Source organism: Aulonocara sp. 'chitande type north' Nkhata Bay, linkage group LG6, assembly GCF_057382095.1.
Source record: "Aulonocara sp. 'chitande type north' Nkhata Bay isolate Kocher_YH1m ecotype deep benthic linkage group LG6, A_spYH_male_GT1.1, whole genome shotgun sequence".
NCBI lineage: Eukaryota > Metazoa > Chordata > Actinopteri > Cichliformes > Cichlidae > Aulonocara > Aulonocara sp. 'chitande type north' Nkhata Bay.
The window spans coordinates 32,489,574-32,777,200 of NC_141349.1; the positions used below are offsets into that span (position 1 = coordinate 32,489,574).

Consider the following 287,627-nt stretch of genomic DNA (forward strand, 5'->3'; position numbering starts at 1 on the left):
TTGTAACCGTTCGGCTGGATTACTGTAATTCTCTTTATTTTGGGGTGAGTCGATCTTCTGTTTTTCGACTGCAGTTAGTCCAGAATGCTGCTGCACGCCTTTTAACTGGCACTCGTAGATATGAGCATCACCCCAGTTTTATATTCACTTCATTGGCTGCCCGTGCATTTTAGGATCCATTTTAAGCTGCTTTTATTTGTTTTTAAATGTTTGTCCAATGCTGCCCCTGTGTACCTCTCTGAGCTTCTTCATCCATACATACCTTCCCGGTCCCTCAGGTCGGCAGACCAGCTCCTCCTGAGCGTGCCCAGGACTAATCGTAAGCTCAGAGGGGATCGGGCGTTTGCTGTGGCAGCACCAAAATTGTGGAATGAGTTGCCTTTACATGTTAGACAGGCACCTTCCTTATCTGTTTTTAAATCACGTCTTAAAACATATTTATTTACCTTGGCTTTTAGCACAGCAGGACTTGTTGATGTCTCTTAATACGTTTCTTATTAATTATATTATTTTTAATTTTAAGATATTTTATATGTAATTTAAACTGTTTCCTCTCTGTTTTATATTTGTAGCACTTTGGTCAACATTGTTGGATGTAAAGTGCGTTATAAATAAAGATGCTATGCTATGCTATGCTACATAATACATCTTGTTAGGGTGGACAAGGTTAAGAATTCGGCTTTCAAATTAATTGAAACTTTGTCTGGAATCATTTAAGCAAATATAATTATGGTGCCGTAACTGGGTTTCTGTAAAGCAGAGTACATCAATATGTTGATCAATTATTAAATCATATACCAACAGGGACTTAAAAGAGAGAGACCCCATGTTTAATAGTCCACATTTAACTGTTTTACTCTTTGGTGCCACAGAATAAATTTCAACAGGTTTTTAGAAAACGAGCTGCTCTATCCAAAGTGGGATGGATTCCGTCTCACTTAACAAGACAAGGTTTTCCCCAGAAAGTTATCCAATTATCTATAAAACCCACATTTATTTTTGGATGCCACTCAGCCAGCAACATGTTACGCATTGTAAGACTGGGGAGGGGACCGATGAAAAGTATCCAAATTGTTTTGGATTTAAAAAAAAAGGAAGTTGCGCCCCGGGCGCAATTGACCCGTATTAACTTTGCATATGTTGTTATGCATGTGTTGCAGTGCTCTGCGTTTTTTCTTTCTTTTTCAGTGTTGTTATCCTTGCAGTGATTGCATGTTCTAACTGCGTATATTTGTTGATGTGCACTGTTGAGACTCCGCCCACTTCTAATCACTAATTGGACATACCTGGGAACCGGGGTCGGTCACGGCCCTGGCGGAGCGCCGAGAAGACGATCAAACTTGACTATCTAGAGGAAGTAAAAGTCGGAAGGCACAGAGGTGAATAAAAGGGCCTGGCAGAGCAGAGAGAAGGCGAGAAATGGAGTGGTAGCTGGTGGCAGGCAGTTGTCGTGGGGAGCAGCACAGAAGCCAGAAGAGGCAGCCTGGGAGGTGAGAGGACAGAGGACATTCTGAGAGAGTGGAGTGCGACTGGTGGTGGTGGCAGGTTGTGGAAGGCCCGGCGTCCTGGGCTGAGACAGAGATGAGCAGAACCAGAGGATATTTTGCCAGCGGCTAGACCCGAGGACAAGGAAACGAGAGCCCTGGTACACGCTTGAGCCTAAGGCAGAGGCGGGCGGAGTTTGGAGCGCTGCCCTTGTGGGTGGGTGCCGGAGAGGAGTGATGTAGAGCGGGTGTTGGGAGGACGCCACCGGCTTCACAATGTAAGTAAAGGAAATCAAGGTATCTAAACCAAGGGCGTAGATTTGTGCAGAAAATAGGTTCAAATGTTAAACAAATTTCTTCCAGTGAGTGAATGTTGCATATAATTTAATGTTTGCTTGATGCATAAAGCTAAAAGATTAAAACTAATAAAACGAGTTTTAAAAAGAGACTTTTCCATTTGATTACATTTTGTATGATGGATTAGGCAGAAAAAGTATAATTGGGCTGAGAGATCTATCGCTTTATCACCTGTTCAGGTTGTAAATCATGTGGGGTTTTTTTTTTTCAAAAGTAACTAAGTAATTAATTACTTTTGAAAAATGTAATCAGTAAAGTAACGGGATTACTTTTTTGGGGAAAGTAATTAGTTACTGATTACGTTTTTCAAGTAACTTGACCAACACTGATTAGCACTAAGGGAACACTGAATGACCTGGTGGGTTTTGTCCATAAAACTACTCATCTAAGATTACCACAAAGTAAAAGATCTTTCAGTAAAATTATGCAACATTTTAGGCACACTATACAAACATTACTGATGAGTGCCTCATCAGTAATGTTTTCAGACCCCACGGCGTCTTTTGCTACTCAAGTTAAACATGATATATAAATCACTTAAATAACTTAAAAATGTTATTGTTTGGCTTTTTTCAGTGTTTTATTTATTCTTGAGTAAATCTGTTTGGCTGAGATTAAAGTTATAGTTTTCACACAGCTGAATAAAATGTCAAACAGAAAACGGATTAAACAGAAGTGTGAGATGGTAGAGAATTTACTCCAATGTCCTGTTATATTTTATATAGCAAGGAGCCAACAGCTGAGTTTATTACAGCGGTGATGCAAATCTGAAGGCTAGACCGTCCCATTTCACATCCTCACACTTCCAGCCTTCTCGGTCTTCAGAGGTCCTGGCCCATGTAGACCGCGAAGGCCAGGTCCTCTGAAGGATGCAGCCCCTGAATTGAGACACAGCTATAGTGACGGTCTAGCCTTTGAATATCAAGCCAAGAAAGAAATAAGTACTTAGTTTCCAAATACGCCGGTTTGTCCACTTGCAGGCCAAAGTGTCGTGTTTGTTTTATTTTTGTGAAATGTATTTTGTAAGATGTTTTAGTGTTGAAATATAATTTTATTGTACATTTATGTTCACCAGTTCTACGTTATACCTGTGTATGTTAAAAGGAGTACAGTAAACATCTGTAAAGAAGAACTCTTGTGTCTCTCATGTATGTGTACAAACCAGCACAGGCATCTTTCTCACAGCCTCTGGCATGGATGAGGTACAAGAAAAAATGAATCCTGTGTGCAGCAAATTTCACTTCAACCCACAGAGGACAGTATGGTACTGAGTATTGATGCACTGCCATATTCCTTAAAGCTGCAATGAAAGAAAACATGTTTTAAATACAGAGATCCAAACTACAGGAAAAACCTTTAGACTTAAGCCATTGCAGTCAAGAGGTTCTGCTGTGTTGTGGGTGGAATTTTAAATATATGGTTTGTGTTGATTATCCTCCTGGACAAGAAGGTTTAATGCAATTCAATGAATGAATAATATGATCTTTTAGTCCCACAGGTGGGAAATTTGTTTCGTTAGCAAAAGTGCAAAGTTATGTAGCAGAAATTAGAAAACACTGGAATGGAGTAGAATAAAATACTATGTACAATAGAATAGAAATGCTATATTCAACTGAGTAAGATAATAATTACTTTTATCCTACGTTGAAGCACCTCTGTACTGGTCGTTGTGGTGACTTCCAAGATAACAATCCCAATCCATACAGCACAATGAATCACACAATTTATTGAGAATGATGTAAATCCTATGCAATGATCTATGCAGTCAACAAATCATAATCTATCTAAACAACTGTGAAAGATATTGGCAATATCTTTTGCAGAATACTGTTCAGGCCTTCCAGTAGAACTAGAAGTACAACTAGTAGAGATTTAAACACAGTGCCGAGACACATAGCCATTATACCAGATATACTCCATCATAGCTTTTTTTTTTTTTTTTTTGTTATGTGTGAATTTTTCAGTGTGTATACATGTATCTGATATCTATAGATAGCTGTGGAGTTCATTCATGAGCTGTATGTGAGAGAGAACTGGAAAAAACAGCCAAAAAAGGTACAAGGCTTTTTTCATTGAAAACCTCAAATCTTATCTGAACTGACGTGGGGAAACAACAAATCTGCAGTTTGAAGCGCATTTTATAGCTGATCCCACCTTGTGAGAGTAGTTCTTGGTTTGAAAAACAAAAACCTCTTATCTTTGATGTAGACTGCATGTGAAAGCTGAAAAAGTGTGAAGCATTAAAAAGTACAACAGTAAGATGTAGAGCTAAATTACAAATACTGCAAAACTGAATTTTTTATTTCTTTTAAAATACCACCCAAATCTTCTCTTGTCTGCTCTGTTATGATGGGCTAATTTTTATTATTTTAAGTACACACCCATGTTCATCTGGATCACATAATACATCTTATAATATCAGGACCACCTATGGCAGGCGCCACATCCGACTCTTGAGTCCTTATACTGCAGCTCGGCGTGGTTTGGAAAAATAAATTAAGTATTTAACTGAAGTGTCTGGTTCTTTTTTTTTTTTTTTTTTTTTACTTGTAGTTCTAAATTAGATCATTGTAATCTTATAATATATAAATAGAATACTTTCTTTTATTTGTATGGAGAAATGTAACAAAAGAAAAATATTTGATGAAACTAGAATATATTATGATGCCTGGGCAGAGAGTTGCCTATCAGTATGCCTAATTTGTGGATTGTCGATGTTCAGATCCACAAAGTAAGTAGCTGTTCTCCACCATAAACTATGTTAAAAACAAACACTGCTCAGACCTCACAGATGACAGCTTACAGTCCTGCGTAAAGATAAAAGCCCCGATTTGCAGATTGTGTGCGCAGAGGTTTAGGGGCAAAAGTCCCATTGTAAACATACCACGGTAGACTCGACGATGTTTGCACGAACACGCTCAGCAGCATCTCTTTATTGACCACTTTTCTCACACAGTTGCTGTGCACACAGCTGGCTTTAGCTTTCAAGCTCACAGCCCGATACATACAGACTTTAAGCCGGCGAGATGTGATTGCAGATGCCGCTCAGGTGCGTCCGCCTCCCCTGCAGTCCACGCCCCACCACACACAATAACCAGGTAAAATAAATATTTATGCAGTTATTTTGCAAATATTTATGTTTAATTTTTTAGTAGCATAGTGCTGTTTTCCAAATATATATTTTTTTAAATTCAGGTCAAGGCTCCGCTACAGGCTGTGAAAGCCCAAAGGAGATATAATGATGATGGTTTACAACAATTTTTTGTTTGATACATGGATAATTTAAGTTCAGCTTCTTAATTAATTAACCCTTGGAGGGTCCTTAAAAAGACATCCACCTTTAGGCCTAAGGACAATAAATGTCCTTAAGACCCTCCAAGGGTTTTAAAAAGAGACTTTCGACTGGGTGTCTTACTTTGTTGTTATCATTTTTTAAGAGTTCAAAATGTGTTCATTACATAAATAACTTTTAATTTTCTCTGTAGCACTTTGTGAATTTCATAAGCAGAACACTATAGTTGTTTATACAAAGCATAAAGATAAAAAAACAAAACCCCCAATATATACAGTTATTTTTATTTTAGATGTCAACAAGTATTTGCGGCTCCCGGTGTTTTCTTTTCCATAGAAACATGGTCCAAATGACTCTTTGGGTGTTAAACGTTGCTTATCTTTGACCTATGGTGATTTCCACTGGGATGCAGTCCATGGAAACCAAACACTGTGTCTCCAAGGAGCGCAAGCAGAACACCACCTTCCTGCGGTACACCAGTGCCTACCCTTTGGACCCTAAAGTGGTCAATCTCAATGTGATCAAGGTGTGCGCTTAGTCATCACAATGACAGATTATGTGCTTTTATTGTAGTATGTAATAGTAGTAGTAAAAAAGGGAATGTTGCGGTTACATGAAGGTTCACTCTCCCTGTTGAGGCAGGAAACCGACAGTTGCATATGAAAGTTTTATTGATCTTAGGTTAGGGCAGGTGATAGGTTTGTAGCTTGAACCCATCCGCTGGAACGTTGAAGACAATATAATTACACTGCTAAGCAAGACACAAATAGGCAAAGTTCTTCATGTTACTCGTGCACGGGAGAGACCGGACAGAGCGCCGTCCCTTCGCTTGACCCCAGTTGCTCTCGTCCGTCCTCCCGTAACACTGTCCTTTTATTGAGGTTACATGAATATGCATAGGTTCATTAACATACGACGTCTACATACAAACAAAGAGTACCTTTGTGTGTGTGTGTGTGTGTGTGTGTGTGTGTGTTGCTGATCAAAGGGTCAAACATCCTTGGTCAGGAAGAGGGTAGACTAGACCCCCCCCCCGGTGAGGAAGTCCAGCAGTTCATCTAAACAGAAAAGCACTTAGACTAGAACAGACGTAGCTACGTTAATCCTACCATAAAACAATTAAAACAAGATGCGACCTCTTCCCGTGCTCCCAGGATGTAGGTGTGCATTCTAGTGTGGAATGCACACCAAGCCTCTGTAGCCTGTTAAAGATCACACAACTTATCACTACACAATTGATTATACACCTCTAAGCATCTATGGTTAAATATTTCTAAGCATAAATAACAATCAACAATACAAACTCTAACAGCAGGTGTTAGGAATTTCCCCAAATATTTCATGGCCTTTAGTTTCACCACTCAGATTAACACTGTCCTTGGTGACATCTACTCATGGTGCTTTCTTAGATAATGAAAGACAAAGCAAACTATTCACAAACTGTCACAATGTGAACATTGCAAGACCTTAGCCTAAGGTCATGAGGTATCAACTGTCAGCTACAGATCCACAATGTATAAAACAAATCTCATGTTTTCTTTACTGTGCCCTAATTTATACATTTCTATAAATTTTGACATTGTTCTGCTCTAGTACTGTGCAGTTTGGGCTCTTTGTACTTGACTCTTCACAAATAGTTTAGTCTCTGGTGCTTTTTTAAAGATTTATTTTCCTCTACGGTTATACCATTAATAGGTTGTATTATTAAAAATAAAAATGTTTCAGTTTTCTGCATGGGGAAAAAAACAGAGCCAAAACGAGTGCTACCCTTGCCTGTTATAAAGGTCAATTGGCTTAGCATGCCTTCTTAAAAGAAACCCCGACTATGACAAGTTACTCTAAATATGTTACAAATTATCTCCATTACATAAAAACATACTTGAGAATAACTACAATTGTTTTGTTATTCATTAAATCTTTGTTGTTTAAAACTATTTTGGAGCCGTGGGAGCGGCCATGTTTTTTTTCGCGCACAATGCATTCTGGGATGATGACATGTATTGGTTGTCGGCAGTATAAGCGCTTTCGTTCACCTAACCTGTGTTTTTTTTTTTTTTTTTTTTTTAAATAGTGTAGCGGTATTAATTAACTTGCCTATTAGTGACCTGGTTACGACTTGGTAGACCAGCACTATACCGGGAGGTTAACAAGGGCTGCACAAGTGCCAAGATAGGTCTCCCCTGCATAATTGGGTTTCAGTTCGTCGGGAGCACGCGTTGGGCTCTTCAAATCACGGACAAACAGTATCCCACATTCTTGATTTTTAGTTCACAAACACTTGTTGTAATGACTAAATACTCCTGCCTTTTTGGAGATGTTAGCTCTTTATATTACAGTGGGATACAAATAATATCAGACTGATCCTGCCACGATTTGTTCCTCCTGTCTAAATTACGGACAAACAGAATCCTATTGTTGTTTATGTTTTTAAACCCATTTTGCACAGAGAGGCATTTTTTGAAAATGTATTGATAGCAATGTTGAATATTATTACACAGGAAAAAAACAACTACATGTAAAATAATTACACCGTGACGCCTCTGCCTTTCTAAATAGAGGGGCAGTAATTGCGCGTGTAAAAGCGTGTATGTAAGCGTGTAAAACCTGTCAGATTGACAGTATTTTGTCTCTATCTGCCATTCTGCAATTCATCTCGTGTAATGGGGGGCGCAAACATTTTTCTTGTAAAACAAAGGGGGGCCTAGCAAAAAAGGTTTGGGAACCACTGATCTAAACTAAGTACTGGTTGACTATTTTCATCCTCTCTCTCAGTTTGCTCTGGTTCAAACTGGAAAGATTGAACAGAAGCCATTTCCAGTGCGCTGCTAACTGTGAACTCGATGCGGTGCAGCCGTAAGACGTCACTACCCAGAGTGCATTGAGAAGTAATTAGTGATGGGATTTCTGGCTCTTTTTAGAGAACCGGCTCTTTCGGCTCGGCTCACTGAAAAGAGCCGGCTCTTTTGGCTCCGAACCGGCTCTTCAGGTTGTTTTGTTGCTTTAATTAATTAATTATCAACAACAATATAAAATTATGCACAAAAGGAATTAGTAATGTAAAAAAATGTGGTTTTCTTTATGTATGTTTATATATAAATATTTATGGGGGCCTCTAGAGACGAAGCATGTACAAACTCCAAAACACATTTCTAGCGTTAACTGAACTTCCAAAACAGAGCTACCTAGATAACTTAAATTACACAATTGAAATTCATACGTCTATTGTTTTTGTATTAATACATAAACACTCATATATTCAAATAATTTAAAAAAAACAAAAAAACAACTTCATTTACCTGTTACTACCACACACCCAATCTGACTGTTGATACTTCCTGGCTTGTGTAGCCACTAGGTAACAAAAACTCAACATGGCCCCTAGCATCCTGGAGCACTCCTGTTGTGTTTTTGAGTTTGTACGTGCTCCGGAGTTTGTACGTGCTTTGTCTCTAGGGGCCACTGTAAATATACTTTGATTTATTCACTCCACATAAAATGTAATAAATAAATTATAAAATACACAAACCAACTATTCACGTTTCATACATTTCAACTTTTAACTACTTAAATTTTCAGCTTTTTCCTTTTAGACAAATTTAAAGTGAAACAACACAAAACACTGCAAACCACAACACAATAAAATCTAAATTAAAATATGGAAAAACAGGGGGGAAAAAAGAACGCCCAGATCTTTAATTAAGGCAACGGTTGGCATTTAGAAATATTAATATCACACTCAACTGACTGCGTTTTATCTTCCCATTGCACTGATGGGTGGACAGTTCTTAGGTGCCTGTGCATGTTGTTTGTGGAGCCGGCTCTATATGATGTAATTTTCTTGTAGACTCTACACTCTGCCTTTGTTTTGTCAATAAGATTGAAATGGTTCCAGACTTTGCTTCTTTTCTTGATGTCACTCATTTTCTTTACTGTACCTTTCCAATGTGACGGTGTTGTCACATTGGAAAGGTACAGTAAAGAATATCAAGATACCATTTTAAATGTCCTTTTTTTCTCTTTTTTTTTTTTAAACATTAAGAGTCTAGGTCTTGCTCTCAGTAAATTAGACAGAACAGTTAGCTCAACAGTTAGTTAAATCCATTCCTTAAATTTTATATGACATTACACTATCACAAAGCTTTGTAAGGTACTATTGTTTGGACAGAAGGAACCTGACAATGAAAGACTAAACAAAACCAGTGTTTTTGTTGAGCAGTATCTACACTCAGATTTTATGTTTAGATGTTAAATTGTGTGATAATGTGTGACCGTTACAATCATACAACGGTCATACAGGCATTCCATGCAAAAAACAATAGTGATAGATTTTTGTCAGGTCCATCCATTAATTTTTAAAGTACCTTTTGAATTTTCTGTCCCAATTTTCTTGTGTCTCTTCCAGCCATCACTGGGCAAGAGGCAGGGTACAGCCTGGACATGTTCCCAGTGCGTCACAATTAGTGATTAGTGTCGGTCACGAACGAAACTGCTCAGAATCGGGTCTTTGAAGTGAACAAAGGGCGCCAGCTCCTTATTGGGAGCAGTGTTTATTTTATTTTTTTTATTTTTTATTTTTTCTCACCCTCTCTCTCTCTCTTTTTTTTGCTTCACGGCGCATTGTGTTTTCGCTGAGCAGAGGGGGGAAAGGCGGTGGTTACACTCGCAGTAGCACAGGAACAGAGCCGGAGGGAAAGAGAGAGAAAGAGACAGCGAGTTTTTGTGTTTCATGTTAAATTTGTTTAAAAGGAAAAAGCTGAAAATTTAAATAGTTAAAAGTTGAACTGTGACTAGTTGGTTTTTGTATTATATGATTTATTTATTACATTTTATGTGGAGTGAATAAATAAAAGTATATTTACGGTGGCCCCTAGAGACAAAGGTGTCAGGGGTAGACATTTGTTCAAACACAAGTAAGAGAAATAAGACACTGCAGACCGACTCGGAGAGTATTAGAAACGTGCACACGGGTGAATGCCTCTGAGAAGACACACACACCGAGTGCAGGCTCGGTTGCTTTATTTATAGTGAAAGTAAGTTTACATAGTACTTCCTCTTTTAACAGAAAGGGGAGAGGTCAGGCATTATCTCAGCTTATCTGACCTTGCACACATACACTGAAAATAACAATGCAGAAGTATATCATGCTTATCTGACATCACACACTGAAGTAAGGAATGCATTATGTTCTCTTTAACAATAAGCTTGGTTATGTGAAAATATATGAACACATAAAACATAAGGCACACTTGATTATATTGTATTATAGAGATTTGGTTATATTGTATAATGTAGAAAATCTCTTGACAAAAGGAGATAAAAACTCCAAAACATGTACAAAACACAACAGAAGTGCTCCAGGATGCTAGGAGCAGTGTTGAGCTTTTGTTACCTAGTGGCTACACCAGCCAGCAACGACTGGATTTGGTGTGTGGTAGTAGCAGGTAAATGAACTTTTTTTTTTTTTTAATTATTTGAATATATATGAGTGCTTGTGTATAAATACACAAACCATACACATACAGTACAGGGAGTGCAGAATTATTAGGCAAATGAGTATTTTCAAATCAAATCACTTTTATTGTCACATCACATGTGCAGGTACATTGGTACAGCACATGTGAGTGAAATTCTTGTGTGCGAGCTTCACAAGCAACAGAGTTGTGCAAAATACAATAATGTAAACAAGCAAAATAAGCAAAAATTTTGTCTACATCATCCTCTTCATGCATGTTGTCTTACTCAACAGCCTACTACCAATTAAGCATATTAGGTGATGTGCATCTCAGTAATGAGAAGGGGTGTTGTCTAATGACATCAACACCCTATATCAGGTGTGCAGAATTATCAGGCAACGTCCTTTCCTTTGGCAAAATGGGTCAAAAGAAGGACTTGACAGGCTCAAAAAAGTCAAAAATAGTGAGATATCTTGCAGAGGGATGCAGCAGTCTCAAAATTGCAAAGCTTCTGAAGCATGATTTTTTTTTTTAATATTTAATTTGTAAAAATGTGTGTGTATATACACACACACACACACACACGTAGGAAAATATTTAGTATACACATCCAGAAATGCATACACTATTATATATTGTACATATATTTATTAGTTTCAGGTTGGCCATTCTTGTATTTTGCTCGTTTGTGTTGTTGTGTTTGCACATCTCTGTTGCTTGTGGGGCTCGCACACAAGAATTTCACTCGCATGTGCTGTGCCAGTGTGCCTGCACATGTGATGTGACAATAAAAGTGATTTGATTTGATTTGATCATCGAACTATCAAGCGTTTCATTCAAAATAGTCAACAGGGTCGCAAGAAGCGTGTGGAAAAACCAAGGCGCAAAATAACTGCCCATGAACTGAGAAAAGTCAAGCGTGCAGCTGCCAAGATGCCACTTGCCACCAGTTTGGCCATATTTCAGAGCTGCAACATCACTGGAGTGCCCAAAAGCACAAGGTGTGCAATACTCAGAGACATGGCCAAGGTAAGAAAGGCTGAAAGACGACCACCACTGAACAAGACACACAAGCTGAAACGTCAAGACTGGGCCAAGAAATATCTCAAGACTGGTTTTTCTAAGGTTTTATGGACTGATGAAATGAGAGTGAGTCTTGATGGGCCAGATGGATGGGCCCGTGGCTGGATTGGTAAAGGGCAGAGAGCTCCAGTCCGACTCAGACGCCAGCAAGGTGGAGGTGGAGTACTGGTTTGGGCTGGTATCATCAAAGATGAGCTTGTGGGGCCTTTTCGGGTTGAGGATGGAGTCAAGCTCAACTCCCAGTCCTACTGCCAGTTTCTGGAAGACACCTTCTTCAAGCAGTGGTACAGGAGGAAGTCTGCATCCTTCAAGAAAAACATGATTTTCATGCAGGACAATGCTCCATCACACGCGTCCAAGTACTCCACAGCGTGGCTGGCAAGAAAGGGTATAAAAGAAGAAAAACTAATGACATGGCCACCTTGTTCACCTGATCTGAACCCCATTGAGAACCTGTGGTCCATCATCAAATGTGAGATTTACAAGGAGGGAAAACAGTACACCTCTCTGAACAGTGTCTGGGAGGCTGTGGTTGCTGCTGCACGCAATGTTGATGGTGAACAGATGTCTGTGATGGTTCTCAGTCATCCAGGTCATCGTAGTCAAAGGAGCTTGCAAAGAAAAGCGTCTGGACTTCTTTAAGTTACTTGAAGACGTTTCACCTCTCATCAGAGAAGCTTCTTCAGTTCTAAGGTCAAGATAAGATAAGATAACCTTTATTAGTCCCACACGTGGGAAATTTGTTTTGTCACAGCAGGAGTGGACAGTGCAAAAGTTATGAGGCAAAAATTAGAATACCCCTCTCACCCCCATTCTCTGCGACCTGCTGGAGCGGGGGGGCTAGGAGGAGGAGTTGGCCGTCCGACTGCGGTCTGGAGTGTGGAGCCTTCCTGCTGCTGCGGAGTCGGGGCGGTCTGCCTCTCCCCACCGCAGGGAAAAGGGAAACACCACCTGGGTCTGGGTGCAGTTCCCCCCTCCAGGGGCGGGGGCACCTAGACCCGGTTTGTAGAGTACGCTTGGGGAGTGTGATCGTGTGTACAACGTCTCTTTATGTCTGTCTCCAGGTTGGTTGAGTGTGGAGTAAGTGCATATGAGAGCATGAGGGTGGGAATGGATGTTTGTATCTGTGTGTCCCTGTATATCTGTGTCTATATGTCAGGTTGGGTGTCAGGCGCCACCTCTCTGGGGACATCTCAGGCCCTCCAAGGTTTGGAGGCCTATCTCCCCCTACCACCACTTCCCCTGCCAGTGGCGGACCCCCTCAGACATCGGTGCATTGGTGGTTCTTTGTGTCCGGGGATGGGCGTCCAGGTACACACCGGCTCACTCCTTGGCGGCCGCTTATCGGGGCCTGGAGCCTGGGGCTCGCTCGGGCCACTTCGGAGGTGGGGTGCCCCCGGCCTCTCGGCCTGGGGCTCGGTCACTCAGGCGCAGCTGGCTGCCGGCGGAGCTCACGGGCGCGTCACTGCAACCCCCCCTGGCTTCTGCTCCGCGGCTGCTGAGTGAGCCCTCATCTGGGACTCTCCTCAGCTCTTTCCGGGACAGTGGCGCAGCTGCCCCTCTGTTGGTCTTCCTTGGTCTCTTGTGTTCTGGGGGCCTCTGGATGTCTGGAGTTTTGATCTCCTCCACACCTGCTTCACGCCCTGGAGGACGGGGCTGTGGCCCCCCCACACCCTCTAGCAGATTATTACATGAAGGAACCTTTTAAAAAAACAAAAAACAAGCGCGTCCATGCTCACAGGTGTACACACGGGTGATCACACCCACAAGCTACACCCTTTTTGGCTCCTACCTCAAAGCACACTGTGTTCTGTTGATCTTATGTGCTGCACAATAATGTTTAACATTTAGTATTTACTGTCATATTCCCATATATCATTGTGATGTTGTTTATTCTATTACTCTTGTTCTCTTCTGCTTGCTTTCTTTTTTCTTTCTCAGCAGGTGATCCAGGTGATTGATATATGCATTTTTTTTTTGCTGCCCGTTCTGTTGGTTTTTGTCTTTTGCCCTTCTCCCCCGTCCCTCTTCTCAGCTGTTTCTCTTTCCCTCTTTCTTTCTCCCCTTCTTTCCCCCAGTCAAGTCTGTCCCGTATTCAGTAAGTGAAAATAAAATAAACAATAAAAGGTGAATCAAATGGACCATTACGGCAAGGCTGGGATGGTCAGTTTGGTAAAGTAAATCCGTTGGGCATCTTTCTTTGCCTTTAGACAACAATTCTGATGGCAAAAGAGCCAAACGGGACAGGCCAAAAAAAAAAAAAAAAGGAAATTGGAATCAGATAAGAAAATTGCAATTGGTGCATCACTAATTTTCCAGTCTTTGACCACTTAAGCTAACTAGCTGTGGATTTTAACTTCACATCTAATGAGCAGATATAAAAGTTAGTTGCAAAAAAAAAGTGAACAGAATGTGTCCTATTCTCACAACATGAAAAATCAGTTTTTAAAAAAAAGGCTCTGTAGTTTTCCAATTAAGACAATAAAGACTCACACAGGAAAAAAAAAAACAAAAAAACAAAAAAAAAGAATAAATACAGTACACAACTGTACAGAATAGAATAAAATAAAATACTATATACAGTAGACTAAAATAAAATAAATATACAATAAGATAAAAATAGAATACAAATACTATATACAACTGAGTAAAAATACAACGATGACAGAAAGGATTATTGCACTTAGTATTATTGCATATGTATGGATGTGTGTGCTTGATCAGTTAAAGTCTTTATTATGGAGTCTGACAGCAGTGGGGAGGAAAGACCTGCGAAATCTCTCCGTCCCACACCGTGGGTGCCGCAGTCTCCCACTGAAGGAGCTGCTCAGTGCTGTCACAGTCTGCTGCATGGGGTGGGAGATGTTGTCCATCAGGGATGACAGCTTAGCCGCCGTTCTCCTGTCACTCACCACCTCCACTGGGTCCAGAGGGCATCCTAGAACAGAGCTGGCCCTTCGGATCACCCTGTTCAGTCAAATGGGGGAGAGTCCCAGATATAAACCTAGTGGGAGTAACCCCCCACAGAGGGACAAACGGACCCCCTGATGATCCTCTAATCGCCTGAGCCAAGGTGTGAAACTGGGTGTGGGTCCCAGTCAGCCAGAGTTTCGGGTGAGTTCACACACTTACATCCTGGGGTCAGATGGCCCAGGATGTGAGTGGGCGTTAAGGCGTCTGGGAAGGCATTCTTAAAGTCAGCAAAGAGGCACAGAAAAGAAGACCAGACACCAGCGAGGGAGGATAAGAAGGACAGACGCAACAACATTGTCATCCCCTATGTAGCCGGTGTATCAGAAAAACTCAGAGTTTTCTCCAAGCATGACATCCCAGTGTATTTCAGACCCAGCAACACGCTCAGACAAAAACTGGTTCACCCGAAAAACAAAACGCCAAAACACAGACTTAACAATGTGGTGTATGCTGTACAGTGCAGCGAGGAATGCCCAGACCTCTACATTGGAGAGACCAAACAGCCACTTCACAAGCGCATGGCACAACACAGAAGAGCCACCTCCACAGGACAAGACTCAGCAGTCCATCTGCATCCTAAGGACACTCTTTCGAGGATGCCAATGTTCACATTTTGGACAGAGGGGACAGATGGTTTGAAAGAGGAGTGAAAGAAGCCATCTGGCGATCGTGGCTCAAGAGTTGGGAGTTCGCCTTGTAATCGGAAGGTTGCCGGTTCGAGCCCCGGCTTGGACAGTCTTGGTCGTTGTGTCCTTGGGCAAGACACTTCACCCGTTGCCTACTGGTGGTGGTCAGAGGGCCCGGTGGCGCCAGTGTCCGGCAGCCTCGCCTCTGTCAGTGCGCCCCAGGGTGGCTGTGGCTACATTGTAGCTTGCCATCACCAGTGTGTGAATGTGTGTGTGAATGGGTGGATGACAGGTTGTGTAAAGTGCTTTGGGGTCCTTAGGGACTAGAAAAGCGCTATACAAATACAGGCCATTTACCATTACCATCTATGTCCACTGTGAGCGACCATCTTTGAACAGTGGCGGGGGTTTACGACACCAACTCTCTGCCATCTATAATCCAGTTTGAGATCCCTTCCCAGACGCCTTAACGCCCACTCACATCCTGGGCCATCTGACCTCAGGAATTCGCATGATAAGGTGGGGCCAGGTTTCACAATGAACACACCCGAAACTCTGGCTGATTGGGACCCACACCCAGTTTCACACCTTGGCTCAGGCGATTAGAGGATCATCAGGGGGTCCGTTTGTCCCTCTGTGGGGGGTTACTCCCACTAGGTTTATATCTGGGACTCTCCACCATTTGACCTTAGAACTGAAGAAGCTTCTTGGATGAGAGGTGAAACGTCTTCAAGTAACTTAAAGAAGTCCAGACGCTTTTCTTTGCAAGCTCCTTTGACCATGGTGAACAGATCAAAACACTGACAGAATCCATGGATGGCAGGCTTTTGAGTGTCCTTGCAAAGAAAGGTGGCTATATTGGTCGCTGATTTGTTTTTGTTTTGTTTTTGAATGTCAGAAATGTATATTTGTGAATGTGGATATGTTATATTGGTTTCACTGGTAAAAATAAATAATTGAAATGGGTATATATTTGTTTTTTGTTAAGTTGCCTAATAATTATGCACAGTAATAGTCACCTGCACACACAGATATGAATGAATGAATGAATGAATGAATGCTTTATTGGCCATATGCAGGTTGCCCCACAGAGGAATAGGACCCCCCCCGACTTACACACACAACAACAAGACAACACAAGGGAATACAGTTGGAGACCGGCAGCGTTGGGAGAATAACACTGAAAAAATTACACAACATTGGGAAAAGTACAAGAGGAAAAAAAGAGACCTCTTCACACGCTGGGCAACCTATGGGAGGACAGCATGAGAACAGGAAACAAAAAAACTCCTCTGCACAGAGAGCACATTAATGTCCACATCACAACATCAGAGCACATGACAAGCCACAGGGGATGGATAGGGGGGTGGGGGGTGATTCGAAGGAACACAGCAGTCGTCCTGCACCATGCTATCATTTCAGCGCGGCACGCAGACCCGCTGCCTTCCCCCGCAGGAACAAGCATCGAAGGCGTTTGGAAGGGAGGGGGATGAGTGCGTGCTTATCAGTGTAAGTGTATGTGTGTGCGTGTCCATAGTTCAGCTGAGACAGTGTCCTTCGCTGTATCAGGCTAAGTAAACAGTCCTCCAGCCGATCCAGGTGTCCTTCATGGGATGGGAAGAATAGTCATCACACAGTCGTTATCAGGGAGTTGTTTTGGTGGGCTCCAGCCTTGGGCCTAGCAGCTGGCGCCGTAGTGTCCAAATGTAGAATATTGTTGATTTCTCCCTTATGCGAGCAGCGAATTTAGCACTCTGACACTGGGGCCTCGATTTCCCGTTGGAGCGCTGCGAGCCTCCCCATGATGGTATCAAGCTTCTGTTCCGTGGTGTTGTCATTCTTTTGGTTCTGAGACCCCACAGCTGCAGTGAGCCCCCTAAAATAACTAAAACTAAAAACAAACAAAAAACTACTTCCAAAAACATTCAGCTTTGATATTAATGAGTTTTTTTGGGTTCATTGAGAACATGGTTGTTGTTCAATAATAAAATTATTCCCCAAAAATACAACTTGCCTAATAATTCTGCACTCCCTGTAGGGTTAAGCCTTAGATTTTTGGCATAGTTGATGGAAGCTACTTTTTTACCACAATAGACACCTGTTTATCCAGTTTGAAGGAACTATCCATAAAAACTCCAAGATTCCTAACAGCATCAGTGAGGTGAATAGCAACCTCACTAATTATCCATAACTGTAAATCTGCAATTCTGTATATATTTTTACATAAACATCTTAATATTGCATACTCTGTATATATTATCACTGTGACAGTGTTGCAACTACTTGCACTTTAAATTCTTATTACACCCACACATTGTTTTACCTATTTAATACTTTGCTTTTAGTTAGACTTTCATTGCTCTGTGTAACCATTTGTGTTGGGCTGTGTACATGACAATAAACTTCTTGAACCTTGAGATAAGCTTATCTCTGCAACACTTTTGTGTGTGCCTGCAACTTTTGAAATTAGTTCGAGGAAGGGAAGGTTATTCCTGGAAAGGGCTGAATGCAACATGTGCATTTAAATGGTTTTGACACCACTGTAACAATACCACGGCACACCCAACTATATGGTAACACTTTTCACATACACTTTATTCTTACAGTTGCTGTTTTACAATCGGCTGCAGCTTTGCAGCTTGCAGCCGCGCACATCACCAACAAACAACAATTGCAGCAAGACCCAATTCAGACTTTAAGCCGGCGAAGCATGATTGCCGATACCGCTCAGGTGCGTCCACCAGCAGCACCGCAGACGAAGCCCCGCCACAGATTCGCATGTGTTGCATTAGTCCTTTACACGAATAGCCTGTCTTTCCTGGAACTAATTTCAAGAGTTATAGGTCCACATAAAAAATCTTGCCAAGATAAGCTTATCTTATTGTTTGATTTAATGGCAAATATAAAGCCACACCAGTTTGCTACTATTTCATGTGGCATGGTTTCAATTGTGGCAGGTTTTAGACTGGTGTTAAAGCATAACATTTCAACCTTGTCACCGTTATTTATAGCATAACCTGATATGCATAATTGTATAAATACTTTTAATTTACTTCAAGCAAAACATTCTAGGGGTTTAACCTATAAAACATTTTTAGTTTGAATAATTTTTCAGTGCATTCATAAAATTCTTTCAGATTTTGATATCTAAATCCCCTAACATGTCAGACAGTGAGGCAGCCCATGTAAAGTAAGACAATGGAGAGTATTAAAATTGTGTTTAAGTGATAATAATAGTAAATTTAAAATATAAGCTGTTTATTTTATTTTTCTTATTATATTATGTTTTATATATAATATTTCATTTTTAAATAAATGTGTATAATTTATATAAATGTAAAAATAAGCCGTTTTAAAGCTGTTGATATAATTAAATTAAGCAAGCATTTTGTCATGAAATTGATGTTGCCATATGAGACTTTTAATTCGAAGTAAAAAGATAACAATAATGCAAAGTATATTTTACTATCCAGAGGGGTCTTTATTACTGGTTGAATTTTGGACCTCTCTCTTGAATATATAGGTAAATAGCTGAATTCAGATTATAGACAGTTGCATTGCATGTCAAGTGGTACAACCATTATAAAACTGGGAAAATATTTGCATATCATAAACTCTTTTCTTCATCTAAGGTATATGTTTACTACACCCAAAAGCTAATGTAGCTGTCCACTTAACAGTCTGTTTGAGGTGAATACACTGTAAAAAACAAAGTTTTGTTTGCTTTTCAAAAAAGGCGTTCCATCGCAGCACATGCCATCTGCTCAACGGTCTCAAATTTGCATAAAAGATAATGGTATAAATTTTTAACATGTATGAGTGCTGTGAAATTTTAGCTTCATGTATCTAATACTTTAAGATATACTTTTATGAGAAATGGTCAGTTGACCCACTGGCCTTTCTTTCACACATTAAACACTCATAAATGTTTGAGGATGAATATCTAAAAGACTATTAAAGCAGTCGGTACTCTGATGTAATTGCTTCTAGTGATCTGTAGGTTCCAAAAGTGTTGGAAACATTGCACATTTTTGTTATCACTAAATACTAGCATCGCAAAATTGTTGAACATTTATGATGCAACCCCCCTAAGATATGGCATAATCAAAAGCATTTAGTAATGCAGTACTGCAACATTTATTGGTAACCTTATTCAGTTTCATATTTTCTAATAAACCATGAAATGTATCTGTCAAACATTATCAGCATTTTGTTGAATTACTAAATTTCTTTTCTTATTTGTAATTCTTGAATTTTATGTTATAGTACACCTAAGGTGGTGAAAAGTGTGTCTGATGAAAATGTTTAGCTGAAGAGGACTTATAGAGGACGTTTTATAATAACATTCACGGCTTATGAAAACATCAACAAAATTCATTTTTGTTTTCCCATTTAAAGTGCATATTGCAGACAGCATATTGTGGCTTAAAAAACTCTGATAATGATGGAAAATCAGTTGTGCAAAATTCATTTTTGAATTTCTTTTTTAATATTTTGTTCAAATAAAATGAAAATATTTGGATTCAATCATTCAAGCATGTGACCTTCCGTCTGATAACTTCATTGGCTACAACAAAGCCAACAACCATTAAAATCACTGTTAGTATTTATTTAATTTTTTTTAGCTTAAAGAATCCCTGATAAATACAGAAATGAACCAAAATATAATTAAGTGTTCAAACTTGGTGTTATGAAAAATGTTAAAAATCTGGTGTAGGTTAAGGTAGGGATAAGTAAATATGAATTCTTGCCTATGTGTCCAAAAAAAAAATTTGTGGAGGCGGTACTTCGGGTGTATAAAGTACAACATACAGCAGTAACCACTTCCTGTCCTCTCGCAACTCGAATGCTTTGGTCGTTTGCAATCTGAATTTGAATCATCTGTTCAATTTCTCTGTTAGCAGCATGCCTCTTCAGTTTGAATTCTTACCTTATTTGTGAAATAGATCAAGTTGTTCCCATAAAAATGATAAATATTTAGTATTTATATGTTGTTAATCTATCTGTGATTTCTGTATTCTTTGTTTTCTACACAGCTGGGCAAGTCAGTGATAGCTAAGGTGGCCATTTCCAAAGGTACAGTGCTCAGCCCCGACATGTTTGTCGTGAAGGTTGGTGAGCCAAAGGGCATCCCTCCAGAGAACATGCAGAACCTAGTGGGCAAGAAGATCAAAGTGGATGTGAAGGAAGATGACAGCATCTTGGCAGACATGATAGAATGAATAACCTTCAAAACTGTTGGAATAGAGGCAGCCAGAAAGAGAGGGTTAGAAAATGTAGAAAGAAATTGGACAGGTGATGTGAACAGATAGAGAAACAACAAATAAGGGAAGAAAATATGGGCTTAAATGAAGATAAGGTGTGTATCTGGTCAAATTAATGGGAAGAGCGGAATTGTCATTCCTCTGCATAATTTGCACAAATAAAGCAAATTAAATGTGAACATGTCTGTACTTCAGAATTAGAATGCAGCTTAAGGTGCTCTATCTGTATGCTTCCATGCACTGTTTGCATGTAAAGGCAAAAATATCTGCATATTCTCATGTTAGGAATGAATGTTTACATTTATAGCATCAGATGCAAATATATCTGATATGCAAACATTTCCCCCAAAATAAGGAAACAACTGTGTATGAGATTTGTCAAAACTGACACATGCACTTTATAAGAATATACAAACACCTTCACTATTTTGTGAGTGATTTTTTTCCTGCTTCTGTTTTCCCAGCACACATTATTGGGTGATTATGGTGATATATGGTTATATAGGTTCCACACCAATCAAACACACCTTTACCACCTCTGTCATTTTTGCAGGCTTTACATTTGGAGAAATGATTATGGTCCTGGATTTTTTAATAATTATCCTTTAAATAAAAAAGTTCTGAAAACATCTAGTTTGCATCATCTTTATTCTGGAGTGATTCATCCCTTCCCATCCAAACATTTAAATATGGCAAAATGTGTCAATACAGAGGCTTCACACCAATTAGACACAGATTAATAAACCCAAGATGGTAACATTAGATATAAGTATGCAGTACTGAGTATAATTAGGTGTTAGGTACACATTAGTGTGTAATTTACAAACACAGTTTACAAAAACAGTTTATAAGTTTAAATATAATAATGACATTTTTTAACCTTAGAAACAGTGGAATCAACATTTAAACAGTTGTCTCTATTAATTGTTCATGCCATCACAAAAATGGTCAAATCATTTATATACAAAATAGTTAAATGTACATTTATAACTAAAACAAATTTTGTCAAGTTTTATAAACATTTATTGCAATCCATGGCTAATTCAGGGAGCTAATAGTTGTTAGTGAAATACAATGGGTGACCTCATCAAAAGTGAAGATCATCTATCGCTTAAGCATTTGTTAGTGGAAGGCCAGCAGTACCACAAAAGTCTCGGCTATTTTTGACATGACAAAAGAGAAAAGAAAAAAATGGAAACAGGCAAAGGACAAAGTGATAAACAGCATACAAATCTTTATTGCAAGAGTCAACCTTAACCCGCTTCAGCTTTACAGAATACTGCAATGAGAGTGTGAAGGATTGGGAGGGGTTTAGGAGAGAAGCATTGAGCAACTTAAGGCACAGGCTACTCTCAGCTTGAATATACTGAACCTCCTGCAGTTAAAATTCAACGTTAATTAGGTTATGCTTCTGTGGACTCATTTTCCACAGCAGCACAGAAGCTGAGGGGCAGCTCGTCCCACAGCATAGCTTAAAGTTCATTGTTAGCATGGAGGAATTTGGGGCAATTTGGACATTTCATAGGTTTTGCTTTAAATAGTAAACTCAAACACCACTTTAATGTTGTAAAACATCAGGTTGTAGGTAACAAAAAAAGCTAACTATTATAAATAATAAATAGTGTTACATTTCTAATTAAGTTGGCAAGCAAATAGCACGTAAAGTTTACTCTAATGAAAAAGACATGAGCTAAAATGAATAATAAAATTCTTACTTTCTAACTGCTGCTTGCCAGGTAAAAATTGCTGCAGCTTCAATTTGTTTCAATTTAAACCCAACTACAAGACAAAAACAAAAAACAAACAAAAAAGCTAGCTAGTCATAGAATCAAAGAGGATATTTGGTTATTATTTCTGTTTACAATTCCTATGGGGTTGACTAACAAACTGAAGAAGCCCTGTGTTATTATATAGGTACTAATGTATGACATGAACCAGCTTGTTTGCATTTTCTGTCTTGGGGTTCTCAAAATATACAGAAACAAATAAATAAATAAGAAGTACAATCTGTACATCCTTTAAGAAACAAATATGCAGACCAGACAGCAGAGGACACCACAGAACATCCATGTATCATCCACCAAACAACACCATAACACTCCTTGAGTGTCTTTAAAGCAAGTCTCTTAAAAAAACTCTTTGAAAAAATGTTAAAGAAAGGGAAAAAATTGTGTCCCTTTGTTTAATTTCAGGTCTTCCCCATTTAAGGCCACCTTCCCTTCCCTGTGAGCAATGATTCTCAAACTGTGGGCGCCCTCTACTGGTGGCCATCCAGCCATTTAAGAATGGGTGCAGACAACCAGAGGAAAATTATTGTGAAATTACTTTGAATTCATATAATAATTTCTTAGCAAAAATATAGAATAGTTAATTGATGCTGTTGTCCCCATCTAAAAACAAAAAAACAAAACACATCTAACCTCAGATCCTTTTTCATTAATAACTGTTGATTTAAAGAACACAATAATAAATACACTTAAAAGGTGGAGGTTTTTGAAAAAACAACACTAACTCTTATTGGCTTCTCTTCAGAAATAGAAGTCTTGATTAACTGGTGTATGAGAATACTGTACTTACATTCAAAGCTTCACTGACTATTCACACAGTTCTGAAAGTATGTATCAACCAACTGACTCAAGATTTCAAAACTCTAAACACAGTTCTATTTGTCTCACCAATATTAACTTTATAAATCTTTAAAAATTCCATCATTTAGATGTGTTTGGTCGAGGTAGAAACACTGGTGTTCAAAATGCAACATACTGAATACCAATTAATCTTACTCATGTTGTGCCTGAGCGCACTCAATTGGAAGGACAATTCAGCCATGTGTCAGGATAAAAACAAGGCCTCAAGTGACTTATACAGGTGTTACGAAACAAGATGGAGAAGCAAGAGCACAGAGGAAGAGTGATTGGAAGAGGCCTGTGAGGCAACAGAAGGCAATGTTCAAATTGTTATTGTCTTTTAAACGGACCAATTTGTGTAGCAAAAACAAATAAATATTTCTTATGTTATCTTTGTGATTTTATTTGTAGTATTTCCTGCCACATCTACATTAAATTAAAGTACTCAGGTTTGCTACATACACTGAAAAGTTGCTCATACATGTTCTTCTAGAACCATTTTCTTAATTCTATTGTATAAACAAGTTAAACATGAATTTTCAGTTTGTCTGCACTGAGTCATCTCAAGTGGGTGGATTTATTTATTTAATAAATTCTTCAGACATTGTTTGCTTTGTGTTAAGACTGTCCTCTCTTTGTTTTACTTTCTGTTTTAAGACCACAGGCTGTTTATGTGAGACCAGGACCTTCATGTCTTTGAATAGGCTAAATCAGTTACTGCTGTTGGGCAGGGCTGAACTGAGATAAAATAATCAGCCCAGGCATTTGTGGTCCAGGCGACTCACCATGATCTCTATATATCATTTCATTTTGTTTGACTATTGATTTTAACATAGGTATTAATCGGGTCGGTACAATTGTTGTTGTGTTATTTCTCAGTTGCACTGCAGTGTGTGATAATAATTAAAATCTACTATTAGCAAATGGTTTATGGTCAAAGCAGCCATTGATTTTACCCGAATCCCTGAATCTATCCCTTCCTAATTATGTCCCTCCATCTATTTTCTTACCACGTGAAGGTGAAATTCACGTGGTGAGAAATTCACGTGTCTCTTCCTCAGCACCAGCAGCCTTCTCTGATTGTAAAGCTTGATTATTAGATGCTGCTGGTACTTCTGTTACAGTCACAGCCAGACCGATGCTAACATGTCGGTTAATCTCTTACCTCAAAGCACACTGTGTTCTGTTGATTTTATGTGCTGCACAATAATGTTTAATATTTAGTATTTACTGTCATATTCCCATATATCATTGTGATGTTGTTTATTCTATTACTCTTGTTCTCTTCTGCTTGCTTTCTTTTTTCTTTCTCAGCAGGTGATCCAGGTGATTGATATATGCATTTTTTTTCTCTGCCCATTTTGTTGGTTTTTGTCTTTTGCCCTTCTCCCCCGTCCCTCTTCTCAGCTGTTTCTCTTTCCCTCTTTCTTTCTCCCCTTCTTTCCCCCAGTCAAGTCTGTCCCGTATTCAGTAAGTGAAAATAAAATAAACAATAAAAGGTGAATCAAATGGACCATTACGGCAAGGCTGGGATGGTCAATTTGGTAAAGCAAATCCGTTGGGCATCTTTCTTTGCCTTTAGACAACAATTCTGATGGCAAAAGAGCCAAACGGGACAGGCAAAAAACAAACAAACAAACAAACAAACAAACAAAAAAAATAACATGTCGGTTAATCTGACACATTTAGCTGCATCTCATATTAGTTTCTTTCAGTGTCCTCTCTCGGCTTTCCAGCTCCACCTTCTCGCTGCTTCTTCCACACCAAACATTTTCTTCAAGGTGCAGCGAAGGTAGGAGAGGGGCCGGTAGCGTTAGGACATTTGATTGGCTAATCCAGTTTCACTAATGAAAATGAACGAATGGGCTGCTGCCATTTCTTGTATGGCTGGTGCGCAGCGGGCACTTCAGGCCGTCCCATCGGCCCAAAAGTGAGTCGGACTCGGCTCACCGGGAAAATGCCCGGTACGTGCCCACTGGGCTAAATTTCATATATATATATACTTTGCTTGTAGCTTTGAGCTTTGGTTGGAAAGCTCAAAGCTTTGATTGGAAAATGTCTATTCAACCACTTGTTTCACGGGAAGTTTATAAATATAAATGTACATATCCATAAATGTGATTTTCCATAGCTATAAATTTGTCGATGCAAATAAAAACAGAACAGAATGGTTGCTTTTATTTTGAAAGAAAATCCGCGATTGCTACGTTGATCCACAAAGGCGGAAGTTGCGGCACATCCTGTTTGTGCATGACGTTAACTGTTCCGGTTATCTACCCGGGTTGACACTTTTTAGTTGTCTTTATCACTTTCACTGGTTGTACTCGCTTTCTTTTCTACCAACAAAATGCCGTTAGAGTTTGAGCTGTGTCCCGGTCGTATGATCGGAGGGAACCATCCGTGTTTCATCATAGCTGAGATTGGACAGAACCACCAGGGAGACATTGAGATCGCAAAGAAAATGATAAAAATGGCAAAGGTAATGTAAAAAAGCAAACACGTATCGGTTTGTCTTTTAGGTATATTTACGCACAGACAATCAAACACACGCACGCACACGATATACCGTATGTTTCCTGAACTTCATTCATAAGAAAGCAATATGACACGTTCCTCTGCTTCACCCAAGCAAATAACTTGGTCTGAAACTTTTCGTTTCAGACATGAAATCCTGAAAGCAAAGTTGGATGCTTCATTTAACCAGTTTATGCCATTTAAACGGTGTTTCTGGCATAAGCTGCAAAATATTAAATTACTAGATTTATGAATGGAGTTTGGCTTCTCTTTCTGTGCCTGTCCTATAGCGCCCTCTTGTGCCTGCTGCTTGATTCAAACCAGACGTGAATTGTATTCAATTGTAGTAAAATTTGTCTTAAATTCGTTAGCTGTGTTCATGTGCCCATTAAACCTGTTATGAAGGATTTTTATCATGTCCACATCTTTTTAGTACAACACTTACAATTTTTTTTCCCAGAACACTATCAAGTTACAGGTATTTATCAAGTGTGTCTTGTAGGATCTTAAAAGATACGTGAGAGCAACTCAAGAAACTAGTACCATTCAAAAAAAACAAAAAACAAAAATCAAAAATCTTATCCCCACCTCCTCAGGACTGTGGTGCAGACTGTGCCAAATTTCAGAAGAGTGAATTAGAGTTTAAGTTCAACAAGAAAGCCTTGGCCCGCCCATACACCTCCAAACACTCCTGGGGGGAAACCTACGGTGAGCACAAGCGCCATCTGGAGTTCAGCCACGATCAGTACAGGGAACTGCAGAAATATGCAGAAGAGGTGGGGATCTACTTTACTGCATCGGGAATGGATGAGGTAAGGGAGAGTTTTGTTCATAGTATTATGGTACTTTACTCAGTGGAGAAGTTTAACCATAAGCTTTTCTGTCTTCAGATGGCGGTGGAGTTTCTTCATGAGCTTAATGTGCCTTTCTTCAAAGTGGGTTCTGGAGACACCAACAACTTCCCCTATCTAGTTAAAACTGCCAAAAAAGGTGAGAGTGAAATACCATGTGTGGAGAAATGGCTCAAGTTTGAAACTCAATCATCGGCATCAGTGTTCAATATATATATATATATATATATATATATATATATATATATATATATATATATATATATATATATATATATAAATAATAGGGGTGCAACGATACACAAAATTCACGATTGAGTTCGGTTCGATACTTTGGTGTCACGGTTCGATATTTTTTCGATACAAAAAAATGTTCATGCATTTTTAATTTGTCATTTATTAAAATTATAAATATATATTTTAACTCAAAAGTACAGTTTTTAAATTTAACCCTAACCCTTGTGCGTGTTTTTTATTTTGACAGCGTATGCGCATCTGTGCAGCCCTGGTTATTTAGCTCATCATATCGCAGCCACAGAAATTCTTTTGTCCATGAAACCATAAAGCTGCACTTTCTTTTTGCCTTATAGTCTGATTTATCATAACTTCTCCGTTTTGTGGTAAGCTTTTCTTTGGCTGTCACTTCTTCACCCTGACCTGTCTTATTTGGCTCAGCAGAACTGAAATGCTTTTACACATTCACTCACATAAGCTCAGCGATTCTCTGCGCGATCAACCTCTCACATGTTTAAGCTTGCTGCGGGAGATTTCACTTGTCATGTTTTTTAGATTAGATAGAACTTTATTAATCCCTCGGGTGGGTTCCTCTGGGAAATTCGATTTGCATAGTTTGCATAGTAAGCTAACGATTAATAAGACGATGTCAGAGGAATTGGTGCACAAATTATCATCACTCACAGATCAGTGCTGTCGCTCTCTATACACAGTTCGCACGATTGCAAAGTGAAAGCAAAAAAAACAAGCGCAAATTCAAACGCGATTTCAATATGTCACATATTGACAGTGGCTCACCGATGCCAATGACATAATTACCCAGCTACATTTCTGAAAGAATGCAAAAGCATTGACATATATTTTTCCTACAATAGCCCGAGGGCAGGGAAGAGATAGATTTTGGTAGCCCGACTGAAAAAATCGCCAGCTCCGGGACGTCGGGCTAGCGATATTGCAAGCCCTGTATCTGATTGAGGAATCACTCATCTTTGGAAAAGAGAGTTTATTACAGAGAAATGGCTCTTTCCAAAATAAAAGCTATACTATCCGCTTCTTCTGGGCTATATTCTCAGCAGCATATTAAACATATAAGGAGAATCATGTGCTAACAGCTGTCTAAATGACTCGGCTAAAGTTAGTAGCATGCTTGCTTTTTTTTGTCTGCTTCCACTTGTCTTTGCACTAGGATGATGTCGGCGTAAATGTGCACTCATATTCGTTGTGTTCCCACTAGTGCTTTCAGGTTAATCTCGTTGAAATGACCTTAACGCCACAACACGGCAAATCTCCGTTAACGAGCTACCGCCGATCGCTCCGTGCATGGGGCTAGACGGCCAACACGTTAACGAGCTAACTGCGCTAACACACTTGTTCACACCAATGTAATTGAGCATTGCATGGCACATCCAACATACTGTTTTACTTTAGTCCATGACTCGCTTACCTTCAGGGTCATACGTCACATGAAAATCAAAATAATTCCAAACGCCAGATCTGAATGAGGTTCAACTTGCCTGTTGCAAGGAGAGCTTGCCCTGCGCTCTTCCTTCTGACTATGCTGTCTGTGTTGAGCGCTCAGTGGATCTGCGCTCGACAGTGCAGCCTAGGCGGAGTAGTTGAACACAGATTCACTGAGCGCTCAACACAGACAGCATCGTCAGAAGGAAAATTGATAAAATAAATTACAAATGTTGTATTGTTCATACATATGCGTACCGAACCGAAAGCACTGTATCGAACGGTTCAATATCGATACGAATATCGTTGCACCCCTAATATATATATATATATATATATATATAATTTTAAGAATCCTGATTTAAATTCTACTGATTCTTAGTGAACACCTAATTCATCCTCTCTGTTTAAGGCCACTGTCCCTTTAAGTCACATTTCTTCTGGCTCCCCCTTACAAATAAAAGATTTGAGCAGCACCTGATTGAGGCTTCTATAACCAGAGCCAGAGTTGTATACCTAAGATTATGGTTCTGTGAATAGTTGCTGTTATACAGCAGTAAAATGTTAGGAAAAAACTGTGAAATTGTTCAGCTAAAGTTGTTTAAAACATGAACTTAATGCTCAGAGATTACCTTTGCATATACATACCTCATCATTTAACGCTTTGGTTTTGTTTAATTTGACCATCCATCATTTTAATTAGATGTAGATTAAATAGATAGACTATATTACAGAAATCAAGAAAAAGCACAGGTACACTTTAAAAAGGAAAAAAAGAGAAAACGATAGACAACTCAATACATGCACCATGTAATATATAAAATGTGTCTTAAAGGAAGCATACATTTATAATTTTATAAAATGTGACACAGAATTACAATTTAATATTTAGAATGTAATTTAAACTTTAAATATAGTTGGACCTCGAGGAGTCTGTGTCTGTTTTCATTCTGCATAAATATGGATGACATGAACTCTACACTGTACAAGCAAGGCAGTGTACAATAACTCCAGAGGAATACTGAGGGGTGTCGTAGCGCTTAGCTTACTGCCAGTAACATGAGGTTTCTTATAGTGTTAGTGTTGCTGTCTTTCATTTGCCAGGACGCCCCATGGTGGTGTCCAGCGGGATGCAGTCCATGGAGACGATGCGTCGGGTTTACAAGACGGTCAAGGAGCACAACAAAAACTTTGCCATCCTGCAGTGTACCAGCGCCTATCCTCTGGAAGCTGAAGATGTCAACCTCAGAGTGATTACGGTGAATCTTCTAATTCAAACTGCATGTGGGATTATTTTGAAGGGTGTGTTCCTTTGGGTATGAGCAAAATAATCCAGAGAGTCCAGAATGATCCAGTTTTACAGGTTATGAAGCTTATTTTTTATCCCTCAGCCTGAAAGGCTTGGGGTATTGTTGTCACCCTGCCGTGTGGGCTGGACTTAAAATGACTGGTGATCTGCACAACAGCATTTTTATATCATGTCAATAGCAACTGCCTGTAGCATCTTGTCAAAAAAAAACCCACATGAACATGAGTACATGTTGCAAATTGTAAAATGACTAACTTTTAAGAATAACATGTATGTCACCCATTTGTTGGCTGCAGGAATACCAGAAGGACTTTCCAGATATTCCCATTGGGTATTCAGGCCATGAGTCTGGAGTCAGTATAACAGTGGCGGCTGTGGCTCTGGGAGCAAAGGTTGTTGAGCGCCACATAACCTTGGACAAGACGTGGAAAGGAAGTGACCATGAAGCATCACTTGAGCCCGCTGAACTTGCTGAGCTGGTTCGCTCTATCCGACTGGTGGAGAGGGCACTGGGAAGCGGAATCAAGCGGATGTTACCCTGTGAGAAGCCGTGCCACGACAAGGTCAGAACGCCTTTCTCTAAAAAAAAAATTAATTAAAAATACTCAGCTTTACTGTTTAGCAAGCTTTTCAAGCAAATGTCCAACTTTTTCCTTTAATAATGTTGCTTTGTTTGCTGTTCCTTCAGCTGGGTAAGTCAGTGGTAGCCAAAGTAAAGATCCCCAAAGGAACAGTTCTGACTGAGGACATGTTGACGGTGAAGGTGGCAGAGCCCATGGGCGTTGTAGCTGAGGACATTTTCCAGTTGGTCGGAAAGACCGTCAAAGATGACGTGGAAGAGGACGACAGCATCGTGCCTGAGGTCGTCGATTGTTATGCCAAGAAGGCAAAGTACTGAAAATTGAAGGGAAGACCGAAGTCACTAGAGAAAGTGTAGTTGATTCATTGAAGGTTAGTTCTGAAGGTGCTTAATCTGAAACGTGGATGAGAGTAAGGGTTATTTTTCTTGGTGTTGCTGAAAGGCATGGGTGATCAGTAATTTGTTACATAATTGGACAGTTCATCAGATGGTTTTAATGTTATCACGTGCCCCTGCTTTAGTTCTCTTTAGCCAAAGAGTTTTTACATTTTCTACAAGTGGTCTCACATAATGCACTTTCTGGCAAACACTTTGATCTCAGCATCCGGTTTAAGTCCAACACTTTGAGAGATGGCACAAGAGTTGTTACCGCTAACCTTGCGTTCTTTGTGCTACCGTTTTTGCCTACACTTGAGTGATTATATAAATGTTGAATAGGCACTGCTGTGGCCCCATCATCTCATCCCATAGCAGTGAGGTCACGGAGGCTATTTGCTCTTTGTGTACGACCTCATTGACCAGCTGAGGTTGTCAACTTTTGCCAGAAAGAAGTTGTATTTATATCGTTTCTTCAGAAAGAGGAAAATGAGACTAATGCTGAGAGGGAAGCAAAACTAAATCAGACACCTTACACGTTACACATGCATTTGCCCTTTTACCCATTCTTGATTCATTTATTTTATTAATTTCTTTTGGTGGGGGGGTCATGAATTGAAAATTCCTCATTTTTGTTCCGGCACTTATAACACACTGCACTTCTACTTTTCAGATTAAAAATGTTTGTTTACACCTGTAAATGTCAACATTTTGATATCTGTTGAGGTCTGTAATGTAATGGAAGAATGAACATTTTTCAAATTAAAATTTTGCCTCAACACTGATGTTGTTTTGTTTTTTGTTCTTTACATAGATGAACTAATTCTCATGGATGAGAATGTTCATGTCATGGATCATTTACTACTACTACTATAGTTGTCATATATGAAGATATAATAAATTCCACATCTTGGGTAATACACATTATTTAGAAATGGAAAAATAAGAACCTGGGTTTTTAAATACTGAGGTGAATAATTATACTATTTTCAAAGTAAATGCTTAGTGAATTCTTATAGATGAGGTTTTTTTTCAAGTAAGTCTCTAATACACTCTTACATTGTACTTGTTATTTAAATATATTTCATACTATTTCTGTTGTTAAGGTTTAATATTTTTATGCCTGTGTGCAGCTTTGCTTTAGTTGAACTTTTTCCACATCACAGTTAAATCATTTAGATTTGATACATTAAATAAATTTGACTGAATATTTACTTCATGACATGTTGAGCTGGTCAGTTAAGTAGTAAAAGGGGTTATTAATTAGTTTCAGTTGATTTAGTACAATAATGAGACAACCCCCCAAAACAGCTATGATTTGGGGCCACTGAACTTTTTTTTTTTTACCCCCCTCATATTTTCTGACTGTGTTTGCGTTTGGCTTGGGTCAGTGTCACTGTGATACCATGAGGCAATACCTGGATCATACATAGGTTGCACAAGTTGCTCATCTTCTCCAGGATGCCGCATCAATGCGTTCCATTGCCAGAAGGTTTGCTGTGTCTCCCAGCACAGTCTCAAGGAGATACCAGGAGACAGACAGTTACTCTAGGGGAGGTGGACAGGACTGTAGAGGTCCTTAACCTGAAAGCAGGACTACTCTCTAGTACCTTAATCATTAATCATAAATCAGTGCTTCATGATCTGTGAATCACTGTGAAACATGTTTTTATGTTAATGGAGTATTTTCTGTAAATGAAAGGTTTTACATTGGGACTGTAAAAAACTAATTTCATTCTCCACTAGATGGAGATGTTTGCTCTGGATCCTCCCGTAACTCCATTCACAGCATGACTGCCATTTCAGTAAATGTGAAACATAATTATATCAGATAAGAAACTTTTGTCCTATTGAGCCCCCTGAGCCAGAGCTGAACCAACTTGCTGCTGATTTCCCTGACAATATCATAAAATATATAACGTTCTGGTTTTGTGGTGTGGGTCGGAAATTAAACTGAAGCTAATGCAAACTAATCACTACTCTGGTCTGGCCTTCTAACATCGTTCCTAGCTACTAATATCACAATCTTCATGTGTAACAGAACTTTATCAGTTTGCTGTTGAGAGGAAATACCCTGTTGACAAAATAAGATTCATCTCTAACTGCTGTCGACAGAAATACGAGGAGAAACATTTGCTCCACAATCTTAAAATAAAGTGTCAGCTGCAGAGGAAGCAGGTGCAGTCCTGTGGTAAATGTTGGTTTCGTTCCAGTAAGAACGAAGAATACAGAATTTACCCATTCTGTATGCTAAGTGATTATGCCAAATAACATGCAGTATATATTAGGGTTATATATACTGGGTTATATTAGTTTTTTTTTTTCAAGTAAGTCTCTAATACACTCTTATATTGTACTTGTTATTTAAATATATTTCATACTATTTCTGTTGTCGAGGTTTAATATTTTTATGCCTGTGTGCAGCGTTGCTTTAGTTGAACTTTTTCCACATCACAGTTAAATCATTTAGATACATTTGATACATTAAATAAATTTGACGTAATATTTACTTCTCTGGTTGAACACTGTAGCTTAGCAGCCGCAAAGAAATGTGAGATATTTCTAGCTTTGCATTTCTCCAGAAACTGCAATCTGCATGGTTTAAATTCATTTATTTGTTATAGGGAACTAAGCTCAATAGTAACAGTTCAGCTCAAGGCTTAGTGTTATAAGCTATATGCATTATAGGGTTTACGTTACAGTGAGAAGCCTTATTCATGACAAGTACAAAGACTGTATCTGACCTGCTCAGAGGCCAGTATAAAACTCATGTGTGAACAGGGACAGTCCTGCAAACTTTACTGTGATCCTAACGATTGAAATGTTTGAACTGAGCATCATTATCTGCTCAAAACATGCATTCATGAATTTGCTATACATTAGTGTCTCTATCTGCAATCTGAAAATGTAAACTCTACAGTGGATGATCTGGTTACGCTGTTATGTGATGCGAGACATTTTGCTAGCATGGGTCTCCTTGTCCTGTCAGACAAAAGAATTACTGCAAATCAATACAAATTTATTTTAATTGGTCACTGTAACCCTTTAATTAAACATTTTTTTCCTGTTTGAATCATCAGTAGGCTGCATCATAAATATTTGGTGAATTATTATTATTGTTATTGTTTTATTTCATATCTTTGGATATATATAAATATACAACATATAATATAAAATACATTTGAATTTCCTGGTCATTTTCAAATGTGTTCAAACCTTTCAGTTTTTCAACAATTATTCTTATGTCAAATGATTTCTATATTTCTATTAACAGCTAAAGCTGATAAATTTGCCACTAACAGTTGAGAGAGACTAACAGCGAAAATTACATTTTCTTTTTTAAATGAGTGTTATATCTAGACGTCTTTATGACTGTAAATTGCTTTTGTGCCTGGCAGGTGTGGTGATTGAAGGGGTGAGCTTATTGAAAGGTCACTTTTTGGAGAGTAAGTGAACTCAGCTATTCATAGACTCATTATATAGATCTCACCAATTACCTGGGCCGTCCCTGTTCACAGAGAAAATGTCCCTCCCTTTCCAACTTAGCTGCTATTTCAGACAGGAGCTTTTAGCCAATAAGCTGCTGCTGATCCTAGCTTCACAGAGGAACATCCATTTTGCGTTCTTTTCATTGACCTAGGAAGGAAAGAAACCCACTTCAGCTCTTAACCCAATATAAAAAATATATATGCAGTTAATTGTGCAGCTTATTTTTCATGCAAAAGTTCTGCAGGTATATTTATGTTTGCTTAGGTTTGATCAAATTCAGTCACCCAGATGTGGCTAGACCTTTGCACGGAATCTACATCTATTTAAGGGTTATTCCCTAGCTTGTGTTATTGCTCATTGTGATTGTAATTATTTACATTTCAAATTATATACTAGGTGTACCTCGCCTACCCCAAAGGTTAGGTTAGCTCGGCTGATTATGCAACACATTTAGCCTTGCTAGGACTTTACATAGCTCTTAATCTCTCAGCTACAGATACACAGTCAGTACAGAGGTCAAACTTGTCTGCACAAAACCAAGTGTCTCTTCAGGACATGGCAATACTATGCTTTCCCATGTGGAAATATATAACCAGAGAGAATGCAAAGTTTTTATAGTTTGTAAATTCCTTTTTCCTTCCTTCCTTCCTTCCTTCCTTCCTTCCTTCCTTCCTTCCTTCCTTCCTTCCTTTATGTGACATGGTCTTAGAGAGTATCCAAACCACCTGGACAAACATTAGAAATAATATCTTTCTTATCCTTTCAAGAAAATTTAACAAAAGTCTCAGTCATGATATTAAAATGTAATTAAGATTTTAAATAGTCTTGGTTTGGTGAGAAAACAAAGAAATGAAGATGCAAATTTTGCTTACAAAGGAAAATAAGCAGTCCACTCCATTAAGTATACTCCCATTTAATTGGATAAGAGCAATTGGAGGTGAGAAAGGTCCCATAGGATTTAATCCCAGCAGGGTTTGTGGTTTGTAAGGAAACTGAAACAGCATTATTCGGATTATTCTTATTCTACATGTTATTCTGAATACACGATTCAAAATGAGTATGTCTTTACCAATGTGTGAATGTGTGTGTGAATGGGTGAATGACTGAATGTAGTGTGAAGCGCTTTGGGGTCCTTAGGGACTAGAAAAGCGCTATACAAATGCAGGCCATTTACCATTTAGAAGAATTTTCTGATGAGATTTTTTATAACGAGGCTAAATCTGTATTTTTTTGGTACAATACATTTGCCTATTACATGCTTATTCTCCCTCATACATCTGTCTTAGAGACATGCTAGGTAACAGAAATGGCAGCATCATTTGATCTTGCCCTCAGGTAGCTGCTCCGGCTTAACCCTGACCTGACATTAAGACTGTTTCCTAAGAGTGGGTGTGGCATTCAAAGCCCATTACATACATTCAGTAAATAAAAGACAGCATGGTGATATCACTTCCATAACAACTTGTTATTTATGACATTAGCATAACTGATCAATCCCAACATCAAAACTACTTACCTAATATCAGATGGTTCTTGTGCTGCCAAAACAGCTCTAATGTAAATTCTTTGAGAGGGGGAGGGGTTAAAGGTCAGTTTTGTTTGACTGCTAAATCTTAGCAGTGAATTGCAGAGTGGGACATCTTTGGATCCCACTACATTGAATGGATCTTCCAAATGCTTGATTGGATTGGGCTCTAGGGAGTGTAGAGGTCAGGTCATCAATTTGGACTCTTTGTTATGTTCCTCAAGCAGTTCCTGAACAGCTTTTGCAGCTTTGTACTGTCCAGCAAGAATCCAAGAATTCGCCACTAAAAGGAAAATATATGTTTGTATACATCATAGCCTTTTTATTTATTTATTAATTTATTTTGAAAACCGGTCTAATATGCACACAAGATATATGCTGAAGTTTGTTACAAAAACATAAAATCTAAAGTTTGGGGGAAGAAGCACCCAAAGGCATCTTGTTTCATGAATCATTCTGATCTATTTAAACTTGGTATTTATACATCAGGTTAAATGTTTTTCTTAAATTGTTTTTGGTTTTGCTACCTACAAAGTAAATGTTAAGTTATTTAGGTTTCTTCTCTGTTAATTGAGTTTTTTGCTGTGGGAGTAGGGGAGATTAGGTAAGAAAAAGCAGAGCTGCATCATATTTCAAATATGAAATGTGAAATTTATGGTTTGTCCATCTTTGTAAGAAATCACAGTAACTTATTTTGTACTTTCAAAGTATATACATACCTCAGAATCTATTCTCTCACATGTAAATATGTTTTATGCAGCTTAATAAGGTATCTAACCCTCTAAGAAAAAAATTACTTAAATTAATAAAACTAAATGGCAAAATGACATCCTATAACTTTCATTTTTTTAAATAGTTTGGCATCCTATTTATAGGTTATAAACCTCTAACGCATACAAATATCATGCAGCATCTATTGTGAACTGTGCTGCAGAGTATTGCATAACAGAGTAAGTAGGATCATTTTCAAGCGCTTTATACACAAGACTGTGATCTGATAATTTCAGCCTCATCAAGCTGTAAGCTTATTGTTCTCAATCCATTATCTGTTCACTTGTTTGTAGAGCTAGGAAGGAATTATGCAGGTGATTTGGAGAGGTGGGGCGATAGGAAGGGTGGCCAGAGGAAGCAGATACGATTGACATATATAGTGATCCTCATTTTTTAACAGTGACTTGGCGACAGAGAGGACAAGGAAGGAGGAGAAAGTAAAAGGAGGTGGCCAGTGTCAATGGGGGAGGAACACTGAAAAAGAGGGAGGAGCTCCTTCAGGACATGCTGTCCTGAAGCTTTCTGTGCTTAGAGAAGAAAATCTCACTGAGGATTTACTGTTGAGACCTGCACTGAACACCTGGGATCATTTTGTTTTAAGAGTCAATTTACAGGAATATTCACTCAGAGATTCAGGATCTGACAAGCTGTTGACTGCTGTACTTTTCTCCACTGAACTGGAGATATCCAAGAGTGGTATGAGAACCTAAAAGATGAATGTGTGTGTTTGGTGTGTAGCTGCAATTTGTCTTCACTCTAATAACCTAAAAGATTTAGTATTCATCTGACAGCAAATTGTTGCTTGTTTAAAACATTTAAATGATAGAAATGAGACTGCACAAAATTGTAAGACTTCAGAGATTATTGTTGCTTTTGTAGAATAGAATAAGTGTTTAATAACTCTAATGTGCAAAATAATCTCATCAGGTCTCATTTTTCATTCTGTTCATTTTGTTGGTGCCTACCTTTTGGTACCTGTGTGCAGGACGTGAGGCTAATCTAAGTATATCCTATGGGGGATTAAAAAGCTCTCTAATGCGATTTCATTAATGTTCTAGCTACAGTTAAAGAAAAGCTTTCACTGCATCTTCTCAGGACCAATTACAACACCAAAATTACAAAAACTACAAGTGAAAAAAAAATGTTGCTATATGTGATTTTAACTGTTATTTAAAATTAAGTTCTACCAAAATAAAATTATATATTTGAAGGTTTATGTGTTTGAATAAAATATGATTTACTCTAGATTTGAGAATAGCTATTTCTGAAGCTGCTTTTTAACAAGGGTTTTAGTTTGTGACACTGTTACAAAAACAATACTTGCAGGGATGCTTGAAAGGAAACAAGAATGCTTGAAAGACTAAAGAATCAGAAGGGAACAACTCATCAAACACTTGAGTAAAGTTAAACCAACAAAGTTTCTCTCTGAGAAATAGCAAAGAAGTAGGTGAATGGGCATACTCGAGCCAAGGAGGCCACAGTAAAGCTAATAGCAGGAGTGAAAATGTTTGTTTTTTTTAAGGAAAGAAATAAAAGGAAAAAAAGGATACTCATCAAAATTGCTGATTATTATTGTCATTGGACGGCTCGTGTGATTTCCATTTGATAGATAAATAGTTAATTATTATGCATATCTTTTTATGTCTATATTTCATTTGCACACTTGTATTATAACTTCTGTTTTCTCTGTCTTGCAGTGTGTAATATGGGGAAACCTTTAAATGGCATAGATCCTGGAATCAGACTGAAGGGCTTCCGTTGTGTTTAAACCTGGCAGCAGCATGCAAACCAATTGGTAAACCGCCGTGGCCTGTCAAACCCCCACCCTTATAGCCAATATCACCACCAACCCAGCTTTTGGGGGATTCCAGACACTTCCACTCTGACAACCTGCACCAAACAGAATGGATTTCATCCTACCCATAAGAAATCAAGACCTGATAGCATATTCCAGCTCACCACCTCGCCTGGGCCCTCAAAGTAGGAGTACCATGCACTTGTACCATGGTGTCAAGAGAAAGCTACGGCCTGGACGGATTTTGGGCTTTATCATCAGCCTGGTGGTTGTCTGCACAGTCTGTTCATGGAGTGCCTTGATGCTGGCCAAATCAGTGACCACTCAGGTAGATTCAGCTGCTGAACGCTCAGCTGAGGGAGCAATGCCCCAAAGAACTCTTCTGCAGTACCGGAACCTTTCAGCAGCACCAGAGGATACACCAGTGGCCATGAAATCCTCCAGTATAGAGATGAATCATGGGGACTACCCAACGGACTATTTCAGTGTGGAGGACAGGCGCCAGGGCTACGTAGTGCTTCATATGTTTGGCATGTTGTACATGTTCATAGCTTTAGCCATTGTCTGTGATGAGTTCTTTGTTCCTGCACTCACGGTCATCACAGAGAAGCTGGAGATCTCTGATGATGTAGCAGGAGCCACCTTTATGGCTGCAGGTGGGTCTGCCCCAGAACTCTTCACATCTATTATAGGAGTCTTCATCTCCCACAGCAATGTGGGTATTGGTACCATTGTGGGATCGGCTGTCTTCAACATCCTATTTGTAATTGGGATGTGCGCCTTGTTCTCCAAAGAGGTGCTGAATCTCACCTGGTGGCCTCTGTTCAGAGATGTCTCATTCTATATCGTTGGCTTGCTCATGCTCATCTATTTCTTTTTGGATAATCAAATTGTGTTGGAAGAAAGTGTTAGTCTGCTGCTATTCTACACCTTCTATGTAACTTTCATGAAGTTCAATCCCAAATGCGAATTGATCATCAGAAGCATTTTGGGCAGCAACCAGGTGGACGAGCTGGAGAATGCACAGAAGGTGAGCTGACTCCACCCATCCATCCATCCATCCATCCATCCATCCATCCATCCATCCATCCATCCATCCATCCATTTATCCTCCCTACTCTTACCCAGATGTTTTCTACTCCACAACACCCTTGATCATTGTCAAGCGACAGCTTTGTATAGTCTATAAATATTCTTCCAAGGTTAAGTTCCAAAACGTAAAACATAAATAAATAAATAAGTAAATAGAAATGCCAAAAAATTTCACAAAAGATTTCATCCACACTTCAATCTACTGGGTCAAACAACCATGAAGACTTTAAATTAAAAGAGTGTATCAGGAGAATGAGTCTTACATCTCGGATACTAAAACTAGGGAGTTTCTCAGAAAGAAAAATGCCTAATTTGAAATGAAGAAACTGATTGATTGATAGATAGATTGAATGATTTACATGAAATCAATTAATAAAAAACAACAACAACATGTATATAAAATTAACCAAGAAAAGTGCACTGTAAATAGGTAAACAAAGAAAAAGGACACTGAATCTTCTCCAGCAACACTATACCACTTGATTTGCATAGGAAAGGAGTGGTACAAAGTATAAGCTTCAAAATGGTTTAGTTTGTTGTTGTTGTTGTTGTTGTTGTTGCTCTTGTCATTTTGTTGTTTAAAATTTTTCAAGTAAATTACATAACAGGGAAAACTTACATAGACTGCTGAGCCTTAGAATAATAGTATTCATGGTTTGAGAATTTGAGAGGGTGTTAAAAGAGACCTGAGTACTAAACAGACTGCATTCTATCATCCATCAAAATCTCCTTAATTTCACTTTTAAAGGATATAAACATTTGTGCACCTGTGTACTTCAGATGATGTTTGATAGACAGCCGGATTACACCATATTCATGCTGACTAAGACCAGGCTTCATCTTTAATCATTACTTTTAGTAATGGAGTTCAGACCAGAGTCCAGCAGGGCTCTTAGAACAGTAGTGATGTAACAGAGCCAGTCAATGTCCCCATTTAAACTGGATTACAAGACTTAAGATTTTTTATGTTTGAAAACTTAAGTAAGTTAAAGATTAGATTAATCTGTCATGCATTTAATTTCATTCAAATTTTGTATTTTTCATTAGGGTTTTACTGTATTCCCATCTATCGAGATCATCACAGGTATTATTGAACATTTGCCAAAGACTTGCATCAGCCAAGTTGGTGGTCCAAACTACTTAACCACAAAGTTTTGCTTGAACAGATTTAACATATACACTCACTTTACAATTTATTTCAGATAATAACAGGAAAAGGCATGTCATGCAGAAATTGCCACCAAAGTGCCACACTAAGATTTTTTTGTGATGACTTAACCATCAATTGGACTCTTTTATTGTTAATTCCTTCATGTATTCCATATAGTCTAAAATGCCAAAACTGAAGCAATGATGTGAGAAGGAAAAGTACTAGTACAAACCTCCGTGTGCATTTCTCTGCTCTGTTAAGTCCTGTCCCTCATTTAGCTCTCCCAGCTGTGTCCTCACATTAGAAAAAAAGTGGGCGGGAGCTGTTATCTATGATAGGGTAATGTTTGGCCCTGTTTTTTTTTTTTTAATTTAAGCATCGGTTTCTGTCGTTATTCACATCGTTAATCATTTAAACAAATGGAATCAGAAACAGTTGTTCAGTGACTCACCATCTATCCTATTATTGTTTGGGTACAGCTGGAGTTGAATCTGTTGCTCTGCGATTTCTTAATCATATGTGTGTAACCTCATCTGCCATCGTCCACTATCAGTCCATCAGGGTCATATTCAATCCATTGCTATACATGCTGCTTCAGTAATACTCACATTTCACATTGCATATTAGCTCTTGACCTCTGATGTGATGGTATTTGCTTTAAAGTTCCGCCCATGAAATTTTCTTGTAGGTCTAAACAAGACAAAATGTTCTCCAAATATTACTCCAAGTGGTTTTATTTCAGCATTTTTGCCATTAATGGCAAATGGCATATGAAGTATGATATAAATATATTTAAGCTTTTTCAACACAATTTCTTAAGAATTAATTTCCATTGTAGAGTTGTTATATTTTAGTTCATACTGAATTATTTAAACCTTTGATTACATACACATGTGTGCTAATCAAACTTAATATCACTGTTATTACAGAAGCTCTGTTTGACATCTGTGCCCTTCTGGGAATCAGCTGTTCCCCAAGCTGCCTCACTTGAACCAAAGAACAGCTTTCTTCTTTTGCTGTCCAGCACTGGATGTCAAGCTGTCTTGCTCTCATGTGTTGGTAGCTCCTAAATAATCCCTCAGGTTAATGCTCTCTAATCCTATTAGAGCCACTAATAATAGTCAGGTGGTACCTGGAGGAGCAGGAATCAGCAGATCTCAGAGAGAAACAATCCTGCACAGTTCATTCTCTGCCTGCAGTTATGCTCATAGTGCTGTGAAGCTTGTATTTTGTATGTACACTGGACTTTTTCAAGTTGGTTTGCTCAGTGCATGCATTTCATTTGGGTAGCAGGAGATGATTTTGTTATTATGACACATAATAAGAGCTTGGTAAAAAAGTAATATGTTATGTAAAATGCAAAAAAACACCCAAACTTTATAAATGATAGTTACTTGTCAGATTGCAGTATCTAATTAACAACTTCAATCAGAAAATAAATTGAAATAAAAAAAAAAAATGCTTCTTTCAAAGAGGAATTACCAAAGAACAGCTTCAGGCTCAACAGATTCTACAGCAGGCTGCAAGTGTCTTCTGTCATGCAGCCACTCTTATGAGCCATGTGAGCATTAGCTAACATGACCTAATGCCAAGCTGGCTTCTGCTTACAGTGCTCAGAAATCACGAGGCCAAGAAAGACAGGTGACAACAAAAGGCAAGCTTCCTTAACTTTAGGTTTGGTCCTTCATTTGACCATGTTTTTCTCGCTATCATCACCATCATTATTATTACCATTATCATCATCATCATCATCATCATCATCATCATCATCCATATTATTATTTCATTTTATATATATTTTTTTGTTACAAGGGTAAGATGAATGCTGTGAAGTATTCACATCTTCCATCTTTAACCATCAAATGGTTTTAGAAGATTGGCCAAAACTTTCTAAAATTATGTTGTTTAGCTGAGTTTAATAAGTCTAATGAGAAATATGATACAATGTTTGAACTCACAACAATATAAAAAGGAAGAAAAGGCTCTGACTGATAAGATACATAGTTTTACTAGATTTAAATTGAAAACTGATCTCTATCAAGATTAGACACAATTGTTATTACCAAACAACCAGGTGGACCAGAGCAATTTGGTAGTGATGACTTCAAAAAACAATACTTAACCACCCGTGTCTTGGTTTAGCAACCCTAGCAGCGGCAGGTGTTTTAATTAAAGGGATTATCTGCTCAATCTCTGAAGACTCAGTCATGAAAACGTGCCAGGTGTGGTATTTTGTCTGTGTTTGTATATTTCTCAGAGACCACTTTAGTGCTCGATTTTGTTCATGAGATACTTGTTGAGTATAAGATGACTTTGTGGCTCCAGAGTGTGCCGGTTTAATGGTTTAAGCTTTTGCTTGGCAAGTGAAATGTTGCTGGTTTTGTTTCATTTGGAGACATAAATTCCATTTTGGTGTTGTGGCAGGAAGGGTACCTGTTGTTAAAAACAAAACCAACCATCAAGTTAGTTAGAAAACCCTCTGTTGTTGAGTTTAGCATGTTCACTCTGTGTTTGTAAAACGCCTCATCTAGATTAAGTGGAGACCATTTAGCAATAAGATCACACCAGCAGTGACAACAATGAGGTCTTGGACCACATCCAGTATTAGAACTGTACTTTATTATGATGTCACTTGCATCATTTACCAGTACAAATACAGGCCATTTACCATCATTTACACTACTTTATGGTACCATGGCTTCCTCTTGCACAGTTGTGACCCAGTCAGGTTTCTGGACCACACTGTCATGATTATAAACAACAGACAAGCACAATCACACAACAAATAGGTAAAAGGACCAGAAAATCTATATTAATCTAATATTCGTCTAAATGGTTTTTGGGGGTTTTTTGGCTGTTGCTTTGCTAATGGAGCTTTAATTGCACTCAGGATAGTAACTATATCTTCTCATTTATCTTGTTCTTTGGTTCTTTGGAAGCTATTTTACCTTTAATAAGATTTACATCTTTGGAACAAAGTGAGTAAAAATACAGGATTATCATGTTTATACAAACCTGTCAGAAGTAATATTTTGGGAGACAACTTTGGAACAGTAAACACTGAGAATTTATATTATTTTAATTTGCCTTTCACCTTGGAAATGGTGCAAAAAATCTTCTATAGCCTTTAATATGAATCCAATTTGTGATTTTTTCCCCCCTCCAAAGCCAAATGGTTTTGTAGTTTGTAGTTATGCTGCTCATGGTTTGTCCTTTTAGTCTGTGTGCATGTTTTCTTTTCTTTGTTTTATCCTTGCTAGTTTTTCTGGAGTAAAATCCAGCTTTTTTGTTTTCTTTCACCACGGCGTGTATACCTCAGTGGCACAGTGTGAGTTAGGACTGAGGGAGCTTTGACATGTATGTATGTATGTAGCTATAAAGTGACATGGCTGGGATTGAGATTAGTGTGAGATCCTCCTGTGTGTGTAGTCTTCGTGTTGGAAAGATACCTAAAACGTGCAATGGTTTGCTTTCATGAGGAAGTTTAAATAAATACTGGACATGAACAACGTGATGTAATCTCCACTGAAGTTATACATCTAATTTCCCTCGGGATGAATAAAGTATTCTGATTCTGATTCTGATTCTGATTCTAAAATAGCTGGGATACTGAAAAAGAAGGTGATGATAAATCTTGAGTAAATATTTTTTAATCTTTTCATTTTTGCATAATTACTTGATTAATGGTGTCTTTACCCTCCCTGCTGTTAGAAATAATTTACATATACTTGATCTAAAAATGCCTTCCAAAGTGCTTTGTGAATAACTCAAGCTGAGGTCCTATTCTTTCCCTATTCCATCACCATTTCCATGTTTATTTTAATTAACATTTGTTTAAATGCAATCCAATCCAGTGCCACAAATACAAAAAGTGTTGGTGGCATTTTATTAAATATACTGAATATACTGACTACATATTTAATATGTTTATTATATTCTCCATTACAGTAATCTATTATTATGTCTATTATTATATTTTTATTATATTATTGTTTCTGTGTTCTTTCCTAAAGGTAAATGCCCCAAGTGATGACGAGAACAAGCTTACGGTAAGTTTATTTGTACTGTTTTATAAGCATAACATAGTATACCGCTTCTATATTTCACTATATTTCAAATCTTTCAAAAATGTTTATTTAAAAATGTGTTTCTTGTGCTTTCATTTAATTTTTAAATAGTAGCTTAACGTCTTACAGTTTTTCTCAGTCGCTTTGGTGCATTTCTCACAACAGAATTAAACATTGCACAACAGTTAGTTCAACCACCACAACATGTAGTCGTTTTGGCACAACCCTGTGGCGGTTTCACGTTCACTGCGTCCAAAGGCAAATGCCTTTGGACATGAAGCAGTTGAGTGAGTACAAATATCTAAAGAATGGTCACGTTTGACTTCCTATTCATCACTATCTCCTTTCTTTTATCATGAATGTCACAATTATTTATACTTGTACCGGCTGAATAGTCATTGTCCTTACAACTAATAGTCTTCATTGCATTGCTTGTGTCAGTGCACTCAAAATTGTTGAACATCTTGTCAAACACTTTGTACACCCATTTTGAAAACCCTATTTTTAAGGAGTTTCCATGAAACCCCTGCACACGTTTGTATATCTTGACGAAGCGGGATTCAATCTTGCAAAAGGCGTGAACGAAATCACATTGGAGAAATAGCCACCATTGATGTCCCAGGCCAACGAGGAGGAAATATTACAATGTGTGCAGCAATCTCAGAAAATGGCGTTCACACCCATATTCCTCGTATTGGTGCATACAATACACAACACCGGTTGGCTTTTCTGGACGCTCTTTATAGGGACCTAATCCCACAAAATGAAAGGGATGATCCTGGTGACAATCGGACAATGTATGTAGTGGTTTGGGATAATGTTAGCTTCCATCACTCTGCTGTAGTCGGGCAGTGGTTTGCAGCACACGACAGGATACTTATGGAGTTTCTTCCTCCTTACACTCCATTCCTAAATCCAATTGAGGAGTTTTTCTCTTCCTGGAGGTGGAAGGTATATGACAGGCATCCACATACCCAAATGACCCTGCTAGCAGCTATGGATGCAGCTTGTGATGACATCACAGCAGAGTCCTGCAGAGAGTGGAGTTGACACTCCAGAAGATACTTTCCCCGATGCATCGATAGAGCTGACATTCGCTGTGATGTTGATGCAAATATGTGGGCAGACAGACGGGAGCGTCTAGATATCAATGATTGATATGCAGCAGTGTCTGTTTTTCAGTTTTGTTTTTTTGTTTCATAACCACTGGAGTGAGGTTTACTGTCTAAGTGAGTTTATGTTTGCTGTAAAATGTTTGATTTACTGTATTTCCCCAGTTTGCACAATGCTGTGAACAGTTTCAATTAAATATTATCAAGAGTGCATATGGAGTGTCTTGATTTTCCTTTACAATTTATGGTTTTCAACATGCCATGCATGCTGTCCAGACTTGACATGTCATTGGGAAGCACCTACAAAGAAATCCGTCACAATGAGAACATGTTCAAACCATTTGATTTTGTGACCAAAGGTGCTGGTGTAATGACTTGTAATTGTGACAGCCCTGACACTTTGTTTGGTATCAGTACTTGCTTTTGATGAATGTATTGTCTGTTTTGCTCAAGGGATTTGTTGTTGATGCATTGACAACTTATTTTGGACACCTGACTTTTCTTTTTGATGGAGTGACTCACTTTTGCAAGTTATCCACCATGTTTTGCAGTTTGCACTAATTGTTTTGAGAAGTGCCTTAGTAGTGGTGGAGAGTTCAATTCTGTTGTGAGAAATGCACCAAAGCGACTGAGAAAAACTGTATTATCTTTCTTTTCCCCTTTGGAACATTGCAAATTTAATTGTATTTATTTAAAGAACTGAAGCTGTGACCGGCTCCACCTGACAATGGTTTAAGACTATAATAAGCCCATGAGTGGACACAGAGAGAAATAATGATGCGTAAAATAAGTGTGCATTTACATTTGAATCCATAAAAACATTTGGTATTTGTGCTTTTATGTTTTACAGGCTAAACCCAGGCTGCAGAGGGAAGGCAGCTGTGCTTCTCTACACAACTCGCTGATGAGAAACAGCATCTTCCAGCTCATGATACACACACTGGATCCCCTCAGTAATGAGGGTATGAGTGAGCATGCGCAGATACAAATCACGTACACTCTCACAAACATTATAATCTTCCCAAATTCGAAATGTTTCAAATAAACACAGAATGTGACACATACAACGTGCTGACATAAAGATTACATTCCCTCACCACAACAAATTCAAATGTGACTTTTCTTGAGATTAAATAAAAGTTAATAACTTCAGGTTTCCAAGAAACAGATTAAGCCTAGCCCAAGATCAAAAGGATATCCTATGAAAGGTTTATATCTAGGATTAGGCTTAAGAGCATAGACAGTTAAGAGAGTTGCAGAATGGCTGCAATCACAGCATTGCAATAAAGATGCACCCTTAGGCCTTCTCCTTGATTCAGAGACGGTCCTTCCCTTGGCCTCCTTGACTCCCCGCTCAAACCAGCGTTCCTCCCTGTCCAGGATGTGTATGTCCTCCTTACTGAAAGAGTGTCCACTGGCCTGTATGTGTAAATAGACTGAGGAGTCCTGACCTGACGAGGTGGCTCTTCTGTGTTGTGCCATCGGCTGAAACAGAGGTTGTTTGATTTCCCTGATGTATAAATCATGGGAATCCTCCTGGCATTATACTATAGTATAATACCAGGGGACCAGATCCTTGGGGAACACCAATTTTTGGTGCAGCCTGTTTTGGGGTTTAAAAACAACAGAGGCGCTGTGTTTAGAAAAATGTGTCTCAGCTGTTCCAATACTAACCCTAGCCCTTTTTTCCACTTCTTCCATGTACAAGTTGGCCACAGTGGGTGTAAAAGGGTAACCCATGGCATGCCCATATTTCTGCCTGTAGTAATGACCCTTGTATGTGAAATATGTGTAATGAAGACACAGTTCCAAGAACAAACACACTGTTTCTGCTGAGAGTGGTCCTGATGCTGAGGTTAGGGCCATCCTGAAATCTCTTACGAACTACAAACAACACAAGTTAAGAGAGATGTAACATCATACGAGACCATTGTTTCATCTGCCTCCATGATGACACCATAGCCACTGATCAATGGTCATGACAATTTACATTGTTCATTCAGTGGGCTAGTTTCAGTCATTGTGCAAATGTACTGTTTATAGGGTTGGGAAACCTACAGTCAGCTGAGACTAAAGGAGTCACTTGGATGAGTGACGAAACGCCTCCCCCACTGAAAACGCTACGTCCAAATGAACAGAATCAACTTTTTGGGATTTCCATAACTGGATGATTGAGCTTGCATTAAGACATGTTGCATTAAGGACTGTTTCTTTTGTTTTAGGACATTTTAAAGAGAAGGCGTCAATCCTTCACAAAATGGCCAAGAAGAAGTGTAAAGAAGACGGTGCCACTGCCAACGGAGTAGGTGTGTACCAGTGAATACTGAAACGCCAATGTACTTTTGGTCAACCACCAATCGATAAAGTGACAAATCAGTTGTGCAATTATTTATCAGTTTATAGATGAATGATTGAAACGGCACACAAATTTATCAGTATGTTAATTTAAAAAATAGTGGAATAGATCATGGGCAGGCTACACAAGAAAGAATTGTTCAGGCAATAAAGCTTTGAAAAGGAAAACTAAATGCTACCTTTTCATTTCACGAGAAGACTGAATCTTTATTTTTTTTTAATGTTTTCCCTCATTAATGTAAGTAACGTGACTGTCCCTTGCGTCACTGATGTTAAAGAAACAGTTAAAATGACAAAAGTTTTATATTTTTATAGACAGTGATTGCATTAATACATTTATGGGTCAGGCTGTAATTTAGAGGGTTTTTTTTCTGGTTGTGGATTAATCTCTGATTTATTTCATTTAATACATTTTAGTTGAACAGCTGATCTGTTATCATCCAAGAAGTTTTACACAAAGATGCACAAACTGCTTTATACTTGTAAAAAAAAAGTAAACAAAGAGATTATCTTTTCTTTTTCTCAGTAGAGGAGATTAAACATGATCTTTGATTATTTTATTTCTAATTTGTTATTTTATATTAACTAACTATATTATAATTACTATTGATAAATTATTGCCATGATATTATTGCTCTTTTTTTATTGTCAGTATTGTCCCTCTATCTTTCTTGTTTCTTTCTTCTTCTTTTTTGTTTCAACACACCCTTTATTGCTTGTTTTAAGCACAGTTTTTAACTGTGCTATATAAATAAAATGCACTTACTTTTTTTTACTTACTTTCTACCTCCAGCTGATAAAAAGATCACAAAAAGTACAAATGTTGCAGTGGAAGTTACACCACCAATGAATGGTGCTGCAGGAGGAGATGAGGTATGGAAGCATCACTCCTTTTCAAAAGCAAAATGTTTGACCTATAAACAATCAGGAAATTTAATTTAGTTATGTTTACCCAAAGAAATATGTCCAAATATATTTATGTACAACATAGGCACAATATTACAATGTAAGATCATGACCTAATCCTCAGGGTGGTGAGGAAGATGAAGATGAAGACAAGCCTTTGAGCCTGGCATGGCCTGACACTCCCAGGAAACAAATCACCTACCTCTTGATCCTGCCAATCATCCTCCCTCTCTGGCTCACGCTGCCTGATGTCAGGAGAGAGGTAGATATACACATAACCAAATATGAAAATACAAACTGAAACCCTATTTGAAAATAGAGTAGAGCTCCACAGCTCTACTGAGTAACACACACAGCTTTAGTTTAGGGGTATAGGGCTGTGCTTTGAATGCTCTCTACTGCTTGATTTTACATGTTAAGTTAGATGAAAAAGAAGTGATAGACTAAGAAGCTACATTGCTTTATTTTATGTTTTTTAGACCTCAGAAAGGTTCTTCCCGGTCACTTTCCTCGGCTCCATCTTTTGGATTGCGTTCTTTTCCTACCTGATGGTGTGGTGGGCTCATCAGGTATTTCCCACACAACGCACTCACAAACAAATATTAGAGTATGATTGTTTGCAGCATACAACAGCCTTGTTGTCTATACACACTATATCTGAGGCCTTTCTCGTCAGAGCGCAGCTGTCAGGGTGTTAAATGTGTGACCGTGGGAACTAATCCTGGCTAATCTGTCTTGAGCCACAGTCAGATCAACCTGTAGCACTCTATTTTAAGAGCACAAGTGCAGCGACAGGACAAAAGCACAAGGTTACTGACAAAGTGCACCTGCTAATTTAGCTTCTACAGGTGCAGCACGCCACGTGAAAAAGCATTGCCAAAAGTGCAATAAGAATTGGTCATTACGCTCTCACCTGTGAGTGGCAATGCGTAAATAAGTACATTTTCAGATATTGAAAGCCTCATGTCATTTTTAGTTTTTAAAGCAGCATCCATGGACTGATTCCCTTTATCTTCTAAAATACATGAAATATAATTGTTCTCTTAGGTTTGTTTTAATGAAAATATTATAATATTTTTTTGAAATAGGATTAGATTATATTTAAATATTATTATTTTTTTGTATAGCAGATTTAACTCAATGCATGCAGATGAATGTGTGTTATCCAGAAATATTTATTAATGAAAAAAAACATGTATGTTAGGCTAGTTAGTTATTCTGTCTTGGCCGTAGTTGTGAATGTGAGTATTTAGTATTTAGTATTTATTTATTTATTGTCATTGTCAAGAACAATGAAATTGCGTTTGGGGCTTCCATACAACCCAAAAAAAAGAAGAAAATAATAAATACCCCTTAAAACCCAAGTGTACATATTTAACCCAGTGTGACTCCAATGCAATAAGACAATCCTTAGCAATAATGTTCGTAGAAATTCAGACAAAGACCTGAGAAACATGACAAAATACAACAATGCAACCCATTCAATATTATTGTACTGTGAGATATGATATCAGATATGATAGTTATCTATTTAAGAAAGAGGGGGGGGGGCAGGAGGGGGAAGAGAATAAAGATATGATGCACCAATGCAGACCAGTTCATTGCTATTAAGAAGTTGGATATGGTTATTGTCCGTGAGAGGGGGGCAGAGAGTTCAGGAGCCTCACAGCCTGTGGATACAGGCTGTTGGCCAGTCTGGATGTTCTGGCCTGTATAGACCTGTACCTTCTCCCTGAGGGCAGCAGATGGAAAAGGTGGCGCGCAGGGTGATGTTGGTCCCGCAGGATACTGTGCACCCTCCTCAGACAGCGAGTGGGGAAGATATTACTGATCTCTGGCAGACTTGTTCCAATAATTCTGCCAGCTTCTTTCACCACCCGCTGGAGTGCTTGCTGATCGGCCTTGGTGCAGCTGGGGAACCACACTAGAAATCCATACGTCAGAACGCTGCTGATGGCACAGTTGTAGAAGTTCAACATCAGAGATCTGGGAATGTGTGCGCTCCGCAGTCTCCTCAGGTAGTAGAGGCGCTGTTGGGCCTTCCGTACAACTGAGGTGATATGGATATGGAGTGTGACTGATGCTGTCTTTTATGTTAGCTCTGGAACAGACTGGTGGTCCAGGGCCACGTATCTTGCCCTGTGACAACTGGGATAGGCCCCAGCACCAGTCCAACCCTGTACTGGATAACCAGAAACTAATGGATGGATGAAAGTCAACCCATAAAAAATAAACTGATTAATACAAAGAAATAAGAGAATATATCACTCTTTCAGCCAGGGACTCTTTTCTTTATAGACTTCATGTCTATATGTATTAATTTTAGAAGTGTTATTAGGTTGAAGAAAGTAATGTTTTGTGCATCATTTTCAGTAATATGCAAGCCTGAATGCATGAAACTGCACACAGCTAGAACTGGACATGTCTAATCAGCTACATTTATCATCTGAAACTTAAAATGTTTCTTCTTGGTGATTTTTCCTGATACAGAAGATATTTCTCAATTTCTGAAATTCTGTGTGAGGAACACGAGCAGCTGATACAGTGTGCAACACACACACACACACACACACACACACACACACACACACACACACACACACACACACACACACACACACACACAGAGAGAGAGAGAGAGAGACTTACAAACTCTGCCCTTAGTGACACTTGTTGACTAAACTAAATGTAACGTCACGTCACAATTACTGTGAAGTGTAGGGGCCCTGTCTTTCACTTTCATGCATACGTCTGAATGACAGAGTTATCATAACTTTAACCCATGTTTTCCTTGACAGGATGCTGTCACATTAGTAGATTTAGGTTTTGTGTGGCTGAAAAGAACTGAAGATTTGAGTTGGAATATTATTCATTTTAGGTTGGAGAAACTTTCTGGATCACAGAAGAAATCATGGGTTTGACAATATTAGCAGCTGGCACTTCAATTCCTGACTTGATCACCAGTGTGATTGTAGCTCGAAAGGGCCTCGGTGACATGGCTGTGTCCAGCTCAGTGGGCTCCAACATCTTTGACATCACTGTGGGGTGAGTCTGCCAATAAACAAGAACACACAAGCCATTCATTTTTAAATAAGAATGTGCCAAGAAAACCCAATTCTTCTCTGTTGTCTTTTCTATGCCTCTGTCCTCCCTCCAGTCTGCCATTCCCCTGGCTCATTTTCAACATTATCAATGACTTGAAGCCAGTGGAGGTGAGCAGCAATGGCCTGTTCTGCGCCATCGTCCTTCTCTTCCTCATGCTGCTGTTTGTCATCATGTCCATTGCCGCTTGCAAGTGGAGAATGAGCAAGAGTCTGGGCTTACTTATGTTTTTGCTGTACTTTGTTTTCCTTGTTGTCAGTGTCATGCTGGAGGACAGAATTATTGTCTGCCCCATTACAGTCTGAGGGAGGGACTCTGGTTAACTGCTGGTCAAACAGCAGAAATTAAGCATAACAGCACATATTGACCATTACATAAAACAAACATATACACACTGTCACTTAATATGCACACAGTAGAGGTCTGCATAGCCACTGTCCACACACAGACATACAAGTTTGCACCCACACACACACACACGCACACACACACACACGGTTGTTGATGTCAGCTAGGCAGAAGCCGTGACATAAATCAATCTTGCAAATTCAGGCTGGTGCATCACAGGTGTTTATCCGTGGAAAACAGACCTGTGCTTCTTTTATGGATTTCATGCCATCGAATAAGAAGAATTCTCTTTCTCCGACGTGACTGCAAGCAGTTTCCTGTGTTGGCTGAAACATGCTGAAAATAATTGATGGTCAGTGAAAGAAAAGCCAGATTGAAATGTCAGCTGAAGATCTCAGATCTCAGCTGATTTTGGTTTGTTGATGAAGATGTCTCAAACCAAGTATGAGACATCATTACTCTTACAAGCAGATATTTAGTATATAAGATCATTATGAGGGCGATGTCCAATACTCCACGTACTTTGCTACATCAGAGAAATGTTATGTGTTTTTAAATACATTTTGACATTTGGGGTCATATTTGGCAGAATCCACTGAAATCTATTGTAGCACATATCAAATACTAAATAGTTGCTGCACATGGATAAAACTGGCTAAGGTTGTCAGTACTGCCTAAATATGTATATCCCAACTATCTATAACGAGCTTGTGAACATGACTTCTTCGGTTCTGGCTGCCTTTACATTGCATGACTTTAGTGAAGGGTTGATTCCCAGAGATGCAGTTTGGACAACGAGTGCTGGACTAAAGATTAACAGAGGTTGTTTTATTTTACTTGTTAAACTTCAAGGTTATTTTTCAACTTATATGTTCCTGAAAAAAGAGTGTTCAATATAAGCGATATCACTGCTTTTCATCTGTATTATTTTGATGTAAAACAACTAATGTACTGTAAAAGATAACACAGATTTGTGTTATTTCTGTTAGACTTACAGGCTGTAAGCCATTGTTCAGTTAGTGACATAACGCTGAGTAAAAAGCAGGGAATTTTACATCCCTAGTAGTAGTAAGAAAACACAGTACAATGTTTCCATTCAAATGTATGCAAATGTTAAAATTTTTTCTTCGGGATTGAATGGAAATGTTTAAGGAGGTTGTAATTTTAAATACTTACAGAAAAATACAATAAAGAAATGTTAAACTGAAGAAAGGCTTTTACTTCTTTGGCATTTTCTCTGATGGTGCGAAATTTTTACTCTATTGTTGTTGTTTCATGAGCAAAATCCAACTACTGTGGCCCATTTAGTAACATGGGGCCTTGCTAAAAAGGCAAGTTAGTATCCATATTGTCCATCTTGAGCATTTTGCACCACCTGTTGCTACCAACCGCCTGTCCTCATATACAGCATAGACCACAGATGGCTTAAAAGCTCTTCTAACCTGCCCCAAAATACTCAAAATAAATAAATGACACAAAAAAAAGTTCTAAAGGAAAAAAATTTTTCCCCTCGGTTCTCAGGAGAATTTGAAGCAGACTTTAATCTGGGCAATAATTTATAATTCTTGAAGAAATGAAAAATAGTTTATCTGAATTTCAGGAACATGTCCACACCGCAAACAATGCCCTTTCGGTCATACACCTATAAATGCCTACACATATATTTCTGCATTCCCTTCCATTTTTCTCTAGTCAGCCTCTGCTGATTCTTCCCCAAACCCAAACGTTGTCTCTGGCCTACCTTGTTGCTTCATTTGAATAAACCTTTGTCATTTGGGTTGGGGTCCTTGCTAGTTAAATGAGCTGTAGACCATTATCACCTCCCTCTGCTGTTAATTCTTGGAAGTGCAAACATTAGCATTTAAAACAAGTAAAAAAATAAATAAATAATGGAAACAATATATCACATCTTTGTTAAAATTATTCTTGGATTTTTTTTTAAATTCTGTATGCTAATATTGAAAAGATGTCATGAAAAATATCAGCTTTATTCAGGTACATATATATATATGCATATATATTTCTGATTTTTCTTTTCATTGTACTTTAACTTTATTCTTATTTTTTTAAAATAAGTGTACAGTTTATTTCCATAAAACTGATACCAACTATTCCGAACGTCAAAATGTGTGTTTATTGTGTATTTTTATGTATACTACTTTTTTGTAATCGTTAATTGAGACTAATGTGATTGTAAGCGTTTGTATGTCAAAGTCATAACAAACAGCAGCTTATAAAACTCAGCACAATGTTCTCAGACTCCAGCTCAGATTTAGCCAGTCTATGCAGTATCACTACTACATTTTTCGTGCTTTGATGGATCATAAGAATGTGAGGAATGTATGTGAATGAGTGCATTTAGAAAGATTCGTTCTGACCAGTTTCAACAACAATGTTATAATGTTCTACTTGAAACATGTATTATACTGTAAAAACATATATAATTTATCTCTGTATAAAATGTTATATGGTCAAATAAAAAAAAATTAAAAAAATCAATGTCGGTGAACTTTTTTAGTTAATATTAAGAAATAGATGCTCCCGACAGCCTTGTCAGCCTAATTTAACTGCAGTATATTTGCAATTTGTGAATGAAAATCATATGAATTACTCTGCAGATCTTGGAATACTTTGCCTGCTAGATTCTTAACAAAATGTGACATTGACATATTTAAATCACGTAAATAGGGAGGTCAGTTTACCACTCAACCTTCCTCATAACACAGATTAGCAGTGTCATCCATCAGGATGTGGTTTGCTTTACATAGACACAAGCCTCTTACAAAAGCAGGCATGGCCCGCTGCAAAGACCAGTGAGATGCAACCAAGATTAAATGGACAGCTGAGGACAGCGGTAAAGGTTGTTCTTGGGGGATATCTGAGGACATTTCCTCACTACCTATAAATTTAGGTTGTGAGTAACTCAAGTACCTGTCTGCCAGTTAACAAGCTACAAAATCACCCCAGCCAAATTCCCATATATGTATCAAGTGTCTTTGTCAGTAACTGAGTAAATGTGTGTGCTATTGATTCCTATAAAAGAATGATCATTTTTGGGGTGGAACTGTTTTAGGATTACAGAAGTTGTATACAGATATAAGTATGATGACATTTAAAATGTGCTTGTTAGGGAGTAACTGAATAACTGAACTGAATATAACTAATGTTGAGTGTGGACACACACAAGCTAATGAGTTTTGCCCTGTAAAGGTTCAAGGGCATTAGGTCAGTGAAAGTCGTAATGAGTGGCATTCTGGTGCAGCGATAATGAGTTTACATTCTCACAAAACCAGGATTAAGAAAGATTTATAATTTGAAATACTATATTTAGAAGCCATTAAGGGTGCAAGTGTTTTACTTTTGTGCAGGTTCCTTTTCATATTGGAGATCGTTTAAAAAGAAAGAAAGAAAGAAAGAAAGAAAAAAGAAAGCAAGATTATTTAGGAAAAAGAGTTTTGAATGGTGTGAGATATCATATTAGCCATAATTCCTCTGACTAATACTTCTGGAAATTACAAATAATTAAAAAAAATTACATTCACATTTCCATGACGCTTTCCAGTCAAAATGCTTTACTCTTACATTAGTATGACAGGACTGGTTATAACTGTTGGATAAATTAATAATAAATTAATAATAACTCAGCAGAAGCACAAGCTGATTGTCTCCAGGCCATGCTACGCTGATGCTGTAATTTGCGGCAATCTTTAAGAAGTTTACAAATATAAAGCTCTTCTTTGATGTTGGCGGTGTTTTGCTCCACTCTCTGCCAAGATGATCTCACATAACTTCACTAATATTGAGGTCTGAGCTCTGGGGAAGCCAATTCATGACTGATAGTAATGTGTGTTTTTCTATTTGGGAATGCTTTCGCTGCATTACCAGTGTCTTTGGGATCATTGTTAATAGTAAATGGTCTGGTTCTTATGTAGCACTGTTCTACTCGAGTATTCAAAGCACTTTATATGACATTACTCATGGACCCATTTAAACCCATTCATACAATTTTTTAAAATGCTATTTCTACCTAAGTGCTTTCTATACAGACTACAACGAAAGCATCTGAGAGCAACTCGGGGTTCAGTATCTTCCACAAGGATACTTTGGCATGCAGACTGGAGCAGCTAGTAATGAAAACACCAATCTTCTGATTAGTAGATAATCTGATCTTCCAATCTGAGCAGCCAATCAGATGTTTTCCAGATGATAATACACAGTGGATCAGAATCTTACCATACTTTTTCTGTTTGTACATCCATCAATTTTGACAAGACCGCTGACTAAAATGTAACACCAAACAATAACAGTGCCTCCCTTGTGTTTGACAAATGACTGTAGGCTCTGCTTAGCTCTTCTTTCCTAATATCCACCATCAGGTCCATAAACCCTGTTGCTACTGAAGGACCATATACACCTGTCAGGCCCTGGGTCTGGTCTCTGTTGTTTCTTCAAGACATGACTTTCAGATACTGTATGTGTTTCAGGCCTGACAATTCTTTTGAATGAAGAAAAAGTCTGGATAGCTGTTACTAAAGAGTAACTGAAACATTTTAAGAAACTCTGGCTCATTGGGAGCTTTATTTAAGGATACATTGTATCCTTTCTTTTTGACTAAGTTTAGAAAATAATAATAATAATAATAATAATAATAATAATAATAATAATAATAATAATAATAATAATAATAATAATAATTGGAAATATTGAATTTCTGGTTTTACAATCACTAAGCCATAAGAATCAAAATGAATATGCAATATTTTATTATATAAAGTGTAATAAATAGATATGTGGACGTTTTTGAATTCAGTTACTATTAGTCCGATAGCGGTGTGCTTTACTCCACACGGGGTCAGACAGAAGGTGGCGGTATTGCCCCCGAAAGCTGTTTGAAAATCACCAAAAGACCCAAACGAAAAAGAAGCCGGAAGCATTCAGCTGTCAGTTTTGTAACAACAATCTAGTGCTGGACTTTGCATGGAGCGAGAGGGACCGGGGCAAGTTCTGCAGAGTAATTTAATTCATTGCTCTGCCGTGATCGCTGTGTTTAGAGAGCACCATGGATCCGTCACAGGCCGAGACAGTGGATGGTGGTGCTTCGAGTCCCAAACTCGAGCTTTCCCCGGCGATGCGGGCTAAAATCGAGAGGAACCGGCAGCGGGCGTTGATGCTCCGACAAGCCCGTCTTGCGAGTCGTCCTTTGTCCGCTGTGGAGGGCGCAACAGCGGCCAAAGTTTCCAAGACCATCGACTCGGGAGCTGGGTTCTTTATCGACGAGGAGGGAAATATAGAGGGAGAGCAGACGATCAAGGTAGTGGTGCATCAGCCAGGTGTGTGTTTAGTTAGACAAATACGTGCTCGTCTCGTACTTACATTACAGTTTTTCTCAAATGCTAAAACACGTCACAAACGTTACCACCAGGTCCCCCAATGTCCAAACACAACACCCTTCTCTAAAGCTACATAAACACAACCACACCTTCCCACTGCAAAACTCAAACTCCCACACCAAGAGAGCAGCTCGAAGCTGTCAAAACTGTAAACACTATACACAGCATTACACACTACAGCAAAACAATTGAAAACACAATGCTCAATTTGTGAGAAGGTTCTTTGTTTCATAACTGCCAATGCATATTTTAGAAACTATACAGTAACGGATCGTCGTAGATCCCTGCAGAGGATTAGGCATTTAGATTTGTGAGTTTCATATGAGTAGTATAAATCTATAGAAAATCCTGCATGTACGTACACTACTGTAACACAACTCAATGCAAAAACAGAATCTATTGCACACAACAGTAATCTTGAAAACATGAACAGGGTGTGAAGTTTTTTTATTTACGTTATTCACACCACACACACACCACAATCACTGTGCGGCATCATGTCGCTGAGCTGTTGCTCGCATCTCGTCCGTAATGATGGTGCGAGGTTGTCTTGCTCTCCCTCCTGGACCTTCTCCTCTCCCATGTTGGCCTTCTCCTCTTCCTCGTTGGTCGCTCCTCTTCCTCCTCTCATTTGAACTCCTCTTCCTCATTGGCCTGCTCCTCTTCTTCCAAACCCGCTCTTCACCCTCCTCTGCATCAAATTCCTCTTCCCCTGACTCTGCCTTCATCCATTGTGTTTGTTTGGGAATATGAGCAGAGTTGTTTTGCAACATGTGTTTTAGCAAGGAAAAATGTGTTTAGATTTATGAGTACAGAGGGTTGTGTTTTGTGAATTGTGTCTTCATGTGACATGTGTTTATGGTACTGGAATATGGTGGCTACATTTAGTAAATGTGTTTAGACTACTGGTCATTTGGGTTGCAGGATTGGCTTTTGTGTTTTAACATTTGAGAAAAACTGTATTTACCTTTGTTCTTGATCACTGTGGGTCTGCGTTGTTTTCAGCTCCGGTGATTGAACCAGAGTACCTGATGTGTGATGAATGTCAGAAACCCTTTATGGACTCGTACCTGAGCAACAGCTTTGACCTGTCTGTGTGCGACAACTGCAGGTATACACTTACACACACACCTGATGTGTTTGCTGCAGTCTGTGTGCACAATTAATACGTTTATATTTATTAGATTTATTTGGTGACTTATATTTTAAAACTTTGAACCATAAACACCTGCAAGCCTCACTGATTTCCAGTGTTTAACAGCTGTTTACAGTCATGCTCCCTGAGATCTGGAAGAATTTGGAGGATGAATTAACACCTCCTCATGTTACATGTTACATGTACTGAACCTTTTTTTTTTTAAACAAAACTAAACTAAGGCGTCATCATGACGAAATTTAAAAAAAGGATGATTTGCTGTCATTTACTGTATTTGCTTGTGCATTCTATATTAAGCATTAAGATACCTAAACATTTTGTGTTGGTGTCCATCACAGTCTATGTATTTAGGGGCTTTAAAGTGCAATGTTTTGGTCATTTAGTTGCCTCAAACTTTTTTTGTGTATAACTGTCAACTTTGTTTTATATAGTCGTACAACTAAAGATCTATTTTAAACCTATTTCCTTTTCAGGGACAATGAGGAAAAGCACAAGTTGATCTCCAGGACTGAGGCTAAGCAGCGCTACCTGCTGAAGGACTGTGACCTGGACAAGAGGGAGCCTCCTCTCAGGTTTATACTGAAGAAAAACCCCCATAACCCACGTTGGGGAGATATGAAGCTCTACCTCCAGCTGCAGGTATGAAAATATGCGAAGGGCAGTTCATACAACTTTTTTTAACCTATATTCACGTTATGCTAATATTCTTTAGCATTCAGTGTTGTGTGGCTAGACTGCTCACTGTGAACTTAAATATAGTATTTCTGTCTTAAAAAGCTTAATGTATGTGAAACTTTATTCATATAAAAGTGAAGTGATTGGTTCGTAAATCTTCACTAAAAACAAGCAGATAATTGTTTTGTTTTGTTTTAAGTTTACAATGCACACGTTTTAGGACACAAGCTTACCAATTAACTGTAATTTTAACACACTGTGTGTTAAAAATCGTTAGTCATTAGATTTGTGATAACATAAATAATGTGAAAATACTATTACCCAAGAAATGAGAGGCTGAGGTGTGAGTAAACCAAAGTACCGCTAAATGTTCAGGAAATGTATTAGGGTGTATGTTTTGTAGATTATGTAAAAGTCTCTTTTACATAATCTTAAAGTGAAGAAGATGGTAAAAGTGATTTAAACTTGCAGTCTTTCTAATGGACAGCAGGGGGCGATTCCTTTGGTTACAAAAAGATCTATGAAAAAAAACTTAGTTCCCACTTGGTTTAGTAACTTATTAATCACTTTTAAACATTTAGAATTTACTAGCTACAGTGTGGCTGACTAGTCCTCGGTTTTCCAGATATTAGCTTCAACCCAAAACCAAAGATGGCTGCAGCGAAATGCTTAAATTTCAACTTTAAAGCAGAATTTTACAATTCCAAGGGGGGCATCATGGTGCCAGTGTCCATCTTACCTGTACAGTCTATGGACCTGCTAAAAGGTTTTTGTATATTACAGGTGGAGAAAAGATGTATGGAGGTGTGGGGTTCAGAGGAAGCTCTAGAAGAAGCCAGAGAAACAAGAGAAGAGAACAGAGAGGTGCAGAAACAAAAACGCTTCAACAAGAAGGTCAAAGGTTGGTGTTTGCTTTGAGCCAAAATTCTCCCCTCCCAAATGGGTTACACTGAGCATTGTTAAACATCAGCTGTGTGTCTCTGTGCGTGTATCAGAGCTACGCAGAGCAGTAAGGAGCAGTATGTGGACCAAAAACACCACCGCTCACCAGCATGAGTACGGACCAGAAGAGGTTGTAGATGAAGAGGAAGACCTCTACAAGAAAACGTGCCTCACTTGTGGACATGAGCTTAGCTATGAGAAAATGTAGAGACACACGTCCACAAACACTGTTAAAGACTGATGTCTGGTGCTTCGACAGGAACGCAAGTTTCCAAATTCCTATTTGTATTTTTTCCATTTATAATAAATAGCAATAAAATGCTCCACCTAGATCACATAATAGGGGCCAAAATCACCATTGTATTCAACACATTAGCAGTAAGTTCTTTTTTTTAATGGCTGTTGCACATCTTAGCTTGATTGCTGACTCAGTTGTATTTTTAGCCATACCTATGCACATTGCTTTTCATTGTTTTGCATCATTTGAAATTTGGCAAGTCAAGGAAAGCATGATACTGAAACTTGTGTAAAATGTTGTGTAAAAAATTGTAGGTCTTCCTTGTGACAAATAGGACATTTTCCAAAGCTGCTGCCTTCTTAGAAAAAGTCATATCTTAGGAGGGCAGTTATGAAAGAAGTCTGCAGCTGTTGCCAGATGTCTAAGACTAGAAGTTCACATCACCTGCTGTAGTTTTGTTTTCATCATGGCTTTATGCTCAAGGCATTCTGGGAGTCAGTCCAGTGCCAGTCTGCCAAGAGTATCAATTTTCAATTGATAAAGACATTATCAAAGAGCATTGGCCAGATGCACCAGTGCACACACTTCAGCCTGGTCTGACCATTGTGAATTTTCACATCTTGGTTTTTATAAATGTTATTTTGTATTAGCTTTAAGGAAATGTGTAAATTTCTTTATTTGTAACGATGTAATTAAAAATTCTCTAGTTGTAAAGTTCTGAAAATGCTTTATTTATAGGTCCCTTCTGTTAGCTAGGTCGTCTGTAATGCTATTCTACAGAGCAAAGCTGTAGTTCGTGATCAGTGTGCAGCCACATCTCAGTGGTATGTGAAGAGGATGGGTGGCTTTGGCAATTCATGCTTTTGACTTAGTCTTCTACTTCCTCACAGTGCATGTGAGGGGTGGAAAGTGTATTTCATTATACTTTTTGCACGTCAGAGTGTCTGAATTACTAGTTCAGAGTAGTCAGCCAGACTTGAATGCTTAAATTTCAGTAAAGGAGGGATTGCCAACTCATGTTCAGTTTTAATAAACTTCAGAGTCACTACCAACTGTAGGAAGCAGGACATGATCCTGACAGTTTAGACACTGGTGGATGAAGCAGGTGGGGATGGGATAAAGGAGAGTGCCACAAATGTTCGAGAGGCAGAAATAAAGCACCTTTAACTGAGGCCAATTTTCTTGTCAGTCTTCTGCAAGCTAATGATTTGCCCAGAGTGATACAGAATAAGTTACAGCGCAGGAAAGTAGTAAAGTGAAACTAGCAACCCGAATTCCAGCAATGCAGTTGACGTCTAGCCCTTACTCAAGTTTACACTTGAGAAGTTGCAGATTTAACAGTTTTAAATGTTGGAAAACTTGTGACATTTTAGTTTGCTGTGGTTCACAGGTGCAAATGAGATTTGCCCAAGTTACCCATGACTGTTTAGTACCATTGAGATCATTCCTTTATTCAAATTTTCAACATGAATTCAAAACATACAGAGTCAGTTTTAAAATTCAAAGGCTTTCTGGACATCAGGGCTTTGAAAAGCAAATTCATCCTCTGTTGCATCAACCTTCTCACCATGAGTGTCACTCTAGATAGAGAGGGGAAGAGAGAGAAAAAAAAAAATTTTTTAGTCAGCTTTCAAATCAAAATGCAAAAATAAAATACAAATATTAGTACAAGTTCCCAACTTCAGATTACAAAGTTTAAGGCTTACATTATAACTGTTCATCCACACAGCTAAGACTTACATCACTAAAGTACTTCTCAATTATGTTATGTGCAGCCTGATACACCATTTCATTGTCATGGTTCTGCAGCATCTCAATGCGGTCCAGTCCTCCCAGCTCTTCAATCAACAGGCTAAGCTTCTCCATCTCACCAAGCTTTTCTGCAGCCTGAAAAAGTCACAGCCAACCCCACCAAACATAGTATCATTTAGACTTAAATCTCACTGCATTTTAATTTAGCCAGATTAATGCATTTTATAATCTGCGACATCTTCTGCCCTCACCATGAAGATGTTGTTTATGGCATCCAATATGACCAGAATGACTTTAGCATCTTTGACCTGAAGTAGGTTGATGATTGCTTCCAGAGCACCACTCTGCACCAACTGGACTACCTGCTCCACAGTAGCCCCACTAGTCAAGTTTGTCACAGCCCAAACAGCTTCCCTCTGAGTTTTGAAGTCACCCTGAGACGAGGAAGAATATTTACAAAAAATAAAATATTTGGCAGCTGAACAGATAAGCCCATTGTTACTTGTGAAATTGGACAATTTTCTGTATTAAAGAAAAAAAAAAAAAAAAAAAAAAAAAAGAACCTAACATACTGATGGCTAGCTTACTCAGAATCTGAACGGCACTAGTGTTTAAGTGCCAACTTTCGGTGTGGATTTCAGCCCATTTATCACAACTTCACTTGGAAAAGAACTAAACTCCTACACTTCATTGTGGCCTTTATCCACAGAGTGATGGCTCATTAAAACTACGTTGGATCAAGTAACCCAGTAAACACAAAGGTGGTGTACACAGTTTTACACTTTGAATTCAGACTACAGATTGAAGGCTACTCACATTTCTCAGTAAGTGTACTAGAGGAGGAAGCAGACCACAGGTGATCAGCTGTTGGATTTGCTTGCATGGACCTGCAGCAATGTTGGACAAGGCCCATGCTGCCTCCTTCTGAATACTGGCCTTTGGATGCCTCATTAACTTGGGTAAGACATTTAGAACTCCAGCATCAATTGCAGTCTCAGTCTGTAGGTCAGAGCCACTCACTATGTTCCCAATGGAGCGGAGAGCTGGGGTCTGGTTGTCAAAGATTTATGAAAAAAAAAAAAAAAAGTATATGAAGTGATCATTCATATTCAAATGCAACACTGAGTAATGACAGAGGGGAAAGTATTAAATCTTCGTATCTCATGTCAGATTTTTAACTTATGCTCAAGTGACAGACCCTTAAGTTCAGAGTAGGGGTGTGTGTATATACACTACCATGACACCAAGCTCCTGGTGACTCATGAGCTCCACCAGTCGAGGAACAATACCGGTTTTCACTACAATTTCAATGCGGTCATTGTCACCATCAGAAAGGTAGGAGATTGCCCAGCATGCATCAGATAAGATGTCCTTGTCACTTAGATGAAGCAGCTGGACCAGTGAAGGAAGCATCTACAGAAGCAGAAGATGTAGCTTATCAACTGGTGGATTTGGAATTAAGATGTGCAATCTGATCACGTGTCAATACAACAGTTCCTGATCTTACCTGCTGGACTGCAGACAAGGGTGGAAATGGATTCTTGTTTCGACACAGGTTGGACAGAGTCCATGTCAGGTTACGCAAATAGCCAACCTAGAGTTAGAGTCAATTACAGTTTAGACTTGAAGTTTTTCACCATTTTACTAGTTATCTGATAATACTATTTTAGTAGCTTTTAGTTGAAGAATCATGCAGTTGAAGTATTATTAATAATAATAATAATAATCTTCCTCATTAGAACTTATTTGATCACATTTGACCAATTTGATGCACTCATTGGCATTGAAAGCCATCAACATGAATTACTATACACTAGAACCAGTTAAAGGCAGTCAAGTTCCTTTGTGGGAACTTCAGTTTGACAAATTAAAACCATAGATTTTTCAGCATAATGCATTTTAACCACACTGCCAAATCATGACTGGTTTAAGTGCAAAGCTAAACCTAGACTCTACCAAGTGCAGGACAATCTCAAATCCAGAATATTTAGAAGTTATCAGAAAAAGAGGACAAACACAAACAAAGCTTGCATAAAACTGACCGGTGTGTCTGGAGAGATTCGAGACAACAAGGCTGGGATGACATTGCACTCAATCAAGACATCGCGATAAGTTGCACCATCACCTGAGGAGTAGTTACATTGTAAGCATAACAATGAAACTGAAGTAGAGGACTGGATTTTATTTTCCATATTCCTTTGTTTAGTGGGAAGACCACAGAGTTACTCAGCAACTGAGGCGCTTTTTGAAACTCATCTCAGATTCCCATTTTCAACACCCCCCTTTGTTAGAGCAAAGCCAGACATGACAATACATTGTATTTAAGATTTAACCTGCAATGTTCCCAAGAGCCCAGACAGCCTGTTCACTAATGTGCAGCATTGGCGAGGACAGCAAAGAGATGAAAGCTGGTACAGCCCCATGTTCCACCACCTGAGGGTAGACACACACATTTAGTCTGCTCTGAAAATGGCTTGAGGAGGTTACAAGGTAAACCCAAAGCAGACATGTGACTATAATATGTTGAATATTGACAATATCCAACATGTTGATAGATTACTGTGAAATCTGTCCAACATAACATTAATATCAGACAGCTTTAATACCTGCTGTGTATGCCAAGAGGTCCCAGAGGCAATGTTTGTTAGAGCCCAAGCTGCTTCAAACTGCAGAGTTGGCTCATCGTCCATAGACAGGAAGGACACAAAGTTAGACAGCAAACCAGCATCTATAATCTCCTTCAGAGGAGGGTTACGCTCTTGAGAAAGCAGCTTCCTGAGGAGACGATTAAAAAAAATAAAAGTTAAGGTACAGGCTTTACTTTGCTCAGTTCACTTGTACCCAATAAATTCTTGGGTGTCATTAACATTGTATAAACGCCCATTACGGTTTCCCCACAGGTCCCATGTGATCCCTGAAATTGATGTTTTTCTTTACAGACAGACTGAGCTGGTAATCATCTGTGAGATGGCAAAAAGCAAGGGTTACATTTGAAGACAGTATCAGACAGATCATAATCATCCCTGAACACTCACCGGGCTGCCTGACAGCCTCGGGTCTGGGACTTCCTGCAGTCGCTGTTCACGTCTTTAATTATGTCCTCAATGGATAAGTGGGTCACCTGGATTACAGGTATGTTGTTAGAGTCTCTGCTAGTTTTAGTAGAGTTATTAAAGGTTTCTGGAAACTTACCAGCTCGTTGGGGATGTAGTCTGGAGACAGGGCCTCCTCGTCCGGGAGGGACGACAGCGTTATATTTCTTCTTTTCAAGAAATTTTCATTCTTGTGAGCTTTGCGCAACTCCACGCATTCCGTGATCCTTTTCTCCCGAAGTTTCTACAGGAGTAGATGGTGTAGCTCAGATAAAATAACCCATTACATAGAACCTAAAAAAATAAATAAATTAAAAAAAAAAATCATAGTCAACTTACTGCTGGATCTTTCCCCTTATTCTTAAATTTGGAGAGCCGTTCGTCGGTAACGTTTTTGGTGGGCATGTTGGCCTTTGAGCGCACAGTAATCCAAGCTCCTGAAATAAAAACTCAGTGAAACCAACCGCCGGGTGATTATATTTGTCAAAGCCGCCTCAGGTGAATCAAGTTAGATGTGATTATTGGAGGAGTCGTGCTGATTCATTCAAGCGCAGCTGTGCAGGTTTCAATTAAGTAACGAACTTTAGGGCTCCCGCAAGGTCACTTTCAGTCTACAGCAAGAATAGAACGAACTGCTTCTTTTAAAAATATTCGCAAAAACAATAAAATAAAATAAAAGCAAAAAATGTAATTCTACTACAGACTGCCTTTTACTAGATTTTAATTTTATACGGATCATAGCTCAAATTAAAGGCTGGGGATTTCCATTTTTAAATATTTTTTTTCCTATAATGCACTCTGGAATACACATGATACATGCATAATAATACATATATATATGTACACAGTTATAAGAAATAATTAAACGCTAGCAGCCTAAATTCCTCGCACTGGAAATTCTGGGGGCTGCAGACGCTTTTGCGTAGGATTAATCTTAGACGGCAGAGGGCAGCACAACATAACAGACAAACTGCTTGCATTTGATCAAAAGAACTGTGACGAAGTTAAAGTCCCTGCTAAATAAAAAGAAGATTTTAAATGTATAATTAATTAGTTCGTGCCTATCGAACAGTTGGTTTTAATTCAGCTGTTTATTTTAGTATGAAGAATAAAAGAAAAAGAAAAAAAAGGTGGAGCTAAACAGTGAAAATGAGAAAATAAATAGATCGAAGTAGTGAAAGAGAAGAAAGTCACTGACAGAGAAAGCTAGCTAGAGAAAAAGTGACAGTGATGGAGTCTCGTCTTCCTCTGTAATGACCAGGAAGGGCCGAACAATAGTCAGAGGTTTCCCTCTGACCAAGTTATACAGTAATCACTTCCTCTTGATAACACTCACACACGCAGAGGGTCATGCGACTGTAAGGGCTCAGACTCATGTGCTGTACTGTGCTGTATAAACACACCAATTTTTTCTACTTCCTCGCCTACAATCAAACGCACAACACAATGCTCATCACAGTTGTTTCCTCTAATGCAGCACCTCAAGAGTCTTTCCCAGACCAACTGCCTCTCTTCTACACACACACACACACACACACACACACACACACACACACACACACACACACACACACACGCACATATATATATATATAAATAGGGCATGCAAACATAAATCTATCTAGCTCAGGTTTACTTTAAATGTGCTTTATATATACAGATAAAACAGCTCAGCCCACTGCAGCTCGACCTCTGCCCACCTGTATAGCCCACTGAGAAGGTCACCAAGCAGCTACAAGGCAGATGTTATACTGAAAAGGTTTTTATACTGAATATTATACATCAGTGTCAGTCATTTGAATGAATCATTAAAAATTTAATTATAAAACAAGGAAAAAGAATGTAAATTCTCCATTTGTGTCATCCTTCCCTGTGTCTGTTTCTCCGGCTCTGCTGTTTTCTCAGTCCTGCTTCACTGTTACTGTCAGATGCAGGAAACCACAGAGGATAATAGAGATGAATGACTTCTCATGCTCTCTGACAACTTATTTTATTGTCATTGAGAGGTCAGAATGTCCTTGAGTGGACAACCAAGCAGCTGTGAGCCTTCAGCAAAAGTGTTATAAGAAACACAAAGACTTAAAGCATCCCTCTCTATGAAGACCCACTTCTTTAATGAAATGTGAACTTTCTGGACAATTACCTGGTGAATTAGAGTGTGCTACCATGTGTGTGTTTCTGTTGGACTTTTGACCTGGAAGTGCTTATGGTTCCTCAGAGACACCCCTGAGGGTGTGGAGTGTTTCTGTCCTGCCCTGTTGCTTTGACTCGTTGTTCGTGTGAACAATGTGGAGTGATTGGAGGAAATTCCACTGTGCAAGTTCAAGGCATTCACACAGTCACACCATACATACAGAGCCCACATACAAGTTAGCAGGAACGCTTGCTCTTACACAACACAGTATCATATATCAGGAACTCCAATGCAGACCTTAGCAGAAAAGTATTAGTTCAATTTTATAATTTATCATAAAAACATTTCTTACCAAATTACAGATGTAAAAATGTACTGAAATGACTAAATATCACTTTCAATTCAATTTTAACAGTTTTCCATAAATAAAAACATTTCAAAAAAGTTCAAATGAAATGACAAAGCAAGCAAACACAATAAATGCATTTTAGTAATTAATGAAAAAACCCACAACATATATATTAGAAATGCTAAACAGATAAAAACTGAGAAGGGAAAGAAAGACAGAGGTAGATATAGACAAGGGAAACAAACAGAACGACAAGGCCAATATGATATATATGAAGAAAGTAGAGTTTCTTAAAATGCTCCTCTAATATTTTGCCATATAGGCAGAGTTTGTGGACACATGCAAAGTGATTTCTCATATTTGGGGACTTTCAGTACTGTAAAACCAGTCCCTTTCATATTTTTCCTTTTACCAGGTTAAGTGTACTTTAATGGCACGGACAACTTTTACTATATGATGAAAGTGCAGCATGACATTTACGCTCACAAAAAGACACATAATCATTACGGTGATTAATGCATTGTTTATTGATGCGTTATTGGTCAGTTGTGAGGTATTTCTAAAAGATTTTTAGTACCAAGATTTTTGTTACTGAATGAGCGGTACAGCTTTTACTGGTACAGCATCTGGGCTACAAACTACAAACTGCATTTAAGAATTTATTAGCAGCTGCTAGAATGAGAATTGCCATTTACACTCAACAAACATTTCATTAGGTACACATCACTACCAGTGGGTTTGAACCTTTTCCCAACTGCCTTCGTTGTGTCATAGATTCAACAAGGTGCTGGAAACATTCCCCAGAGATCTCAGACGTCCATACTGACATGATGGTTGATCTGGTTGCTGTAGATTTACCGACACCACATCTGAATCTCCCATTCCACAAAATCCACCACATCCCAAAGGCGCTCTTCTGGATTCAGGTTTGGTGACTCTGAAGTCCATTTGAGTACAGTGAACTCAGTCACTGTTCAAGAAACTAGTTTGAGGTCATTTGAGCTTTGCAATGTTGTTGCAATATTTTTCCAAATTTGTTTTGTCTATTTTTAATGAGTCAGTGTGAACTGTAGCCTATGTCCTATTCTTACATCAGTTGCACCACGTATGGTCTTCTGCTGCTGTAGCCCATCTACTTGAAGGTGGTGCCTTCAGAGATGCTCTTCTGCATACTTTGGTTGTTACTGTTACAAGTTATTTTTTACTTATTTGAGTTACTGTTGCCTCTCTGTCTTTCTGTCCCCTGGCCATCAACAAGGAAGTTTTTCAGAGCATTCTCTGTAAATGGCTGTGAAAATGTGAAAATCCCAGTAGATCAGCCATTACTGAAATAATCAGACCAGCTTGTCATAAGCCAAAAACCTGCCACATCCTGAGTGATTTTACCTGTCTTCCCAATTCTGTTTGAACTCAGTTTGAACTTCAGCAAGCCTTCTTGACTATGTTTACATGCTTAAATGCATTGAGTTACTGTACTACAATTTGCTGATTAGATATTTGTGTTAAACAGTTAAACAGGTGTATCTACTCTGTAGTCTATGACTGTATAAGTAAAGGTGACCATTTACCTTTATACAACATTTATACATAACATTTTTACTAAAAGCCTCCCTAATATCCTAATAATGACAGTTAATGGCTTACTAGCAAAAGGTAAGTCTAAAGTTCTAAGTATTTCATTACCTTTTAGTAACGTCATCATTTATGGCTTATAAACCCTGTGCAGGGCTCTCAATGTTGCAGCTTAAAAGGTAGCACATGTTTAAACTGTGGCTTGTGCATTAAGTGTGATAATATTGGTAATAATCCTTTTACAACTTCCCTCCCTTCCTCCGTGCTGGCCCTACCTTCCTTCAGTCTGTCTCCCTATAGATCTATCTTATCGTTCGTCTCTTTTGACTTCTCTCCCTCCCATCCTCCCCGATTCTCAGAACAACTTGAGGTGTCTATGGGAAATCATTAGTATAGATTGCTCTGCAGTGCTGCATCAATACACACACACACAAACACACCCACACAGACATCAAGATAACATGCCCTCCCCACTTCTAGCAGGGGAGATATGTTGCAGCCCTCTTTGCTGTTTAAAGTGCATTACCAAGGACAGATTCTTGGCAGGACTTTACTTGTTCTAAGTGTGTTAGTCGCTATTGTTTTTTAGAAATGGCCTGGACGCAGTCGAACAAACGCATTTCCAAAAACGATGACAAACACTCGTGCAGTGTGGCAAAGACAAAGGTGTCCCTTGTCTGTCTGTGAAAGTCAGCGGTTCTCAGATATCAAAGCCGAGGAGAGAGCAAGAACCACAACAGGATATGGGTTAGAGTGACAGAGAGAGATTTGAGTGTGTGTGTTTATGTGAGATGTGTCAAACATGGAGGGAATTTCCATTGAGAAAACCAAAAATTTGATACTGATATTAGACATCTTTCAAATTCTCAAACAAACTTACATGAATGCTTGCATTTTTTTTTTATCACTATGCACAGTTTGTACTTGCTATCAAGCCTCAGGTACAACCAATTGCATTTCAAACATCTCTCTTTTTTGCCCTTCTCTTTCTCCTTCTCGCTCTATGTCAGATCTGCATTTAGCTCCTGCCTATTAATATTTCATGTTGGCCCTCCAATACCTGCCTATCAATATCCCAGACATGACACACCTCAGGTGCAATCCATCATACTCATTACTGACCAGGCTGCAGAATTGTGTTTGTGTGTGTGCATGTGTTTGTGTGTGTTGATGGATCATTTCTTTTTGCTGACAAAGCCATAGTTGTTGGTCTATATAGACAGACTCAACAGCTGGGAGATCGAAAGCCATTCATCATTTACTTTAAAACTACACATTAACACTGTTATGTGTGCACATAAATGCATAGACATTCACATAAATACACAACAGATGTTTACTGTCAATCAGGCAACTAAGGAAAAAAATATATGAAAAATTAAGAAACACTGAATACATTTTTTTTAGCTGGGTTTAATTAACGGATCGTTTCATTCTTTAATATTAGTAACCAAAATTGATTTTTAAAAAAATGCAATTCAATGCAGCTCTTTGCATTTCTGGTGTACTGTATGAAAAAGATATAAAGTAGTCAGGCTTTAGTATGGGGAGAACCAAACAATTTGCCTGGATCGTGTTGCCCTGCCGTCATACTCCTCTGATGTCAAATGTGTTGAACAGACTTTTCTGCCTTCATGTTATTGAAATGCTTAAATCCGGAGAGCTAAGCATACCTGCTGTGCAGCCATGCACACCACATGTCTATACAGTACTTTTAGCAGATAATTCCCTGATTTTTTCCCATGTTGCTACATTAATATGTATAAATATACCAAGTTTATGTTGCGGTAAACACAAAATCGGTCAAGTTTGTGTGTATTTATTTTGATGAATTATAAAAAACTGGCTGTTCACTGATACCAGCTGCAGTCAGACCAGTTGTGGTTAGGAAATTTGAAATGTTTACATTGGCTCTGTGAACTAGCGAGAAAAAGAATATTTCATGAAGGTTTTTGACTTTTATTATGCTACACTGATGCTTGGTGAGAATACAGAACTGCTTCAAAGTCAAGGTTGAATTTTCCATTTTAGATAAAATCACAGCTACTGTTTCAGGAAAGTTATTCACTGCAGAAATCCAATTTAAGTTTTCATTTTTCTCAGTCAAAGATGTAAACTGCACAGGAGGTCAAACCAAAAATAAGAGTGTTCCTGAAACATGAAGGCAACATAAGTACAGCGTTTTGTCCTGAAAAGAAAGATACTGCTGTGCCAACTTGACACAGATGTGCGATAGTTAACACCTGTGATAACTGTTTGTGGATGTAGTAAAAGGGAATGAAGACGTTTCATTATATTGTTCTTGGGCCAGTCCAGTCAAACTATCATCAGCATGCAAATGTTAGTCTTGTTTTAATCCATTTGTGTGCTTTCAAAGCAGCTGTGCTATTTCAGCACCTTGGTGACACGCTGTAAAACGTGGAGTTTGTGGAAAAAGTGCACCAATTAACCCAGTCCAGTAATGGTGCCATGGTTCTTACCCATCAATCCATTTTATTAACCCATTTTTAGCCTGCGCACCTGTTGGCCCTAATTTGTGGCTGCATACTTAAGCAAATAAATCCACAAATTAACAAAGTTTAGTTAGGCTCTGAGCTGTATAGGCTCTGCTCCTGAATTATACATTGATTTGTATTTTTCAAGTAACATGCAGCCTCGGAGAGACCAAGTGGCATTATCTGTGGATCAGCCAACTCCCCGTAACAAGAAAGGGAATCAAAGCAGTGAGAGAGACAGGGCGGGGCGGAGGGGGTGCAGAGATGCATGGTAGAGAACTTCAAAGGTGAACACAGAGTTCACACAGATATGAGGCTCAGACAACAGGGCAGAGCCCACATAGACATACAAAAAAGAGACGGGGCAGAACTAAGAACATACGTACAATATACAGAGTGTGTGTGTGTGTGTGTGTGTGTGTGTGTGTGTGTGTGTGTGTGTGTGTGTGTGTGTGTGTGTGTGGTGGGGGGTCTGCATTGCCGATACTGTCAACAATAACTTCTTTCACTCTTGTTGTGAGTCTGTGCGTACCAAAAAAAAGAAGCAGCTGGCAGGCTGTCAAGAGAAGTTGGGGGGCTTTAGGAGTCCAGTCAGGTCTTTGGAAGGTTAGGTGGTGGATAGATTTTATTGTGGGGGTCTGAGCCAGGTATCAGGTGTATCTAGGCTGAGAGGCCCCTTACATGGGCATCCTATTCACCTGCTGCCTGGATCTGGACAAAGACTGGGGCTCTGGGGCTCTGCTAGGCCACAGACAAACCAAGTAACCCTAGAAGGTCTTAATGGCTCCAAGATGAAGGGAAGATGGTTGAAAGATTACAACATGGGAAAATGTTGGGTTAAAAACACGGCTTTTTGATGATCTGAGGTGCTGCCGTCACCAACGTGACTTGTTTCCCACACTGCTATTTTAAATGTTGATTCTCAGAAACCAGTTCAGTTTTTGCAAGACTACACCTGGTGTTGCCAGTTTCATTACTTGTGTGATTAAAAAATGTAAAGACCAAATTTATCTGATTATTGCAAAAAAAAAAGCAAATTGTGCCTTTCATGCACTGAGCACTCTGATCAGTTTATAAAAAGCTTTTTTCAAAATTTAATATATGAATTTTCTTTATTTTTATTTTTATTTTTTTTGTACACATCTTTAAAATTAATTATTATTAATTATCAGTGTTTCTTTTAATTTTGTTTCTTTAATTGGGGCAATGCAGAGAGACACATGTTGAATTTGGTTTAAATTAGTTTTGTGGAAGGGATAGTAAAAATGAAACCTTATTAGTGTAGTTAGTAAGTAAATTGTATTTATATAGCACAATTAAGGGCAGGGATAGCTCAGTAGGTAAAGTGGTCGCCCCATGATCGGAAGGTCGGCGGTTCGAATCCACTTAACGGCTACCCTGAGGTACCCCTGAGCAAGGTACCGTCCCTACACACTGCTCCCCGGGCGCCTGCTTAGTGGGCTGCCCACTGCTTCACTGAGTGAATGGGTCAAATGCAGAGAAAAACAAGTAATTTCCCCATGGGGATCAATAAAGTATCCATTATTATTATTATTAAAACCAAACTGCTTTATAAAAAACTAGAATAAATAGTTTCCTAAAAAATGTATGCTACATGTATGTACAGTGTTTATGCAATAACTCAATAGCTCAACAGCAGCTAATTCAGAAATCAGAAGTTTATAAAAGCTTGACAGAAGAGGTATGTCTTTAGCTTACAGTTCTCGTCTGTATCAGGTGACTGAGGAGCTCATTCCAAGGTCTTGGTGCAACAAATACACTTTGACTGTGGGATCATCCGGAGTGACTGAAACACAGACTTTAAAAATTTCAAAGGAGTATAGGGCACATCATATCTACCACATATGCAGGTGCAAGACCACATAAGGCTTATACTGAATTCTGTAATGCACAGGGAGCCAGTGCAAGGCTGCTAACACTGGAGTAATGTCCTCTCTCTTTTCTGTCCCAGTCAGTAATCTGACGACAGCATTTTGGGCTAGTTACTAAAAAAATACTAAAAACAAGCAATAGATGACTAATTCCAGTATACCAAGCAGTACAGTAGACAAGTTTAGATGTAACAAAGGAATGCTTAAATGTTTTAAATAAGGATTACTCCGGAGATTGTTCTTAGTCGGAAAAATACTGCATTTATTTGTTTCCAAAATTTCTAATTTGCATAAAAGATTATCCCACAGTTCTTAACCTTTGTTTGAATAAAAAGGGTAAAAAAAAAGTCCAGGTTAGTGGAGAGGTTAACCCTATAACCCCATGTTTCCAGCTAAAATTAGATAATGGTATTGCCCAAATTGCCCAATTGGTTTTAAGCAGAATAACAGTAATTATAGAAAGTCATAATAGAAAGGGGAGATGGTTCACATGTTGTATTAACAGGCATATATGTGCACATTTGTATTATGATACTCTAAAGGTGAAAAAGTTCAAACCTAGTACACTCGCTCACCACAAGCCTTGCTAATAATGGCATGTGTGATGTCTCACAAAATATTAACCAAAACAGTGGTTTGCGTCTTATTCATGTCATATAATAAGTTATTAAAAAAACTCTTACAGCTGTTTTTGATTGTGAAGTTGGAAAAAAAATCCAAGTACATCAAGGAGTGAACAGATGAGACTAGGTCTTGTGCAAATACTTCAAATGCTCAGCTGTGTTGGAATGATGGAAAAAATTGTTTAATGTAATTCTATTACATCTCTGTGTGTGTTCTTGTTGAAAGAGATTGTGTGTGTGTGTGTGAAACCGATCCTTGTTTCAGCACCAGCCTCCCTCTGAGACGCCATTAATAAAGTTTATGAAAGAAAAGACGTTTTGATTTCTGCATTGTTCAGTATGTTTTGCTGCTGAAACATACCTACTGCAGTAAAGTAAATCTAAACAATAATTATCATACCTCACTGACATACAGACGTACAGAACTTTTTGTTGAGGACTAAATAAAAACAAGGTCTAAGGCTATACTCACACCAGGCATGTTTGCCTTGTTCCGTGCCAAAGCACATTGTCCCTGCTCCCATGCTGACATGCACTCACACTTCTCGTAACAATCCAGCCTCCTGTCTCTAACTCGTAGGCTCGCTTTCATAAAACAGTGCCGACACGCACCTTTGAAAATCACACTTCAAGAGAAAAATGAATTTCAGGATTTCATGCATTTTTTGGCTTTATTGGGGACATTTTATAGACAGTGAAACACCATCCTTACATGCCTTATATACATTTGTTAACTACTTAACAAAGCAGTTTTTCATGAAGGCAGCTGTACTGGGTGAACATTCATGATTATACTACATGAAATCTAACTGAACCACACCAAGACTCACCTCTTCAAGCAGTCCAGCGCACAATATGCTTTCCTGCACCTGTGCAGAAACCACACTTGTCAAACGACTTTGGAAGTCAGATGTGCTCAGGAATGATACAGATCAATTAGTGTGAGTCATATAATTAGGTCCATCTTTGAAAGATAAATTAGGTCCATCTTTCGCACATTTGAAAATATTTCCATATTTTTACAGTGGCACGGTTTTTTGTAATTTTGGCACCGAACGCTACAACAGTGGATTTCAAATCAAAGAAAATATGACTGAAGTGCAAGTTGTGAGATATTTTGGCCAAGACACTTTTGCAAAATAGATTTTTAATCTAGTCTAATCAATCCATTTGCACAAAGGTCTGATTGTTGGGGTTTTTTAATGCTGTGATGTCTACATTACAATATAAAGTGCCTTGAGGCAATAGTTGTTGTGATTTGCTCCATAAATCACAATTAAATTGAATCAAATTTCACCCAATAGAGTTTTCTGTGATTAGTTTTTTGATCATTATTAAGGATTACCGAATTTTAAAAAATCAATTTTAGAATGCATTAATAGTAAATTGTGGGCTGTTTTGCAAAAAGGGATTGTTTGCAAGGAAGGTTTTATGGAATTGTGTAGACTGCACAAACTGTGACATTACGTTGACAGAGGATTTCTATTTTTTTTTTTAAAAAGCTGCAGTTATAGGAGATGAAAAGGTGAAAGCTGCGCTGGGGAATGATGAGAGAGAGAGATGCAACTATGGTTGGTAGAATGAAAAAAGTGCAGACATCAAAGGGTAGAAACAGCTGGTCAGTGCATGTGTGCCTGTCTGTGTACATGAACACACCTTCAAAGAGGACCCTGGACCCTGATTTCAACATGGCTACAGGGACACGAACACTCATGCACCCATGCACCACTGTCCCACATACACATGCTGCATTTGCAAACCCCACCTGTCATTGCATCTGTGCATGCGCCTGTATGAGTGTGTGTGTGTTCCTTGTCCGTGATTAAAGCACACAAAAGTCACACAGATAAATCACTAGCTCTGTGGATGTTCACGGGGTATGCGTGTCCTGACATGTCCAGGCCCAGCACAAGAGATCGGCCTGGAGTTGCTGGAAGAAAGAACCAGACTAAAAACGGAATGCAGGAATATTTTTCCTTGCATACGTGTACGTTAGACTTTGTCTTTGATGTGGTGGAGGAATTTTATAGGAAGTATTTCACTGTTAATATTATTTTTTAAAAATTGACATTTGCTGGTTTTAATCTAAATCCCATTAAAATCGAATGTGTCGTCCTGTCCAAGTGTTTTCAGATCAGTTTGGGGTTTTTTTTTCTAAAACTGCAATTACTTTCATTTACAGTCATTTACAGTTGCACTGCTACAGAATTAATTCATGATAAAGTGTGATCATTGCTTACGTTCAAGATTTGTCAGTCATTTTAAAAACGTATTAAAGGTAAACAGTTAGCCAACATTGGGTATTACTTTCTCACACTACTCTGTGACACTGAAGTTAGCAGATTATTACATGAAGGAACCTTTTAAAAAACAAAAAACAAGCGCGTCCATGCTCACAGGTGTACACACGGGTGATCACACCCACAAACTACACCCTTTTTGGCTCCTACCTCAAAGCACACTGTGTTCTGTTGATCTTATGTGCTGCACAATAATGTTTAACATTTAGTATTTACTGTCATATTCCCATATATCATTGTGATGTTGTTTATTCTATTACTCTTGTTCTCTTCTGCTTGCTTTCTTTTTTCTTTCTCAGCAGGTGATCCAGGTGATTGATATATGCATTTTTTTTTCTCTGCCCGTTCTGTTGGTTTTTGTCTTTTGCCCTTCTCCCCCGTCCCTCTTCTCAGCTGTTTCTCTTTCCCTCTTTCTTTCTCCCCTTCTTTCCCCCAGTCAAGTCTGTCCCGTATTCAGTAAGTGAAAATAAAATAAACAATAAAAGGTGAATCAAATGGACCATTACGGCAAGGCTGGGATGGTCAGTTTGGTAAAGTAAATCCGTTGGGCATCTTTCTTTGCCTTTAGACACTGAAGTTATCAATGTGCCTCACTGGATTCTCTCTAGATATTCCAGCTTACTTCCAAATCCAAAGATGTGTTTGTTAGAGTCAGTGATTCTTTTAAATTGCCTGTGTGTGTGAATGGCTGTCTATCTCTCAGCAGCAGATTATCAATCTGTCCGGGCAAGGCCGGGGTACACGATTCTTGCGACAGAATTGGACATTGTCCAATTCTTGCGGCATTGCCCAAAGTTCATTCGTGAATAATCAGCAGAAGTAGACTGATTTAAGTCCCCACAACATGTAATATATGTATGAATCACAGACACACACACACACACACACACACACAAGCAACCATGAAAGGAAACTGTTTGTGTATGTGGGAAGGTGGTGATCACTCATATCCTGATCTTCGGATAACAATGTGTGTGTGTGTGTGTGTGTGTGTGTGTGTGTGTGTGTGTGTGTGTGTGTGTGTGTGTGTGTGTGTGTGTGGTTTTTATCAGTGTTTAAGATGTTTTCTATTGTCATAGTTGCTGTCTGCATTCAAGTAGATCTACAGCAGTATGTATAAGACACACATTCCAGAGCTCTTCTGCCATTTGTTCTCCAAACACACACACACACACACACACACGCTCACCAATGCTTTTACGAATATTGTCTGTCACCTCCACATGTTCTAACTCCTCAGGTATGGATATTCTCATCACAGCCAAACGCATCCCGGTGTCTTTCTGTACTTCTTTGTTGAAGTTTCTCTCACTATAAATGAAATCATCGGCTAGATGGAGGTGACACAACCACAAAATAGACATGATCCTGTCTGTGTGCTTGTTTGTGCCTGTGTTAACAAAGCAACAATGACCAAAACTAATCATTTGTGTCATGTGTACATTCAAGTATTTTATTAGGGCAATATCATTTTTCAAGGGCATTTGTCCTTTTTATTGTTGTCAATTATTATGCAAAGACTCAATTCAAAATAGTCTCTAGGTCTTGGTTATTTTGGGTTCATCTGTCAATGGGGAAACCAGAAACCGATGGCTTTGAAGCTGCAAACAGAGGTAAATAAATTACTGCAATTTCTGTGTCAGTGATGCCATTTGTCACCAAAAAGGTGACAAATGGTTACAAACAATATATACACGTTATTGAAATAATATTAGCATTTCATTTTTAAACATCATCATTATGGATACTGTGTTGTCATGACACCCGTAGTGTGCAAGATATAATCCTTTATATTTGAATTCGCAGTTTCATGTTTCAGAAAAGAGCACACAGACAAAAACCCTGAGGAAATCTGTTGTTGTTATATAGTCATGTTTTGTTCTGAAAATTTGGCTTCTGTCTACACCTCTGTGCACTCACATATACTTTGAGAAGAGGTTTAATAAAACCTCCCTGTCAATCTTTCACATTTGAGGCTTAAGAGTTGTCACACTAAAAGGCAGAAATCACCATGCTTTGATAGGCTCTCCACACTGAACAGAAATCTGAACACAGCATGCTTGGACATGTGTGTGCTTATGTGTTTGTGCTTTCAGTGCATCATGATGTCAGGTTCCACAGCCAATAAGGCTAACTGATATCAACTCCGTTAAGTAGCAGAGGGGATTGGTAATCAGTTTCAACTGCTTTGGTGTTAATGAAATTAGCAACATGAGCACTAGAGGGGAAACAGTGAGACAACTGGCAAAACGAAATGGTTTTATAAGATAAGATAAGATAAGATAAGATAACCTTTATTAGTCCCACACGTGGGAAATTTGTTTTGTCACAGCAGGAAGTGGACAGTGCAAAAGTTATGAGGCAAAAATTAGAATACAATAAGAATAAATACAGTACACAACTGTACAGAATAGAATAAAATACTATATACAGTAGAATAAAATAAATATACAATAAGATAAAAATAGAATACAAATACAAATACTATATACAACTGAGTAAAAATACAACGATGACAGAAAGGATTATTGCACTTAGTATTATTGCATATGTATGGATGTGTGTGCTTGATCAGTTAAAGTCTTTATTATGGAGTCTGACAGCAGTGGGGAGGAAAGACCTGCGAAATCTCTCCGTCCCACACCGTGGGTGCCGCAGTCTCCCACTGAAGGAGCTGCTCAGTGCTGTCACAGTCTGCTGCATGGGGTGGGAGATGTTGTCCAACAGTGATGACAGCTTAGCCGCCGTTCTCCTGTCACTCACCACCTCCACTGGGTCCAGAGGGCATCCTAGAACAGAGCTGGCCCTTCGGATCACCCTGTTCAGTCTCTTCCTGTCCCCAGCAGAGATGCTGCCGCCCCAGCAGACCACACCATAAAAGATAGCAGAAGCCACAACAGAGTCATAGAAGGTCTTCAGGAGTGGGCCCTCCACTCCAAACGACCTGAGTCTCCGCAGCAGGTACAGCCTGCTCTGCCCTTTCCTGTAGAGGGCGTCTGAGTTATGAGTCCAGTCCAGTCTATTGTTCAGATGAACACCAAGGTACCTGTAGCTGTCCACAGCCTCAATGTCCATACCTTGGATGTTCAGTGGTTGCAGTGGAGAATGCTTGTGCCTGCGGAAGTCTACCACCAGTTCCTTGGTTTTACTGGCGTTGATCTGGAGGTAGTTCTGCTGGCACCAGTCCACAAAGTCTTGGGTCAGACCTCTGTACTTAGGGTTGCCAACTCCCTGAAAAATAAATAAGGGACACCTCGTGGCCAGGGCCGGGCGACCCAGTTGTCTTCACCCTTCCCAGTGTGGTGAATTTTCTAGCTCTTTTTTTATGTGTGAAATTATTTTTTTAACCCTTTGACTTGAATTTGATTTAAGTAGATGTGTATTCTTTGTGATATGAACACATATGAAACAAATGATCATTTAGCCGTTTATTTTTAGCTCAAAATGACAACATTAACACAGTAAAACAGGTCTCTTTCTTAAACAGAAGCCTGTCATGCTTAACTTTTGAGAATATAAGTAAATCTTTCTTTAAAAGAACTCTGTCCTGCTTAACTTAAAATAATAGAAAACAATAGAAAGAAAAACATTCTTGTAACAGTGCACATTTAGTGCATTTAGTACAATTGGCTTCAGTTGAGGTATTATTTCAGCTTTTCTAATGCTAATCAGCTGCTCCTGTTTGTAAACCCGCTTGTTCCCATGATTACGCATCATAACTCATCATCATTATTCATCTATGTATTACTTTTATGTATTAGTCATCTATTTGTTGTAATCATCTATCCTTGCAGTTGTTTATTACACAAAATAAATTATATTATCACACTTCTGGCCACATAGCGCTGATATTCACTGCACATGCCCATATTAACTTTTTCCAGCCAGGTGTTTTCCTTTTCCCATTCTTCCCTTTCTCTGAGGGGAACAAACATTGCTGCTCTAATGCTGGGCTTAAGCTGGGCAGACACTGTGCGATTTTTGGCCCATTTTGAGCCGATTTTTGAGTGATCGGACCGATTTTGGCCTTCATCGTGCGTCGTGTAGTATACGTGGGGTAAAGAGAAGTGATTAACACCTCACGACCAGCTCCCGATCATCAATCGCTCGTGAGGGTCTCACCACAGCCGCTCACACTGCACACGCGCAAACACGTAAACGTTGGTGTAAAAGACGGAGCAGCACGGCTGTGCAGCGTGTGATCTGGACACAAGCGATGGAGGCACAACTTGTAGAACTTTGGAAAGCTCATCCGAGCCTTTTCGATGTGGCATCACAAAATTATCACGACCACAACAACCGTGAAAATAGTTGGATCTACACTGCTGCTTAATCACAGCTGCCTGATCAATGTTTTTCATTAGCAATTTAGCAAAGTTGATGGTGGTGGTGTGTCTGTGTGAGTGAAAGACAGAGAGAGAGAGATTTTCTGTTATAACCTTCATTTTATGGAGGCACAGTGTGCGCACTCAGGTCGCATCAGAGCATCGGGCGGTATAGTGTGAGACCTGCATCGTGACCTACCAACTTTTAACCCCTGCGAGTCAATCGTGCAGTTTGAGCAGGAGCTGAATAACGTGACTGAAAAAAATCGCACAGTGTATGTCCAGCTTTAGGTGTACTGTCGTCCGAGACTTGCACCGCAGTGTCAGCGTTTGTTTCCCTGTTGGCCATGCTTGTTGTTGTGGTCATCTGTTGTCTTCCGGTATTTTCTCCGCAAGCGACCTTTCCTCGACCAATGAGATGAGCGGTAATCTGAATTGTCATACTCGAATTGTCATAAGTGTGCTGTCAGCTCATTGGTCACAAAGCAGGAGAGGGGCTGGGAATTATGTTTTCAAACAAAGCGTTAATTCCATTAAAAGTTATAGACTACTTTTGATTCTCACTGTATTACGGGACAAAGTGCGTCCCTTATTAGCTCAATACGGGACGTGTACTTTTGTTTCGAAATACGGGACGGTTCTGTATTTTAAGGGACGGTTGGCAACCCTATCTGTACTCCTTGTCGTCCCCATCAGTGATGAGGCCGACTATTGCAGAGTCATCAGAGAACTTCTGCAGGAAGCACTGGGTGGAATTGTGGGAGAAGTCTGCAGTGTAGATGGTGAAGAGGAACGGAGCCAGAACCGTTCCCTGTGGGGCCCCCGTACTGCAGACGACCCTGTCCGACACACAGCCCTGAGTCCTCACATACTGTGGTCGGTCGGTGAGGTAGTCCCGGATCCAGGTAGTGAGGTGATGGTCCACTCCAGAGTTCACCAGCTTGTCCTTTAGAACCGAGGGAAGAATGGTGTTGAAGGCACTGGAGAAATCAAAGAACATGATTCTCACAGTGCTTCCAGTGGTCTCCAGGTGAGCGAGGGAACGATGTAGGAGGTGAATGACGGCATCATCCGCGCCAATGCCAGGCTGGTAGGCAAACTGAAGTGGGTCCAGTGATGAGCTTATTAGGCGCCAAAGCTGAGCCAGGACCAACCGCTCCAGGGTCTTCATCAGGTGGGATGTCAGAGCCACCGGCCTGTAGCTGTTGAGGTCCTTGGGGCGTGAAGTCTTTGGCACTGGTACAACACAGGAGGTTTTCCAGAGCTGTGGGACTCTTCCCAACCTCAGGCTCAGGTTGAAGAGGTGCTCCATCACCCCACACAGTTGGTCCGCGCAGGACCTGACGACCCTCGAGCTGATGCCATCTGGACCCGCTGCCTTCTTGCCATTAATCCTCCTCAGTTCCCTCCTAACCTGGGTGGTTGAGAGAGACAGGCTGGAGCCTTGTGTTGAGTGTGTATTGGATGCTGCAGTTGGGGGTGGGGGGGAGTGAGCAGGGTGAATAGAGGAGGTGTGAAGTGTAGGCCGGTGGGTCCTACAGATAAGAGCAGGTTCATCTCAGTATAGTGACAAATATGAAAGGGTCTGGAGAAAGCTTGGATAACACTATTGTAACTTCGTTACAGCGTTACAGGTTTAGTGGTGGGCTCAGTGATGGTCTGGGGAGGTATATCCAGGGAGGGACTATCACTGAGCTAAACAATGACACCTTGATTGCCATTAGGTATTGGGATGAAATCCTTGGACCCACTCTCAGACTCTACCTGTTGAGGTGGATCCTGGGTTCCTCCTGGTGCACGAGAATGTCCAGCCTCATATGACGAGAGTATGCAGGCAGTTCCTAGAAGATCAGTGAAGTCTTGGTCACCTGACCTAAATCCAACTCCTCTGGGATATTATGTTTCAGTTCAATGACATGTCACACTGTTCAGTGGCTCAGTGATGGTCTGGTCCAGATCTGGAAAGAGATCCCCCAGGATACCATCCTTTATCTCATTAGGAGCTTGTCCCAACATTTTCAGGCAGCAATACAAGCACATTGGGGGCACACAAATTACTGAGTAACATTTTAAGTCGCTGCATATTTTTTTATAACTGTTTGGACAAAAATGGGGAAGTTAATATGTATTAAAATAAAGCACACCCACACGTATCTAAACATTTTCTAAAGTGGACTGTAAAATTCATTTCAGAAAATTAGTTTTGGGCAGTCAGTCTTTTCTTATTAAACAGCACAGAGCTAAGATAGTAAACCCTGCAGGACTCACTACAGTCCTATAAAAAACTATAATACATGATTCAATAGCTTGGGGAACAATGTTTAGTAATAAGCAATAGCTTGAAGTATTCATTTTCATTACTTTATCAGTCTTTCACATAATTCAGGAAGAATTTAAGCCCACCTTTAAAAAAAAATCAGTTCATTGAGGTTTTCAGACATACACAGCTTTCTTAAGGTGCCAAAACAATATTTCACTCGTGTTGAAATCTGGACTTTGAGTGGACCAACATTGCAGTTTCTTTGAGCACTGCAGGTTCTGGCCTGGGAGTGAGTTTGGTGATGCATTTATTCCTTTTCGCATTGTGTTAACACAACCAAATCCTCCAAACCATCAAATTATGAAAATTCTGCTTCTATAGAGGTGATCACACTTGCTGATGATCAGTTAATCAATTGCATTTGACTAGCAGCACCTTGCAACTTACTCTCTTAATTACTGGCAGGATGTGTGTAATTTTGTACATGATTGAACAGAGTCCTGTGAAAATGTCTTTTTTCTTTTTTGTTAGATACTTGTATATTCCTTTTTTAAACCTGCCAGTGTCTATGAATGAAAAAAGTAAGTGCTCATGTTAATTAATGTGTATTGGTCTCCTTTTTTTAAAAAAATTCATAAGAAATATTAACATTAAATACCAAAAAATACCACGACTTCCACATGACTAAAAAATATAAACTTTTGTTTGTGTTTGTTCAATATTTTTCTTTCTAACAAACAGTTTCTTGGCAATAATTCTTATACCACTGGAAAGCCTTTTTTTATTTCCCCTTTAATTTTGCCACATTTGTAAAGAAAATGCTGGGTTGAGCAGCAGAGTTGAGTATGTGGGTTGCACTCATGTAAAACTTACCAAATCTTATCTGCCAATACCAAACAGCTTATTCTGCTACTGACACTTGTTTTGAGCTTCTGGTACCCCAACAGCTGACAATCAGGTCGCGTGACCAAAGTCCAGATTCTGCCTACAGCAGTTGGATCATACGGTCAAAGTGTGTAGAATACACAGAGAAGGCTATTATGATTGGGCCACATCTCTCTCAACGGAAAAACCAGACTTGTCATAATACAGAGGAAATCTCAATGCTGGGAGATATCAAAATGAGCATGAGGAGGTGGTGCCAGGCTCTTGTGACTGTATATGTTTTTTCCACATCCTACTGTTTGTTAAAAAAATATATTATTAAATTGGCAATATGTCTTGTTTCTTCAGAATTCAATCATCCAATCCAATAAATGATGCCAAACAAGAGTCAATAGCAAAATAAGCTGTTTGGCATGGGTGCAACCCACATACTCAACTCTGCTGCTCAACCCATGAATGAATCCTTACAAATGTGGCACTATTTGAGGGGAAATAAACAGGCTTTCAAGGTTATTGCAAATAAGCATTGTTACATCAAAGAAATAATTGACAAAGTACAAATTTTGTTATTTTTTGAACTAAATTTAGATCACGAGATCAAAAGCTTGATGTGTAAGACGGTATATAACTATATCAGAACATCATGCAATCTACAAGTGTGATTAAAAAATTCAATCACGCATGAAAACACTTAGCTACAGTGGGGCAAAAAAGTATTTAGTCAGCCACCGATTGTGCAAGTTCCCCCACCTAAAATGATGACAGAGGTCAGTAATTTGCACCAGAGGTACACTTCAACTGTGAGAGACAGAATGTGAAAAAAAAAATCCATGAATTCACATGGTAGGATTTGTAAAGAATTTATTCGTAAATCAGGGTGGAAAATAAGTATTTGGTCACCTCAAACAAGGAAAATCTCTGGCTCTCACAGACCTGTAACGTCTTCTGTAAGAAGCTTTTCTGTCCCCCACTCGTTACCTGTATGAATGGCACCTGTTTGAACTCATCATCTGTATAAAAGACACCTGTCCACAGCCTCAAACAGTCAGACTCCAAACTCCGCCATGGCCAAGACCAAAGAGCTTTCGAAGGACACCAGGAAAAGTATTGTAGACCTGCACCAGACTGGGAAGAGTGAATCTACAATAGGCAAGCAGCTTGGTGTGAAAAAATCAACTGTGGGAGCAATCATCAGAAAATGGAAGACATACAAGACCACTGATAATCTCCCTCGATCTGGGGCTCCACGCAAGATCTCATCCCGTGGGGTCAAAATGATCATGAGAACGGTGAGCAAAGATCCCAGAACCACACGGGGGGACCTGGTGAATGACCTGCAGAGAGCTGGGACCAAAGTAACAAAGGTCACCATCAGTAACACACTACAACGGCAGGGAATCAAATCCCGCAGTGCCAGACGTGTTCCGCTGCTGAAGCCAGCGCATGTCCAGGCCCGTCTGAAGTTTGCCAGAGAGCACATGGATGATACAGCAGAGGATTGGGAGAATGTCATGTGGTCAAATGAAACCAAAGTAGAACTTTTTGGTATAAACTCAACTCGTCGTGTTTGGAGGAAGAAGAATACTGAGTTGCATCCCAAGAACACCATACCTACTGTGAAGCATGGGGGTGGAAACATCATGCTATGGGGCTGTTTTTCTGCCAAGGGGACAGGACGACTGATCCGTGTTAAGGACAGAATGAATGGGGCCATGTATCGTGAGATTTTGAGCCAAAACCTCCTTCCATCAGTGAGAACTTTGAAGATGAAACGAGGCTGGGTCTTCCAACATGACAATAATCCAAAACACACCGCCCGGGCAACAAAGGAGTGGCTCCGTAAGAAGCATTTGAAAGTCCTGGAGTGGCCTAGCCAGTCTCCAGACCTCAACCCCATAGAAAATCTGTGGCGGGAGTTGAAAGTCCGTGTTGCTCGGCGACAGCCCCAAAACATCACTGCTCTCGAGAAGATCTGCATGGAGGAATGGGCCAAAATACCAGCTACTGTGTGTGCAAACCTGGTAAAGACCTATAGTAAACGTTTGACCTCTGTTATTGCCAACAAAGGTTATGTTACAAAGTATTGAGTTGTATTTTTGTTATTGACCAAATACTTATTTTCCACCCTGATTTACGAATAAATTCTTTACAAATCCTACCATGTGGATTCATGGATTTTTTTTTTCACATTCTGTCTCTCACAGTTGAAGTGTACCTCTGGTGCAAATTACTGACCTCTGTCATCATTTTAAGTGGGGGAACTTGCACAATCGGTGGCTGACTAAATACTTTTTTGCCCCACTGTAGTTACAAAAAGAGAGCACTTACTGAGTATTAAGAAAGCAATAAAAAAAATACTCAGGTAATGAAATACAAAGAAGAAAATGTAATTTTAAATGTCTGTTTTCTGCAGTGGTTTCTCTTATTTCTTTAAACTGAATCGTCAAAATAAATGTTTTTTCTTTGCCTATAAGGCAAACAGGGGAATTAACTACTTACAGCTGTGTGAATATTTCTCACTAACTACTAAATTTCTACAGCCTTTCTAGCATTTAGAGAGGTGTGTGGATGAAGAGAGATAGCAAACCTCTTGGAAGAAAAGCTTCATACAAGCACAGGTGCACACTGAAAGAGCAGAGCCAATACATGTTAACACATTTAGCATTGATCACAAATAAGAGATAATCAATTTATCTCCAATTGAATTCACATCAAGCACAAGGGGCGACCCACACAGGGGAAATGCATTTCAACAGAGGAGCAGAGGCGTTCTTCTACTCCACCACTGATGGTGTGCTTGATGCACATTTGTCATGTCGAGACCTTGTGAAAAATTCCTACCAATTATTCAGTAAAAATCCATGGCCTCCTACTCCCCTACTGTTTGTGGGAAATCTCTGCTGTCATTTCTTTTCTCCCTTGTCACTTCCCATCAACAGAGCTTTGTCCTCCATGTCATAACTAGTCACTGGGGTTATTGGGTATTCATGATTACTATACAGACTGTGTAGACGGCGAGAACACACATAGGCTTCTCCCCACAGATGAACACACAAATGCTATTCCATTGATCTGTTAATCTAGTGGGTTGGAGAAGTGCAAGAGTCTCATTTAGTTAAAATCATTACCCTTCCCACAAGATAGATAGAGATATAGGGATTTAGAGAGAGAGGAGAAAACAAGGACTTGGAAAGACAGAGTGGGGCACACAATGACACAGAACCGATAAAATAATCCCGATGCAAGGAGAGAAAGAGATAAAAAGTTAAACAACGTGAAGGGAAATTTCCTTTGCCAATGCTGCTTCACAAAAAATCTGTTTTCCTGACTTTTTCAGTGTTTTTTCTGCCTCCCTGCCCTATGTTCTGTAGGCTCCAACATATCACATGGACTGCAAAGGGCTTTGCAGTGGGAATTCATTGTAGCGGTCGATAGCGCTTGGTGAGTGATCTATCGACAAAGTAGGAGCGTGTGAGAGAAGAGTTCAATACACTTCAATTTAGCTCCACTTGCTTTAATTACTTCCACCATGTGTATGTGTGTATGCGTGTCCGTGTGTTAGAACACATGAAACTAATAATAAAATTACTGATCTCGGGGTTTGTTGAATGTGTAGACAGGGCTTACGGAAAACTGTGTAATGTGATTGAGTGCAGTTTTATAGAGCATGTCATCAAAGCATTTTCCTTCAAAACTGTCTGAATTCTTCAAGGTGTGGAAACATTCCTCAGAAATGTTGGTCCATATTGACATGAAAGCAACTTATAGTTGGCGCAGAATCTCCCATTCCACCATATCCCAAAGGTGGCCTGTTAGACTGAGATTTGGTGACTGTGGAGCCCATTTCAGTATAATTAACTCAGTGTCATGTTTGAAAACTGAGTTTTAGTTATCCAACAAAAAGCAACCATCAGAAGATGGGTACAATTGGTCATACATTTAAAGCAACAACACCTGGGTAGGTTGTGGTGTTTAGAAGATGCTCAGTTCCCACTGAGAACCCCAAAGTCTGCCAAGAAACGTCCCCCACACATTATACTACCTGAGCCATATAATGTGTGGGCTACAGGGCTGGATGGATCCAAGCTTTCTTACTGTTTATGCCAAATTCAGACCCTACCATTGAAATGTCACAGCAGAAAGTGAGACACATCCGACCAGGCACCATTTTAAAAAAAAGACTTTTAAGACTCTTTTGTCTAATTTGTTTAATTTCTAGCCTAAGTTTCTTGTTCTTAGCTGACAGGAGTGGCACCCATTGGTCTTCTGCTGCTGTTGTCCATCTACTTCAACATTCAATTTGTTGTGCATTCAAAGATGCTCTTCTACATATGTTGAAAGTAACAAATTACTACCTTCCTGTCATCTCAAAGTTGTGTGACCATTCTCTTTTCACCTCAGGTATCAACAAGGTATCTGCACTGCTGCTCACTCTTTGACCTAACCCCCCTCCCAAAACAAAACAATACAGAGCTGCCTTAAACCTACATTTTTTTTCCAAAGGCCACCACAGGAGGACTCCCCGCAGTCTGATTTTAAAAATGTCCATGAGAAAAAGCCCAGCAGCCTTTCCCTGCTTGTAAACACATACCTGCTGGCTTTTTGATATTGTTCACTGCTTTCGTGTCATTTTTAAATCAAAGCGATGCTTATTTTGTAAAATTACTGTTCCCAGCGAGCGTGGGACGTTCATCGTTTACTCAGTCAGATCAGCCCCTTGGTAGTCATGTCAGGTTTTAAAACACCAAGCTATTGATGCCAGAAATGCACAGCTTGAAGTTTCACAGCAGGCTGTCACTAACAAGTGAGTAAGTGGACATTTGCCACACTAACCTATGATTCTTTATCCTTAGAGTTTTTATGTTTGGATCACTCTTTGAAACCCCAATAAAATGCCTGTCTCACCTTTGTGTCGCTTCACAAAATGCTATGTTGTTAACACTTGTCCCTGCTGGCGAGAAAATACTCACTGCTGCTGCTTTTTTCAGCAGTCATCAAACTCTGACTGGTGTTTACAACTGTCCAGTCATAAGAAGAATTAACAAGTCTACTAGGGTTTGATGCACCACAATGAGGTAAAGAAGAGGACACAGACTCCAGACATGGACAAGCAACATAAAGGTGAGAGTTATGATTTTTTTTTTCAAAGAGGAAGTATTAGTTTCCCAAGAGAAAAAAATTCAGGGATGGAGAGTATCTGTTTTGCACACATAAATCTTTAAATTAAAAAGCAAAGAACATACAGTCCCTTTATTTTACAAAGGAATCTTCCAGGTCTGTTTCCTCTGTGGTGAATGGGTTACTCCCAAAAAATGTAATTGCGCACACAATATGTCCTTTTACTTGCTTCTTTTACATCAAGCTAACAAAGCCAAAACAACTGGAAACTGACCTTTCAAAGTAGTTTTTTAAATGAAACTGAATAATATCAACTCAACATATTTATCTATATAGTTAAAAAAAAGATTTTTTTAATCAAATGTTATCTTTTATATGCTGTAAATGGTGAATATTATATTCTACTCAAGCATAATATTGGTAGTTATCATCCTCTTAGCATTCATATTTGTTCTCTTCTGTTTTCTCTTAAATGCAAATTTGATTTTTCTGTTTTCTCTTCCTCATTGCACTCTTTCTCCCTGTAGTCCCCTTTGTGTCGTATGCTAATGGATAGTTCCCCTCCTATTAAGAATTTAAGAGTGAATTTGTCCACGAATCCATAACATTGAGCAAACATGTTCACAGTAAGCCTCATAAATAATTTTACATCACAAGGGTGGAGAACCACAGGGGATTAAGTGTCTACTGTCTTATCTTTAATCCCTTCTTTTCCTTCATTACTTCCCCCCCCCCCACACACACATTTTCATTGTTTCTCAAGTTACGGTATCACTTCCCATCTATAAAATGTAACATAAGTTAAAAAGGGAAAACAATCCAATTTATTTGATCTAGAAGTTTCTTTTTTTTTTCTTAAGCTTCACAATGAGGGGAACTAAAGGTTATAAAACCCACTATAAACAGCAACCTGGCATCCGAAACCCATCTGTAATCCACAAGTACAGGTTCTTAACTTGATGAGTAAAATGATTTGAGACTTGTGGTAGTATTGAAAATGAAGCTGATTGAAAATGTATTTCTGTGATCAAAAGAAAATTGTACAAGTATCACCTAAGGGGCAGTTACTGGAACACTGACCACTTTGCACTACACACTAATTTTCACCATTTTGGTCCAGACAGGAATTTGAATTGTGCATTACACATTCCTGCAGATGTTTCTTAGATTTATGATGTAGTGCAATTTGCACCACTCTCTTGCACAGTCTCAGCCTTACTGTTTTTAACTTTCCTTCACCCTAACCTCATCTATCATCAGCATAAAAATTGGATTTATTTATTTAAGTATTCTACTTACCAATTTTCTTGCCTTCATATTTCACCCCACAATAGACTTGTGACTTGCCCAAAGTGTCCAGGTTTGCACTGTTACAGCAGGGACAGGCTCCACCACCCCCATGACACTAAAACGAATAAGAAGTGAAGACAATGGACAGATGGATGTAAAGGTGGACATTTTTTTTTGCCTAAGGATGAACTGTGATCAACGTTAGTGATCTCAATGATGTTTTCAATCTAGTAAAAATAAAAGGGACAATTTTAGTTTCTCCAATATTTTGGATTTTGGCCAAACAGCTTTGAAACTTTCCCATCAGCCACAGCTAATAGAGTACTAACAGACTAAGACAAGATGGTAAAGATATGTAAATTATTTAACTCTCTGAACATAAGTATATTAATATTACCGTGTCAGCAGAGCATTTAGCTCAAACCATTGCTGTATAGATTCACAAAACTAGCTAGCTGGATACAGATTTACATACTGCACGTAGACACATGGCATGTTTTTGTGTGCTTTTTTCTAAGACAGAAAATATGATATACACTTTGTGTCTACTACAGAAAGAATCAGCCAGTGTACTAGCTCATGTAGTGCATGCCTGCGCACTATCTTCCCTGCGATCTTCTGCAACCTATAATTGACTTTTATATGCATCTACACACAAGGAGGAGGGTAATTCTAGCTTGAGTCTTCTTTTACTCTACACTTGAGTTCGCTGTTCTTTATTTCAAATAATTTAATAGCAGTACAAAAAAGGAAAACAAAGAAAAAGCTAGAGTGGCTGAGGTGCTTTTATTCTTCAGTCAGTTTGAGGTACGAGTACGACTAAATGCAGGAAATGAACTTAAATTATCTTATGGTCCAAAAGAAAACATCCAACCTGGCTAGCTTAATGGGTTATTTTGCTTGACTTCTTTCCCACAATGTGCATTTCCTGTACAGCTTTCAAATACCTCTGCTCCTGTTGTTTTTTTAGTCACACCTGCAGGTTGGACTGAGTTTGTCATCCACTTTATACCTCTGTTTGTGCAAAAACATGCATTAAATGACACCACAAGCATCATTCAGTCATCTAAATTAATTAAAAAGAAGGCAGAAATTGCAGTTAGAGGAAAAACCACTGATTTTATGAACTCTTGCACTGCCAATTATGCCCTGTTGATATGTTTGCATGACTTAAAAGGTAAGGTAATTAAACTACTGCCAGCTGCTAACTGTCAGCAGCCTCTATAAACTAAGAAAACATTGTGATTGTGCAAAAAAAGAAGTTGATTTTTAAAATAAAATCCGTAGAATGTTTTGATCTTACAAAACTTCACCTTTCGTTTTTTTCCCCAATCTCGTGTCCTACCCATGTCTTGTATAATTTGTGGTTTTTAGGTGTGTGGATATGAGCTGAAGTCAGTGGTTAGATGGGTATTTTACATGGACTCTACCTTCTGCTTAACAACATGTTCAACGACTGCTTAAGAACTGTTGATGATAACAGGGTTGAAAATGTGCGCACCGGTGTGAATCTTTCATCTGCAATATGTCAGGTAACACTCTTTCATTGAAACAGACCCAGCAAAAACAGCAGGAGGGTGTGGAGTTGCATTTCAAGTACACTTGGTTTACTTTTTCCTGTGATGTGGTTTACCTCAGTATTGTTGTGTCTTCTGAGATAATTTATCGCTTATTTTTTTCTAGTTTTTTCATGTCCTTTACGCTTTAGTTTCTGTTATTGTCAATGCTTTTGCTTGTAAATTTGTGAGTAGTTTTAATGCATTAAGTAATCTATATAATATGTATTAGATTAACATCTATTGACCAAAAAAAGCCATTTGAACTTGTCCTTGGTGGAAAAAATATTAAAAGAATTAAAGGAAAATTTAGAAATTATTTTTTAAAGCTTTATTTTTTGGAAAGACAGAATAGAAAGATTTTGTTAAAAACAACATGGCCAATGGCAGAGACATACGCAAACGGCTTTAAAGCTGTGTGGCTACCCCCTGGTTTTAGTTCTCTTTATCTGGGACTTCCATTTGGTGCACAGTAAGGCCTCAGTCACACAGAATACCACTAGATCCTCCAGTTGCAAGTCAAAAATCAGTATTTCCCAACCAGTTGGCTGTTGGTTCCTGAAGGTTGCCAGCTGATGCTGGGTGAAGAGGAGACTGCACTAAGATCTCCTTGTCATTGCTTTGGTTGCAAGCAGCCTGTAGTTTGCATGAAAAACATCAGCTGGTCTACAAACACTCTCTGAGATGTAGAGAAGTTGGAATAAAAGTGACAAACAATGGCAATTGTGAACATTCCCCTTCAAAGTAAAGGTGGTGCCTTGCCACTGCAATCAGCATATTTCAAAGGGTAAAACATTTATTTTGAAGGTGAATGCAAATCAGAACATTTCAGGTTTGCGTCACACTTTTGACAGTTTGACTACCACTCGGCAATTAGTCTATAAACAAGTCAAACTACAGGATTACTTTGGCAACCAAAGTAATCACAAGGAGGTTTTTGGTCCAGCAACATATACCTCTTTGAGACCAATGCTAGCGGCTGCTGGTAAACTCTACAAACAACTTCCCAATTGAACACGGCACACACACTTCTCCTTAGGTTGTGCCAAAGGCTCACTGACCAGTCTATGCCTGTTTGACTGGGGGCTTTAGCAATCGATTTCACAACGACTGCCAGCAACCTTCACTCGTAACAGATTGCTGAGTATTCATTTTCTCTTCATTACCAGTGGTTGCAAAATGACTCTGCCGAATGAGTGTCTAGGTCTGTCTGACTGAGGCTTAAAGCTAGATAAACATCTACACCTACGAGATACCACCAACAACCTTACAACAACATATAACACACATCACAACTGGCAACAGCCACAACATTTTTATTTATTTTGAGTTGCGTTGCTGACCATCCAAAGAACACCATTCCAGGATTCACTCTCCCTTTTCTGCAGTTTTACTTTCCACTGATATTTATTTAGCTGCCAAATGTTCCATCATGATATCCAACCATTCGATCTATTGGTACTCATCAATGCATCTTTAATCAAACTATATATATTTTTTCAAACTTAGTACCTTGAGATCATTAAAATGAGAGAAACTGAAAATGTTCTCATTAAGCTAAAAAAAGATCCCCAAAAGGTCCATCATTAAGGCAGGCTAAAGCTCAACTACTCAGTTGTTTCTTTCTAGTTTGAACAGCATTTAATTAAGTTTATTAAGACGTATCTATCAAAAGCTGGATGAGTTCATAGCTGTCTAATATGTCTAAGAATTTGGGATGAACACTTTTTCTTCTGTGAATTCATCGCAGCTGAGTCACCCCCACAGAACCATTAATCTCACACACAGAGACCTGATGAAAGCTTGAGTACGCACACCTTAGGAGTGTGTGTGTGTGTGTTGACGTCTGCAGGAAGAACACCTGTGTGGATTCTGCTTGTTGCACATACGTACCAGCACACACACTTTATTTTTAAGGGAATACGTTATCACTGTTACGCTTAGAGCTTATAGTTTGTCAGAACAGTACATTTAGAGGCACATTGGCTTAAAAGTACTTTGCTAAAGAAGCAGCGTTTGAAGAAGGTTAAATTTAATTTACTTTCAGCGTTCTGCCCACAAGTTCAAAATTTTGTGTCAAAATAAGGTACTATACTCCTGAAGCAGATAATATTGAATTTTCTTGTTATTTTAGTGGAGATATAAAACGTTTAGCCTTCCAGGAGAAACAACAGTATGTGTAACAGAGTAAGACAAATGCCTCAGAGGAGCTTTTTTTCCACTACTTGGAAGAGAAAGGCGAGAAACATTAGTGGGAGGTTTGACGAGATTTAAAGAATTTTACCACATTTTTTCCCCTTGTTTTCTATGATGATTCCTGCATGGATCCAGCAGTGGAGATCTAACCAGTCAGTGGAAAACCCCACAGAGGATAGACGGAGAAAGAAGAAACAGGATTGAGGCATGGCAATGCACACACACACACACACACACACACACACACACACACACACACAGGCCTTCACACATCAGTCAGACAGCCCTCTAGTCAGGAGAACCCCTGGCTCACCTTCACACAGATTCACAGATCACACGCACACACACGCACACACACAGAAGTTGTGCTGACATGAATCTGTGCAGTCACTTTGAGTCACATAAACATGCCTCTCCCTCCCTGCAAACACACACACACACTTCAAAGGAAGATTGTAACCCGACAGACCAGCAAAGCACTAAGAACCCATATAGTTTTTTTCCTCTCTATTTTATCTTCTCCGAAACCCACCTGTTTCTTGAAAACTTTTAAGTCATACATGCCTCTCTCTTTTTCCTAGTTTTTAAGATGTTTCTCTCTTGCTGTGTCTGACATGAAGTTTCAGTCAGTATCCATATGCTGGTACTCAGGTACCGTTTGTGTGATGTTCTTTTCCTCTTAGCCTACACTGTACACCCCTATCAGAGGATTATACACACACTGAACCGTGTCCTAACTAGACACAATGTAACCGTGCTCCAGCCTGTACAACTGGGCAGATATGAACGAAAGCACTATGTAATCTTATCTGAAACATGTTGCCAAGCTGATGAGCCAGTATGCTGGCACCATCCTATGCATGACAGTATCTCCTTGATGTGAAATGCAGCTGGACACATAAAAGAATATCAGGCAAATAAGAAGGAGCTGCTCTCTTCCCAGTTTCACACCAGCCAGATGTTTCAGGGTACAGGTAGCCTTCCATCAGTACTGTACAGAGTTAGGCTTTGTTAGGCCATTTTAGCCTTGACCCCAGTACACAGGGGTCCTGTGGATGTCACAACAGGGGGTTATTCAGGACTCCGATAACTATAGAGCCTGTTCAAGCACTTAGCCTGCACAAAGTAGATTAAAGGTTACCAAACATTACGTGGGGGGCAAATCCCTTAATCACACGTGGGCCTCAGGTAATTCTAGTCCCGTGTGAAGAGTACTTAAGGTGTGCTAAAGTAATTCTAAAGATTGACATGTTTCTTGGTTATGCTAACTAGCCTACTCCAGTTTCACTCTCCTTTAAGAGCCTTAATTAAATTTTGTTTGAATTATTAAACTTTAACAAACAGATGCACAGAGTAATAAAACATGCTTACCTCAAGGGCCATTTACAAGCTTTTGATCTTCATGCACAGCTTTTATCCAAAGATAGATTTGGATTATTTTGTGGACTATCCTAAGCACCTTTGCCTTTAATTCATTTTGCTATACCCACAAAAGCTTGCAGTGCACTTTAAGTAGCATATCTGTAAAATGTTATTATAGCTAGTTAAGTTGCTAATTATTGGTAGCTCCATGAGATGTTTGAAGAAGGAGCGAAGTTAAGTTGTTCTCACTGGGAACTTTGTTTTTGCCTCCACAGAGGTTTAAGCCTTTACATAATGTTTATATAACCACACAATAATATATAGAATCTGTACAAAAGGAGCCAGATTTTGGTAATACAAGCTTCAGTAGAGGAGGCTTTGGGAAAAAACAGTAAATGAAGAACACATTCACTGACGTGCAATCTCAAAAGCACTCACTGTCATCTTATAGTAAACAAGGAACGGGAAGTCTTGCCCCAGACTTCTAGTTATCTGTTATTTGCATATCTGCTGCAAAGTTTTGCAGTTGTAGAAACATTTCATCACTCATCCAAGTGACTTCTTCACTCTCAGCCAACTGCAGGTTTCCCCAACCTTATAAACACTGCAGTTGCACAATGACTGAAACTAGCACCAAGTTGCAAGCTCAGTTTCATGATCGTTAATATGCAAATGATCATGACCACTGATCAGTGACTATGAGTACTATTCACAAAGTTGGGATGGTGATGATGAAAGAGTTCAGCAATGGTCATTCCCTTTTCACATATAAAGCCTCCCTGAGTTGTCAAAGGAGCTTGCAAAGAAAAGCGTCTGGAGTTCTTTAAGTTGCTTGAAGACGTTTCACCTCTCATCCGAGAAGCTTCTTCAGTTCTAAGGTCAAATGGTGGAGAGTCCCAGATATAAATATATATATTTATATCTGGGATATATATCCAGATATAAATATATATATTTATATCTAGATATATATCCCTGAGTTCCATCAAGTCAAATGCAATCAACTTTCTGTGATTAAGAACTGATGATTTCATAAGACTGGGCCTTTTATAGTAAAAAAGGGGAACTTTAAGATCATAATTTTTGAACAGCTGCTAACTGGACTTTGAAGTGAGCAGCTAGTAAATAATCCTTTGAATTATAGTGTTTGGTCAATATCGATACTGAACTCAACACACCGTGTTGAATGAAACCTGGGAAATATTCTGTGCAAAATGCTTTAAACACTACTAAACAAACATCATGCTTTCTCGTCTTGATGCATTCTCAATCATCCAGGAAAGTAAATCTCCAAAAGTTGATTCTGTTCATCTGGACGTAGCGTTTTGTGGGAGAAACGTTTCGTCACTCATCCAAGTGACTTCTTCAGTCTCAGCTGACTGCAGGTTTGGGAGGTCCCCAGCCCATTGTTCCTTCAGTGGGCTGGTTTCAGTCATTATGCAAATGTACTGTTTATAAGATTTGGGAAACCTGCAGTCAGCTGAGACTGAAGAAGTCACTTGGATGAGTGACAAAACGTTTCTCCCACAAAACGCTACGTCCAGATGAACAGAATCAACTTTTGGAGATTTACTTTCTCCTTCATCGTACTCGTCTTTGTCATGTTAGCTTTACCTTTTTAGTAATACAGATAACTGAACACTGTGATTGATAAATGATTAAGGCAGTGAAGACTCTAATGATGATTAAAGCTGGCTGAAAGTCAAACAATGGACTGCAATCTCTCTTTAACTTTTGCCATTGTGAAATTTGACCAAATCAGTTTCAGGTGTGTTAAGAATGAGGGATGACTCACACAGGATATGTGAATGAAAGAGCCATAGCATTAGCCCTGTCAATCACGTGTCTAGTTGGAGATCACAGTAACTCATTGCCCCATCTCGCTGTCTTCCGTACTTCAAATTGTGATCCATTTAACTACAAAAAAGATGCTAAATATTTTTTTCCAATTCAGGCTTTTTTTTTTTAAAACAAATTTTGTGGACGTTGTTAACTAAGAGAGGGCTGATAATCCAGCTATCAGGTTATCTGTGCCATGTAACATGTATAGCATGATGTATAGTATATTGAAGGGGAAATCTAGCAATATTACTTGTCAAAAACAATGTACCAGTTTTTTAAATGACTATTTTAACTGTATAAATAACTTAAATTAATATCAGTGTATAAATCAGTACTATGTGCAGCTCTTGATGTGATTATTAAGAATGGAAAAATGCCCAAATGATGTCATTTCAGTTGTCTTGCTTTTTTTTGGAGAGTAACAAATATTAAAGTTGAAATATGGGAATTTTTCTGTGTGTGTGATTGAATCACAGAATAGGGTAGCTTTCAACTTTTACTTCCTCGTATCTTCTTTCTTCCTGTTTTCTGGATATTGCCCCTGCCTCCCAGTAGACAGGGACTGACAAAAAAGGAGGCTTCTAGAAGAGCTGAGAGGGAGGAATCACACACGTGTGCTATGCAGAAGTCTTATATAAACTTTTTTCACACAAAAATGCTACACCACCACAGTTTAACATTGCAAAAGACTTAAAGTGCATCTATTTCTTATGGATGTCTATTTTTAAGGTTAGTGATTGGTTGTTCCAGACAAGTTCTCCAGATAAATGTTGTACTAGTCATAAAGAAGTCAACGTTTTTAATATCATTGCCAACATGCAGATTAAGTTAACCACATTGGCTCAAACAGACAAAGCACTGGAAAGATTGGAAAGACTGATATGATCGATATTGCAGTTTAAGAAGTCATAGCGTCAATATGCAGAACACAAAGTCTCAAAAACTATGAAAAGACCTCCTTCAATGACCACAAAACAACAGTTTATACTATGATGATAAAATAAATAAGAAAAATCTCGTGCATATTCTGGATGTTTTTATTTTATTTTATCTCATAGCTGTAAAAATATAGTCTCAAAATAAATAAATATATGAAATAAATATACTGTATGTCCTTGGAAAGGAAAACTCATAAATAAGAATAAAGATTTCAAAATGTCTGTAAAGGTGTCTTTGTCAGTCCCATCCATTGTTTGACAGCAGTCGGAATTCCTTCACTGGCTTCCATAAGAGCTCCATTACAAAACACACCATCCCACACACAGGACACTGTTATTCTTCTCTTCCTCCTCATGCATTTTGCAGAAAAATCATAGTCTGGATTGATTTCAAAGGGTACTTCACCCATGCCATCACAACAGTCATTTCAGTACATGTGATTATCCCAGCTCTAAGACCCGTTTTACAGAACAAATGTGGCTGCCTTCCAGTGCATGAACTTTTTTTAATGTAAACCAGCCACACTTTATAGTGGGTTTTGCATGTAAATTATTTGTTTACTTAGCAGCCACAGTAATGTTGGAATAAAAGGTCGACTCAAAACATCAAAATTGACAAGACACAGCAGTAAAAGGTTACTAGCAGCCAGTGGTTAATCTCAGCTATCAAGTTCACAGCTTTGTCCTTTTGAACATGCAGTCTGGGCAAGCAGATAGTTGGATTTCATTAGTGAAACTTAATAAAAATTTAAAGATCATCCGTTTGGCCACCAGGGCTTTTGCATAGGCTGATAAGGTGAAAATATGTGGAGCCCCAGTAGTCTCTGTCATGGGGCTCTTCACAGGTTCCACAGAAGATCCCTGATGCTGTTCAGTCACATTCCCCAACCAGTCGGGTTTTCTTTCCTTCCTCCATGCCAGCAGTGGGGAGTGTTGATTTGGTGCACTTTTACGATCCTATTTTTTCCACATAAACAAGATCATCCATCTCCCTTAAGGGGATGACCTCGGGTGCACTTCTGCTTTTAACCTTGCTTTTCACCAGCTAATTCATTCTGCCTCAGCTCTGACCCAGTATGTCTCTGTACAGCTCTGGAACTCTTTCTGGATCTACAGGTCTTGGTAGGAAGTGAGTGAACCTCTGATGCCTCCTTGATCTTGTTCCATCACGGGACGTCCCATCTTTGTTCAAAGCAACAAAATAAAATGAACCTTTCTCTCCATGCCGATAGATGTTAGAGGAGTAGGTGTTGTACCAGTTTTCTTCAAATTGCTCTCTGAAAACACATTCTGCTGACAGCTTCTCCTGCAGAAAGAGAGGACAACAACGGATGAGTTTTAGGGTGCAAAATGTGCCACCTACTGGCTGTGGACATCATTCTTGAAAAACAGAAATATGTGTGTGCCAATATGTATCTGTTCAAAGGTGTATACTTACAGAGCCGTACAATTCTCCCTTGCTGTTCATGGCAAGGTAAAGGCCACTGTCCACCCCTTTGATGCTGACGAGTCCCACAGCTAAACTGATGAATTCCAGTATACCTGCAAACACACATTACATTACATTAATTAAACAATCATTAATCAATTAAGCAATCATTAGCATATCTGGCAACATGGAAATATTAAATAGCAATTCATATTTGGTATAATAGAGCACTAGTCTTGCTGACAACGTTTCAGTTTACTAAATTGTGTCTGTTCTCCATACAAATTCGTAGAGTATGTCCATCAAATGCCTCTGACAAGTTAGGTTAGAGTGGTTTCTGGTATGAGGTTACAACCAAATCTCAAATGAAATGAATCAAGTACCAGAGGCGCTACAACCTTGCAGCGATAAATAATCTACTTTTGATGTGCCGCAACCTGCAGCTTTTTATCTTGATAGCTGGAGATAAGTTTGTAAAAGCGTCCAATCTAATCTGAAAGAGGAAACGTGGTAAAAAAAAAAAAAAAAAGTGCAAATATATAATATCTCAAATGTTGTTCCACCTGGAAATAGCGGCTGCATTCATGATTAGCGTTTGATTAAAGCAGCCTGTATTGGCATGGGTATTTCAAGTCACGACGGCTGTGACTGTAGGAGTGATGCAGCTATTTCCCCGTATGAGTTATAAGTCCTCTGTTATAACTCATGGCCACCTCTATTTTATATATTATTTGGTATACAATCCAGTAAGCTTTTCGCTGCTGTATGCTGATTATCACTATTTCCTCCCCTGTTTAGATTCTGTTTGTATGTGAGTCTGTCAGCGTCTCCACCACAATGATACCTGACAGTGTGTCAATCAGTCTGAAAATTCAAAATAGCTTTTCTATGCTCTTACTACTACTTGTGCTGCCAGAATTCACAGGCTCTGTACCGAATCTGCTGTGGTCTTTCCTGGTGCCCTGCACGGTGCCGTCAGGATGAATCTCCAGGTGGAACCCGGTCCTGCAGTACAGCTGCCTCCGCCTCAGAATCCCCTTCAGATGGCTGAGGTCCGCCAGGCTCCGGGACAGCCTCTCCGCAGACATTAGGTGCTCTTGCTGTTGTCCATGTCCCCCCATTATCAATCCGGTCGCCGAATTGTAGTCCACCGCCCCGGCAGGGGTGAGAATAAACTGAGAGCCAACTGGAGCCGGAACGGCACCAAAGCTGTCCAAAAATCCGTTGGCGAAGCTCCCAACCTCGGCCGCTGCCCCCATCACAGATGACACACCAGATCCTGTTTGCAGCGTAGGAGCTCCAAGTCGAGTTCCAAGTGATGAGTAGAGAGCCTCTATATGAGCAAGTGAGCGAAGGTCAAGCCGAAAGGCGAAGAAAGGGAAAAAGTTGACCGTGCGTGCAGAGAAAATCCCTGTGATCAGACTGGCATCTAATTGAGATTAAACTCCTGCGTTATCTTGATGTTGGATGAGTACGCATCCCCGCTTGCTGCAGCGTGTGTCCCCCGTCTCCTCTCTTCTGCTATTTATCCTTCTTTCCTCTCTTCTATTCTCTCCTCTTCAACTCGGGATACTCCCCCTTTGCTCCTGTGCGCACCAGGGTTTTCCTCTCTCTCTCCCTCTCTTTCTCACCCCCCTCTCTTGCTCTCTTGCTCTCTCTCGCTAAATTCACCTCAGCCTTTTATTTCTTCTCTCAAGTGATACCTCCCCCAGCAGCAGTGTGTAGCGCAGTGAAACCAGTGAAAACCACTCCACATTTATAGCGCACTGCCTCCTATTAACCCCAGGTTGCCTTTTATGCAAATATGGCCCGATCCCCTCTCTTTATGGCTAATTTTTGTTCTCGCTATTCTCCCGTCTCACCTTTGATGTTCAGTCTTAGCGCAGGGGCACGTGAGAGGAAAATTAATAACCACTAATAAAAATTAGCATGACAGGCGTATTTTCCCTTACTTCCCCTCAAGCCACATGAATGTTTCCCTAACTCACAAACGGGCAAAATGTCATTTTGCTCGTGGACACTTTAGCAGCAGATTAAACAGATTAAACTGTACAGGTGTTTATAAGAGTTGCTGCGGAGCGCGCGTCTCTGCAACTTGGGTGTGAAATAGTTGTGGAGAGAAAGAAACAGCGTGTGCATGTCAAATAGGCATGAAAGTGATGTTGCCATTATCTTAAATGCTTTACATCTCAGTGCCCCCATTTCGAAATGGCTCAGGTGCAGAGAGAAAAAGGGGCGAGGAAAGCCCCCATTTGCGTAATTTTCGCACTCGAATGTTGATTTATTGCTCCTGTTTTATGTAACCCAGCCGCACATTTACAGCACCCGCACACACAGACACACACAGCCGTACACATGCACCCACACACACCTGTGCAAACGACATCACTTGACTGTCAATCCTTTCATTGATCTTTCCACGATGCTTTGAACAACACTGGAGCTCATATATACCCTTAATTGTGGTCTTACGAGACGAATCAAAGAAACAGAGGCTTCAAAGCGCAGGGATCTTGTAAGGGGATCAGGCAATAACAACCAGAAGACGGGAACGGGAATATACCTGTTTGAACCACACGCTTAGAAAATACCCCGACACTTGACACTGAAGGGCTTGGGGGGGGGGGGGGTGTAAAATAAGTGCTATTTTGAGAGACAAAAACGGAGTTTGTTGTGGAAACAAATATTTTAGTGATCATAACAATGAACACGCTCCAGTGGGAAACGTTATACTGAGTATATCAGATTAATGTAAAATATCAGTCTACTATACTGAAGTTGACCGTGATCATGGCGGTTTGGTAATAAAAGCCTGTGGATTCCAAAAAGACGCTTTTTCGAAACACCGGCGAAACAGTCCTTTCTTAATTTTTATGGTGCGGGGTCATTTATTTAGCTCTGAATTGCTCAACACTATTTATCCTCTAATACAGACTGTGATTTTATTTAAACCAAGGGCACGAAGCATGGTCTTGTGTTCCAGATCATGGCATTGATTGGGGCAGCAATACAGACACATGATCGTGCACGCAAACGCACGCGCTCACACTGCCTCCCCTTCCCCTGGGAGTCCCGTTGATAAATGAGTTGAAGGTCCAGAGGTGTTGCTGTGCCATACTCGGGTCATTTTGTACTCATGTCAGGTCTTGCAGCATGACAAAAAGTCATATACCCACACCAATAACACGGGTCTACTTGTCACGCTGCAGGACCTGACATACTTATTAAGTACAAAATGTTTCTTATGACGCCAGTTTTCTGCACTGCCTTTGCACACGTGTGTGTGACAGACAAGTTAGAGGGCATCTATGTGTGTGGCGCGTGTCCTTCTCCCTCTTTCCCTCGGTTCATTAGTATTTATGACCAGCACAAAAAGAACTTTTTTTTTAAAGGGCGACAGGATCAATCGTAATCGCCTCAGGCCGATCTGGTCTAGTATTGGATATCGATTTGGCCTCAGTGAAGACGTCAACTACTACGCCACATCGTCCTGGGAACTGTTCACACAAGGCGCAAGTGATCAGTTCCCAGGACCACATGATTCGCTCCAGTGTAGGTTTTCTTTTACAACGCTGCAAGTGGGACATGGAGGGAAGCCAAGCATATAGGAACATAGCTGTCATGGAGGAGGAGGGTGACGATGATGATGAGGAGGTCCCTAGGGTTATACCCCCACCTCTAACCCCTCACCCACACACACACACACAATACACACACAAAGAAATCACAACCTAATCGAATGCCTGGATAATGGAATAACTGAATAAGTAGCCTAGAGGTTATTAATGCAAGTGGTCTCCAAACTAGGGTCTAGCGAACCCAGGACACGATTCAGAGGGCCCCATGAAAGTGCAGACTTTAATTTCATCATATTTTAATCTTCATAGGTCAGTCAGAAAATGCAGGAGAAAAAAAAAAGAAAATCATATTTCTGCAATCTTTCGTGTATAGATAGATTAAAAATAAGTGACCTGCATGCAGATATGGTACTTTGTATCTACCTGAACCCCTATGAATACCTCTATTGTTGTGATCCAGCAAAATATTGAATTTTTTGTGTCAAAGTAAAGATTTGGAGACATTTTACAGCTTTTCAAATTGCAGTTTCATAAAAAAAATGTAACCAGTAAACCAGGAAACTTAATTAGGATTAGTCACCATGCTACATTAATGATGTTTGGGTTGTGAAGAAAATAGAAATCAAAGCAATAATTGAAGCGTTTAATATCAATACTCAGTCTTTTAAATGGTTGATTTCTATCAAGAGGTTTTAGACATTGTTTGATCTGTTTTCAGCTTATGGGCCAAGTGATCCACTGAGCTTCATGTGTGAACAGGTGACAGGCCATCTATTAGACTTCTTCCCTTTATTGTTTTAGCATCAAAGTCATCAGAAAAGCCCCATCAGGTTAACATTAGCCCTACATGTGAGGACTTAAATGAAGAGTTCATCTTTGATATTTGTTTGATATCTGCTCTTTTGGCTCCTTTGATCCATCACTTACAACTGGAAATTCGACACTACATTGACCCTTCGTGAATGACAAAGGCAAAGTGACAAATATCGATATCAATAATATTATTACTCATTTAGAGACACCCCCCCCCCCCCCCCCCAAAAAAAAAAAAAAATACAATCTCTTTAATTTATTTCAAGATGTGCCCATGCTCACCTGACAAGATACTTAAGATGATACCGTGGAATATGTTTTACTGAGTCGTTTTCTTATTCTTTCCATGTGTGTCACAGTTAGTCTGCCAGCTGCCAGTACCTTATGAAGTAGTACAACTGTCTTTGCACATTTTTAAAATACTTCAGAGTAGTCGTTATATACTTCTATTAGGTTATTGCAGGCCTAACTTCTAAATGAGAAAACGCATATATGTTCTACTTTATTCAATGCCACTTTTCAGACGCACTAATCCGTTTAGAAAATAGAGCTGTCTATATATATTTCACTATATTTCACATGCATTTTAATTTAATATTCAGTATTTTTGATTTTGGTGTAGGCTGTTAATATGGCCTCTTTTATGCGAACTGGATAAGCTTGAGTTTAGCTTCATAATAGTTTATCTCTCTGTGTTTATAATTGACCTTGGTTAAAATTAATCACTCAGCGAAGCATCAAATCCTCCGCGCTGTGCGGGACTTTGTTCTCTGTCATGCCAAGAACAGAAAGGCCGTAAATCTCGCGATGAAATCAGGGAAACGCGATACTTTTGAGCTGCCCTCAAAGTTACAATCACAGCAGCCAAGCAGAAGCTAATACCACGGCAGCAATGGCTGCTTTCCGCAGAGTGGCAGCACTGGCCGGCAAGCTCAACCTCTGGTCGGCGACAAGAAACGAGCTGGTCGGTGGGCAGACGGCCAATGGAAGAAGGACCTGGAGGTGTCTGGCAGCCGGGGTTTGCGTTGCAACGGGTGGCGCCGTACTTTACTTCTACAACGGTTTAATAAGCGGCGGAGGCAGGAAGAGGATAAGGAGGCACAGCATCAACGGTTTGCTCCCGTCCATCCCGACTGTTGAAGCCAAAGAGAAGGTAGGTGGCACAAACTGAGCTGCTGCAGATAACGACAAAACCGAAGCTGCCGCGACACACAACGAGGTGGTTGATTGTTGGTCGAAAATGTGTAACTGCTGACACACGGGGCTCAGTGCTCAAGACTGTGGAAGGACATAGTCGAGAGAAGAGGGAGAGAAGGCAAAGAGCGCTGGGTATTTCCTCGTTTCCTTCCGCTAAGATTAGACACACAGGCCCAGTCAGACAGGCCCACTTCTCTTTCTGTAGCCATGGTGAGCTTGTTTTTTATAGAATTTTTTTTCTGGGGTGGATAAAGTGTGTCACTCATTCCTAGGACGCTCAGTGGAAACAGTTTGCTCACTGCTTGGCTGTTGGGCGATGTGAAGGGCGCAAGAAGGGCGCTCTCCGCTCGAGCTGGTGCTGAAATGACAGCAGGCTCGAGATGTCAATCAGACAGCTTTGTGCAGGTCAGGCAGACAGAAGTTCTCAGAGATTTCCATGAAAATAATAAAGTCATACATTAAAGGTTTGATACAATAAAACAATTTTAAAAACCCAACCATACTATAATTCAAAGTTCTAAAAGTTAAAGTTATCTCTGTAAATCATAGCACATTACAAAAAATATATATATTATAGTATTGAGTATAATTGTTGATTCACTCAAATGTAAAGCACTATAATAACTCATTTGTGATATTAGTATTAATAACTATGAGCCATATGATATCAGTAATTTCTATCTGAAACAAAGGTGTAGGAAGTACAACTTGAAGTGACTCATGTATACTTAAAGCATCAGTTATGCTAGGATGACCCACAATATAGATAAGGCAATATACAATTTGTTGTATATAAGCTGGCCAAGATATCAACACATTATTAAAACATGTAGTTGTTTTAAATGGATTTCCTTGCCATGCTTAATTACAGTCCTTCCATCCACTCATTTATCCATTTTCTTTTGATTGACCAGTTCAGGTACGTGGGGGGGCTGGAGCATATCCCAGTTGTCATATATTGAGAGGTGGGGTACACCTTGGATAGGCTGTTTTTGCAGGGCGAACACAGAGAGCCAGACAGCCGCATTCAGGTGGTCAGTTTAGAATAACCAGTTAATCCTAAGCATGACTTTAGACTTGCAAACTCCACACAGAAAGGCCCATAGGCTGGGTTTGAACCTAGGATTTTCTTGCTAGTGAGACAATGTTAACAAACCTCTGCCTCCTTCATTACAGTACTACATTAAATCTAATCTAAATCTATAAACCATAATGTATATGCACCTTCCCAGAAATGTAACTACACATTGCAGAAATGCAAACTTCAGCAAATGTGATAGTGTGTCTATGTGTCTATTTGGAAACAATATCCAGCATATCCACAGTATAATGAAAGAAATATGTTGTGTTGTATTTTTCATTAGCTTTTTCATTATGCTAATAAATGGTAAAATGGCCTGCATTTGTATAGCGCTTTTCTAGTCCCTAAGGACCCCAAAGCGCTACATTCAGTCATCCACCCATTCACACACACATTCACACACTGGCGATGGCAAGCTACATTGTAGCCACAGCTGCCCTGGGGTGCACTGACAGAGGCGAGGCTGCCGGACACTGGCTCCACCGGGCCCTCTGACCACCACCAGTAGGCAAACATGGGGTTAGTACTATACTAATATATTTGGCATGCAGCCAGGAGGCAGCCGGGGATCAAACCACCGACCTTCTGATTAATGGCTGCTCTGCCACCTGAGCTACAGCCACCCCATAAAATAGCTAATATTCTGCTAGTGTTTCAACTAAAGGCGTTTGTTTCTCCTTTTTCTCAAATTTTATAATGTGAGGGTAGAACAGCACAGATACACCATTACACAGCCATACATGCACACTACAGTGTGGATTGAATGCAATGCTTCAAATGACACTTTGTGGTGGTGATTTTAATAAGAGTAATGTTTTGAGAATTTTTTCTAATCAGGATTTCGTTTATCTGAACATAAAAAAATTTTTTTCCAAATGGGCTGAAATGATATCCTTGGATGTCTGTTAAGTAAGATAACAGAGACTCCCTGCCTTAAGATTTGTTGAACAGTTTTGTTTAAAGTCCATTTTTAGCCAGGCAAAATCATCTACATTTGTTTAGCAATTGTTGCATAGTTAATGATCAAGACTTTTAGCCATGCTTCAGAAGTCAAAAATAGGGCTGCTCGATTATGGCAAAAATGATAATCACGATTATTTTCACTGAAATTGAGATCTCGATTATTTGACGATATTTATTTAACCCTTTAAGACCTACCATAGAAACAAGTCCACCAGAGCTTATATTATTATTTTTTACATGCTGTAGTGCCATTTTTGGGAGCATTTCAAGTTGCTATACATCAATGCAACTGTTATAGCCCATATTTTAGTAATATGTATGCATTAAGTCCATAGTAATTACATTAATTTCAAAAAAGTGCAATAAACAACAAAAAAATTGAAAATCGTTTTTGTTTTTTTTACATATATTTCTACTTGGGGAAATTCAAGAGGCTTATCCCTCAAAACTTTAAATACAAAAAAGTTGCAAAAAATAGTTTCCCACCACAGGAAATTTATTTTGAGTGTCTTCATAGTTTTATTTTGGAGATACAGCAATTTTTATATACTGCAGGAAAAACAAAAAACAATCCTATGATGCAAATTTGCAAAGAAAACAGCATGTGCATCAAAACAAACTATTTCCAGCAGTGCAATTCGAGTTCTAAGCATCCCAGCAACTATTCAGAAAAGTATAGAGTCAAACATGACTTATAAAAACACCAGTATAGGCTTTTAAGGCCTACAAGTAAAAAACTACATTTTCCGCCAAAATGACGTCACTTCCGGTTTCGGACAGGAAATGGCGGACATGCGATAGTTTGCGTTGACATCTTTTTCATTGTGGGAAGTGTTACGAACAGCTGATCGGATCGGCAAAGCGTGTTTCTGGAATATTATGTTTTTGTTCCTGCAAGTGCTTTTTATGCAATTTTTGCAAAGCTTTATGTGGAAGGAAACCGTGACCGAGGACAAGCTGATGGCATAAGATGTAAGTACAACTCCTCCGGTTTCATATGCAAAACAAATTATTGCGCTAGCTTACGCGGTTCCGGTTCTACGGGGATTTAAAGGGTTAACAATAACAATGTATTGAATAATGACTTTAAAAAATAATGTAAAATAGTGTGCAAATACTGATAACAGTGCAAATGTTTGCAATATAAAAAATAAATGAAAAATGTAAACATCTATGCTTAGTGAACTTTGCAGTGTTGCTCTGTGGTGCAGCTATGACACCGTAGCAAAGTTTACACACTATGTCTACTTGATCCACGTCTGACTCCGCGAACCCATAATGTTTCCACACCACTGAAGTTTTTTTTTTACCTCTCTTTTCAACCAACGGCAGTCACTCTCCTCTCCAAATAACTTCTGCTTAGCTTTCCGAGCTTCCCTCGGGTCCTCTTAATTGTTGTGATGCGTGTTCAAAATGCAGAGAGGTGCGCTCGATTTGCCACACGGAGCAGTGCGAGAGTAAAGCACGAGGGAGGGGCTAATAATCGGCTCAGTCATTTTTAATGATCGTTGAAAGCCCAGATCGTAATTGTGATTAAAATTCGATTAATTGAGCAGCCCTAGTCAAAAAGCAATACTGAGCATGAAAAAATACTTTCTAAGGCTTTCTGAAGGTCTTTCAAAGTTTTTCTTTGGACATTGGCTACTTTTTCACTCATTTTCAGTCCAGGCCTTCTACTTGATCATTTTCAGAATTAGGATATAATTATTTCAAGCATAAAAAGAGGACCTAAATCAAGGGGTGTACTAGTGTTGTGTCCACACATAACAGGCAAATTAGCATAGACCTATTTTAAATTGTATTTTTAGTCTTATTGTCACTAGGAACCTGCCGTAAAAACACATAGCTTGTTGCAATTCCTTTAATTGAAAATATTAAAAAGCACCAACGATAACAAAGTATAACAGGCATAAAATTATACTTTTACACCAAAAGGTGATTCTCAAAGACCTGTTAGCAGAAAACTAAGCATATCTCACTATTTATGCAGTGCATCCTTAGCAGGCCTAAAATGGCAGGCCTAAAAAAACTATCAACAAAAGTTGAACAATATCTGATATTTATTAAAAAATCATACATTAAAACATTTCCAAAGACCCGACGCAAGACCTGAGAGATGCATCTAGTATCTCGATAATCTGTCTACTGCTTGCCAAAGCCCCATTAGAAAAGGTCTTAATGGAAGGGTGGCTGTCAAGAAGCCATTCTTAAGGAAGAGAAACAAGGAGAAAAGGGTGAGGTATTAAAATCATCTGGAAAGCATTTGAATGGCAATGGCTTCATTTATTCATCATGACAATGATCACAAATGCACTGTGAATCCAGTGAAGCATACCTTGATAGAAAAACACACAGTAAAACACTATCAGTCATGGATTGGCCTCCCCAGAGTCCAGACCTGAATATTATTAATGTAGTGGAGCCACCAATATCCAAAAAAGCTTTCAAATGTCCCTCAGAAAGCTTGCCTAAGATAGTATTGCCTTTCCAGCTTATGAGAATGTACAAACTCTGTTTTTGCCTTATATCCCACGCTTCCATGTTAGCATGTTTCAATGAATCATTGCAACTATTTAATTTTCCTACAAATTGGTTCTTTGCTAAGTTGTCTGTTGTGTGCAAACACGATACTGGTTCATCCCTTAAGTTAGGTGCTCTTCTAATGCAACAAAAAAAAAAATTGAAAATGGTCAGGTAGAAGGCCTGGACTGAAAATTAATTTAAAAGCAGAGTGAAAAAGCAAAGAAAGGCATTGAAAGACCTTCAGAAAATCTGGAGAAGAACTGCTCACAACTTTTGAAAAAGATAAAGGAAAGCCTGGCTCCTTGGAAGCAAAATATAAAGAAATGGAGGGTGGCTTAAGACTTTTGCACATAATTGGCTATAGATACAAACTGCATTTAGTAGCTCATTGAAGTGGACAGTAGCTCAGTGGCACCATTTGCATATCTATCCAGATTGCAAATGTAAAATTATGTCTTCTCAGCCAGCAATGTTGCTTCTTTAGGCTACGTCCACACCAATGCGTTTTCGTTTGAAAACGCATCATTTTCTCTCCGTTTTGACACTGAGGCTACGTCCACACGTACACGGGTATTTTTGAAAACGGAGATTTTCCGTTAAAAAATAATCCCGTCCACACATAAACGCAGAAATGAAGGAAAACGCTGCTAGGAACATGCCAAAGCAACAGGTGGCGATATATTCCTAACCGTGTAGAAATGTTGGCCAATCAGAAGTCTAGAAGCCTCGGTAGGAAATAGTAAACAAAGCTGGGGCGTAGAAGCAGAACCAAGTCGTATGTGTGGAAGAACAGTAACTGTGTGTGTATGTGTAAGAATTTAAACACTGCAGACAGTACAATTAACAGTAACAGTATTGTAGAAATTCATTGCACCGAAACAATAACGTGGCGCACAGTGTGACATCAAAAAGGCGCACACCTTTGACGCTGCGTTTTCTCAGTTTTTCTCGTCCACAGTAAATGCAAAAACTGAGTTTTCGAAAATATCCACCCTGGCAGGCATTTTTAGAAATCTTCGTTTTCAGTGACCGAAAACGCAGTTTACGTGTGGACGAAAGGTGCAAACGCATAGAAAAATCTGCGTGTTCAAAAATACCCGGGTACGTGTGGACGTAGCCTGAGATGGCGTTTTCCCCAAGGAAAAACGCAGCAATTTGAAAACGCTCTCGAAAACGAATACATTTGAAGACGATGCGTTTGCGTCGCAGTGTGGACAGGGAAAACGGAGACTTTCTAGAAGGGTGACACATTTTAGTCATGTGATGCATCATGTGACCAATTAAACAATGATAGCGGAGGGCATTATACAGCAGTTGTTTTGTTTGCTCTCAATTTTGACAGCCCTATTAAAGATTAATATCAGTTTGTACATGCTCCAGATAGCTTTTCTTCAAATTATTTAATTCTTACTCGCTTTTGCAACTTTGCACTTTTGTGTTACTCGCAGCAACAATGTCACCTCATTGTGAGTCCATTTAAAAAACTCGTTGCTTTTCCTCAACCTTTTGCCGCCACGTTTCAACGATTCAAAGTAAATAAACGGCTGACAGAAATGAGGCAGGCCGAATCTTCTTGCGCTTCACACACGCTCAGTACTGGAACGTAAGTGTTTTCGGCCGTTTCAATGTGGACGCACAACTCTGTGAAAACAGCTGAAAACGCTAGTGTGGATGTGGAGCGTTTTCAGACGAAAACGCAGTTTTTTTAGTGTTTTGAGAGTTGGGGGTGTGGGTGTGGGGTGGGGAAGGGGGGCATTTTAGAAGATGCAGACATAAATTTTACTTTACTGGGGAAGGAAATGGAATCTGAATAATTTGCCTCAAAAAGTTGGATGACTCATCTGTAGTGACTGAACCTCACTGCAGCTATTCTGGTAAAAGAAAGCCACAGAGGCAGAGAAAAATATGGGGCAGTTGAGACTTGTGCTGAATGGGTATGGGATATATGTTCACACGATCATTTGGCTCTTAAAGGGTTCAGAAGTGTAAGGGTGAGTTCACTGGTGGCACAGAGGGTTTATCAAAGAATGTTTGAGATAGTATTTTTTAACATATGAAGAAGTATACCTGCAGACAAAGTTAATACGTGTAAAACTGGTGGATTACCCCTTTACAAAACCAATGTCTATTTAAAATAACCAATTAATATAAAAAATGACTTCTAGCAAAAGTTTAAATGCTAAGCCTGAGTTTTCTAGGTCATAAGAAAGAAATTAAAACCGTCCTATCAAAAATATAAACTAGAAAAGGAAGCTGCACACCTATTACATTGTATCTGACAAAAGAAGCTCCTACCAGTGTAATGTGTTACACTGTTTCCTGCCTGGCTGTAAGTGCCTTGAAGGTGTCTCAGATGGAGAAAAACAAACAAATATAGACCCCAAAATTACAAGCAAGTACATAACCATTAGAGCTGGGCGATAGAACGATAACGATATGTATCGCGATATAACTTTTACTCGATAGAGAAATTAAGCTATCGCGATAGACCTCGCCGCTCTTGTCCTCTTAAAATAAAAAATAAAAATAAAAAAAAAAGGTCAGCCAATCCAAACTAAGTAGCGCAGAGCCGAACCAATCACAGCCGCAGCGTCACGTCGCGTGACTTGTTACGTACAGCACAAGTGCCAAGCCGCATGTGTGTTTGTTTGGGAAGCAGCCAGCGGGTAATGGAGCCAGCGCATAATGGAGGAAATGAGTGTGCCGACTAGAAAAATCAACCGAGCGTGACCGAAGAGAAAACAGATGATGGTTCCAATGCCGGAGAGATTGTCGAACGGAAGAGCCATAGAAGCTCCGTAGTGTGAAGGTATTTCGGCTATTTCAAGTCTGACAAAAAACAGAGTAGCATGCACTGTAAATTGTGCCGAAAGCAAGTCTGGAAATACAATAAACTGGTGCATGCGTCACACTGCGCGCCACGTTATTGTTTCGGTGAAATGAATTTCTACAATACTGTTACTGTTAATTCTACTCTCTGCAGTGTTTAAATGCTTACATATACACACAGTTACTGTCCGTCCACACACACGACTCTGTTCTGCTTCTATGCCCCAGCTTTGTTTACTTTTTCCCACCGAGGCTTCTAGACTTCTGATTGGCCAACATTTCTGCACGGTTAGGAATCTAGCGCCACCTGCTGCTTTGGCATGTTCCTAGCAGCGTTTCCCTTCATTTCTGCCTTTATGTGTGGACGGGATTATTTTTTTAAAACGAAAACGGAAAATCTCCGTTTTCAAAAATACCCGTGTACGTGTGGACGTAGCCTCAGTCTCTGACTGGAAGCGCTGATTCGTCATTCGGCTTTTGTCAGACTAAAGTAACTGTTAAAACTGTTTGAAAAGCTCAGCTATACAACAAGGAGAGATTGAGAATTTCCTTTTAGTTCTCAGTTTATTTGATATTGACAAAAGTTAGTCAGTTTTGTCTGTTCTTCTGTAAAACAAACTAAGATTTATTTTTAGAATTAATATTTTGTTTCTAAGTGGAATTGACAATTTAGTCTGTTTCGTTTGTTCTATTTTGAAACTTAAATGCTTTAGCGGCTGCCTTTTGTGTAGTTTGCAATATTTGCCTTTATTTATCTGAAAAAGTCTCATGTTCCTTAAGTACATCTACCCTGTTGAACTTATTATGGGAAATAAATATTTAAATAAAAACAAGCTGCTGATTATTTCACATTTTACTTGTGAGCAACGGCACATTTAAATCTTACAAATATAGTTATTTGGCTTATATCGTGATAGATATCGTTATCGCCTGAAATGAAAAAAACATATCGTGATATGAAAAAATCTCATATCGCCCAGCTCTAATAACCATCCAAGGGTACACAAAGCCTGTTGAGATACAGTCTATCTTTTACAAAGGTAAAAGACAAGAAGTAACCTGAAATTTAAGAACAAACCAGAAAGAGGCACAGGTCAGGCTGCTCACTTGAAATCACAGCTGCTACAAATTACAAGCTTTGACTTGTGAAACAGTTGCCATAATCAGCCGTGTTGTGGTTGTAGCTGGAGACTGGGCTGGACCAATCACAGATGGCAATTGGACGACAAAGAACAGGTTCAGGCACCAAAGCAGAGCAGCACACACTAATAGTTAACCACACATGGGAGGGAGCCCAGCAACCTGGAGTGGTAATACACCTTATATATAAAAGGGTTTATGTACCCTAAATGGTACTGTAAATGACAGAATGGTGCAGAATAGTGACATTAAAATAATAATGGTAGTGGTGCTTTTCCACATGTGCAAACAGTCCTATGCTTTCATTTGTATTGTTGCTTCACTGTGTTTAGACTCAGAGAGAACAAAATAGTTGTTGACCTGCAAAAGCCACTTTTTTCGTTCAAAAAAATGTTTATGGATCAATAAGTCAACTGATGAAGAATCACACCTATAAGCAGAATTGATACTGGGATTTTTGGATAAAATACAGTGACAGTTTTAAGCGTGAAACTGAGCAGAAGGGTTACAGAGCTGCAGCTGCGAAGGGAACACACAACATTGCCCGAGGGGAAAACACCTGGAGCATCTGCTGAGCAGTTGTGAAAAGACAACAGAAAGTTTTAGTTGTAGTCAAGACACAAAGCAGCGAGCCACACTGAATCTACTTTCTAATCTCTGCAATTTAATTGGTTTTTCTTACATTTCTTTTTCATGTTGTGCAGCATGGCATGTGAACTTAGCTGCCTTTGCAAAACTTTCTAAACTTCATTCATTAGTGAGAGTTAAAGCCATGGGTGCCTATGCTCTTACTTTTGAGTGGGGTGCATTCCCATGAAGCCAAGCACTGATCTCCAATTCACGCTTTCAAAAGCCCCCCTTGGTGCAGGCATCATCAAAGCTTTATGAATGAATCTGTATGCTCATTAGCATGTTAGCTGAGCGGAACCGAAACCACTGTGTGCTGGGGCCTGCAGCTAAACAGGTTTAAATATGGAAGCCTCTCTGTTAATTATACAGTTTCACGCAGTATAGTCGGTTGGTGTAGAAGCTCTCCTACTCTGCAGCTAATCAAGTTGAAGCACTGGCTGCTTGCAGAGAGCGAGAGAGAGAGTGAGAGACAGATGCTAATCAAGTAGAAAGTAGTGACAAAGTATTTTTGTGCATGTGTGCCCATTTTCCCATTACTGCACTGTGCCAGCGGCGCTCGCTCTATTTATAACCACAGGGAGCTAAATGGAGAGAGTTGATGTCAAGAATAGATGAGTTTCCTCATTATAGAAATTGCTTTGTGTGCACAGAAATCTGTCACAGGTCGCATTCACATTATGTCCACTGTGACACAAGTGGAACATTAATTGCTTATCCCTGATTTTAATCACTTAATATGAGAATTAGGATAGTTATTTAACAGTATAAGTGGAATGCATATACTTTGTTTTGTTGTTTTTCTTTTCTTTATTATGGGTTTTCTCTGCAGGCACGTCCATTTGACTTTGAGGATGGAGATGTGTACATGTCTTCCCATGAACATCGTTTCCGCTTGTTCAGCTCAGTGGAGTATGAAGGACAGCTGTACATGACCCCACAAAACTTCATCGAGTCGGTTACCATGAGTGAACCGAGAAGTACGTATGAAAAAATAGCTTGTTTTCTGTTGTTCTCAAAATTGTGTCTCCTTAAGACAAAAATATTTGGGGCTTATTTTATCTGCTTAATCTGCATATATGACATGTACCCAGAGTACTTGACTGCTTCATTTAAATCAATCATTTAACACAAATTTATATTCTGCTTTTATGGGACGTGTATATATCTCAGCACTGCAAAGGATTGCTTTCACAGGGGAACTACCAGAAAATGCAGTTTGTAAATTTCTCCCCTCCTCAACCAAGATCCAAGGAGGAGGGAAGTTTATTTAACCAAGAACTGAATGTCTTGAGAATATCTTTTACAGGGGTGTTAAGCATGAACCTAAATTGTCCTGAGGCAGCAGTGGTCACCACTAAACCATCGTGCTGCTGGCTATTTCTATGAAACACATAACCAAACAATATCATCAGCTGTATCTTCACAGTCTCTCCTATATCCTATTATTGAATATTATTAACTCCATGGTCTTGGACTGTAGCTGGTAGACCTAGTTCTGCTCTGCAGTCTCAGTGAACTCTGCATAGTGGCACATGAACCATTTGTCCACCTGGTTCAGGTTAGGGTGGCTTCCAGATCTCTGGTGCAAAACAAGGTCTACTCATGCAGTCCAAAATGGTGGAGTTGGAATCTGTCCAACCACGGCCGAGACTGAGCAAACAAGCTGGCCAGTGAGTCTTCCCGTAGGGAAAACACAGGAAGGGGGCAGGGCTAGCTGGTTGTCCACAAATAAATTAGTTCTGTCAGAGTGCTAAAAATAAAGATGGAAAATGTGCAGAAAAAATGCTAAAATCAGTCACCACTGTAAACTTCTATGCTTCTTTTGCCATTAAAAACTTTTATTTATATAAATACAACTCGAAGTGCTTTGCAATTCAGCTGCAAGGATAATTAAATGTTTTAAAGAAAATCTATAACAGACAGACTTAAAGACTTGTCAGTTAAAGGTTAGATTGAACAGCTGAGTTTGAATGTTCACAGAAAGTTATCCACCAATCAGTAGGTCTGCTATTTAAAAGCAGCGTTCCACCTTTTTGTAATAGCTAACACTGACATCTAAAGAGGCTTTCTGTCATATTTTGAAACATTTTAATTTAGTTATGCACATGATTAATTGACTTAAATGTTGCTGCTCTTGCTAATCGGTGCTAGAAGTACAAGTCGATTAAATGAATCATTCATTTTTAATGAATGAACATGCCAGCTGGGTCTAAAGTCTTATGCAGCTACTCTACACAAGCCTAGATGGCAGCGCCTCTCTCTTTTCAATGAGAAATTGTAAATATGAAAAGTAAGACAAATGACTGCCTTACAAATCGTTTCTTCAAATGGCTCTTAAGTACACATAGTGTTTGATAAGGTAAAATAGCAACCTCAGAGGTTCCTGGGATTCATGGAGAAACATAAAATGATAGGAAGTCTATAGTGTAGGACGGGGAAAAGCTAATTTATACTTCAAGAATTTAAGATATAAATTACATTTAAATTTAAGCAAGATTTGATTGGATACTTGAACCCTTTGTTTTTATAATTTAATTGACAGTGAATACCTCATGTTTACTGATCCCTGTTTGGTGGTTGATTTTAAATATTACATATGTATTTCAGTGCCAGGTATACAATTTTTTGCCATCTCTTAAAAAACTTTAAAAATATGGTTTTAAAACACATCTTTGTAATTTCTGTTGGCCCACTGTCATTTGTAACAGATTAGCCCTGGCTGGCTTCTTCAAAGCAGGTGGCTTTAAAGCTATTGTTTAGTCTGTGGTTAATGTTAGTCAGACACACACATTCCATTTGCTCTCATGTACCCTTTCTCTTACCCTGCAAATATCTAATCTGGAGAATCATCTTAAAATTTTCCTGTGCGACCACTGCTTTAAGTATCTCTTCACATGTGGAAGTTATCACAAACAAAAAGCTGCTATTTATTTATTTAATGGATATATAATTGCGTTGCGTGCAAACTGTGCACCTGTATGTGTGTGTTTACATCTAGCCTTGGCTCGCTGACATACGATACAGCCGCACATGCCCTCTCGGCAGCTGACATCCTCGAATGGCCCCTTTGAAGTTGAATTAGATGAACTTTGTTGTATAAAACAGAACAAAAGTAGTATGTGCTTTTACAGGGACATTCCACATACTACAAAGACAAGCACAGGGCACTTGAGATGGTACAAATGGGCCTGTGATGATGACAGTGTATATAAAATGAGTGTGCCTGTGTGTGTGTGTGTTGTGACTGTACCTGGCACATTAAGACCCATTTCTAGATCACACAGATGCTATCTGACTGAGCCCACCCAAACTCTCTTCTCCTCTTTCCCTTCTTCTTCTCTTCTCTTTTGTCTCGTTTCCCTGGCAGGCAAGAGGCCCTGGAGGTCCCTGACAAAACAGGTGGGAAACACACTCTAACTGTTTTTCGTGCTCCTCTATATTGCAGACAGACATCTGTTGCATGTTACATCTAAATCAGTATACACTGCAAAGTTTAAAACCTATTTTCCTAGTATTTGTCATGAGTTTCTGCATACAAATGTCATGATTCCTCATACGTATGTATTGCAGATTATCTCTAAGTTCAGCAATAATCAGGTTTACTAATTTAAAATCCAAATGTAAAAATGTAAGTGCATTAAAGAAATACTGTATGCAAAATACTGAGGCTCTGAAAATTTCATACAGCACAAACAGGATCTTTAGCTTTATTTAAACTGTAGATCATACCATTGAATGTGAAAATACAGGATATCGCCACATCAGTACTCACCTGGTTATAATCTCAGTACCCTGTGCAGTTTTCATGTTGCACACCCTCCCACACTCATGAAAGCTATGGCTTGCTGTTTGGCTGGCACTGGACAATGGTCACTTAATGCAGGTCTCCTGTGTCTTGCGGGCTATAAAAGCCGGCCCAGGTGAACCACTCAGTCTCTCTCTTCCACTCCACCTGACATCAACTTATTAGCAATCTTTGTGTCTCGGTTAGGTTATGTATAATAAATTATTTTATATCTACGTGAGCTTCTTGTGTGAAATCCCTTTTTCTCACCTTCTTTGAGCCAGTTTGTGACACAGTTTACATTAAGTTTTATTCATATAAACTGTATATAAAATCAGCCACTTTTTAAAAGTCTTGTGTTGAAGGGTTGCATTATTGTGATCCTAATTTTTTAAATTTGATAACATCCATCAAATCTGAAAGGGAACCTGAGGATGCTACACATGCCCGTAATACAGTATCTTATTAATAACAAGATGGCTACATTCTGAAGCATAACTTGTTTAATCTTTTGTTTAACGTAAAATCAGACCATAAAATAGATTTTGAAAAGGATTTGAACATTTAAACAGTGATTTTAGACACAAGTAATTTTTACATTCTTTAGATGAATGCTCAATCATCCAGGTAAGTAAATCTCCAAAAGTTGATTCTGTTTTTTTTTTTCTAAACACTGTGTTTCTGTGACTTTTGAACCCCAAAACACACTGCGCCAAAAATTGGTCCACCCCAAGGATCGGGTGCCCCGACACAAACACAGTAACATAGTGTACGCTGTTAAGTGCCAGGACGATTGCCAGGATTTATACATCGGGGAAACCAAACAACTTCTGGCAAAGCGGATGGCACAACACAGAAGAGCTACCTCGTCAGGCCAGGACTCTGCAGTCTATTCACACCTACAGGCCAGTGGACACTCTTTCAATGGAGGGGGGCCTAAGGGTACATCTTTCACCATCTTACAATGTAGGGCTGAACGATATATCGCATTTGCGATAATATCGCGACATGATCAAGTGCAATTTTCTAACCGCAAAGGCTGCGATTATACTCTGGACATGTCCAAATTCATGGGCTGCATCCTCCTGAGGCCGCATTTGTAGACCGATTACGTCACAGCGACGCGCCGAAGGCTGTCCAAATTACTACCATATCCCAGAATTCATAGCGCGGCCCAGCCAAACTCCAGTTTCCAGCAATGGCGGCCACTGCTAAGTTTTAAAATTACTCATACTAATCTTTCAGGGTCACAAAATAAACTTTTAACATATTTTCAGGCGAGAAAGTAGTTGTGTAAACATCAAATATCTGCTCGGTTTATCAAGATATCCCATATTTGCAAAAGTGCTTCGACGTTTTCAGAGGCGTCTGCTACCCACCAGCTCGACAGCTAGCCGGGAGCTCGAGGGTTACTGATGCGGCCGAGAACGGCACAACTCCCGGCACATCATTTTCAGATCACCGCGGAGTTTCGCTGCTCGGGTTAAACGTAATATATAAGTCACTTAGACAACCTAAAAATGTTATTGTTGGGCTTTTTTCAGTGTTTTGTTTGTTCGTGAGTAAATCGGTTTGGCTGAGATTAAAGTTATTAGATTAGATAAAATAAAACTTTATTAATCCCCCGGGTGGGTTCCTCCTTGGTTTTCACACAGCTGACTAAACGTCAAACAGAAAACTTATTAAACAGAAGTATGAGACAGTCGAGAATTTACACCAGTGTCTGGTTATATTTTAGATAGCAAGAAGCAGACGGCCGAGTTTATTAAACTCCACCGAGACAGCGGTGACGCTAATCAGAACTAGACGTCCAATTTCACGCCTTTAAATTTTAAAGGCGTGTTTGTGTGTGTGTTTATACAATTGCTATTATGTTTGCACTTTATGTGTAATGTTACTGACTGCAGAGATCAGTAAGATGTGTGTATTTTTTATTTATTAGTTTTATTTATTTAATATTATTTTTTAATTTAATGACTGTCTAGTAGTTCACAGATGTCGAAAAACTGAGTGTGGTAAAGCCACTGATTTTTTTTATGTATATTTCTGCAATCTGCATTGTACTGACTTTCATTTTAATGTTTACACCAGGGTTCCTTGTCAGCACTTTATGCTCAGATGTTTGTAAGCTAAAAATAAACTATTGTGTATGTTCAAATATACTGTTGTGATTGAAGAAGTTAAATAAAAATGTCAGTCATCAATTCATGCATCACCTCATGTCATCATAACAGAGGTCTGTCTTCCAGGAAAGAACAATTTAAAATTAATGTAATATAGTATTGGCCATACTATATGATGTATTGCTTGTCTTTGTTTAATAATACAGAAGACAAAGACCTTAAAAAATAATCGCATATCGCATCGCAATCGCAATATTGGGGCAAAAAATCGCAATTAGATTATTTTCCATAATCGTTCAGCCCTATTACAATGCTGTGATTGCAGCCATTCCCCAACTCTCTGTGAATGGTACTGGTGGCCATTGATCAGTGGGCTTCGATCAGTGGTTGTTGATCAATGGTCATGAGAATTTGCATAATTAAGATGAAGGAACTGACCTCCCATTTTCCCTTCAGTGGGCTGGTTTTGGTCATTATGCAAATGAACTGGGGATTGGGGAAACCTGCAGTCAGCTGAGACTGAAGAACTTGGATGAGTGACGAAACGTTTCTCCCACTGAAAACACTACGTCCAGATAAACAGAATCAACTTTTGGAGGTTTTTACATTTTTGTTAAGTGTTGTAACTTCTTTTTAAGAATCCATAAGGAAATTCTTGTGCTGCTGGAGTGTGAAATCTAAGAAAAATGCAGACTCCACTCAAATCCTAATTCACAGCACCACAAATGGTCAAAGCCTCCACAGGCTACTTTTGGTACTTTATTTTTTCTTTCTTCAAAGCAGTCTTTGTGTCAATTAAAAAATATATATATACATACATTCATTTCTATACAAGTCATATAAAATACCACATTAATAACAATACTAAAATAGTTGGCCTGCCAAGCTTTTTTTTTCCTTCTTTCCACGGCATGCTAACCTTTCCTGTTTGCGCTGGATCGGTGTGTGTAAAAGTTGAAGTTTGAAGTTAGAGGTCTGTGTTTTTAGAGTTTATCTTACCTTTTTATTGTGTGTTTGTATGTGTCTGTAAGGAGCTGGAGAAGATCCTATCAGACACTCCTCCCGTGTGGAGAGGATCCTCCAAACTATTTCGCAACCTGAGAGAACGAGGTCAGAGAGCGTACACACACACACACACACACGCACATACACACAAAACAGGAGCAAAATACCTTTTCACTAAATAAAAAAAGGAACACACATGCACTGTACACAAAACCCATTGACACTGTTTTCTCTTTTAATTGTTATCAGAGCACATAAGTAGGAGTGTAAGAGTCAGATAATAACAAGGTCAGTGAATGTCAGTCAAATAGGACTCGGTTTATATGATGAGTAAACATGGTAAAGTATTTAAGTTTCTTCAGCTTTCAAGTTGTTAAAGATTATTTAAAATACTGAACAATTGTTTGCTGATACACTGTCAGAGAATTTAATGTTGTAAAAATCACGACTGTCATTTTAAGACCATGTATATGTATAATGTCTATTCTCTATGTCTGTATGTTCCCTAACTCCTCCTAATCAGTCACCTTAATCAGTTTGAATGAAACTTTATAAACTGCCTAGAGCACCACGATTATCATTTATTTAGCTTTTGGAAATTATTTTTAAAACACACAAATGAATTGAGTGCTAAATATAATACTTTGTCCTCTTATAAGTCATATATATTATGTGTAGTAACTAATGTCAAAACAAATTGTGACATTACATTCACATTATGTATGTGTACATTGTTCGGAAATACATTTTGGTAATCAAAATTTTAGTGCAGTGACACTTTGGGTTACTGGAATGAGCTGTCATGCATATATGTAAATAAGTGTGCATCAAACAGTGACACTAATAGTACCTGGGATTGATTGCTTTGTCTTATACAATAAACATGTCGCCTGCAAAGAAGAATAGATACAAGTATTTATTATTCATTTGTCTGGTGTTTATGAACAGCCATTTATGCCATATGACTACATAAAAAGATATTAATGAAGATAAAGAGAATAACATGATAAATTAGCATATATGTCTGTGTTTTAGGACAGGAGCAAAGGGGCGGGGTTTTTGCTTGGATCACTAATATAATTATGCATCCTTGCAATTAACTTAATTATCTTTATTATGTATTTTTTTTCTTTTCATTCAGCCCGCAAATACCTAACAGAGGTAGTAGAAATCTAAGAGGTATTCTTGCATCATGTTATATTTCTTAGGTGATACACCTGCATGACTGTCAGGGTTCTTACATTATTATACAGTAACTGCGATGACCTAACTGTGCTTTTGTGCACATTTCCCAGTGCTTGGCTCTCAGTGTGTGATAAAATCATACTTGTGAGTTGTGTGTCACTGTAGGGGTCTCTAATCCAAGTTTGTGCCATGCTGTTACTCCGTACAGCTGAACAACCTCCTCTCCTCTCCTCTCCTCTCCTCTCCTCTCCTCTACAATTTATGCAACACTAAAAGATAGAGAAAAGCTCACCCTAATTAAGCATTTGCCTCAGGAGTATGTAACAGAGGAATAACACAGTCTGGGACTGATTCCCTGTAGTGATAATTACACAGATACACAGATATACACACACTGGGAGATGCTAAATATAGCAAACCATGTGTGATGCATCCCCTCTCTTCCTCTACCATAATAACAAAGGTATATTCTTAAGCTTGTAACGTTTGAGTGTGTTTGATTTAGTCTACAGGGACAAGTAGCCAGGAGGGTGGTCTGCTTCCTTTTTTCATCAGAGAGATGGAGGGAAAAAAAGAAGTAGGAAAATCAAATCAGGGAGTGAAAAGGAGATTTAAAAGGAGAGTGGGAGAAATATAAGAAACAGATGGAGTGTAAAAGATGGGCTATAAAAGACAAACAGGCAAAGTAGACAGAGAAATGAATATGGTAAGAGAGGAAAAAGAGAAAGTTTGTAAACAGAAACCTCAGGGTAATCTATGGTTATTGTACTTTAACCATTCATTCCTGGTGGAGCACTACTGAGACCACACACACCATCAAGATTTAACAGGGCTGATTTTTTCATTCACATACAGTAAAACATTCTTGATTTCCAAGGTTTTTTTTTTTTTGGTTTTTTTTACATATTTCTCATGTGTCAGAACATCAAACAAATTTAAATGTTAGACAAAGATAACCTGAGTAAATACAAGCTCGCGGCTGTAAGAGACGCTCAGAGCAAAGGCTCCAGCCATCCATTCCAATACAAACACATCAAAGTATGACTAATAATTCAACAATAAAATAGCTTTATGTTGTGGCCATCACATTGTGTTTTCCAAAGTGATTTAGGATCTGAAAGTGAACAGATTTAGGGTACGTAATGCTTTTTTCGGTTTATTTTCATTTCACACGTAAAACACATTTATACATTCATTCCAACTTGCTCTCATTCCCATACCGACAATTTGTCACAGTCGTTGGTATTTTACGCGTCAGGATGAGAACGTGTTGCAAAAAGCAACACATCGTGCCACGATATTAAGAAACAGCCGAAAAACAAAGTCATTGACATCTATCAGTCTGGATTTCAAAGGGTCACAAAACTACTGCATATGTTACCTAGATTTCACAAAATTCATACTACTTTTTTTAATTCAGGTGCTTTCAGTCCCATTCCCACAGGTGTATAAAATGTGTGGCCTTGCATGCATTTGTAAAAGAATGAGTCCTTCTACAGCGCTCACTGAACTCAGTCGTGTCACTGTTGCAACAAGTCAGTCCATTAAATTTAAATCCTATATTTTCACAATCAGCTGTAAGTGGTTTTACTACAAAGTGGAGGGATTTAGTAACCATAGAAACTCAGCCATGAAGTGGCAGACCCCATAAAGTTATATAGCGGGGGTCACCGAGTGCTGAGGTACATAATGTGTAAAGCTCCAAAACTCCAGTGACATTAACATCAGCACACAAGCTGTTCTCAGGAACTTCATGACATGGCTTTTCAGTGGCTGAACAGCTCCTGTGGGTGTGATGTGTACGTGGCCCAGTACGTTTGAAAGTTGAAATCGTTGTAATGTCTTTGGATTTCTGAGCTCGATAGAGTTGAAAATCAGACAAAGACTCAAAGGGGTTCACTGTGTCTGTGTGTTAATGTCAGAACACACTACATTAATTCATGATTGATTAATTGATTATCAGTTATTTATGACTACCACAGTATGGGTAATGCATTACTGTGCTTTAGAAAAATTGACTGTGTAAGTATACAGTAACATGCTGGGTATGTATATCGCAGATTTAACACAATGTTAATCCATGTTTCCATCTGTCACACACAACAGCTGAGTAAATATTCCTTTCATAGTACCAGTATAAAGCATTTGTGTTAACTGGGAATGCCTTTTTGGTTTTTGACTTTCTGACTTTGATAAAGTAAGTGAAATGCCACACATTGGATAATTAAATCAAAAATAATTTCAGACTGCAGTGAAAATATAACTGGAAATATAGTCAAAGCAGTAAAGACTCATTGCAGTCATTTGCATTGCCTGTATGCAACATGGAACATTGTTACCTGTGCCTAATATGTTAATACTCATGTGACACATTCATGTTTTCCATTTAAAACGGTTTATTAGTACTACTGTAATGTCATCATGGTTCACATGTACTTAACTAACCCTTATATTTGTCTTTAGTTGACCTGCACAACAAACACAAAATTTAGATCTTCTTGGGCTTCTTAATATATGCTATTCTAGTGAGTCCATAGCAGATGTCCATAATAGAGGAAGGTGCTTTAGTATTAACATATGCATTGATATAGATTAAGTTAAATAAATTTCTCTGGAGGTAAATATCAGGGTTTTTTGAGTTAATAAAATTTCTTGGGGCTGATTCAAACCATCAGATTTGTTATTATTGGATTACAATGGACTCTTAACATCTTTAACCCACTGACAATTAAAAGAAAAGGAAGGCAAAATCAACAAACATATGGAACATATGTTAATGTTAAAACTATTGGAGAGGACATATAATGCCTGTTTACAGCCCTTTCCATCATGATTAAATATCACCTTGAGATCAGTATTAATCCCTCTTATTCTGTGGTATATCACTGAAAGCATGGGAGCGTAAACACACAACAGACTGTATTATAGAAACCTGAGTAGCTTCAATTTTGTATGCTCTAGTCTATGCAGAGCTCAGGCTACATGGGGGAAAAAGACTTCAGTTCCAAACCAGCTCCTATACACAAAGCAGTCAAGCATCAGCAAAACACAAGGCTCACACTGACTTTAACTGGTGTCGTGTTCACCCTCACACACTCATGCATACATACACACAAATGGGGGAGAAGTCTCCCGTAACACTCAAGCGAACCACCCTGAACTATCTGAACGATCAGACAGAAAGCGAAAAAAGAGGGAGAGAGAGCGTAGATGGAGCTGCAAAGATTCCTGAATGTGCCTGAGGCAAGAAAGGATCACCTCCTGAAACATTTTTCACTTGCTTATCCAAACACAAGACACATACACACACAGACACACGCTAGCCTGTGTCTTTACTCTGGACACTTGGGGTGTAGAAAAAGAATCGGTGTGTGGCCAAATGGCCGCTGGCAGCTCCGCTTTGAGAAGACACATTTTAAGATGCTATCTCCATGAAAGGAAGGATTATGTGTGTTAGTGTGTATGTCTTTGTGTGAGGCCCACAGTCTTTGAACATCTGTAAACATTGTGTATGTGTGTATGTGTGTGTGTGTGTGTGAGTTGAATATGACCTCTTCCTTAACTCTCTCTGTCTTGATCTCATTACCAGGCATCATCTCATACACAGAGTACCTGTTCCTGCTCTGCATCTTGACAAGTGAGTCAATTCAGTTGCACACATTCTCCTTTCACTTAAACTCATCTGCACCTTTTTATCATATCTCTTTCACCCAGTTGTTGTTTGCATTATTATATTCTTATTTTTAGAAAAATTACGTGACAAAGCGAAGTGCGCTAAGTACATATAGAAATTTAAAAAATGTTGATCTCACAAATGCTGTGGTTTTCCCCTTCACCTTAGGGCAAGACAAAAAGAGACAGAGACAGACCAAAGATGAAAAAAATGTAAACGTAAGGAAAGTTGCAAGAACATCTTCTCAAAAGATGAAGAAAAGTAATAGATAAATTTCTTTAACAAAAGAAAAAAAGAAAGTGGCTATAAAATTCCATAAAGTTTATTCTTTTCATCTGGAAGCAACAATTTCAGTACTTTCAGCACTCATCCAAGTGACCCAGTCTCCCCCTAACCTTACAAACAGTCCAGCTGCATAACGATTGAAAGTAGCGCCACTGCATAACAATGAGCAATGAGATCAGTTTCATAATGGTTGATATGCAAATTGGCGTGACCGTTAATCAGTAGCCTCTTGCACTCTTCACAGACAGTTTGGTAATGACTGCGATCAGATGGTTAAAGATTTTCTCTAAGGCCTCCTCAATTCCAACATTGTCATTCCCTTTTCACATAAATGTCCTCCTTGGCTCCTTGATGATACCAGCGTTCCTCCCTGTCCAGGATGTGCACGTCCTTGTAATTGAAAGCGTGACCATTGGCCCGTGTGTCTAAGTGGACTAAAGAGTCAAGGCCAGAGGACGAGGCTCTTCTGTGTTGCGCCGTCCACTTAGCCAGAGGTTGTTTGGTGTCCCCGGTGTATAATTTACAGCCATCCTCTTGACATTTAAGAGTGTACACTGTATTGCTCTGATGCTTGGGGGTGGGCCAGTCACTGGCATAGCATGTTTTAGGGTGTTTTACAAATATGGATCTCAGCTGTACTGACACATAAGGGATCAATAAAAAGTTGTTTCTTTTAATGATTTTTCCACAAATTTTAATTTTAATTCAACCTAAATAGATGATGGATGAAGTTATAGTGAATAAAAATAAGCATACTTGATCTTAACTGCTCAGTTTCTGCTTGCAGGGGGCTGGAGTTTGTCATAGCTGCCACAGGGTGAAAGGCAGTGCACACCCCCACACCAAAAACCATAAGACCATAATTGAAATTACATTTTACTTCATCTCTTAGACGTATGACCAGCATGTGAAACTAGTTTAAATAGAAATTACTGTCTTTTTTTCTTTTTCTTTTTTTTTTTTACATGCATGCTTCCTTGTTTGGCCTTAAAAATGGTTGAATAAATAGAATAAAATGTCAAATTGAAAGGTCAGTCTGTAGCAAATGTATTTGTTCTGCTATTGTGTTTTTTTTTTAAATAACTTTAACCTGGTCAACACTTTAATGTTTTCTTTGGATAAGCAGCTATGTTTGAAACTGTGGCTTCATTTAAGTCATTCTCCCTCCTATTGATGCTTTGAGACACTTTTTCCACTTACTATTTATGGATTTCAAATTGCCTTTAACAAACACATGCACACACTCACCCTATGTGTTCCCTTCTCTGTTCCCCAGAGCCTCATGCTGGCTTTAAGATTGCTTTCAATATGTTTGATGCAGACGGCAACCAGATGGTGGATAAGAGGGAGTTCCTAGTGGTGAGTCGCAGATATTGGGAGAAAACCTGAATTTACATATTAATATTAACCCTTTTTGTTACTCCTTTTACTAAAAAGCAGTGTTAAAGAATAGCTTTAGTATTAAATAACAATCCATGATTTTAGAGTGGACAAAAGACAAAACCTTACTTTTGAAAATCTAATTTTGACTTGTACCATGGTGTTTTAATGTAGTTTATTAAATTACTAAAATTAAAGAGGCCCTATTTTGCCCATTTTCAAGTCAATATTTTAATTCTTGGACTCTTATAGTACAAATATGTTTATGTGATTTACAGGAAAAAGGATACTAAACCTTATACATCAAATGACGGGCTTTAGTGCAGACCCTCAGTTCATCCAGTGTCACCCTCTGACTCATGATGTCTGGTTTTTGAAAAGTAAAGATTGGCGTACCAGAAATCCTCATCTTGAAGCTTTAAAAACAAGATTGCACAAATCAGTCCATCCTAGATGTTTTTTCCTTGCCTGGTTGTTTTCTATGTCAGTATTAGCAACTATAATGAACTTAACACTGTTTATGAACTGTCAAACCAGGCATAGTAGAAACACTTGAATTGTCATAGATCACATTTATAGATCAAATGTCAGTATGTCAAATCTTGTCTACCTTACATTACTAAAATGATTCCTTACCCACTGTGACTTGGGCTGTTACAGTACTACAAGCTCAATACTGATAAATTTAATACCTGACATTCTACCATTTTTGATATCACAGGTCAAAACTCCCCAAAAAGGACAACAAGATTTTTTGATTTTCTGTGGTAGTGCTGTGCTTCTGGTGACTTGGCTCCACATTTTTGTTGCTAATCGAGTAGAGTTGGTAAGGCAGGCTGCTCTAGTTGATGTTAGACTTTTCCTAGCTTCTGTCTGGGATTTTTAAAGAGATTTAACAGTTTTTAGATACAAATAATTGTGCTCTCTGGTTAAATTAACATCACCATGTTACAGATGGGCAAGATTGAGAACATTTGCTGCTACTACCTTATTGAAAACTTAACAGACTGACAGCTTGAAATTAATCTTGATTCTCAGCATGTTACATTACGTTTGTAAACTCAGTAAATCATTTCAGAATTTGGACTAATGCTTGGTCGTGTTTCAGCTTTATCTGCCTGTAAGACTGTTCCTCAAGTCTCATGCAAGCATCCTTGCGCTCTCAAACAATACATTCACAGATTGCATCATTTACAGAAGTCTTTTCCCTATTAAAGTGTCTCCATCATCTTAATCAATAAAAAAAACATTTGGCCAACATTGTAGTACCCTAAGCGAATATACTATTATGTACCTTTATTCCCAGTGCCTTGAGCTTTAACTATATTTTAACGTTTAAAGCAGTTAAAAAGGTTGACTTTGAATTTGCATCTTCTAAAGGCAGCTTATTACAAAGCTGAGAAGACTAACTGTAGGATTTCTTGAGGGCTACACATGTGTTTCTTTCCCTGTGGGATAGAACTGACACGTTTTCAAGTCAAAACACCGCTGCAGGCATGAAGGGATCAGAGTCTCTGAAGGTTGGTGGGAGTGGGATGGCACATCAGCAGGAGGGAGTGGTAATGATTTAAAATCCTGTGGGAGCAGGCAGGTGTGGGACAGAAAAAGATTCTCACATTGAGGGTTTAGATACAGATTTTTCTGTTTTACATGTGATATTGGTTGTCAGAGTAATTAAATATTCTTAAATGGAAATTGAACAATACCAGTGACTATTGCTGTCTTTTATGATCATATGCTCTTAGAGAGCGTTTATGTATCTGTATTTGTGTAGACATCAGGTTGCTGTGTTTGTGGTTGTGCATTTTTTATTTAACTCTTAATTAATTATAACATTTATATTACAAATCTCATTATTTTATTTCAAAGAAATTAGTATTTTAATTTAAATTTGAATAAGTAAGTATATAAAAACTTACCCGACACTGTAGTGTAGAAGCAGTTGTTTTTTTTCATATTGAATTCAGCATTGATTTTTCCTTTAATAACACATATGCATAAACATAAATCACTTCCAGAGTGAAACCTGAATACTCCCTTAATCATGCTGCCAAAAGACCATTACCTGAATGACATCATAGATGTGCTTGAAAGAGTGAATGACCTTGTTTGAACTCATTTGAGCATTTCATTTTTTTAACAGCGTTTTAGATCTGACTTTGAATTGTCAATGAGCTCCTCGTCTTTTCTCTCATTACAGCTTCAGGAGATCTTTAGGAAGAAAAACGAGAAGAAAGGAAGGAAAGGAGATGCTGAGAAGTCCGCGCAGTTGGTAAGGAAGATGGTAACGGGGTGTGGGGGTGTATGCTCAGACAAGCATGGGTATTACTGCTAATTAACCTTAATGCTGGCAACAGTGAACCAACCATGAATAGTCTATGTGGACGTGGACTTCATAAATGCTTCTGTTGTTAGTGGGGTAAACTTAAAAGACAGGTAAACATTAATGTAAACTTACTTTACATTTTAATATATCCATGAGTGTAAACTGTCACAACACCTCTTACCATTTAGTTAAGGTTGCTGACAGAAGTGCTGTGTCACACTGCGCACATGGATTTGTTAAAAACGATCATCATGATCGTCAAAGTTAACTGTCATTTGTATTCATGCAGGTGTGAAACTAAACCTTTCATGTAACTAGTTTTGAGTGCATGCTGCCTCGTAGAAACTGTTTGGTATCTCTGTGACAGTTATCCCTGCTGTGGACTTGGTATATTTGATTTATATATATGATAGAATATGTGTCTTTCTCAGCACTTTATGCGATTGAGTTTTAGAAATAACACCAAGCACCTCGCATTACTGCTCTCTTTGTGTCAGAGTGTATATGCAACTTAATAACTATCAAAGAGAGCAGGTTTGATGAGTTAGTATTAACTTGTCCCATCCCACATATGTGTTGTGCTACAAACAGATTAATTAAGGTAACTTACAAACAGATAAGCCATTAGGTATCTTGTGCATTAGTTATAGTAAAATGTTCTCAAGGTAAGTTTTTCATGACATGATTTGCAAAAGAAATATTTAAAAGCTTCTTATTAAAATCTTCCTTTTGTTACTTATCTATATCTTATTGATTTTGAAGTAAATCTTTCAAACCCAAGTTTACTAAGAACCTGTGTAGATGTGTAAGCAAATAAGAGATAGAGATTTGTTGATCTAAGCATTGGGTATCTTACAGAACAGTCCTGGTTGTGCTGTTGGCTCACAGGAAATACTGTCACTGAAAAATGAAGGATATGTTTCCCACATAACTTATCTCTTGAAAGTACATGCTTGGTGTTAGGCACAGTGTGTATTCTAAAATGTAATCATAGATGTGTTGAAAATGGCACATCCTCTTTCCTTGCATGTACTAACATGTCTTTTACCTTCTCTCCTCCTCTCTGACTGCATGCTCTGTCCTCTTCTTTCTCTTCCTCGTGTCTCTCTCTGTGTGTTAGAGTATGCAGCTGTATGGATATCAGGTTGCCCCCATGAACAGCGTAGGTATCCACATGGCATAGTCTCGTTTTCTGCTTTTTAGATAGATAAAGATATTTATGGAGCAGAGAATAGGCTGTTTTTATTAGCTGGGTCAGTTCAACAGCTTTATTGTTTAGCAATCAGTCAGAGTAGAAACCTTATGGTAACAAAAAGCTTAAGTTTTGTGAAACCATGTGAGAATATGTTAAACTTTACCTGTGTGGAATTATATTTGTGTCAATAATAATGTGAAATAAAACATAATCATGGGCAAATATTTAAATTGAACACAGTAAACTGAACCTGTCAATCACAGAGGTTATGAGGTCACTTTCAAAGTGACCTTTTCCCTTTGGGCTCTGCCCTCCAAACTGTCAAAAGTCAGAATCATTCAAGCGAGACACAATTCAGCTTCGAGAGCAGAGCCGGCCAAGACAGCGTGAATCTGCTGCAGTGATTACCAAGGAGGTATTTTAACATTTCCGATGAATATTTTTGGGCTGCTGTGTGGAAATGAATAGCTGAAAAAATATAAATGATTTGTCTGTGATTGTGTTTTAGCTCACCTGCCACTTGTGACACATATATATTTCCATACATCTGAACTGTTTCTCAGTCACTAAAACATTTGCTTTGCAGTCTGTGTGTCACCATGCCTTTTAGATACAATTATTAAGTTTAATGTGAAAAATTAGGTGACAAGAGTTACATCAATCATATCTGTTCATTAATTATAAGGACACACCAACCCTGCCAAGTTTAAATTAATATAGATTGCCAGGACCTTTAAATATCATACATTAAATCACACATTAATGGCCTTTATTTTGCGTTCAGTTTAAACATTCCATATAATATATATATATGCAGCAGAGTTTTTTAATACACTGACTCTCTGGAGTCTAAAAACCTTAATAAAAATAAAAAGGCCTGTCATTCCCTTCTGCTCCTGATGATGGAAAAAGCCTTAAATTTGACCCAGTCCACCTGATCCTCTGTTATCAGTGAAATGTACTCTGTAAGCTACTTTGAAGGATGAATGTAAGAGAAAGAGAGAGGGAGAAGGGAAAAATTCAAGAAAGGTTGCCCATCTGTCAAGTCAGCTGATTGATTGATTGAGGGATGATTAATGGACAGACAAAGAAAAGAGTAATACATTTAAGGGGTCAGGAGAGATGAACTCTTACAAAAAGAGAGCGATGTAATTTAAAATGACCTGAGACCCTGTAGAGCTCTAAAGACAATCAGACTCCATTTTAGTCCTTTTTAGGACATGTGCTGTATTTTTTGGCAGTATTGTTTGTTCCTGATGGGGGAAGTTTGTTAATATAAAGATATAGAAGGAGATTTTTTAGGGAAGGAGGCCAAGGGTACATACAAAAATATGTTTCTGTTGTCTGAACAAAATCATATTTACATAAAGAACACAAAGAGGTTGAATTTGTCTGTTGAGCCTTATGAGATCGAAAATGAAACAGATTTTTACCTCTCAAGGATGAATATTTCTTATTTACCAACCCTGTGCAAAATGCTGATAGATTTGACTTATTAATTGTATGTAACCTGATGAGCTCTAAGTCGGAAAACAATTATTAAGGCATCAATCATTAGGAAATAGTTGGAGATTGGCTATTGGGTATCAATGATGATGACTAAAACTACTGAAGCTGCTGTACAAAATTTTGCATATTAATGAATAATAATCACGTGTGACATTTCTGAAATGCTTTATATTATGGTTTAAATATTTAAATAATTAATTATACTTAAATTCTATATGTTTTTTCCTGCCTGGATTGTATTAGAAAAGATTTGCATAATTCAAAGTTCAAAATAATCCTTACTTCTGTTATTCTTGATGCAGCCGAGAAAAACGAGAAAAGCAAATTTAGCTCAAAAGCCACCATCCTTTTAATACAGCTTTCTTTTAATTGGTTGTCCATTGCAAACAAAAAATTTGAACAGCAGGTGAGCGGTGCTTCTGTGATCACAGCCAGAGCCGTGTACTTTAGATCACCGTATTAAGGACATTGCCTCCCTTTTAGCCATAAAAGCAGAAAGAAATGTTTAAAACTGAATGTTTTGGGTTAGGGTTCCAAGCCTGAGCTTTTCGCTCACAGAGATCACCAGGACCTCATTATTTGAAACATTGGACATTTAATTATAGTTCCATTTTATCACTTTCAAGTGCTTTTTTGTACCTAGTGTCTGTTGAGATGTAATGACAGTGACTGTAGCTGTCTGTTATGAGTAGTAATTTATATGTGGAGTGGAAACGGCCTGCAGTGTAGTGAAAATCAGCAGTGTGCTGTCAGAAACAATACACTACCAGCCACTGCTCTCTCTCTCTCTCTCTGTCATGCTGTCTCACACATAGACAGACACACACAGACAGACACACATATGCACTCCTCCTGTCACTGCTGTGATGGATAGCCGCATTGTCGCACTGAAGTTAAGAGCATTGCAGGGTCATGTTAAAATGGCTGCTGTTGCTTTCTCCCTGGAGAGAGAGACGAGGTGGGTGGTCAGAAGCTCAGCACCGTGGTCAGCCTTTATTAAGGTAGAATAACGTTTGCTAACAGAGCCAACTGTTGCTATAGAACTGCCTAAAGTACTTATTTAATAAAGAAAATGTGCTATAGGGTGACATCTTCATATATTTCTTCTTTAAAAACATTTTTTTTTCCTTGTGTTTGTTGCTGAGTCAGCAACATGAGTGAGTTATAGCTTCAGTGATTTAAACAGAATAGCACATCCATCATCATCCTGATGATTCCCTGTTGGTAGTATCCTTTCCTTTACCTGTAATCTAAACCTAGCTGCAGAGAAGCTAGCTATTTGTGTATGCCCCTTCCTGTTTGATGCTAACATGTTTTTGTGTTTTTTTATGTTTGAATGGATAGGGTCTCCTTTATTGAGAGAACTAGTGAGTGCCATGTGACACCTTTCCTAAATATCCACCTGTATGTTCACATATAAATTCAGAGATATAATCTGTGTATGTTTACTTATAATGACAACTGATTGAATGGGTAATGGACGTTTATTTCCTGTACTGGTTGATTTGGAGGTTGACTGACCCTGGCCCTGCTTGACCACTCCTACAGGTGCTAAAAAAAGACAGTCAGGAGTTTGTGGCGCGGAGTTACTGGGACGTTTTGAGGCGAAGCGCCAGTCAAGTCCTCTTTTCTGACCTGGCGGAGGTACACATACCCAATCGTCCACTGTTCCTTCACCCCTGCATTCATTATCCTTCACTTTTTTCCTCATTCTTCAGCACCAGATAGTTCACATAGAGGATCCAAATACCCCCACACGTTCACAAGAAATATGTTCCATCAAGCTGGCCAGAATCAAACTCGAAATCCTATATACTATATAATACTTTTCCCTGAGAATAAAAGCTTTACTTGAAACACACACCCCAGTTATTCTCCAATCTTCAGAGAAGTCATGTGTTAATGGTTGAAGTGCAAATGCACCAAAAAAGTTACTTTGAATCTTCACTCTAATATAGTCATTTTGGGATTATTGCAAAAGCTTTGGTCGTTCTAACTTTTATTCTGGTTTGGCTTGATAGTGATGATACGTTTCCTTGCTTTCTTTCTTTGTTTCCTAGATGTTAGAACAGAAATATCTCATCATTCTTCCCAGCGTTCCTTCCTTTGTCCCACAGCATTCTTCTTTGTTTTTCTTTCTAAAAATAGTAATAATTTAATTTTAGACTAGTGTAGAAATCATCACTGGTTTTTTTTTCAGTGTGAAATCATGTTTGTTTGGATGAGTTCTAAAAGAAACATTTAAAATCGGCATTCAAGCTCCAATGTTTACCTTTAATTTGTGAGAAAATATCTTTTTCTACTCGACACACTGTGGATTTGAATGAAATAATGTGAGCATCCTCCAAATGTTTCCTGTTTTGCTCCATCCTAAGTCATTTCACTCTGTCTGTGAAGATATTTATTTACTTTTGGATTATGAATATTTTGAAAGACTTTAGCCTTTGTTGTTGATCGGTACTGATCCATTAAATGACAAAGATTTTAATGTCCTTTTTTTAATAACTTGTCTTTTTTTTCACCTTCTTTCTGTCTTCATTCTGCTTCATATGTGTATCTGTGCCTTGTTATCTGTGCCGTGTTGTGACTAGTGGCATAGCTTTGGTGTCAGATCATTCCCACGTTGCGCCACAAGTGTTTAACAAGGATAAGACGGTTGACTGCAGAGCACATACAAAATCTTTGTCTCTTTATCACTACAAACTTAAATTCACGCAGTAGAATTCATGAGGAGTTACAGGACAACATCTTACACTATGATTTACACAAAAGGTTAACATTTGGAAAAAAAAACAACCTGCAAAATCCCTGGGATCAAAATTAAAACCAGATGGTGAGCTGAACTAATCGGAACTAGCAGGCATCCAACCTCATCCTTATTGTTTTAATGCACTATTCCAAGCTAGGAAAAGGCGATGATAGAATAATTGCTGAGACATTACCTCAGAAGCTTTTATGCTCTTTGGATCCCAGAATATCTGTTCATCAAACTGATACTTCTTAACATATTTCATGACTGGTGGTTTAACAAATGAGCTGTCTCAATAAATCAAAGTTAGTGTTTCCAGTTATTTCTACAATTGCAGCTTAAAGTGTCTTCCTGATAGTACTTTCTGAAGACTGGTAATCATTAGTAACAGCTAAAATAGTGCTAACAGACTAGCTCACTAATGACAGGTTGTCTGCTGTGTTGGCAGCGGAAGCTGAGGTTGAGGTAATGACAGTGAAACATAATGGGGTTGACCTTGTATTTACACCGTGCAGCCTTTCATCTGCCGGGATGTCAGACGGACAGAGCAGGAAAATCAGACATGGGGGGAAAAGAGTAAGGATTTTTTTTAATGGAGGGATATATTAAACATAAAAGGGATTAGAAATGATTTAGGATTAAATTAAGTAAGAAAAAAATGTGAAACAGTGACAAACAAGATGACAGCCAGGCAAAAGATGTAATTCAAAGAAATATAACATATCTTTAAGGACGCGATATCAGATAAGTGGAAAACATGAGGGTGAGGAGCACGCGAAGGAGATAAAATCAGAGTAAACAAATGGGTGAAAAAGGCCAAAGGAAGATGACACAGGTCAGCAGGCAGAACAAATGTTCAGGAACAAAGTGAGTGAGAAGAAAAGAAGTTCGGGAAGTACATTTGGGTGAAAAGAAAGAACCAGGTTGTATTTAGAGAAAGATGTGTTTACTCAACAGATTAGTCACCATTATACCTCTTTCCTTTTGTCTGGAGAAGGAGGGACTGACTGACAGGTAGAAAAGGAGGGAGTGTAGGACCGAGCAAATCACCTCTCTGTTTGTCAGGTGAAGGAGGTACTGACGGGTAGTGTGAGGTGAAAGGAAATCAGCGTAATCAGAGCAGGGGGTGGGATAAGATTAAAGGTATGATAAGAGATGTGAAGAAGAAGAAAGAAAGAAAATGTGGGAGATAAAAGTCATTGCAAGAAAATTGAACAAGCCATGAAACGGAAAGGGGGGGTTGGCTGTTTTTCCCCCTGGAAGGTGTGACTGACTGACAGTCTGACTGACTTGACTAAAGACCCACAATGAGCTCTTCCTCCGGAGTATTACTCACAGATGGGGAGGGTGAGGAACAGCGTTTAGCGTTTACATCAGTAATTACTGTTTTTACCCTCAGCTTCGTGATCAAAGACTGCACAAGCTCACAGATAAACACACAGATGGACAAATAGACACATGCATGCACCAGGTGTTGGCTCGTGCCTTGTGGGCGTGGTAACGATTACGTTGTCACGGGGATGATGAGCTCACGCTAGTACCGCCACACTTCCAGGAATGATAAGCTTGTTATGATCCGTTTGGCATTACGTCGACAAGTTGGTAGACTGATCTGGATGCTTGAAAGCCTTTGCTATGACAAAGTTATTGCACATCACAATGACAAAATTCTTTTGGTTAGACATGTAAGAAAAAATAGCTCTAAAATTTGTAAGGGAGGTAGGCTCATTGTGATTATGGACTAATTAAAAGGTGGCTGTAGCCTCTGCGCCATTGCTAATTTATTAGCCAACTTGTGTTTTTAAAGCTGAACACTTTGATCGTTGTCATCTAATCTTTTTGAAAAACAGACATTACAGGTGTTACAATTTGACTGTGACACCAAAAGATACCAAATGGAGAAAGATACCAAAGGCACAACTTGCTTTATCATCCTTATGGACACTATTTGCAGCCGTACTTTAGAAGATGAGCATCTTATTGTGTTCAGTAAGAATCGAAGCTAGCAAATAATCCATTGAATTTATCCAGAAAGGGGAATCGAGGGCCATTTACCCATAGATGTCTACACTTTTCTTTTTTTTTTTATGTATTTATTTATGCAAGTTTCAAAATTTTTTACACATTCACAAACAGTGGGACAGAAGAACACAGACAATAAAGACAATAACAACCAAAAAAAACAAAAAACAAAAAAAACAAAACAAAACAAAAAAACAACAGAGCAACAAACCACACAACAGGGTACACGGCCAGCACTTATTAAAAACAGCAGATAAGCAAACAAAGCAGATGTCTACACTTTTTGATTTTTTAGCAACCAAAGAAGTCGCCCCGTGCTGGCTGGTAGAAGAGATTACACTTAAAGAGACTTGAACATATAAGATGTATTGGCTAAAATAAACTTCTTTATAGTCTGTGGTCATGGTGAGGGTACACATTATTGATGATCTAGCATCAAACAACATTATAAGACAGCATCCAGTGAAAAATAGGTTACCATGGACTAAACATAAATAATCAAAACTTTAGATCAAATTGTTTCAGTGCTACTACTTTCAATTTCAAAATATCTGACTGCAACTTTATTATTACTTTGGTCTAGCTCATTTTTTAGCAGCATCGGGAGCTTCTTTTGTGAAAAATCTTAATTAAAGTTAATGGAGGAATTGGTAGTGACCAAAGTAGTGGTCAAAAATCTCTTAATGTAGCTTTAGTAATTAATTTTTAACCACATGTTCTATTTTTAACAAAGCTCAGATAACTGGTGTTATATCCTACACCCACAGTGTACAATCAATCTAAGTAATCTAAGTAATTTCCCTTGCTAGTTTGTACACTTCAGTAAATATCACTCCAACCATAGTGTATTCCACTCATTTGCAGGCTTTACTTCCTGTAGCTGTGGATCCATCCTTTTTCAAAATATATCTTGAAGACTCCTGAAATACATTTAGTACAAGTCTTTGTGCAACAGCTGATAACTCACTGCAGCGGTGAATAGACACCCACCAGATACATAAACTCCTCAGTCACAATAGTTTTGAATAAAGATAATGCGAAATGATTTCCTTGTTTTGAGTTCAAAACAACAAAACAGAATTAAGGGAACTCCACGTGGGAGGGAAGAGAGGCAGAGACACACCACCTGGATACTGTCTAGATGTATGAACAGCTCATGTGTCATAAAGACAGTAATGCGTCAGTTCAGAGATAAAAGAGCAAAACAAATTTTGTCCTGTTTGTCCGTAATCAGAGACTTAATGAAAAGAACGTCTAGTAAATGAGACACAGAAAACTTAGACACAGCAATGATAAGTCTGTAATTGTTTCAGTTTGTCTTGTGTTTACACAAAGGAAATCTTCCTTTGTCCCTAATCAAAGACTGAAAGACCAGACTCTTAAGTGAATCAGCAACAGACCAAAAGCTAAGACTGGTCTTACTACAGTGTTTACTTTTAATGCTTGTTTCTCACAAGACATTTTTATTGTGTGAGTTACCAGTGTGGTTCCAGTTTAATCTACCATACATTTAAGAATTTTACTGCCTTGAACATCTGCATCTTCCTGCAGCTTATTGTTAATATTGTGCATTGATGACCAAAAGAATCTGTAATTGAAACACGATTTACTTTAACCTGTAGAGTTTTTAGTTGTTTTTATTAATTCATACATAACAACAATTTAATAAAAGCCTAAAATGTAGCCCGGTAAATGCCCAGCAAAATTCTAATGACTTTTGTCACATCAGTTGTTTTTTGTAAGATCACTTTTTTTCATTCTTATCCGTGGGGATGGTTTCCTCTCTATCAGAAAGACTGCAGCTCACTTACAGACATTTCTGACTGACTGAATGAATATTCACTGTGTGACACCAAACAAATCACAAAACAAATCTTGATATTTTGTCCCTTAAATAAACGTGTGATCTTGTTTCACATTTTCTTCTTGTCCCACACTGGATTTTAGGATTTTACTCTTGAGGTAGAACCACGAATGGCATCGTGGTGATGATGATATTTATGATGATGACTGAAATGCCATAAATGCTCCTTCTTAGAAGGACATGAGATTTTATTTAATCTTATGTCTGCGTATTCCTCAGCATGGTGAAAGATTGGAAATGAAGGTTGGCTGGGTGGGGCATGACAGGTCAATAGAGAGAAGATGTGTATTTGAATTCCTCTCTTTTTTGTCCTGATGCCGCCTGATTCATTTCTGGAACTGCTCAAAAGTCACCTTTTTCTGAAAGATACAAGTATGTTACTGTGTATGAACAGAAAATAGTGAACTAAATACTTAGATTAAGTTTCTGCAAAGGCTTAAAATCCTAATTGTGTCACTTTGCTTTAAACAAGGTGTTAACCAGCAGATTAAAGCTAGAGCAAACAGTCGAAACAACCCAAAGCTCATTGAATGGATTTTAAATGACCTGGGTCACAGAGTCAACACACACTCAAGGGAGACTAGAAGGATATGCAACCAAACACATCTGATGACGGAAAAAGGTGGAATCGGCTCACAAAATCTCTGCACTTGTGCTTATGTGGTTTTTGTTTAGTGTTGCTTTTGGTGACTTGAGGTTCTGTTTAGGTGTGTCAATGTGGCATTTGTGAAGAAATGCATGGGATGTGTCTTTGTCATGTATTTGTCTGTGTTGCACTTAGTTGCTCTTCCACAAGTCTTCTTTTCCTTTCATGTCTTCTGCTTACCTCGTCTGTTTCTCTGTCCTTAATGAACTCCACCTGTTTAAAGTGTTGTCTTCCTTCCTCCTGCATTCTTGTTCACCTCCACCGTTACCTTCACACTGGCTCTGTGAATGTAGGCATGACTTATGATCTTACCGCCTTCTCTTTATTTGGGCTGATACTTGAGTACTCCTTAACATTGTATCAGTCTGTGTTTCACGCTGCTACAGCATGACTACTCACCAGTCTAGACTGCATAGAGAATGATTTCTTTAATAGATATAATCTGACTTCCCTTCTTTACTTACCTGCTTTACTTCAGTTTGCTTGTAAATTTTTATTTGGCTCTTCTGACTGTTTTTCACATCATATTATGCTTCCTAGACTGGTAAGTTTGATTTCATGATGGCTGTTGACTGTTTGTCTGAGCTGATGACTGTGACTGAAATTTGTGATGTAATTTGTAATGTAATTTGTAATGCTCATCCAGTGCACGTTTTGCACACGTGCAATAGAACCCTGCTTCCTGCTAATCTGGCACAGCGGTGGCCATGTTGGTCTAATGATGGACTCGTCCTTCTCCACCCATGACGCTTGAGGTTTGTCATTTAGTCACTGATCGTCTCTCGTATCACTCTCTCTCTCTCTCTTTGATAGCGAGCAGATGATAGCATCACAATTGACACCACACTACTGGTCCATTTCTTTGGGAAGAAGGGGAAGGCAGAGCTTACCTTTGATGACTTCTACAGGTACTAGAACCGAAAGAGTGCTAACGCTAACAGTATTAACCACATGGCAGAATGGATGATTTATAGAACAATTCTCTTTTTGTCTTTTTTACTGTCCTTTCTTTCTATTTTCAGATTTATGGATAACCTCCAGACAGAGGTGTTGGAAATTGAGTTCCTGACTTACTCTAAAGGTATGACGACTATCAGTGAAGAAGACTTTGCCAAAATCCTGCTGCGATTCACAAACGTGGAAAACATTAGTGCCTATCTGGAAAATGTCCGCCAGTGTATACCTGATGAAAAGGTACAGTATACATGTGCGCACAGTTATTTACTGGACAATTCATTGATCAGTAATGAAATAATAATGAAATTCTTCCTTCCTGTATGGGAGCTTCTACCTTCTAGACATCTAGAGTACCTGTAATTTCAAACTGTTGTCTCTGCCTGAGGCTGTTGTGGCTTTCCACACTTGAGCGCTCAATTGCTTCACTACATGTCACACACAAAAACACACATTTCACTACACTTTCAGTTGCATCTATCTATCTATCTATCTATCTATCTATCTATCTATCTATCTATCTATCTATCTATCTATCTATCTATCTATCTATCTATCTATCTATCTATCTATCTATCTATCTATCTATCTATCTATCTATCTATCTAGCTGTGCTATCTAGCTGTGCTATCTAGCTAGACTTTGGCATGTAGTCCTTATGCAACCCGTCTCTATTTCTGTCCCTGCCTTCTTTCCTTTTCATGCTGTGGAAGAAGCAGGAGGTTGGTCTCTGCCTCGTATAATTCACAACCTGCAGTTACAATCTGTCAGTCTATCCTGCTATTAAGTTAATTTGCCACCTTCTCTTTTTTTCTTCATATAAGCAATGTCAAGGTTAAGATACACAGCAAGCTGTTGTATTTTAATTATTTGTATTTATTTTAATCTACATTTCATCATGTAATTAAAAAAAAACATTTAGTTATTTGATTAATAATATTTTATCTTCTGAATTATGCATCTGTTATAGGGTTACAGCAAGTTCACAGCAAAGAGCATGAGGTGCACCTCACAACCATTTGCTCAGATGGACTTTGGTTATTCATGATATGAAATACACAATATCCTTTATATCCTTTGTTAGTGCTGGGTGAATGCTCAATGTATGAACACATGCCATCCCAACAATTAGACTGTACATTCCAATTGGTTTTCACTTTATGCTACTTTACGGAGATGAAACACTGCAATGTGTTTTACTGTTTTTTTCAACTGCTTTGGTATATTTCTCCAAACATATCTGAAGGTCACAGAAGCTGAAAAAATGCATTTCCTTAAACAGCTCATGCATGCAGAAAAACACTATAGTTAACCTGCACAATTCATGTGTCTCTGACACTGAGTGCCAACAATACAAGGCTAATATTTTTTCCAAGGATTAGTGACAACTACAGCATGTCCTAGTGACTCTATTCACATGCTGATTTCAGGGGCGCAGTGTTTTACATTCTAATTTGTAAAGCAAAAGACCTATACATTTGCATAGCACGTAAGGAAAAACTGACTGACAACACAGCACTATACAATGAACAGAATAAAACTGAAAATCTTTTGTAGTAGAAGGAATCATCTGAACCTCTGCTGAATTTGTTTGTCTGTTTTCTCACAATTAGAGAATTGAAGAGTCTCTCATTTTTATGGTAGTTCCATTTTAATGGGCAGAGACAGAAAAAACACATAAGATCTCTTACACTCAGTGTTGGGGAGTAACGGAATACATGTTACGTATTTAAAATACAAAATATGAGTAACTGTATTCCGTTACAGTTACCGTTTAAAAAGGTGGTATTTAGAATACAGTTACTTTGCTGAAATAAAAGGATTACACGGTGGTATTTTCCTGTTTCATATGTTCGGCTATGCCCTCTCTATTTTTGGTTTCCACGCCCCAAACAAAAGGCGCATTAAGAGGCTCTAATGCCTGCGTCTCAATCTCGCGGCCCATGTCACCTCTACTTGCAGCCCGCATAATGATGTGAATATTTAAAAAAATGATTCACAAAAATGATTTCATATGAAGGCAATAGGCAGAGTGTTACAGGCATAGCCCTAAAGAATGTAGCCTCATGGGCAGTGTAGTCCGTGCTGCAGGGAGAATGAACTGCCATACCCTTGTGTGTCTGTGAGCGCGAGGAGCGAGTAAAAGGAAAAGTACGAGTTGTCACCGAGCAGAAACGGGAGCTGGAAGCATGTATATATAATAATAACAACTGCAGCCAAAAAGAGTGCCTGATGAGCCCAGTTGTAAGTAAGCTATTAAGACTCGACTATACACTTTTTTCGTGTTTTTCTCCAAAACAATAAGTTCAGTTGGAGCAGCCTTTCAACGCACAGCAAACAACCAAGTAAAGCTAGTTTTCGGCCACGAGCCCGACACGAACCTGACGTATTAGCCAGAGGTCGCTTTACTACGGTTCAGAGCCGCGGACCTGTTTTATATACATGCTGAATAGTTTTCTATACGAGATCGCTGCAAAAAGTGTAGCCTTACCTAACGTCAACCTGCTGTTACTCATTTTATATTAAGATTTAAACATCTGATTGGTATTGGTATGGCGAATAACCTTCAGTAAAAGTAATAAATCACACAGCAATAGTACATTCATGTAGTTGTAAAAAAGCATGATAATGTAATAGGTAATCCAAAGTATTCAGAATACGTTACTCTCATTGAGTAACGTAACGGAATACGTTACAAAATACGTTTTGGGGCATGTATTCTGTATTCTGTAGTGGAATACATTTTAAAAGTAACCTTCCCAACACTGCTTACACTTACTCTTATTACTTACACTACTGACCTAAACATGTGGACAATTAGCTGGACTATTCTGCATGTGATGAGTCAACACAACATTTTATACAGTAAAAAATAAACAGAGTTTTTTATTCCAAAAAGAATCAATAAGTGTTCTGCTTAGTGATTTGCCAAATTGTATTGAAACATTTGAAAATGCCACTGTATAGAGAGCAGCTCTTTCTGAATAACAAAATGCTGTAAAAGATTTCTCATACGAACTTTAACTGCAATTTGAGAATTAAGCCAAAGCCACTGAGGAAAACGAAAAATTTTCCACATCATACACACATACGATGGTTAACCCCATGAATGACTTCTTACGTCCTTCATGAGGCCATGTCATGGAATCGCTTGAATAATCATTTAGCTTTTTAATTTTTCAGACAGATGACTAGATGCACTTTGAGGAATGCTGTATGCACGCCACTTAAATGCACCTTCACAGTCTCGCTCAAACGATATTTGTCATTTCCAAGCTTCTTTCTGTCCAGTACCTCTCCCTGCAGTTGTTTTGTTAACTGTTTCTACTTGTGTTTCAGGGAATCACCTTTGATGAGTTCAGATCCTTCTTCCAGTTTCTCAACAACCTTGAAGACTTTGCCATTGCCATGCAGATGTATAACTTTGCTGCACGCTCCATTGGACAAGGTATTAAAACTGTATTGAGCTTGAAATGCGGGCACTGAAGGTCTCTGCTTACACTCACTGATGCTGTGTTTTCTCCTTCAGGTTTTTCACTCAGCTGCACTTAGACAAATGATCAAAGTCATTTTTACTTTCTCCCCTGATAGATGAGTTTGCCAGAGCGGTGTATGTGGCCACAGGGCTCAAGCTGACACGTCACCTTGTAAACACCATCTTCAAGATCTTCGATGTCGATCACGATGACCAGCTGTCCTACAAAGAGTTCATTGGTATCATGAAGGACCGGCTGCACAGGGGAGCCAGGGTAAAGAACTTCCTTCTTTTTGAGAAAAAGTGCACTCAGCTCCAACTGAAAAATCTTTGTTTAGAAAAAGTTTGAAGCACAGCCAGTCACCAGGACACGAAAAAGGAACCACTTTTGAGAAATATACCTCCCTTCGCAGAAAGGTCTGAGGTCAAGTGGGTTCCAGAGCACTTACAAAGAGACAGGTTTCTCATTAAGATTTAGGGTGTACTCCCACTTGACCAGTTGCCTTATACTCTGCCTGAGTACTGAGCACCCAAAGGCAGCTATAGTTTGGGAGTTCTATGGCCAGATGTAAACTACAGATGAACTGTACATGTGTAGCATGCCTGAGCCCAACTGAACCGCACATGGGCACATGGGCACATACTCCATTAACACAAACAACCTACAGAACCTAAAAGATCTGCTGCTGAACTTCCAGATACCACGAGGCGCCTTCACAGCCTATGACAGCAAAGCGTGTAATAGACACACTGGTCTGCTGTGTCCAGTTCACACTTTACCTCTCTAAAGCATGAAATGGAGACGCAAGTTGCAACAAGGGAAGAAAATATATGTAAAGCCATAAAGTCCACAGTGACCAAGAAAGGTATAAAGTACATTCTAAGCTCCCACTATGCCAGAAATTATTAAGCTAAGTGGCTAATTTGCTCATGAATGCATTAGTAATGTCTCTTTAAATGCTTTACTTTGATTATTTTCATGTTAGCCTGAAATGAAATATCTCCCTCTACTGGTACTGCAGCTTACTGCAGCTTCTGCATGCGTGCCCATTTCACGCTTTGGAGAGGCAAAGTGTGAAATGGACACTGTGGACCGGCGTGTCTATTACACGCTATGCCATGATACCAGGTTGTGTGCACGCCTTGCTTTAGTGGGTCAAAGCTGTTTTGGTGGCACCCAGAGGACCAGAAGAACGGTGTAGTCCAAGCATCTGGGTTCTCAAGTATAAACTCTGACATCCAGCATTACCCAAAAACTTGGTCGAGGTGAAGTTACAATTTCAAAGTTAGCCACATAAACAAATTACAGGGATTTAAAGCTATAGGATGTGTTATTTCTTGAGCATTTTAGATTCAAAAAAGAAGAGCTGAAATTTAAAACATGGGAGCTTCTTGTTGCCTGTTTCATTATAGAATAACAAATCAGTCTCTACCTTAAATGCAAACTAGCTTTACCTGTGCCAGGATTTAGTGTCACAGAGTAACAAAAAAACAGGAAATCCAAAACTACAATTATTATTGTTATTCAGCTGTTTCTTAAACCTTTTTTGTAGAAGAAGTTCTGCTGGTACAACTAAGCCATCCTTTACTCATGACTGTTTGTGCTCTTCAGTTGCAGTCAAGTAGTTAAGGTAAATCAACAGTTACCCAAAACAAAAGAAAAATGCATTTAACATACACACATGATAACAGGGTTAAAAATATTGATGAAAAACTTTTAGTAAGCATCAGGAATGTAACAAAAAAAGCTTAAATGGAAGATAATTTGAAGGCTTGTGGGTTGGAAATCACCTATAAGCAATTTGGTGATGCTGTCAGAAAAGGCCATACTGCCCCCCAGTGGTGGATTTTGATGCAATAACACTGCTCAGATCCTTTTTTTCTACAGAGGTTGTCATGTGATAATAAACTTGGCACCACTGTAGGCCTGGATGTTGCACTTTATATGGTCCCGTATGTCCCTTTTGATGCTGTCTTGGCCTCACTCTCTTGGCTTTTTAACAGTGTTCTCTTTTGTCCTTACTTTGCTGATGTACCTCTCTCTTCATCTCCTTTCTAACCCATGCTTTTTTCCCTATTGTCACGAATTTACCACACTTATACTTTTGTTTTTCTCACCTTCCATGTGCCCACCACTTTTCCGATTGTTTTCCTGTCTTCCTGCCTCACTCTGGCTGTCTACACACATCTCAGGGCTATAAAGCTGTGGAGCGTGCTACCTCCTTCAGGTCCTGTCTGAAGAAGGAGCTGGCAAGCAGATAAGTATCACTAACAGCTACAGTTCAAGGAGTTTGTTCGTTGTTATTTCTAGAGTTGCAGGTAGTTTCTTGACTTGAATTCAGTCTGGATTATGACTTCTTTTGCGTGTCTGATTCACCTGAACTGTTTAGCCTTATTACAATGTATCTACAGAATGGGTTTTCATATAATTCATAGAGTATACTGTACAATATTTTGTGAACCTGTATGTGTAAGAGTAGGAGCAGTAGGTTGCTGAATATCTTCAGTAATATCTGAGGGCATTTTACTCCACTGTGATACTTTAAAAACTGCCACTGTGTCCCAGTAGTTGCCATATTTTAGTTGACTGTACATTTTGAATAAAGTTTAAAGGTAGTGAGTTGTTGAAGTGAACTGCGTCCGATTGCTCTGTGGTTACCAGGTGAAGGGCAGACAGCACACCTCCTTCTCCAGATGTGTTCGCTCTGAGGCCCGGAGACAGGTGCACCTGTTGTGGAGGAGGTACAAGGAGCCATAGAGAGTGGACGAAATCTGATGGAGCTTCGACGTTAATTAATCAGGAGGAGCCAGTATTTGTGGAGCAGTTCTCCTGTCGACCTTCAGACTGTACATATGTGATTACTGCAAGCATGACCGCACAAAGCCGACTGATTCTCTCTGTGATGATAATAAGTGTCATTCTTTTTGTCTTTTTTTTTTGTTGCCCTGTTTCCAGTCATCCATCCATCCATTGATCTGATGTCAGTTATCCTGGGTATGATTTACATGTAGTTAAATGTTGATTTGTTACGATAGAAATTTAATGTCTGTTCTAACGCGATACCTCCACAATGGTGGGAACTTTGTCATTTTGTTTTTTATAATAAGGAGGAGAACTTTTGGTTAACACCCTGAAATCTATAGGCCCAAAAGTTGCTTTCTTTACTTTAATTATTGCATTTATTAAAAACTTGCTTTGTTAGTTCCGCTACAGCACTGCAATCTATAGGAGCACAAGAATCTTTAAATGAGTTCTAGGGGATTAAAGTAACATCCATATAAAACTGATAACAGTTATACAATATGAAACCTGCATGTTGCTGAAACTATATAATTAATTGAATATGTTGTGGATCTGTAATGTCCTCAACTCATTTATATTATGTTAAGCAGTAGTTCCATCTAACCCCTTACTTTTTGTTGCACGAACAGTATGACTCACACTACTGTTGCAGTTAGGAATGCTTTATTATCTTAATACTACAGCAGGTCTTGGTATGAAAAATGTATTTCAATATTTTTTCGGGGTGAATGTTTTTGCCTCTTTCGTGTTTCCTGGTTTCCTAGTATTCATAAGTAGATGCACACATAGGTGCCTTTGATCCACCCCCCTTTTCCAAAGCAATTCACGAGTTTTTGAGCTTTTAATTTCAAATACAAAACTTATGCATTGATGACTACACGTTGTCTTAGCATGACATATGTCTGATAATTGGAACATCAAGTTGAATTGTCTTAATGTATTATAAATTGTTCTGATATTTAAAACGATCATTTAAATGTAACGAGTGCGTTTGTTTGATTAATTTCATGCACGAATAAACTATTTTAAGAAAACACGCGAATTTCTTCTCTGTCCCTGAGCATGCGCAACAAAACAAAACGTTAATAACTGGGGAGTCTCCTGGCTATCTGGCTTTATTTTAAAGCTTTTAAAAATTGAGACTGTTTCTTTAAGACAAAGCGAATGTGCTGTTGGACAACATGCTGGTGAGTAGTTTGTTTCAAAGATGATTAAAAATATTTTTATAGAAAGAAAATTGAGATGGAGGCGTGGTGTCTCTGGGTGAAAACATTTATGTTAGCCGATAATTAGCTACAGCCTGTTTAAAATGTAGTTAAAAATACTGTCGACTGAGCCTTTTGTGGCGCACTTTTATTTTAGTTTTCGCCCTTAGTGTGTTGCTTTTAGTTGAAGGTGAAACTATTTCACCTAGCTTTTTCAGTTAAAGTTAGGCGTCCGTGTTGAAGTCATTCGACGCCTAGTGAGTTTTTCTAGGATGTTGTGTACTAATGTAACGGAGTTCTTTTTATTTTTATTATTTTAAGCAAAAATTAACCGAAATATAAATTTTGGCAGTCTTCTAAACATTGAATATCGCGTGACGATTAAACTCTGTTAGCCAATGAAATGCTGCCCTCGTGTGTCGTAACAAGGGTAGCTGCGGTGCTACACGTACAGATTCGACGTCTTATATTACAAAAGAAAAAACAATAGACGTGTCTCTTTTTTGTGATTTATGTATCGTTAATATTTTAACCAATTGTTACAAGTTTAAACTTTTTTTTAATTAAACAAATTGTAATAGTGGTTTCTAAGCGGAACGCTTCCTCTTTTCCAGATTCATGTCAGGAGTATAATAAGCGATGCACCACACAACATTTATTTAAACTTAAGGTTACTGCTATTTCCATGATCAACGCATTGTGTCTTTCAATTTTTATGTTATTCACAACTTTATATTTAAGGGAAACAATAAAAATAACGGTTGTTACAGATTTTTGAGTGAAAATAAATAAATTCGTATAGTGATGTATGCGATTGCTTTCGCAAAGCATTGTGGGACTGGAAACTGGATTTTAAAACTTAAATAAACAGCTTTAGCCACACTTTTAGATCTACTTGCATAATCGTAGCTCTGTAAAAGTTATAGTCTACTAACTCCTCGCGGACTGATCGTTTAGGTCATGTTTAACAGTTGACATAAACCGTGAGTGAGAATGGCGTTCCCGAGAATCACTTCTTGCTTCGACCCAGAATTTCGTTAAGACTATACTTTCAGGGATCATTTCTATAGTTTCTAACTTGAGAAATGTGTTTCTAAAGTGTTTGGTCTCGCTAACCACGATGAAGAGTCGTGATATTCCCTTCTGAGCGTGAAGCGGATAGAGAATAATGATTCAGTTCATACGTTCTCTATCATTGATGACCGGTCTTTACTTCCTTGTGGAGTAATGAGGAAGGGAATATGATCAGAGTGGTTACGAATAGTGTGCAAAAATTATACATGGTATTAAAGTACCTAATTTTGATAACCTTTAGCTATAGCAGTGATGAATGTTAAAATAGCTTGAGTTTCAGTGGAACAGTTTACCTCATCTCTAGAACAAGTCTCAAATTAACTCTTTTAAGTCATGTGTACTTAAATTGTGCATTAAAAAAGTCCCTCGTGCTTGAGGGACATTTACACAACCTATCTTATTTGTCAGTAAGAGACTGGCCTTTTGAATCTTTTCTGCTTCAACAGAATGTCGCCACAATCACAAAGTCACTTTTGTAACCTTTATTTACACGTCAGGTTCCCTAATAACTTTTATAAAATTGATCTGTTAGTCTGGCCGTTCTCTCCTGTACATTTGCTGTCAGTATTGTTAGAGGTATCCAGTGATTGGATGTGCTACATAGTATTATTTGCATAAACACAGTTGATTGGCCAAAACATGGTAACAGGCGGAGCGTATTGAATGTCAAAGAGGAACCCTGAGTGCGGAAGACTTTACAGAAAAGCACATGCAGTTTCCACATGTCAATACACTAAGACTATACTTTCAGGGATCATTTCTATAGTTTCTAACTTGAGGAATGTGTTTCTAAAGTGTATGGTCTCGCTAACCACGATGATGAGTCGTGATATTCCCTTCTGAGCGTGAAGCGGATAGAAAATAATGATTCAGTTCATACGTTCTCTATCATTGATGACCGGTCTTTACTTCCTTGTGGAGTAATGAGGAAGGGAATATGATCAGAGTGGTTACAATGGGTACAAAAGAAATCATATAAAGCTATCTTTTCAGCAGAGATGGTTTCCTGTGGCAGGAACAGGTACTACATAAAAGTGTTGTCTTCATTCTTTTTGTTAACACCATTTTGTGAAATAACCGTACAGCCAGTACTTTTAAAATATAAAACAGGGCTTCTTATCATACCCAAGTATCAATAATTATTATCAACACATGATTGTCATGTCATTTTTGAGAGTTTTATGGATTTTATTCTCACCTACTTTGTATGTAGACTGAGTAGATCCCAATAATCTTTCTTACAGATGTTTCGACACTGCTGCATTTTGTGTAGGAAGGAAAATATATTCCGGCAACAAAACCAAATTTATATAGACAACAGAAAAAACAAACAAACAAAAACCTTCCCCCAAAAACAAATTAAGAACAAATTACACAAGGAGGAGGACGAATCCAAGGCCTTCAGCATCGAGCCAGACCGGACTAGCTGAATCCGTACTGATAAAAAAAGAATACCCAGTTCTACTTTATCACACTGATTACCTGCAGGCCTTACTGAGATATTCAAGTGATAGATTCGGCCCACGGAAACATGTGAAATTGTTTTTTTATTGGAAGTTAAAAAAAAATCTCAAACATGAAGTGAGAACAGGTCTGAATCAAACCTTTTTGTCCAGTCATGTGTTTGTTTATTGTACATAGAACAAAAAAAAGCACATTTAAATTCCAGGTCTACAAAAACAATTTCAGAACATGTATGTGTAAAAGATGTGTAGTTATACTTTTTATGTTTAGTTACGCTTACTATACTACAGTTAAAGAATTCATAATAAACATATTCATGATGCACTCACTTCATAAATCATGAGCCAACTTTATAAGTTAAAAATATCAGTAGTCGGGTCAGCTGTGTCTCTCTGTTGTCTAATAATCTGTCTGTATGTGAAGGAACCTGCAAGTTAGCACAGTCTATTTATGTACTCAGATTGCTAAACCACCTTATATTTTTTGTACTTCATGTTTGAGGGACACTTACACAATCTGTCTAATTTGTCAGTGAGTGAGAGGCGGGCCTTTTGAATCTTTTTAGCTTCAACTGAATGGCGCAACCATCACACTTTTGTTTACTTTTATTTACACGTCATGTTCCCTAAAAACTTTTATAAAGTTGATCTGTTAGTCTGGCCGTTCTCTCTTGTATGTGATTGGATGTGCTACACAGTATTAATTGCATAAATACAGATGATTGGCCAAATCGTGGTAACAGGCGGAGCTTATTGAAAGTCAGAGAGGAACCCTGAGTGATGAAGACTTCACAGAAAAGCAGATGCAGTTTTCTGATGTTAGCACACTAAGACTATACTTTCAGGGATCATTTCTATAGTTTCTAACTTGAGAAATGTGTTTCTAAAGTGTTTGGTCTCGCTAACCACGATGAAGAGTCGTGATATTCCTTTCTGAGCGTGAAGCAGATAGAGAATAATGGTTCGGTTCATATGTTCTCTGTCATTGATGACTGGTCTTTACTTCCTTGTGGAGTAATGAGGAAGGGAATATGATCAGAGTGGTTACTAAAACTGTTTAAATGAAACTGAATGATTGGTTTATACACTGCTACAGTAGTATTACTCTGTGTTAATGGCAATCTGAGCCTTTCCTTAATGTCACTTCTCAGTGGCACTTCTGTGAAATCGCCTTGCACAGTTCAAAACCGGTGATACTTATACCAAATTATTAATGATCAACATGTTTTTCATATCTTCAGTAGATTTAAATGCCTGCTACTTTGTATGTGGGCTGAGTAGGCCCCAGTAAGCTTTGTAAAAGATTTTTCAACTACGGTGGCATCAAGTGTGATCAAATGTTGCTAATTATGCTGATGGAAAATGAAGATGAACAAGAGAAAATCAAATGTCTACATTTGTCATGTTTAACATATTTCGGGGTTCAGTTAGTGTCTTTTTGGGCAGTTTACCTCTTTAGCCTTGGAAACGCTGCAAGTATACATAGGTAGGCTAACCTATAAATATGAGGATATATGACTTATCATTCCTTCCAATCTAAAGGATCATGTGTCCTTGGAACAGATGCAGCCGTGGGCTATTTTTTGACCTCCACAGCTGCATCAGCAAACTGTCCTTTGCTTCTGCTGCTGGAGTTGATGACTTTTAACATTTCAAGGAATTTATGTTGTTATCTGTTTTGTTCTCCACTCTGCTAGTCAAACTTTTAAGCAGAAACTAAGCCAGCAGTTGAAACTGGGGCAAAGCGCACCAAAACCTATATTACTTATGGTCATGTAACACGGGTGTTTCGAACTACACTTTGTAGCAGCGTTTCAAAACATCTGCTTAACACGCTGCTAAAACATAAATATCGAGTCCCATCCCTTTCCATCCTACACACTAGAGGTAGTTCTCAGAGGCATGTCTCAGTGTTATGGAGCAAGAGGATTGACCAACATTGGTATTTTCTCTCCTCTGTGTCTAGTGTGTTGCTCTGGTTTCATCAAACAGCAGATTTACGCAGCTCCTCTAATGCGCACACTCTTTGCTCCTCTGTCTCTTTACATCCTCTGTATTTATGTTCTTTGCATAAACACAGATGATTGGACGAGACATGGCAACTGCACAAGGTTTATAGAATAGCAGAGAAGAACCCTGACTGATGAAGACTTTACTGAAAACCACATGCAGTTTACACATGTGAGCACACTAAGACTATACTTTCAGGGATCATTTCTATAGTTTCTGACTTGGGAAATGTGTTTCAAAAGTGTACTGTCTCGCTAACCACGATGATGAGTCACGATGTTTCCTTCTGAGCATGAAGCTGGTGGAGAATAATGATTCATTTCATACTCTATCATTGATGATTGCTCTTTGCTGAGCACTGAGGAAGGGAACATGATCAGAGTGGTTATAAGAGTGTTAAAAAGTAGTAAAGTGTGATTTAGTTGTTTTCTTGGATGCTTGTGTTTAAAGTTTCTGTTACAGACACTGTTACCTTATTAAAAAGTCATCTTAGTTGTTGCACTGAAATCTTAAAAGAGGACTGAGGACTGTTGGAGTGTCAGGTTAGTAAATTAGAAAGAAAAAAAAAGTTATACATCCTTAAATGTTATCCAGGTGCTTTTACACAGTCTTACTTCTTAATGACTCAGAGACATGAACCTTTTGAATCTTTTCAACCTGAAACAAATAGTCTTTTTCATTAAGTCATTGCTTTGTAACCTTTATTTACCATCCCTCTTACCTGTTTTTTTTTTTTCTTTTATTTAGTGCTGTCATTCTCTCTTACATGTTTGTACAGTGTTTTTTACATAGACTGGAGGAGCATGAAGCTGATAGTTTTATTTCATGTGTTGTCTGTTATTGACAATCAGAGTGGTTACGCAGCCATGCCAAGAGTAAAATTACATTAATTCTTTCGAACGGAAAAGCCTCTGAACCTGCTTTTAAAATGTGCTTTATTTTAGTGATTAGAGTTAAGCACCAAACCAGCAAACATCTGTAGGTTTCTATCACCTGGCTCTGATGACAGAGTCCACATTTTACATGCGTTACAAGTGGTGACTGTGATGGTGACTACTGAATTCTATTTCCACGTGGGCTACCTTGCATGGGATGATTGTACCTGTGTTTTTAGTGCTATAACCTCAGCTTGGTGAAACATATTTAAAGCATTTCCTATAACCCCTCAGATCGTATTCCCTTTGTCAAAGCTCTGAAAAGAAGTAATGAACATTGATTAATGACAGAAAACACATCCAACAAAAAAAAAAAAGAAAAAACAAGAATTATGCGCCTGAAGTCAAGGTTTATTTGAATTCTGCTAGTTTAGAGAGAAAATGGGGTTACAGGTTGTTTGTTTTTTTGGAGTTGTGGTCCTAAACTCTTGATCAGCTGTAAACAGCCTGTTTCTGTTTAAGCCTTGTTTTTAATAAATTGCATTCTCAAAAAAAGTTTGCTTGAAGAGCTGGTAGACTGACAACATTTAGTCCAAGTTTAAGAAATTCTTCTTCAACAGACTCATCTCTGTCACTCACTAAAAAAAGAAAATTTGTTTAAAGTCCCTAAAATAACCATTTGTTGTTTTTTTAGTTAATACAACCACAGAATTCTACTTACACATGAAGAAACTTGATTGTACCTGTGCTTTTAGTGCTATGACACCAGCATTTCTTAGAACCACTCAGATCATATTCCCTTTGTCAAAGCGCCAAAAATAAACAATGAACAGTCATCAATAACAAAACACATGACAAAGTCACAGTTGTCTGTCATTTTCATGCTCAAAAGGGAACATCTCAACTAATCATCGTGGTTAGCGAGACCATACACTCTAGAAACACATTTCTCAAGTCAAAAACTATAGAAATGATCTCTAAAAGTACAGTCTTAGTTAAGCAATGCCCAGAAAGAGCTAGTGATTCCCAGGACAATCACTCTCACTAATGGTTTGCCTCAGCTTTCAAAGCTGGTCAAACATGAACATTAGCTCAGACAATGAGACGTAAATGCAGTTTGAAATTTGGTAACTGCTGTTCTATGTAAAATGTGTCCTTTGTCACCACCTCGAGGTGTGGCAGAGGTTGGCATCCTAGACACTCAAAAGTAAAATATCCAATCTAAAAAAGTGAATGTAATTTTACTTTCTGCATGGTTCTGTAACCAAACATACAGCATTTTGCAGTTGCAGATACCATTCTCCAAACCTGAAGGCAATGCGTTACGTGAGGTGCTATCATCATTGTTCCACAGAGTGAGACTGTCAATGCAAAGTTCAGTGCACTTACTGAAATTAAAAACCAAGATCTGCAAATACACAAGTGCAAGGGAGCATAATGTGTGATCTAAAAATAGCAGCCAGAGGTGTGCAAGAAGACCTTAATTCAATTCAATATTTTATTGTCCCACAACACGAAATTAGTATAGCACCAAGGGCAACAATAAGAATAAACAAAACAATAACAAAAAGCCACAAGACAGTTATTTTCCATTAAAGAGATGGGTTCAGTAAGGATAAAAGAAACCTCAAGTTTTTTGGTCTTCCTCACAGGTACTCTAAAACAACAGCCAGAGGGCAACAAGTTAAACTCAGTGTGAAGTGAATGGTTAAAACAATTAACAATAGAATGAGCCTTCCTCAGCGCATGCTTGTTATAAATGGTCAAAAGTCTGTCTTGCCAATGCCCTGAGATTTTGCTGGCAGTTTTTACCAAAAGTCCCAACTGATTCTTGTTCTTCAGAGTCACGTTACCAAACCAAGCAGCGATACAGAAAGAAATAACAGATTCAGTAAAACTTCTGTAGAGCAAGGACAACATTTCAGATGAGACAGTAAAGATTTAATATTCCTTAAATGTGAGATTGGCCAAATTTTGATCAGGTAATGCTCTTAGTTTTCACAAATCTGCTGTCAGAACATTTTAATCCCGCCTGATAGGTGGAAAAGTGGACTTTAGATATTTTCAGACTTTTTGAAAGCCAGTATCATCATCAAAGACCCCTCGCACCCTCAACACTCACTTCCCCCCCCTTCCCTCTGGTAAACGCTACAGGTCCATCAGGTCAAAGACAAACAGACTCAATAGAAGCTTCTACCCACAGGCTGTCAAACATGCCCTACCTCCGCCCTTATTGGAGAATAACTGCACTGCCAACACTCTTGGACATGACCTCTTTAAACAGTATTTATTATAACCATATTTATTATAGTAGCAACAGTATCCCCCCCCCCCCGCCAAACATACACACTCAATGTGCAATAGCACTGATCACACTGCACCTCACAATGCACATGCTCCTCATGTATGTGTATGTATATATATGTAAGCGTGTATGTGGAAGTTTGTGTGTGTGTGTATATACATATATGTATGTATCTGTATGTATGCATGTATGTAGCCATATGTATGCATGTGTATGTATAAATTGTACATATCTTTCTTGTGTAAATGTAAATGCCTGTGTTATTGTGTAGATTTACAGAAAGATGCCAAACTGTGTTTCATTGTTCTTGTAACAGTGACAATAAAGAGGTATTCTATTCTGTTCTAAGTTCCCTTGCACTTGTGTATCTGCAAATCTTTTTTTTTCAGTAAGTGCATTGAACTTTGCACTGACAGTCTCATTCTGTGAAGCAATGATGATAGCACCTCAAGTGCGTTCAGATTGGAGACTGCTATCTGTAACTGCAAAATGCTGTATGTATGGTTACAGAACCATGCAGAAAGTAAAATTACACTCATTTTTTAGATTGGATATTTTACTTTTGAGTGTCTAGGGTGCCAGCCTCCGCCACACCTCGAGGTGGTGACAAAGGACACATTTTACATAGAACAGCGGTTACCAAATCAAAACTGCATTTAAGTCTGAGCTAATGTTCATGTTTAACCAGTTTTGACAGCTGGGGCAAACCATTAGTGAGAATGACTGTCCTGGGAATCACTAGCTGTTTTTGGCCATTGCGTAACTAAAATTATACTTTCAGGGATCATTTCTATAGTTTTTGACTTGAGAAATGTGTTTCTACAGTGTGTGGTCTCGCTAACCACGATGATGAGTTGTGATGTTCGCTTTTGAAAATGACAGACAACCATGATTTTGTCATGTGTTTTGTTATTGATGACTGTTCATTGCTAATTTTTGGAGCTTTGACAAAGGGAATATGATCTGAGTGGTTCTAGGAAATGCTTTAAATATATTTCACTAAGCTGGTGTCATAGCACTAAAAGCACAGGTGCAATCATTCTATGCAAGTCCCTTCATGTGTAAGTCGAATTTAGTAGTTGTATTAATAACTGAAAATGAGAAAACAAATGCTTATTTAAGGGACTTTACACACATTTTCTTTTTTTAGTGAGTGACAGAGACAAGTGTTGAAGAAGAATTTCTTACACTTGGACTAAATGTTGTCAGTCTACCAACTCTTTAAGCAGGTAGAGACATCTAGTGGCCACTTGTATTATTGGTGTCAGATAATAGTTTGTTGAAATAAAAACCAAGATTTCTAGATACACAAGTGCATGGGAGCATAATTATGGGAGTCTAATGAATTAGACTAACTATTCACTTTAGCTAAAGTTATTAAGTCAGCTAAAGAGTTAGGATGCTGTGTAAGACATAAATAAAGCTAAAATACAAAGGTTTGGACACTGTTTTGCATGTTTCCCTACTGTAGGGGTCTCTGCAAGCATACAGGACTCTGAGAGGGTGCAAGATGACAACTTTGGAATTCTACTAGAAACAGTCGATCATATTTGTTTGTCAAAGCTGAATTCAGGGCAAACTACGCTAAATTAGCGTTTTGAGCTAACAGCTACAATAAGCATAAAAGTTACTGTACGGCTATCATTTGTTAACATGACGCTTGTTCTTATACATGTAATACATTTATTACCAACCTGAGAGTTTATCCGCTGGTCATTCGACATAACAAATGACTTCTGATGTCTTAATTCAGCTCAAGATGCTGTAGATTCCCGTCAGTAACACTTTCGGTCCGCTAGTAAAACGTAGTTCTATTAATCTGCGCTCGATTACTCTTGAACCAAAACCGGATGTAAGTCCCAAAAAACTGAATTTTGGAACTGAAATTGAATTGTAGAACTGAAACTGAATGGTGAGAAGTGAATCTGAAATTATTCGAGAGCTACATTTTTAAAGGATAAAATACGGTTTCAAAGCAAATGAATTCATTTTCAAAATATAAAATTCAATTTCAATTAAGTGATGATCATTTTCGAACCAATAAATTGAATTTCAAATTAGGCTAATTCATATTCAGTTTTTAAAAGCATTTATTCAACTTATAATTCAGAATTCAAATTTAACTTATTCAAAAAGTTTCTGATGGCACAGATTTCTGCCCATACATAATGTATGATCTATAAATAGCAGCCAGAGGTGTGCAAGAAGAAGACCTTAAATGTGAGATTGGCCAAATTTCGATCAAGTAATGCTCTTTGTTTTAATCCCACATGATAGGCGGACAAATGGACTTGAATGTTAATCTAGTCATCTAGTGCCCACTTGTATTATTGGTCTAGGGTTAACAATTTATTTGATAATTTCAGCTTAGCACTGACCTTTATTTGACCATTAAAACCAGAAATCACCAGATGGGGAAAAAAACAGCAACACAAATTCTTTAATCTTAAACAGGACTTCCACTCTTATCTGATTCACTATCTCACTGAGCCACAGGGAAGTAATAATGAGCTATTAAACAGATAAATGTTACACAAATTTTTCAGTGCCTGTTTAACACTTCTACAACCACTCTGATCATATTCTCGCTCTTACTGCTCCAAAGTAGAGCAATAAGCAATCATCAATAATGAAACAGCACAACACTTTGTTATCAACTTCATGCTCAAAAGAGAATATCACAACTCATCATTGTGGTTAGCGAGACTATACACTCTGGAAACACATTTCTCAAGGCAAAGCCTATAGAAATGATCCCTGAAAGTATAGTCTCAGGTTACAGGAGGGTTAAAACTGCATCTCATTCATGGTAGCATCATTCTTACTCACGGTTACTTCAGTGGCTCATCCAAAGATACCAGTGCTTTTCTTCCTTATTTTAAGAAATAGTTAAGAAATGTGCCACTAAAACACATTTACTTATTTATTTGATAGATTTGAGGGTTTTTTTTAAGTTTATGTAGTGGCAATCAAATTGAGTCATCCTCATGAGTCGTAGTCCTGTCTGACTGAGAATTTTTTTCTGTTCTCTTTGCTTAAAATCTAGCTGTTCTCTATCATATTGAGAGTATCTCTCTCCACTCCGTTACATATTCCATATATACGGGGTTGAGAGATAGTCTCTTGCTCAGAGAACCAAGGTTACAGTGTAACCATACGTTACCCCCAACATTTGGTGACTTTTATCTAAAAATTAATTTTCCAGAATGATGTTTGCTTAATCATTTTTTAGAACTCTCACGATTGCATGACACACTATACTAAAACTCATGTAAGTTAAGACTACACTTTCTATAGTTTCTGATTTGAGAAATGTGTGAGTGGTTGCATGAATGTACAAAAAAAAATATTGGCTTGACTGCTTTTATCTATGACTGTAGTGATGCTGGCTTAGATGTAGTTTTGATACATTGCTTAGTGGAAAGAAAATTATTTAAGCAATATTTGTTCTGAGAACCACTGTATTAGATAATTCTATTTAGCACTGATCTTTATTTGACCATTTAAAACAAAAAATCACCAGGTGCAAAACAACATAAACAACAAACAAGGTTTTTTAAATTTAGATAAGACTTCCACTCTTGTCTTCAATGTGCTACAGAGAAGCACTGACCAATAAGTAAATAGATGCTACATAAATATTTTTCAGCAATTGTTTTTTAACACTTCTACAACCACTCTGAACATATTCCCTTCGTCACTGCTCTGCAGTAGAGCAATAAGCAATCATCAATGATGAAACAGCACAACACTGTCATCAGCTTCATGCTCAAAAGAGAATATCACAACTCATCATCGTGGTTAGCGAGACCATACACTCTAGAAACACATTTCTCAAGTCAGAAACTATAGAAATGATCCCTGAAAGTATAGTCTTAACAAATCTGCCAATGGAAACAACAAGTCACTCTCAGTACAATTATTCTCACTCAGGGTGTTGATCTTTTAGAAATCGTCTCATTGTCTAATGTTACTGTTTGTCTGTTTGTTATGATTTTTAGTATAGTGTGTCATTCAATCATGAGTGTTTTAAAAAAAATGGTCAAGCAAACTTCATTCTGAGAAATAAATTTTTAGATAAAATGTTAGATGTTGTATCTATTTCATGCTTAGAAGTATCACAAGTAATCATCGTGGTTAGCAAGACCATACACTTTAGAAACACATTTCTCAAATCAGAAACTATAGAAAGTGTAGTCTTAACTTACATGAGTTTTAGTATAGTGTGTCATACAATCGTGAGAGTTCTGAAAAATGATTAAGCAAACATCATTCTGGAAAATTAATTTTTAGATAAAAGTCACCAAATGTTGGGGGTAACGTATGGTTACACTGTAACCTTGGTTCTCTGAGCAAGAGACTATCTCTCAACCCCGTATATATGGAATATGTAACGGAGTGGAGAGATACTCTCAATATGATAGAGAACAGCTAGATTTTAAGCAAAGAGAACAGAAAAAAATTCTCAGTCAGACAGGACTACGACTCATGAGGATGACTCAATTTGATTGCCACACCATAAACTTAAAAAAAATATCTCAAATCTATCAAATAAATAAGTAAATGTGTTTTAGTGGCACATTTCTTAACTATTTCTTAAAATAAGGAAGAAAAGCACTGGTATCTTTGGATGAGCCACTGAAGTAACCGTGAGTAAGAATGATGCTACCATGAATGAGATGCAGTTTTAACCCTCCTGTAACCTGAGACTATACTTTCAGGAATCATTTCTATAAGGTTTGCCTTTAGAAACGTGTTTCTAGAGTGTATGGTCTTGCTACCCACGATGATGAGTTGTGATATTCTCTTTTGAGCATGAAGCTGATGGAGTAGTACTGTGATGCACATGTTCTTTGTCATTGATAATTGCTTATTGCTCTACTGTGGAGCAGTAAGAGCGAGAATATGATCAGAGTGGTTGTAGAAGTGTTAAACAGGCACTGAAAAATTTGTGTAACATTTATCTGTTTAATAGCTCATTATTACTTCCCTGTGGCTCAGTGAGATAGTGAATCAGATAAGAGTGGAAGTCCTGTGCTGTGTTGCTGTTTTTTTTTCCCCATCTGGTAATTTCTGGTTTTAAATGGTCAAGTAAAGGTCAGTGCTAAGCTGAAATTATCTAATAAATTGTTAACCCTAGACCAATAATACAAGTGGGCACTAGATGACTAGATTAACATGCAAGTCCATTTGTCTGCCTATCAGGTGGGATTAAAACAAAGAGCACTACTTGATCAAAATTTGGCCAATCTCACATTTAAGGTCTTCTTCTTGTACACCTCTGGCTGCTATTTATAGATCACACATTATGCTCCCTTGCACTTGTGTATCTGCAAATCTTGGTTTTTATTTCAATAAGCTATTATCTGAGACCAATAATACAAGTGGTCACTAGATGTCTTGACCTACTTGAAGAGCTGGTACACTGACAACATTTAGTCCAAGTGTAAGAAATTCTTGTTCAACAGACTGGTCGCTGTTACTCACTAAAAAAAGAAGAACAGTTCATATAGAGACTTTCGACAAGTTTTTTTTTCTGATTTGTTAATACAGCAACTACTCTGCTTACATATGAAGGGGCTTGCATGGGATGGCTGAACCTGTGTTTTCTGTGGTTAAAGCATTGTCTAATAACAACTCAGATCATATTCTCTTCATCAAAGCTCAAAAAAGGAAACATCGCAGCTAATTATGTCAAGTCAATACGCGCTAGAAACACAATCCTTAAATCAAAAACTATAGAAACAATCCCTAAAAGTACAGTCTTAGCTAAGCAATGCCCAGAAAGAGCTAGTGATTCCCAGGACAGTCACTCTCACTAATGGTTTGCCTCAGCTGTCAAAACTGGTCAAACAGTAACATCAGCTCAGATAATGAGACGTAAATGCAGTTTGAAATTTGGTTCTATGTATGTTGTGTGCTGTTCTATGTAAAATGTGTCCTTTGTCAGCACCTCGAGGTGCGGCAGAGGTTGGCACCCTAGACACTCATAACTCATAACAAACAGACAAACAGTAACATTAGATAATAAGACGATTTCTAAAAGATCAACACCCTGAGTGAGAATAATTGTACTGAGAGTGACTTGTTGTTTCCATCCTCAGTTGTGCTAAGACTATACTTTCAGGGATCATTTCTTTAGTTTTTGACTTGAGGAATGTGTTTCTAGCGTGTATGGTCTCGCTAACCACGATGATGAGTTGTGATATTCTCTTTTGAGCATGAAGCTGATGGAGTAGTGTTGTACTGCACACGTTCTCTGTCATGGATGATTGCTTATTGCTCTACTGTAGAGCAGTGAGAAAGGGAATATGTTCAGAGTGGTTCTAGAATAATTAAAGAATAAAACAAAAGTGTGTTTTTGTTTTTTTGGTTTGGTGATTACTTCCACATAGGTAGTTATGTGCTTTGGTCACAATCTAAGACGGTGTGACATTTAATGGTCATGTGAACAACTGCATCTGAAATGTGCGCTATTTATGATTTTGGGTCATTTTCAAATTTTAACTTTCTGGAAAACGATCACAGTAATGGCAGCAACAGATTTTGGATTGAGTAAATGGTATTATATTAAAATACTTTTACCGAGCATCAAGGCTCTCAAAACTGGATTTAAATGTTACGTAATCAACTTTAAAAGCAGCTTCATCTGAGCTAATGTTGCTGTAGTTACGTACAACAGTGATAATTCATTAACTTCTCATTAACTCAAGACTTTGGCCATGTTTGACAGCTGAGGCAAACTATGAGTGAGAGTAGTCCTGGGAATCGCTAGCTCTTTCTGCCCGCAGTTTTTCTAAGGCTATACTTTGAAGGATCATTCCTGTGTGATTCTTACTCTGAATCTGAATAAGTACGCGGGACCACTGTGTGCGGTAAGACCATCTCTTTTACTTCCTGTATTACCATCTACCGGCATGCATTGCCAGTGCGTAACACGTAATTACACAATCAAACAGTGAACACATACTGCCCATACAACAAATGTACCAGAGACAATTATGAATACACCACATCTCCCCTTTTAAACAAAAACAGAATATTCCTTTTCTCAGGACAGAACTTCTCTTTTTCAAAGCCATACAAGAACATCTGGCAAACAATCTGCATTACATTTTTAACCTTTTGTTTTTGTTTTCTTGTTCTTTTCTTTTCTTAACAACTCTTTTTAGCTTTATTTTACTGTGCTCTACAAAACCCTTATAACACAGTTACATAACAACAACCTTTTTTTTTTTTCTTACAGATCTAACTTTTTAGGTTTAACTATTGGCCTCCCTGACTTGGTTCTGACCACATCAGTGTTAACAGGTGTAGCAGGGATCACACTGGGTGTTTGAGGCTTCTGCAACACAGGCACATTAGCAGGTTCATGCACAGGTGAACTTAAAGGAATCAAATGCACACGATTACGCCTCACAGTCCCTTGTGGTAACTCCACTGTGTATGATCGGGGTGTAGAGTGATTTTGGATAACAGTGCCTGTAGTTTTGACATCAGTCACCCAAACTTGCTCTCCTGGGGACAGGCTGCATAAAGGTTTTGCGCGGTGGCGCCTGTTGAAGTTTGCCATGTCCATCATCCTCTTCTCCCTTTCCTTTCGAGCGAGCAGTGCGTTGTCCGGCAGTGTGGGCTCCAGCTGCGATGGAAGCATCGGCAGTGTGGTTCGCAGACGTCTGCCCATTAAAAGCTCTGCAGGGCTGTATCCGGACTGCAGTGGTGTAGCTCTATAGGCAAGAAGAGCTAGATAAGGATCAGCTGCTTTTTTCAGAAGATTTTTTACAGTCTGCACAGCACGTTCTGCTTCTCCGTTACTTTGCGGAAACTTGGGACTGCTTGTGATGTGTTTGAAGCCGTATGCTGCTGCAAAGTCTGTAAAGATTTGACCTGAATACTGTGGCCCATTATCAGACATGAGGACCTCTGGGATGCCGTGACGGGCAAAGAAAGATTTCAGGTGAGTAATGACGTCGTTTGATTTTGTCCTGTTTAACAAAGCAATCTCAACAAATCTAGAGTGATAGTCAACAGCGAGAAGGTAAGTTTTCCCTCCCAGCTCGAAAAGATCTGTGCCCACTCTCTGCCATGGGTGGGCAGGGTATTCTGTTGGCATGAGTGGCTCACTGTTATTGTGTCTTTCTTGAATACACGTTTTGCACTTGAGCACCATCTCAGAGATTTGTTGACTCAGCCCGGGCCACCACACTGTTTGGCGTGCACGAGCTTTACATTTTACAACACCTTGATGTCCTTCGTGTAGTTTTTCCAGCACCTCGTTTCTCATTGCTGAAGGAATGACAAGCCGTGTGTCTTTTAACAAAAGGCCGTCTTCAACAGTGAGCGTGGCTCGGTCAGGCCAGTAATTTCGCAGTAAAGGCTCTTGTTTTGCATGTTCTGGCCAGCCTTCGGTGCACATGTCCATGACGCGAGCACACACACTGTCGCTTTTCAGTTGTTCCTTCAGTGTTTGCATATATGATGAACTGACAGGCATGTTTGCTACAATACTGTCGACATATATGTCTGTGCTTTCCATTAGCTCTTTGTCTGACAGGTTCATTGGTTTTTTCAGAGGTGAGCGGGACAAAGTATCTGCTGTCCAGAGCGATTTCCCTGGGGCGTACTGCACAGTGTACGAGTAACGCATGAGTCTCATTCTGAATCGCTGGATCCTGGGTGGCAAGAGATCCAGAGCTTGTCCTCCCAGTAAGGAAACGAGAGGTTTGTGGTCCGTTTCAAGACAAAAATGTTTACCAATCAGGAAATCACGAAAACGCTCACACGCCCATGTAGATGCCAGTGCCTCTTTTTCCACTTGTGCGTATCGTTGTTCTGTAGGAGAAAGGGACCTCGATGCATACGCCACTGGTCGCCATCCTTCTTCCCACAGCTGCAAAAGAACACCTCCGAGACCATAGGATGAAGCATCTGCTGATACTTTAATGTCTCTGTTGGGGTCATACATTGCGAGCACTGGGGGTGAGGTCAGGGCATCTCGTAATGTTTTGAAAGCTCTCACTTGGTCAGTTCCCCAATACCATGCGTTCTTTTTGGAAAGAAGATCTCGCAGGGCTTTGTCTTTTTCAGCTAAATGGGGGATGAACTTGCCCACTTGATTCACCATGCCCAGAAAACTGCGCAACTCTGACACATTAGTTGGCTCTGTCATTTCTGTAATTGCCTCCGTTTTCTTCGGGTCAGGACTGATTCCTGTATCCGCTATGATGTGACCCAAGAAAGCAACCTTGCTCTGGGAGAGCTCGCATTTTTCAACATTCAGCGTTATGCCTGCTTTTTCCAGTCTTTGCAGTGTAGCATGGAGACGGGAATCGTGCTCCTGATGGTTACGTCCCCACACCAACACATCGTCAATGTGACACACCACTCCTTCGAGACCCTCGATGACCTCCGCCATCATGCGCTGAAAGTGTTCGGGCGCTGAGTTGATCCCAAACGGTAGGCGGTTAAAGTGGAACCGCCCAAAGGGTGTGATGAAGGTGGTGAGTTTGGCAGACTCATCGGACAGGGGAATCTGCCAGAAGCCCATGTTGGCATCCAGTTTGCTAAACACTTTGGCTCCTGCGAGCATTCCGAGACTTTGTTCAACCGATGGCAGCACATATTTTTCCCTGCACACATACTCATTTAGTCCGGTAAAGTCTACGCAAAGTCTTAGCCTAGGGCTGTTTTTCTTTGGAACAACAACCATGCCGGCACACCAATCCGTTGGTTCCTCAACTCGGGTAATGACACCAAGCTCTTCCATTCGTTGGAGTTCCTCTTTTACCCTTCCCATCAGAGGCAGAGGAAGCCTTCGCGGAGTTTTGAGTGAGTACGGCACAGCATTCGGTTTGAGTTTAATGTGATAGGCCCGCTGCACTTTCCCTAGACCATTGCAAAGTTTAGGGTAAGTAGTCTTCAGAGTGTCCATTGAAACCGCGTCAACTCGCACCAGCAGGCCAAGAGCTGTAATGGCGGGCAGGCCTAGCAGTGGAGTGCTCAGGTTTCTTACAACATAGACCTTCTCTGTTGTCTGTTTCGCTCCGTAGTTGAGCTGTAGCTTTGTAAAACCTGCAACGTCCAGTGGTGTTTTTCCAGGGCCTAACAAAGGTTTTTCTGGCTGCTGGAGAACTGGTCTGTGTTCGTTAGCAAAAATCTTTGATAAGTCCGAGTCAGCTATTACAGTCACATCTGCTCCAGTATCCAGTTTGAAAGTGATTTTTGCATCTTTCACTTGTATGTTGGCTGTCCACGCCTGGCCGTCACTGGAAACTGAGCCTAGGAAGAAACCTTGCTCCTCTTCCTCCTCAATACTTTGCACTGTCTTGCTTTGTCTGCAGACTCGCTGGTAGTGACCTTTTTTTCCACATAAATGACATTTTGCATCATTTGCTGGGCACTCAGGTTTCGGATGTGGAGAGCCTCCGCACTTGTAGCATTTGTTACTTTGTCTCTTGCTATATTGCTGTTGTGTTTTGACAGTTTTATTTTTGAACATGTTGAACTTTGTTTTGTCGTGCTTTTGTATCACTCTGTCAACTGTTTTCGCATTTACATGCATTACATTTGTTTCACTTCTCAAAGCTGACTGTTGCTTTTTGATTTCTTCTGACTGCCTGGCCATATTTATAGCTTTATCCAAGTCCAAGTCTTTTTCCATCTGCATGCGCTCAGACAGCCTCGTGTCGGCCAAGCCCACTACTATTCTGTCTCTTATCAGCTCATCGTGGAGCGGTCCGTAGTTACAGTGCTCTGCTAATGCATGCAAGGCAGTCACGAATGCATCAACAGTCTCATTCGGCTCTTGTTTGCGCATATTAAAACGTGCGCGCTCATAAACAACATTTTTCCTGACAATGAAAAAGTTGTGGAAGCTATCTCTCACTTTAGCATAGTCCCGTTGGTCTACATCACTTAACTTTAGTCCTCTCAGGACGTCATCCGCTTCGTCTCCCATACAATATATGAGAGTGTTCACTTGATTTTCCTCCGAGCTCGCAGACAGATTACTTGCCTGACGGAATCTCTCGAAGCGACGGACCCATCTTGTCCATTCGTGTGGTTTGGAAAAATCAAAGGGCTCCGGTGGTTGGATGCTAAACGTAGCGCTGGGAGTGCTAGCCGCGGTGCTAACTCCTGCCCTCGGACGATCGTCTACGTCGTCATTCGGCATTTTGTTTCCACCTTCCCCTTCTCCTCACACTCGGCAGATGTATGGAGTCTTACGAGTCACACAGCACTTCTGACACCATGTGTGATTCTTACTCTGAATCTGAATAAGTACGCGGGACCACTGTGTGCGGTAAGACCATCTCTTTTACTTCCTGTATTACCATCTACCGGCATGCATTGCCAGTGCGTAACACGTAATTACACAATCAAACAGTGAACACATACTGCCCATACAACAAATGTACCAGAGACAATTATGAATACACCACAACTTTAAAAGCAGCTTCATCTGAGCTAATGTTGCTGTAGTTACGTACAACAGTGATAATTCATTAACTTCTCATTAACTCAAGACTTTGGCCATGTTTGACAGCTGAGGCAAACTATGAGTGAGAGTAGTCCTGGGAATCGCTAGCTCTTTCTGCCCGCAGTTTTTCTAAGGCTATACTTTGAAGGATCATTCCTATGGTGTTTTATTTGATGTGTTTGTAGAGTGTATGGTCTTGCAAACCAACATGGTTTGCTATGATATTTCCATTGAAGTATGAAGCTGACAAACAGTCATGATTCTGTCATGTGTTTTTTGTCATTCATGATTGTTCTGTGCTTCTTTACAGAATTGAAGTGAGTATGATCTGAGTCGTTTTAAGAAAGCTGAAGAGGAAAACATTGTGTAACTGTTTTTCCAGACACTTGCCCTTTACTAATACCTGAAAAGTCATATGTGACTTCTGAGTTATTTAAATAAGACAGGCATTGAATTTATATTTTTGCAGAAACTTTTAGCCTTCAAAGTCTAAAATGCTTTACATGTTCTGCTGGGCTTTTGTTGAAAGTGTGTTGAATTTCTGTACTGTTTGTTTGGAAATGCCTCTGAGGGACAGAAAAAGGCAATTAGAAAGACAGTAATGATAGCAAGTAAGTTGCTGGGAATTGCATTACCAAGCCTAGAAAGCATTTACAGGGACTGTGTATGAAGTAAAGCAAAATAATATTGTGAGTGAACCATCCACTTGTCTCTTTTAAACTGATGCCATCTCCATGGTTTTATCATCCCCTTTTGTTGACAAAACAAAAACAGGTCCAAATGATCTTTTACTCCTATCAAATTTTTGAACACGAACAACATAAATGTTTCCAAATTGGTGTTGCCAAAAAATATTTTTATCAGTAGATTGATCTTGCTTTTGTGAAAGTTATAGTTCAAAGTAGTTTTGATGAAGGGAATATGGTCTGAGTGGTCATAGAAAGGATTTAAAGATAAAAATAGTTTCAAGTGCTTAAAGCTCCGGTTTTTATCACAAGGGCTAAAAACACAGATGGTTGTCTCTTCTGGGCAAAAAGCAACTGTTTTAAATAATTTCACTTTGCCTTGTTATGGAGCATAAAGGAAGGAAATATGTTTTAAAGAAGGTTGGCTTTGGTTTTACAATTTCGTACTTTAAATGCACTTTAGTTTAAATCCAAACTTTTGAGCAAATGTTTGAGATAAAAATGTTTCAAAAGTATGTGATAAGAAGTGTTACATGTTCACCATGAATCGTGATCTTGGGGTGGGGGATCCAGCATGCCTTGGCCTTCTGCCCTGTATTTGATTCCCATATTTTAAGAAAAAAAATATATGCCATGTTTGCTTGAATGGTTGGTAATTGTGTTGCATTATAATATGTATTAAATTATCTTTAAGAAACTGAAAGTTGATGGGCATACTCAAGAATTAACTTAAAGTTATGTTGACTTAGTTATGCTAGGACTGATAAGTACAATAATTTTTATCGTCACTATATATATACAGTGGAACTGGATGCAGTATTGTCAGTGCAAAGAATAAAATCTAAACTGTACACCTGACTATGATCAGTTGTGAGATAAATTATTGGGATATTTTTCAACCACCTTTGAAAACCTCTTTGAGTTTTGGAGTTTTTTGGAGTGTTTTGGTTTTTTAATATACTTTATGTCAACTTTAAAAATCATCATCATCATCATTTAGCAAATCACTAGGATCAAAACCCTCCCGGTACTCCTGTTGACTTTCTTCATCTCCCTGATATTTATTTGTTAACCTCTTCTTTTGAATACTTTCCTGCATTTCCATATTCACCGCAAAGCCTCCTTGTCTTCTTTTCTCTATCCAGAGAAAATACCAAAAACCATTTTGACAATTTCCTTCACCACTTCAGCTCTACCACTTCCAGATATCTGGGAACTCTTCCCTACCACCCAGAGCCTGTGACAATTTTTCCCTGTGCAACGTTATTCCTTCTTAAGCTTCCACTATTAAATCCTTGTGTCTGCCTTCACTTGCTACTTCTTCTTGATTTCTCAAGTCATCCTACAGACTACCATCAAATTCTGCCTATCTACATTCTCACATTGCAGCTGCCTATTTCTTTCAGATTCCTTTTTAGCTACAGGTTTCTTGTTAGACTCAGAAATAACTGACAAAAAAGGGAGAAGACCAATGGTGAAATTGCTACTTTCTTCACACTTTAGAAGAATATGCATCCTAGAGGATGGTCAAAAGAGCTTGCAAAGAAAAGCATCTGGACTTCTTTAAGTTACTTGAAGACATTTCACCTCTCATCCGAGAAGCTTCTTCAGTTCTAAGGTCAAATGGTGGGAGTCCCAGATATAAACCTAGTGGGAGTAACCCCCATAGATGGACATAGATGGCTTCTTTCAGAGGAGTGAAAGAAGCCATCTATGTCCACTGTGAGCGACCATCTTTGAACAGAGGCGGTGGTTTACGACACCAACTCTCTGCCATCTATAATCCAGTTTTGAGATCCCTTCCCAGACGCCTTAACGCCCACTTACATCCTGGGCCATCTGACCTCAGGAATTCGCATGATAAGGTGGGGCCAGGTTTCACAATGAACTCACCCGAAACTCTGGCTGATGGGGACCCACACCCAGTTTCACACCTTAGCTCAGGCGATTAGAGGATCATCAGGGGGTCCTTTTGTCCCTCTGTGGGGGGGTCACTCCCACTAGGTTTATATCTGGGACTCTCCACCATTTGACCTTAGAACTGAAGTAGCTTCTCGGATGAGAGGTGAAACGTCTTCAAGCAACTTAAAGAAGTCCAGACGCTTTTCTTTGCAAGCTCTTTTGACTACGATGACCTGGATGACTGAGAACCTTCACAGACATCCTAGAGGATGGATTTTAAAAACAAAAATTTGGAACAATATCTGAATGTGTGGGACAAGTGATAAAAATGTAGTGGAGTCCTACATAAAGAGGGACCCATGCTCACCCTAAAACGTTTTAACACCCACAAAATTATTATCATTTATGTTACTAAAAAATTGCATTTTTAAAATGGTTTTGCTGCTTTATTCTTAAATCTCATATAGTTTATTATAAGGTCCAATCCCCAAAAATATGTTATTCTCATATTTTATTGTGAAAAAAGGTTGAAAACAGGAAGTTGCGCTCTACGTAGGCGTTTGCGTGACGTAACACGTAAATAAGTTGATCAAGCTGTTATTAGCTAGGTTGTTTTCTTCCTTTAGCCTTAATCTCTCGCATGATATTAATGACTGGGTGACATTTACACACAGCTCTTGGGAGATAAACCGGAACTGACACTTTAACCAACAAATGAGGATATGCCATCCGACTTTGTAACATATACAGAAAGTACACCTTGTGAGGACGAGAAACCGAGAGTCAAACAGCTAACAGCGGCCAGCGCCGCAAATCTCCACACCGTGTACCGCTCATGCTGACTTTCTCTTCCATTTCTTCTTCGTTTTTACTCGGCCTTTAGATTCGCCAAGTCCGGTCAGTGGTTTCTCCAGAAGAGAATGAACTGGTTTTTCCCAACCTCCAAAGGCTCTGGATCTCTCCCTCCTCTGAACAGCTTACAGCAACAGAGACAGCGGCAGATCGAGTCCCTAAAAGCTGCCCACCCGAGGTAATAACGATCCGTCACCCCAAAACCCGACCCGTGAGATTGTTTTATGGTCACCACGATGTTTCCTGAACATTTTAATGGGGTTAAATAGAAAACACCCTCACTCAGTTTACCAACACACCTGCTGTTTACTTCTCAGAGCTAGCTACTTCTCATAGTTAAGTTAAAAGTACCTCATGCTAGCAACCAACTTTTCGTTTATTATCGACCACATTTATCCCATCTGTTCTCTAAATATTCAAATTATGTAATACTATTTTAGGTAAACCCACTTTTGTGAAGCCCCTTAGTCTGGTTTGTAAGCTAATCTTGCTAGCCTTTTCTCATGGCTAATTAGCGCGTGCTATGTTAGCATTAAATGACAGGGTCTATTTTTAGGGCTCGTGGCTGAACATGTCCTGTGGTCATGTGTTTGCCATGCATGTAGTTTTAAAATGAGCTTGTTACTGAGAAGTGGAGATTAAAGTATTAGCCTTTGTTTATCAACGAATGTTTCCAGCGTAAGCCACCATAAACCCACTGTTGTGGTTCATTTCTTGAGGAGTCACAGTCTTCTATCTCCTAATGCGAATTATGCCACGTGTCTGACAAAGAAAAGGGATTACACAGTTTCTGAGAAGGAACCAAGCATATCAAATGCAGATCATGTGCTTTTAGATGCTATGGAGCTCTGTTGAATGCTTCTCATATGATGACACTGATGTTACTAGGTGTAAGGTTAAGGTTTTCTACACGCTGCTTTGACATGGTAATTGATTTTTTGGGGTGCTGACTGTTTAAACCCCTTATATTGACTTCCGGACCAACTTCAACATGAACCTTCTTTGCCCTATTTTTTCAAGTTGTGATTTTATAAACAGTGTGGCATTACAATTATTCCATCATTTCACTGGTGCAGTTTATCTGGTGAAACTGCAGTTATTCAGATAAATAGTGGTATCAGCAGCATTAGAGGCAGTGGAAGGGAAAGTTCATTATTATCAGACACTGACAGACACTTGTGTGTGATTTTAAAACCTAACATGTCAAGTGTATTAATTGCTCTTTTTTGTGAAACAACTTTTTTTTCCTACCTTTTCCCCAGCGATCAACTACTAAGTACCATAAATAGATTGCATTTACTTATTCATGAAAACTATGTTCACCTTCTGTGCCATTTAATCCCTCACCGACAGAATTTGTTGGGTGAGGATAAATACTGAATCTATCATTTGCTCTTCAAACTAGCAGAATTTCATAAACCTTGACCTTAGGTGTATAATTCTTCTTTTGCATCTTCTTTTGATTGCATGTTGATAAATCTTCAAATTTCTGGCCCTGTTCCTGTTTTACAGCCTTGCAGAAATCCAGAAGGATGTGGAATACAGAATACCATTCACAGTCAACAATTCAACCATTAGTGTTAACATGTGAGTACATTTATACACCTACCAGGTGGGGTCAAAAAGTTCTAATTGTATGGCTGTGAAAACAAAGAGCCTTACCTAAGCTCACATTGGAGGTCATTTTCTCATATACATCTGGCTGCTTTTTTTTTTTAGATCTCTCACTACTATCATTATATTCTCTTGCATTTCTGCTTGGTTTTTATTTTCAGTAATTGCATTGAACTTTGCACTGGGAGTCTCACACCATTGGGTAATGATAATAGCATCTCATGTACCGCATTGCCTTCAGGCTTGGAGACTGTGGACTGCAAACTGCTGTATTGTTGCCAGAGCCTGTTATAACCAGCCGTGTTTTTTCAGATGAAATTTGGGTCAGTTTAAAAGAGTGGTCAGAATGGGAATAATAGCAGCCATGCTGGAGGCTGCTTAAACATACCCAGCATTATGACTGTCAACATGGGTTAGGCCAAAAAGGATTTTGGATTTTATGGGCCTGTTTTCTGAAACTTTTTGTCACACTGCATACAGTAATTTCAGATTATCAACAGACAATGGTTTGTGTGCCTCAAAGTCAGTCTGTACTTACACCACTGATTGAAATCTGACTGTAAATTAATACAAAAGAAGGCTAACATTACACGAGAAACAAGATAGAAATTTTCAGATTTCCACAAAGAAGATGAGACAAGAAAAACTAGTAAAGCCGGTTGAGAACCCAAATATGTGCCATAGGCTCTAATAACTCTCACATTAGGTAGTCAAATGTTTGTGAGAGCTCTTAGGAAAAACCTTTGTCACACATTCACTCCCATTTCTGCTTCTATTTTTGTCACCTATAAAGAAAATATGGGGTTATATAATATATATAATATATGCTTTATAGGTGTGGAGGACTGTCCAATAATTGGTTTGGGTCTGGGTATTTGAGAACTGTATTTGCCATAAACATTTTTTGACAGATGCCACTTTGGCATGTAACAGCAGGTAAACACAGGTCTTACTAATCCCAAGAACAAAATTTATGACACAATAAATACCTACATTTTCAATAATCCTGCTCTTATAAAGTCTGTTTCTTTGTTTATCAGTGAAGTTCTCATTTGCTTCCTGCATAATTGACTTGTTTCCTATTGATTATCAAGTAATGTTTATTGATTATCCAGCAATACTACATCATAACTAGATTATATTATCTGGGCTGTAAATTGTTGATAGTTAAACCCTTTAATGTTAGCTAAGTTAAACACTTCTCTTTTGTTACCCTTCATTTCAGTTTGCTGCCTCCTCAGTTCCCCCAGGAGAAACCAGTGGTTAGTGTCTTTCCCCCTGTTGGTCATCATTTAGTGGACAGCAATAATGGCACTATGATCAAGAGCCCCCTCATCACTAATGTAAGTAGCTTTTGAGAATTAAAGAGGTTTTTTTCAGATCTTAAACAAGAATTATAAATTATGGCATCCTGAATCCATACTTAAAATGACACAGATAACACTTTTTTTGTTTAAAGTGTCATTGCACAAATGTGTGTGTGGTTTTCTTTTTTGTTTCTGTTTTTCAATGATCTGTGTGGAAAAAAAGAGAGAGAGAAACAAAGGGAAGTAAAACGCTGCAAAGTGACAGCATTGCTGTGAAAGCAGCAGGACAAGTTGAAAGATCATTACTCATGGTAGTGTCCAAGATAACTACATTTCTCATCTGACTAAAAGTGAAAGTGAAATAAGTAACTTAAAGTCAGGGGGTTTCCAAGCCTGAGCAGTAGGTCTTCTCACCACCGATCAAATGCTCTGTGTCTTCAACCAAGAAGAATAGTCTAATTCTATTATCCAGTTTACTTGGAAATACGTATATGTAATCCAGTGTTCTAAAGCTATAATACATCATCTGCACACACAAATAAATAAATAGCATACTTTAGAAAGCATCTTGAATGTAACCAAATTTAAAAAAATAATTTAATACATAATTAAATTGATCCAGATAGAGTGGGGAGAGCTGTCGTCGATGCACAGCTGTGCACATAAACCAGGTGTTCATCAGCTGCAAAAACATGTACTTGTTTGCTTTTTTCTGTTTCTTTCATTGGTTCATTGTGAAGTAAATCCACTTATTTTAGGTTCTTCTGTTAATTCATGCTTTAATTTTATCCATGTTACTGTATTTAGTTGTTGTTATATATGTTCTAGTTTGGGATGCACTCAGACCTGGGAAAGGTCATCCAAAGTCTGCTTGACGAGTTCTGGAAAAGTCCTCCCGCCTTGATGTCTAGCGGTCCTTCTGGCTTTCCTTAGTAAGTCTCCTCCTTCTGTCATTGAGAATATAAGACACTTATTTCTCAGTACTTTCTTATGGCATTCTAAGAAAGTTTGTATATTTTTCAAGTGTGGTCTTATTTTAAATATTATTTTAAAGTGGTTCTAAAAAGCAGTTCGATATATTTTTTCCACATCATTTAAACATTGATGTTATGCCTTTCATTCTTTCCTTTTTTCACTGGAGCAGCATGTACAAATCATCAGGTATAGCACCTTACCCCAATCCGGCTTTTCACTTTGGTTCTCGCCACATGGGACCCAGTCAGACACCACCTTCTGGTCCAGCCCCTGCGCCAATGCCTCACCCAGGGGTCGATAGTGCCCTTGGGCCCCCTCGAGCTCCAGCGCCATATGGAATAATTTCTGACCTGCCACTGCCTGTACCTATTGGAGATTCAGAGGTATGCAATTGATGCACAGTGTATAAAAATGGAATGGTAACAGTCAAGCATATAGCAAGCAAAGCATCACCTTCCCCAACCAGATAAAAGCATTGATCAAAAATTTGTAGGTTCCTCCACCTATATCCCAGGTTCTGGACTGCTTCCAGCACAAATTCTGTTTAATAAAGATTGCTTTGTAAATGTAAACATTAGCCGGGCTGGAAGCAACCCACGAATGGTTGAGAAAATGTCACTGATGGGGAAATTGGCCAAATTTAAAGGTAATTTGGTGGAACTCAAGGATGTATTTTACCCCAAACCAGAACTTTTTGTTGAACCTAATCAAGTAGTTTTCAGCACATGAACCTAACCAGAGTTAAACCAAAAGTGAAAACAAAACAAATCAGCGAATGAAGAAAAAATCCAAGCTTGGGAAACAAGCCATGGTGTCCTGCCAACAGATCTACAACTTGCGCTGTCATTAACACTCCATACAACTAATGTGGACTTTCTAGGTCACTCAAATAAAACTTTAATCTCATGCTGGCCAATATTAGTGCCACTAGTGCATGCACATTACACATTACAGGAAGAAGCAGATAGCATCAGACAAAATTACTCAGCGAACTAGCATTGGACAGTCCGACACAGCTCTAGTGTTCAGACATTAATACACTGAAGATTGTGATGTGAATATATAACTTCTGTTTCTTCTAGACTAGACTAAATGGACACGTGTACAAGATGCCTGAGATTCCTGAGTCTTTTCCTGAACTCTGTGACATGAAGTAAAGTATTCCTTAATGATTTCAAATTAAAATGTTTGCACAGTGTGAAATGTTTGTTCGTGACAAACATTATTTCATACCATTATTGATGTATTCAATATCTGTTTATGTAAAGTGATGGAAATAATTATAAATAATGCTGAATTTATAAGTTGCTCACTTACAAAGAAAGCGATAGTGTCTAATTTTTCATTTTAATGGTGAGAGACAGATTATCAACCAGAAAAATCTCCAAAAAGTATTTGGAAAATCTAGAACTATAAAAATCTTGCTCCAGGGGGTGAGCATGATCATGAGAAAGGTGGTGGATCAACCTGAAACTACACGGGAAGAACTTGTTAGTGATCTGAAGACAGAACACCATGTAAGACTCTTGCCATAAATGACTTAAATCTTTCAGCACATGTAGAGGCATGTCCTAAGTTTGTTAGTGAACATCTAAATCAGCGGTCCCCAACCTTTTTTGCACCACGGACCGGTTTATGCCCAACGATATTTTCACGGACCGGCCTTTAAGGTGTCGCGGATAAATACAACAAAATAAAACTAGTAACGGTACTGAAAAAAAGAAGATTTATTCATAACACACGTGAAAAGACCCAGGAAAACAGAGTTAACGATAAAAACGATAACAAAATAACGCTGAAAACCAATAAAAACCCTGAAAACCATACATTTCACACCTGAGCCTCAACTCTCGCGGCCCGGTACCAAACAACTCACGGACCGGTACCGGTCCGAGGCCCGGGGGTTGGGGACCGCTGATCTAAATGATTCAGAACTGGCAGAAAATGCTAGGGCTCAGCTCAACGAGCCGTGTTTGGAGTATGAAATCTGCTGAGTATAACCCAAAGTGCACCAACCCGACAGTCAAGAAGCAGTTAAAACGTTATACGTTGTTTTTTTTCTTCTAAGCGTACACAATGACTTCACTCCATTGAGGGTTTTGGTTAATATTCTGTCTCTATCCATTAAAATGAACCTACAATAAAAGTTACAAGCTTTTCATGTTTTTTGTAAGTGGGCACACACATCAAATAATTACTCTCACATATCTGCCCATTTATCCACTTTTTTCTTTATCCACCCCCAGCCTGACACAGTTGTCAGATATGTCTGAAAACGAAGATGTGTTGCTCAAGTTTTTTGTGAGTTTGCCACAACTGAAACAGGTCACATCTGATAAAGAAGAGTTGGTCAACAGTATACTGGACATGGCCAGTAAGTTCCCCCCCTGTTCTCATAGATGGTCTTGCGAGTCATAGGAAAGTGAAACTCTAATTTAAGTTGGTGTCAATGTGTTTTTGCAGAGAAAAATCTTCAAATGGAGCCACATCTGGAAGGAAAAAGACAAGAGATGCTCTACAAGGTCAGTTCATACGTAATTCCTCTTTGTTTCATAATCAAGTCAAGTCAGTGTATTTATAAGCACATTTTAAAAAATGCAGTTTGACCAACATGCTGTACTAACTGAAAAATAGAAAAGTAATAAATATATACATCAATATAGAAAAATAGAAGATAAGCCACAAAAGCAAAACAACTCAGTCACCGTAAAAAGCTAGGGATTAAAGAGGTGTGTTCAGACAGGTTTTCAAAATGTTAGAGAGGTCAGAATTTGAAAAGGCAGACGGTTTCAGAGTTTAGGCGCAGTAACTGCAAAGGCACGGTCTCCTCTCTGTGTCATACACACATAGCTCACATATTCGTTCATGCCATTGTCCTGCTGCTCATTATGTGTTTTTGTCTCTTGTGCTAACAGTATGAACAGCTGACTCAGATGAAGTCAGCTTTTGAAACAAAGATGCAGAGACAGCACGAACTCAGTGAGGTAAATGGCCACACCAGCACACTCTGGTTTTACATGTAATACATGTTTAGTGCAAATACACGTCTTGAAATGAGAGTTTTGACATTTTCATATGTTTATTCCAATCCTGATTTATCATTTTGTTGATTAAAACTGAGCTTGGGTTGTTTAATATACTGTGTAACTTGTGAATTGTATAACTGTGTAATTGTAGTACTCTTTGTTACTTAACCCTCCTGTTATGTTGCGGGTCAGATTGACCCAGAACAGAAGAGATGTCTCATGTCATCTGCATCACTACAGAAAAAAAAAAATCACAATTATAAAAGAAAATTGTAAAATAATCAATGCTAGTGTTTCTGACACTTTTTGATGAGTAAATTTGCCCCGGGTCAAATTAACCCAGGAGCATAATTGGTGTTCCTGGAAACCAACTTAACAGGAGGGTTAAGCTAAGCTTGATTGACTGCTTAGTTTCCAGAAAACCAAGCACAAAAAGAAAAAGTAAAATATAAGATACAGACTTAATTGGTGACTACATGTCGGTCTGCTACAGTTGTGGTCAGAGGTTTATATACACTCATCAATGACGTGAACGTTGTGGTGATTTTTTTGGCTTTTAATTGACTTTTCCAGGGTTTAATGATTGCACAGCATATATCTTTATTCACTTTAAATAGCAAGTATTGGGTGCATAAGTTTGAATTTCTTTTGAATTTTCTTTAATCCACACAAGGTCAAAAGTATACATTAAAGGCTCAAATATATACATACAGTTACTTTAATCTTTCAGCAGGTTATCCTGAAGATTTTACATTGTCTTTTTACTTGACTTGGCCAATACAAGGTCCCTTCACCGTCAGAAAAAGGATTTGTTTAACAGTACTCATTAGATTGAGCAATACTCTAAAGAAGAGCTTGTAGATATCAACCCAGACATGTTTGCCTGTAAACACTCTTTGATTATTTTGTATTTCATTTATGTTTTGTCTTTGTTTTTTTATTTTACTCCCTACCAGAGTTGCAGTCTAAGCACTCTACAGGCTCGGTTAAAAGTCGCAGCTCACCAGGCAGAGGAGGAGTCTGAGGAGACGGCTGAAAACTTCCTGGAAGGACGCATTGACATTGACGAATTCCTGAACAGCTTCATGGAAAAAAGAACAGTGAGATGCTAACAACAGCAAGAACGACAAAAAAACATTTATACCTAGAATTGGCCAGGAGTCATTTTTATGCTGTTTTTTAATTCATGTTTCATTCATGTTTTGTTATATGAGTCAGAGTTAGCTGGGTTTGATTGAACGATAAAAAATCATTTTTTTGAGTTTTGAATGGGATGCAAACAGGGTGTTAAACCTGTAAGGAACTGGAGAGAGGCTGATGACGGTCATGATAATGACCAATCTATCATGCAAAGCCTACCCGCTGTGTTGACCCCTTGTGGCAAGGGAAAGCTGAAAGTAGCTTCTTTTATTTGTTATCATTGGAGAAAGTAATTAAAAAAACTTATTCAAGAAGTGAAATCTTTGCTTTTGTTGATACTGTTGCATCAGTGGGTAAAAATGATGCCCCGTGGCTGTTCTAGGGTTACGTGTTGGCTTTTTTTAACCTTTTAAAAACTGAACCATGAAATAATTGACAGAGATTTTTAATTGTTTAAAAATAGAGGTTTTATTGAACCTCCTGACACTTTTTAAAAAATTATAGTTTTAATTTGTGCCATATTTACTGCATTTGGCTCTATTGTAATTTATTGTAAATTATTGTTAGGTGTGAATGTTATAGGAAGTACTGCACTTAACATTTTAAGGGGAAACGTCAGATGACTTTGGTTTTGTTTTCCAGCTTTGCCACAGCAGAAGAGCCAAAGAAGAGAAGCTGCAACAGTCCATCAACACACATGGCCCGTTTCCTACCAGTCACTAGATCACAAGGTAGAAGAATCACAGCACAGCACACATTACTTAGTCGCATTGCAGTCACATGTCTGCTTTTACAATGACTGTAATAACCTTTCCTCTTTTTTTTGGAAAGGGAAAAAAAAGGAAATTGTATTTTTTATTCTCATTTATTCATTCTGCTTCTCTCACCATTTCTTTGGTCCTCAGATTCAGTGTTTCTCAGCCAACTGCTGCCAAGTAAAAGGAAAAAGGTATTACAGGGGCCGAAAAGCACACTGGGCACTCATCAGTTTGGAGAAACATGAAGATTTTGATTGCAATGCTGGGCTAAAACAAGAAGCCTATGGTGTCCTGATCCAAGCTTAAAAAACAACAAACAACACAACAAAACAAAGCAAAACACAAAAAAGCAGTTAAAGTTGGATCTTGTGAGAGTAACGTTGAGTCACCACAGAAGGCCAAACCTTGGAGGATGAGTGGCACATGCCTAGATGCTCCAGACACATTACTATGGATTCATCACATTGTGGATAATTTTATTGCACTTTTTTTTCCAGTTTTGACATGGCAGTGATTACAACAAGCTTTGTTTTCTCTTTAGATTTATGTCACGTTGCTCATAAAATCTTGCCTGTTCTTAATCAGGAAGGTTGGAGATGTGAAGAAATTTGGAAGAAAGTACAAGTTGTGTAGTACAGTGCCCCTAATCTTCCATTTTCTTTGCTGTGGGCTAGTTAGTATCACTTAAAAAGTTATTCTGAAATATTGGTGTCTGTACCATACATCTCTGAGATCAGTCCTTGCTTAATCATCCCATTACACTTTACGGAGATGTTGTGCAGCCAGTGCACTTTCAGCGATAATTTGTCCAAGACAGCCATGACTGTCAGTGAGTAAAACAAAGAAAAGAAGCAAGGACTCAACAGTTCGGTCAGGAGACATTTAATTGGGCTGTTAAAATGTAAACTGTGTTTTCAAAGTGGAAAGTGGTTGATTGTTAATCAAGCTGTCAGTTTGAGGAAATCCTAAACACAGCCTGAATATCATTACATAAACATTCATAGTTAAGGTTTCAGATTTTCTATCAGTACTCTGATAATCCCTCAATTTATGTACTGTAAGTTGTAATACATTTGTTTCCAATTCAAAGTTAACGTGAACCAAGCAGACCACATAACATACTGTAAGAGCTGTTTCAGTTGTTAGTTCCTGTATTGTAATTCTGCTTATTGAGGGTCACGTGTTGAAACCAATGCTAACACGATTAGCATTTGTGGTTCTTGTTTTTAGCACTGAAAGCAAATATTTTTCCACTCAGAGGGCAGGTTAAACTACATTAACTCAAATCTGAATACTTCAGTCCCTCTTTTGCTTTTTACATTGATTTAAAAAAAAAATTCTTGATGTAAACATACTGACCACCACTTTTTCCTTATATGCACAGTTATAATCGCCTGAGAAACTGTTTTCTGACACCTGAAACCTCAAACTTGAAATTTCTGCTGAAAAGCCTCAGAAGATGTGGGATAATGTTGAGGAATATTAGTTTAAATGCTGCAGTAAAACTCAATGACATTGGATACTGTATTTAAATAATGTTAATAATAGGCTATATTGTAATCAAACACTCGAGACACCTTGTATTATATGTTCTTATTTAATTTGTTAGAGTAATAAAGCATTTAGAATAAATTCTGTGATCACATTCTTTTTAACATGCCAGCATTGCCTGAAAGCCAGAGGTTCTCAGGGTATCCTTGGGCTGCATGATGTGGAATTTGTTCAATGAACATACAGAGAAATCCCCAACAATCAAATTATCACTAAGTGAACAGCCTCTTGGCAATACTGGGAAGGAAAAACTTGTTATGAACAGGAAGACACCTTTAGCAGAACCAGGCTGAGGAAGAGGCAGCTATCTGTCGTGACGAGTTGCGGGTGATGGGAGGAAGACGGGACAAAAAAACACACTCTGGAAGAGAGCCAAGTAATAATAAATAATGATTAAATCCAGAGTGGTGTGTAAGCTCAGAGAGTGAAGGGTGAGTGAAGAAGAAACACTCAGTGCTCTGTAGGAAGCCCTCAGCAGCCTAATCCTATGGTGGTGTGACTAAAGAAGGATTCAGGGTAACCTGAGCCAGCCTTGTATAACTCTATACTTTATAAAATTCAATTTACACTAAAGATTATACGGTGTAATTTTTTCATGGCATTAAAATAAAGCACAACACTGCTACCGTATATATTGTGGTGACGTGCAGTACTGTACACGCAAAACATTAACGCTCAGTACCAATATGCACTTTCACCATTAGAAAATTTGCTTACATTATTATCTGTATGAAACGAGACACAGTTTTTCTTTTTATTCATTCTTTTATATAACATGAATCTTTTTGTTGCTTTGTTTGGTATCACTGGCCTGTGGGTTGCTTTTGCCTGCTGTGGACATCATCTTCATCAGTAAACCGATTACCACCACAGACTCTGTTCTCTCTGCAGTTTCCATGGCACCCAAGTGCATACGTCAAAGATGCAATTTCTCTGTCGACATGGCAACCTGGTAACGTTAAAACACGTCGATTAGATTAAAAAAATGAATGAAAGAAAAGGGAGAGACTAGGAAAGAGGTGCCAGTCAGAGGAGGTAAGTCTGAGCTAAAACACTAATAGTCTGCTTTTTATTTAGCTGTTACTTTATTTAGCAGTAGCTCCTGCTTTTCAATGAATGTGGTTTGTCTCTGTATTAATTATTTTGTGTATCTGGCTTTTCTTATGTGTATGTACCATATACTAAATCTATTCATTAAGAATTTTATGTGGAGCTGCCACTTTTATAATATTTCAAACTTAGAGGTTTTTAACATTTAACATGTTATGTATTGCTATTGTAAAAGTAAAGGGAATAATTTTAGTAATGTTAATTTGGTCACTGATATTGTGACAGCTCTAAAAAACAGGTCTGCAGGCTTGAATGAACAGAGGTGGCAGGGATGGCGTCCCGCAGTAGTTCCTCCACAGCAGCAGGTGGCAGTGATTCACCACAAAAACCTACAAAGACGAAGAGAACCCGGAGGAAAAGACGGAAGGCGCGAGCGGTAGGGGGTGAGTAGGTAAACATGTTTAAATGAAACTGGAAAGAATTACATTTTTTTTTTAAACATTAGAGCAACTGCAGAACTGGACAAGCAAATAACCGGGTCCATTAGCAATAACCGTTGATTGACAAAAGACAGCAGATAGTTAAGTTAAAGTTGGCAAAATGTCTGGCTGTAACGTTACCTAGCGTAACCTTTCTAAAAAGATTCAGTCATAGTTACAATATTTATATAGTTGATGCTAAAAGCTAGCATCAGTAGTTTTAGCGTAAGTTAGCCGTTCGGCAAAGACGAGGAAACTGTTTCAGAAATGATGCTATTGTTGAGTTTGCAGGAGGGAATAGTTGTAGCATTTTAACTTAAAGAACATCTGCTAACAGTCCTCAGAGAAAGTGCTTATTTCACTTTTTATACACTTTATAACAGAAATACGAAAGTACCGTGAATTTGGTTTGAATAACAATTTGGCAGAACGTCGGATCGGACGCTGGTCTTATTTAGTTTGCTATGTTTTGTTGTTGTTGTTTGTTTGTTTTTATAGATGTCTACATGTGCCTTTTAGATGTTTTATAACTTCTTTTTGTGTCAGTGAAATAGTAAGTGTCACTTTTTCATCACATTCTTATTTATCTATTTGTTTATTATTTACGTTTAGCCAGCACAAAAGTGTTGTGGGATGATCATCTTTTTTGTCTGATTTACAGATATTTAACTATATATATAAAGACCACCTGTCTGTACCCACAGACATGTCACGACAGATGGGAGAAAGCCATCGAAGGTTTCTTCAGACCATGATGGTCAGTGGAGTAATCGATGAGCAAGCTGCAAAGGCTCTTTATCAATACTGCTGTGAAACGCACCACAGTAAGTAAATTCCTATACATGTGAACAACAATTGAATGAAAATTCAAAATGCACCTCATAGTGTATCTGGAGACTAGTGTAAAGTAGGGCAACAAAAAGTAGTATCACCCCCTTATTAATTATTAATAAATAATTTCTTATTTTCTTACACTAAGAGACTGTTACTATTGATTTACTGTTACACAAAAAAGCAACCTCATTACACTTGAAGGCAGTGTTACAAGACGCCTTGTACCAAAATTAGCTACTAACTAATTTCTGTCTGCAGACCCTGTGCAGCTATATAAATTATTAAATAAGTTGTAAAATACAAATTTTGGGATAGAAGTACAATAAGATGATGGTATATATGTTCCAATTAAAATCCTTCAGCCCAACCCTCCCCAAACATATAGACATTATAAAATATTTTTGTGTGTGTATGCACTAGGGCTGTGCCATTTCATATTGTCCATTGTCCATTATATCATCAGAAATATTGTCACAACTTCCCTTTAAATACTGTGATACAATTTTGAGATTATATCACCAACCTTTAATGTGCACATTATGACACCAGAACCACAATGTGTCTTGTTTTGTTTTGTTTTTGTAGGAGACTAACAAACATTGTTGTTTTTGTTTTTTTTCTGCAGCACAGTATGCACCCGACAAGCTGGAAGATTTTATTGATACTATCAACTCAAGACTGCAGCCAATGTTCATGCAGATTAGGAAAGGGATGTCTGAAAATAACGGTCTGCAGTACTACGCCTTGGTTAGTGATTTAATGCTTGTATTGGGTCTGCCTTGTCGGGCTGTTGTTTAGTATGTGTCCAAGCTGCAAAGACTTTACATGTTTAAGGATCATATTAAAGGAAATACATTATTAATTAAAGTTTAACTTTAATCCCATCCAGGTGAACATGGCTGAAACTGACATCACCAGGATGTCGTCAGATTATGCCGACAATGAACTTGAGCTCTTCAGGAAAACAGTGAGTTAAATTCACAGCAAAACAACATGTTATAGATGCCTCCACTATAAATTTTGGTATTTGTTGGGGTGGGGTTTTAAGTCTCTGGTGGTATATTGATGTAAAACCCTGAAACAACATAACTTGTAGGGGTGGGGGAAAAAATCGATACTGTGTAGTATCGTGATATTTTGTTTGCTAATAATGTATCGATACAGGGACAGCAGAAATCGATATTTTGTTACAAAAAAAGTTTTTGTGGACTGGAACATGCTCTGACTTCAGAGCATGTTGATCCTTTTTCTGAGCAAGAATCCTGACATTCCTTCACTGTCCAAATGTGTTTAACTTTTTTTTGGCAGCAATAAACATAACAGTTTACTTATTTTAATTTAAGACATGTTTTATTTTAATTAAGTTTAAAACTTTTTTATTTAATGTAAAATTATATTTTGTTTTAATTTACTTTCAAATTCTTCAGTTGCTGAAGGGGCTGCATAGTTTTCATAAATTGCATAGTTCAGAATAGCTATAATTGTACCAGATGGTTGCATTCAGTTAAGTTGGACTAGACTGTAATACAAATCGTTCAGTTTGTCAACAATAAAACTGACTGAAATGAGAGAAAGACTGAGTGTGAGACTTTGATATTAGATAAAATGAATATTGATAAAATTTACCTTTATGTACAGAATCTGAATATCGCAAAATATTTAAAAAAAATTGCAATAATATCGAATCGTGCATTAAGTATTGTGATAATATCGTATCGTGGGATGTGTGGTGATTCCCACCTCTAATAACTTGTAGGTTGCAGTTCAGTGTAACAGTCTAATCAGTGACATTATCCATAAACAGTGGTCAACATTATTTTTTTGTTCAAAAGATCATGTAGGAAGTCATGAATAGATTACTGCACACAGATTTGTGTGACTGTGGCTCTTGAGGTAGAACATCAACCATTTAGAAGACTGGGGTTGTGATTCCTGTCCATATGTTAGTTTCCTTGGACAAGAGTATTGAACCCCAAATTCTGGTGTGTGTTAAATTGGCAGTCGTTAACCCTGTAAAGCCCAAACCATGAAAATTCAAAATTTTGGAAAATGGAGTGTTGAGAAAGAAGTTTAAAGAAGTTTTGTATCATATTTGCTACATCAGGAATTCCTAAACATATCATGTTAAAGACACAGAAGAAATGGTATGAATTTGTGTGAATGGGTGAATGTGGCTTGTAGTAAAACTAATGTTATGATCAACTTGAATTGTGCTCATTCAGTTGGACCTCATCGTGTGCTCTGAGAATGGCAAGGCTTCCTCTACTGATATTCTGAACAGCACAGACTCCATGACCACCAGAAAGATGAAGAAGAGCGAAACGGAGCACCTGTTGAGCCGATTAGTGCACGACAAATGGCTCAGTGAGGTAAAATACACCGTCTCTAGTAGGATTTCACAATTCTGATTATTTATTTCCCACAAACTACTTCCTCTTTTTTGTGAACGGATTATTAAAATGATTTCAGTTCAAGTTCAAGTTCAAGGTTCTTTATTTGTCACATGCATAGTTATACAAGTATAACACACAGTGAAATGTAGCCTGACACGCTACTCGACATGTGCAAAAATTGGGGGGGGGGTGTAGAGGAAGAACATTATATATATATATATATATATACAGACATATAGTATATACACTGGGTGAATGTGCAGTAGTAGCAGCAAGCAGGTGAATTCTGTACATTAATATGAATAGACATCTGACTATTTTACAGGATAGACAATATAAACATATTTAAAATTAAAGGAATTGAAATGTACATTGTGCCTTGGTTTAGAGTGTCTGGAAGAGAGTCCTGTCTCAGTCAATTATAGATGATGTGAGAGGGCGGGTGTGTGTGTTTAGGGCACGGATGGCTTGGGGATAGAAGCTCCTCTTGAGTCTCTCTGTCCTTGCCCGGAAGATGCGGAACCTTCTACCAGATTGCAGAAGTTGGAACAGTTTGTTGCCAGGATGGGACGGGTCCTTCAGTATCTGCGCTGCTCTAGTCCGGCATCTCCTGGTGTAGGTGTCCTGAAGCGGGGGGAGAGCAATCCTGCAGCAGCGTTCTGCTGTACGGATCACTCTCTGGAGAGCTTTTTGGTCCTTCACACAGCTGTTCCCGAACCACGATGTCATGTTCTGTGTGAGGATGCTCTCCACAGCGCCTGTATAGAAAATCCTGAGGATCTTTGGAGAGACCCTGAACTTCCTCAGTTGTCGTAGGTGATACAGGCGCTGCCTAGCCTTTTTGGTCTGGACCTGAATGTGGGCAGCCCATGTCAGGTCTGAGGAGATGTGGACACCAAGATACTTGAAGTACTTCTTCAAGTACTTGCCTTCCTATTAACCATATTTAAAATGGGAATGCAGCAGGAGGAGGTCATACAGCTTATTAAGGTCAAATATAATTACTCCATTTATGTTTATCATTCCCATACTGCTTCCTTTATTAATAAGGCGTAAAATGTCATTAATTATGGTTTATTATTATAGGCTTTATTATACAAATAAAATAACGTTTATTTAGACAATCCTTCTCATTTACAGCTTACAAAACAAGATTTCTTTGTTTCAATGATAACAAAAATATAATAATAATAATAACATTTTGGGTATGTGTTTCAGTATGCTAGTATCATTTTAACTTGCGTGCTATTTGTTACCCTAGAAACGGGGCGAATACACCTTGTCCACCCGGTGTATCATAGAGATGGAGCCTTATATTCGCACAATGTATCAAGACCATATCAAAGTGTGCCACATCTGTCGTAACATCGCTTTCCAGGTAAATGTTTCCCTTTTTACACTTAGTAATATCACCCTCGTACCCGCTTGAATTTAGGCACTGATGATCACTGTAAACTGTAAACATTAGGTTGGTGTGGTTATATTACCTCAACTTTAAAAATATAAATTTTTATTTTTAAAACGAACAATGAAGATGACTAGCATGCATATACGATTTATAATTTATATTACAATTACTACAAATTATTGTTTATATTATATTCATTTGCTGTTGAGAAAATTGATCTTGAGAGAGAATTGAAGTAAATATCATCTGTAATGTTGACCGCCTACCGTATTGGACACAACTGCTTGATAAAGCATATCTAATCAGCCATCCAAATTGCAGAAACTCATATAAACGTGCTGAAATCCCAAGTGTCAGCTGGAGAAGGACGGGGACTGAGGTCTCTTTAAATGTGGCATTGTTTATTTGAATATTTCAGAAATGGTTTTCACATAAAACATTTTTTAGAGTTTATAGAGAATGCTCAGGGAAAGAAGAAAGCCATCGTGTGAGTGCTAACTAATTGACGTTGTCTTGTTGATGCTCAAAGAGCTCAAAGAATAATGTCAGAATGGTTCTAGCTGATAGAAACAGTAATACAATCACCCAGTAATTATAACCACGTTATAGATATGAGCATCTCTGACTGCAAAACATGTAGGATAGGTTGGCCACAGCAGCAGAAAACCAGTGTACTCCAGAACCATGTAAGATTGGAAAAACATTGTCTGGTCTGATGAGTTTCAGATGATTGGAACATAATTTGAGATTAAAAGCATAAAAGCATGGCTCCACCCTGCCTTGTTGGTGGTAGGCACATGACTGATGTAATGGAGTACACTTTAGGCCTCTTAGTGTAATCTGAGCACCACTTAAACACCACAGCCTGTTGACTCATGTTGTATTCCTGTATTCCTCCTTTAATGGCAAGTGTTTTAATCGGCTAATGGGCATTTTTGACTGAATAACACACCACAAAGAGCATAAGACCAGTTTCTTTACTGTGCTAATGAGTTCACAGTATTTAAGTGGCCTCTACCACACCAGAACCAGTGGAAATAGAGACTAGCATAATGAAGATGCAGCCCACATAAGTGAATCATCTGGGGCCAGTATGGACCAAAATCTTTGAGGAATGTTTTTAATTGAGAAACATTTAAGATAAAGGATAGTCCAACCTGATATGTGTTAAATGTATCCAAAAAATGACCAGTTACTGTAATGTGTCATCAGCATTATTTGTTTGCTTACAGTATTTGATCTGAATTATTATTTTTTTGTCTCTCTTGTTTTTTCAGTGCCAAATCTGTGAGAATCCTACATGTGGCATAAAAATACACAACCCATGTGTGGCCAGATACTTCAAAGGCAAATCGGAGCCACGTTGTCCTTCTTGTGATGACTTCTGGCCACATGAAATCCCTGGTATATGTTGTTTATTCTCAAATGCTGTTTCTGGACACATTAGACCTCCAGTAGTTAGAGACTCCCAAACTTTGGTGCACATTTGATCGGCTTCAACTGGAACTGTGAATGATAAAAATAGAAATGAGTGTGTGGCGTGAATAAGGCACGGCGGGACCACGGAGTATCATTCGGAGCCATCTTTATTTACATCTCACCACAACACCCCCAAACCCCTGAGTCCCCGTGTTTTTAACTAGGCGGGCATGATTAAGGATGCCGTGCAGGTGCGTCCGCCCTCCCTGCACGGCTGCTGAGGTGCCTCACGTGGCTCCTCCACCGCTTCACTGTCCTCGGGACACACCTGTGGGGGTGGCGCCCAGGCCCAGAGCAGTACCGCCAGCTCCCCAATCCTTTTCCGGTGGCGCTCGGACTGGTCCTGCAGCTCTTCCTGCTGGCGACGCACCTCCGCCGCCTGCTCCCGCTGGGCGGCCGCCATTTCGGCCACCCTCTGGGCCAGCTCCTCCATTCCCTGGCTCCGATACGGACCCGCCGTGCTGCCTCCTGGGTTTTGGCACCAATGTGGCGTAAATAAGGCACGGCGGGACCACGGAGTATCATTCGGAGCCATCTTTATTTACATCTCACCACAACACCCCCAAACCCCTGAGTCCCCGTGTTTTTAACTAGGCGGGCGTGATTAAGGATGCCGTGCAGGTGTGTCTGGCCTCCCTGCACGGCACCGCAGACCACACCCCACCACAGAGTGCAAAAAAGATGTGTGATTGCCGTTTTATAATTCATTTAAACATATATTCAAATGGAAGGTGAATAGAACAACATAACAAACTCATGTTCTTTGTTCTTTTTATTACAGAAGTGAAACGTCCTCATTCACAATCCAGGAGATGAAGGCTTCATCAATAGTCTTTCTTAATGGTTTATTAATATAATATAAATGTCTTTATTGTTTTTGCTTTTATACATACAAAATAAAAGATTGTTTCAATACTGTAGTATTTGTATTGCATTTTACAAATATCTACCCCCGCCCCTCAAACAAAACAAGTTTCTCATTGTGAACATTTTTTTTCTGTCTAGATATATATTCACATTTTCTGTTCCACTAGAAGATAAGTTAAGAGAATAATGTCATTCTAAGACATAAAAGATTTTACAGTAATAGCCCATTTTAACTAACATGTGATGGAGATTTGAAAATTAGTTTTGCTGTACAACATACACAAGTATCTGATTTGCTGAAGATAATGACATAAATCCATCTTAAAATGTGTCTCACTGTGTTCACAATAAGAAAGTTTTCACTGATCAGTGGCTGCTCAGTGGTTGAGAGGAAATTAAGGCGATGTCTTTCTTTCAAACCTTTATCAACTTTCCTAAACCCCCTTTTTAAGTCTGTAGCATACAAACTGTTAAACTGAAAGATGTAAGAAACAACAATAACCATTGTTACTTTATCTTGTCCCCAACAAATTACATAATACATTTCAGTAATGATTTTTAATTTAAATGTTTCATCACGATCTTGTGTGTTTTTTAAGTGCTCCTTTAAATTTTGGGGCAGTGAACAATATGGCAAGAAATATAAAAAATACACAAAGAAATGAAGCAGCAATTTGAAAGTTAAAAAGGGAAGCTCAATGAATAAAAATAATGTAATAAGGAGCACAGTACTTAAAAATCTAAACAGAATAAATACAAGTCCTGTAGTAAAAAGCCTGAAAGATTCTGAGTCATTATAATTATTATTGTTGATTTCATGCAGTAAGGAGGGTAAATCTTTTTTGCCATTATGCATTGATACATGACTTATATGTTCCAGTTCTGACAGGATACAATACTTGTTAGAGACAGTGGGTCATATGAAATAAGACTTTGTGACAGATGTTCTTTGATTCATTGAATAAGTCTATAATTAAAAACCATTATGCTACTGCCACATATAATAATCAGCAGTTTCATTCTCTCATACAGACTGATTTGGTTCAGGATAAATTTGCTATTTTAAAGTATATTTGCCTGAGAGGAGCCCTTCTCTAGTATCTTCAGGGAGACAATGAACCAGATAGCTTTTCTAAACCACGGGTAGAAAAAAGCATATATCAGTGGATTCAGACAAGAATTGAAGTACAGCATCCAGGAAACAATAGCCCAAGATGAAGCACTGTTTGAAATGTCCTGCCCTGCAAGAGAGGGATAGTAATACGGACAGAAACTCATCAAAAACACAAATATCACAACGCCAAGAGTCCTGGCTGCCTTTTTCTCTGATTTCTTTGCGGTGATTTTTACTGTACCAGCTGCAGCAGCTGTAATATGAGACCGCATGGCATGAGCCTGAGACACCGCTACAACAAATACTCTCATGTACAGAATGATAATGACTGAGCAAGGGCCGATGAAAGTAAAGACAAGGTCGATTGCTCCAGAGACATAGTTAATCACCACCAAACACTGACCGTGACAGGTGTTATGCCTGTTTGGCTGCCTGAGATGCTCCTTTAAGATCATCCCGTTGTAGAGGAGCGAACAGGCCCAGCACAGAGTCACAGACAGCTCCGCTCTGCTGTGAGTTATTTTAGTGGGGTACTGCAGAGGATAACAAATAGCTACGTAGCGATCAATTGATATGAGCACCATGTTGCCCACAGAGGCTGAGGTGAGAGTGAAACCGATAATGTAAGTAAAAGCACACATGAGATCTCCCAGCAGCCAGCAGGTTTCTATAAACCGCATTGCTTCCACTGGCATCACAAGCAGCCCGACCAAGAGGTCTGAGATGGCCAGAGAGAGCAGGAGGACATTGGTGGGCATGTGGAGCTGCCTGAAATGAGAGATGGATATGATAACCAGCACATTCAGAGCTACAGTTAGCACAGAGATAGACAAGAACAGTGTATAGAGGAGGACAGCCTCAGGCTGAGGACGTGTTAAGCCCCTGCAAGACAGATTCGCAAGCTCAGGGTAGCAGAGTTCAATTCTGTCCTGCCTGTCCATCATCCAGTATAAAGAAAGGAGGACCTGCTGAGTTCAAGCAACCTGCTGACCCTGTGAGACATTGTACAGCTTATTTATCTCTGATGACACTCCCCCCTTCCAACTCCAGAGTCAACCTTTTCATCACTGTCTGCTAAGTAGTCCCCTGCCCCCCGATTCTCTCCTACTGTTCTCTTCCCCCTCTCTCTTCTTCCTCCTCATCTATACTCCTCTCTTGTTTTTTCCAGCTTGCTCCTTTCTTCTCTCTCCCCCCTTTCATCACCCATTTGTATGATGCAAGATTCAAGTTTCTAAGTTCTGTGAAGTAGTTTCAAAGCAGATTAAAGTGTAAAGCCAAAGCATTCATAAGTCAGCAGTCACATCCTTCACTGCTGACAGATGTGTCTGTTTTGACAGTGTTTGACGTTGTGAGACTTGAGTTCCTGTTTAAGATGCATTTGACATTTTTTCCAAGTATTTCAGATTAATCAAAAAGCAAGCATCATCTTTAAATAGAAAGTCATTACTTTGTTACTTAATTTTTCCATACTACAAAAGGACATCCTCGTGTGCAGACATTGGGTTATTATTTACAGCTTAACACAATAAAGGCAACATTATTTAATACATTTAAAACATTTTTATGATATATATCCCATGTGAGGAATCAGTGTTTCAGGGGGATAACTAGAAATAAAAATAAATCTAATAATCAAACAACTAGATTCATCCCTCCATGAATTTCATAGGTTTTTTTCCCCAAGTCACTCAAATCATTTACTGATTCAAGTATCTATTTCTAGGTTAGCAGTGTGAGCATGTTGGCAACACTGACCTTGGTTACGTGTTTGTACGACAGGTTATATTTCCTTGAGTTGAATTTCTTCCACTAAAGTGGTTTTTAGATTAAAGTCAAATGTCTTTGATCTAGTCATTAGAGCCTTGTAAATTTGCTGTTTATTTATTATTGGGAAAGAAGATATTTCTTAGCGTGTCAGAAGATCACTATATGAAATTTTGTCTGCAGCAAACTTTTCAGAGGATGCCGGTAGGTCAAATACTTTCAACAGTCATTATGGGAAAAAGTGGTGGAGATGAATCCAAGTTTAAGGTTTGTGGCATTAGATCAGTGTTATGGAAGATGATGAAGGGTAGAGGTTAATAATAGAGCAGTTAAACTTGGAGGTGTGAATTTTAAGGTCTGCGGCTGTTTTGATACCAATCAGCTAAATAAGAAGGAGCTCTCCTTCTTCAATTGGAAACTTTGCAGAAACAGAATCACGCAGCAACAGCAAATGAGCGCAAACAAACCTCAAAGTTACACAAGAACTACATGAAGAGCAAAGATGTCTAAATGCTGACTTTTGTGGGCTTTTCCTTGCAGCACCTGACCTTAGCTACACTGAACAGTTATGGGAGCACAGACTGGGTTGCCAGGCTTTCCACAAAGTCTTGGAATCCTGTCTGCACCACTTCATATCTGGAGCAGACCCAAAACAACGATGCTCTCACATTTTTAATTTGTATTGTTTTAAGGTCCATGAGAGATGATGGCCTTTTTTGTATTTTTTGCTTTATAATTCACTCAGTATTTTCAGTGGGTGCCTGATCTGGACTGCAGACAAGCCAGATTAGCACTAGGACTTTTTTCACTGAGACATGCTGTAGTGTTTCTGGATCTTGTTTATACCTTTTTTTCTTTGCATTGTAAAGTTTTACAAGGTTTTTCTATAGAAACACATCTGTGTTTAATGCAGTGCTGCCCGAGGGCTTGAAGATGAGTGCCATTCGATACTGTTTTGGGGCCTCATCTCGATTGGATTCATTTAACAATATTATGTACTGAAGATATGAAATTCTCATGTCTCTACCTGGATGGTATTATTATTATTAAGATAGACTGCAGAAGCCTCAACTTTTGTTTCTTTGTCTCTTTATTTAGGCAGGGAACCGTGCAACATGAGCTTTATGGAAACTTAAACGGACTGTATTAGTTTTGTTAGGAAAAGTTCTGTTTACTTCAGCCCTGTGGTTGTATGTCTGTATGTGGTTGTAGGCCTCAGTAACTGTTCGAATAGACATTTTACACATAAACTATTCATTAATAAAACCACAAAACTAAGAGTAAAGATAGCTGGATTTGATTTTTGGTCTTCTGTATACTGGCACACTGTGACACTGTCATAACTGACTGGGATAAATGAATGATACAAAGCCATTATTAGTCTGTGGAGTGAAATATGCTATTATAGTATCAGAATGTATTGGTGCTATTGTCATTTGCATTAAAGCATCAGTATTATGACCCCCCCTTTACTATTATATAGAGTCATCTGTAATCCCTTGATCCCTTTCTATGATGCAGCTTCTCTTGGTTGCCATTATAATTATGTATAATTTTTCTGTTAGGTAAGGCATTGAGCTAATGGGAAACGCTGATTGTAAAATATAACAAAACTCTCTATTCCTGTGGAAAATGCCATCAATTTTAGTCCTAGAAACTTCAGTCTCAGTTTTAGCTCACAGCTTGTCATGCACTGGTCCTGATCACTTGAAGTGTAATAATGCAATTAATTCTCTATAATCGCCTAAATTTTGTTTTTACTCATTTCTACTTAAGTAATTCTATATTTTTTATGTCTATCATATTATGTATGACATTAGTTCCTGTTTAATCACTTATTTGACTCCTTAATTCAGGCACTGTGCATTCATGTGACATTTGGTTGCATCATGTGTTTTTGTTAAAGTTTGTTTATTAACACCTTTGCCTTAAATTCACTTGAGGTTTAATGGGACATCAGACACACAAGGTCTACAAGGAGTAAACTTGTCCCTCTGGCACACAACACACCCAACAACTTTCACGTGTGTTTTTCTTTGTTGGAGCCGATGAGGAAACAATGACTTGTGTCTCATACATAAAGGAAAAAATACAGTTCATGTACTTCTAATACTCTCCTAGTACTAACTTCTATAATATGTCTAAAGGTGTATCAAATACTTTAATTAAATAACTTACCATATTGAACCTTTCACTGATGCAGACGTGTTTATTTATTGTAGCCATCATAGTTTACAGTGAAAGTGCATTTATGGATGTTTAAGCAGGATTCTTGTCACAAGTTGTTTTCATTACTATTTTAGTATTTACATACACTGACACTGACACTTCTATTACTGCATTTCTTATCTTTCTGATACATCCTTTAAATACATAATCCATAAACCAAAGAAAGTCTGGCTTAAAAGACAGATGAGAAAAAAATGTTTTCTTACTATGCACCTTGGACATGGAATAAATTACAGAACCTAGATTTAAACATATATCTATTGGTCAATTTGAAAGCATCATGCGGAAGTGAAAAAGTGAATGTTTTTCTTGAGAAACCACAAATGCTTAATATTATGGGCATGTGTGTATAGTGTATTATGTTGTACATCTTATATTTTAGGGCAGCATGGTGGTGCGGTGGTTAGCACTGTTGCCTCACAGGACAATGCTCCTAAGTTTAAATCCAGGGCCTTTCTGTGTAGATGTTCTCCCTCCGTTTGCGTGGGTTCTCTGCAGATTCTCTCTGGTTACTCCGGGTTCCTCCCACAGTCCAAAGACATGCAGTTAGTGGGGATAGGTTAACTGGTGGTTTTGCCCATAGGTATTAAAGTGAGTGTGAATGATGGTTGTCTGTCTCTCTGTGATGGCCCTGCGTCAGCCTGGTGACCTGTCCAGGTTGTCTCACCCTGTGGTAGCTGGGATAGGATCCTGCCGGGGGTGTCAGCAGCTAAATCGCTTTAACATACCATTAAAAATGTCATGTTATGCTAATTATGGGGTTACAGGAATTTTAAAGAGCTTTGCAGGGGCAAAGAAATTAGAAAAAAAACTACTGATCTGGTTCATTTTTGTGTTGATCAATGAGCTGAGTAAATGAGTAAATTAAAATAAATTAAAAGCACACATTTTGGGGGATAAATTTACACTAAGTTTCATGTTTTAAATAAACATGATTAGACATTAAACATGTGTCTTATATGAATGTTTTAAAGCACAGTGAGTGACTGCAAAGGGTTTTAAGAACTCTCAATAAAGTTTTGCTTTGCCTAACAGCACCAAGCCTTTGCTTAGAAATGGTTAAATCGCTGTTACACCTTTTGTGAATTTTCCACATCTGCATGAAAACTGAAAATGGTTCAAACAACATAAGGCGAACTCTAATTGAATTTGTTTTACTTCTTTAGACTTTAGCCTTCTTTGATCTCATTTGAAACAGTAAGTTATTATCTGATTTAACAGCATTTTATCAGACTGACATAGAGCTGTGATGTCTTGAAAAGAAAAGTACCTCGATGCCCTAGTGCTTTGAAAAGTATTTCCGTTGTTAAAAACTAGTGTGTTCTCACAAAGAAGTATATTCTAAATGGTCAGTTCAGCTTAAAGAACATATGTGGTTTAATTAATAACTTAAAAATTTACAGAAGAATAGCTTAAAAGGACAGCTATGATGGGCATCATTTTTTAAAAGTCTGGTAAAATAAAGTAAATCTGTAAGATTAATTTGAGGATGATAAATTGTTGTTCAAAAGTGAACAACTGCTGTCTGAATTATTGCTCCAAAAGAGAGTTTACATCTCGCTGAATTTTACAGTTTAGAGCAAAGACTTTGTCGCATCAGTCAGATCATTTCTGTCACTAAAGTGATGCTGCCATCTGTTGATAATGAACACCAACTGTCTCAGTAATACATCATACTGTACTTACCGAGTGCGTAAACTGCTGGGGCTCATTTTGTTTGATTTATCGGTGCTTAAAAAAAAAGAACAAACAGTCTTTGTCTCATTGGTCTTTGCTCACTTTACTGTGAGGTGACGACTCTGACACTAGATGGCCCTGTTGGTAAATGATCTGTAACCAAACTGCTCTCATCTATTAACTTAACAGTTTACTGCACTGTCCTCCCCGAGATTACTTCTCGCAAATGATACTGAACATACTTTTTTTTTCTGTTGTAAGAACACAAAATGTAAACTAAGTTATAGTAATGTCATTATTGTTCAGTTTGACAACTTAGACGACTTAATGCACATATCTGTTGGAAGAACAGAGAACATGACATTGGTCTTACTAGCTTTTATACGTTTGGAGATTGCATTTTAAATCATGACACTTTTTTGTTGTTCTTTTGTTTTCGCTCCCTCTTTTTACAATATATTACAATATATTATTATTATATATCCTGATAATAAGTTTGCAGTATCTCCTGATCATAGACTATTAAACGATTTGTTATTATTTTATTATAAAACTTTGAATATGGCAATAATTACATTTATTGTCTATTCTTGGGAAAAAAAAGTGTAAAAAATTAAATATTTGAAAATATATTTTCACTTACGGTACAAATGATTCATTTATCACTAATATTTCCAGTATCAACAATACTGACACTCTAAACAGATTACACTTTCTATTTCAATATAACAAAATGTCTTAAATGTGAAAGGTCTTCATTTCTAAACAACGATAAAGAAGCACCAACTTAACAGTCCTGTTACTGTTGTTTAGGCATTTAACTAATGCTGTTATTCATAGTTCTGTGTTGGCTGTTACAAAAGTCCCCATGTCCATCTAAAAGTAACACTAGCTTATAGTGCAGTGAAGTAAGTAAGATTTTGCTACAGGACAGGAAGTGACTGCAGAGGAGGAACCATAATTTAAGCAGTAGAGAGACAGATTGGCTATTTTAAGACTGCAAGGACAGATTTAACGGTTCTGTGGGAAGGCAGCGATGTTTGTTTCGGAAGGTGAGTTTTCAGTGAAGGGCAGACATCAGCAGTCAGGGTGGAGAAAACTAAAGTGTGCATAGCACTGAGAATTGTGTCTGCATGTTAATTAGTAAAAATGTATATATACTGCTATATGAAACATTGCATGCTGCGTGCAGTTTTAATGGCTATAAGAATTCAATGGAAAAAGAAAGAAACACTGGTGAACACCAACATCAGTAATAAGTTTGCCAACTTATTGCGCTTTCTTTCCCAATATTTATTTCTTATTTTCCTCTTAAAAATCTTCTCATGCCTGCTGTAAAAATACCAAATGTAAGGATTTACTAATGATCATTTTAACTTTTGTAATTCTTCTTGTTACGCTTGATTTTTGTTGGTATTGTTTTTGTTTGTTTTTGACAATTTAAATCTCAGCACCCAGTTCCAGTTATAAAAGTCAGAAACGCCTGCTAACATTATGTGAAAACTTGCATGATTAGTATTAATTCTAGTTGTTGTTGCTCCACTCTAGTTGTAAAACAAAATTAATTTTAAAGTAGGATTTATTGCTGATTTTCAACCTAAGATTTGTTATAATAAAAACTAACAAATGAAAATGACTGATTTTGTTATATTGTAGAAACCCATTGAAATTCCTTGAGCATTTACAGCAACTGAGTCATACAATTTTGAATTCGTTTGATTTTGTGGAGTCTCCTCTCTTCGAACTACAAATGTTAAATCAATTTGCCAGTTGGAGCCACTTTAAATCGAATCACTTTTATTAATAGAGAACTATAGAAATTTTTTACCTTTTTTTTCACGCCTGGTTTGTCACATTTTTTCCTCCATAGACTTTATCCTAAATGATTCTCATTTTAATTATGTTGACCCAGACTCTGTGAATCTTCTACACTGACAACAAAACCAGCGCAGGCCGACAGTCTGCCTCTCACACTGTGAGGATGACACCTCCATCTCCTCATAGAGGAACTAGTCCAGGATCCACTTTGATGTCCCTCTGCCTGAAAGGAAAGGTCAAAATAATAAATGTAGACCCAATTGATGGGTTGGCAGGGGGGCATGGGGGTTCAGCACTCACTTTTGGACGAGTGCTCCCTTTAAGAGGTAATGAATTCATACAGTCAGACACAGCCAAAGAAGAAAACAGCATGAGTCCCCTTTCCATGAAAAGGTTTACCTAAATTTGCAGACAAGCATGGCTTCTTCTTCCCACTAATGCATCACTTTCTTATTTCACTCTCATCACATACACATGTATGATTAAATACTTTTCCCCCCCGCTTGACTTTACTGAGAGTTACTGACAGAATTAAACTAGGTGACCAAGCACCAATCAAAAAACAAAACAAAACAAAAAACCTCAGTAGCACCTCTAAATGACTCTCCCTCACAGCAATACACATTTGATTCAAGAGTTTATAAAAAAAAACAACAACAACAAAGAATAAAAGAAAAAAGAAACAGAAATAAGCTAAAGCTTAAATATGCCTTTGAAGACTCTGCAGGTCACCTGGGTCATGGGATATGTGTTAGTAGGTCAGAGACAACTGGGCTATGTCTGCAGATCTTTAACCTTTTGCCCATCATTACTAAGTTATGTTTTCAAGACCTTTACTTCCAATTCTTTTGAAGATCAAAGATGCTATAAAGTTTAGGCCCAGTTACAGGTAAATGTACATTTAACTAAACATATACATCAGTTTAAAAATACTCACATGAAAGTAAAATCACTCAATTAATATGGAGGTAAAATGTACTAAAATGTGCTACAATATCAACAATAAAACTGGTTTTGCACAATGTTCCCTTTTACAGTTCGTATTTTAAATATGAACTGCTTTATAGGGCTCTTTTTAAATGTGTAATTGCATTTAAGTTGGTTTAAGTAGGTTTTTTTCCAGTGTAAAATCTTAATCTGTCTGAATCCCACTAAGTAGCACTTTTTAAGCACTTGGTTTGAAACACACTTATTTAAGTTGTGAGAAGATGTAAAGCGTATTAATGTCGTTATCAGCAATTCTAACTCCTCTAGTGGACACCTCACATAGAACATGTCAGCTTGTAAAGCACTGATTAGATATGTTTACATTTATTAAAAATGCTAAATAACGAGACTTGAAGTAAAGCGCACCTTAAACGGAAATTATAGGTGTCAAGTAGCTTAAATGTAATCAAGTAAAAAGTGCAAGATCCTTCAAAAGGACCACAAAACTGCACTGAAGTCCAACACTTGTGTTAATGTACGCAAACCTGGAAACCAAGATGAAGTAATGGTCTCTCCGTCTTTCAATTCAGAGACAAACGAGGCGCTTTCGATCACAAACAGTCTCATATGAATATGTGGCTCACACACGTACATCAGCTGAGGTCCTCGCGAGCCGCGCTGAGACGCGCATTAAGCTGCCAGTTTCTGCTGGAGGACGGAGCCGCTCCAGGCTGAATTACATGCGCAGTCCTGCCGAGAATCTCACATCACCACGGCAACCTGCGTTCACACCGAGTCCCCTTCAGCATCGGTGAGCTCCGATCCCATCCACAGGCAACCGGAGAGCCCGCAAGACCACCGTAAGTTTTTATTCCTCCTTCTGCTTCAGTGTTTCTGACGGTGCAGCGGTTTATTTGTGTTTATTAGACGGACGTGAATGCGGTTTAACAACAGCCTGATCGGTTGCGGGTTATGTAGCTGGGGGATGATTATTTAATATCGATTAGATATGCGTTGCCCAATTAAGTGATTTAGTGCAGGTAGCTTATATTGGGGGGGTTGTCATCTTCTTTGGGGAATGAATGGACAACAATAAAACCTTGATTTGAGTGCTCCATGGGACTGTATGTGTTACTGACATGCGTTGCAATTTCCCCTATACCTCCACATTATATAAGAGGCTACACTTAAATTCTGTGATTGCCCTCGTCTCCTATGGGTATTAATTAAGTCTGCAGTTCATTAAAAACAATAATGTAGAAAATAAACAGTGGAAGAACAAAATAAAAATATATAAGTTTGCAATATTTGTTTAAATAGCCCAATAATTCAAAACACAACTGCACAGAAATGTGTTTTATCAATCCATATTTCTGGTCTCTGATTATTGCATACACAGCCTGTGTATCTTGCAGCAGCAGTCTTCAATGCAGTAAGTTTAGATATGCATGACCAGTGAACCCTGAAGAACTTGACAGGCGCAGGTAGCAAACACTCTGCTACCTATTCATAGCACAGCATGTATTCACCTTTAGACAGCTTCAAGTCTCCTTCAGTGTGTCAGATATAGGTGATGGATAGAACTGTGAAGTAATCATTAATCTTTTACAGTATAATTGTATGTATGATTGAAACGAGCCGTGGTTGTGAATTTGTAGGATGTCATTTGCAGCTCCTTCAATTTCTGGACTCCTTTCCTGTCAGAGTGTGGGAACACTGAATGTTTGACAGCAGCACTCGACTCATTTGTTAATCACAGATTCAGGATGAATCATCGCACCCGCACTTCACTCCAACCGTGGGGAGGAAAAATGGCGGTCAGCGCAGATGACCACATTATAACCACCCACTCATCAAGAAATATGTGTTGTAGTCTTGAGTAATACCCTAGAGTCAGTCAAGATCTTACCTAACAAAGATTTTAAACGTCCAAATGGTTTTTGTTGTTTTCCAAAATGCTGAGAATGTTTGGTAGAAGGCTGTCACATAGTTAAAAATATTTTTATATGCATTTTCCACTTGATGACGGACTAGAGGCTTTAGTAAATGATCCTCTGTCTCCTTCATCAAAAACACATTTCCTGAGCACTGGGGATTTCTCCAGCAGCATACAAACTCTAGCTCTTTGCCTCCTGGTGTGTATCATCATTGTGAGTCACTGGCATCAGTGGGCCAATGGCGTCCTTTGCTGGGGGAAGGTGTTGTGTTGCAATGCGTGAATGAGATAAGTGGCTCTTCACCTCTTCCCTCCACATCTAGTTCATTGTCAGAGGAGAAAAAGAAATCAGACAGTTATCTGAGCAGAACAGCACTGAGAGAATAAAGTTTGTATATGTTGGCTATAAACATTAAAAGTGAGAGGCTGGAGGAAGAGATGGATAGATAGTAGATTCATAGATACAGAGTAATAATGAAATCTGTTTACTCCAGACTGTTGGGCTGGATAAACAGGAAACAGAGTTGGCTTCTCTGAGTTACTTAAATACTGTATGTCCTCGAGCTATTACCGCACTGATCAGCCCCAAGATTCAAACCTAATATTGTGTCTAGCACCAGGACATTAGCAGCAGATCCTTTGGGTCCCACGAGTTACTGAGTGTGACTTCCGTTGATGAGGTTTATTTTGGCACACCCCGCAGGTGCTTTGACGAGATTGAGAGTTGTTATGAGTCTTTGATGGGTTTCTCATCAAAGACTCAAACTGAGCAGTTTTTACAGTGTGGCATGCTGGGGAAGGTTGCTGCCGTTGGGGAGTGTGCTTTATCTACAACAATGCGTTGGTGGGTGGTATATGCCAAAGTAACATGCCCATAAATGCCAGGAACTAAGGTTTCCATGCAACAACGGACTGTAACAATATGATCAAAGTCATTCGTGTCGTGTGTCGACAGTTTTAAAAGGCAGTTAGTCAAGAAATAGCTTGAAATCTGCTAAATTGCTTTCTGTCAAGTGCTATAATATGATTCCAGGAATATACTATGAACATTTAGTTAAATAGGCAGTTGGGTAGCTTAGCAGAAAGAGTAAAAATGTCTACACTGCTCCCCGCCAAGAAATAGTAATTTAAAATATTTAATACGTGTATACATAGTGTTAGCCAGAATACGTAACTTCTAAACAAACACTGGTTGTTATTCTGTGCATGTCAGCAAGCTATGCTCACAATAACAGTGTTTTTAAATTTATCAAATGCATTATTCACTGTTTTAGCAAGAATTTAGCATGCCTTTAATATTAAACACAAAGTGCAGCTTTGCATTATGGCAATATCATTGATTTTGTTAGTTTTTAATTTAGTCGTAAAAATTAGAAGCGGCCTGAACGTGGCACTATGCAAATTAAAGATATTGCCAAGGATTACATGTTTTTATGAAGCAGATGTGATGGCAGTGCATCTGATAGCTGTTTTGGCAAAGTCAGTGGCATATATTATGTTTATATTTATAAAATAATGTCACTCGGTACAGTCATTATTGCTGTAATTTGCTTTGAGCAAAAGTAGTAGACCAACACACACTTCCTTATCTTCAGCTGCGCTGCTAAAATGACTCAAAATTAATTTTCATGCTCCTTTCTTCTTTTGATGCAGTGTATATTTGTCTTATCCTGGCCCATTAGTCCTCATCAGACTGTTATCTTCTCACTTCCTCTTGTGTCCTGGCAGGGTCCTCAAGCAGCTCTATCACATTTGGTTACAAAAACACTCAGTCTGACTAAATCTGTCCCTGATTCCGAGATCCGTCCGGTCATTTTCAGACAGACAAGCAGCTATGGTGAAGCTGGCCAGCAATCTGTCCGATAAGCTGGAGAAGCAGCCATCTGCGGACGATGGCTTTGATAACATCCCCCTCATCACACCCCTGGAGGTCAACCAGCTCCAGCAACCTTTTGCAGAAAAGGTAAAATTGTACTCCACCTTGTTCTTTTTCTGTGCCTGCCCACTTCTGTTTTCTAAAATACTGTTTCCAAGTTGAACACTGGGTGCAACAGAACCATGCATTACAGCATTGCAAAAATGCCCAACAGATTACGACAAACAATATTTAAATTCATGTGGGCATACTTACCTGTCCTCACTTAAACCCCAATGCCGAGAGTGCTATATTTACCTCTCCTTGCCCACCATCCCAGGTTAAAACCTTGGCACCAGCCCACTCAATGCAAGCGCCTCTTTGAATACATAACACAAGAAGAAAGCTCTCAGAATCATATTTTGTCCGATAATGCTCTTAGCAGCACAGGATGTTCTACAGGCTCAGTAAATGATGGTGAAACATTAACATAAAAACACTTTGTAGTTCCCAAATGTGTTTTTAACATATCATTAAAACGATCTGCTTTTGCAAGTGATGCTTTTATTTTTTTACACAACCATCATGGTGTTCAGTGGTAGCAGGATTGCTGAACCTGTGCTGAAAACTGAGGGCATCCTCGATCAACCATAATGGATTAATAGGAATTTTTCCAGGAACTCGCAGTGACAGTGCATTCCCTCTGCTGCAGGTCATTGTGAAAACGTCAACACAGTACCAGCTGCAGCAGAAGAAGAAGAACAAGCTGTATTTTCCCAACATTAAGAAGCTGAATATCAACCTTTACAGTGATGTCTCTGAGAAGGCCAAGGTAAAGGGTGAAAATCTTCACACATGTAAATTTAGTATAAGTCTGTGTTGTTGTTTCTGTTAAGTCCAGCAGTGCTTGGTGGACTTTGCATTTGTTTTAATAAACACTAGCACTGTTTTGAATCCATCATGTGCAATGGCCTGCTCCTCATTAGAGCATTTCATGTGTATTAATGTCTGGCTGAAAGTAGTCCCCAGCAAATGCACTGTATTGATTGCTAAAAAGCGTAGAGCCGAGCTCTTTAATTAAGTTGTTCATTCTATTTGAAACGGCTCAAGAACTCCATAAAAGATTGTAATATGTTGCCTCATTCATTTAATATGAAAGTGGCTAGTGGTGTTTTCTCAAAGAAAACTTAAATAATCATATCAACAACCTATTATATCATGAAAACAGGAGCTGTAAGGCTCTTTTGTCTCCTCTCCTTTCAGAAATGTTTGAATAGGAATCTGTGAAAGAATGACTTCAATTATCACTTGATTTATTACCAAAATAATGTGTTCATGTTATCAGTAACTAATTTAGAGTGTTTTTCAGTACACCATGATGTTTCTTTTGAAAATTATATTTACAATAAGCAGGATTTATTCTTCTTCCAATTGATAGGTCACAGCTGTATGATCATGCATAGCGTCCTCGGGTTTTCAATTAGATCCACTCCTTTGCTCATCATGTTGGGTTATAAAAAAGTAAAAAATCTAAATGGCAGTGGTCAAAATGCCGAACTGAAGGCTTCAACATGGTAGTCCAATAGATAATTTCACAGTGGGTCCTTTTAGACTATAGCAGCTATACCCAGGCACCAAGAAAGACGAAACATCTATTTTGACAGAGCTATAAACGTCACCATCTTCACATATAGTCTGTGTCCGGAGCTAAAGCACCTGGTGGCTAAAGGCCATAGACATAGGTGGAATCCAATTTGGCGCTATATAAATAAAACTGAACTGAAAAGTATTGTCTTACATTCTGTATAACTATGTGTTTTTCCTCAGATCACAGGTCTGATCCTCATTACTCTGGGCTTTCTGACCAGCCTGCTCCTTCTGCTCATGTACAAAGCCATGTGGTACGACCAACTTACCTGCCCAGAGGGTTTCATCTTGAAGGTGGGCAGCGTATCCATGTGTGCACAGCGAGCTTCTTTATTTTACAAACACCACGCTTAGCATAAACACATGTCTCGTAACCATGTGTCTGCACACATGCCCACACAAAGTCAGATCCTTCCCCTGATTTATGTTCATTTCCTAACTATGACTAAATTTTAAATTATAGCTTCAACCTACAAAGTAAAAATTTACGTTATGAAATATTTTAAAGCTTTTATTTCTTAGATGGCCGACAGATCCTCATGATATGAGTAATACTGTCACACACACACACACACACACACACACACACACACACACACACACACACACACACACACACACACACACACACACAAACAAACATAGATGTACAAATAGTGATATTTTTTTTAATATGGTTCAAGGAAAGAAAATTATCGGAGATGTTCTATTATCTTCTTGCAGCATAGCAGAGAACAGCTGAAGAAGGTCATAGTCTCATCTTTCTATATCACAAACTTATTACTGTGGAAGTAGTCTGCGTGGAGTACTTCGACAGTCTACAGTGCAGCTCGTCTGGTGTTTTCTTCTCCGCACACTCTCATTTCAGTCACTTCAGGACTAACACAAACTCATCGTCTGCAAACGACACCTTGGAGGCATCGTGCACCAAATCAGCACAACCGCGAATGTTAGTTAAAGGGCCTGTCTCGCAGTGGAAAATGAGAGAGTGGGGTAGATAGAGAGAGAGTGGGGGAAGGAAGGGGAGTGACAGCCTACTTACTGGTCAGGCAGAGATTGGGATGCCCGCTTGTGAATTGTAGGGGTCTTTAATTAGAGCTGAGCGTGACTAAACTGTGATTAAAGGCTTAACGGTGAGGGGGGGAAGCAAGGAAGGGAAGGGGGGGAGGATGGGAGGAGGACCTTCCGGCAAAGCTTTTGAAGTTTTTGCCGGTTACAGTTGCTTTTAGCATTTTCCCCCCTACTAATGTGTTGTTAGAGACATAAAAAGAGGATGGAAGGTGGAGGGTGGTGTAGTCACTGCTGTGCTTTTCAGAGGCTTGACTCCTTGCTTTTAGGGAAGGTCAGGTAGTGAATTCTCCTTAAGGGAAAGACTTGCAAGGTCATGGGCCCTTTTCAAAACACAACCATAAAAGGACGGGCATTCAGTGTCTTGGTTTAATTCCCCCACATAATTTCATATGTATCTTTAATTCTATTAGGTAAATGTGAGTCTAAGGATGTTCTGAAGGATGCTTTAGCCTCAAGTGAAGGCTTATTGGGGATATGAATCTTTAATTATGTTTGTGCACCAAGCATTTAAACACCCTCAACTGTATTACTTTTCTGTCTGTAAAAGTTCTTCACACTCTGATACTTCCTTGTATGTTTAAAAGCTTCAATTATCATCTGGAGTACCTTTTACATATATTGTTTTTTAAATTGTTTTCTTAGCCTCTGAAACAGCATTTGAAAGTAATCTGTATGTGGTTTATTACATGTGGATGTAATACAACTTCCTGAACAGGACTGAAACATGGTTTTACACTTTAACTCTTTCCAGCCCCACCTAATGTATGTGAAATTCAAATGTTCCACTCAGCAGTTTGATGTGCATTGCATGTGAAAACAGGCAACATTCGACCCAGGATTACTTAGTTACTGTCTCAAGCTTCAGAAGCTTCTTCCAAAAGTGCAAAGACAAACAGTAACCTATGACAGCTGCTGGCTTCCATTTTTCAATACATTTTTGTAAGTTGTTCTTGTAGAAAACCAGAATGCTCAAAGCAGCTGCACGCATGATTGAAAATGAAACAACAAGGTGAAACATACAGAAGAGCACGAATATAAATCAGAATGCAATTAAACATTATTTTAGGTAAACTCTATAACAGGCACAGAAAACTATCAGTCATAATTGAATCTGTAATATCTAACTAATATGATGCAAATAAATGGTTCTTTATCCCCATGGACTGTGCTTTCCTAGTCATAAAACAGATTGCTTCCTATTGGACCAGGTGGAGGAAATCTGCAGTTTATCTTGACTCAGGATAGCTTTTGTTCTGTGATGATGATGTCAAATCAGTGTGTGAGTAATACTGAAAACACCAAAGCTGTTTGTATATTTCCCTCTAACAGCAGAAGCACTGCACCCCTGCAGCTCTGGAGATGTACTACACAGAACAGCAGGAGCAGGAGCAAGGTGTGCACGGCGGCACCAACGCCGGACTGTACGCTGCTCTCAGCCACCTAAATCAGGTCAAGAGGAGCGGACCTGAGCTGCCATCGCCATGGTTACCAGTCATCAGCGCTTTGAAGGAGGCTGAGGTGACCAAACCAGGCAGCGAACCGCTGAAAGGAGTGCTGGAAGCAGATGAGTGAAGAATGTGTAGGGGAGAAAATGACAATGAGGGGCATGGTGGATGTTATGTTACTTTATTTTTCGTCTGTGTGTGCGTGTTTGGATTTTTTTTTCCTCCCTCAGACAGCTCACTGAATCACTCGCTTATACTGGTGCGCCAACGTAAAGGCATGCGTGCGTGTGGTGAGTTCTTGTGGTTAAAGGCAGGAATGTGCATGACTTTTACAGCGTTACTGAGTCATGACTAAAGTCTGGATCCGGCGTGTGTGTCCGCACTCATGTAAATACTGTTCACTGTTCATGCTTACATTAGTATGAGCTCATGTGTGCATGTTTGCATTCATGTGTGGTGTATATACGTATATAATGGGTAATATGTGTACTCATCTGAGTGAGTTGGAGGTGAGAGAAGAGAAGCAAGGCGAGAACTTGCAGTGAGAATTGAAGATAAGTTTTTAATGAGTTTCCCCTCATTGCGCTGCCTTGTTATCTTGCCTCGTCTTCTGATTTAGTCTTAGAGCAGAATGTATGAAGTCATTATTGAATGTGCACATAATTTGACTATTAAGACATTTTCCATTTTACTGAATTTAGTTGACCCCACATCTTATTATGTCTAGACTTTTAATTGCAGTTGTGTAAGGTTAAAGCCAAATTCGGATTTTGGGAAACAGTTTTGTCATAATGGGTTATTGGCTTTGTAATTAATTTCCAGAAAAGTTCACTTAATCAGTATTAATTAAATACAAAACACAATTAAGTATGCATCACTTAAACATGCTGTTTGTTTTCTGAATCCACTCCTCATTTGATGACTCTTGTTATGTCACATTATGATGTGAGCTACTTTCTGTAATGATAGATACAGCTTAAGAGCCTTTAATGTATGATTACAAACAAAACCTGTACTGTATGTTCATGTAGGTACGCTTATTGTGAACAGTAGCCAATTACATGACGTTCTGTTTTCGTTCTTGTTTAACTTATGTTGCTATAAATATTGTGTAAAAGCCTTTATGGTGAACACAGGGTTAACTTATCACAATCCTGATGTAATCCTGATGTATGAATAAGCTGCTCTAACCATACAGTAGATATTATAAGTGCTAATTATGTGTTAAAAGCGTCTATGTTTTTTAAATGTATTTAATTAACAAATAATATATCTGTACAGTATTTAATGTGTCTTGACTCTAAGGTTTAGTTTGGAAAATTGCCAATGTAAGAAGTATGAAGAATTTCTCTTGACTTTTCTTTATGTCTCATTCATTTTTTTTCCTTTTTTTCTCCAAATGGCATTAATCTTATTTTGGAACAGAACTTTTCATGTGAGTCGGATGAATCTGAGATCACAGCACAGCTTGTTTCCAGTGGTTTAACTGCCAAACATTTACATCAGGCACATCTGTTCTGATGTCACCGACTGAACAGAAATAAATGTCTGAAGTGTTGAGTTCTCTCACTCAGAACCGGCAATGATGATTTTGAGTCATTGCTACTAATGAATTGAATTAATAACTTAACATCACTGATGATATTTTAGAAACAGTCATTAGGTGTTTCTATCCTCCGCAGTAAAAGTTGTCCTTGTCAGAGGTTTCAAACATAGTCTTGGCTTATGGTTGATTATCTATTATCTATTATTCTGTGTAAAACAGTTTTACCAATAATAAGTTAATATGCACTCACTGGCCACATTCTTACCTACACCTGTTCAACTGCTCGTTAACACAAATATTTAATCAGTTAATCACATGGCAGCAATTCAAAGCATGTAGACATGTAGACATGCTCAAGACGAACAGCCAAAGTTCAAACTGAGCTTCAGAATGGGGAAGAAAGTTAAATTATTTTAAACATGGCATAGTGTTTGGCTGGTCTGAGTATTTTAGCAACTGTTGATCTACTATGATTTTCCCACATAATTATCTCAAGGTTTTATGGTTGGAAAAAAGAGAAAAAAATCCAGCGAGCATCAGTTCTCTGTGTGAAAATGACGTTGATGTTACAGCAACTCAAATATCCACTTGTTGCAAAGGAAATATGCAGAAGAGCATCTCTGAATGTACAACACATCAAACCTTGAAGCAGATGGGCTTCACCAGCAGAAGAGCACAGTGGGTGCCACTCTTGTCAGCTAAGAACAGGAAATTGAGGTTGCAGCTCACGCTGACTCACCAAACTTGGACAACTGAAGAAAAATGTTGCCTGGTCTGATGAGTCTAAATTTTAGCTGTGACATTTGGTTGGTAGGGTCAAAATTTGATGAGAACAACATGAAAGCATGGATCCATCCTGCCTTATATCAGTGGTCAGTGTAATGATGTGAATACTTCGGGTCACTTAGTAACAACTGTGGATTGTTTAAATGTGGAGTAACTGTGTGACACAATCATGTCAATATGGAGCAAAATTTCTAATGAATGTTTCTAGCTGAATTCATGAACTCAGGCACTTCTTAAGGGAAAATTGGGTCCAACCCAGTACTAGCACAGGTGTGCATAGTACAGTGGCTGGTGAGTGTATATGGTATTTCAGTGGATGTAATGCAATCATTTTAATGCACAAAACCAAAGATAGTAATTAGGCACTATTAAGGTATCAGATCTTCACTTGACAGTATTTTGCCTAAAATAAGTTACGATAGCAATATTACCATAACAGCTATAAATAACATATTATCATTCAAATTTAGCTTATCTTTAATGTATGGTTTTTTTTTTTTTGTAAATGGTTATTGTTTTTTTTGTTTTTTTCTTTTCTCCTTTAATTTTATGCTTTGGTAGCCACACGCTGTGGTGTTGACTAGTAACTAATAATTACTTTTATCTTTTTACTAATTACTAGTGTTTTTTCATCCCCCTATTGTATAAAGTGTAACACAGTTACTGGATTATTTGTATATTGTATTATTAACATGAAATCAATATGGTATTCTATCTCACGTGTTAACACAAGGACATCCTCACAGAACTTGCAAACTAGCAACTTCAAACTTTGTTAAATGTACGGTTACATTGTAACCTTGGTTCTCCGAGTTAGAGACTATCGCTCCTCTCCGTTACATATGTAACGGACTTTCACTAGTACAAACTAGATAAATAAAACAGGACCTCATGTCACACAAATGTTATAAATATTCTTTAAGTAATCATTATTATTATTATTATTATTATTATTATTATTATTTTTGCTTCATTTTATCAAGCTAATGAGTCACTAAACAGGTTTTATAGTGAGTTTGTTTCTGAAAATAAATCAGAGACAGCTTGTAATTGTTCCTTCAGTTATTCTTGAGTAACTTTTGTGACACATTTTACTTATAAAACATGCATATAGCCAAGTATATTTTAAATACAGAACTGCTCTTTGTGACTAAATATTTCTGTAAAGACACTTTGAATGCTTTCCACACATTCCTGCTTTTTGAGCTACATAGGAAAAAGGGATCAGTGCATATTTTTTAATATTTAAAAAATGTAATCTTGAATTACCGGCAGAAGAAAAATGTTCGGCTCCGTTTACACTCTGTTGCTCAAAGATGATCAGTATGCATAGAATTCAAAATATGACTCTTTCCATCTCCTCAAACTTTAGTTTAGCAATTCAAAGCCAAGCCACATCCTCTTATTATCTCTCTTTGCTGGGTTCACTGCTGTGAGCCTGTCTGCATCTCATTTACACTCACATATTTTCACACCATCGCTGTAAACCCAGGGATGTGTGGCTCAAAGACTTGAAGGTGTGTGTGTGTGTGTGTGTGTGTGTGTGTGTGTGTGTGTGTGTGTGTGTGTGTGTGTGAATATGAAGCCATTAACCTAAAGTTATGTGTTTGATAAAGTTTATGTGCAACTTGTGTCTGTTACAGTATATTTAAGCCTTCATGTGGTATGTGTGTGTGCATGTGTGTGTGCGTGTGTGTGAGCGAGTGAGTGAGAGAGAGACGCTGTGCTTAGGTTGTTAATTAAATCTACATTACACCCTGTTTACCCTTTAGGGTCCTTTTTTTTCTCCTCCTCACTGTTGTTGCTGAGTGACATACTTTGAGATGCTGTTGGCCCAGGGCATGGAATTAAATAAAGTGCTAAAAAATATTTATTGGTGCATTTAAAGGTCCCATGCTTGGTCAAGGCATAGCATGTTGTGCCAAAAGGGCTTAGATTCAGGGCCTGAGGAAAATCATGTAAAATCAGCCGAGTAGTCACGTAAAGGCGGCCAAGCCTATTTTTCCTGCTTTATAGCATCAACAGATCTGAACAGTAAAATAGCAGGTTGGCTTTTTAATTTGTTCTGGCCATTTGGAGTCCCCCCACCCTTCCCCTGCGTTCCCCCTGAAGATCGTGAGGGAGGCCATGCCAAGAGTTATTTAGCTGTTAGTGTCGCACCAGAACTACATTCCTCTGACTTCTGATGTCACTGATGTAAGTACTTTCTTCCATGTTTGTGTGCCGCTCAGGCTGCAGTGTCAGCTTTTCAAGAAAAAAGAGTAAGCAAAGGTAGGTGTGGCTCCAAAAGACAGAGAGAAGGAGCAACATCTACTGATCAGTCATTACTTAAAAACCTGTTATTGTTGTTGGTCCTCCTCGTGCTGCTATAATATCACCAATCAATCTGGGCATGGATATAGGAAATCTGGCAACCCATCCAACAAGATAGGGTTTATACACAGACAGACAGGGCCCATTTGGGTCACTCCACTGCATCCAGAGGATGATCGATCAGATTTGGATCTGAGGAGTTTCAAAACAACACCTTGTTTTCCTCATGCCGACCCTGCGCGGTTCTGCCTTTTTTTTTGCATGTCTTAGGGTGCATTATCCCTCTCAAGAGAAAGGCATGTGGACTGGCAATTTTCTAGTTTTATTGAGCACTCAAAGCACTTTACACCACAAGCCACACTCACCCATTTGCACACACATTCATGAAGGGGGCATCCCAGGGCAACAGCATTGTTAAGACAGAAACGTATGGCAAAGTAAAATCCCCACCAGGACCTAAGGATTCCCAGCAGAGCTTTGCTTAATAAAAAGATGATCAGTATTAATTGTGTAACCTATCAATTTTACCTGTTGTGTCTCGATGTACACTGAGCAGCAATACATTAGTTGTCAGTTTTTTTGATAACATGACAGGTACAGGAGAGGTTCTCCTGTTGAGTTTTCGCCAAGGCAGCCAGCGGAGATTCAGAAGGAGTCCAAGTGAAGAAAAAGAGCCTTGCTCTGCTTCAAAGGTGCTGATTGGTTGATTTGGTTCATTCAGACATCATGTTTTCAGCTCACTCTTCATGTTGAGCAACGCCAACCAGTTGTTTACTATATACATGCACAAATCTGCCAATCTTTTGCTTTATAAAAATAAACTATTTATCTGATTTCAAACTGATTAACTGCTCTTAAATATGAACAATCATGGTCTCTCAATAGAAATAGACATCAGCAGGAAGCATAAAGAATTTCAGACATGTGGATATAGAAATACTTCAAGCAAAGTGTAATTTTTAGTTGGGAAAATTGTGGTTTTGTCTACATTTTTGATTTCATGTAAATGTTTCATGGCATGCAACTTGTAAAAAAACCCAAAACCCAACAACAAACTAGTGCTGTCAGCGTTAATCTCGTTAAAATGAAGTTAACACCATAACCGTTACTGCAGATCGCCCCATGCGTGGCATCAACACATTAACGAGCTAACCGTGTTAACAGACATGTTCTAATTTTATTTCGTTTGAACTGTTGTTATACTGGTTCTTATACGTTATTTAATATATTCTGTCCTGCTAACAACATAATTTCATTCCTCCATTGTTTATACATACAATAAATAGATATAATAAGTAAAAATATTTCAGTCTATTGTTGATTTCCCATTTTATGTTAATCAATAATAAAATAGATCAAATAAAGCTGGCGCAGTTCATCTGCCAGCAGGAAGTTGTTGGTTTACATACCAAAGTATTCTTGGGCAAGATACTGAACTGCAATTTGCTCCTGATGTGTTCACTGGAGTGTGAATGTTAGATACAAAGCATTAGAAGTGCATGGTTGAATGTTTGTGTCTGAATGGGTGAATGAGGCTGGTAGTATAAAGTGCTCTGAGTGCTCAAGCAGTAGTAGAGTAGAAAAGCGCCATTTAAGAACCAGTTCATTTACCAGTTAACAAAACACATCAAAGGGGAAATCCTTGTCTCTACCTGCTCAAACACATGTGACTAATCATGTGACCATTTTTGCACGTTTTGTTGCAAGGTGGAGTGTCTCTCTTCCTGTTCACAGTCAGCAAAGAACTTATTTTGTCCGTTAGCTGGGTCATTAAAGCATTTTAACTTTTAGAAGTTGGACGACGGGGCAAATGAGGATGACAAAACAAGACAGCAAAGAAAATGAGGACAAACAGAAGAAAAGAGAAAGAGCAGATGAGAGGCGGCCAGGCCTGGGAAGTGTAGGTGGGGGGTGAGGGTTTGAGCAGAAGAAGAGGAGGCGGTAGAGGCCAAGAGGCATGGAGGAGGTAGTGGTGGAGGAGGAGGGTGAATCCAAGCTGACCCCTGTGTCTGTGTGTGTTGTTGTGTGTCTCAGTGGGTTTCCTCTGCCCTGGCGCCAGCTGGAAATGCCTCCACTAAGCAGAGGCAGTACACACATCATCCTCCATTCACCGCCATTCAGCCCCCTTTGATGAGAGTAACACTATACATGCTCAGCGAGCCTCACAGATCCTATCAAGCTGCTGTTTAAAGGGCATGAGCTAGAGCCGAGGCAGCTGATCATAACTTATCGAGCGCTCGAACGCGCTGTCATCCAGTTTTGTTGTCCCGCGGAGATAATAAAAGCAAGGACGATTGAGTAGGCTTTGTAATTGGAGTGATGTACTTACAGTGGTAGAGGTTTCATGAGGTACGCTGCCACCTAGGGGTCATCTCCCATTGTTGCAAAGAGGGATGTTCTTTCTGCGTATTTTGAACCACTAGCTTGATAAGCAGAATCAAGATGGTTTACGTTTGCCTAAAAGTGTTTGAAATCACTAAAAAAAAAGATGTTTTATTGCCCTTCTTTGTTTTTCACTTTACAAGTGTAATTATGCCTTTTGAACCATAGCTTGAATACCTGCTATCAGATTAGGAACAGTTGCCCTTTTAAAGTTAATCCTCATGATGGTCTTTTTAAAATGACTCAATAGCCATGAAATTAGTCATTAGTTTTGTTTTCCTGCCGTGATGTTGCCCTCATGCAACAAAGACCTCGCCAGTAAACAATTATCCGACCTACACAGCGAGGTAAAGGCCCAAAGCTGCAGCCCAGACATGCCGTGAGGAAGAAAAACAACCGGCTTTGCTTAACTTAGCTTTAGTTTGCTTTGTTCTGGCCATTAAAGAGCTGAAATATTGTCATTACTCATAGACCAAATCATTTTACGACATCCTGTAATTAAGCTTTAAGCTAATAGGTTAATGAGACAAATGAAGTTTGAATGCTTAAAGTTGGTTTCTATTAGTGATGCCATTGCTGGGTGAAGCACAATGCTGCATGCTTTGCACACTCACACACGCGCACATATACACACACATGCATGCAACACAAACAGAGAACAGGCTGGTTTGATTTAGGTTTTGTGGTTCCCTCCTGGTTTAGCCTCAGACAGGACCAGAGACCAGTTCAGCCTGAGCCTGGCCGTCTCTGCTAAGCTTCAAGTTGAAACCCTCCAAATTGGGTTTAATCTGTGTTTTGCTTTGCCAATTATCGACCCGCAGAGTTGCATGGCAAATGGGGATGAATGAGCTTTAGATGGGCCTGGTTGAGAGGAAGGTCACAATGTGATTAATGGTGATCTGTTGAATGCATGACTCGGCTCGCTAGCTCTCGTACAGGATGAGTTATCGGCAAACGAACATCTGCAGGACAAATGTAAAGTGTGATGAGGCAGAAATATCACTTGATGCTTAAGGAAATGTGTAGAAAACTGTTCCTAAAAGCCAAAGTGTCTTTACATTTGTTTTTCAATCAAGCTATGCAGACAAGCTCTGGTTTCATCTATTACCAGAGCTGTGCCATCAGTTTTATGGCGATTTATGCTGTCTGTGTTTGCTATTTATTATAATCAATGGTGTTCATGTCACGTTGAAATCATAGTAAGACACTCATAAAAGCAACATGACATCATTTGCACAACTCTGGATACTTTTAATCATTTTTACTATTGCTCCCAATGGGGCATCCACATATTTTGCAGGTGGAAACAGTCTTATTTTGGTGTTAGACTTCAACATAAAGTCTAAATTACACACTGATGTACTAGAACACAGATAGAAGAGTCGAACATCTGCAGACTGAAAACCCATCTGATCCTTGTGGCTCTTTTGTGTCTGTACTTGAGTGGTTTTAATGTCTCTGTGTCACCCGATCTTTGTTTTATGTGTGTTCCTGAATAATGGTTGGCTGTTCTGACATGACTGAACAGGAAAATCTCCATAGTGGTCTGTTTTTATAATCTACATTTCTTGATTATTAGAATAAAAAAAAAAGACAAATTCCCCTCTGTTAGGTCACATCACAGGATTTTTATTACTTTAATCGAGGAACCAACCCAATTTATTCTCAATTGATTCTAACTTGAGTGAAAGGCGGAAATGTTATTATTCCTTCAGATCAATTTTATGTCCAGTGTTATCCTTGTAAAGACACCAGAGAGGACATTAAATGTAAATTGTATTGCTGTAATTCAACAAATAAAGATCATGTCACATTATTGAGGCAGTAAAGTTATTCTAGCAGTTTCTGATTAACTGTTTGTGGTGCACTAATTAGTTTTACTTTAAGAGGCTTGCCTTTTTTTCTTCTTTTGCCTTTGTGATGTTATGAGTAACAAACACTTCCATCTCAGTCTGTTACTGTTGTCTTAGTTTGCGGTATTCCTGTCTGTCTGTGGGATTCTCCAATTCTTTATTTCAGGATGTTCTCACTGACCTTTTTCTCCCTCTGGGTGTCTTCATCTTTTTTCTCTGCTGGTGTCAGTGTTGACACACAAAGCATATTTGGGATTCCATCATTTAATTAAAGGAACACAAAGTTCATATTGAATTACTCATTGCACTACACCGTACCAGAACTCTCAGTGTTGATTATTTTTTGTTTGTCCTTTAAAGCACACAAAACATTTAATAAAATAGAAATAGCATTTCTCTCTGTGACCTCGTGCAATACTTACTTTCTGCCTTGAGTGTCCACAGTGTCAGTGTGAAATCTCTTCAGTATGTAGTGCCCTGTGGCAAAAAAATGACTTTGAGAGTCGTAGAAATTGTATCAATATGCCTGTTTGTGCCGGAGAAAGGCGATCCCTTTTTTTTTTAGCGTGCATGCTGTTATCATTTAGGAGCAAGTGAATAACAACATGATTTTGGATCCAGTGTCATTTATTCTGCTTTGTCATCACTTCACTGTCATGGTTTAAAACTCTGCCCACAAAGGGAAAAAAATTGGTTTCCCACAATCCTTCTTCAATGCAAAACTGTTGTGTTAGATTAAATAGTCACTGACAAATAATGTAAAATCAATACAGTATGAACAAATTAGTACTTTGATGAAAGATGAAACTGCCACCAATGCTCTTTCTTGCAACTTTAAGAACAGCCTCTTCCCTCTGTTTCATATGCCTCTCCACCGTCTTTCACCACATGCAGCTTGGTAATTTTTATGTTATACTGCTCGCAGGCACAACCAAACAATCAAAAACAAAACCTGTGCAAGTCAAGATATTCATAAGCAAACTGAATTACAGCTCACTGTTACTGTAGTTCTCCCATCAACTAATTTTTCATGGGTTTTTCTTCATGACCCTAAAACCAAGAGCAGTTTTGAAAGATAGAATTTGTTTTCCAGGTCCAGACCACTGAACAGGGGTGTGGCTACAAATTCTGGGACCCCTGACAAACTTCTCACAACCCCCAACAAGTTTCTAATCCCTGACATGTTCCAGGGAACCAGTCCAGCCTCTGGGTTTCCCGAAAAGGGTGTCACAGCCCAAGAACCATCGCTTATCCTCCCAAACCAAATGAATTTATTCAACATTTTTGTATCAATGTTTGAGCAGCCACTAAGAAACATCTCTGTTCTGCTTAGGAATGTCAAATATTTTAGTATTTTGTGGGGTAGAAACGCACATTTTCAAGACAGTAATCTGTCCTGATGTGTTAGTGGAATATCAGAATTTACCGCAAGCTGAGCTTTGCCCAAAATCACCCACTGCAAAGTATTTTCATCAACATGTGAGAAACAATCCTCATCTTTAAAATTCTGTCATTTTCTCCAATGAATTTTAAGCCTCTGAAAATGGGCAACTGTGTATAAAAATGGCTGTAATTTTTAAGAAGTTGATGCAAAAGTTTTTAAAAATCCCTCAAACTAAAGCTGAAAGTCATCACTTTAATTTGATTTAAAGCCTTTGTGGTTGTGCACAGAGGCAAAAATACAAAATTGTGTCATTGCCCAACAAATAAGGTCCTAACTGTTTGCAAGTAAATTAACAAAATGAGTGTTGTGCAGACTATACTCATTGCATTTGCAATTTGACTTCTGCTGTGGTTCACTGCAACAAACGCTCTACTAGGAGGGATGTGTGACCTCCAATATATTTCATAATTATGGTAATTGGTAAATTGCTAAATGGTAATTAGAAAAAAAAAAAGCTTTTGGTGTACTTGTTGCACAGGGAATTCTTCACTTTACTGCAATAACGTTCATTTATTTGTTGTCTAATTCTATTTTCACAATCCTCTAATTACTTAGCTCACTGCGTTGTTGGGTGTGTACTAGTTGTATGAGACATAAAGGTCTTTTCAACGGCGGTGTGGCAGGTGGATCCGCTGCACTACTCCCAAATTCAAAGGTCCAACCAAACCTCAGTGAAGCAGCATCTGCACTTCTGCTCTACAATGTCATAATCATTTAGGGCCTCAGTTAACAGGCAGCTATGACATGGATTTTTACAGGATTAGCTTTGATTGTCACTGATGACAGATTCCCCAAAATCCCTCAGTGGGGCAACTCAGGGCCACTTACACAGTGGTTCAACTGTCAGCAAACCCCACTGAGATCCAGTTAAAGCTGATACAGAGCTCACTCACACTGCACAACACAATCCTGCTTTTTTGTTGTTAGGCAACCACAGTTTCACCAGAGGCTTATCTCGCTGCCTGTGGATGATGTATCATTATTGTCCCTTATAAAAGGAATGGAAATGTCACTGTCAATTTGAGGTGATGTTTCAGGCTCCTGTTACATGGTTTACTACGGAAGCCAAATGTGAGACAATTAAACGTTGAAAAACCTTATTGATATTTACTGAGTAGGATTTTTAGAGCAAAGGGGTTATTAAAAGAATCTCCCCTTAACCTCATTATGTTTAAAAAAAAGAAAAGAAAAAAAGATGTCATGTCACGTGCTCATTGCCTCACAGTGGCCTAATTCTTGACATGTTTTCACCCCTCACTTCATTTGACAGTGGTCATAACTGCAGAGAAAACAAAGAAATACTTTAAGGAAACACCATAAATTTGGAAAGGATGATGAACAACTGTCAACAAATAATGACAGTCGCTATTAAAACCGAAGCGACCCTCTCGCCACAAGCCTCTCTGGAGGGGGACGAGGAAGCCAAGAATAAATTGCCTGTCTGTAGTCATTTGAATGCAACATTTAGCTGTGATTTATGTGAAGGCAGAAAGGCATTATGAGAAAACATTTTCCAAGTGCAACAGCTTGCAGCAATTTACATTATATGGGGGGAAAACCGCTGAAACAAATATTTGACTGGCCTCCTATAATGAAATGGATATATTTATACACACTGAATTGAGTCAAAGGCTCTGTAACGAATGCACGGCTTCACCAAAGGACCTTGCTGCGTTCTTGTAGTAAACATTTTACTGATGCTTCAGGGGCCTCCAATGAAAGTTATTAGAGCCATAATTCTTCCAGCGGGCCAAGAGATACAACGATAATCCACATGAAGAGAGAGAAGATATGCTGGAGGGACTCTATTTGTATCAGGGACAGAAAGAGATTCAGAGATTTACAAATTCAATTTAAATTACCTTTAAGCTGAAATACATTTTCTTTGCTCTTCCAATTACTGCACTGACTGTGCAACTCTTTGATGGCCCACATTTCCTCTTCTGCAAACAGAAACGTTTGTTTATTTGCAGCCTGCTCAACTTCAATAAAATCTTTTGCATACAATTAAAGCCATGATACGTAAATGTGACGGGTAAATTAAACGCTGAACCTGGTAGTGTGTTTAAAGCTGAGTTAGTCAACTTTTTATATTAACTTTGTAACAAATAAAAGGTAATGAACCAATAGAAATAGAGCACTCAGCTTTGAGCTTCCCCTTATGTTTCAGAGCATTTTAGTATCTTTGGTTTTGTGACTTGCAGCTTTGAGTTTTTCTGATTATGACAAATCAGAGCCAGCAACAGAGTCAGTATCCAACTGAAACTCACTGGGACTTGTACATATAATACTACTTATCAACATATTATGACAGGACAAGAAGTGAACAATTTCATCTTGTTGTGTTTAGAGCATGTTATGCTTTCCTCCGAAATCCAGTAAAAGCTACAAAAATCTCCTAATTCACCTTTAAAGTTGATTACTTGGCATAGGACTTGTTTTCCCCTCATATTAAAAGGAAGACTTAAAAAAAGAGCCTTTAAAGGTCGAGAATAAAATTTATAGGACATGCATTTTAACTAATTAGTGTTAAACTAAAATCGGAACAATTAAATAATTAAACATTATTTCTTGGGCATGTTCAACATTTTTGTTTCTAAATTATTCCTGCTGCCTCCCTGTTTCAGAGCTAGAAAGTAAACCACAGTAAGTGTTACCAGTAAACTTGTGAAATTTTTTTTTCAAATTGGCGAGATGACGTGTTACAGATGGTTACGACTGATAAACAACTATCTTGTCTGTACAGCATGAATGAAGCCACACACACACATACTTGAAACACGTTTGTTTGCGAGCATACAGAACCTCAACACTCCCCGTGCACAGGCGAGAAGACGAACAGAGCACTCTAATTAATATGTCACACAAAAAATATTTTAATGACTTACAAATGGGGGTGACTGCACGCTGCCCTGTGCCATTTATTTACAGTGAGGCTGAGACTTACTGGCATGAGGCAGCACATACAGCAAATTCTTAGACGTCTAAATTAGAGGGGGCCTGAAGTGTCGCGGCTTCAGATACATGTGTGTAACCCCTGTGGTCTCCAAGCCCCCTCCTTCCAATCTGTGTCTTCCTTAATCAGTGCCAAATGGAGACTTCTTTTTTCCTCTCTTACCCTGCTTGGAAGACAGAAGCAGCCATACAGAGAGGGGAAGGAAGTCATTGTATTCAATGAGAGCCTTCCATTTTTAGTTTTTACCGTCCTCCCCCTTACCTTCCACATAAATGCAGCAACTCTCACAATTACCAAGGCTTTCATGTGTCTCAGTGAGCAGTTAGTGGGGAAGGAGGACCGTCTGCTTATAAGTTAGTGGCATTTGTTTAGGAGCTGTGGGTTGCTAAATTCTGAATGCAGCAAAAACAAGACACTCTATGTTTTCTTATTTTTCCTAATAATGTGATTATTAAAAAAAAGGAACTTCAAAAGTAAGCTAGACTAGCGCATCTTTGCCCATATCGGGGGCAAAAACCTTCCAGAGGTGCTCTTTAAAGTGAACATGTTGGACGGATGGACCGAGCAGCCATTACTGCACTTTTAATCTCATTTGCACCTAATGCCACAGTAAAAGAATTCCACACTTCACCCAGCATATGCTAGTGATTATTAATTAGTGTTTTGCCTGAATTTTAATAAGAGGGAGAACCAGTAAAAACCCTCACCCTCATACCCAAGGCAAATGCCTACAATTAAAGTTTACTATGTGTTTGTTTTTCAATAGTTTTTTTTCCTTCCTTTTTTATGCTCGGCTGATGCAACAGTTTGGCAGACATACGTGCGGAGCGGCTAAAGTTTCTCACAGAGCCGCAACGAGCCCGAACAGAGAAGAGTGACGTTCAAAGGAGCAAGTGAATTGGCCAAGGTGAAGAGGGGGATGTGACAGACATGTCAGCACGTGGCAAATGTTATCTTAAATCCCAGCCAAAAACATGGGGTCGACAAGACAACAGCAACAAATAATTTGCTTCGGATTTAAACTAATAAATCCATAACTCATAGAAGCACAAATATCTTAAGTAATCCATCCATCCGTTCATGTGTTTATGATATACTGTATAAATTATAGCACAATTTTAAGGGCAATGTGTTAAAAGATAAAGACAGACAAGTGCTTATTTTGGATCATAATTTGCTTCTTTAAAAACTTTTTAGTGTGACCCTTCAAACATGATAGAATCCATATAGTAAAACTGCTAAAGTCTAACTTATTGTCATCATCACATATTGACTGTGCAGCTAAAGCTGTCATAGAGCTCCTTTATTTTCCTGAATCTGTTTAAAAACGTGTTCAAGTGTTCAGTCTTTTCTAACAGTTAAAGCTCACAGACTATAGTTTACCTTGACTCAATCCCACACACACCATCTTACTGCCACAGATACTCACTAGAGCATTAAATGTGTATTCATCCACAGCTGAAATAAGTCCCTTCCCCCAAGTTTAACCTGTGAATAAAGTTTAAAAGTTTAAAACAGTTAAAGAAATTATTAAGTTTTAAAAAGACAGAACATCTGCATTGGTCACAAGTTCTAATTTTACTGATATTGAGAAGAATTTGCTGCTACATGTTAGTTATTTGTATTTTGTATGTTGATTGTTGTTATGAGGCACTTTGTGATGCTTATTAAGAAAGGTACTATATACGTTTTTTTTATTTTGCATTAAATAATACATTTGACTTGCTTCCCAACTTTTGCTTCACCCCCCAAAAAACATCCAACTTAAAAGATGTCTCCAAAATTTGACTGCTCAGGCCCAATATTTGCATACATTTCTGTTTACCCGTGTCGAGGAGAGTCCTGCTGGAAACACTGAAGCTTTTGTTGTGTTGCCGTTTCATCCTGGTTGATAGAGCAAACAGGGGGGTACCTCCTTTCATCTCCAGGGGAAATGCAGTCATTCAGCTGATCAACAGAAAGATGTGTGACTCTCCAAAGCGACACTCTGCTCACCCGTATGGTGTCTATGTGCATGCGTGACTGTGTGTGTGTGCATGTGTGATAGCGTGTTGGGGTATTACTACCATGGCACTGTCATTTGGCCCTGCTGACATGGCAGAAACCTGTCTGGGTCACAGAGTCAGCTGGCACCAGCGCTAATGGGCCTGGCCTGTGTGTGCATGTGTGTGAATGTGGACGCATGAAGGTCTTGTGTGCGTGCATGCGTGTGTGTGCCAAACACTGCTCTCCGTCGACAATGAGCCGCGTTCTGAAACATGGAGCCGCGTGATGACAGGCCGATCGGCAGGAGACAATGCGCTGTAATTTGTGAGGGGCCTTGCCGCGAGAGGAATGATGGGTAATTAAGAGGAAGACACTGAGAGACATGGTGGGGGCTCGGTTACAGGCAACAGGCCATTGGCTGTGTGTACTGACAAGCCAACAAACCCATCTCTGGTTCTCCAATAACACGCTGGTCTCCGGCTCTGTTTCACACACACACACACACACACACACACACTGGTCTGCTTACCCTGCTGCCCCAACTACAAACCACATAGTGATAATTTTGTTGTGAGAACATTGCGTCTTTAAAAAAAACAGACATGTTAACTAGTTCAATGTTGTTGCCACAATATTCTCATATTTTTCATGTTTTGATGCACGTTTAATCCAAGTTGGGACATTCCAGAAAGTTGATTGTGTTCATCCGGACGTTTCAGTAGGAGAAACGTTACATCACTCATCCAAGTGACTTCTACAGTCTCAGAGACTGATGAGTGATGAAACGATTGAAACGTCCAGATGAACACAATCAACTTTTTGGAATATTTTTTCATTATCAGTTTTGTTACTTTCTTGCATTTTGAAGCTGTAAGGTTAGAATTATTGACATGTTTTTTGTTTTTCCAGCCATATTTAGAGGTGAGTAAGAGGGGCATCCCATGCAGCTCAGTTAGCAGGCTGGTATCTAGTTTGCTAATTAGTGCTAATTCTAATTCTTAGATGGGCCGTACCTCACAGCGGACCATATTTGTCAGATATTGTTGGATAAAAAAGTGACTTGCATTGGTGGAGCCTCGACAAAATCCAAATGGGTGAGTTATTTAAAAAAATCACCACCTTTATAGTTATTATAAATGAGGAAATTATCTATAGATAACTAAACTATTTGCTGGACAAGGCTGTAAATTGATTGCTGAGATTTTAGCACCTTTGCTATGTCCACCTTTTAACATTAAGACCAGGTAGGAAAAGTAAAGCTTCGCTTGTTGTACTGGGAAGCGGAGAGCAAAAAGACTTTCAGTTGTATATAAGTCTATAGGAAAACAGTCCTCTTTTCCTCACCTCTGTGACCTCAATAAACACTTTACTGATGAGTTTATGGCATCAGCCACTTAGTTTCAGGTCATACAAAACAAAACATGAAGATCATTTTGTAAATTATGGTTGGAAAGGATGATAAACCATTTTGTCAGTCATGAGTCATTAACCCACTGACTGCAGTGGCGTCTTCTTCCGCAGTCATATCTACTACTCACTCATGAACGTTAATTTTGACGGTAAATTTGGATTTAGTCTTAGTCATGCTGGGGAAAAAAAGTTTTTTAGCTGTAGTCATAAAGAGAGTTGCTCCACACAGTTTGCGGTCTTATTTTCCTTGATGTCAAATGTGAAAGGTGTCAATACCTCTACTCCCGAGCCTTCAGTCTCATCTTCATGAGCAACAGGGAACACTAGCTCCTGTTTGTCAGGGGAAGATGAAACTTTACTGCACAAGGAAATTACCTCTCAATAGGTAACTTCCAAACTCATCCTGCATTTAACACATCTTAATTAGTCCTGATCGGATCTGGTCTCCCCAGAACATTTTCATCTCATTTTGATTTGTTGATGAAAGTGTCAGTACATTTCTTAATAGTGTTCATCCTTTAGGCTTTATATAGTTATTATCTTGTTTTCGTAAAAAACAAAACAAAATTATCAGTCCGCGAATTAACACTGCTCGTGATGTTAGGCTTCAAAAAGCTAAGATCACGTTGGTGGGGCTTCACAATGGGATGTCACATAGCAATGGGTGATGTCATGTCATTCATGTTTATATATAGTCTTTGTTTTATGATCAACCTCAATCAGCCACTGGAGTAACATATGATATGACAAGATAAAATAAGCCAAATTGTAGGCCCTGGAATAGATGCTGCTTCCAAAAATAAAAGTACAGTTTATTTTATAAATGTTGTAAATAGATTTAAATATTTTTTTCATATCCAAGTTTCTTTTTCTGCATCATGTTTTGTTCTAATTGAACTGTATTTATTTTCTCTTAGATTACTTTATTAATTTTCCCCACTCTTTAAAGCTGCCAGGTATATTTAATGTTTTCTTTTCAAACAATGAATTAAATTGAGCCCTAATTAGATGAATTTATTGTACTTATGTACATGAAACTACACATTTTCTTCTTTCTTTAAAATGAGGCTTTTGTGGGGATTTTGATGAAGATGATAACAGCAGAGGCAGTCATGTGCATGCGCACGTTGTTAACATAAAAAGACAAACAGCAACAGCTATCTGCATTCACTGGCTACTTTATTAAGTACACCTTTTCATATATCTAATCTAACAATCACGCGGCAGCAGCTCATTGCATTTATGCATAAAGACATGGTCAAGACATCCTTCAGAAGTACAAACTGAGCGATAGGAATGGGAGAGAAAGGTGGCTTAAGTGACTTTGAAGGCGCCATGGTTGTTGGTGCCAAATGGGCTGTGTATTTCAGAAACTGCGAATCTACTGGGAATTTGCCCCCACAATGTTCTCTATAGTGTACAGAGAAAATAACCAATTCCCCTTCTGAAAATGTGTTATTGATGCCAGAGGTCAGAGGAGAAAGGCCAGACTTCATCAAGCTGGTATGAACAAGAGAGTAACTCAAATAGGTGGGCACAGCAGCAGAAGACCACACCAGGTGCATTTACTGCCAGCTAAAAACATGAAACTGAGGCAACAAGTTACATGGGCTCACCAACTGATTGAGACTAATGAAGTGAAAAAACACAGTATAGAAGGCGAGTTCAGAAACTCACCATTTAATCAGAAACCCAGTTTACCTAAAAACACGCAGAAGAAACAAAATATTAATGAAAATCAAATAAGGGAGTCATTTTTGCTATACTGATTTATTATTATTATCTTAAATTATGCCCCTTTCTGTTGTAGGAAATAGACTTTAATAAGGACTGTCTTTCACTAGATGAAATTTTGTCAAAATCATGAAAAAGCAGTCTGAAACTTCAAAAGATGACCAGAATGATTTGTGACAACCCTCAGCTCCGCAGTGCTGTGGTCCTAAATCAAAGAACATTGTTTCTTTGTAAGATCTACTGCAACTTAAGGAGAAAGAAACTTAACACCATAATGATATACAAAAGTATATCACTGCAAGCCTTTTTTTTTAACATTGTCAGTGACAGCAACAGTCAAAAGAGCATTTTCCTTTGAAAGCAAACATCTAAAATCAAGTATACATTTTTACCTTCTGCTTTTTATCTTAAAGTATCTCCAAAACATATATTAAGGCTGCAGCTCTTGCAGAAGAAAAGACTGTGGTTGAAATCCAATACATATGAAAAGAAGCATTTAGCTGTCCAGAAAATCTCAAACATTTTCTCTTTTCTTTGCATTTCTTCTCTTCCTCTGCAAACCTTTTCATCTTATGGAGGTTTCACCGCATTACTACAGAGACCTTAAACCGCAAGACCAAATCCTCAAGGTACACATTGCATAGATTCTGTTCCCACAGACCTTAAAGACCCATATCAGCACATGTCTGCACATCTCTCCCTTACATCTCCCTTGCAGCCTGTAAATCACCGCTCTTGGCCCCATTAAATAAATGTGCTGGAGTCGCTAACTAATTGATAGCGTTACAATCTGAACTGGTTCATAGTGGCGCTAAATTGAAAACACAAGGGGAGGAAGACAGGGGGATGCTGGTGGTAAAGGGAGGGAGGAAAGGCTTGTGAGGAGAGAGAAAGAGTACAGCGGAAATATCAACAAGGGACAGAAAGGATTTATATGAGGAGAAGAAAGAAAATATAACAGATAACAAATATGTTGAAGGGAGAACGGTAGGGAGGTCTACCAAGGAAGAAGACATTAAAAGAGAGAGAAGGAAAGGTGAATAGCTACAGAGATACAGAGGAGGAGGTGGAGGACAAGAGAAAGACATCAGGAAGATATGTGGAAAATATTTATATTATGTCCATGTTAAGCTTTTGAAATCAAACAAAACAGGAACTTAGTTTCATGTCATCTATCCATTACATTACAAACAACACTGGGTAAGGACTCAGCAGTAAAGGTTGCTAAGTTTTTAACTATTAATCTTGCATCATTGTTTTGTTATTGTAATTTTGTCCGCCTATTAGTTCATAAACATGTTAATTTCTGGGCTTTTTAACATGGGGGTCCATGGGGATTTCCTTTCCAAATGGCAAAGTGGCTCAGGACCGGATCCACCCTGGATATTCTACTGGCTCCATAACAGATTCACAAACTGGGTTCAGTCTGCTTGCATGGTAAAATGGATCAGAAATGAATTAGGATCACAGATCTGGGAAAGATCAGGACTGGATCTGATTTGGATAGGTGACAAAAACAACAGCAGCAGCAGCTGGTTACAAGGTAACATGTCTGTGAAGGTTCTCAGTCATCCAGGTCATCGTAGTCAAAGGAGCTTGCAAAGAAAAGCGTCTGGACTTCTTTAAGTCGCTTGAAGACGTTTCACCTCTCATCCGAGAAGCTTCTTCAGTTCAGTTACAAGGTAACAACATTCTGTCGACTAATGATAGCTTTGAGCAGCCTAAATATCGCACTCTCCCTCTGATGAGCAGTTATATTACATTCCAGTATTTAATGAGAATTTATTCACTAAGTGTCTGTCCAATAATGATAGATCCTTTTAAAAGAAAGTTCTACTGATAGCAGCTAACAGCAGTAATACAGCAGTGCTTGCTGGCAGAAATGTTCCGGATATCTTCAACACCTCACCTCTGTATCGCCGTCATCAGACAGAAGTGAGCTTCACTGACTCATCTACTCAAATCGGACTCCTTTCACAACAGGTATAACTGTCACAGTCATTCATGATTGTGACGATCATGTGATCATGTGGTGGTGGTGTTTGGTAACCACACAAACTACATGTAGCTTGCTTTCTAGACCAAAAAACAAGAAAACGCAACATTAATTAGTTTTCTTTCTTTATTATTAATTTATTTCCTTCATAACAGAGGTTCATTGCTGTTCTAGTTCATTGGCCTGCACCCAAATTTCAGATCCTACTGAATGAAAAATGGATAAAACATGAATATCTCATTTTGGGTTATCTTTAATTGTTTAAACTTTAAAAGCTGGACAATATTTTAGAGGACACAGTGAGAAAAGGAGAGAAAGACAGAGTTGGATGTGAAGAAGCAGAGGGAGCAAAGGTAGTCAGGAGGAGGGGGTTGTTGTCTTTGATCTCAGTGCATGTCTGCAATGCTATTTTCCTTCAAGGCTTCCTGGTAAGTTTCAGTAGACACCAGCGGGTCCACTCTCAGGAATCGGACACTAATGGATCAGTTAAAGGGGCCTATGCTTTATGGCCAGGCTAAGTGTTATCATCTGGGGTTAAAGACACTGACCACAGAGCAAACTTCTGCCTGATAGCTGCTCCTCTGGGGGATTACAGTAGGCTCTTTGCCAGAGTAAAGGTCTAACTGAGAGAAAGTGCTTCTCATTCTTGTTTTGTTTTGGTTTATTTATCTCACTTGGATCTCTCCCTTCATCTCATTCTCTTACCACTCTCCTCCTCTTGTGTCTTTTTACTTTTAGATTGTTCTTTCCGCAGACACACATCAGGGAATACTTCTGTAAAGCCCCCTGAATGCTATTTGAAACCATTTGTCAGCTGTGCAAGACAGAAAGCTGACGATGGATTCCAGAGGTTGAGGTGACCCCTCTCATACAGCAGTTTATCCGTGGGACCTGTCAGGGCCGACTGGTTCAAATATGATCCAGGGCTCGTCAGATAAGGATCACAAAAAAAAGAGACATGCCTCCTAAAGTGATCATTCTCCGCCTGTGTTTTTGTTTAGCGATCAAGCCAAGAGGTGGATTGACAGTCGATACACTGGCTCTAATTGAATGTGATAGCTTCAGTCATTAAGTTAATTGGCAGCTGGTTTTGATCATGACCTGTCACACTCACTGAAAGATTTTATGGCTTAATTTTTGTAGCCAATTGGAAAAGTTCAATCTTGCAACAAATACCACATCCACGAGGGAAGACCATACCTTTCACTTGGGTCTTTTCATCACTTAGTGTTAACAGCATGTGTTGTGCCAAAGTGTCACTACCGAAGCAAAGGTAACACAGAAGCATGTTTTCACCAACTGGGGTCCAGGTGAAGACGATTTCAAATTTTTATTAACTGCTGAAATTTTCAGATATGTTCCATATGTTGCACTGGTTAACTGTTTCTAAATACAATGCAGTTAATTCTTTGTTTAATAAAAAAAAAAATACAAGACAGTGCAAAACCCTTTACTCGGCAGGTCTGAGGATATTTGTCTCATTGTCAGTAAGCACCATGAAAAACCAAAGCCATGAATGAAGTGGTTTTTATAATCACCTTTCTGCATCCTTTTGGCAAAAAGCATCCTTGCAGTGAACAGTGAACTACACTGCATCACTGGAGGAATATAGAAAGAATGAGTAGTAGCATTTTTAAGAACGAAAAACAAAATCTGCCGTTCTTAACATACAACCTTTAAGCGAGCGAGCTACATCATATATGACCCCAGTCATATATTTATATGCGCCATTGTGACATTTTTAGTCATAAAAATGTTTCCTACTATTAATTTGTCAAGCTACTTCTTCAAAAAGGATTTGGCCCATTGGTGCACCAACAATAATGGAAAGTTATATAGGGTTATTTATTACCCCAGAAATATGTGTGGACTTTTATTAAAATGAGGCTTTTATTATTATTATTTATTTATTTATTTTTTTGCAGTTTCACACTTCTAATCACTACATTTTAAAACTTGCAGTATGGCTAACATGATAAATATTGTACATACTGCTGATGTTTGATGAAAATTTTAAAAAAGTTTATTTGATTTGAAGATAGAATATCTTTCATAGATAAAGGGACAACATAAGTATAATATACACAGTTTATGGTGACATTATTTATATGCTGTATCTCACTGCACTACAGGTGATTGTTTTCTTACTCACCACTTTATCACCATTGTCCTCCTTAGCTAACAGAAGAGAGCAGCATTGTATGCTGTTCATTTTCAAGGCTCTACCTCAAAGACTGCCTGCTTATCTCTTCTCTTTTACTCGATTTAAACACAGTCAGTCAGTGCGCCCCAGGGCGGCTGTGGCTACAATGTAGCTTGCCATCACCAGTGTGTGAATGTGTGTGTGAATGGGTGGATGACTGGTTGTGTAAAGCGCTTTTGGGTCCTTAGGGACTAGTAAAGCGCTATACAAATACAGGCCATTTACCATTTACTTACAACATAAGTTCGTAGGACTTTTTAACAATACCTGTTAAAGGAATAGTAATTATATAGAGCTTTTATCCTCTAACTGAGCACTCTTTTTACTACAAACCTCATTCACCCTCTTAATTACACAGACATTCACTCAAGGATGTTTTTCTGTATCTAAACACTTTTTTAAAGTTCACTCACACACTCAGACTCTGATGGATGCACTGGGGGCAACTCGGGATTCAGTATTTTGCCAAGGATGCTTTGGCATGCAGACTAGAATTGCCGGGGTGTCGATTCGTCAACCGTGCGTTGGGTTGACGACTCGCTCTACTTCATAGTTTCCTCTTAAATCCAATACTTAGTTTCTTAAAATTGGAACAAAATACAAAAACTACTACTAGTAACTACTATCTGCAATTACTCTTGTACATAATTTTCTTAATTTATGAACCTGCATAATGTGTCCTTATGTGTCTATCCGAATGTTTGTTTACACAGGTCTCTATTGAAAAAGATTTGTTTTTATTGGTTAAATAAAGGATTCAATAAAAATAATATAGTTATTTGAAAAATAGCATGCATATCATAAACATAAACATCCCAGTCATTTATTTTGATCACTAACATAGCTTTGTCACGCGAGGGTTAATAAAGGAACAAGGCAATGGTTTCCCTCATTACACTTAAAGGTCTCCTACAGTGGTTTACTCATACATGGTTTACGACTGAAGTAAACACATACGAAAGATGCAAAAGGGGCCAGTTTCATGAGCAAATCTGAGAGATCATGTCTTTCAAGACCTACAGCAGTCCTTAGATGAAATGTATTTTTTTGTTTATTTTTTTTATACACAGTTTCTTAAATAAGGCTTGTTTTGTACTTAGATGTTTATAGAAAAAAGAAAACAACAGACAGATTTAAATTTTGCAGTGCTGTGAGCGTAACCAGCTAAATTTTATTATCTTCTGCTGCACAAAGGTGACAGAAGAAAGCTCAACACGACAAAACTTGGACAATCTCGACAGTTTCATACGGCACCACAAGAGGTAAGTTAAAAAAAACAACAAAAACCAGGCTCATATGCACACTGTCATTTTGGTGAACCAACCAAAGTGAGTTTTCCCAAGATTTTTCTGAGGTGAGATACAATAACACTTACTTATGCTGGCTTGGCTCTGTCGCGTCTGTCAATCAAAGAGTGACAGACTCGACATGAAAAGGTCCTGTGCATACATCAAAACATCCAAGTCAAGGAAAAGTGGGGACCCGTTGTAAAATAGCCAATAACACATGTTTCAAATTGGCCATTGGTTATAGATTGGTTTACAAGGCTGGCTGGTTATCGGCCCAGTGGCGTTTCCCTGTGTTGATAAAGCACCAGGGAGTTGTGGGTCAATTAGTTTGTCAAAGCAGAAATTCCTGCAGAAAGCCAATTAAAGTTGTTGGCCTGTAGTCATGAAGCACACTCTTCCTGTTGACGACTCACGCAGTTATTCTGAGCCCCTGGCAGCCAGTGTAAAACTTTACACTAAGTCCAGTACCATTAAGACAGCGCTTCAGGAGATCTCTATAGTTAGCTGAAATTACTTTGATAAAGTTAAAGCATGTGTGTTTGTGAGAGACTTCCATACAATGCAAATCAGTGATTGAGTTGCTTTATTTTGTTCCTTTAAGTCACTGGAAGGGTATACATAAAGATAAACACAGCATATAAAGAAATAAACAAAATCAAATAGGGTTACAAGAAGTTCAGCTGTTCAAAGGAGCATTTCGTAGACAGATGATTGGAGTGGAGGCCAAAGTGCTGCAAAGGATGACAGGAGATGATTGCAGGGAATCAGTTTTCCACTCTGCTCAGTCTGTCTTTGTCACAATCTCCTCTGAGAGCAAACCTATCTTCTGCAACGAGGAGGATAAACTTTTTAATCTTCTTCCCTTTGCTTCTGAGTGAAAAAAGTGCTCTCTGTCACAAGCTTTTAATATGAAGTCTTTTGTTCGCATACAGGCTGTTGTTTTGGTGACGTGACGCAAGCGGAGCGTAACAGTAAACACTGGTTTGTTGTCAGTGGAGGTTTGGAGATCACTAAAGCCTCCACTGATGGAGCATCTCTGTGAAGGGCAGGAAGGTCATCAGCTGAGTCATGAGCTGAATGAAACTGAGAGAGGATATTACTAAGTAGTGCCGAGCTCTTGTTCTGTAATTCTTCTTTTATTACTAACAAAAGCATTAAAAAAAAAACCCCACACCTGTATAGCTGCTTTTGTTTACTGTGAGGTCCACATTAAATCAGCACAATCATCAATTTTGCAGAAAGTGTAAAACTTCAAAGGTGAATCATATAATTGGATCAGATTTAGTCACGCACCTATGAGGGGGATGTCAGTCTGTGTGTCTGTCAGGGGCCCAACACAAAAGAGAGTTGGGTCCTAGGATTTCTATCATCCCTGTAGCTACATACATAACCAATTTATGATTACTTATAAAAAGTCTACAGACATCAGCTGATCCACGCAGACAGGCACAAGAAGTGGCAACCCGGGAGAATACCCCTTTAAAACCCAATTATCCCGTGGAGCCGGTGTCGTTTCAAAGGCCAACAGGAGAAGATTCTGGCCCCCGATAAAGGACACATGTGTTCCATCACACTTAATTGAAGCAGGGTTTCCTGAAAAAGAAACAACCCCGGAGCAATATGACAAAACAAACAGATTTAAGGACATAACAACTGTATTTGTAATAGGAACGTTTTTCATGGTGCATGGAAATTGCTGTTGTGGGGGATATTTCTTTTTCAGAAAGACATTTTCTCATAGTCTAGCACAGCACGTTGAATGTGTGCGAGAGCATTTCTTTTCTTTTCTTTTTTTTTTTTTTGTTTCACTGGACATCATTCTGTCTTGGAGAGCACACCATGACGATAGGTTTCCAAACCTTCCCAAATTTGATTACAGGTCTGCAAAAACCTCAAACAATGCCGTGGCAAGCATGTCACTTACGGTCACAAGCCAAAGTCCTTCTCTGTTTTATTTTTCCTTCTCTCTGCCTTCTTTTCATCCTTATGATCTGAAGTTAAGAATAAAGACACAAGTCATGTGTTTTAACAGGAAACACGCACAACAAATTTACGGTAAAGAAAAAAAAAACTACATTGGGGGAAAAAAAACCCTTGGATTCTGATTTATGTGTAGTGTACATTGGAAACGCAGAATATGGTGGCTTTCATTTTGGAATGAAAACGTTAAAGTAGCATTAGCACGTCTTGATTTGGAAATTTTAATCATTTTTTCATCTTAAAAGTTCAGACTCTTCAAAGTCTGTTGCTCCCAGTGTATTCACATCATCTCTAGGATGTACTTTGCATTTACAATTTCTCATTTACAGGAATAATATTTCCTCTCTGGCACTGGGCCTCATTTTTGGAATCTGTCCCTTTACGTTTAAATCATGTGAACATTAAAGTCTTTCCTTGACTTACAAGACATGACATCTCTGGAAACATACAACCTAGGTCAAAGATGGAGCTCATTAAAAGATTGCACACGACCACAAATTCACTGAGAGAAAAAGGGACGAAGAAAAAAAAATGTTTAGTTAAGTCAGACTTCAGTCATTGGGGGGTGGGGTGGGGGGGCTGCTGTAACTGGCTGCTGGAGATGAGAGACAAAGACAGTTTTGTGCAGACCGCTCATTGAGGCTCTCCTGTCTTACTCAGTTTATCACAGAAAAATTGTGTTTGTTATCGACAATGGCTTTTAACAAGCAGCACAAGCAATAAGGGGATATGACTATGAGGAGATAAAACCTCACAATAATGCACACTGTACTTTCCTCCCTCTGATGTTAAATTGAGACCACATTTTTAAAAAGGTCACATATAATTAAAAGCTGGTGGAGCTATTTGATCATAAACTGTTTTTCCCCTGTTCTCATTTTTTAATCAGCAAATCATTCTTTTCCCCTCATGGCTCAGGTATTTGTACTCAACCTTCAATTACTATTAAACAAACTCATCTAAACCACTCATAATACACGCAATTCAGCAAATGAGCAGCACCTACTGAGTACAAAGAAATCTCAAATTGAGTTGCTCAGTCTTCAGAGCATCTATAGCCAACACTCAGCCGGGCATAATTACAGCTAACTATTTGTCTCATTAACTGCAGTTTGTATCCCATTAAACCGAGCCAGGGAGACACTTAATGACCCCACAGACAAGCAAATTACAGAGTTATTATTGCAAACTTTAATTAGTCTTTACTAGCTGCCTTCAGATTTAGATTTTGTTATTTTTAAGTCTTACTTTTCCAAAGAAATCCATTAGACAGAGGTATAGCTTCACGAGACAATTTTACACATCCCATAACTGCTCAATAATCTCGTTCACTTCATTTGGAGAGCTTTTTAGACCTCTGCTGAATTGCCCAACATCATGATGCAATTTGGGGTTTTTAATCGCCGTTTTAGCAGTTACAGCCTGGCTGTCCGATTTCCTGCAACAAAAGTGTGTAGTGCCATTAGTGCGAGTAATTCCACACAGCAGGCTTCCAGTTGTGGATGTGATCGGACCTGAAGAAAACAACATGCTTCACAATGGAAAACCTGAGCTAATGTCTTCGATCGTCCCAACTTTATTGTGTTTTTTCTGGGGCAATTACACTTTTTAGACATTACGAGGGAGAAGTACCCACAGATGGGATATAATCCCTTGGCTCTGTTATTCAGTATGTTTATGCGAACTTGCTCTGTTTTCAGGTGTGTTTAGTGTTACACCATGTCATACTGAATACCGTGTCCCTTAAGATTTTCTAAATGGGGCTGGTAGAGCGCTGGAAAGTTATTGCAAGGTCAGTGGTGAGTCATGGACCTGATGGCAGGCCACTGGGGAGTGTGGTGTAGTGCTGGGATGGTTTGCTACTGTGTCATTGTTACATTAAGAGATGTCAGGGTCAGACTTTTTAAGTACTTCCACAAAGAATCCCCTTTTCTCTCTGGGCCGGCCAGCACAAGTCATCTTGTGGGCAACCACGCACCTATAGTTAAGTGTATTTTTACATATACCAAGTGCCATATGTCTGACGACATGGAGGCCAACCTCTCCGTTGCGGCCCACTCCAAATTTCAGTCCAGTGCAGAAGTCAAACAAGCAAAGCCACACAGCAGGTCAGATATTGAAAATTGTGCACTTATAGAGGGAAAAGCAAAACAGAGAGACTCCTTGTACTGTTTAAAACTTTGTCTTATATAAACGCAGCCAGAGCTGGGGTGATATCTGATAAAATAGATCAAAATTACATTATTGGCTTTTATAGCCCACTGAAAACATAGCCCAAAGGTATGCTATTTGGCAGAGAGCAGCTCGTAATATGTCTAAGAATTGTTACCATCTGGCTTGACTGCAGGGAATGCTTCTCTCTTAAAAACCTCAAAGTCAAAATGATACAAGTAAAATGCAGCATTCATAACCAGGTTGGCTTTTTATGGATGCCTGTCTACATTGATTTGGCTCCACACTGTCTTGAAGATAACTTGCGCTATTTAGAAGTAATCATTTTTCTTTCTAAAAGTAGGCCTCGTCACATCGCTATAACGGTACAGAGTCCAGATAGAGTGTAAGATTTGAAACGTGCAATTCCTGCGTTAAAGAGGGATTGTTCTTTGTGAAATTTGTTATTTTTGTGCTAAAAAGTGATTGCCAGTATCCTTTTAGTTACAGCCTGCATGGATGATAAGGAAGAAAACAGAGCACCTTCATCAGCTTTGGGTTTGTCTTCATCGGTGAAACCTCGTGAAAAACACAAACGTGGAGTACTGTATGCCTCCGCCTGGGCAGGAAATGTTGTCCTCTGACATTTTAACCCTTTTTTTCTGAACTACACCCTTCTAATTGCACTCCTGTACACAGTTTCAGTCCTCCCATTACCTTATTATGAGATTACAATGTCAATGTGGTCAGACCTGTGACAATTACAGTAAGTGGTGGAGTAATTTTGAGCGTTAAATGTGGTCTTTGTACTGCGTTGCCGCATATTCCCGCGGCCCATCGTGGGTTGAAAGGAGGCGAGTCAAATACATTCCCATGTCTACAATGAGGTGAGCAGGTACACAGATGCATGTGTATGAGCACAGGGTCATATAGGTTATTGATTTATATTAGAAAATGCACATGCACTCGCAAGCTTCTGCGGATTAGGAATGTGTGTGTGTGTGTGTGCGCGCGCGTGCGTGTGCGTGTGCGTGTCCGTGAGCGTGAGGCCAGTGGCATATGAAACATGAATCCCTGTTTAGCAGTGTGAGCCATGGGGGAGACTGAAGGGGGAGGCTGTTTTCTCAATGCCTCCTTGACCTGTCACTAGTGATGATGTGTGTATGTATATGCATGTGCATGTGAGTGTGTGAGAATCCAGCAGACATCTACAGGGGACAGCCACCCCTTCCACCACCCCCATCTCCTCCCCCGCTGCTGATATCCTCTCATGCCGCCACCACCACCACCACCACCACCCCTCCCTCCCCACCTCTCTGCCTCCTCTCCTCCCCTCTCCTGGCGCCCTGGTATGAGAGAGAAAGCTGTTGTTAATAAAAAGTTTTCAAAGAATGGGATGAAAAGGGAGGTGAAATTGAGCGGCCCAGGCCGTATTATTTCTTCTCCGTATGGGAGCTGGCCTCTCGCGGTCTCTTCGACGCTCTCGGACCAGGAGGGGGTCGCCAGTTCGGTGACCATTACTGCCCCGAGGCCAAAGCAAATGATTTGCCTCTTTGAGGCTTCAAAGGGGAGCAATTACACTTAAGTAACCAAATGAATAGATAGCCCAGCTTGGCAGCAGTTTGGAGGAAACAGTGGAGCCCTTTGAGGGAAGAGGCACCACACCTTAGGAGTAATATGTAACAGCTCGCATCTCAGGGAGAAAAAAGAGAAGAAGAAAATAAACAAGTAAATATTCTGCCACTGAAATCTGAAGAAAAAAGGTGCTGAAACCTGCCCAAACCAAAACAACAACATCATTTAGAGTGGTTCACCAGTCCAGCCGATAGCGCTTAAAGTAATTGTTGCCTTACAGAAATAGAGACCAACCACTGGCCACTTTGGCTAGCATATCACATAAACACATACTGTATGCAGCATCATAATGTGGCAAATTTAGGAGAAATTAGACACAAAATTGTTATTTTTCCTTCAAATAAGCTGCGCTGCATTTCCATTCATTTGTTTTAGAGCGTTGTTTATCTGAAGTAAGCCTCAGAAAAAGATCCACTCTCTGTGCCACCGAAACAGCGTTTGTTTGCGTGATGCTTATGTTTGTTTTTTCTTGGATGTTGTAATTGCCATTTACACAAAATTTCAAAAAGTCCAAGTGTGCTTGGGAAGACGATGCTAAAACAAGATATAAATCACCCTGGCGTTACACAATGAGCAACATTAATTGCAATCTTGAGAACCATGAATTGCAGTTATGTGAGGGGCACACACATAAAGGCAGCCTCTCCCCACTGATAAAAGGCTTGAAAAAGGCCCTATTGAGTGAAGTGGAGACTGGGAGTTTGGTAGGGGAGCTCACCTGTGGAGAGGAGTCTATAGCTGCATAGAAGGCCCAACAGCTGCCAGGGTTGTAAGTCTAGGCACCTAGCAGAGCTGCAGAATGGGAAATGCAAGAAGCTCTTTCAATCCACTGCCACTTAGTAACAGAAGGCATGTGCCAAACTTGCAGAATGAGAATGAAAACTCCCCCTTCGGAGTTCACTAAATATCAGCAGCGACTTTCTTTTTATCCCCTCCCCTTCTCTCCCCCTCCTTTCTTTTTCTTTTCTCCTTCTACTTTAGTCTATTATAATTCCTCTATAAAAGAACAATGGTTGACTGAAAGACCCCAAACCACAGAGATATACCAACAATCGGCAGGGAGAAGGAAAAAGGGGGGACTCGGCTGAAGTGTGGAAGCCATCAATTACTGAGGGCCTAAAGTTAACATCCCAGCAGGATATGTGCATTAGAATGCAGCTACGGGCAGCAGATGCCTAGCGGAGCGGTCAAAAGAGCATCTCGAGCTCATAAGAGGACATATGCAATGTGGGAGACTCGCCTTCGCTGCCTTGGAATCTACAAAAGAATAGAAAATTAAATTGAATGATGATTGTAGTAGTGGCTGAAAAGGAGCCATTGTGAAGAACTAAATGGAATTATAGGTTTAAATGTGACGAACAACTGACATCTCACATAATAGATGCCATTACACATGGCTGTGGTGCAGTCTCAATAAATCTCACAGATCGGTAGTGAGATTGTATGTGATTGCATTTGAGATTCACAACTGCGGGATTCAACAAGTGGCCCTGTGAGCTCCAGTTGGGTCAAAAATGCACCGTGATTCCTCCATATGCACTGCCCTAACAGGATTTTCCCCTCTCACCACATCTCTCTATTCTGGCTACTCAGCAAGACTCAGCCCTCCAGGCTTCCTTGCACTGCTAATTTACACTAGCCTGCAGGCTACCTTCACAGCCAGGACAGTGCAATTGTATTTTCAGGCTCATTAAGCAATAGCACAAAAAGGGGGAGCTCTTACCCCCCATCTACTTTCTCGACCATGGTCTGTTCAGCGAGTGAAAAGGGGGTGAACAGAGGTGATAAAAGGTGGGATAAAGAAATGAGCGGGGCAGTTAATTATAGTTGTGAGACTCTATTAGGTTTACTGATGTTTACTACATGAGTGTGTTTGGGAGTTAAGTGTAGGAGGATGAGAAGAAGAAGGAGAGCGTGCACAGTTGCTGCTCTCAGTCTTCTGAGAACCAATCCGGCTGCTGGGTAGCAGCCCTATTCAGGACCGAGGCATGCTTATTTATTTGAAAGAGACCCCGCTTTTTAAACTTCCCACCCTCTCCTTTGTTCGACTTCTCATGGGGAGGACTTTGAAATTGTAATCTCAGGATATTCAAACACACATATTTGTTCTGACCTTTGGTGCCTGCAATAACATTATTACTATGAAACAAGCCTTGCCAGCTTGGATCTACAGTGCATGAAACCGCTTTTGACTGCAAAATCTTTGACTTACAATTAGATTCAAAGCAAGATTAGCTAGTAAAGAGACGGACATTTTAAATAAAATAATGAATGGGGGCATTTTTAAATCAGCTACATTTACATGAATTTCACATCAATTATGGGGGATGGTTCATTTGCTTGTAAAACATACACTGACAGGAGAAAAAAAATCTAAAGATTCTCACCTGGAAGCAATTGTCAAAAAGAAAATGTGACTATGATTTAGCTTTGTGAGAAAAAAAAATTGTCATCCTTTTTGATATAAATTGTTTTGAACACTTACTGTTTTATTGCTGTGATTATGATTATTTTCCAGTTCAACGAAATGTTATACATACAAATTGTTCCTAATTTACTATAATTGGACCATATGAGTACTGTAAATGTACCTGCATTCAGCCATAAGGATTGAATAATCCTCTCAGTTACACTTTGTGGAAATAATTTGAAAGGAATTATTGATATTTTATCTTGCCCCGCTTAAATATCAGCCGAAACTTTTTTATTACGTAAAACAGAAAATATGATATCGACCAAATTGCTGTAATTTATACAATAGTTACTGGTTTTGGCCTCTCTGGGATTTGAAGCCAGCAGTAAAAGAGAAAATTGATGCTGCTGCCTTAGTTTTTTTCTTCTTCTTCTTCAGATATACTGCATCGCAGCTTTGGCTGCTAAGAGCATATGAGATTGTGGTGACATTCTTCGGTTTGTGAATGAGACCGCAGAGTAGCCACACAAAGTTCCTCGTCCCCAGTGCTCAACCTAACTCGCCCACTTGCATTGTCTCTAGACTTTCCTCAAGAATGTGGATTTCTATGGCCGATGGAAAGCCAGACGAAATTGCCAATTGCATTGTCACCTCTTGAGGTTTTTCTCCTTAACAATCTCTATTGGCAAGAGAGCTCAGGAGGAACCCTCTCAAAGAACACAACTGTTTTTGAAGACGCTCAAACGAGTGGTGAGCAGTGCTAGAGATGTTGCTTAAAAATCTAGCCTGTATCAGCTCATGAGCAAGCATTAATTTAAAAGCTGAGTTCAAAATGTAAAATCCCATACCCACTGATGTATGAAATAAACCCTGCTGTTATTTGGTTTGAGTCAAAAAGAGCAGCTATAACACCGCAGGGCACTCCGTCCCCTGATTGTTTTTTTACAGTCCAAAAAAGAAGCCATGATGGAGGCAATTTGCTTCCTTTCCTTTAGCACGGCAAGAATATTTCTCTCATTACCCGACATTCAAACACAGGGCACTCTGATGCCACAAGAGGAAGTGGCTTTGGCAGAAAATGTCAAACTAGCGTTTAAGTGCAGGATTGAAGCCAGTCTGATGTGGACTGGATCAACTTGTTAAGTCAAATTAAAGGTCAAAGATATTTTCCGCAGCACGGAGCAACACAAATAACTGCTTTTTAAACTGCTGTTAAACAAAGAGCGCTGTGCTGGTTGCCGTATGTGAGGAAGCTGAACGGATTAAAGTGTTTGCAGTGGTAGAAATTTTTAAATAATAAATAGTTACCTCTTGGTTTCATGGAGAGATGATGACTACATCATTACGAAGAATGTTCCATTTGATTACATGAAGAGGGTAGCTTTGTTAAACTTCGGCTCAGTATTCCGGTTTTCTTCAGCTAATTTCAGACAAGAAAAGCCAGAGAAAGCAAGATTGGCGTGTTGGGATGTTGCTGAGAGTAACATGCTCCCATGTCTCCATCTGCTCCACACGCTGTCATGTCAGCAAAGTGTCCATCTCGCTGAGGCCTGTAGCTACAGGTCTTTGTGCCACTGTTGACACATCTCACAAGGATTGGGTTCCACGGCTCACTCACTCCTCATAAATGATCTGTTTGTTAGAAGGCCTCGCTACAGTGGGGAATAGACAAATTATTGATGGAAGACAGATATCAACTCAACAGGAATAACACAGAATCTGCATCCATAGGTTTTTGCACACTTCAATAAGTCTGTATATGTAAAAAAAAAATGTTAAAAGAAAGGAAAAAGAAAACTGGTTTATTTGGCTCTATGATTAAAAAAAAGAAAGTTTGACATGAGAGTGACCTTAAAGGTCTACAGCCCTAAACTGTTTTCTCACATAGTTCATTGTGCCACCACCACTTTATGAACTGGATAAATGGTTTCACCTATGAGATTGTTGGAAACGGCCCCCCTGCACATACATGTGAAAAAGTATTCATTTCTGGTGCCAGTTGAGGGGAAAGTGCTTCCCATTGCGCTTGCATCGACCTTGAAGAACAGATCTGCTTTCAAACTCACTAACACCTTCTGACACTGTTCACTCGCCTGCATGCTGTTACAGAAATGTCTTTTGAGGTAGGGGAGAGGGGGCCCAAAGCTAAATACACTGCACCAAACACCAGGGGAGGAGAGGTAAGTGTACTTCTCATGTAGATTTATCTTTGGATGTACCTGTATCAGATGAATCAGCCTGTGCACTCCACGGCCCAACTCTCATCCCCTTCTTGCACGACAGTATGGCGATGAGCAAGAGGGAAGGGGTACACATTTAAACACAAACCAGCTGGGTGACAAGGGGCCAGGGTGTGTGAGGAGACAGAGGACTAGTTTTGTCAGATAGGAAATGAAGGAGCAGACTCAACATCAGGATTTACTCAAGTTGAATGATTAAGCAGGAGTTGTGCCTCTTACCTGATGAGAGGTAAATTCTTACACCTGAGGGCGTTCAGGGGGTCAGCCATCACTGATCTCAATCAAGATTTTTGTCAGTCAAATAATGGTTCTCTGTTAAATTTTTAAAGAAATGTCTGCCAATCATGTGAATTGTATTTAAAGTCAGATGCTGAATCCTATGTGAGGTTCAGCTGTGATACATGGTTATGCACAGGGCAGGTCAAGTCAGTTTACATACCACTGTTATCCAGTTAAGCAACTAGCCTTGGAGGGGGGCTATTAAAGTAATTTGGGGGAGTAAAAGAGGATGGGGAAGTGGAGGGCTTAAGTTCTTGGACTGACCACTAGCTCAGTCCATCTTCACACTAATCCTCCTCTTGTGTATTTGATAGCATTGCTGACTGTGTGAGTTCTCAGTGGGGTCTTGTGTTGGCTTGGAGGCTGCAGTGTGCTGCTGACATGTTTAATGTGATATCAGCTTGGACATGTCAGCGGAGAAGAATTTAGATGTTAATCTTTGTTAAATTTAAAGGGATTTATACTGTAGTTATTGTTGTGAGCGACAAATCAAACCATGAGGTGTCGCGCCATAGGTATTTCCATATTTATTCAGCTTCTACCTCACTACACATTTACTGTGCTTTTTTATTCTATTTATTTATTCTATTTTATCCTATTTAAAGCACCCCACTCAAAAAAGGATTTATGACAAAACAGTTATAAACTCAGTGATGAACAGAAATGAACTTTATCAACTACAAATGGTAAAAACTTCCAAGCTAAGAATACTCATTCAGTATCATGGGTATGTTTCTCATTTTATGAACATTTTCACATTATAATAGTTTCAAAAGGTTTCTTTCTTTTTTAATTTATTTTTTGCTGTAGATTTTTTTTCGCATAACAAAATATGTCCAGATGACTGGAAAAATGAACCCAGACGTGAAACAGTTAACTGTCAGCGCCTGTTTCCACCCAGCTCCATGCACTGGACTATGAAATATTCGGAGGACAATTGGTTAAGTGGAGTTAACCGTTGCCTTTTCTCCCCGAGGTATCTTCCTTTTTGATCCTGCCGAGTCTGGCGCCTTGCAAAACACAACTTGTCTGGCTTATTAAATAGTATGACCTGGAGAAAGAAAACGCCTGTTGCTTCTCAACCGAGGCTATTGTTAAGGAGAAGAGCTCCTGACAGGCCTTAAATTGCTGCAATGCTGTGTGACCAACACTCATACCTAATCAATTTCTATCCTGGCTTCGCACTCTTTCTGATTGGAATTTCTGTTAAGCTGTTTCACTTACTTTTATTTCTATAATATACACTTACGGGCAGGTTATTCATTGACAAATGGATTTGCTTTTATTATATTTAATTTGGGGCACAAAATATATTTTAATCTCTTTGATAAAAGTACGACTTTGATATCGACACGTAACTCATTAGCCCTTGCTCAGCTTTACAGTAAGAGAGTAATTAAACTAATACTACCGATGGAAGTGCTCTGCTAAAGGATGTAAATGGTCAAGAGAGTCCTCCCCACTGGTTAATTGCACTAAAATTGGTCTAAGCTACTTTGTGAGAGCCATCAATAGTCCCGCACCGCATGGGGTCTGTATGATTAACGTCTCCTTCCTTTCAAAGCCTTCTTGATGTTCTCTTGGAAGGCTACAGGCCAATCAAAACCACACTCTGAGACGTCACGAGGCCAACTTGACGAGATGATTGGTCGAAGCAGGGGGGGGACAGCCCCTGTCCTTTTATAGACGATCCCGTCCAGCGCGTAAAAAGCTACTGGGCACCGCTGACAGCGCAAAGACGCACATTGGACACCGTACCCCTCAGCCACGTAATTCCTCTAAACGGGCCGCACGGAGGTGCATGGCCCCATCCCCTTGTATCATGATGAATCCTGTGCAGGGGTCGCCGTCCCAAGACGCCAAACAGCTTCATCAAAAAGAGGAGACGGATACGGAGAGCGAGGAACTGCAACCCAAAGACATGACAACCGAGAAAGGATACAAACTCCAGCGGAGCAGCCTCCCGTTTAGCGTCGAGTCATTGATTTCCAAGAAGACCACCTGTCGGACTTCTTACTCGTCCTCAGATTTAGCTCTGGTCCTTCCGAAGCCCGTGGCTGGGCAAGGCGAACATCTCTCTCCAAGGACTTTTTACGCGGAGAGGAAGATATCGGCTGAGAGCTCGCAGGGTGTTTCCAGTAGCTCCAGCGAAGACAGTCCACAGTTTTGTGAGAAAGATCAGAGCACTTGGTTCCAGACGTCCTCCTTTTCTACACCTCCCCGTAAGTCCGTCCCTCCGCAGTTATCAGAAACAAAAATAAACTGCATTTATCCACCTCTCTATAGGAGCTGCATAACAAGTTTAACTGTGAGACGCCTTTTTGTTTCCTACACACGTATGATGCGTAAATACTATTTTTATTTGGTCATTTATTAGGTAAATAAATGCATAACAATGGAAATATGTTTTGCATCTGAGCTCAAGAAACACTCGCTTCTCTGCTGCACCGACCCTTTACCATTTGATGCCATATATGTCTTGTTATCTATAAAATAAATAAATAAATAAATAAATAAATAAAACAACTTTTAAACATTTAAAAAGTCATAAATGAAAGCAGAAAATCTGAGTATGTGCTCAAGCCTTTGATTCCACAAAGATGTGACAGTGTGTGATGCAGGTTATTTTGTCAACATCAATATACTGCAGTGTATTTATCAGTGTGTGTAAGCTGCGTTATGCTGGTGTTTGTATCCAGTGGCGAGGGCTCTTATGTTCACCTGCTGTGACAATCCCGCTTCAGTTAAACTCCGATTTAATCTAACCTCAGCTTTTTCTCTTTGCAATTTCTTTGTGACAGGAAGCTCAAGTCCAACTCAGTGTACTTTAAGGAAGCATAAAAACAACAGGAAACCTCGCACGCCCTTTACTACCTCCCAGCTCCTGGCGCTGGAGCGCAAGTTTCGCCAGAAGCAGTACCTCTCCATCGCAGAGCGAGCCGAGTTCTCCAACTCTCTCAACCTGACGGAGACTCAGGTCAAAATCTGGTTTCAGAACAGGAGGGCCAAAGCCAAGAGACTTCAGGAGGCCGAGCTGGAAAAGTTTAAGTTAGCCTCCAAGCCCGTCCTGCCTGCATTCGCGCTGCCTTTCCCCCTCGGAGCGCACATGAGCTCTCCATCCTGGGGCCCTTCAAACGCCTTCCCGAGACCCAGTCTGCCTGTGCCAGGACTGTTCAGTGGACCCGTCACTTATGGGATGTACTATTTGTCTTAATAATGTTCCTGTGTGTGTGCGTGTGTGCTCTTGGCCACAGCACAATTAAAAAGTTTTGGAGTTTAGACTATTTTCCCCCCAAACTCCAAAACCGAAGACAAATACGACAAGTGGCGAATACCGGTGTATAAACGTGTGCGTAATCGTTCCGAGTGCGGTCACTTGCTCTCATTTTGTGTCCACTTCTGAGAATCGTGGATTCTTGGCCTTAATTTTCTTAAGCAAAACTCCATAAGCAGATGTCATCTACTCACACAGTAGATGACATGCCTTAAATATTTCATCCCAGCCTGTCCTCCGTGCTCTCCAGTAGCAACTGGGCAATTAAATGTGTCCGGATCTAAAGGCAATAATCCTCTAAAGCTGGGGGACATTAATAAAAGCAACAGAAAAGTACTTAATTGGTGTCAGTGCCTTAGGACCCCGAAGTGTACTCTCTTTATCATCACTTGAATTCCTCATTCAAGATATGAATATTTTTTCTGTTATCGGGTAGCGTTGTCCATTTTTGCTGTGTTAATATCTGTATTATTGTCACGATTTCTATCATTCTTTTTAAAGAACGGAGACAGAATTATATTTTAGGAAAAAAATACATGTATTAGTTTTTTTAACCTTCACAACGTGGCCTTTATGGGAGTGATATTAGATTTACTTTGATGAATTTTGCTGTAAATGTAAATAAAATTTGTAGTGTTCTTAAACGTCCTGCAGTCTCGCTTAAAGGGCAGGAGAAGTGGTATTTATTGAATATCTTTGTATCTGTACTGTGTACATACATGAGTCTATCAAAATGTGCAGTAACTTGTAAAAACTGATTTTAGTAAATAAACATTATCCAAGAATTGATAAGTGCTTGACTCACTTTTTTTTTCTGTTAATATCGCCATTGACCTCTGGAGCCTCCGTGTGTTCTGCGGGTTTTTACTGTGCAGTGCAGCGGAAAAGCTTTGTTAGTTAAATGTTTTTCAAATTTTATTTAGATATTTTATTATGTGATTTATAAGTGTGCAAAACGTTTACCTGACAACCTCATCGCATTCACACGCATTTAATTATCTGATTTGGGAATGACCACATAGCTGTTTGATTTTCAGTGCAGATCCGCTTACTTTTACCACATTGTGCACCTTTCGTAATTTATAAATAAAGAGCATAGCGTATTGTTTTGTTTTCCTTATTTACATTTTAAAGCGAAAACAGTTTGGTCTGTAAATCCTAAAAAGATTACTTGAATCTCAGTTTGTCGCGATGATACAGTTTATTGGAGATAGTACACTTTTATTTTACTTTTAAATATAAAAAACACATTTTTCCCACGACCGACTCAAAGGATGTGGATTTTTAAGGATAAAGGAAACCTTTTATCTTTGCTGCGCACATCAAGTAACCAAGTGACATTCATCTGTCTAACCTACAGGTTGCACCAATTGCGCCACGTTTCTGGGAAAATCTCACATTTTTAATGATGGCTTTGGTTTTGGAATTGATGCATTTTATTGTTTCCATTTATTGCCTGGTTACACTTGTGGGACACTGGTAAACTCTTAAGGCCAATATAATTACCTGGAATATAGAGTTAATAGACACATTTCCCCCATAATTGAACCAAACCCTCAAAAGTTCCCGCTTTTCTTCAATTTTTAATTTGTTCTTGTTAATCTGCCTTCAATTAAATTAGTTAGACCCCCCTTCTTTCTTTCTTTTCTTTTTTTTTTTACAAAAAAGAAACAGAAACCAAAGGCTTAGAGTTAGTGAGATTTAGGGTTTATTTATTTAATAATTACTCACTGTTTAAGCCCACAGTTCTAGAAATTGGCTTCTAGAAGCTGGATCGCATAATTGCGAAAGTTTGCAAATGAAAAAAAGGAAAGAAAAGGAAACGCATGAAGACAGGCTGTGATTACTCAGCCTGTCCAGCAGAGGGCGGTGGCGCCGATTTGCGGCTCAAGGCGCTGATGAAGAAGGCTCTTCCGTTGGTCCGTCCTGTCACAGACAACACTGCAGCGAGGTGAGTACAAAGAAGGGGTGACTGATTGAAAGAATATCTGATAATAATTTCTTAAATAATGGTTAGTTGGGGTCATGCATGTGTCGGTGGATGGAAGATGGAAAAGTAGCCTGACCGGCCACATTCGTGTTTTGTCAAAGTCCCGGTGTCATAGACGGAGTCCTCTGACCTTGGCTAGCAAGCTAACAGAGTTAGCTACCTTTGGCCGGTTTTGAGTGTTTAAATTGAGCAAAACGTCACGGACGGTGCCACTGCAACTATCTTTAAAAAATATAAAACGCGCTACGAATAACTTGGGTGTATTTCATCAAGACACAACAATTATTTAGCTTCAACAGGCTTCATATTGTCTGACCGTGACCCAGAGGACCAGGAGAAACTCTGGACCTCTGGGTCCAGCGAAATGAGGACATTGAGTTGAAGTATTTTATTCATATCTCGGCGTACAGCAAAATATCTCTCCACTCTCAATAACTTGAAAGTGAACATGTAATATATATTTACTGTCTGAAAGTTATTTCATTTAACAATTTAAGGTACTCCTCATCTGTCAGTTTTATGTAAACGCAAATGTCTTTCCAAATGCTGCAATCACTAGACACTCAATTTTATATTTTATATATTCAATTCAATCGGGTTTTATACACTGAATGCCACGCACAGTATGCAAGCATAAATTAAGGAAACATGAAAATAACTGTATACCCGTTCGTTCCTTAATGATATACATTCATTCTTTATTTATTGAGTGAGGAATATGCCTTTCATTTGTCCTTATGTTTAACCTACGTTATGCAAATGCATTTGAAATGTATATTAAAATTTTAGGCTTACATATTTAAGTTTATTCTGATTTTAGTCTAAGGAATTGGTGAATCTTAAATACCTGGGGTCAACCAACCAAAGCAACAGACAGTGTACAAGAGAGGCGAAGAAGTGTGCAGGGTTGGTGGTAATGTTTGACAGAAGGATGGCAGCAGGAGTGAAAGGCAAGGTTCTCAGATGATTTTTCTGTATGATGCTTGTGTAAGTTTTGAAATCCAGTTGTAAAATAAAAGTAGTCTTCTCATTGTGGTGCCTCAAACCAGGTATCCTCCTCATCAACAGACGATTTTCCTGTTTTCTGTTTGTTTCTCAACAAACAAACAAATTATTGACCAAAACACATGTTGACAAGATTTGTCTAGATGATTGTTGACATTTTAATTCAATACTTAAAATAAATAAAAACATGTGTCCTTTCTGTTTTCAGACAGTCGAGATGGCAGGCCGTCGTGTAGCCCTGAAGGCCATTGACTGGGTGGCATTTGCCGAGCGAGTTCCACCCAACCAGCGTGGCATGTTCAATGCACTGAAGACTCGCAGTGATGGCATCTCTGCCAAGTATGATATACACCTCTCACTATGTTATACATCATCATCTCCAATGTGTGGAAATTAGGCTCCAGCTATCAATCGACTAATCTGTCGATTACCCAATCAAGTAAACTCTCAATAATCAGATTAAGTTAACAGGTCATCTGTTTGTTTTAATTCAACTTCTGGAGGATTACTGCAGATTTCTCCCAGTGTAAAACAAACGTCTGTGGATTGAGCAGCCGCAAACTTGGCTTTTCTTAACATCAGAGTTTGTTGATCACATGCTTTGATGAAGTACTCCTGCTAGGTTTTCCCAGTAAAAGATTTAAGGGTGAACACAGGAACTGTGCAGATCTTTTGGATGTTAGAAAACATGTTTTCTTTCACTAAACCTGAGCTCACCATAATGGTAACGGCTCCGCCTCTTAGCTGTGCGTAAACACTCTGGCTCCACCTTAAGCTGGGCCAGCATCATCATCACTGCTGCCATTGTGTTATCAGTGTTTTTGTTTAAAACTGGAGGCTACCTGGGCTTAATGTTGACAAATCTTTTATTCACATGCAGCTTCTGAATGTTTTTAGTGGCAAATATGCATCACTTTTTCATGGCGACGGTAGCACGCTACAGAGTGTTAAACGAAGCATCGAATGTTTGTCGAGAATTTTTTATAATCGAATCAATCAATCGCTGCAGCTTTAGTAGAAAGAAGATGTTTTCTGCTTTCAAGAGAACACAGCAAATAGTGCAAATGGTAGATATTTATCTTAATTATTGCTGCTTGAACGGCTCATCTTGTACACATTGTACGCTACTGATGCTGGAAGTATCAGTAGTACAAAACAACTGACTGTAGTACACTGGGATGTGTTATTTAAACTGCAATGTTTCCTGCATAATTCCATTCTATTTGTGGTTGTAGAGAGAGCCGTGTTTGTGGGAGACTTAAGGAGTTGGAATGTGTTGGAACAAGAAACTCTTTTTAAGACATGGCTTAATGACATGGAGAGCAGCGATAACAGTGACTGGGTCACCCAGCCAGTAGAAAACAGATTGATCAAGTTGACATGTCATCTTGTATAACCTGCAGACTAAGGCCTGGGTGAATAATTTCATTTTAATCTCAGTTATTATTTTGGTTTCCAGTGATTATAAAAAACATCAGAGAAAAAAAAGCATCACCTTAGTAACTGCATGACATCAATTTAATGAATAAATTTATGTTAGAGATTTAATAGAAAATTAAGCGGCTGTCTCATTATTCTTTGCAGACTTTAATTTATACCATCATTATAATAATTAAAGTGGGCGGTTGCATTAATTTGTCTCCTAGAAGCATCATCACTGAATTTTGCATTTGTATCAACTTGTGAACAGTTCTGTTGTCCATTTTATTTGCTCTTTGCACCTTAAATATCATCTACTTGGGTTTCTCTTTTGCTCTTCTCCTCCCTACCAGGCTAGCCTCCTTGCCAGAAAAGCCTGTGGCTATTGACTGGAGCTTCTACAGGAGTGCAGTGGCCAAAGCCGGGATGGTTGATGAGTTTGAGAAAAAGGTGAGCTTTTCTCAGCAGGTTATTAGTCAATATTAAAGCACCAAATAGAGCGTGTGTAGAATGCCATTTTTAAAAAGTTGTTTGTGGCATTTTTAATGTTGTGTCTAGCTGCTCTGAAAATTTTTCACATAATTAAAATTGTGTTTTCATTTTATGAAAGATTGTCCTGTAATGCCCCATTGTAGTGGCTGTAAAATCAAATCAGTTTTCACATAACTACATGAATCCCTGTGAAAAATTAAGTACACCCTTACATCTTCCATTGAAAATAAGAGGGTAAGTGGCAGTCAGGTGCTGCTAATTCAAGATTTGCTTTCACTTAGCAGTACCTCAAAGACGCTGCAAAATTACGTTGCACAAGATCACATAAAGACATAAAAAACATCAGTACAAAGATTAAAAAGAGTCAAGTATAATAAATAAATGAATATAAAGCCAGTGGTACATATTTAAAAACAATAATAAAATAAATATTCAATTATTGCACAGGAGAAATTTTGATTGCACTGAAAATATTTTGTTGACAGATTTATAGAGTATAATCAAATGCGCTTGATTAACCAATCAAATAACAAGTGTGACCACCTCGATTGAGATTTCTCATATATCATGCACAGTCATTTTCCCGGTGACAGCCATCAACTTCCAGCAACCACTTATTCCTGGTAGGGCACTGGTGCTTGCCAAATGGTTAGCAGACCAGTCTTTAGATCTGTGTGATTGGAGCCTTATTTACTTGACTCTGCATTGTCACAAGTTAAGTCACATGGTTGGTGGCCACATATCTTCAAAACCCCAATTAAAGCAGAAGTTTTAACAGTTTTAAAACTTCAGTGTCATATTAACACAATCCTACTATCTTCACAGGAGTGGACCAGCAAATTCACTCTATGTTCAGAGCGTGCAGTGCTTAGAGAAACTGCAAAAAACCCAACAGCTACATGTCAGACTCTACATGCCTCAGTAGCATGTTTACATGTTAAAGTTCATGACAGTACAGTTAGAAAAAGACCAAAAAACTATGGTTTATTTGGAAAGGCTGCCAGGAGAAAAACTCTTCTCTCTAAAAAGAACAGTTCAGTTTGGAAAGTTGCATCGTAACATACCACATGACTCCTGTCCTTTTATACAGAGGAAACCAAAGTGGAGATGTTTGGCCATAATTTACAGTTTCACATTTACCAAAAACAAAACACAGCATATCAACACAAATGCCTCATACCAACTGTGGAGGGCTAATGATATGGACTTGCTTTGGTGCCACAGGATCGGAATGTCTTACAGTCACTGAGTGTTTACCAAAGTATTCTGGAGTCAAACGTGAGGCCATCTGAAAAAAAAAAATCCAGGCTTTGGAGTGACCCAGTCTAAGTACAGACCTCAAAATGATCAAAATGCTGTCAGTGGGACATTAAGAGAATTATGCATTAACAAATGTAAAATGATTACTTCACCTTATTACTAATAAGGTGGCTCTACAGGCTATTCAATCAATAGTGTACTTAGTTTTTCACAGCATAGATTATTTTGAAAACCTTCTTTTACATATAACAGTGAGTTAACAGATCACGAAAACGAGTCAGGACCCACTACTTTTAGAAAGTGTTTTGTTTTGTTTTTTTCTCCAAAGCTCATGTTCCTTGTTTGCAGCACAATCCACTCAAAACCGGTCTCAAAAACAAGCGTGTTGCAGGCACAAAATAATCCTGCAATTGAAATACCTTAGATTCCAAGTTGTATTGCCTATAATTAAAAAATAAAAATTAGCACATGCTTTGCCATAACATGGGGCTCCCAACTCCCAGTTTTTTACCATGGGAGGAAGCATTAATGCTTTATCCATTTTTATGTGTAGTCTGACAGTCTCAGACTAGCTTTGAGTGGGACACAAAAAGTAGAGCTTAAATTCCCTGTGTTATTAAATTCTATCTTTTACTTTTTTATTCTTCCTTCACACAGTTTAAAGCACTGCAGATTCCTGAGCCCACTGACACACAGACAAGCACCATCAATGCGCAGGAGGCTGAGGCTGTAAGTGGCGAGATCAAACAAATTAATGTATTTGCATGTTTAGCTTAAAAGTAAGAACATTTTTATCTGGAAACTGTAATGATGAAAGAAGAATTGGCAGCCATACCATGTGTACATATTTTAATAATAAGAATTGTAAATGTGCAAAGAATTTTCCAAAGGTCACAAAATTGTTTAAACACAAATTGACATTTAAAACAGAGGGAGCTGCATCCCAAATCTCTTCTTCTTTTTGCTCTTTCAAATTCATAATTCACTCTTCTCCAACAGAACAAAAGTGCACAAGCCTACATTGAAGGATCCAAGGCCCGCATTGCTCAGTATGAAGAAGAGGTGAGACAGTAGTTGGCTTATTTGCTCAAATGCACCATGAGTGTGTTATGGTGTTTAAAAACTTCTTTTCTGCTTTGTGTGTTTTCAGCTGGCTAAATTTAAGAACATGATCCCCTTCGATCAGATGACCATCGAGGACCTCAACAGCGTCTTCCCCGAGACAAAGTTGGACAAAGTCAAACACCCATACTGGCCCCATAAGCCCATTGCAGAGCTGTAACTTCATTACTTGACACTGACCTCACAATAAAGATTATGTATTCTAAGGGTGAACCTTTGTTGTCTTCATTGTTTTATTAGTGTGTGGAAAAAAAGATGTCTATTTTAGTTGTCTCTCTTAAAGTAGCACTTTGTTACACTTCCCACGAGAGGGCAACGTTGCTTCAGTTTTATTTGCAGTAAAAGGTATTGGGTGAAAATAACGGCCGTCTTGTTTCGACAAGGTACTATATTTTAATGTCAAGACAGAGCGATTTCCCGAAAATAACATATAGCTAATGACAGATTTAAACGTAACGGAAGTGACGGACATGTGAGGAACTAATTGAGGTTTGATTGTTTTATTAACACTTTTATCATTCTTAAAGGTGTAGCAGTATCCCGCGGCAAAGGCGAGTGATGGTTGTCTTATTGTCAATCATTCCAAATATTATCCAATCACGGGTCGTCTGGTTAGTTATTCTAAATTCTCATTGGACACAGATTTTTTTTATTTACATAAATGTGGGCGGGAGATCTGGGCCAGCGCCCAGTCTTGTATTTTAATTGGGCCGACTTGACAACATCGTCAATGTTGATTGGACGGAGGTCTAGCGGACTTAGACGAGGAGGGGCTACATTGAAGATGATTTCCGTTGTGTTTCACTTGACTGTACGTGACGATTGACCGGAGTGTATCAGCTTAGGTAAATCCTTCTATACATATATTATTTAAAGAGATGAGTTTGGTATATGTTTTAGTAGACGACTGTATAATTTTACGAGGCTTTTACTTAATGATAGTAGTGAAAACCGGAGATAGCTCTTCAACTGTGTCACTAATATTAATATTATAGCTCTGTCACATTGCTCTTTTGGAGGTCAGAAAAAGACGAACTGTAAACCCAAGCCCGTTATCGTATTTACGATGGTTAGAAGTTCTTGCACCCCCAAGTCATTAATGATGGCCGGAGAAAACCGGTAACGACAGCTAGCTAACATCCCGTGACAATAATCTGTCAGGTGCCCTCTGCCTTGAAGGTAGCAAAGATTTTTCTACTTCCAGCTTATCGGCTTTGTCCTAATACTAATAATAAACGGTTCTCCGAGTTGAAAGAACTAAACGAGGCCTAACTATAATCTAATCTATGTAGCCACTGTCGTCTTCGGGATTGGTTTCATGTGAGTGTTTGCTAGCTAACGGTACACTACTGCGACAAAATAAAAAATAAAAACACCATCTGCTGGTGTGTACTAGCTACCTAAATGTCGTAAAGCTTACTATAAAAACTCCACTTTTTTCTAATGTACTGAAGGTGAATCCTCACCACCAGGGTCTGTTTACAACGCAACCAAATAACCAGAGTCAGCAAACCAGCGCCGCTTCGGGCGTAAATTATGGAGAGCAGTTTTAGCTGGATGGAAACACGAGCTAATGTCATCCTCACACAGTGGGCAGTGATGTAGTCAGAAGACGCCCCCTGAAGAGCAGGAGTGTAATTTAATATGATATTTATGTTTACAGGCTCTGGACAGAGCACAATAAGGCTAATGTGAACATAAATCCGTGCAGCTAATGAACAGTTTTTGAACAAAATTCACAGTCACGTGTAGCTTTCCTGCACCTGGTTGGCATGTCCACAATTTAACAGAACACTTCCTAAATATATTAAACTGTATATTTTGTGCGAGAAGGGCTTTAATACTCAAATACAGGCAAAACACTGGACAGATCGGTACAATATAACTAGCTGGTCACTGCTTTGCTGCAGTTTGCATGTGTCAGGGCTCTATGCTGCCTGTAGTTTATTTTAAAAAAAAAAATCCCAGTTTGGGCTGAAAGTAACAACAAAAGAACTGTTTTGTTTCCCTTTACCTGTCTTAAATACACCATTTAACCATTAAGATACAGAGTGATAGTTCAGTCGACTTTGGAATCTTTTTTTTTATCTGTCAGAGTTTCCAACCATACACATCACAAGACCTTGAAAGCCCAAACTGTTGTTATTGTTACCATGAATCTCATGGTATAGTCGGTACTCTGTTAACAGTCAGTCCAGGTCAGATCGTGTATAGTGGGTTAAACACTGGCTTCATTGTTCCTAGAGAACAATAGGAGTAGGGCTGCATGGAGAGGGGCACTGCTTGGAGGCTAGAGGGTGAATACTATCTCCTTTGGGTCTATCATCCTGTACTCTTCTTAAAGGTGCTATTGCCACACTTTAAAACTATGCTGAGTGAAGTGTCAAGTGTAACTCTAAGTTTCAGTTTTTATTTTGTCTGGATTTACGCAAGGTTTGATACACTGGCTGCTTCAACAGAGGCAGAAAAAAGATTTTGCAACACATGGGACTACTTTATCAGTCCATTCTTAGCTCGCCTATTTGTCCATTCTTAAATTAGGCCAGGTTACCATGGCATCCTTTGTTGTGTTCCTCCAGTTCTTGAGTAGTTGTTTTCAGTATGGAGGGCACGTGGGGGTGTGCTTGGTCTGCAGCAAGGTTTCGGTGGCTGGTATATGTAAAAGTAACATCCAGATAAATGCCAGGATCCAAGATTTGTGCCTTTTGGTAGGAAATGCTAAAGATGTTCCTATGCGGTGTTGTAGCTCTGTGGGTCCTTTGCAGCAGCATGCTGTTCTGTGGTTTTGTTTATGATGCACAGGGTTACTTCATGTAACACAACACTCCACTCTGTTTTTCACAGATTGAATTTCATCCATGCATCAGTCCAGCCTCTCTATCTCTCTCCGAGTCACCAATCGCACAGGAGAAAGCTGCTGCTGATTGCAGTTTATGTTGTATACTAGAGCTGGGCGATAGAACGATAACGATATGTATCGCGATATAGCTTTTACTCGATAGAGAAATTAAACTATCGCGATAGACTTCACCGCTCTTGTCCTCTTGAAAAAAAAAAAGGTAAATTGTGCCGAAAGCAAGTCTGGAAATACAATAAACTGGTGCATGCGTCACACTGCGCGCCACGTTATTGTTTCGGTGAAATGAATTTCTACAATACTGTTACTGTTAATTCTACTCTCTGCAGTGTTTAAATGCTTACATATACACACAGTTACTGTCCCTCCACACATACGACTCGGTTCTGCTTCTATGCCCCAGCTTTTACTTTTTCCCACCGAGGCTTCTAGACTTCTGATTGGCCAACATTTCTGCACGGTTAGGAATCTAGCGCCACCTGCTGCTTTGGCATGTTCATAGCAGCGTTTTCCTTCATTTCTGCCTTTATGTGTGGACGGGATTATTTTTTAAAACGAAAACGGAAAATCTCAGTTTTCAAAAATACCCGTGTACGCGTGGACGTAGCCTCAGTCTCTGACTGGAAGCGCTAATTCGTCATTCGGCTTTTGTCAGACTAAAGTAACTGTTAAAACTGTTTGAAAAGCTCAGCTATACAACAAGGAGAGATTGAGAATTTCCTTTTAGTTCTCAGTTTATTTGATATTGACAAAAGTTAGTCAGTTTTGTCTGTTCTTCTGTAAAACAAACTAAGATTTATTTTTAGAATTAATATTTTGTTTCTAAGTGGAATTGACAATTTAGTCTGTTTCGTTTGTTCTATTTTGAAACTTAAACGCTTTAGTGACTGCCTTTTGTGTAGTTTGCAATATTTGCCTTTATTTATCTGAAAAAGTCTCATGTTCCTTAAGTACATCTACCCTGTTGAACTTATTATGGGAAATAAATATTTAAATAAAAACAAGCTGCTGATTATTTCACATTTTACTTGTGAGCAACGGCACATTTAAATCTTACAAATATAGTTATTTGGCTTATATCGTGATAGATATCGTTATCGACTGAAATAAAAAAAACATATCATGATATGAAAAAATCTCGTATCGCCCAGCTCTATTGTATACATCCTGTCTAAACATTTAGGCAATTGGTGGTAACATCGAGACATGCTGTATGTTGCACAAATTTTAACAGTCAGTATTTGTAGAAAAATATAATCCAAACTCAGTTTAAAGGTGTGTTGAGTAGGGATGGGTATCGTTTAGGTTTTATCCGATACCAGTACCAAACCGGTACTTTTGAAACGGTGCCGGTGCTTAAACAGTGCTCGAACCGGTGCTTAAAGAATGGAGAACACACACTTTGTCCAAAAACCTCTCATTTTTAGCTGTTTTTTTTTGTAAAAAGATAACAATGTTTTAGCCTTTTCTGCAGGTATAGGGCATATATGGTATCACTCTTGGCTGGAAGCAGTGCTTAATCAATGGAAAAAACACAAACTTTGTCCAAAAACCTCTCATGTTTAGCTGTTTCCCACTTTTTCTTTGGTCATTTTAGCCTTTTTGGCCAGGGTGAAGGGAGTATCTGCCATCAAACAAGAAGACAACCGCATGTAACTACGACAGTGTTTGCTAGTTCACCTTACGTGCATTAATGTAATAACGTGGTTAGCCTACTCAACGTAAATTACACACGAACAACATTAAGCTACTCACGCAGAGAAGAACGGCTGCTGCTGCCATCATCATCCTCATCATTTCTGCTACACTGGCAGGGCTAGGGGCCAGGACTCTCCTCTTCGGGTTCTTGGGGGATGTTGCTAACTCTGGGTCCGATAACAGGCACCACACCCGCAGTAGATGTGCTCGGTGTGTGAGGTCTCGCAGCAAGCTATGAAATACTGTGCATTTCTCGGCTTTTAAAAAAACGCTATGCGTCGCCAGGTGTTTCATCAGATTCCAGGAGTTACCTCCTTTGGACAGTATCACCTTAAAGCACTTGTTGCAGGCTGATGAGTTTGCATCTTTTGCTGTGAAGTACAGCCAGACTTTTTATTCTGTAGCTTTGCTCTAAAAGAACGTATGTACCTGGGCCCGCCTTCTGTCCTCGGAAAGGTAAAATGAATGGCTAGAATCCAAAGTGTATGAGGTCTCAGGAAAGAAAAGCACCGAAATAAAGCACTGAAATGTGCGCTGCTTTTCAGTCTGGTTACTACCGTTTATGTCAGAACCGGTGCCATCCCTAGTGTTGAGTGTCTAATTTATTTATTTTTTCAAGTAGGAATCCAAAACAAACACACACAAAAAACAGTCATTCTCAGTTAGGATGATTTACTAATGCTAGTGTTTCAATATAAACAAAATTTGTTGCAGCTCTTTATTATTATGGAAAATGATAAAAGGCTTTGGTATTTCAAAATTGTTTTTATAGTCCTGAATAATTCACATTAAAAATTATCAATATATTTTATAATTTGTTAAGATATAAAGATATTTTCTTTTTCGTTTATCAAAACTTCCAGTAACTTCCACTGTCCAATACCAAAAGATTTTATAAAACAGAAAAAAGGGTCAGCATTGTTATTGTAATGTCTTTTCTTAGCCATAAGATGCTTGCTTCTTTATAGGCATCTTCCTCTTTGTGCAGCAGCCTAATCTGTATACCCTTAGCAAACATAGAATCTGCTTGTTTAATCTCCAGCATCACTTTCTGCTCGAGGCTTTAGAGTTAGTGGGTAATTGGTTGTCCTCAGTCAGCTTCGCTATTTATTTGTCTGTAGACAGTGAGCTTGTTGTTTTTGCTATAGAATAAATGCCTGTGTCAGCTGAATCTGTCTGTATTCTGGCAGATGTGGGCAGTTAGGTGGTATGTGCCTGGATAAACTTGTACATCTCCTACTGCTCAGTGTGTATCTCTCTGGGGAGGTAAAATACTACAGTGTACAATGGCAGTGGTTAAAGGAAAATTGTATGTGCAAAAGAATAAACAGAAAACAACAAAAAACCTCTCCACTTATGCAGTCACTCGTAAACACACGAAAACTAAGATACAAACCTAACGAACACAAAGCTGTTGTCAACCAGCATTTCTGCCTTTTTAATTAATTAATTAATTTTTTTAATTTCATCATCATGTAATGTCCCGTTAAAAATGGCACAAATTTAGTGGAGCAACAAGAAAATCATTCCTATTTGGATGAAGGGGAAGGATAAAAAGGTGAAAAGGGGGTAATGAGTTACTACCTGTATAGTCGTTTATCTGTTATCTAGCAAGCCTGCCGTGTTTCTGTGTAACTAAGGCCTGGATCAGTGATGTCAGCAATATGCTGTTGTAGGATGCAAATTTTTGGATCCCTTTTCTTCTGTGCAGTTGAAGCGATTTTTGAAGAATAGATGCAGTTAGACAGCTAATCCAGAAACTTTAGTTAGGGACTGAGAAATGTTCTTCTCTTATGCAACTGTGTGTGCTAACAACTTCTTTGTCTTTGAACTACATTTGCTCGTTCTGCCCCACTATTTTTTTTCCTGCAGCTGTGAACTATTTAATTTGTTTGTGTGGATGCACGTCCATAGTACCACTCATACTCCTGGTAGTACAAACTGTGGTTTTCTCACTCAGCTGGGCAGCATAGACTACCAAACTGTAACATGTCAAAGAACGCTTTATGTTGACTTTCAACAAGTTACTTTGCTTTGCTAAACATGTTGGCTCAAGATATGTTTGACTTGTGTTAACAGGAAAAATCACAGTAAGCAGCTAAATAGAATTTGCCTCTCCATAATTTGAAAGTGTGTACCTGTGTTTTTCATACCGTGCCATGTCAAAATAGCTTTTTGTTGAGTATGCATATCTATCTTTGTTCTCAGTGGCTGTTGATGGACCATCCCTATGAAGAAACAGGGTTACAATGGGACAGAGTACCTCCGAACAAGAGGGTGAAGGTCACAGCCAAGAGGTTGGTTTTGACTACAGTATTTATTTGTATACGTGTCCTTGCTCCAGCGGATGGGCAGTCTTTCACAATCCTAATGTGGAAACAGGCTTCAAGGTTATTAACATAAGCCACAGCAACCTGCCAGTAGAAAACGGTGTGCTGGTGACTTGTATTAGCACATAACTTTGTGCTTACAAAAATATGAAAAGCTGACTTGTAGGTTTTAGAAAGAGACCTTGAAACAAGTGTCCATTTAAAACTTCTCAGCTAGTGCAGAATTTGAGCTTTCATTTTAAACAAAGTTAGCTTGAGAGTGTGTAGACTACGTTTACATCACTAGAGCCATCTGCTTGTCCACCACTAATATGTCTCGTTGGTTAGCCATCACCAGTTTGTCTGTCTGTAGCTTGGTCATTCTTGACCACCCTAGTGGTGCACAATTTGAGCTTTCATTTGAAACAAAGTTAGCTTTAGAGTGTGTAGACTAAGCTGAATATGGTTTTTCATGCATGCACAGTGACAGATTTGTCCTAGTTGTCATTTTGAGACAAATGCACATGCATTAGGGATGGGTATTGATAAGATTTTCACGATTCCGATTCCATTTTCGATTCTGTTTAACAATTCGATTCTTTATCGATTCTCTTATCGATTCTTATTTTTAAAAAGGAGAACACTAAGGTCGACTAGCTTAGAACTTTGTTTTATATCTTCTCTTTGAACAAGATTTAGGAGTAACATGGCCTTACAAACCCAACAGTGAGATCTTAAGAGATCCAGCCTACGGCTCTTTAATGGGGTGTCACAAGGTCCCCGGGGGAAAAAATTGTAAAAGTAAAATAAATATTCTTCTGTAGCAATAACAAAGTATAACATAAATTATTCTGTAGCAATTACACAAGAATATCCAGTAATGTCCCTGCCTACAATTAAACACATTCATTTACTGAAAATCGGGGGCATCTGCTGTGGCAAATGGGTTCAAGCCTTTGACCACAAACTCAGTCACTGCTCGGTGACATTCGTCTATCCTGGCCTGAAAGGAGACGTTACCGGTAGACTGCAGCGAGAACTGCCAGCATCTGAGCCAACCAGACTCTGTCTGTCTCTCTCATCATGGTCACCTAAATGCACAGTAATGGCAGGTTTTGTAATAAGGCAGATCGCGCTAACATAATATGCACTGTTAGTTGATTATTTACCTGTCGCATTAACGGGAGAGGACGTGCAAACGTTACCGCTGCTGCTGGGTTGAGATTCACGAATCTGGAGCGGAATTAAAAACACGACATTCATTTAAGGTTATCGTGTGTTTTGTGAGCAAATGCTTTTGCATATTCGTAGTGTTTCCTCCCTTAAATGAAATATCTACTTTGCAAGTATTGCAAGTTGCCCTGTTGTCATCCGTTCTCGTAAAGTATAACCAAACTTTTGAGCGTTTGAGCCGCCATGTTTCCTGCCAGGTAAATGACGCTCCGCAACGTGATGACGTCATTCGGGGCGACTGGAATCGATATGGGAATCGTTTGCAAAAATGGCAAACAACTCCAAGGAATTGAAACAGTGGGAACCGGTTCTCAACAAGAACCGGTTTTCGATACCCATCCCTAACATACATGTACACTTTCCACACTCAACTCACTGATTTCTGAACTATATTTTGAACTCTTATTCTAAGTCTGCAGGTGTAGTGCATTTCCATGTGCACATGCTGTCCATGCACTTACTGTCTCTAATTTCCACTATCAGTGAGTGTCAAGTGACGTGTCCAGCTTAAGACATTTACTGCTTAATAACCCTTAGCTAAACATACGGTAATCAATAATGACTGATAACGGACATGCAGTCTTACTGTCTGGCTGTCAGACAGCACCTATTACTCTTACTCTTGCAATATGGTATCTGATGGATTGTTAGTGACACACACACATAAAGACACATAAAGAAGCTTGTCTTGGCCACAAGATCTTTGCACTCTTTTCAAACTCTTTGAACTGACAGTCTTTATTTCAAAAGTAAGTGCTGAGTTTGATATTACTTAATTTAAGTAATAAAGATTTCCTTAGTTGAAAGAAAAGCCAAAATATATTGCCTGTGAGCCCAGTAATTTTATATCTGAAATCCTGAGTCTATTAATAGTATCCAAAACTGTGAAACTCTGTGTGGTAATCAGTTTGTAACTATGTGAAACATGGTAAGGGCAAAGTGTGAAGAGGATCAGATGAGTTGCTGCATTCTCATCTCCTTTGACTGTTGTTTCATGTGCATTAGGCAGTCCTTCCTCAAGGACAAATTCCGCATTCTCACATTCCAGTGCACTTCAGAACTGAAGCCTGCAGGCCCGGGCTTCATACTAGGAGATAATTAAAAAAATATTAAAAATGAAAAAATCCCATCTCGCCACTTGGTTATGGTGTTCCACGTATGGCCTACCTGCTAGCATTTTGCACCCTGCTGTTATATGCTGGATTGTCAGGGGCATCTTTACACAGCCTGCACCTGTTGTCTTACCTGGTGTGATAGACCCCAGCTTTTATGGATCTTGTCCTCAGAGCTTGTTCCTGTGCTGCCATGATTAGTGCCTCCATGCTGTCTTTCAGTCCAGCTCTGTCTAGCCACTGGTAGGATTGCTGGATGCCAGCTGCTTCATCTATCTGCCGGTGGCATATACTGTCCAGGGGCCTGTCCTTCCATCATGGTTCTTGTCCTTGCTCCTCTTCTTTCTTGTGTTTCTGCTGACTGAGGTATTTACTAAGCACGCAGTCATCATGGATGTTTGTTGTCTCATCCTGGACAGTGGTTCTGAAGCTCACTAGTCCCCAGCCTTTTTTTTTTTTTTGCATAGCATAAACTCTCAGGGTGCTGGATTTGGGGTGAAACCCTCCATGCATACTAACGAGCTTCCTTATCTTGATGTCCATGGCTTCTGTCTCCTCTTTTGGCCAGCTTAGTATCCCAGCAGGATATCTAATCTCTAGCAGGATGTAGGTGTTGATTGCCTGGATCTTCTTCTTCCCATTCAGCTGACTCCTCCGGACCTGCCTTACTCTCTGCAGGTATTTTTTAGTTGTGGTTTTCCTACCATCCTTCTCATGGCTTCCATTTGCCTGTGGGTATGCAGTTTGATGTCATCAATGTAGGTGAGGAGGAGGTGGCTTACAATTCCCCTGTTCCATAGTCAGTATCCATATCCCCCATTAGTTCCCGAGGAAGACTCTTAGGAACCTGTTGATCTTGTACAGCTCTAGGTTTCCAGGATGCAGTTGTGGGGCATTGAGTCATAGGCCTTCTTGTAGTCAATCCAGGTGGTCCACAGGTTGGTCAGTCTGGTCTTGCAATCGCAAGCAACTGCTCTTTCTACCAGTAGCTGGTGTTTCGCCCCTGTGGTATTCTTGCCAATTCTTTTCTGTGCCCCTCTCATATATTTAGCCACATGCCTGTTCATATTAGCCACTATGATGCCTAAAAGGAGCTTCCATGTGGTACTGAGGCAGGTTATTGGCCGGTAGTTGGTTGGGACCAATACCTAAAACACTTTTTAATTTGTTTTGTTTTTCATTTTCTGATTGACTGTACTGTTTGTGTCTTCTCTTGTTACATTAGGACGGGTTTGATAACATCAAGACTTTTGTGGAGGAGGAACTACAAACGAGCATGGTGAGCATCCAGTTTGATTTCATGTCTTAGTAAGTCTCATTCAACAGCCAATTTGTCACACAGGTAAGGGAACTGTAGATTTATACACTTGGAAATAAATTGGAAAACTAACAGAAACTACCTACGGTAATACATCTCAAGTAGGTGTAACCATGTTTACTGCTGGTAATATATGTACCTTGATGACAATGAACAAATAATTAAAAACTGAAAATAAAATTATTTGTTTTTAATGGCCTCAACTTAGTTTTTTTTTTCTTTTTAGAAAACACAAATACTTTAACTAAAATATTACTTTAATATTAAAATATCCAAGTAAATAAATGCTTTACTGTTGTAAATACTATAATGTATACCACTGACGTTCTCCCTCTTTGGTTCCTCTTTATTCAGATGGTGGGGATGGTAATTGGTGCAGGTATCGCCATAGTCCTCATCGCCATCCTGATCTTCTTCATCTTGCGGAGGATCAAGCTTCGAAGTCAGTAGTTGCTGAAATGCATTTCTCATTGTACATCTAAAACGCATAAGGATAGTCATGAAGTCAGTAGTGTGTATACCTGTGGTAATGTCATTTATTATGTTTAACAGACTTAGAAGCTCAGGAGGCTCCCAAATACCGCTTCCGCAAGAGAGACAAAGTGATGTTCTATGGGCGAAAGATCATGCGTAAAGTGAGTCAGGCTGTATAAAAGCTCTAGCTGGCTCTCACACACAGAAACACGTCATTCTCGTAGTGTTTCAGTGTATAGTACTTTTTTTTTTTTTTTTTTTAAGGAAAGAGTAATATTTAAACAAAACTATGTTTCATCAGGTCTCCCAGTCTACCTCGTCCCTTGTGGGTACATCCTCTTCTTCACGGCCACGCCTAAAGAAGAAGCAGAAGATGCTCAACATTGCCAAAAAGTACATCTGAATGCTAACTTTCATCAAGCATACGCTATTTTGATTGTACTAACATTCTTTATGTGGCAGTTGCTTTCCTCTTATTTCCTTCTTATTATCTTCCTGCATGTGACTTGTGTAGGATCCTGCGCTTTAAAAAGGAGGTTCCCATCCTTCAGGCTAAGGAGCCCCCTCCCTCAGTGCTGGAGGCAGACCTCACTGAATTTGATGTGGCCAATTCCCACCTCCCCTCTGAGGTGCTCTACATGCTTAAAAATGTCCGGTAGGTTTAATGTCTGTGTGATTGTGTTTTGTAGTCCAGAGTACATAGATCCAGGTGCTTGGTCCTCCCTAAGCACAGTTTTGCTCATAGGGGGTTGCTTAATTTGATTTGTTGGGGTTTTCTCCAGAATACTGTAGGATCTTTACATTACTATAAAAAGTGCCTTGTACCTGCTGTTATTGAACCATCAACTGATAAATTCTCGTGTCATATACTGTATTATAATATTTAATTCACCTCTGCATATTTTTTTATAATATATAAATCCACAACTAAACAGAAAGACCATTTTAATTGCCCTTTGTACAAACCAAGTGTTTGCAGCTGTTTGCAATGAGTGTAATTCCTAACCCCCAAGCTTCCCTTTTGTCCTTTCATACAGGGTGCTGGGTCACTTTGAGAAGCCACTCTTCTTGGAGTTGTGCAAACACATGGTGTTTTTGCAGTTCCAACAAGGGGAGTATGTCTTCAGGCCAGGTCAGCCCGACAGCAGCATCTATGTTGTTCAGGATGGAAAACTAGAATTGTGCCTTACTGGAACGGTATGCAGGCTCCGTGTCCCTTTAATCATGTTTACCTCTGAATTTTATGCAATGAACTGTTGTTTTTAATTATGACTATAGTTTATTGTATGTTTTGTAAGTTTGCACAAATACTTTGTGCAAACTTATGCAAGCAGCAAAGTGGTTTACCAAGGTGCTTACCCACAAGAACACTGGCTTTAAAAAAATTGTAGCTAATCATGTCTCCTTTAGCCAGTGTTAGTGTTTGGATATATTTACCAAGTTTTAAGTCCTGAGGGAGATGTTAGTGCAGGCTTTATCTATATTGATACTTGATTGTGTACATCTATATGTATATTGATTGTGTGAATCTTTATGTACACACTCAAGTTGAACTTGAGTATAAGTTCTTAGAAAACAACTTAATTGTTTACATAGATATGAATGCGTTACTCCTGTCTTCCAGGATGGCAAAGAAAATGTGGTGAAAGAGGTTTACCCAGGAGACAGTGTGCATAGCCTCCTGAGCATTCTGGATGTCATCACAGTAGGTCACACCTATTTCTTACCGCACATAAAGGCTTTGTGCCACACCTACTTATACAGACCCTGCCAGTTCTCATAACAGTCATTTACACAGCGCTAAATAAGATAACATGACTTTGTGTCATTGTGTTGGCCCACACCTACATACTACAGCACATTCACCTGCTGACTCAGTTAACCGTTTCTCACTGGATGACACAACACTCTAAAGTAATTATTTGGTTTAAACCCAGCATTCATTTCTTTTCTTTTTTCTTTTTTTTTTCATCCATTTCTAAATTTCATTTCATTTCACTTATTTATTTATTTCACACTTGGTACAACAGTTTCCACAGTTAGTTCTTTCAGACAAACCAACCACACTTTCTATCAGTAAAGCACTGCAACCATGTGTGAAAAGGAGCAGGAAGAAGAAAATGTTCTTATTAAACTCTGCCCCCTATCTACAATCCAACTTATATTGCAAGTGGGCACCAAAAAGCAAGGAACAAACTAACATTTATCTCCGGTCCTAACGCAAACCAAACAGATCAGAATATACCACTCCACATAGTAACAAGGAGAAAAGATAAGTAAATAAAATAAAATGATGCAAAAAATAATGGATCCTTTTTCAGTTAACTCCAATTTCGTTCACGTTCTTCATATTGAGTTATCGTTTTAGACATGTAACACTTTTTAAAACAATGTAAATTTATACAATTCTTTAAATTATAATGAAGTTGTATACCCCTAACCGTTGGACTCATTAATCTTTGTGTAGTCCTAGCTAGCTGATGCTTAAAATAAAATTTCCTTCTGCTGTCTTCTTCCCCCGAACACATTAAAAATAATCTTTGTAACTTAAAAGGCAAAATATTATTTTTAGCCTTAAACATAATTAATAGTGTTCGTAGTTTCACTAAATCTCCTAATTTTAATAATTTCGATTTTATAAATAATTTATTTGAATGTTCTCTAACGTTATGAATCATTCGTATGACTTTCTTCTGTAATAAGTTTAGAGGTTTTATAGTATTCTCATATGTATTCCCCCAAACTTCCACACAGTAACTAAAGTATGAGAAAAACAATGAAAAATATAAAATGCGCATTGTTTTGTAGTCTAATAAATCTCTTACATTTCCCAAAATATAAATGCTTTTAACCATCTTCTTTCTAATATACTCAATATGTGATTTCCACGTCAAATTTTCATCTATTATTACACCCAAAAAGCGAAATTCAGTAACTCTTTCAATCAATTCTCCATCAATGGACATAATGACTTCTTCCTCCTTTACACGATTGCCAAATATCATGAATTTCGTTTTTGTCAGATTCAAAGATAATTTATTTACATCAAACCATTTTTTCAATCTTAAAATCTCATAAATCATAATTTCAACCAAATCTTTCACATTCTCTCCTGAGCAATAAAAATTTGTGTCATCTGCAAATAAAATTAAATTTAACCTTTTTGATACATCACAGATATCATTAATATATAAATTAAAAAGTTTAGGTCCCAAAATAGAACCTTGAGGAACACCACATACAATCTTCAATCTTTCAGAGGTATTGCCGAGATAATGTACATATTGCGACCTATTTTCTAAATAACTCCTTAACCAATTCAATCTGTGTCGATTGAAATTAAGTAATGTTTTGGGGTCGTTCCATATAAAAACAAATAAACTGCTAATTAGAAACATCCCACCTGTAGAGCTTCTGTAAGTACAGATAGACTGAGAAAATGTAAAGTATTCTTTTGGATATTTGTGTGCAGGGCCACCAGAAGCCTTATAGAACAGTGTCAGCACGGGCTGCAGAGGTTTCCACTGTTCTCCGTTTGCCTGTAGAAGCCTTCCTGTCTATATTTGAGAAATATCCCGAGAGTCTAGTGCGAGTAGTACAGGTGAGTTGTATAATGATTATTATTCCTCAGTGTTTGTGGGGTTTTTTGTAGATGTGCTTAAAATTAGAGTCGAATTTATGGATTCGTTTTCCACACACTGTATTTCTGGCTCGACGTCTGTAAACTAATTGTTTTCCTTTCATGCTTGAAATGACTAGCTTTCTGTTGTGCCATTTCAGATTATCATGGTTCGTCTCCAAAGAGTAACAGTGCTAGCCCTGCACAACTATCTGGGGCTGACCAATGAGCTCTTCAGTCATGTGAGTTCATCTTATCAAGGCACCAGTTTGAAAGAAAGTCTTAAACTGATTAATTGCCTTAAAAAACCCCAATTATATTCATCAAAGAGTTCAGAATGGTGTTAGTCCTGAGATCAAATGTAAGCCAATATAAATATTTAAGACGAGGAGTAATGCGTGTTTGCCCATTCAAATGCTTTAAAATAGTCCACAGAATTCCTGTATGTTGATAGTTATCACTCAACCAGTAAAGTTACCGGTAACATAGATTCACAAGTGCTGTAACCCTTGTGACCTGGACCTCATAGTCCTCATACACATCCTGCTGTTTTCATGATTTCAGTGCCTAAATACTAATATCATGGTGTACTTTCCACCTTGTGAACACACACTCAAATTAATCATCTACCTCACTCTCATCCATACATTACTTGTTTTTACAGGAAATGCATCCCTCACGTCTGCCACCGCAGTCACCCCACCCTACTCGCACCAGTCCTGTACGCCATGGCAAACGCTTTGGCAGCCTGACGGTACCTGAGGAGCACCGAGAAGCAGCCGTTAAAGGTGAAACTCCAGGTAGGGTGTCAGCATACAGATTAAGTAACTCACAGTGTTAGAGAAGCTGAATCTTAGTTGAGGTGTACAGAGTTGCTTTAAAGCTTCATATGCAGGGTTCGTATGGGTGGTTGAAATCCTTGAAAATTCATAAATTTTAATATTGCCTTTTCAAGGTACGAAAAGTGCTTGAATTTCAGATGTGGTGCTTAAACGTGCTTGAAACTGTATTTCATTCACCACAAATAACTATCTGACCGAATAGTTTTCTTATCAGATAGAGAAATAAAAGGAGTCGCAAAGTAAAATTTCCCTGCCTGGGCTGCCTCGCACCTCTGCATGTCAGTCTGTTTCAATGTGTGACCCCGCCCCTACATTTTACCTCTTACTGAGGTGATGCAAAGTGAAACATAAATTGTTTTGTTTTTTTTGGCTATGTGCTGGAAAAGCTTGAAAATGGACCTTGAAAGTGCTTAAAAGTGCTTGAATTTGACCCCAAAAAATGCGTATGAACCCTGCATATGTCTTCTCCGGTGCTATTTTTGCTTTGGGGTGACTTAGAAATGCTTTAAATCGTATTTATTTTTCACAACAGGAGAACAAGGGAAGGATGGAACAGTGCCAACTCTTAGCAGGACAATCTCAATGCCTGTAGACATTGCTGGTGAGGGATCTTTCTCTTGTACTGACAGATTATATTGTCTTACTGTTCTTTAGTTTTGCTGAAAGTCAGACACTTTCTTCCAGTGCAGTGTGATATTTTAAACATGTTTTAATGTAGAATGATTACTGAGAAGCCAGCAGAGAATGGGTAGCCGAAGTGTTACACTGATACCACAAACCGTTCAGCTCATCCATCTACAATATGCTATGCACACCTAATGTATACTGCTCATATTAAAAAGTTTGCCTATTGCCCACTTTAACATATATGACCAGTTGTTAATGTTACTGTTTTAGAAACACTTGTATTTGTAAGAAATGTATTTTAACAGTGCAGGTAAATAAGCAGGCAAAACCTTTTAAAAAAATGACAATATATTTTGCCTTTTGCTTGCGCCATCACATTTTCATTTGTTCTTTTTAAACATAGATCAACCTAAGAATAATTAAACCACTTAAATGTTGACCTTTTAAACAGGTGTACAGAAAAGTCTAAGATCAGACTTTGACATGGCGTATGAAAGAGGACGGATTTCTGTCTCGGCAGAGGAAAGCAACACTCCACCCACTTATACTCGGGTCAGTACACTGCAGACTCTCAGGACAAAAATGAGAAAAGATATAAACCCTCCTTATATGTATACATTACATTGGTTAATTACTTAAAGAAAACAGAAGTATTTTAGAATGGAGAATAGTATAGACCACAGTTAATGAATAACAAAGAAGTAATTAATATATGATTCATAAGCCAAAAATATTTAAAGATAAGCTAAATATAAGATATTTGAGAAAGTGTGGAAAAAGAGTAGTGCTGTATCTCTGATAACGTTTTTTAGAATTAGAATTCCTGATTTAACAGCAGGAACACCTATTATAAATTGGCAAAGTATGCATATTACATTATGATTATTCTATTACATTATTACAGTCCATATCACAGGAACAGCGTGAGAGGAAGGTGACAGTAGATGAAGTTCCTTCAGGAATCTATCTGTATCCAGAGGAAGAGCCAGTTGTGGACAACATTTTTACACCCGTGTCAAATCGATCCAGTGCCGCTCTCTTTGAGGAAGGTCAGAAGGAGGTCCTAAAGCTTATGAGGATTGAGGTTCGTTTTACTTTTTTTGATTGTTCAAGGATAGTATTTTGCTGTTGTTCTATGCCGGTTTAAACTCCTACAGGCTGTGATCATAATACGACGAACAATTTGTTTTGACAAATAATGCAAGCAAATAGGTTTCCTTATGATTGACTGTTGCTTTAGAAAAAGAAAGAGTTACTGAGTCTGTGATGACAAAAAATAAACGCAAGAGTTCAGTGGTGCTTTAGGGGGTTGTGTAATTCACTTGATGCAATCTGTGCCTCTGTGCAGGTGTTGCTACATTTAAACTTTTAAAATAAATTTGTGTAACTAGATCAAAGTGTGAGTGAAGAAATAAATCATTGCCTGCAGCACGATCTTTCTCCGAGGCTCATCAAAGTGGAGTAAAAGCATTTCATTCACTGTCTTTTTCCACTTAGCTTTATCGTTTGTCACTGCCCAATAAATTTTTGACTTTTGCTTTGCTTTCTGCCTTTTGTTATGCAGGACCCATCTCTGTTAAACAGCAGAGTGACTCTGCACCATGCAAAAGCAGGAGCTGTGTTAGCAAGACAGGGAGACCAGGTATTTCACACATTCTGAAACCCTATGACCTTTTGAAAACTTACAAATTACTCTTTTAATTGCATTAATAAAGCAGAAATAGATTAGATGTAGTAAAGAAAGAAAGTACATTACTGCAGCAGTAAAAGTTATTTTTGTCTTTGTATTTCTTTTTTCCTCCTTCCTATTTTCACTTCAAAAGGACGTGAGTTTGCACTTTGTCCTGTCTGGTTGTCTGCACGTCTACCAGCGGATGATCGGCAAGCAGGAGGATGTCTGTCTGTTTGTCACCCATCCGGGAGAGATGGTGGGCCAGCTTGCTGTACTCACTGGAGAACCCCTTATATTTACCATCAAGGCTGTACGAGACTGTACTTATTTGAAGATCTCAAAGTCTGAATTCTATGAGTGAGTCTTACGGCTTTAGTGCGGATAAACTTTTAAGTGCAAGAGATGCAAATAACTTTAGGTCACTTTCACTTATATTTAAGGTTATTCTAAATTACATTTTAAAAAATAAATTAACCTCCTAAGACCTGAACTCTTTCATGGCATGCATTTTTAATTTCTCTTTGCTATTTGGCTTTTTAGTGTTCGATAGAAAACTATTAAGTCACAATTGAGTAATAATGTGCAAAACTCTTTATTTGGTGTCTGAACACAGCAGCAAAACACAAAAGCAAAATGAGAAACAACAATTGTGCCTCTTTGAGCAATACGGCCCGTTTGAAAGCCATTTGAAAGAGCAAAATTTAGTATTGTGGTCTAGACAACCCAAAATGTGATGTCCCCATATGCAGATGTCAGGTCCCAGGAGGTTAATTTAAAAACGACATTTTTGTAAACCATCTGAAACAAATAAAAACTAATTAAAATACAATAAAAATATGGGAGAAATACCCTTAGTTTTAGCATCTGTTAATTTTATAAAATTTGTTATCACAACTTGCCGATGAGGCACCGATGGACATGTTGATTGAGAATTTGAATGCGATTCACCTGCTTTCAAAAACGCCTGCTTTTTTCTTCTTCTTTTTCTTTTTTTAATTATTATAATACGTGTGCTGATTTTCCTAAATTTTGCCTCTACCATTTGCGCTCCATACATTAATAATTAAAAACACTAAAACAACTGAAACTAATAAACACTAAACTAAAACTAAACATTTTCAAACAGTAAGAACTGAAATGAGCAAACCCACTCTGAAAGCTAACTGAAGCTAAATTGAGTTAAAAACAAAAACAAACATGCATACACATTTACACAAAGCTTGTATCACCTGAATAAATAAGAAAAAGCCAGCTTGTGAAATTCATACATACATCCAGAGAATATGAAAGCTTAAAATATAAAAAAGTAAACTTTTAGTATTCTTTTCTAAAGTAATCTCCCAGTTTTGAGTTATATCTCTCTACTTTTGACCATATTCCAGTGTGAATTATTCAGTATTTGTTCTCACTCTTTCTGTTATATGCTTCCCCCTGCAGGATCATGAGGGAGCAGCCCAGCGTGGTGCTGAGTGCAGCCCACACGGTTGCAGTCCGGATGTCTCCTTTTGTCAGGCAGATGGACTTTGCCATTGATTGGATGGCTGTAGAAGCTGGCAGAGCCCTCTACAGGTACTCTGCTCTCGTCTTTACTTAGACAAAGAAATGAAAACAATCTTTGCATCTATGTGAAAACAATACTTGGTCATCCTGTTACATTTCTTATTATTCAGTCATAATTATAACGGTAAATGTAAAATATGCTTTTTCTTCCTGTAATCTACGCATCAACAGACAGGATGACAAGTCAGACTGCACCTACATTGTTCTGAATGGACGTCTGCGTTCAGTCATCCGTAAGGCGAACGGCAAGAAAGAACTGGTGGGGGAATACGGTAGAGGAGAACTCATTGGAGTGGTGAGAACAAGGCATTTTTGTCTCATCCTACCCATGTGTGAATAGATACTAGTTAGTAAAATAAGCTCAAGACTATTAAGTTAAAAACAGCTGTGGTCCTGAGCTAGGATTGGGACTAGAGCAGTGTGCTGCATTTTTCCACATCTGGAAAATTTCGATTAGATTTCTTCTCATTTCTTTTTTTTTTTTTAAGTTTTAAGTGAGGGACTAATCCAATCTAACTATGTATCAGGTAGAGGCGCTGACCAAACAGCCAAGAGCCACAACGGTCCATGCTGTGAGAGACACTGAGCTGGTTAAACTGCCCGAGGGAACCCTTAACAACATCAAGCGACGATATCCACAGGTCTGTGACTTTGTCCTTGAAGTACTATTAAGTGGCTTTTTATGTTATTAATGTACTATAATAACATAGTTTCTTTTCAATTTTCTCTACTGTTGTGTTTAGGTGGTGACAAGGTTGATCCACTTGTTGGGTCAGAAGATTCTGGGAAATCTGCAGCAGGGTCGTGGGCCATTCTCTGGTAAGTCCAGTAAATTGAGGAGAAGAAAAAAACCAAAAAAAAGATCAGGTGACCAGATTTAATGAAATGAGCATGCGCTAATGAGCAAGGTTGAGAACTAATGCAGAACCACATGAGACCATTATTCACTTTATTCAAAAATTAAATGGTATTCTAAATATTGCAGATGTTGCCGAGACATACACACATATACTACTGTTATTATTGCACGTCATCACTGGGACATGTGGTTGCACATACAGATTTAGTTTGTCATGCTAGTTTGATTAGTGTTGCTAAAGTTAGGAGTGTTATATTCTTTTCAGGGTAACGCCCCCCACGCCTGTGCAGGATGGCGTTATGCGTCACTCTGGTCATGTAGTTGAATGCTAATTTATCTTGACATAGTCTAGTTCATTTTGTCGATTCAAGTATTGACTAGTGAGGGCAGTAACACACACATGCGTGCTTCCTCACCAGCCAGCTGTGCTTTTACAGCCTTCAGTTTCTCATTCACTCCATTTGTTCACTGTTTTAATCTTTTAGGTTCAGCCCTCAGTCTTCCCAGCATGACAACAAGTGCTGATGTCACCAACCCAGCAAGCAACCTCTCCACTGTCGCAGTGCTGCCTGTTTGTGATGAAGTGCCAATCAATGCATTCAACCTAGAGCTCAGCCATGCACTTAGTGCCATTGGTAAACCCACACATTTCAGTTTTGTTCGTAAAAATCCTTTTTTTAGTGGGATTGCTTGACTTCTGTGTAGCTGTGTCTTTAAATTAAAGCAGGTCGACAAACAAACGCACAAGTTCTTTACTTTTTTGTGATATACAATTTGTTTGACTCTTGTAGGACCTACATTACTTTTAACCAGTGACATAATTAGAGAACGTCTGGGTGCTTCGGCTTTGGACAGGTCAGTCTGATAATCAAAGAATCTTGTCTGTATCACAAACCCTTTTTTCTTGTTGCTTGGGCTTTACTTGAAGCTATGCATTTAGTGTGTGTGTTATTTTTTCCTTACTTGTTTAGATGTTACTGAGTTTTGTATTTTTGTAGAGACAGGCATTGCAAATAAGTGCTATAAATGCTGTAGGCGTGGTTCGTGTTGCATACCTATAATGTATTAAAATGTAAACAAATTACTTCTGCTACTTTTCATACCTCCAAGTCGTTGTCTGTGTCTCTGCTTTTCTTCTCTATCCATCAGTATCCATGAGTATCGTCTCTCCGGCTGGCTGGCCCAGCAGGAGGACATCAATCGGATTGTCCTCTACCAGACAGACAACAGCATGACCCCATGGACACAGCGCTGCATCCGACAGGCTGACTGCATCCTCATTGTTGGTCTTGGGGACCAGGAACCTACACTAGGAGAAGTGTGTGTGTGTGTGTGTGTGTGTGTGTGTGTGTGTGTGTGTGTGGGAAAAGAGCTGGGAAGAGAAGAAATCTAATGGCAACAGATAACTTTAACTGTCTCGTCTTCCTTCAGTTGGAGCAGATGCTGGAAAACACAGCAGTGCGAGCTTTGAAACAGTTGGTCCTTTTGCACAGAGAAGATGGACCTGGACCTTCCAGGACAGTCGAGTGGCTCAACATGCGCAGCTGGTGCTCAGGGCATCTTCACCTCAAGTGTCCCCGGAGGGTCTTCTCCAGACGAGGTCCCAGCAAACTGGTACAGAGTCAATTTTTTTATAGGATTTTTAGATGCTTTCAGTTTATTTACATTTAGGGGTGGACAGAATGGCAGAGATATCAGTACCATAATTTCTAGAAGGTACAATATTCTAGGAGAATATAAAAGCCTTGTTTTGAATATTGAGTATGCTAGATTGATATTAACTACAGTCCACATGGGTTTGAGCCTCACATTTTAACAGTAAACAATACACAGTTCTCTGCTTTTTGCTAATTAGGGCACGTGCACACACATTACCCTTTCACATCTGCAGCTTTTCGCATTGTTAAATACTAGCCAGACCTCCTGACTCTCTTGAAGAGTAATTTCTTTTTCTGGCACTCCAGCCACAAGACACACCATTAGGATAGCTCTCACACTAAAACTTTTTGTAACTCGGTTACAGCTGCCAGTATGCACTTCATGTTGGAAACATCATAGAAGGTTTAGTTGGTAAAGCACTCCCCTGTCACTTTGGGGAGGCCTCACTGTTTTTTTTTTTTTTTGTTTGTTTTTTTTGGGGGGGGGTTGTTGTTTTTTGCATCATTTCATTCATTAAAATGTTGCTTGAGTGTTGTTGTTTTTTTTAAAGCAACCTCATCCAGCCCTATTTACTGTTCAACATAACAGCAATTGTAATATTTTGATAATATTGTTACACATAATAAAATGTAACCCCTGTATTTATTTTTGTGTGTTTTTCTTCCTGTGCTTGTGCAGAGGGAGGTGTATGAGAAGGTATTTGAGAAAACGGCAGACAGACATAGTGACTTCTCTCGGCTGGCCCGAGTCCTCACTGGAAACAGCATTGCTCTCGTGCTTGGAGGTGGCGGTGCTAGGTGAGCAAAGTCGATGAGACTTTCTGCACCAATAAAGTTCACAAACGTTCAGCAGTACTAAACTAATGTGCAGTTAATGTCTGTGTGGTAATGTATGGAAGGATTTCTAATGTGGAAACACTATGCTGTGCCTGTATACAGAGTAAAGCAGCATTAGGAAAATGTGTCTGTCTTTTAGTCTAAAAGCCATTTCAAATACTGATGTTGTAAATGTACTCTGCATCGTGCGTACTTGCTTGTTTTCAGACAAATTGTCTCCCTCTTACAGAGGCTGCTCTCATGTCGGTGTAATTAAAGCTATGGAGGAAGCAGGGATTCCTATTGACATAGTGGGTGGAACCTCAATTGGCTCTTTCATCGGTGCCCTTTATGCAGAAGAAAGGAGTGCTGTTAGAACAAAACAGAGAGCAAGAGAGTGGTCTAAGGTAGAGCACACACATCTAGGACTATCAACGCAATCATTTTTTTGGTCATATCTGATGACAATTTAGTTTTTCACAAAAATCTGACAAACATCTACTAATTCCCTGCAATTCTTTGTTTAACAGGCAATGAATTCGGTGTTTAAAACAGTTCTGGATCTTACCTATCCCATCACCTCCATGTTCTCTGGCTCTGCCTTTAACACCAGCATCTATAAAGTGTTTCAGGACAAGCAAATAGAGGTGGGACTGTGGTACAAAATGTTTTTTCCCTATTGCAACAACATTGCCATAAGACAAGAGGGTTTTGTTTTTTTTCTATCATTAACTTTGAAATAAAATGTTTTCTCAGGACCTGTGGCTGCCGTACTTCAACGTCACCACTGACATCACGGCCTCAGCTATGCGTGTTCATCAGGATGGTAAGTGAGCGCTGTTCTAACCGCAGGGGTCGTTACCCCTGTAGCATTTTATTAGCTTAAAATTTAGTCGAGATTACTACAGTACGTTTGTATTTCACATTATGTTTACATGGAGTACATTTACTAAGATTTAAGAATAGTTCACATTCATGCATACATGTAAGTGGAAATGAACAGTTGCTTCTTTTTAAATTTAACCCAACTTAATCCATTTTTACTGCCCTGAATGACAGAAAACTAATGTGTGAAATTGGTTTCATATGTAATTAAATGGTTGCAGCAGTCAGTCAGAAATAATATGGTACAGTGATCAAAGCTCTTATCTAAGTGAATATACTGGCATGTTGTTCTACTCAGTCAAGTGTCACGAGGTACTAAAGGGATTATAATGTCTCGTATTCTCTAGATGGCAAATCTGTAAATGTTGTACGTTTAGGCTTAAGCTGATGCCACAAACAAGCATTTAGCTGGCTAATGCATTATGAGAGTGGCAGGATTGCATGTTCTCAGAAGTCTCAGATGTAAGGTTGGAGGTGGATGTACACCAAACTAAACTGAACTGGTGTGTTTGCAATCTCCACATAGACAAATACTAATATGGTGGATATATGTGTAGGTGGCAAATTGTATATTTGATTAAGGGGGGGAGGCTATGATGCTTCTCTGTACCTTCTCTCATATATAGGGACATAATTTCCAGTAATGAGGTCAGTACATGTAAAAGTCATCCCTGTGAGCCACTTCTTCTTTTGAACTGTAAATTATGCAAAACTACTAGAACAGCATCCAAGGCGTGCATCTGGAAATGGGCAAAACAGAGGCCTGCTTTTACTGTGTCCACTACCCGTGGGAGGATACTTAAAGTTATTCTGAAAGCAGGTTTAAGTTCCTCATATCAAAAATATATGAGACAGGGAGAAATACTAGATTGGATAATTAAAAATGTTTGAATATGTGATTACAGTGCAGTTATCAAAGGAACATGTAGCCTTTCGTTTGCAAACCCATTTATTTGTTCCTACAAAAAACATGCCAGTTTCAACCTTGTTTGGAGTATGCCTCCATTAAAGTGTTAGAAAGAGATTTTGCTAAGTATGTACAAAAGAAAGGACGTATGTTTTGATGCTTGTCTGTGTATTTGCTGAGATGTGTGTTCTTTTTGACTTGCTTAAAAATGCACCATCACTAACAATAGCCAAAATGAATCTCTGCAATCTAAAACAACTGTGTGTGGAAAAAACAACCCTCAAATCCAGTTTACCATTTTCTGTTTAATGCTCGTTTCTAATATTCAGTCTTGTACATTAAATGAAGTTATTGTAGTCTTTGATGTAAAATCAGTGTTTTGAATTATTAACTGGCTGATTGCTGGATTTGAGGAGTTCATAAGCTTTCAGGTCTCAGTCCTGCAGCTAAGCACGCTGAATGCTTATGTTTGCATCTTGGCATGTGGATGAACTAACTGCTAGAGTTACGCCTTCTTACTTGGTTTCATTGTTGCCATCTTTTGCCTCTTATCATGTGCCTACTTAAATTTCATTCTTTCTTTCTTCCTCTCTCTTCTATATCTGGATTTTCCTTTCTTACTATCGCCATGTGCTAATATAAAAAACAAACAAACCTGTAGCTTTTTCATTGTTTAGTGTCAATCCAATTTATGTTTAAAACTCCCCGAATTCACTTCATATATAACTTTATGTCTGGTCTTTCTGAGCATGGAGAGACATTACAGATATGCTCATTTATAGTTTACAACAAAGACAAAATAACCTGTGTAGTCACTCACCTCAGAATACTGAATCTTCTCCCATGTCAACATGTAGGATCCAGAACACTTTAACTTACCATTTACCGCATTGTCTTTTAGTGGTTTCCATCCCATGTTGCATCCATCACTCCTTCATCTCCATTCTGTGCTTTCTTTGGTTTTGGTTTTTTTGGTTTGCTTTTGTCCAGCATTTCTAGCTTGGTGCTATTGTGAATATGTCACTCTGAGTCACTGAAAGGAAATAATAACTGTCATTTTGATGGTTGTTGTAAGGCAGAGAGTTTGAATTACTTACTTTGGTTTTTATCCAGTGAGGAACACAGCCAAGGCACAAATTTAAGAATGATATGAAGCTAAATAGAAATTGCAAATCTTTTACAGAAAAATTACCTAGGATTTTTTTCCCTTTTTATATTTTTTAGAAGCTTTAGTTGGAGGCCTAAGACTCTCTGTCTGTCTCTCTTTCCTTGTTTCTGTCTGTTCATCTCATGTCTCTTACAGTTATCCCTTGTCTTCTTGTCTTTATCGCACCTTGCTGGATGAACCAGTCATCTAACAGTGCTAATACTATTTCTCTGACATGCTTAATGAACACATCAGATAGCATCACTGTTCTTTATTTTCTTTTCAAATTTGTTCTCTGATACTTTGTTCTTTCTCCTTCATTTTCTTTCATTTACATCACCACTGGCTTTTAATATTTATCCTAAAAATAAACTGTTCATGTCAGATCATATTCTGTTCCTTGAATTAAATTTTACTTCACAAATATTTTGATATCCTGTTAGTATTCTGAACAAAGCTCTGAGGTAACCTCTTTTCCCTCAAATAGTTACATTTAAAAGGTTATAGAGTACTCCTGCAGTTTAGCTCTCTATATAAAAGGTGGATCATATTAGAATTTGCAATATTTTCTTAAAATCACAGGCATATAAAAGTAATTTTGATGAGATTATACTCCCATTTCTCTTTTTAGCTACTTGCGGCTACTTTCAGTTTCCTCACTATCTTGCAGGCATTTCTTTCTCCATGTTCCTCGCTCTCTCTCTCTCTTTATTCTTCTCCTTTCTTTCTTTTACTCTCCTTCATATTTCTTTTACCCCATCTGTGATGTGGAGTCTGGCCCATATTTGATGTGTTGCTCCTTTTCCATCTCCATTTCCTGACAGGTTGTGTCTGGCGCTATGTTAGAGCCAGCGCCTCCTACACCCCCTATTTACCTCCCCTGTGCGACCCCAAGGATGGCCACTTGCTTGTGGATGGTTGCTATGTTAACAATGTCCCAGGTCAGATTTTAAACACCCGCTCACCAAAACCTCCCCCCTCCCGCCTCCATCCCCAAATCGACAATCAACCACCCAGCTACCCTCCTCTTCTTTCGTCTCCCTCCCAAGTTCTCAATGTAACTAACCCCACCTTGACTTGGTGGATATTGGGAGCCCATGGTTTGGAAGGAAAGACTACATCCTACATATATCTTAAAGCCCAGATTGCATCATACCGTCTCTCCCATTGACTTTGTTATTCACACAGAGAACACGTTTTATCCATTTAGCTTAGTGTCACCTAAAAAAAAAAAAATCACGAAACCCACTGAACTCCACTGTGTTTATTCAGTCTCAGGATTTCTCCATGCATGTTTGGATATCTGTCGGTCATAGAGAGCTGCATGATCATCAGGCTTCATCTGAACACATCTATTTGCTGAAACTCACACTTCTCCTATGACATTAAGGTTGAGGCATGTCTTCATGCACCACTGTACTTGGCTTTTTTTCTTTCTTCTTTGTCATTTTCAATTGAAGTCAACCTCAATTAATTTAGATGTTGGCAGATTTATCAGCTCGAGATCAAGTATAGAGAACAGACAGTATTCAGTGTTGAACTGACGAGATGGTGAACGGCTGCAATCTACATGAGATGTTGACATCACATGTAAATCACTGTGTGTTCCAATTCACCTAAATGTGTATGTCAAATGGACTGAAATGCAATTTGATTCCCTGCTTCTATTTTATTTCAGTCATCTCTGCCTACAGGAGCATGTTCAATCCCTCCTATCCAGCTGTTGTCCTCTCCCCTGGCTTTGCTTGCTTTTTTATGCATGCCAGTATGTTAGTTAAAGCCATCCCATCTATATATCTTTCATAAATATATATTGATGACAAATATCATTATTATTATTATTATTATTATTATTATTAGAAAATATGTGTTCTGGATCTTGCTGTTGCACATTGCACCTCTTATACACAGTCAACGAAGCCCTTAAAATGACAAACAATCAACAGGGATGAAAATCTGCAAGTGGTGTTTTTTCAGAAGTCACATTTCAGTAATGTAATTCTGTTCAAGCATTCACATATTCTCTATGCATAGTAGCACCCCTCACTTTTCTCTGTGGTGCTCCTTATCCTTCCAACCCATGCAGCACTTTGTCTGCTCCTGCCCTCTGCTGACACTGAGCTGTACTGCAGGACAGAGTAGGCTGGTTGCTTCCCTGTAATATTCACTCTGAAAAATCTCCAAACATTGTCACATCAACATCTACTACTGCTCCGTCCCTACACACAGTTGGCAATAGGAGTAAAATTGGATTCTACTGCTTTGGTTTATTCACTAACGTTGCAATAGGTCTGTAGATTTTGAGGAACTTATAAAGGAGGATCATATGCAGTGAAGCACTGTTTTTGGGACATAGTTTGGAGATGAAACAACCTTGATTCTCTGTGATGGTTGCCATTTACTTTTTTACCTTTTGCACAAGCCACACAGGATCTATGTGCAAGGTAATGAGGTTTGCAGTGGTTTACAGCAGAGTTTAAAGGTAGGCAGAACGACAGTCCTAGCCTTTGCAGGGATCGACTACCTTCTTTTGTCCGACCTCGCTCTGGTGTTTGGATTGCGGTCTGTGTCGACACTAATCTGAAACGTATAGCAAACATTATTGAGATGTTATCCCCCCCTTCCTCCTCCCTCCTTCCCTCCTTGGTGTGCCAGGCTCACTGTGGCGCTATGTACGGGCGAGCATGACCCTCTCAGGGTACCTGCCGCCTCTCTGCGACCCCAAAGATGGCAACTTGCTAATGGATGGTGGCTACATCAACAACCTGCCAGGCAAGTATAGGTGGTAACCCCCTGCTCCCCACCTCACCCCACCCCGAACCAATCCAGTCCTTAATTTCTATCCAACTCCTGTCTCCCAGAGGAGGGGGAAGGTGGGATGGTGATGGGGGGATGCTTTGAATGGTGGTTTTTAGGTTAGCAATATTAAGAGGTTGTGTTTTTAAGTAAGTGGATGAATGCTTAATGTTAATGGAGGAAAGTCCTGTGGTATTGCTGAGCTTTCCCCATCTGAATATTAAGCCGGTTCAAATTTATATAATGAGAAAATTCAAATCAGTGGACTGAAAAGCCCAGATTAAAACAAACTATACTTTAAATCAATCGCTGAAGTAACCTGGTTTGCCAGATGGGGGAAGAAATGCAACGTTTAAAGTTTATTTAAATTTTATATAAATACAAGGCTTTTTCTACAACTAGGAAATATTGCATTAAACAGTGGGGATGTATTTGTATGTGAAGCAGCCTGGTGTCAGATAGGGATAGAATTAAAAAGGTTGGAGAGAAGTTTCTAGTAAATATACATTTGAAGAAATGGAAACAAATCCTCTTCTGACATCAAAACCGCCATGCATAAGACGCCAGTCTGCTTTGAGATTACATTCTGATTCTTCTCATGTTGAAACTGTTGTATGATTGGCAATAATATTTTTAACAGGCTTGCAGCAAAATCTTAATTGGTATTATAATCATACAAATGTTCCACACATTTTCAAAATTAACTACTTCAGGCAAGTTTACATTAAAACAAACCCAAAAAGCTGCCTGGTGAGGTTTCTGTTTAAGCTGTAAGAATAAAACGTAAGTTTTTTTTTGTCACGTGCTTTCAACAAGAGGAAAAATCAGTGGTGTGTGTTCAGACTCAGGGGAACAACTTTTTTTGTCTGCAGACTAGTAAATGGATGATCATTGCTTAAAAGCAACTGCACAGAGCCAAAGGTACATATTCCTGAAATGTTTGTGCGATGATGATGACAATTGAGATGCATACTACATAGTTTTCATTTTGATGTGGCGGTGAAAATTCCCCTGAGTCTGGGTTGATGTATTTATAATAAAAAAATATCCTCTGTACTGAAGAAACAGAACCATATTTCACAATGAGACTGGCCTATTGCAGTTTTCTGCTCTGCATTTAAATCATTTCTCATTGTGTCCCGGCTAATGCTTTGTGAAATATGGTGCTGCCTGGGCCCAAAAGATTGATCCAGTGGAAGGGAACTTTGTCAAATTAACATCCTGTGTTTGTTTGTTTCACTCTGCCTTCTGTGTAGCTGCTTTTAAAGTTGTTCTTGGGGTGCTGGATCAGTGTTTCAGGCTTGTGGGTTGTCTTCCACAGACTCAACACCACAAAAATGCCTACTATTGCAAAGCTCCTTTTAATAAGGGGATAAAAAAGGCCCTGCGCTATTTGGCCAGGAAATATGTATAGTTTACATATATACATCTCATTTAATTGGCTGTAAATTCTCTGAAGTGAGCTTACAACTTGTATGTCTTAAAAGTTTTGTGTTTTTGTGGTGTACGTCTGTTAGAACACTGAGCCTCTAAAAATGAAGGTTTCTGGAGGCAAACCTGAAACAAACTTATTAACACCGTATTTATTGTCTTATCATCTCTGCTGCCGGATTTTGTGACGCTATGGTCGTTCGTCTGCGTGATTGTGTGCTTGTGTGTGAAAAAACTGGTGTTAAACGTCTAACAGCGGACATTGCGAGGAACACGGGTGCCAGAACAGTCATTGCCATCGACGTGGGTAGTCAAGATGAGACTGACTTGTGTAACTATGGCGATTGCCTGTCGGGCTGGTGGTTGCTGTGGAAACGGATCAATCCCTGGGCAGAGAAAGTAAAGGTACTGGATGCAGGAGTTTTCCTGTCTTAGATTGGGCTAACATAAATGTCTTTTGTAACTGAGTAAGTGGAGTCCAACAATACTGGTTCCAAATGTTTCTATTTGGCTCGAGCTAAAACTTTCTTAGAGGGTGCCAAAATTTTTCTATGAAAGATTTTTCTGGGAAAAAGCCTTTTATGGGTTGGCAGTATGAGGCAGTGGTACCTTTTGAGTCCATCTGATCAATGTGTAGCATATCCAATTCTGCTATGGAATCAGCAGATTCATCTTTATTTATTTATTGTGAAATCTGGTAGTGTGTTGTCTGAATAAAGATCTATGATACTCCCTTCTGTAGGTGCCGGACATGGCAGAGATCCAGTCACGGTTGGCCTATGTGTCGTGCGTGCGACAGTTAGAAGTGGTTAAGAAGAGTGCCTACTGTGAGTACATCAGACCACCCATTGACCGCTTCAAGACCATGGACTTTGGCAAGTTTGATGAGATCTATGTGAGTTACTTACCCAGTATGGGGTTTTTAATTGCACAAAAATACACTTTATTTGTGTGAACCTGAAATCAGGCTACTTCCAAAATGGGTGTAATCTCTTTGAAGGGTGAGAATCTGAAAAACAAGTACGATCACACATCCTATCACTACACAATTGATTATACACCTCTAAGCATATATGGTTAAATATTTCCTAATACAAATGACAATAATAAAATCTAAACCCATCAAGTACAGTTGTGTAAATCCCTAGTCTCATATTATGGATCAGCTTTAAAATTCGTGTGTCTATCATCTGATTATTTGGGCAAAAAAGGGAGAAGTACTACTTTGGTTTCTGTTTATACTGGAAAACAATGTGGGCTTCTTTGAAAATGGAATCGACAGCTAATTTTTTAAATGTTTTTTTTTAAGTAAAGCTACTAGCTTTAGATAGTATATTGCAACATAAGAAAAGCTATCACAGCTTTAATTAGTCAACTGTTGGTTTAACATCCCATAGTGCAAATATAAATGTTTATTATTACTCTAAATACACCACAGGATCCATCAGTGTTTCAGTCTGAATTTAAATCAGTTGGTCTGTTTCTAAACACTTACAGCTTTCATTTGAACTACTGTGTATTGCAGGATGTGGGCTTTCAGCACGGCAAGTTAGTGTTCACTGGCTGGGCTCGGGGTGACATCATCGAGAACATGCTGAAAGACCATCGTTCAGCCGACTACAATGACAGCAAGAGAACAGATGTGAGAAGGGCACATACGCACACTTAAACTATTAATCCTATCTTACATGGCTGCTGTAACTCGTGTCTTTAAAGGTGAACCTGCAAGTTCTATATGTAATACTAATAATAACATGTTGTCCATTAGTCCTACACGTGTCCAGGAGCTGACTTCACTGATCTTGCAGAGATTGTATCGAGGATAGAGCCAGTCCAAAGCTACCTTGCTGCAGAAGGTAAATAATTACTAATTCATTATTGTCTAGAAAGAGTTGCTCTTGATGTTTTGTTGGAATATATTTTCCTTCTGATGTAGAATAGTAAAGACAGAGCTTACAGCATTCTCCTTTGTGACAACGTACAATTCAATAAGTCTGATAAATAAGGAATTGTATCCTTGTCTCTTTTCTTGAATATAATAGGGGATGTTCCTGATATTTTATGAGTGCCACCTTAAATGGATGGGTCAGTCTCAATAATTTCTTTCTATAATATCTCCTCTAAATCTTTCTGATCAGCGGAGGAGTCGGACTGTCTGACAGAATATGAGGAAGATGGAATGGACACAGTAAGAGAGGAAGAAGGGGAGGAAGAGGAGGATGAAGCAGAGTACCCTGAAGACCACTCTCCTGGGGAGTGGGGACAGAATGGAGTTTTTCAGACGGTAACACTACAGTTTTAATTCTCTGAGCTCCAGCAACCAGTCTTTGCTCCAATGAAACAATAATAACTCACCTCTTTAGATGAAAAGCTCTCCAGCAAATCTTCAGACCCTTAAAATGCTTCAATGTTTATTACACTCCACATTACAAATAATACAATGAAACATACAGTCACCATACGCTTTATTATGTCAAACATGCTAGTACCAAGGTCCTGTAAACCTTCCTAAGACATTTTATGTTTGATATCTTGTGTCCAAGATGAGATTTTGTCAGGCGAGAAACGGAGGATCTCTTGGCATTAGATTTAAGTTACACCAAATGGTTAAAACACTGTCTTCTCTACAGGATGAGGAGAAATCTGTGAGGCAACGTCGGAAACTTGCCAGTGACTCCAACACCTCTGAAGTCTCAGACTGCTGACAGTCGGCCACGAAGGAGTAGGAGGATAAGACTAAGGGTCCATAAATTTTCAGTGTTAGATGTGGGCATCACACTCAGCCCTTGCATCTACTAAAAACTCAAAGTTTTCTTTCTGGAGCATAGCCACTTATTGTCTAAACTGCTGAATCTTCTTTGCATCAAGTGACTTTCTCCTGATTATGCGGTTTAAGAACAGGCTTTGAAAATTTACCCCACCCAGAATCTGTCTCTTCAGACACGTCAACTTTACTGTAATTCCAACCATAACAAAAACTGAGACTCTAAACTTCCATTTCAGCAACTGGAATCACCTGCATGTTCCTTCTGTTTCTCTAAATCTTTATGTACATCTTTAATGTCAGCACACCTTATCTGCACTGTGTCATTGATGATTTGACATACATAGTCCTCAGTTCTGATGTGTGCTTGTTCAGATGAGTGTGTGTGGGTTACCTGTGTGTTGGAGTGACTGGTACTGATGTGTAAAGCTGTGAATTGTTGAAATGGTAACTGGGCACTAAAAGGAAAAGTAGGGAGCATAGACAGAGCTGTAATTACTAATAATGTAATTATGTTAAGCTTATCCTAGATACCATGTAGAAAGTCAGTTAGGGAATGCTACAGGAAGAATGGCAAATTGTTATCACCAAAGTGGAGTGGTTGAATGAGCAGAAATATTTGTGAATTAATGCAGTGGACAGGTTTCAAAAATACATTATTGAGATAAAGCTGGGTGGATGGGGAGGAATATGGAGTGTGCGGTGAAAGTTAGGGATGAATGTGAGTGGACGACATTTTGTCTGTGTGCTAAAAATCTGCCGTTTGAGTTGTTTTTTTTGAGATGATGCCAGATAAAGACGATGCCTTTTCTACCAGAGTTCAACACACTCAGAATGAGCATGACTGTGGAGCGATCATTTGACTGACACTAAACAACAAACAAGTTTGCGTCTGCCTATGCTTAGGCAAGGTCACACGCACAGTACTCAGGGTTCCTGCGTATGACTTGACATTTATGCCAATAGTGTCCTCTGGTGATAACAAGGTGTACGTGTGAGTGCATTGCAAATTTTGGAGTAATGATAATCTCCAAAACGAGCCAACATTATCTATAAAACCCTGACAATATCAACAGATTGTATGTGGATAATACGCAGAAATCCCGAGTAATCCTAAACCTCTAAATCACAGAAGTTCACCTAATATAATATTTAATTCATATGGACCTCTTGTAGAAACTGTAACAAGATTATATTAAAATACACAAAATGTTCATATTAATATATGTATATGAAGTGAGAATTTGTAAGTTGATGCTTTGCTGCAAACCAAGGGAACTTACACTGGAAAAAAAAGGGGTTTGTTCTTGTAACATCAGTTCAGTTATTATGGACAGCTGCCAGACTTGTTTTCGTTTTCTTTTATTTATACATGTCAACTAATTCATTTTTAAACTCGGAGACAGGATCGTATGTTGTTTTAATGAACTTGGCTTGAGCACTTTGCACTGAAATGTTTGAGTTTATTCCTTTTCTTTAAAGATGGTTGTTTTAATGATTGCCCTGAAACTTGAGAGGCCAAGGGAATCTAAGGTATAAAAAAAGGTTAATATTTAATATGCATATTGAAAAATAAATATAATATGCATCCAATTATGTGTAACCTGTATTGTTTTTGTCTATCAAACTGTTTTTATGAGATTTACTTGTCTCACATCTGTCTACTAGCTGTGATTTTCAGCTTATTTTAAAAGGATACTGATTTTGGTCTACACCAGAAGTTTATTTGCAGCAAAAATGTTTGCTTGCTTCATCAGGTAGAGGAGCATTTCATGCGGAAAACTGGCAGATCTGTAGTATCCTATTGTTTTTTGTTTTTTCTTTAAAAGTTTTTTTTTTTAAAGTGACTAAATAATAATAAAAAAGTTAATCAAACAAAAAAGGACAAATAAAAGTCCATTTATTATAGTTTGTAATGTGGAGCTTTCGTATTAT

The 287,627-nt window shown here is 38.8% G+C and overlaps 13 protein-coding genes, 9 non-coding genes and 3 pseudogenes across 54 annotated transcripts; 18 read left to right on the top strand and 7 right to left on the bottom strand.

Annotated features, from left to right (window-relative positions):
* The first annotated feature begins 25,388 nt into the window (after nt 1–25,388).
* Nucleotides 25,389–31,265, top strand: LOC147328160 (N-acetylneuraminate-9-phosphate synthase-like). The gene is made up of 6 exons (XM_086296343.1): nt 25,389–25,638; nt 26,270–26,485; nt 26,564–26,663; nt 29,321–29,475; nt 29,822–30,088; nt 30,214–31,265. Exons 1-6 carry the CDS (start codon nt 25,507–25,509, stop codon nt 30,421–30,423), a joined length of 1,080 nt encoding a protein of 359 aa, XP_086152469.1. The 5' UTR covers nt 25,389–25,506; the 3' UTR covers nt 30,424–31,265.
* A 5,436-nt stretch (nt 31,266–36,701) lies between these two features.
* Nucleotides 36,702–54,683, top strand: slc24a2b (solute carrier family 24 member 2b). Of its 2 annotated transcripts, none has more exons than XM_086296345.1 (10): nt 36,702–36,995; nt 37,963–39,090; nt 44,316–44,351; nt 46,332–46,443; nt 47,704–47,787; nt 48,630–48,709; nt 48,867–49,004; nt 49,222–49,311; nt 51,621–51,787; nt 51,900–54,683. In XM_086296345.1, exons 2-10 carry the CDS (start codon nt 38,170–38,172, stop codon nt 52,147–52,149), a joined length of 1,878 nt encoding a protein of 625 aa, XP_086152471.1. In that variant the 5' UTR covers nt 36,702–36,995; nt 37,963–38,169; the 3' UTR covers nt 52,150–54,683. The 2 variants fall into 2 exon arrangements, with proteins under 2 accessions (XP_086152471.1, XP_086152470.1); XM_086296344.1 differs by having other exon boundaries at nt 36,702–36,961.
* A 2,428-nt stretch (nt 54,684–57,111) lies between these two features.
* Nucleotides 57,112–63,390, top strand: xpa (xeroderma pigmentosum, complementation group A). Its single transcript, XM_086296347.1, has 5 exons — nt 57,112–57,522; nt 58,588–58,693; nt 59,212–59,377; nt 60,197–60,314; nt 60,409–63,390. Exons 1-5 carry the CDS (start codon nt 57,252–57,254, stop codon nt 60,561–60,563), a joined length of 816 nt encoding a protein of 271 aa, XP_086152473.1. The 5' UTR covers nt 57,112–57,251; the 3' UTR covers nt 60,564–63,390.
* Nucleotides 62,019–65,937, bottom strand: kpna7 (karyopherin alpha 7 (importin alpha 8)). Its single transcript, XM_086296346.1, has 12 exons — nt 65,777–65,937; nt 65,538–65,681; nt 65,381–65,466; nt 64,952–65,120; nt 64,679–64,778; nt 64,388–64,470; nt 63,853–63,939; nt 63,582–63,758; nt 63,162–63,395; nt 62,597–62,779; nt 62,334–62,480; nt 62,019–62,173 (listed from the first exon to the last, which is right to left on the bottom strand). Exons 1-12 carry the CDS (start codon nt 65,840–65,842, stop codon nt 62,087–62,089), a joined length of 1,563 nt encoding a protein of 520 aa, XP_086152472.1. The 5' UTR covers nt 65,843–65,937; the 3' UTR covers nt 62,019–62,086.
* Nucleotides 65,938–98,594: 32,657 nt separating this feature from the next.
* On the bottom strand, nt 98,595–101,556 carry fgf20a (fibroblast growth factor 20a). The gene is made up of 3 exons (XM_086297646.1): nt 100,938–101,556; nt 100,013–100,116; nt 98,595–99,880 (listed from the first exon to the last, which is right to left on the bottom strand). The coding sequence occupies exons 1-3, from the start codon at nt 101,260–101,262 to the stop codon at nt 99,635–99,637; spliced, it is 675 nt and encodes a 224-aa protein (XP_086153772.1). The 5' UTR covers nt 101,263–101,556; the 3' UTR covers nt 98,595–99,634.
* Nucleotides 101,557–105,218: 3,662 nt separating this feature from the next.
* Nucleotides 105,219–148,765, top strand: micu3a (mitochondrial calcium uptake 3a). Of its 7 annotated transcripts, XM_086296348.1 has the most exons (15): nt 105,221–105,547; nt 115,587–115,734; nt 118,125–118,156; nt 121,696–121,774; nt 126,444–126,491; nt 128,089–128,171; nt 130,393–130,464; nt 131,639–131,680; nt 134,771–134,866; nt 141,317–141,411; nt 141,526–141,697; nt 144,797–144,905; nt 145,049–145,206; nt 147,126–147,190; nt 147,592–148,765. In XM_086296348.1, exons 1-15 carry the CDS (start codon nt 105,287–105,289, stop codon nt 147,596–147,598), a joined length of 1,467 nt encoding a protein of 488 aa, XP_086152474.1. In that variant the 5' UTR covers nt 105,221–105,286; the 3' UTR covers nt 147,599–148,765. The 7 variants fall into 7 exon arrangements, with proteins under 7 accessions (XP_086152482.1, XP_086152478.1, XP_086152477.1 ...); XM_086296356.1 differs by lacking the exon at nt 147,126–147,190 and having other exon boundaries at nt 105,219–105,547; nt 147,595–148,765; XM_086296352.1 differs by lacking the exon at nt 131,639–131,680 and having other exon boundaries at nt 105,220–105,547.
* A 28-nt stretch (nt 148,766–148,793) lies between these two features.
* vps37a (VPS37A subunit of ESCRT-I) lies at nt 148,794–182,055 on the top strand. 2 transcript variants are annotated; one of them, XM_086296358.1, is made up of 13 exons: nt 148,794–148,922; nt 171,618–171,764; nt 173,099–173,173; nt 174,426–174,543; nt 175,336–175,439; nt 175,652–175,865; nt 176,565–176,635; nt 177,729–177,856; nt 177,946–178,004; nt 178,398–178,466; nt 179,465–179,608; nt 180,291–180,379; nt 180,554–182,055. In XM_086296358.1, the coding sequence occupies exons 2-12, from the start codon at nt 171,655–171,657 to the stop codon at nt 180,369–180,371; spliced, it is 1,173 nt and encodes a 390-aa protein (XP_086152484.1). In that variant the 5' UTR covers nt 148,794–148,922; nt 171,618–171,654; the 3' UTR covers nt 180,372–180,379; nt 180,554–182,055. The 2 variants fall into 2 exon arrangements, with proteins under 2 accessions (XP_086152484.1, XP_086152483.1); XM_086296357.1 differs by lacking the exon at nt 148,794–148,922 and having other exon boundaries at nt 171,284–171,764.
* Nucleotides 149,980–150,195, top strand: LOC147328167 (small nucleolar RNA U3). Its single transcript, XR_015130064.1, has one exon. It is a non-coding gene; the product is annotated as a small nucleolar RNA U3 (small nucleolar RNA).
* On the top strand, nt 150,750–150,965 carry LOC147328168 (small nucleolar RNA U3). The gene has a single exon (XR_015130065.1). It is a non-coding gene; the product is annotated as a small nucleolar RNA U3 (small nucleolar RNA).
* LOC147328169 (small nucleolar RNA U3) lies at nt 152,307–152,522 on the top strand. Its single transcript, XR_015130066.1, has one exon. It is a non-coding gene; the product is annotated as a small nucleolar RNA U3 (small nucleolar RNA).
* On the top strand, nt 153,670–153,873 carry LOC147328170 (small nucleolar RNA U3; annotated as a pseudogene).
* LOC147328171 (small nucleolar RNA U3) lies at nt 155,143–155,355 on the bottom strand. Its single transcript, XR_015130068.1, has one exon. It is a non-coding gene; the product is annotated as a small nucleolar RNA U3 (small nucleolar RNA).
* Nucleotides 157,433–157,639, top strand: LOC147328172 (small nucleolar RNA U3). Its single transcript, XR_015130072.1, has one exon. It is a non-coding gene; the product is annotated as a small nucleolar RNA U3 (small nucleolar RNA).
* On the bottom strand, nt 159,235–159,440 carry LOC147328173 (small nucleolar RNA U3). Its single transcript, XR_015130070.1, has one exon. It is a non-coding gene; the product is annotated as a small nucleolar RNA U3 (small nucleolar RNA).
* Nucleotides 160,341–160,544, bottom strand: LOC147328174 (small nucleolar RNA U3; annotated as a pseudogene).
* On the top strand, nt 161,373–161,586 carry LOC147328175 (small nucleolar RNA U3). Its single transcript, XR_015130071.1, has one exon. It is a non-coding gene; the product is annotated as a small nucleolar RNA U3 (small nucleolar RNA).
* On the bottom strand, nt 162,306–162,434 carry LOC147328176 (small nucleolar RNA U3; annotated as a pseudogene).
* LOC147328177 (small nucleolar RNA U3) lies at nt 162,779–162,992 on the top strand. Its single transcript, XR_015130067.1, has one exon. It is a non-coding gene; the product is annotated as a small nucleolar RNA U3 (small nucleolar RNA).
* On the top strand, nt 168,278–168,483 carry LOC147328178 (small nucleolar RNA U3). Its single transcript, XR_015130073.1, has one exon. It is a non-coding gene; the product is annotated as a small nucleolar RNA U3 (small nucleolar RNA).
* Nucleotides 182,056–182,853: 798 nt separating the features above from the next.
* On the top strand, nt 182,854–190,513 carry nsmce1 (NSE1 component of SMC5/6 complex). Of its 18 annotated transcripts, XM_086296362.1 has the most exons (9): nt 182,859–182,992; nt 183,293–183,450; nt 184,191–184,310; nt 184,946–185,067; nt 185,210–185,287; nt 186,543–186,689; nt 187,975–188,091; nt 189,399–189,525; nt 190,382–190,513. In XM_086296362.1, the coding sequence occupies exons 2-9, from the start codon at nt 183,339–183,341 to the stop codon at nt 190,414–190,416; spliced, it is 858 nt and encodes a 285-aa protein (XP_086152488.1). In that variant the 5' UTR covers nt 182,859–182,992; nt 183,293–183,338; the 3' UTR covers nt 190,417–190,513. The 18 variants fall into 18 exon arrangements, with proteins under 18 accessions (XP_086152485.1, XP_086152487.1, XP_086152488.1 ...); XM_086296361.1 differs by lacking the exon at nt 190,382–190,513 and having other exon boundaries at nt 182,857–182,992; nt 189,399–190,350; XM_086296359.1 differs by lacking the exons at nt 187,975–188,091; nt 189,399–189,525; nt 190,382–190,513 and adding an exon at nt 187,170–187,968 and having other exon boundaries at nt 182,854–182,992.
* Nucleotides 190,514–191,249: 736 nt separating this feature from the next.
* LOC147328180 (trace amine-associated receptor 13c-like) lies at nt 191,250–192,574 on the bottom strand. Its single transcript, XM_086297647.1, has one exon. It carries the CDS (start codon nt 192,523–192,525, stop codon nt 191,530–191,532), a length of 996 nt encoding a protein of 331 aa, XP_086153773.1. The 5' UTR covers nt 192,526–192,574; the 3' UTR covers nt 191,250–191,529.
* An 8,036-nt stretch (nt 192,575–200,610) lies between these two features.
* Nucleotides 200,611–209,310, top strand: caly (calcyon neuron-specific vesicular protein). Of its 3 annotated transcripts, none has more exons than XM_086296381.1 (5): nt 200,611–200,856; nt 203,733–203,895; nt 204,500–204,619; nt 205,615–205,728; nt 207,835–209,310. In XM_086296381.1, exons 2-5 carry the CDS (start codon nt 203,767–203,769, stop codon nt 208,075–208,077), a joined length of 606 nt encoding a protein of 201 aa, XP_086152507.1. In that variant the 5' UTR covers nt 200,611–200,856; nt 203,733–203,766; the 3' UTR covers nt 208,078–209,310. The 3 variants fall into 3 exon arrangements, with proteins under 3 accessions (XP_086152507.1, XP_086152506.1, XP_086152505.1); XM_086296380.1 differs by having other exon boundaries at nt 200,612–200,856; nt 203,661–203,895; XM_086296379.1 differs by having other exon boundaries at nt 200,614–200,856; nt 203,753–203,895.
* Nucleotides 209,311–244,241: 34,931 nt separating this feature from the next.
* On the top strand, nt 244,242–246,612 carry LOC147328182 (homeobox protein MSH-C-like). The gene is made up of 2 exons (XM_086296382.1): nt 244,242–244,768; nt 245,348–246,612. The coding sequence occupies exons 1-2, from the start codon at nt 244,348–244,350 to the stop codon at nt 245,758–245,760; spliced, it is 834 nt and encodes a 277-aa protein (XP_086152508.1). The 5' UTR covers nt 244,242–244,347; the 3' UTR covers nt 245,761–246,612.
* Nucleotides 246,613–247,653: 1,041 nt separating this feature from the next.
* LOC147328183 (ATP synthase peripheral stalk subunit d, mitochondrial-like) lies at nt 247,654–253,321 on the top strand. Of its 2 annotated transcripts, none has more exons than XM_086296383.1 (6): nt 247,654–247,771; nt 249,024–249,154; nt 250,588–250,684; nt 252,644–252,715; nt 252,986–253,048; nt 253,137–253,321. In XM_086296383.1, the coding sequence occupies exons 2-6, from the start codon at nt 249,033–249,035 to the stop codon at nt 253,266–253,268; spliced, it is 486 nt and encodes a 161-aa protein (XP_086152509.1). In that variant the 5' UTR covers nt 247,654–247,771; nt 249,024–249,032; the 3' UTR covers nt 253,269–253,321. The 2 variants fall into 2 exon arrangements, with proteins under 2 accessions (XP_086152509.1, XP_086152510.1); XM_086296384.1 differs by lacking the exon at nt 247,654–247,771 and adding an exon at nt 248,647–248,760.
* Nucleotides 253,322–253,853: 532 nt separating this feature from the next.
* Nucleotides 253,854–287,285, top strand: pnpla6 (patatin-like phospholipase domain containing 6). Of its 5 annotated transcripts, XM_086296390.1 has the most exons (37): nt 253,854–253,953; nt 259,872–259,960; nt 263,543–263,596; nt 263,990–264,077; nt 264,188–264,270; nt 264,411–264,502; nt 264,624–264,764; nt 265,147–265,306; nt 265,734–265,814; nt 267,582–267,710; nt 267,890–267,970; nt 268,393–268,528; nt 269,103–269,171; nt 269,649–269,749; nt 270,102–270,281; nt 270,762–270,839; nt 271,021–271,226; nt 272,307–272,438; nt 272,601–272,724; nt 272,957–273,070; nt 273,173–273,248; nt 273,774–273,923; nt 274,080–274,143; nt 274,438–274,606; nt 274,720–274,902; nt 275,626–275,744; nt 276,013–276,169; nt 276,293–276,409; nt 276,519–276,588; nt 279,526–279,642; nt 281,357–281,473; nt 283,185–283,333; nt 283,671–283,823; nt 284,454–284,570; nt 284,697–284,784; nt 285,067–285,212; nt 285,559–287,285. In XM_086296390.1, the coding sequence occupies exons 2-37, from the start codon at nt 259,913–259,915 to the stop codon at nt 285,631–285,633; spliced, it is 4,164 nt and encodes a 1,387-aa protein (XP_086152516.1). In that variant the 5' UTR covers nt 253,854–253,953; nt 259,872–259,912; the 3' UTR covers nt 285,634–287,285. The 5 variants fall into 5 exon arrangements, with proteins under 5 accessions (XP_086152516.1, XP_086152513.1, XP_086152512.1 ...); XM_086296387.1 differs by lacking the exon at nt 281,357–281,473; XM_086296386.1 differs by lacking the exon at nt 279,526–279,642.
* The last annotated feature ends 342 nt before the right edge of the window (nt 287,286–287,627 follow it).

What these genes read in the sequence shown, in the direction of transcription:
- kpna7 (XM_086296346.1), bottom strand. Translation starts at nt 65,842, where the DNA reads ATGCCCACCAAAAACGTTACCGACGAACGGCTCTCCAAATTTAAGAAT. An exon ending in ATAAGGGGAAAGATCCAGCA is followed by an intron (nt 65,682 to 65,776) that starts GTAAGTTGACTA and finishes CTACTCCTGTAG; the next exon opens with AAACTTCGGGAGAAAAGGAT. An exon ending in CGAGGCTGTCAGGCAGCCCG is followed by an intron (nt 65,121 to 65,380) that starts GTGAGTGTTCAG and finishes TCGTCTCCTCAG; the next exon opens with GAAGCTGCTTTCTCAAGAGC.
- nsmce1 (XM_086296359.1), top strand. Translation starts at nt 183,339, where the DNA reads ATGGCGTCCCGCAGTAGTTCCTCCACAGCAGCAGGTGGCAGTGATTCA. An exon ending in GAAGGCGCGAGCGGTAGGGG is followed by an intron (nt 183,451 to 184,190) that starts GTGAGTAGGTAA and finishes CTGTACCCACAG; the next exon opens with ACATGTCACGACAGATGGGA. An exon ending in ACGACAAATGGCTCAGTGAG is followed by an intron (nt 186,690 to 187,169) that starts GTAAAATACACC and finishes GTGTGTGTTTAG; the next exon opens with GGCACGGATGGCTTGGGGAT.
- pnpla6 (XM_086296390.1), top strand. Translation starts at nt 259,913, where the DNA reads ATGGGACAGAGTACCTCCGAACAAGAGGGTGAAGGTCACAGCCAAGAG. An exon ending in AATTGTGCCTTACTGGAACG is followed by an intron (nt 265,307 to 265,733) that starts GTATGCAGGCTC and finishes CCTGTCTTCCAG; the next exon opens with GATGGCAAAGAAAATGTGGT. An exon ending in GAGCAAGAGAGTGGTCTAAG is followed by an intron (nt 276,170 to 276,292) that starts GTAGAGCACACA and finishes TTTGTTTAACAG; the next exon opens with GCAATGAATTCGGTGTTTAA.
- LOC147328182 (XM_086296382.1), top strand. Translation starts at nt 244,348, where the DNA reads ATGGCCCCATCCCCTTGTATCATGATGAATCCTGTGCAGGGGTCGCCG. An exon ending in CTCCTTTTCTACACCTCCCC is followed by an intron (nt 244,769 to 245,347) that starts GTAAGTCCGTCC and finishes TCTTTGTGACAG; the next exon opens with GAAGCTCAAGTCCAACTCAG.
- LOC147328180 (XM_086297647.1), bottom strand. Translation starts at nt 192,525, where the DNA reads ATGATGGACAGGCAGGACAGAATTGAACTCTGCTACCCTGAGCTTGCG.
- slc24a2b (XM_086296345.1), top strand. Translation starts at nt 38,170, where the DNA reads ATGGATTTCATCCTACCCATAAGAAATCAAGACCTGATAGCATATTCC. An exon ending in GTGCTGCAGGAGGAGATGAG is followed by an intron (nt 48,710 to 48,866) that starts GTATGGAAGCAT and finishes CCTAATCCTCAG; the next exon opens with GGTGGTGAGGAAGATGAAGA. An exon ending in ATCTTTGACATCACTGTGGG is followed by an intron (nt 51,788 to 51,899) that starts GTGAGTCTGCCA and finishes TCCTCCCTCCAG; the next exon opens with TCTGCCATTCCCCTGGCTCA.
- caly (XM_086296381.1), top strand. Translation starts at nt 203,767, where the DNA reads ATGGTGAAGCTGGCCAGCAATCTGTCCGATAAGCTGGAGAAGCAGCCA. An exon ending in AGCAACCTTTTGCAGAAAAG is followed by an intron (nt 203,896 to 204,499) that starts GTAAAATTGTAC and finishes CCTCTGCTGCAG; the next exon opens with GTCATTGTGAAAACGTCAAC. An exon ending in ATGTCTCTGAGAAGGCCAAG is followed by an intron (nt 204,620 to 205,614) that starts GTAAAGGGTGAA and finishes GTTTTTCCTCAG; the next exon opens with ATCACAGGTCTGATCCTCAT.
- xpa (XM_086296347.1), top strand. Translation starts at nt 57,252, where the DNA reads ATGGATCCGTCACAGGCCGAGACAGTGGATGGTGGTGCTTCGAGTCCC. An exon ending in GGTAGTGGTGCATCAGCCAG is followed by an intron (nt 57,523 to 58,587) that starts GTGTGTGTTTAG and finishes CGTTGTTTTCAG; the next exon opens with CTCCGGTGATTGAACCAGAG. An exon ending in CTTCAACAAGAAGGTCAAAG is followed by an intron (nt 60,315 to 60,408) that starts GTTGGTGTTTGC and finishes TGCGTGTATCAG; the next exon opens with AGCTACGCAGAGCAGTAAGG.
- micu3a (XM_086296356.1), top strand. Translation starts at nt 105,287, where the DNA reads ATGGCTGCTTTCCGCAGAGTGGCAGCACTGGCCGGCAAGCTCAACCTC. An exon ending in CCTGCTCTGCATCTTGACAA is followed by an intron (nt 126,492 to 128,088) that starts GTGAGTCAATTC and finishes TCTGTTCCCCAG; the next exon opens with AGCCTCATGCTGGCTTTAAG. An exon ending in TCTTTTCTGACCTGGCGGAG is followed by an intron (nt 134,867 to 141,316) that starts GTACACATACCC and finishes TCTCTTTGATAG; the next exon opens with CGAGCAGATGATAGCATCAC.
- fgf20a (XM_086297646.1), bottom strand. Translation starts at nt 101,262, where the DNA reads ATGGGGGCAGCGGCCGAGGTTGGGAGCTTCGCCAACGGATTTTTGGAC. An exon ending in GAAAGACCACAGCAGATTCG is followed by an intron (nt 100,117 to 100,937) that starts GTACAGAGCCTG and finishes GTGTGTTTGCAG; the next exon opens with GTATACTGGAATTCATCAGT. An exon ending in AGGGAGAATTGTACGGCTCT is followed by an intron (nt 99,881 to 100,012) that starts GTAAGTATACAC and finishes CTCTTTCTGCAG; the next exon opens with GAGAAGCTGTCAGCAGAATG.
- vps37a (XM_086296358.1), top strand. Translation starts at nt 171,655, where the DNA reads ATGAACTGGTTTTTCCCAACCTCCAAAGGCTCTGGATCTCTCCCTCCT. An exon ending in TCAACCATTAGTGTTAACAT is followed by an intron (nt 173,174 to 174,425) that starts GTGAGTACATTT and finishes CCTTCATTTCAG; the next exon opens with TTTGCTGCCTCCTCAGTTCC. An exon ending in CAGTATACTGGACATGGCCA is followed by an intron (nt 177,857 to 177,945) that starts GTAAGTTCCCCC and finishes GTGTTTTTGCAG; the next exon opens with AGAAAAATCTTCAAATGGAG.
- LOC147328160 (XM_086296343.1), top strand. Translation starts at nt 25,507, where the DNA reads ATGCCGTTAGAGTTTGAGCTGTGTCCCGGTCGTATGATCGGAGGGAAC. An exon ending in TCAACCTCAGAGTGATTACG is followed by an intron (nt 29,476 to 29,821) that starts GTGAATCTTCTA and finishes TGTTGGCTGCAG; the next exon opens with GAATACCAGAAGGACTTTCC. An exon ending in AGAAGCCGTGCCACGACAAG is followed by an intron (nt 30,089 to 30,213) that starts GTCAGAACGCCT and finishes CTGTTCCTTCAG; the next exon opens with CTGGGTAAGTCAGTGGTAGC.
- LOC147328183 (XM_086296383.1), top strand. Translation starts at nt 249,033, where the DNA reads ATGGCAGGCCGTCGTGTAGCCCTGAAGGCCATTGACTGGGTGGCATTT. An exon ending in AGTGATGGCATCTCTGCCAA is followed by an intron (nt 249,155 to 250,587) that starts GTATGATATACA and finishes CCTCCCTACCAG; the next exon opens with GCTAGCCTCCTTGCCAGAAA. An exon ending in TTGCTCAGTATGAAGAAGAG is followed by an intron (nt 253,049 to 253,136) that starts GTGAGACAGTAG and finishes GTGTGTTTTCAG; the next exon opens with CTGGCTAAATTTAAGAACAT.